This window comes from Dipodomys merriami, unplaced genomic scaffold, assembly GCF_024711535.1.
Source record: "Dipodomys merriami isolate MVZ:Mamm:240054 unplaced genomic scaffold, mDipMer1.0.p SCAF_127, whole genome shotgun sequence".
NCBI lineage: Eukaryota > Metazoa > Chordata > Mammalia > Rodentia > Heteromyidae > Dipodomys > Dipodomys merriami.
The window spans coordinates 2,108,259-2,388,640 of record NW_027202571.1 but is presented as its reverse complement, the minus strand read 5'-3'; the positions used below and the strand labels follow the sequence as shown (position 1 = coordinate 2,388,640).

At 43.8% G+C, this 280,382-nt stretch overlaps 1 long non-coding RNA gene across 1 annotated transcript; it reads left to right on the top strand.

The window, feature by feature from the left end:
• The first annotated feature begins 66,119 nt into the window (after nucleotides 1–66,119).
• LOC138824142 (uncharacterized) lies at nucleotides 66,120–205,030 on the top strand. Its single transcript, XR_011371020.1, has 3 exons — nucleotides 66,120–66,166; nucleotides 204,644–204,746; nucleotides 204,915–205,030. It is a non-coding gene; the product is annotated as an uncharacterized lncRNA (long non-coding RNA).
• The last annotated feature ends 75,352 nt before the right edge of the window (nucleotides 205,031–280,382 follow it).

Genomic DNA, 280,382 nt, shown 5'->3' with positions numbered 1-280,382 from the left:
CTGTTTCATTGCAACGTATTTTTGGATATACACCTAATACTAATTTCATGGGCTTTTATGGCATTATGCTTTTGCTTTTGTGAGGAACATCCCTATTGATTTTCAGAGCAGTTACAACAGGTTAAGGATATCCTATAATAGATGAATATTAGACCAAAATTTAAATATATTAGTGAACACATACAGGACGATCATATATAGTTTATAATTTGAAGCAATGTTAAGAAGGCAACAATTGGGAAAAAGATAATGCTAGAAGCTTAATAAGAAATTATCTTGAAAAGCTAAATGAAGAAAGTATAAAATAAGACACATCAGAAACTGTTGAATGGTAGAAGATGGATGAATGTTAGAAAAACATTCATCTGCATGGTCAAGTTGAATGAAGTATATGCATATTTGGTGTACACTGATGAAACTCATTCCAAAACATAAAATACACTTAAAATGTTTATGAAAAGACAAAACAGGATCTGTATTTTGTATATGTAATAGCAGGAATTCACAGAAGGATCAGAACTGTGAAGGAGAGAGAATATGGCCAAAAATGTTGATGTGATTGAAGATATCTGTGTTTGTGTGGGAAGGGAGGAAAGAAGATGAAGAAAACATATGGGGTGCTGATCAAGATATATTTTCACATATACAGACATGGAAAAATACGAAAAATGTGCAACTGATTTGTGTTAATTTAACAAAACATTTTGCTCAAATTTTAAAAAATGAAACTATAAAAATAATACTTAATAATATCAAATAAGTAGGTCATGGAAGAAAATTTACCATTGAAAGATTTTCCTCATAATTTGTTTAATTTCATAACAAATGGATTAAAATAAAATATAGTTATATCTGAAGATGTTAACACTGTCAGATATCATTGATAGAATCCAACAAAGAAAAGTAACAAAAAAGTAGAGAGTAAGAACAACCTGTGCTATGGATGAAGATACTCAGTAGAAGTTTGTGAGGAAAGAATGTGCTTTCTTTTCCTCATCAACTTAGATCTAGGACACCTAGCTTTTAAAAGAACACTTGTAGTCAGAACAATAGAGTGACTAATTTAGACAGTGATTTATTATGTTTATTCTCTAATCTTATGATGTGATTCCCGAATTACGTGAGTGATCCTAGGAGATTTTGTGACCTCATTTTTACCCAGAATTTCTAATTCCTCCCACTGGGCATGATTTTTCTACTACTATCATTTTTCCTTGTTTATGAACTCAACTCCTGTAAATCTTTTTGTTCATAAGAGATGGAGAAATGTGAGGGTGGCCTGGAGTCTGTGCTAACTTTCACTCCAGCTTAGAGGCTCTAGTGAAGGACTTCCACCTAGGCCTCAGAATCAGATATTAATTGATCTCTTTTGAAATGGAGAAACTCACTCCCTCAGGCAGAATCTGTTATTCCTTGACTTTCTCTGAAGAGATTTGGAACTAGGGCACAATTCAGAGGATGAGCTTTCCCACCACCCACCACAGCCTTGACAGAAGGAACAGATCCAAAACTGATAGTGGTTTCAGTTCCCACAGGACCTCATCAGGGACCTTCTGGTGGGAATAGAAACTGGACAAAGTCTAAGATGGAGATTAACTGAGACTGGGCCTAAGATGGACACTAAAGAATTTCCCTTTCTTCGACTATAAGTGAGTTGTTTAGTGAGACATGACACCTTCCTTCATATCAGAAAATGCAGTAGGTTAATTGTGTTACTGCCACTTTGTAGGAGGTCATTTTCCTCGAAGGAGAAGGGGTTAAATGTTGTGTCCACCAGTTTTCTCTCTAGTCTGTTGTCTCTCCCACGCTTTCCTATGCCAGGAACATATTGCTTCATTCCTGCATTCAACTACTTGTCCTGACTCCTAAGCAGAAATACCATAGGCTATCCTTTTGCTAGTCTTTTACATTTGTGATAGAATAGACCCAGGCTCTGCTGATGCCAAGAGGTGACAACAAGATATGATTTGTACTGAAGATCAATCATATTGAAAGAACCATTCTATGAGGTCTTTCCTGACCACACTTTTTGAGGTTTTCACTGAAAATTGATTGAACTCACTAGAAGCTCAAAAGTTTCAGTTTGTGGGGTGGTGGATACAAGTGATTCACGTCTATAATCCTAGTTAGTCATGAGGCTGAGATCTGAGAATTATGGTTCTAAACATGCCTGGGAAGAAAGCCTATGAGATTTGTCTGTAGCTAATCAACGAAAAACCCGAAGTGATACTCTGCCCCAAAGAGGTAAAGTGCTAGCCTTGAACCAAAGAGCTGAGAGACAGTACTCAGGCCCTGACTTCATGCCCTGTGACCAACAAAAAGTAAGTTTCATTTTCCTACCATGGTTTCCTCTTCTATCACACTATGTCCTTTATCTATAAGTCTTTCTTAAGATTCCTGTGTCTCACTCAAGCAATTTTTGTCTGTCAACAATAAGAAAGTCTACCAAGAATACAATCAGTAAGTTTACAATAAATATTTGTTAAGTGTGAGTGTGCAGACATTAGACTAATTCTTACTTTAAATAAACCATGTTGGTCTTTATTCCGTTGGAACAATTGTATGGAAAATAGATGTATCTCTGGATTCCTTTGGTTCTTTGTAGAATCTATATTCTCTAGATTGTTTTTCCATTGATATGAATATTGCTATGTCAACATCCCTATCTTGCCTCTTTCTCAACAGGATACAAACTATGCTACAAACATATATCTTCAAGAAAGCTCTCCTTTGTAATCACATATGCACCTTCAAATATTCTCCCTATCGCTATAAACAACCTCTAAGATTGGCTACACTTATCCACTAGAGTCATCCTACGACAACAACCACTGTTATACTTTCTGGATAAAGTTGCTCCTCCTCATTTTCATCAACTTCTAGTAATTTCAGTGAAGAGCATTTTCTCCTGCTTTGCCTTAGACGATATCATCCTTTGTTATTTCCCATCAAAGAAATTGTGGCTTGCAGGCTTGAACATTTATACATACAGAGCATCTTTGGTTGTGAATTTTTCCTTTCCTTTCTTGGTAAGAGAGCTGGAATAACAAAAAAAAACATTTAAGGCAATGTGTTTTGGTGTAAATGAAAACATACTGATTTGAAAATATTAGAAATATTCATTCTTTTTTATTGTGGAAATACTGTACAGAGGGGTTACAATTAGATGGGCAAGATAATGAGTACATTTCTTATCAAGCATTGTAGCCTCCTCCTTTGTTTCCCCTTCCCATCCCTTCCCAGCCTCTCCCCACCCCCTATCTAATCCTCCCCCCCTTAAAAGATGTAAAGTTCGTTTTCGACATGACAACTTGTACTTCTCATTGTTGCAACGGGTCCACCTTTATCCTTATTTAAACGACTTGTTTTTCCCTTTCCCCTCCACAAATTATACTGATATCAAATACAGTGAAAGCAGAGGTTATACTGTGGGGGAGGGACATAAAAAGCAACAAAGAAATAATCGTATAAATGCGTTAGAAACAAATGCATGAAAGAAAAAAAAAACATTTGAATACATATCTTAGGGTTCATTTTCCTAACATCACCTTATCTGACCTTTTCTGCTTGACTCATACATATACTAGATATTGCAAATGAGGGAAACCATGGGATGCCTCTCAGTAGATGAATGGATCAAGAAAATGTGGTATATATACACAATGGAATTCTATGCCTCTATCAGAAAGAATGACATTGCCTCATTTGTTAGGAAATGGAAAGATGGAAAAAATTATATTAAGTGAAGTTAGCCAAGCCCAAAGAAACATAGGTCCCATGAAATATTCATTCTTTAAATTTATTTTTCATTCAAATATAATAGGGGTGGTTTTAGTGGTGCATGCCTTTAAATCTAGCTATTTAGAAGGCTGAAAAAAGAGGATCAGAGTTTCAAGCTAGACTAGTTAAATGGACCACGACACACTTATCTTCAACTAAGAACCAAAAAGCTAAAAGTTGAGCTGTGGTTCAAATGGAAGCCTGCCAGCCTGAGCAAAAAAGAAAAGTAAAAGAACCTAGGCTCTGAATTTAATTCATAGTACTAGCACACATATTTTATGTATGTATGGTTCCTAAAATATTCTGTGAGTTAATTTGTTGAAACCTGGTCATAGATTAAATATGACGTGTGAAAAGTATGTAAGTCTGAAATGACTGCCAGGTATTTTGACAAGACAACTAGAAGAGTTATCACTTAATTAAATAGTAATGAGGAATAGGTATGTATATAAAGATCAAAGCTCATTTTGGGTTCTTTTTAGTTTGTTAAAATCAGTAGCTAGTTGTCAGTAGACAGGATGCTATTAAGGACTTGAATTAAAGAAAAAACAGAGCTGGAGAGAAAAAACAGAAATAATTACACGTATTCAGTGATAACAACCATGAGAATGGATATTACAGAACAAACACTGGGATACACAAATAGGTAAAACATGACAAATGAAGAAAAACAGTAATAAGTATGTAATGCAGACTTATATGGATAGGTATTTTTAATGTTTAAGGGCTACGAAGTGAGTATGTGATGACCTAAAATTTAAGAAATTGGTAAGGTCAATTATCCCTTGGCCCAAACATAGCTGGAAGCCAGTCCCAAATTGTGCCTTTTCCAAGTTATCAGATATTCAGTCTATCACATGCCCAAATAATAGAGAATGGAAACTGGTCTACATTGAGCACTCACAGTAGACAGGTCTCTGGACTTTCTCAGGAAGAGCTTTCTGCCATTGTGGGATGGATAGGGCTGGAAAATATACAAAACAGACATCATAGATTGAAAGTATTGTGCAAAGTTGACACCTGAGATATTGGATGTTTTAACTGCATAGTATTGGTTTTCATGAATCAGTTAATCAGATTCTTTATACAATATGATGTTACTAGACTGTGGAATGCATGTTTATTGCATTTACTTTGTATAATATATTTTGAAATTTGGTATAAATTGTTTATCTTTTTTCTTGATATGGATTACTCCTAGTTTTCAAGAGTGAGGAAATGCCCTGGAACTTTGTAATTTGAAGTCTTATGTTGCCATGTGTCATATCCTATTTTCCTTTTACAGAGTTGGTAAAAAATTATATGTAATTTATTTTTTATTTTATTTCTTATCTATTTCAGAATTTGAACTCAGAGCCTGGGCACTAATCCTGATGTCATTTGCTCAAGGTTAGCTCTCTACAACTTCGAGCCACAGAAGCAATTTTAGTTTTCAATGATTAATTGGTGATAAGTGTCCCGCGGGGACTTTTCTCAACCTGGCTTTGAACTGTGATCCTCATATTCCAGCCTCCAGATTAGCAAATATTACAGGCATGAGCTACCTCCACCCAGTTATACGTAATTTAAACTGTAGTTTTCTGAAGTGTTTCATCCTACACTGAATATTTTTTCTTATGAGCTTTCTAATAAATATGTAATCTATTCAATTATGAAAAGTACTGTGTACCTCACACTTATTTGTGGCATTTCTGAAATCCATGTTTCTCTGTATGTCAGGGTGGATACTTTTGCCTGTAACAAGTATGTTGAACACATAACATCTGACTACTTACAGAACAAAGGATGTGAAGCTAGAGTAGCCAGATAAAGAACTTCCAGGACAATTCAATGGCAACTCATGTACTCTCTCTGTAGGTGAATAGGCAGCACAGAAAAGAAATTCTTATATTTGAAAGTGATTGAGTGTGTGTGCACATAGGTGTTCACTTATTTATCTGTTATTATAGTTTTAGATATATTCACTAGTATAAAACAATATTTCATATATATATATATATATATATATATATATATATATATATATATATATATATATATATATGCAATAACAGTTTCCAAAATCCAGGGAACCACCTCCATGGGCATCGCTTTCCTATGTTGGTCTTTGGGTAATAAGAATGAAACGTGGAATTGTCCTTTTGTAGAGAAATTACTCAGAGATTCAAGCATTTTTCTTTTAATATGTTGCTTGTTCCTAACTAAAATTAGGAAGTCTGTTAATATATATGTTATATTATAATATATTTAATATATTATATATAATGTATAATATATTGTTTATTATAAAATATATTTCATATAATACCTGAGAATATTATATATTTATGAGGAAAAATACAACAAACATATCAGTCCATACTTTCCTAGCCATGATTAGCTTCAGTACAGTTAGGCACATTACATCTCAACAGGAAAATTCTACTGAAGTTCTGATCACCTTAAGCTAGATAAGGAGAATTCCTGTAAAAGAAGCCTCTCCTCAATTATGAGAAAAGTTATGTTTGGAAATTTAGTTTAGTTTTATTGTTTTGTTTTGTTTTGTTTTTTTTGGCCAGTCATGGGGCCTGAACTCTGGGCTTGGGCGCTGTCCCTCACCTCTTCAGCTCAAGGTTCGTGCTCTACCACTTGCGCCATAGCTCCACTTCTGGTTTTTCAACTTATGTGGCGCTGAGAAATAGAACCCAAGGCCTCATGCATGCCAGGCAAGCATTCTACCACTGAGCCACCAACCCAGCCCAAGTTTGAAGTTTTTGAGAAGAGTAATTTGACATTTGCTTTGCATCCTTGATTAGTCATAAATAGATATCATTTGCCTCCAAATTTTGTCTTCTTATAGGTTTCATAAACAGTTACACATCAGCCTTATTCCATCACATATCTTTAAGTCATTCTTTTATTGCTTTTTATCATTATTGTATTGTTGTTGTTGTATTTCTGATCCAGAAGCTTGAACTCATGGCCTAGGCAGTGTCCCTGAGCTCAATGCTAGTGCTCTACAACTTGAGCCATATACCACTTCTGGCTATTTCTGTCTGGACATGCTTTGAATCAAAATACTCAGATCTCAACCTCCAGGGTAGCTAGGATCACAGGGGTGAGCCACCAGTGCCAAGCAAGTTCCTCTGTTTTAGATATTATTCTAAAAGCCTCCTATGCAATGTCACTCCTAAGATAGTTACTGGAACTATGCCAATAGTTCCTTCACACTCTCATCTCCTGTTATGGCTATGGTGTATCTTTTGCAAATTATATTGAAACTATTCACTGTTCTCTTCCTAATCCATGATTCTAGATGTGTTAGTAATAATTACTTAATTTAGCTGCTATAAACCCTAAATCTCTCAATTATTAATTTCATTTAATTCTTTCAATATGATTATTTTTCAATATGATTATTTTTGGATATTTTTCAATATGATTATTTTTCGATGCAAATATGAGCTTATACTCACCTTCTTGAATTTACTCTTTGGCATGAGCAGTGCATGCAAGAGGTTGGCAAAAGAATAGCCTACAGTATTCCTGCTTAAGAGTCAGGACAAGTAGTTCAGTGCCTAAAAGAAGCAATGCATTCCTGGCATGGGAAGGGGTGGGAGAGACAACAGCCTAGAGAGCAAACTGGCAGTCACAACATTTAACAACTTCTCCTTTGGGGACACTGATCTCCTGCAAAGTGGCAGTGAGATAACTCACCTACTGAATTTCATATATGAAGGAAGTTGTCATGTCTCACTACACAACTCACTTGTAGTCAAAGAGAGGGTCATTCTTTTGTGTCCTTCTTAGGCCCAGTCTCATTTTATCTCCATCTTAAAGTTTGCCCAGATTCTATTCCTACCAGAAGATCCCTGATGAGGAGGAATGTATGATCTCTTGGCTTTTGATTAGCCCTATGGGAACTGAGGGCACTTTTAATTTTGATCCTGTTCATTCTAACAAGGCTGTGGTGGGTGATGGGAAAGCTCATTCTCTGAATTGTTCCCTATTACCAAATCCCTTCAGAGAAAGTCAAGGAATGACAGATTCTGCCTGAGGGAGTGAGTTTCTCCATTTCCAAAGAGGTCAATTAATATCTGATTATGAGGCCCACGTGGTGGTCCTTCCCCAGATCCTCCGAACAGGAGTGGATGTTACCTCAGACACCAGGCCATCCTCATATTTCTTCAGCTCTTTCTCATGAAACTAAAGGTCTCAGGATTTGAGTTGAGAAACAAAAAGAAATGAGAGTAGCAGAAGAATCATTGGCATGGGGAGCAATTAGAAACTCTAGGTGAAAAAGGGCTCAGAAAATCTAGGATCACTCACATAATTTGGGAATCATATCACAAGATTAGGGAATAAAAGTAGTAAATTACTACCTAAATTAGTAACTCCACTGCTCTGACTACATTACAAGTGTTCTCTCAAAAAGTAGCTGTCCTATTTTGATGAGGAAAAAGAACATTCTTTCCTCACCAAGTTCTACTAAGTATCTTCTTCCATAACCGAGGTTGTTCTTACCCTGTACTTGTCGGTTACTTTCCTTTGCTGGATTCAATCAATGACACTTGAAAGTGTTATCAACTTCAGACATGGAATTACATTTTGCTTTAATCCATTTGTTAAAAAATAAAACAAATATTGGAGAAAATATGTGTATGCTATATTTGCTTCCATGCCATAGTTATTTGATGTTATTAAGTATTATTTTAATAGTTTCATTTTTATTTTTATTTTTTTTTTTTAAATTGTATTTTATTTTATTTGAGAACATACTGTACAAAGGGGCTACAATTACATGGGCAGGATAATGGATACATTTCTTACCAAGCATTGTAGCCTCCTCCTTTGTTTACCCTTCACTTCCCTTCCCCGCCTCCCCCCTCCCCCCACCCAATTTTACCCCCCTCCCCCCACCCAATTATACCCCCCTCCCCCCCCACACCGGCATTGTAAAGCTGGTTTTGACATGACATTTTGTACTTCTCATTGTTGCAACAGGTCCACCTGAATCCTTAAACGACTTGTTTGTCCCCATCTACTCCACATGTTATACTGACATCAAATATAGTGAAAACGGGGGTTACACTGTGGGGGAGGGACATACAAAGCAACAAAGAAATAATCTTATAAATGCATTAGAAATACATGCATGAAAGAAACGAAAACATTAAAATACATATTTAAGGGTTCATTTTCCTAGCATCACATTATCTGACCTTTTCCGCTTGACTCATACCTATACTAGATATTGCAAATAAGGGAAACCATGGGACCTATGCTTCTTTGGGCCTGGCTTACTTCACTTAATATAATTTTTTCCAAACCTTTCCATTTCCTAACAAATGGGGAAATATCATTCTTTCTGATGGAGGCATAGAATTCCATTGTGTATATATACCACATTTTCTTGATCCATTCATCTACTGAGGGGCATCTGGGTTGGTTCCATATCTTAGCTATGGTAAATAATGCTGCAATAAACATAGTTGTGCTGGTAGCTTTAGTGTGGTCTTGTTTGTAAACATTTGGGTAAATGCCCAAAAGTGGGATTGCTGGATCATAGGGGAGATCTATGTGAAGTCTTTTGAGGAACCTCCATACTGCTTTCCAAAGTGGTTGAACAAGTTTACATTCCCACCAACAATGAAGTAGGGTTCCTTTCTGTCCACATCCCCTCCAGCATCTGTTGTTATTGGAGTTCTTGATTTTTGCTGTTCTAACTGGAGTGAGGTGATATCTCAATGTTGTTTTGATTTGCATTTCTTTTATGGCTAGGGATGTTGAACATTTCTTCATGTGTCTATTGGCCATCCTTCTTTCTTCTTCAGAGAAGCTTCTCTTTAAGTCTTTCGCCCACTTATTTATTGGGCAGTTGTAGGGAAAGAAGAAATAAAACTCTCCCTCTTTGCAGATGACATGATCTTGTATTTAAAGAATCCCATAGTCTCCACTCCCAAATTACTCAAGCTGATTCAAAACTTTGGCAAAGTAGCAGGTTATAAAATTAACCCCCAAAAATCAATGGCTTTTCTATATGCCAACAATGAGAAAAGTGTGGCTGAAATTAGGAAAGCAACTCCATTTGTAATAGCCCCACAAAAAATAAAATACCTAGGAATTAACTTAACCAAAGAAGTGAAGGACCTCTATGATGAAAACTTTAAAATCTTGAAAAAGGAAATCAACACAGAACTTAAAAAATGGCAAAACCTCCCATGCTCCTGGATTGGCAAGATTAACATCGTGAAAATGGCAATACTTCCCAAGGCTATCTACAAATTCAACGCGATTCCTATCAAAATTCCACCCTCATTCTTCAAGGAAATAGAGGAGGCAATCCAAAAATTCATATGGAACAATAAAAGACCCCGAATAGCAAAAACGCTCCTCAACGGAAAGAACACTGCTGGAGGAATATCAATACCAAATTTCAAACTCTACTATAAAGCCATAGTAATCAAAACAGCTTGGTATTGGCATAAGAACAGACCTCAGGACCAATGGAATAGAATTGAAAACCCAGAAATGAACCTACAGACCTATAGCCACCTAATCTTCGATAAGGAAGCTAAAACAATAGAATGGAAGAAAGACAGCCTCTTCAGTAAATGGTGCTGGCAAAATTGGTTAACTACATGTAGAAAACTAAAGCTAGATCCTTATATATCACCCTGCACCAGAATCAACTCCAAATGGATCAAAGACCTTGAACTCAAAGCAGACACTCTGAAAACATTACAGGATGGAATAGGAGAAACCCTAGGTCTCCTTGGCTCAGGTCGAAATTTTCTGAATAGAGACCCGGAAGCACAACAAATCAAAGAAAGGTTGGACAAATGGGATTGCATAAGATTGCAGAGCTTCTGCAGGGCAAATGACATAGCTGGCAAGATCAATAGAAAACCCACCGATTGGGAGAAGATCTTTACTAGCCATACAACGGACAAGGGTCTCATATCTAAAATATACTTGGAACTCAAAAAATTAAACCACCCAACAACAAATCCTCAAATAGTTTCATTTTTAAAACTTGAGGAAAATGTTGTGTTACTGTTAACACTAATTAGTTCCACCATTTTTTTGTATTTTTCCATATCTGTATATTTGTTATTAAGCTTCTAACATTGTCTTTTCCCTCTACTGTTGCCTTCTTAAAATTGCTTAAAATTATAAACTCTATATGATGATCTGTGTGTGGTCACTGATGTATTTAAATTTTTGTCTAATATGCACATTTTATATAATATATTCATCCTATTGTAACTGCTCTGAAATCAATACGGAAGTCCTTCATTAAAGAAAAAACACAATACCACAAAACCCAGTGAAATTAGGATTGGGTATCTATCCAAAAATATTTATCAATGGTATAATAGGAACATCCACTTCTCTTATATACCAAAACATGTTTATAGCTATGAAAGGTGCATTTTTTTATTCTTTCCTTATGGAACATCCACGTTGATTACACAGTTTAGTGGCTATGAATATTGCTGCCATGAACATGTATGTTCATATTGATTTATATTCTTTCAGTATGGATCCAATTTGCAATAATGGTCTTCAAGATATGTGTCTTTTTTGTAAATTTCCATCATGATCTCCATATGGGTTGCACTAGTTTATAATGCCACACCACCAAACACAGTTCCTGATTTATTTCAATCTCTCCAGGAGTTTGTTTATTTGCCTGGTGATAGCTATTCTGGTGTGTAAGATGGGATCTCAGTGACTTTCCTATTTACTTTCCTATGTATTTCCTATGTGGATAAGAATCTCAAACATTTTATTTATTTACTAAACAAATTGGTATTTCATTATTGATCAATGTATTTTTTTTCTTTTGGTATTTGATCAATTTTTAAGTTTTATAATATTTTAATTTTCCCATTCCAAATACTCACTTTAGTAAAACGTTTTTTTTTTAATTACAGTGGTGCATTGCTTGGATATTTTGATTTTGTGAAGGCTATGAGAATTTGATATTGTTCTCTCAGTCAAATTATAAGCATGTAAAAATGAAGTGAACCTGATTAAATGAAGTTCTTTCTTCACATTTTCTCTGGTACAGATTTCTCTGATTTAAGAAATGTATATTTTATGTCATACTGAATGCCTAACTAAGTCTCTGTGTGTGGATGATTCAGTAAGAATTGCAGAATTCGCCACATAGATTTTGGAGCAAAGGCTTACAGCTGGTAACAGGGCAATGATTCAGAACACAGCTGAGGATGAAGCTGTGATACCTGCTACCTGTGTTCAGCTCCAATCTCTTGTAATACACCCCTCACTTCCCATGCGGTGGTTTCTTTTTCTATCCAAAATGTTTCTGGAGCTTCATGTTATTCTTGCCTTCTAGTATGCCAACATGAGGGGAGTGAAAGCAAACAAGGCAGATGTGGCAGAGGAATTTATTTTTTAAAATTGTGTAAATACCATACAGAAGGGTTACAAGTACATGGGCAAGGTAATGAGTACATACCTTATCAAGTATTGTGGCGGCCTCCTTTGATTCCCCTTCCTATCCCTTCCCAACTCCCCGACCCCACCCCATGGTTCCTCCTCAGACCCCCCTCCTACCAAAGTTGTAAAGTTCGTTTTTCAACATAACGTCTTGCACATCTCATTGTTGCAATGGATCCACCTGTATCCCAATTTAAATAATTTGTTTTTTTCACTTCCCCTGCACAAAGTAGGCCAACATCAAGTGCAGTGAACACAGGGGGCATACCGTGGGGGAGGGACATGCAAAGCAACAAAGAAATCATTTATAAATATGAAAAGAAAGAAAAAAATTGAATTCTTATCTTGGGGCTCATTTCACCTAACATCAACTTATCTGACAGTTTCTGCTTGTCTCAGACATGTACTAATTATTGATAATAAGAGAAACCATGGGACCTATGCTTCTTTGGGCCAGGCTTACTTCGTGTAAAAAATTTTTTGGTCGGTTTTGGGGCTTGAACTCTGGGCCTGGGCACTGTTCCTGAACTCTTCAGCTCAAGGCTAGCACTATCCCACTTGAGCCACAGTGTCACTTCCAGCTTTTACTGCTTATGTGGGGCTGAAGAATCGAACCTAGGGCCTCATGCATGCAAAGCAAACACTCTACCACTCTGCCACCTTCTCAGGCCTGGCAGAGGGTTTTTTTTGTCGGTTGTGGGCCTTGAACTCTGGGCCTGGGCGCTGTCCCTCAGCTCTTCAGCTCAAGGCGAGTGCTCTACCACTTGAGCTACAGTGCCACTTCCTGGCAGAGGGTTTTTATCTGAAGATCCATCACACTTGGGAGCTTCTGGCTGAAAACTCCAGAAATACAAAAGTGAAGAAACACTTAAGAGAAAATGTAAAACAGAAAGCCACAATGTTTAACCCTAAAACCAGGTTCTAGGATAAGGAGACTCAAGAATTGGTGTCACCTGAGGAGAAAGAGGAAATATTCAGGAAGAATGAGAAGGAAGTGGGAGGGAATAGAGAGAAAGAGACCTAGACTACCTAGAGCTGGGACCTCAATGTGAGCTTAATTTTACTGGGGAAACCAACCCCAAGGACGCAATACTTTACAATTTTGATTACTCTCTCTCATGCTACAAAGCTTATTCAATATCCACTTCCACTCAGCATGGTGTCCATTCTGTGATCCAGACTGACTGCTGGAGGTTCCCAGGGGATGCAAAGAGTGAAAAACACAGGGCTAAAGCTCAGAAAAGACACATGCCATCACTTCTCACATGTCATTTGTCAAAGTAAGTTCTACAACCAAGCCTGGTATCAATGGGGATGGGAATAGATATTGAGAGCATTATAATAAAATCTACTATTATTATCATATAATAATCTAACATCTATTTTTTCATCAAAGGGAGAGAGATAGCGTTTCTCCCATTTTAGGTGTATGGGACAGGAGATTCTATAGAATATTCTTCAATTGGGGACTGTCTGAATCTTTTCTCCCAAGATTGGGGCTATGAAGTTTTGGGAAGGAGAATTACAGTGGAAAAGTGAGTTCTCAAGGTGGGTACTGATGGCTGACACCTATATACCGAGCCTGAGATCTGAGGATTATGATTTGAAGTCAGTCTGGGCAGGAAAATCCATGAGACTCATCTCCAATTAAACAAAAGGCCTGAATTGGATCTGTGGGTCAAATGTTAGAGCATTAGCTATGAGTGGGGGGGGGGACAGAATCTTGGCCCTGAATTTAAACCCAGGATTGGGGGATGGGAGGATATGTATTCTCAGTGCATGAAATCAAGGGTGTATGAACAACATCACTATTGATGTCAACGTTGGGGTAGAGTTGATCAATTGTATTCTGGAAATTATTTGTTCCACTCTTCTCTGTCTTGTATACTTTAAAAGAAACAGCTTTGAGCAATCTATACCTAAGATGTGTGGATTGCACAAAAGCACTGGTTTTATTTTTTTCTACTTACAAAATCATACATAAGTAGTGTACAAAGGAGTTTTAATTTCATATGTCGGTTTGTGAGTACATCTTGATCGATGTCATCAATTTGATCATTATTCTCTATCTCACCCAACCCCAACCCCTCCGTTTACGTGTTTACATTTTCACGCATGTACATTGAATATTATGACTGGATTCTCCCACTGCACAAGTTTGGCAAAGAAATTTGTTCATTGTACAGGCAAGGAAGATGAAGCTGAGGACTACAAGCCCAAGACAGCGTAGCTATTACTTTGCTTCAAGATTATTTGACTTACAAAATCTTCACTAAAAGAAGCATTATAAACAAGAACATGGCCAGGAACTAGAAGCATCTATCTTTGTGTGTGTGCTGGTTTTGGGACCTGAGTGCTGTCCCTGAGCTGCTTTGCTAAAGGTTAGCACTCTTCCACTTGAGCCACAGTATCACTTCCAGCTTTATGGTAGTTAATTGGAGGTAAGAATCTCATGGACTTTCTATCTTGGGCTCATTTTAAACCACAGTCTTTAGACCTCAGTCTCCTGAGTAACTATGATTGCTGGTGTGAGCCACTGGCAGCTAGCAAAACATCTATTAGTTGTCCCAATTAAACATGTGGAGCAATAGGTAATTTGATACTGGTGATACTCAGATAATGATTCCTCTACTTGTTCTTTTCTGGTGTTATGACTAGTGTGATAATGCTTGCTCAGGTTTATATCACTGTGCAATCATTGCTCCATTTTGTTCAGTAAACAGCTTTTCATGACAGGAGAACTGTGAGAGGAGAATATGGGATGAAAATTTTATCTGTAGTACTTGTGGCCTGGCAAAAGCTTCTCAGAATGTTTGCAAGCAGAAATAAGAGTCCACTTCGGCCGAATAAAATGAAAGACACACACCTGACATAGAAGCAGTGCCAGAGAAGGACAAATGGGAAAACTCATCCAGGCTCAGAGTGAAGCAATAGTATGAGTTGTTCAGGTGCATGAAAATTTGTGAAGATTTTCTTTCTAACCATGGAGAGATCATTCAATGTTGGCATTTACAATGTGTTCCAGGCTCATATCTGTTTAGGACTGTTTCCTCTGAATCATCTTGATAAAGACAGAAATGAGAATGTAACAATGGAACCTAGTTATGTTTTCTGAATGAGATTTCATCTCTTTCACAAATCAAGTAAGGGTTGTAATGAATGACTTGGATTTCCTGAGAGAAATTCATGTTTGCTTCCTTGTTTCTATTAAGCTTCTCAAGTGAATAACTTTAAATTTGTAAGCTGTTATTATAACAAATATGAAATATTTTTTTATGTTTCTAGGATGCACCCAGGTTCCTTTTAGATAGAAAATATTATCTGGCTTCCAACCAAAATCTTTACATCTCAGCCTCCAGAGTAACTAGGATTGCAGGCATCAGTCACCTCTCCTAGCTGAGACAAATATTTTTGGTATGGAAAATCACTATGATATAGAACATGAGGAATGAAGAATTTAGACTAACAAGGAATATTTTGAAAACATTAACAAAACTGAAGTTATCACAAACTTGCCTGATTCAGTGAGGAGAAAAATGAGAAAGAACTTACAGAGGCAGAGAAGTGGAGACTAAAGAGAAGTGAATGAATAGTTCTTTGTTAGCAGAGCTACTGAAGATTACTTTTTAAGAAAATTCAGCTTGGTATACAGGTACATGTCAATAATTCTAACTACTTATGAGCTAGAATCTGGAATGTATAGGAGGTTTGCAGTTGGTATGGTAAAAGTATAATACTGGGAATTCAATACTTAAAACACAATGGTGCCACATGGTTATAAGAGAGGCAGTAGTAGGAGGGTCATGATTTGAGGCTAGCCTCGGCAGTTAATAAGAAACTATCTGAAAATCAATCTAAAACTAAACAAAGTGCTAGGTATATGATTCAATAGCAATTATCCAGCAAGTTTGAGGCCTTGAGTTCAATCCCTTCTCCTGAGAAAAAGAGACAAGAAAAAGGAAGAAAGATTTTAATACAAATTTCAAGATATTTCCTGTGGAACTTTCTGCTATAATTTCCTTCCTCAATTGCCTTAAAATGTTTATGAAGTCACTTACAGAAATGACTACCATCATTTGGGGAAATCACAGGAAAGTCTTTGCAACCAGCTTTGTAACAGGACAATTTTGTCAAGCAGATTTCAATGAGGTGAAAATGAGAGATAATGGGCTCATGAAATTGCACTTCATAGCTATGTGTCAGAATGTGAGGAGCTCATAAAGAAAATTTATTTCTCAAGAGAAGAGGAGGATTGAGTTGATTTATCAACTTGAAAAATTACGGTAAATTCTGTTGGTATTTGGGATACACTTTCAAGCAAGGTGTTAAGCCAATAAAATTATGGTTGAGATTTTTTTAATATTTTTTATTGTGAGTGGTTGAAATTTTTATAAAAGCTGTAAGATAATTTTTTCATAGATTTTTATCGAAACTATTCAACAATTGTTGGATAAATCACAATAATGCAAATATGTGTTCTGTGTCATCTGATGGTGTTACCTATCTCATCATCTAGGGTTGGAAGAATGTTATCTTCATTTTAAAAATGCAGAAATGGAGGGACTAGGAGAATTGGTGTGTTTCTGAAGGGTGATGTGTAAATGACAATTGAGACTGAGCAGAACCAGAATCCATGGCTCAGATTCAATTCATGATTTGGAAACCCCGTGACTATACTAATATCTAAAACTCTTGTGCTAGCTGGGTGACATTGGACATGTTTCTTAGAGTTGTCATGTGTTGTTGTTTTTCCTGTAAACAGATAAAAATATTAGTGTTTTCTAGAATTAAAGAATATACCTTGGGAAGGTGGCTCAGTGTTAGAGCACTTGCCTTGCATGCCTGAGGCTCTGGGTTCTATTCCTCAGCACCACATAAGCAAAAAGAAAAAAAAAGCTGGAAGTAGCATGTGGTTCAAGTGGTAGAGAGCTAGCCTTGAGCTAAAGAGCTGAGGGACAGCATCCAATCCCAGAGTTCAGGCCCCAAGAAAGGATCCCCCCCAAAAAATATACCTTTTGTGAAGTATTATGCACAGAACATGAAACAAGAATTCCATGAATTCTGAAGTTCTTTATGTATTTCCCTTTAAATTATTATTTTTAAGTCTCAAGATAGTGAAATTACTAACATTCGTTACATTGCAAAAAGCATTATCTGAACCCATTTGGAAGAATTTCTACAACAGTATTGTAATGTATGGGTTTTTGATGTGCTTATTTGCCTTTTCTATGTATCTGCTTAATTGGGTTATTTATTGTATGATTCATGTATTTAAGAGTTCTTTATATAATATGAATAAAAGCTATTTAACAAGAATTTTGTATTTTGCTTCATTATATTAGCAAAAATGCCTGCTATGTGTTTGAATAGAAATGGATTACATCTTTGCCTGATTTCGGAGCAACTGGGAATACTTTCATTCTAATGCAATACTCTTTATCAGATCAAGAAAGTTCCCATATAATAATTTTGACAAATTTTTACCATTCTGCTAGTTTGAAAAGAGCAGATTTATTTTAGGGTCACAGCAGGGAATTCCCCTGTGATCAGTGTCCTCTACAGTCATGGAACCACTCTTTGCAAACTGCTGATCATAATGGAAGCAAATTTTTGCTTGTTAGGACTATCAAATTTTTGGCCTATGTACTCAAGATGTTTTCCCAGGAAACAAATCCACACGTAGAAATTAGATCATCACAGCTGTTTGAAATGGCATTAGCAATATATATTTGCATTATTGATGTGCCATACCGCTATATAAAACAGTTTGTCACAAAACAGATTGTGAAAGAACAACCAAATGTATAACCTAGAATCTGGGTCTAGCAGTAAACTCTAGATGATTTTCTCACACTTTCAGACTTTTTGTAAACATAAATAATAAAAGCCAAATGAGGTGGTTTATACCTATAATCCTAGCTACTCTGAAAATAGAAACGTGGATAGTCGCAGTTCAAGGTCAAACTGGAAAACATACAAGACACCTCCATCTCAATCAATAAAACCTCGGTGTGCCAATGTGTGGATGTCATCCTACCTATTACTGGACATGCAACTAGGAAGTTCAGTATATAGGTAGCTTAGGAATAAACAATGCAAGATTCTATATCAAAAACAAAGCAAAAATTGCTTGATATGGCATGATTCAAGTGGTAAGGTGACTGCCTGGCAAATGCAAGGCTCTGAATTTGAACCCAAGTACTTACCCAAAAATATTAAAAGTAAATAATATGAATTAATTCTCTAAATAATGTATCTGCAAATATTGTATATTCATATAGACTTGATAAAATTATATTGGGGTTAATATGTCACAAAATAAAGTAACTGAAGTCTCCGTACGATGCTTGTGAAATATTAATGTCATATTTGTGATGTATAATAGAAATATTTAAATAAATTGGAAAAAGGTTTCAAGGGAATTATGTGTGTTCTTACAACATCATAAAGATCCATACTAACCGCAATATAATTTAATGATATCTAGAAAACAGAAGTAAATATTGAATGTTTACATTAAAATGTAGTCTGCTCCCAAACTTAAGATGAAATATACCTTGCTAATTAGGAGGCAGAGATTTAGAAGACTGATATCATGGACAGTTTTGACAAAAAAATCGTAAAAAAACTACAAAAACAAAGAAAGCTAGATATTGTGTAATTTTCCTGTTATCTCACGATGTGGAAGCCATAGGTAAGAGATCATTGCTCAAGGGAGGCTTGGCCTGAAAAATAACCTAAAGTGGTTAGAGCCGTAGCAATTTCAAGCACCAGTAGTGCCAAAGGAAAAAGAAAAGTAGAAAACAGAAAATGAAAGGAATGGATAAAAAGAAACTATTTGCTCTTCATTCTTGGTTTCATTTCATTGGATACAAGAATTGAGAGTATTTTGTTTACTGTTTTAGGATTCAGGGCTCTCTAATATAAAAGCATTTATTTCAAGTAAATATTGTATTATTACTATTTATTAACTTATTATTAGACCTTTAGGTTTGGAGATTGAAACCATGGCTTTGTATATATCAGTCTAGTTCTACAACTTAGCTGTACCCAAGCTCTTTTGTATAGTTTTGAAAATTGTTTATGAATTCTTCAATAGTTAGCTATTATACTTTTCATCTTATCTTTTCTCCCACGTTTTCTCCTATGTATTTTGATTTGTGTTGAAAACTCCTCAATTTTATCTTCTGAACTTAGAATTTTGCTTTTGAGTTTACAGAGAAGTCAGTTATTTGTGACATCTTTTAAAATTATATACAGATATATGTATTTCATATATATGATTAATTCTTAGAGTTCATTGCAATAAGCAACATTTGTCTGGTCATATGCATATAGCTATTGAGCCATTGTGATCCTCTCCTAAGAATAGCGCCCCTTGTTCTTGCCATGTGAATGCTTAGAGTGCTGTTAATCATATCCAAGTGTAATTATTTGTGTTTTACTATCTATCGGATTTACATGTAGATTTATGGGCATATCCAGTTATTAGAAAAGAGGAAAACCATGTAGCATATATTTAATTGGATCTGGCTTATTTCACTTAATAGCATTTTCCCCCCAGTCTTTCCATTTCTTCAGAATGGGATAATGCCATTCTTTCCCATGGAAGCACACAATTCCATCAATACAACAGAATTGAAGTTCCAGAAATTAATCCACTCCTATAGGCACATATTCTTTGATAAGGAAGCCAGAAACACAGGATGGAAGAAAAACAGCCTCTTCAAAAAATTGGTTTAACTGGCTGTACACAGAAAAGTGAAATTAGATCATTTTATATCCTCCTGCACCAGAATCAATTCCAAATGGATTGAAGCGCTCAATGTAAGTCCAGATGCCTTAGGAATCTTACAGGAAGAGTTAGGGGAAACATGAGGGCTCCTTAGCATAGGTCAAAATTTCCAAAAGAAGTCTGGATAAATGGGATTACATCAAACCAAATCAATCATTTGTCAGACTCAAAAGCCATGAAAAAAAGAGATAGTATAGCACAGATTTATTAGGTAACAAACCTACAGATGAGAGCCTTAGCCAATGGTAAACCCTTTCTCCCTTTTCTAACTAGGTTATTTATAGTGGGTTTACATGAATATAAGTGATTTCTGATGGGGATTAGTCAGAAAACAACTAATGCTAAGACAGAGATAGTATGTGAAATGAGTTGTAGCTGGAGAAAGGGAGGGATTAAGGCACGGGTGTCTAGCTAAAAGACTTGGCTTGGTGCCAGCTAAGTAAGGTATAGCTGCACAAGGGAAGGGGGGTAAAACCGAAGTGGTTATAAACAAAAGCATTGATCTGAAGCCTCAAAATAAGGATCTCAGTCTGTGTGGACCAAACAATCTCTAACAATAAGTTTTATTTAAATTAACAAACACGATTTTAAATTTTTGCAGAGTGGGATGGTTCATAGTCAAAGGAAATTTCTCCTGTGTCAGGTATGTCCAAGCTACTCTTTCACATGTTACCCAGTAGCCAGGTTTCAATGCAAATGACTACAATGAGATTGTACAAATGATGCTGTGACTTTTCCCTCTCATGAATCAAAATTCTGTCAAATAATTTCTGTCTTCCAGAATGATCTTCTGTCTTTCTCAGGATCTTTTTTACTACTTTGTCTTCATTATTGATAATCATAGTACATTTTGTTGTTGTCTTGTGTGTATATGTCATTTGTAGGGCTTGAACTCGATGTTTAATGGTCTCCCTTGTACTTTTTGCTCATGGCTGATGATACTCTATTCTTGAGTCACATGCTCACCTTCTGTTTCTTGCTGGCTAATTGGAGATAAGTTTTCACATTTTTGTCTGTTTGGACTGACATTGAACTAAAATATTCAGGTCTCAGCCCTCTGAGTTCTAGGATTGTACACATGAATGGCTAACAACAATCTTTGCTTTACTGTTATTTTAATTATGTGGTATAGGAAAGTGGAAATATATTTGTGTTAAGTGTGCAATTTTCAAATACAAGTTTGAATCAACTTGATATAACTGTTATTAATTTTAACAGTTAAATCAATGAGTATCAAACATTCCCACAGAAATATAATTGAAAACAAAAGGCATAATTGTTTTCTTAAACAATCAATGAAGCCAAAAATTACTTTCACTTTACAAATCATGTTTTATTTAACTTAAATTAGCAGACTTCTTTGAATAAAAGTAAATATATTAATTATATACCACAAGAAACAAAGTTATTATAGTTAAGAATAGATATTTCATCATACCCAGAAGATACGTTTTAGTGCATTCTCACTAAAAAGAAATGTTACATGCAGAAATTAATGGATATGATGGAGCTTATCATTACACAATATAAATAAATGGGATTACCACTCAATACTTTATACATATGTAAAAAATAATTATATATCTAGGAGCCAGTAGCTCATGCTTGTAACCCTACCTAGTAAGGAGGCTGAGAGCTTAGAATCATGGTTCAAAGCCAGCCTAAGCAGTCAAGTCGATGACTCTCTTATCTCCAATGAGCCACCAAAAAAACTGACAGTTGTTCAAGGGGTACAGCACTAGTCTTGAGCTAAAGAGCTGAGGGACAGTGTCCAGGCCCAGATTTCAAGCACCAGAACTGACTAAAAATAAACAGTTAAAATAAATATTTTGACATAAATGTTAAACTATGTATTGTAAAAATTTTAAATCCTCACTAGATATACTAGTTTATATAAATATAGAGAAGGTTTTTCTGGACTTAGTTGTCATTGAATTTTGTAAATCACATATTTGTCACTCAATTCATATTTGTATGTTTATATACTTATATACCATAAGAATAATTAAATGATATATTTTAGGCAGTGCTGTTTTAGGAATTTCCCTTGGCTTTTTAACATTAACCCTTCTACCATAAAATCGATATACCCTCCAACCTTATCAGAGTTTTCATCTCGTTGGAGCAGAGAAGTATAAGCTATAATCATTGTTTGGAACAACTGTAACATTTTACATGAATTTCACTTAGTTTAAGATCCAAAACATTCAAGTCATCTTAACCATGCCAGTAATAGCAAAATGTCTTCTGGGCTTTGCAGTCTCTTCAGAGATGAAAATCTTTAATTATACATCTACTTTTTTCTGCCTAACATCTTATATCTTAGGAAGATCTTTTTGGGTAACCCTCTGTTCCTGACTAGAAGACTGCAACAAAGGCAATAAGGAAAATACTTGAAAGCAATTAAAAAAGCCATCACAGACACTCCTGTAATCACCAGTTTCAATGAGAATATACATTAAAGTAACACGTTTTTGTTGCATTTAAAGAGCAATAATTAAACTTTAATTAGCAGTGAAGGAGGTAACAGAAAACTGTGAAGACATCTTGACTTTGAACAATTCAATATAAGCGTAATGGATTTATCTTGTTTTTCTATGGAGTTGCCAAAATAATAGAGAGCAACACCCTAAGGCAGGAAAACACCTAAGCCAAAGCAGTAATCTTTTGTCTATAAAATAATCGTGAGGGTTTGACTCTTCCAAAGTCTGGCTTGAAAAGAGGAAAGTGTATTTGCTTTGGAGTGAACAATAAAAAATATAAAAATCCTTTATTAATATTTTACATATCTTGACTAGGACCTCTCATGTTGGAGAAGAGGAAAGGTATGAAAAATTTCAAGATTGTTTGATTAATCCTGAAGATCATTCTTATTTATCAGCTGTAGCCTGGGTTACACTTAGTATCATGCTTGTTTAAATTTAGAAGCATTATTTGTTTCTGGGTTATAAGCTGCAAAGCCTTGACTATTAATAAAGGTCATTTCCTAAGAGGTGAAAGTTGTTGTGAAAACAAACCTAAAATATCAAAGACAGCATCGTGGAAACTATTTTCTAGCTATATGACAATATGTGGTGTAAATTTGTTTCACATTGTTCCAGGGGATTCATTTTTGTTATCTTCTTTTTCACCATCTAGTGTTGCAATAATATTCTATACCATCCTGGGATGACTATGACTTTAATGGATTCTCTAATTTCTCTGTTTCTGTTTTACCTTTTTTTAATTACTTTAGAAACTCTAACTCAACATGACATAAATTATTTTTATAATATTAGCAAACAGATTTAATTTCCATAATCTTACCCTAGCCTTCTACATAACTTTGGTACTTAGTGATCCCCAAATGTGAAAATTAAGATAGGGAGCTTCTTATTTAGATATTATTTAGTATTTCAAGACTTCATTAATGCAAGGCCCTTAGTAGTATGTACATCATACAGGTGTACTAAGCTGGTGGCAATTTTTTCTTATTCTCAGAAATTAGGAAATGTGGTGTCCCTGTAGTTACATTAGGAAAAGGCTGTAGTTGAATTAATTTACTAAACCAAATCTGCTGTAAAGTATTTCTACAAGTTATTTGGCTTAAATAATCCGTATTTACCATTTTACAGTTCTAAAGGACAGAAATCTAAAAGAAGTCTCACTAGATTAAAATAGAGACACCCACCGAGGTAAAATATTTTTCAAATGATTCTAGTGGAAAAGGCATTTATCTCCTGTTCTGCTTCCCAGAAATTCAGAATCTGGGTTGTTATTTTTTCATTTATATTCTAATGTAGCATCTTTACATCTTTCTGGTAGTTCTTACCTAATCATGTCCCTTTTGAACTATACCTGGGACTTTTTCTTTTTTTCTTTTTTTTTTGGGTCCAGTCGTGGGGCCTGAACTCTGGGCCTGGGCGCTGTCCCTCAGCTCTTCAGCTCAAGGCTAGTGCTCTACCACTTGAGTCATAGCGCCCCCTCCGGCTACTTTCTTTTTGCTTATGTGGTGCTGAGGAATCGAACCCAGGGCCTCATGCATGCAAGGCAAGCGCTCTACCACTGAGCCACCTTCCCAGCCCCTATACCTGGGACTTTTAACTACCCATTTGAGTATACTTCCCTGGTTAGCTTTGAACCATGATCCTCAGATCTCAGCCTCCTGAATAGCTAAGATTACAGGCATGAGCCACCAGTGCCAGGCTGATGAAAACTTTCAAAACCTGAAAAACAAAATCAAAACAGTTCTTAAGAAGTGGGAAAACCTCCCATGCTCCTGAATTGGAAGGATCCACATCGTGAAAATGGCAGTAGTTGCCAAGGCTATCTACAAATTCAAAGCGATACCTATCAATATTCCAATCTCATTCTTCAAGGAAGTAGAAGAAGCAATCCAAAAAATCATAGGGAGCAATAAAAGACCCCAAATAGCAAAAATGATTAAAAACAGAAAGAAAAGTGCTGGAAAAATATCAATACCAAATTTCAAACACTACTACAACATCATTGTAATCAAAACAGCATGATACTGACACAAGAACAGACTTCAGGAACAATGGAATATAATTGAAAATCCAGAAATGAACCTACAGACCTATAGCCATCTAATCTTCGATAAGTGAGCTAAAAATTAGAATGGAAGAAAGACAGCCTCTTCAGTAAATGGTGCTGGCAAAATTGGTTAACTACTTGTAGAAAACTAAAGCTAGATCCTTATATATCACCCTGCAAAAGAATAAACTCCAAATGGATCAAAGACCTGGAGTCAAAGCAGACACTGAAAACATTACAGGATGGAATTGGAGAAACTCTAAGTCTCCTTGGTACAGGCCGAAATTTTCTTAAAAATTGTATTTTATTTTATTTGAGAACATACTGTACAAAGGGGCTACAATTACATGGGCAGGATAATGGATACATTTCTTACCAAGCATTGCAGCCTCCTCCTTTGTTTACCCTTCACTTCCCTTCCCCGCCTCCCCCCTCCCCCCACCCAATTTTACCCCCCTCCCCCCACCCAATTATACCCCCCTCCCGCCCCCACACCGGCATTGTAAAGCTGGTTTTGACATGACATTTTGTACTTCTCATTGTTGCAACAGGTCCACCTGAATCCTTAAACGACTTGTTTGTCCCCATCTACTCCACATATTATACTGACATCAAATATAGTGAAAACGGGGGTTACACTGTGGGGGAGGGACATACAAAGCAACAAAGAAATAATCTTATAAATGCATTAGAAATACATGCATGAAAGAAACGAAAACATTAAAATACATATTTAAGGGTTCATTTTCCTAGCATCACATTATCTGACCTTTTCCGCTTGACTCATACCTATACTAGATATTGCAAATAAGGGAAACCATGGGACCTATGCTTCTTTGGGCCTGGCTTACTTCACTTAATATAATTTTTTCCAAACCTTTCCATTTCCTAACAAATGCGGCAATGTCATTCTTTCTGATGGAGGCATAGAATTCCATTGTGTATATATACCACATTTTCTTGATCCATTCATCTACTGAGGGGCATCTGGGTTGGTTCCATATCTTAGCTATGGTAAATAATGCTGCAATAAACATAGTTGTGCTGGTAGCTTTAGTGTGCTCTTGTTTGTAAACATTTGGGTAAATGCCCAAAAGTGGGATTGCTGGATCATAGGGGAGATCTATGTGAAGTCTTTTGAGGAACCTCCATACTGCTTTCCATAGTGGTTGAACAAGTTTACATTCCCACCAACAATGAAGTAGGGTTCCTTTCTGTCCACATCCCCTCCAGCATCTGTTGTTATTGGAGTTCTTGATTTTGCTGTTCTAATAGGAGTGAGGTGATATCTCAATGTTGTTTTGATTTGCATTTCTTTTATGGCTAGGGATGTTGAACATTTCTTCATGTGTCTATTGGCCATCCTTCTTTCTTCTTCAGAGAAGCTTCTCTTTAAGTCTTTCGCCCACTTATTTCTTGGGCAGTTGTTTCTTTGAGGATTTGTTGTTGGGGGGTTTAATTTTTTGAGTTCCAAGTATATTTTAGATATGAGACCCTTGTCCGTTGTATGGCTAGTAAAGATCTTCTCCCAATCGGTGGGTTTTCTATTGATCTTGCCAGCTATGTCATTTGCCCTGCAGAAGCTCTGCAATCTTATGCAATCCCATTTGTCCAACCTTTCTTTGATTTGTTGTGCTTCCGGGTCTCTATTCAGAAAATTTCGACCTGAGCCAAGGAGACCTAGGGTTTCTCCTATTCCATCCTGTAATGTTTTCAGAGTGTCTGCTTTGAGTTCAAGGTCTTTGATCCATTTGGAGTTGATTCTGGTGCAGGGTGATATATAAGGATCTAGCTTTAGTTTTCTACATGTAGTTAACCAATTTTGCCAGCACCATTTACTGAAGAGGCTGTCTTTCTTCCATTCTATTGTTTTAGCTTCCTTATCGAAGATTAGGTGGCTATAGGTCTGTAGGTTCATTTCTGGGTTTTCAATTCTATTCCATTGGTCCTGAGGTCTGTTCTTATGCCAATACCAAGCTGTTTTGATTACTATGGCTTTATAGTAGACTGTGAAATTTGGTATTGATATTCCTCCAGCAGTGTTCTTTCCGTTGAGGAGCGTTTTTGCTATTCGGGGTCTTTTATTGTTCCATATGAATTTTTGGATTGCCTCTCCTATTTCCTTGAAGAAGGAGGGTGGAATTTTGATAGGTATCGCGTTGAATTTGTAGATAGCCTTGGGAAGTATTGCCATTTTCACGATGTTAATCTTGCCAATCCAGGAGCATGGGAGGTTTTGCCATTTTTTAAGTTCTGTGTTGATTTCCTTTTTCAAGATTTTAAAGTTTTCATCATAGAGGTCCTTCACTTCTTTGGTTAAGTTAATTCCTAGGTATTTTATTTTTTGTGGGGCTATTACAAATGGAGTTGCTTTCCTAATTTCAGCCACACTTTTCTCATTGTTGCCATATAGAAAAGCCATTGATTTTTGGGGGTTAATTTTATAACCTGCTACTTTGCCAAAGTTTTGAATCAGCTTGAGTAATTTGGGAGTGGAGTCTATGGGATTCTTTAAATACAAGATCATGTCATCTGCAAAGAGGGAGAGTTTTATTTCTTCTTTCCCTATTTGGATCCCCTTTATGTCTGCATCTTGTCTTATTGCTGTAGCTAGGCATTCTAATACTAGATTGAAGAGAAGTGGAGAGAGTGGGCATCCTTGTCTTGTTCCTGAGTTAAGAGGAAATGGCTTTAGTTTTTCACCATTGAGTATAATGCTGGCTGTAGGTTTGTCATATACAGCCTTTATTATATTGAGGAATGTTCCATGGATTCCTAATTTTTCCAGAACCTTCATCATAAAGGGGTGTTGGATCTTGTCAAATGCTTTTTCTGCATCTATTGAGATAACCATGTCGTTCTTATTCTTGCTCCTGTTGATGTGATGAATAATATTAATTGATTTGCGTATATTGAACCAGCTTTGCATCCCTGAAATGAATCCTGTTTGATCATGGTGTATGATTTTTTGGATGAATTGTTGAAGTCGATTGGCCAAAATTTTGTTGAGAAGTTTTGCATCAATGTTCATCAAAGAAATGGGTCTATAGTTCTCTTTCTTTGATGAGTCCCTGCCTGGTTTTGGGATGAGGGTTATGATGGCTTCATAGAATGTGTTCGGTAGTGAGCTTTCTCTTTCAATTTCATTGAAGATTTGGAGGAGTATTGGTGTGAGCTCTGCTTTGAAGGCCTTGTAAAATTCCGCTGTATAACCATCTGGTCCTGGACTTTTCTTAGCTGGGGGGTCTCTTATTGCTGTTTCTATTTCGATGCTTGATATGGGCCTGTTAAGCTGGTTTAACTCATCTTGGTTTAGTTTTGGCATGTCAATATTTGCTAGGAAAAGGTCCATTTCTGTCAAGTTCTCAAACTTATTAGCATAAAGTTTTGAGAAGTATTCCCTTATAATGTTCTGAATCTTGGTTGTTTCCGTGGTGATGTTTCCATTCTCATCTCTGAGTTTATTAATTTGGGTGTGTTCTCTCCTTTTTCTGATAAGGTTTGCTAAGGGTCTGTCAATTTTGTTAAGTTTTTCGAAGAACCAACTCTTTGTTTTGTTGATTCTTTCTATAGTTTTTTTGGATTCTAATTCATTTAATTCTGATTTAATTTTGATTATTTCTTTCCGTCTACTGGATTGGGGTTTATCTTGCTGCTCTTTTTCAAGGAGGTTTAGATGTGTCATTAAATTATTAGTTTCCGATCTCTCCAATTTGTTGATGTAGGAGCTCAGAGCTATAAACTTGCCTCTGAGTACTGCCTTTGCTGTGTCCCAGAGGAGCTGGTAATTTGTGTGTTCATTTTTGTTGAATAGCATGAACATTTGAATTTCCTTTCTAATCTCTTCCATGACCCACTCATGATTCAGCAGTGTGTTGTTCAGCCTCCATGTGATACCGGACTTTCTTTGGTGGCTTTTGGTGTTGAGTTCTAATTTTATTCCCTTGTGGTCAGAGAGAATGCAAGGTATAACTTCAATGTTTCTGAATTTAGACAAGTTTGCTTTGTGGCCTAAAATGTGGTCTATTTTAGAAAACGTCCCATGTGCTGCTGAGAAGAACGTGTGTTCTGATGCTGCTGGGTGAAATGTTCGGTAAATGTCTGTTAAGTCTAGTTGATCTATGCAGCTGTTTAGATCTGCGGTTTCTCTGTTGAGTTTTTGCCGAGTTGATCTATCTAGTGGGGAGAGTGGTGTGTTAAAATCCCCAACGTTTAATGTCTTTGGATCTATCTGGGATTTGAGGGAAAGTAGTGTTTCTTTGATAAATTTGGGTGCTCCATTGTTTGGCGAATAGATATTTAGAATTGTAATATCCTCCTGAAGGAGAGATCCTTTAATTAGTATGTAGCGACCTTCTTTATCTCTTCTCACGAATTTTAATTTGAAGTCTATTTTATCTGATATTAGGATTGCAACTCCCGCCTGTTTATGAGGGCTGTTTGCTTGGTAGATTTTGTTCCAGCCTTTAACCTTGAAAATATGTTTGTTTTTACGGGCAAGATGTGACTCCTGCAGGCAGCAGATAGAAGGGTCTTGTTTTTTAATCCAACTAGACAGTCTATGTCGCTTAATTGGAGAGTTCAGTCCGTTAACATTAAGAGATAGGACTGAGAGGTATTTGGGAGTTCCTGCCATGTTATCCACCTTCTTGGGGGCTGTGAAAACTGGGTTCTTCCTAAGGTTCTTGGATTCTCAGTTTGGGTGCAGTTTCTTGGCCTTTGTTGCGTTCTTGTTGGTTTTCTATGTGTAGGACATCTTTAAGAATCTTTTGCAGGGCTGGTGTGGTGGAGATGTATTGTTTCAATTTTTCTTTGCTATGGAAGGTTTTTATTTGGCCTTCAGTTATGAAGGAGAGTTTAGCTGGGTACAGTATTCTTGGTTGATAGTTGTTTGTTTTTAGGGCATGGCATACATCATTCCAGGCTCTTCTTGCTTTGATTGTCTCTGGTGAGAAATCTGAGGTAATTCTAATTGGTTTCCCTTTATAGGTGATTAACCTTTTCTCCTTGACAGCTTTAAGGATCTTTTCCTTGGTCTGGGTTGATCCTGTGTGGATTATAATGTGACGGTGGGATGTCCTATTCTGGTCTGGTCTATTTGGGGTTCTAAAAGCTTCTTGTATCTGAATAGGCCTATCTTTTTGTATGTTTGGGAAGTTCTCTGCTAGGATCCTGTTAAACAAATTTCCTAGACCATTAACTTCTGTTTCTAGGTGCTCCTCTACACCCATTATCCTTAGATTGGGCCTTCTGATGGTGTCTTCCAGGTGTTGGATAGACCTATCATATTTCTTGGAGTTGTCTTGGATGGTTGTATGTTCTTTCTCTATAATATCTAGGCTGTCTTCAATCCCTGAGATTCGATCTTCTGCATGGTCTAACCTGCTGTCAAGACTCTCTACTTTGTTTTTTATCTCTTTTCCTTCTAATTGGTCAGCTTTGATGGCTTCAAGTTCTTTGTTGAAGCTCTGTTTTAGGTCTTGTATGAATTTCTTTACTTCTTTAATTTGGTGTTCAGTGTTTGTTCTCAAATCACTTAGTTGATTGGTTATGGTTTCTTTGGACTCCCATTCCTTCTGTTGGGTTCCATTCAGCCTTCCCTTTGTGGTCTCCCTGACTTCCTTCAGCTCTTTGTTAATGGATTCCATGAATGTCTTTAGTGATCTTTGTGTATTCTCTACCTGGTCTCTTAATTCGTGAATTACTCTTTGATTAGTTTCCTCCCTTCTGTGGGATTCCTGCAGTTCTCTTTGAGTGTTCTCTGCCTGCTCACGCCATTCCTCCCTTTCTCTTTGAGTATTCTCAAGTTGTTCACGCAAATCCTGTATCAGTTTTTGAGAAGCTTCCTCACGCTTATGATGTTCCTGTATAAACTTCTGGGATGCCTCCTCTCTCTCCCTATCACGCTCATACAGAGTCCTTTGTGCATTGTCAAACTTCTCATTTATCATGTTTGCTATTAGTGTTTGTAGAGCTATTTGGGAACTCTCCTCTGGATTATTCTTTATCTGTTCTAATCCCTGATTATCAAGGTTGGGAATTGAGATACCCGAATTTGCCATTTTTCTTGTGTTTTTCCGGCTTACTCGGCCCATTTGAGATACAGATTGCACCAGTTTTGTGCTAGAACACTATCTTAAGGCAACCATCAACCAAAGTTTGCATTTGTACAGTCAATAGTCTACAGATACAATCTAGTTCAACAGATACATCTATTCAACATCAAATGACTATATGTTAAAGGACTTCGAACCGCAGAAAAGAATTTGGAAAACCAGAAATTATTAGGATTAGGGAGAGATGTGGGTAAAAAATAGGAATAGATTGGTGTGGGGAGGCACAGGGAGAGTTAACTATGTCCTAATCACAGTGCAGGAAATGGGTTGGGTAGGATGCAAGTAGAGAGAGAGAGAAAAAGAAGAGACGGAAAGGGGAATAAAGAGAGACCAGAAAAAGAATAGAAACGTAAAAATTAATGTTATTATAGAGGTTAAAAGACCGTCTATTTAGAGAGGAATGTGAATATGTTCAGAGAAGGGGAGGGACATAGAGGAGATGTGGAAAGCTTTAAGGATGGGAAAGGGAGAAGAAAAGATCAGAAGTTCAGTAGAGCTAGATAAAAAACAAAAAGATAATTAAGAATGAAAGAAAAAGAGAAAGAAGACAAGAAAAGAAAGGAAAACTCTCATTCACGTATTCCTAAAATAAAAATTATAAGATGAGAAAAAAAAATTACTGGAAAACAATTATTTTTTCAGAAGAGGCAAAAATTAAAGATTAATAAAAGTTTTAGAAGGGAAAAAATTTATATATATATATATATATATATATATATATATATATATAAGGTAACAAAAAACAAAAAACAAGCAAAAAAAAGAAAAGAAGAAGAAAAAAAAAAAGAAAAAAAGAAAAAAAAGTCTTTTGATTTTTTTTTTTGGGGGGGGGAGGAGTGGGAGGAATCCTGTATCTCCCTTTTGTCTGCGACCAGTCTCTTGTTGTAGTCTCTGGTCAGCTTGAGGTCCTGTGGCTTGATTGGTTTCTTAAGTCGGTTGGTTGGAAGAGGCAGAAAAATGCTCTGCTTTACCCAAGATTTTGAGATCCCCCTCCCAGGTTAGTTTTCTGGGAGGGTGGTCTGCTTTGAGAGTCACAAAAGAGGGGGATGTGGTTATGAGGCTAGGTTCTGGGTAGGGTTGAGGCCTTTCAACAAACAGTAGCTTTTCCCTGGGGCTATTTTGTGATAGAGCTCACAGCGCCCAGCCTGGAGCCATTCTCAGGGTTTCTGTTTTTCAATTGATTGTGGTGGCTGCTAGAGGGAGGGGCAGCCTCTGGCTCTGGTTACCCAGTGACGCTAGGCACTCCGATGGCTGGCGCCTGAGCTGGGTGACTTTTCCCTGGATGGAGCTGAGTCTGGCAGGTCACTTCGGCGTTAAGTTCTTGTGACCTGCTAAATGACTCGTTTTATTCCAAGGCCTGAGCTGGAGCTAGCAGCAACTCCGAGCTTTGTCGGTATCCAAGATGGAGATCACCGGTGCTGGGGGGGGAGGGGTGGCCTTCCCTCCTCTGCTCCCTGAGGAGTGAGGATGTCGGGCTTGTACTCACGCCGAGTCTTGGATCCTGGGTCGTCTCTGGTCTGCAAACAGCAGGATGAAGATGTTCGCTCCTTGTCGGTTCTTGTTGGTGTTGAGTAGAATCCGCTCGTCCGCTGCGTCTGGCTCCTTCGTCCCCGACTCTCTGTGTCTCAGGTATGACTCCCGCGGCGGTGGTCGCCGCCGCGACCCCGCCGCCGGAGTGGCAGCTGGTGCGTTTCCTTGGCTTCCCCTCTCTTGTCTAACTCTCTGTCCTGTGATGGTACACTTGGTGTGATTCTCTGGCTTAGGACTGTTCACTGGAACTCTAAACCTACTTTCTATGCGAGAGCTTGTTCAGATTCCAGCTTCTCCTCCGCCATCTTCCCGGAACCCCCCCCGAAATTTTCTTAAAAGACACCCAGAAACACAGCAAATCAAAGAAAGGTCGGACAAATGGGATTGCATGAAATTTCAGTTTCTGCATGGCAAAGGATGAAGCTAGCAAGATCAATAGAAAGCCCAAAGATTGGGAGAAGATCTTCAATAGCCATACAATGGACCAGGGTCTCATATCTAAAATATACCTGGAACTCAAAAAATAAATGTCCCAACAACAAATCCTCACAATAAATAAGTGGGCTAAAGACTTAAAGAGAAACTTCTCTGAAGAGGAAAGAAGGATGGCCAGTAGACACATGAAGGAATGCTCAACCTCCCTAGCTATAAAATAAAGGCAAATCAAAACATTCAGATTCCACCTCACCCCAGTTAGTATGGCTATAATTAAGAATTCTAACAGCAGGTTGGTCTGTGGACAGAAAGGAGCCCTACTGCATTCTTGGTAGGCGTGTAAACTTGTTCAACCTCTTTGGAAATTAGTATGGATATTCCTCAAAAGTCTCCACATAGAGCTCCCCTATTTCCCTGCAATCCCACTTTTGAGCATTTACCCAAATGATACAAACATGATTATTTTAAAGCTACCAGCACGAGTGTGTTTATTGCAGCATTATTTACCATAGGTAAGATATGGAACCAACCCAGATGCCCCTTAGTAGATGAATGGATTAAGAAAATATGGTATATATACACAATGGAATTCTATTACTCTATCAGAAAGAATGACATTGCCCTATTTCATAGGAAATGGAAAGACTTGGAAAAAATTAAGTGAAGTAAGCCAGGCCCAATGAAACATAGGTCCCATGGTTTCCCGTATTTGCAATAACGTATATTTTTGAGACAAGCAGAAATGGTCAGATAAGTTGATGTTAGGTGAAATGAACCCCAATATAAGTATTCAAATGTTTTTTTTTTCTTTCTTGTGATTGTGTCTAACATTTATAAGATGATTTCTTTGTTGCTTTGTATGTCCCTCCCCAACAGTATAACCCCTGTTTTCACTGTATTTGATGTTGGTATAATTTGTGGAGGGGAAGGGAAAAAACAAACAGTTTAAATAGGGATACAGATGGACCCATTGCAACAATGAGGTATAAAAGTCGTTATGTTGAAAAATGAACTTTACCACTTTGGCCTGGGGGGAGGTAGGGGGCACGTGGTGGGGGGATGAGAATGGATGTGAATGGGAAACAGAGGAGGAGGCAACAATGCTTAATAAGAAATGTACTCATTACTTTGTTCATGTAATTGTAACCCCTCTGTACAGTATTTTCACAAATAAGAAAAAGAAATATACTATTCAGAAAATCATATATAGAATTAGGGGCTGGGAAGGTGTTTCAGTTGTAGAGCGCTTGCCTTGCATGCTTGAGGCCCTGGGTTTCATTTCTCAGCACCACATAAGCCAAAATAAAAAATCAGCAAGTGGCGCTGTGGCTCAAGAGGTAGAGCACTAGCCTTGAGCTGAAGAGCTGAGGGACAGCGCCCAGGCCCAGGGTTCAAGCCCCATGACCGGACCCCAAAGAAATATATATAGAGAGAATTATAAGATATAAAAATACTTAAGATTCAGGATCATTGTAGCATTAACATTGTAGCATTAAAAAATATGTACCCTGTATCTGTTGGATATATTTTCACTTCTGTTATAATGTCTTTGAATTATGAAAGGTGATCATTTGATGTTATCTGGTTTATTCTTGCTTTTTTTAGCCACTAATGAGCATCCTGAGCATCGAGGATTACAGGCATGACATATTGGTGCATGTTTGTCTTTCAATTTTTAAGGGTTTTCCTCTTTCCTTTGAATTCAAACATTGTCCTGTCAGTAATTCTGCACATTCTCAGACTGTTGTTCTCAAAGAAGATAAGTATCTGTTTGATGGGTGATTGTCCTATTCATTGTATTTGACATAGTTTTCATTGTTTCTATTGATTTGCCCTTCCTAATTATTTCATTTGATGATTAGAATATTTAATATATAGACTTCAGTTTTGCCTCTATGGAGATTGTAGAAGTCATGTCAAAATAATGGTTTAAAAGATTCTTACAGAGACAGAATTGTGAACTTTATACATAAAAATGAAAAAAAATGGTCTTTGTTTCTATGAAGAAATTTTAAAAATAGGATTTAAATTATATGGTAATATATTTTAAATGCCATATGAACAAAAAATATGATAATCAGCAAAATTTTGTCTAGGTGATTGTCCCATTTATTGCCCCACCCCACCTTTCCCTGTTCTGGAGCCTAGAAAGTTAAAGGAAAATTTGTGTTGATTATTAAAGATTGTGAATTTCTCAAACTAGCTTTTTAGAAGCTCTAGAGGGTTGGGATGTGGAACTGTGTTGGCCAAGAAGAAGAAGGAGGAGGAAGAGGAGGAGGAGGAGCGGGAGGAGGAGGAGGAAGAAGAGGAGGATGAGGAGGAGGAAGAAGAGGAGGACGAGGAGGAGGAGGAGGAGGAGGAGGAGGAGGAGAAGACGAAGAAGAAGAAGAAGAAGAAGAAGAAGAAGAAGAAGAAGAAGAAGAAGAAGAAGAAGAAGAAGAAGAAGAAGAAGAAGAAGAGGGAGAAGAGGAAGAAGATGAAGAAGATGAAGAGGAGAAGGAGGAGAGGAAAAAGAGGAGCAAGGAGGAGGAAGAAAAAGAAAAGGAGGAGGAGGAAGAAGTACAGAATCAAATTTATCCACATTTTATTTGATGAATATTTATGGCAAAATAAGAGGTTCAAGTTTCATTTTGATCTTTACAGTAGTTCCTGTTTAGCCTCTGGATATACATTTCAAGTGGATACCTGAAATCAATGAAGTACTTTAGAGAGTTAACCCTCATTATCCAGAATTTCCACATCTAGGTGATCAATCAACCAGAAATTTAAAATATTCAGGAAAAAATGTTCCCCAAACATTCAATATAGCAACTATTTATATACTGTTACATGTATGTTGGTAATAGATATAACCTTGACGTGATTTAAAGTGTAACTTACTTTGTATGACATACTATGCTATTTTCTATATGGGACTGGAGCCTATGCTGATTTTAGTATACTCAATCAGTTCTGGAAGCAACACTGTAAATACCTAGATGACCATTTTATGATTTTACCCAAACAAATATAGCTACAATGAAGCTTCAGGTATAAATTAGGTACAGTAAGACAATTATAACAGTAGCTAATAAAAATAGAAAAATTGTAACAATATACTGTAAAAAAAAAAAAAGTAATGTGAAATGGATATGTAAATGCATACCTGTAATTCCAGGAAACAAGACTAGGCAGGAAAATAATCAAAGAAATATACAGTGAAACTTTAGCTCCAAAAGAACCCAAAAAACAAAATGAAGGTATTAAGTGAATGTGGTCTCTTTTAAATTATGAGATGTTTTTCCATTAATCTTTTCAGAGCACAGTTGAGAACTGGTAACTTGTTGGGTCTTTGTCTGTCCCACGAAAGACAGACTGGGTCTGAGGAAAGGTAACTGCGTTGCTTGCCCATTCTCCACACTCCCTCAGCCTGGGGGACAATCAGACACAGCGGGGAGCCAAGTCAAGAAGGAAGAGAACTCGTTTATTAACAGAGAGCAGCCCTTTTTAAAGCCAAAAAATGCTGGTGGTATGGCAGGGGAGGAAGAGGAAACAATCACTGTCAAAGTCACACCCTACCATGCACGGGCGCATTACACACTGAATGTAAGGTAAATTGGGCTCTACCCACTCACCTCCCTCTCAGCACCATCTTTGTGCTCTGCAGTAACTAACTACAGAAGGGGGAATTACAGTGAAGGTGACTACTGTATAACTGTTTTGTGAAGAGAAAAACGTACCTTATTTAAAGGTTCTTTTCTGACAAGAAAAACCATGCACAATTCTTTTGCCTATTTCTGAAACTCTAAGATATTTTTCCCCTCCCAACTAACCATCTTCCCACCTGGGTGCTGGAAAGGACAAGCACTCCCAAACTAGCTTAGCTGTGCCATCTAGTCTTTCCAGGGCAACAATGCTTGATAAGAAATGTACTCATTACTTTGCTCAGGTAATTGTAACCTCTCTGTATGGTACTTTCACAATTAAAAAGAAAAAGCAGAAGTACAAACATGATTTATTCCTGAACAACCAAGCTTTTTGTAGCCTATTTCACTCTTCCTATTTTGCTCCCAGACGCCCAGAAGACCCTGGTTTGAAGACATATTCTGTATTGTGAGGTGTATGAGATAAATGACTTCTTTAGAAGAAAATGTGAATTTGGAGATTGAAATTGAGAAGGGAAATCAAACTATTCCATCTTTTTTACTAAGGACTAGAAAAAAATGATATGTGCTTACATGCTGAGAGTAAGCAACTTTTGCCACCTGTGGTAATGAATTTAATTTTGATGCTGTTGTGAAATGTGTCCTGAATCCTAATTCCTTATTTTCTGAGAGCACCACCTCTTCAGAAATTCTGATTTGTACTGTGAATATTTACTTCCTGTAAAATGTAGTTGCTTGGATATTTTGATTTTGTGAAAGCTTGGTTAGTTTGATATTGTTCTCTCAGTTGAATTATAAGCAAGTAAAAATGAATTGAAACTGATTAAATGAAGTTCTTTCTGCCCATTTACTCTGGTACAGATTTCTTTGATTTAGGAAATCTACATTTTAAGTCATTCTGGATGACTAACTAGGTCTGTGTATGTGGATGAGTCAATAAGAATTGCAGACTTTGCCACATTGATTTTGGAGCAAAAAATTACAGCTGGTAACTGGGCAATGATTCAGAAGACAGCTGAGGCTGAAGCCATGAGCCCTCCTGATTGTGTTAAGCTCGCAATCTCTTCTAAAACACCCTTCACTCCCCATTCAGTGGTTTCATTGTCTATCCAAAAAGGTTTCTGGAGCTTCATCTTATGCTGACCTCCTAGTATGCCAACATACGGGGAGTCAAAGCAAGCAAGCCAGATGTGGCAGAGGGATTTTTTTGGTCGGTTGTGGGGCCTGAACTCTGGGACTGGGCATTGTCCTTCAGCTCTTCAGCTCAAGTCTAAAACCGATGATCTAAACAACTGCATAGATCAAGTAGATTTAACTGACATCTACCGAATAATTCACCCAGCAGCAACAGAACACACGTTTTTCTCTGCAGCACATACAACATTTTCCAAAATAGACCACATTTTAGGTCACAAAGCAATCTTGTCCAAATTCAGAAACATTGAAGTTATACCTTGCATTCGCTCACACAACAAGGGAATAAAATTAGAACTCAACACCAAAAACCACCAAAGAAAGTCCTCTAACACATGGATGCTGAACAACACACTGTTGAATCACCAGTGGGTCAGGGAAGAGATTAAAAAGGAAATTCAAATGTTCATGCTATTCAACAAAAATGAGCACACAAATGAACAGCTCTTCTGGGACAGAGCAAAGGCAGTACAGAGAGGCGAGTTTATAGCTTTGAGTTCCTATATCAACTAATTGGAGAGATCTAAAACCAATAATTTAATGAGACATCTGAACCTCCATGAAAAAGAGCAGCAAGATAAACCCTAATCCAGGAGATGGAAAGAAATAATTAAAATTAAATGAATTAGGATCCAAGAAGGCCATAGAAAGAATCAACAAAAGAATGAGTTGGTTCTTCAAAAAAATTAACAAAATTGACAGGCCCTTAGCAAATCTCATCAGAAAAAGAAGAAAACTCACCCAAATATATAAACTCAGAGATGAGAATGGAAACATCACCACAGAAACAACCAAGATTCAGAACATTATAAGGGAATACTTCTCAAAACTATGCTAATAAGTTTGAGAACTTGGCAGAAATGGACCTTTTCATTGCAAATATTGACATGCCGAAACTAAACCAAGATGAGTTAAAACATTTTGACATGCCCATATGAAACATTGAGATAGAAACTTCAATAAGAGCAGTCCCATTTAAAAAGAGCCCAGGACCAAAAAGATGTGCAGCAGAATTTTATAAGGCTTTCAAAGAAGAGCTCACACCAATAGCCCCTCAATGAAATTGAAAGAGAAAGTGCACTACCGAACTCACTCTGTGAAGACATCATAACCCTCATCCCAAAACCAGTCAGGGACTCATAAAAAAAGAGAACTTATAGACCCATTTCTTTGATGAACATTGATGCAAAATTCTGAACAAAATTTTGGCCAATCGACTTCAGCAATTCATCCAAAAAATCATAAACCATGATCAAACAGGATTCATTTCAGGAATGCAAAGCTGGGCCAATATACGCAAATCAATTAATATAATTCATCACATTGACAACAGCAAGGATAAAAACCACATAGTGATCTCAATAGATGCAGAAAAGGCATTTGAAAAGATTCAACACCCATTGATAATGAAGACTAGAAAAACTAGGAATCCGGTGAACATTCCTCAATACAATGAAGGCTGTATATGACAAACCTACAGCCAGCATTATACTTAATAGTGAAAAACTAAAGCCATTTCCTCTTAAATCAGGAACGAGGCAAGGATGTCCATTCTCGCCACTCCTCTTCAATCTAGTATTAGAATGCGTAGCTACAGCAATAAGACAAGATGCAAACATAAAATGGATCTAAATAGGGAAAGATGATGTAAAACACTCCCTCTTTTCAGATGTCATGATCTTGTATTTAAAGAATTCCACTGACTCCACTCCAAAATTATTCAAGCTTATTCAAAACTTGGGCAAAGTAACAGGGTACAAATTTAACCCTCAAAAATCAATGGCTTTTCTGTATGCCAAGAATGAGAAAAGTGTGGCTCAAATCAGGAAAGCAACTCCATTCATAATAGAGCCACAAAAAAAGAAAATACCTAGGAATTAACTTAACCAAAGAAGTGAAGGAAGTCTATGATGAAATTTTTAAAAGCCTGAAAAAAGTAATCAAAACAGAACATAGAAAGTGGCAAAAACTCCCATGCTCCTGGATTGGAAGGATCAACATCATGAAAATGGCAATATTTCCCAAGGCTATCTACAAATTCAATGCAATATCTATCAATATCCCAGATTCATTCTTCAAGGAATACAAGAGACATCCAAAAATTCATATAGAACAATAAAAAACCCTGGATAGCATCAAAGATCATTAACAGAAAGAAAAGGGCTGGAGGAATATCAAGACTAAATTTCAAACTCTACTACAACACAATAGTAATCAAAAAAACTTGGTAATGGCACAAGAACAGATTTCAGGACCAATGGAATAGAATTGAACCTAAAGATATATAGCCATCTAATCTTCGATAAGGAAGCTAAATAATTAGAATGGAAGAAAGACAGCCTCTTCAGTAAATGGTGCTGGCAAAATTGGTTAATCACTTGTAGAAAACTGAAGCTAGATCCTTATATATCACCCTGCACAAGAATCAACTCCAAATGGATCAAAGACTTCAGAGTAAAAGCAGACACTCTGAAAACATTACAGGATGCAACAGGAAAAACCCTAGGTCTCCTTGGCACAAGAGAAACACAACAAATCAAACAAAAGTTGGACAAATGGGATTGCATGAAATTGCAGAGCTTCTGCAAGGTAAAGGACATAGCAAGCAAGATCAATATAAAGCCCACGGATTGGGAGATGATCTTCCATAGCCATAAAATGGACCAGGGTATCATATCTAAAATATACCTGGAACTCAAAAAAATAAATCCCCCAACAACAAATCCTCAGAGAAACAACTGCCCAATAAATAAGTGGGCTAAAGGCTTAAAGGGAAACTTCTTTGAAGAAGAAAGTAGGATGGCCGATAGACATATGAAGAAATGCTCAACCTCTCTAGCAAATCAACCCAACATTGAGATACCACCTCAGCCCAGTTAGAATTATATATCTTGATTATAGCCATAATCAAGAATTCTAATAACAACCGATGCTGGAGGGGATGTGGACAGAAGGGAACCTTACTTCATTGTTGGTGGGAATGTAAACTTGTTCAACCACTTTGGAAAGCAGTATGGAGGTTCCTCAAACGACTTCACATAGAGCTCCCCTATGATCCAGCAATCCCACTTTTGGGCATTTACCCAAATGCTTACAAACAAGACCACACTAAAGCTACCAGCATGACTATGTTTATTCCAGCATTATTTACCATAGCTAAGATCTGGAACCAACCCAGATGCCCCTCAGTAGATGAATGGATCTTGAAAATGTGGTATATATACACAATGGAATTCTATGCCTCCATCAGAAAGAATGACATTGCCCCATTTTTTAGGAAATGGAAAGGCTTGGAAAAATTATATTAAGTGAAGTAAGCCAAGATCAAAGAAGCATAGGTCCCATGGTTTCCCTTATTTGTAATATCTAGTATATGTATGAGTCAAGCAGAAAAGGTCAGATAATGTGATGCTAGGAAAATGAACCCTTAGATATGTAATTAAATGTTTTTTCTTTCATGCATTTGTTTCTAATACATTTATTAGATTATTTCTTATTTGCTTTGTATGTCCCTCCCCCACAGTATAACCCCTGCTTTCACTATATTTGATGTTGGTACAATTTGTGGAGGATAAGTGGAAAAACAAGTCGTTTAAGGATAACTGTGGACCCGTTACAAGAATGAGAAGTACAAGTTGTCATGTCGAAAACGAACTTTACAACTTTGGTGGTGGGGGGGAGGATGGGGGAGGAGGCTGGGAAGGGATATGAAGGGTAAACAAAGGAGGAGGCTGCAATGCTTGATAAGAAATGTACTCATTATCTTGCCCATGTAATTGTAACCCCTCTGTACAGTATGTTCACAGAAAATTAAAAATAAAAAAAGAAGCACAAAAATCAAAATACACAATATATCAATGAATAAGACACAAAATAAAGAGAATGACTACAACAAATGCAACATGCCATGTTTGGAAATATAGATCTTTTGTTTTTATTATGAATTTATGACTATATTGGCCCCCACCAGGACTCCATCTCTGGTCCCAGAAATGGCCTACCTCCTTAGTGGCTCATAGGCTGGTGTGCTCACCATGACCCATTCACCAATTGGGCCTGCTAGGTCTTGAGTTCAAATTCCAGCATTGCCAAAGATTCATTCTGATGTGAAAAGCCTAGGGTTGCACATGTTTTCCTGTTCGGTGAATGTCCTGGGTCTCTTTGAGGATCGAAAATACTATATAAGCAATTCAATAGCCATGGGAATAGGTTGTCATCCATGTAAGCACAGTTGTATCTGTCAACATATTCAATAAAATGCACAATACATCCATGAATAAGATAAATAAAAATTAATAAAAAGTATAACTACACTGAATGCAAGATGCATACCACACCTGTAGGTAAAGAGAGATCCTATGATTTAAAAAGGTGGGCTTGGGGAGTCTGGGAAGATGGCGGAGGAGAAGCTGGAGTCTAAGTAAGTTCTCTCATAGAAAGCAGTTTTAGAGTTCCACTGAACAGTCCTAAGCCAGAGAATTACACCAAGTGTGCCATCACAGCACAGAGAATTAGGCCAGAGAAAGAAACCCGGGCAAGAAGACACTTCTGAGCTCTTGCCAGCAGCAGCCATCGCGGCGGCAGCTGTGGCAGTGGGCGAGCCCAGGAGCCATACCTGAGCAACAGAGAGTCCGGGACGTAGGAGCGAGATGCACAGAGGAGCATATTATACTCAACATCAGCAAGAACCGACAAGGAGCAGACATCATCCTGCAGTTTGCAGACCAGAGACGACCCAGGAACTAAGACTTGGAATGAGTAGAAGCCTGACATCCTCACTCCTTCTCAGGGAGTAGAGGAGGGAAGGCCGCCCCACCCCCCCCCCCCCAGCACTGGTGTTCTCCATCTTGGATAGCGAAAAAGCTCGAAGGAGCTGCTAGCTCCAACTCAGGCCTTGGAATACAACGAGTCATTTAGCAGGTCACAAGAACTTAACGGCGGCGTGACCTGCCAGACTCAGCTCCACCCAGGGGAACGTCACCCAGCTCGGCACCAGCCCTAGGAGTGGGTTTCTTCACTGGGTAATCAGAGCCAGAGGCTGCTCCTCCCTCTAGCAGCCTCGACAATCAATTGAAAATCAGTAAACAGAAACACTGAGAATGGCTCCAGGCTGGGCTCTGTGAGGTTTTCACAAAGTAGCCCCGGAAAAGCTACTGTCTGTTGAAAGGCCTCAACTCTACCCAGAACCTAGCCTCATCACTGCATCCCCCTCTTTTGTGATACTCAAAGCAGATCTGCCTCCCAATGAACTAGCCTGGGAGGAGGATCGCCAAGTCCTGGGTAAAGCAGAGCATTTTTCTGCCTGTTGGAACAAACTGACTTAAGAAACCAACCAAGCGATAATCTTATAAATGTGTCAGAAACACATTCATGAAAGAAAAAAAACATTAAAATACACATCTAAGGGTTCATTTTCCTGACATCACATTATCTGACCTTTTCCGCTTGACTCATACATATACTAGATATTACAAATAAGGGAAAACATGGGATCTATGTTTCTTTGGGCCTGGCTTACGTCGCTTAATATAATTTTTTCCAAGTTTTTCAATTTCCTAACAAATGGGGCAATGTCATTCTTTCTAATGGAGGCATAGAATTCCATTGTGTATATATACCACATTTTCTTGATCCATTCATCTACTGAGGGGCATCTGGGTTGGTTCCATATCTTAGCTATGGTAAATAATGCTGCAATAAACATTGTTGTGCTGGTAGCTTTAGTGTGGAGGAGAGGGGGGAAAACCAGTTGTTTAAGGATACAGGTGGACCTGTTGCAACAATGAGAAGTACAAGTTCTCATGTCCAAAACTAGCGTTACAACGTCGGTGGGGGGGGGGAAGGAGAAGGATTGGGATTGGGGGGAGGGGGGAGGCTGGGAAGGGATGTGAAGGGTAAACAAAGGAGGAGGCTGCAATGCTTGGTAAGAAATGTACGCATTATCCTTCCCACGTCATTGTAACACCTCTGTACAGTATGTTCACAAATAAAATAAAATTAAAAAAAAAAAAAGTAACCAACCAAGCCACAGGACCAAAACCAGACCAGAGACTCCAACAAGAAGCTGGTTAAGGACACAAGGGAGATACAGGATTTTTCCCACTTCTCCCAAAAAAAATCAAAGAAGTTTTTTTTCTCTTCTTCTTCTTCGTCTTCTTTTTTTTTAATTTTTTATTTTTGGTATCTTATATAAAAATTTTTTTTTCTTTTCTAAAACTTTTTTTTAATCTTTAATCTTTGTCTTTTTTGAAAAGAAAATTGTTTTCCAGAAATATTTTTTTTTCCTCTTATACTTTTATTTTAGGGATACGTGAGTGTGCGTTTTTCTTTCTTTTTTGGTCTTCTTTCTCTTTTTTTTTCTTTTTTAATTATCTTTTTGTTTTTTGTTTAGCTCTACTTAACTTCTCATCTTTTTCTTCTTCCTTTCTTATCCTTTTCACCTTCTCCTCTCTTTCATTCTTCTTTATGTGACTTAATTCTTTTTTTTTTTAATTTTATTTTTTTTATTTGAGAACATACTGTACAGAGGGGCTACAATTACATGGGCAGTATAATGCATACATTTCTTACCAAGCATTGCAGGCTCCTCCTTTGTTTACCCTTCACCTCGCTTCCCAGACTCCCCCTTACCCCCACCCAATTATACTCCCCTCTCCCTCCCACACCGACATTGTAAAGGTGGTTTTGACATGACATTTTGTATTTCTCATTGTTGCAACAGGTCCACCTGAATCCTTAAACGACTTGTTTGTCCCCATCTCCTCCACATATTATACTGACATCAAAAATAGTGAAAGCGGGGGTTACACTGTGGGGGAGGGACATACAAAGCAACAAAGAAATAATCTTATAAATGCGTTAGAAACACATGCAAGAAAGAAACGAAAACATTAAAATATATATTTAAGGGTTCATTTTCCTAACACCACATTATCTGACCTTTTCCGCTTGACTCATACCTATACTAGATATGGCAAATAAGGGAAACCATGGGACCTATGCTTCTTGGGTCCTGGCTTACTTCACTTAATATAATTTTTTCCAAACCTTTCCAGTTCCTAAAAAATGGGGCAATGTCATTCTTTCTGATGGAGGCATAGAATTCCATTGTGTATATATACCACATTTTCTTGATCCATTCATTTACTGAGGGGCATCTGGGTTGGTTCCATATCTTAGCTATGGTAAATAATGCTGCAATAAACATAGTTGTGCTGGTAGCTTTAGCGTGGTCTTGTTTGTAAACATTTGGGTAAATGCCCAAAAGTGGGATTGCTGGATCATAGGGGAGCTCTATGTGAAGTCTTTTGAGGAACCTCCATACTGCTTTCCAAAGTGGTTGAACAAGTTTACATTCCCACCAACAATGAAGTAACGTTCCTTACTGTCCACATCTCCTCCAGCATCTGTTGTTGTTAGAGTTCTTGATTTTTGCTGTTCTAACTGGAGTGAGGTGATATCTCAATGTTGTTTTGATTTGCATTTCTTTTATGGCTAGGGATGTTGAACATTTCTTCATGTGTCTATTGGCCATCCTTCTTTCTTCTTCAGAGAAGCTTCTCTTTAAGTCTTTCGCCCACTTATTTATTGGGCAGTTGTTTCTTTGAGGATTTGTTTTTGGGTGGTTTAATTTTTTGAGTTCCAAGTATATTTTGGATATGAGACCCTTGTCCGTTATATGGATAGTAAAGATCTTCTCCCAATCGGTGGGCTTTCTATTGATCTTGCTAGCTATGTCATTTGCCCTGCAGAAGCTCTGCAACCGTGTGCAATCCCATTTGTCCAACCTTTGTTGTGCTTCCGGGTCTCTATTCAGAAAATTTCGGCCTGAGCCAAGGAGACCTAGGGTTTCTCCTATTCCATCCTGTAATGTTTTCAGAGTGTCTGCTTTGAGTTCAAGGTCTTTGATTCATTTGGAGTTGATTCTGGTGCATGGTGATATATAAGGATCTAGCTTTAGTTTTCTACATATAGTTAACCAATTTTGCCAGCACCATTTACTGAAGGGCTGTCTTTCTTCCATTCTATTGTTTTACCTCCCTTATCTAAGATTAGATGGCTATAGGTCTGTAGGTTCATTTCTGGGTTTTCAATTGTATTCCATTGGTCCTGAGGTCTGTTCTTATGCCAATACCAAGCTGTTTTGATTACTATGGTTTTATAGTAGAGTTTGAAATTTGGTATTGATATTCCTCCAGCAGTGTTCTTTCCGTTGAGGAGCGTTTTTGCTATTCGGGGTCTTTTTTTGTTCCATATGAATTTTTGGATTGCCTCTTCTATTTCCTTGAAGAATGAGGGTGGAATTTTGATAGGTATCGCGTTGAATTTGTAGATAGCCTTGGGAAGTATTGCCATTTTCACGATGTTAATCTTGCCAATCCAGGAGCATGGGAGGTTTTGCCATTTTTTAAGTTCTGTGTTGATTTCCTTTTTCAGGATTTTAAAGTTTTCATCATAGTGGTCCTTCACTTCTTTGGTTAAGTTAATTCCTAGGTATTTTATTTTTTGTGGGGCTATTACAAATGGAGTTGCTTTCCTAATTTCAGCCACACTTTTCTCATTGTTGCCATATAGAAAAGCCATTGATTTTGGGGGGTTAATAATATAACCTGCTACTTTGCCAAAGTTTTGAATCACCTTGTGTAATTTGGGAGTGGAGTCTATGGGATTTTTTAAATACAAGATCATGTCATCTGCAAAGAGGGAGAGTTTTATTTCTTCTTTCCCTATTTGGATCCCCTTTATGTCTGCATCTTGTCTTATTGCTGTAGCTAGGCATTCTAATACTAGATTGAAGAGAAGTGGAGAGAGTGGGCATCCTTGTCTTGTTCCTGAGTTAAGAGGAAATGGCTTTAGTTTTTCACCATTGAGTATAATGCTGGCTGTAGGTTTGTCATATACAGCCTTTATTGTATTCAGGAATGATCCATGGATTCCTAATTTTTCCAGAACCTTCATCATAAATGGGTGTTGGATCTTGTCAAATGCTTTTTCTGCATCTATTGAGATAACCATGTCGTTCTTATTCTTGCTCCTGTTGATGTAATGAATAATATTAATTGATTTGTGTATATTGAACCAGCTTTGCATCCCTGAAATGAATCCTGTTTGATCATGGTGTATGATTTTTTGGATGAATTGTTGAAGTCGATTGGCCAAAATTTTGTTGAGAAGTTTTGCATCAATGTTCATCAAAGAAATGGGCCTATAGTTCTCTTTCTTTGATGAGTCCCTGCCTGGTTTTGGGATGAGGGTTATGATGGCTTCATAGAATGTGTTCGGTAGTGAGCTTTCTCTTTCAATTTCATTGAAGAGTTAGAGGAGTATTGGTGTGAGCTCTGCTTTGAAGGCCTTGTAAAATTCCGCTGTAAAACCATCTGGTCCTTGACTTTTCTTAGCTGGGAGGTCTCTTATTGCTGTTTCTATTTCAATGCTTGATATGGGCCTGTTAAGCTGGTTTAACTCATCTTGGTTTAGTTTTGGCATGTCAATATTTGCTAGGAAAGGTCCATTTCTGTCAAGTTCTCAAACTTATTAGCATTAAGTTTTGAGAAATATTCCCTTATAAAGTTCTGAATCTTGGTTGTTTCCGTGGTGATGTTTCCATTCTCATCTCTGAGTTTATTAATTTGGGTTTGTTCTCTCCTTTTTCTGATAAGGTTTGCTAAGGGTCTCTCAATTTTGTTAAGTTTTTCGAGGAACCAACTCTTTGTTTTGTTGATTCTTTCTATAGTTTTTTTGGATTCTAATTCATTTAATTCTGATTTAATTTTGATTATTTCTTTCCGTCTACTGGATTGGGGTTTATCTTGCTGCTCTTTTTCAAGGAGGTTTAGATGTGTCATTAAATTGTTAGTTTCAGGTCTCTCCAATTTGTTGATATAGGATCTCAGAGCTATAAACTTGCCTCTGAGTACTGCCTTTGCTGTGTCCCAGAGGAGCTGGTAATTTGTGTGTTCATTTTTGTTGAATAGCATGAACATTTGAATTTCCTTTCTAATCTCTTCCATGACCCACTCATGATTCAGCAGTGTGTTGTTCAGCCTCCATGTGATACCGGACTTTCTTTGGTGGCTTTTGGTGTTGAGTTCTAATTTTATTCCCTTGTGGTCAGAGAGAATGCAAGGTATAACTTCAATGTTTCTGAATTTAGACAAGTTTGCTTTGTGGCCTAAAATGTGGTCTATTTTAGAAAACGTTCCATGTGCTGCTGAGAAGAACGTGTATTCTGATGCTGCTGGGTGAAATGTTCGGTAAATGTCTGTTAAGTCTAGTTGAACTATGCAGCTGTTTAGATCTGCGGTTTCTCTGTTGAGTTTTTGCTGAGTTGATCTATCTAGTGGGGAGAGTGGTGTGTTAAATCCCCAACAATTAATGTCTTTGGATCTATGTGGGATTTGAGGGAAAGTAGTGTTTCTTTGATAAATTTGGGTGCTCCATTGTTTGGCGAATAGATATTTAGAATTGTAATATCCTCCTGAAGGAGTGATCCTTTAATTAGTATGTAGCGACGTTCTTTATCTCTTCTCACGAATTTTAATTTGAAGTCTATTTTATCTGATATTAGGATTGCAACTCCCGCCTGTTTATGAGGGCCGTTTGCTTGGTAGATTTTGTTCCAGCCTTTAACATTGAAAATGTGTTTGATTTTACGGGCAAGATGTGACTCCTGAAGGTAGCAGATAGAAGGGTCTTGTTTTTTAATCCAAAAAGACAGTCTATGTCGCTTAATTGGAGAATTCAGTCCGTTAACGTTAAGAGATAGGACTGAGAGGTATTTGGGAGTTCCTGCCATGTTATCCACCTTCTTGGGGGCTGTGAAAACTGGGTTCTTCCTAAGGTTCTTGGATTCTCAGTTTGGGTGCAGTTTCTTGGCCTTTGTTGCAGTCTTGTTGGTTTTCTATGTGTAGAACCTATTTAACAATCTTTTGTAGGGCTGGTTTGGTGGAGATGTATTGTTTCAATTTTTCTTTGCTATGGAAGGTTTTTATTTGGCCTTCAGTTATGAAGGAGAGTTTAGCTGGGTACAGTATTCTTGGTTGATAGTTGTTTGTTTTTAGGGCATGGCATACGTCATTCCAGGCTCTTCTTGCTTTGATTGTCTCTGCTGAGAAATCTGAGGCAATTCTAATTGTTTTCCCTTTATAGGTGATTACCCTTTTCTCCTTGACAGCTTTAAGGATCTTTTCCTTGGTCTGGGTTGATCCTGTGTGGATTATAATGTGACCGTGGGATGTCCTATTCTGGTCTGGTCTATTTGGGGTTCGAAAAGCTTCTTGTATCTGAATAGGCCTATCTTTTTGTATGTTTGGGAAGTTCTCTGCCCAGATCCTGTTAAACAAATTTCCTAGACCATTAACTTCTGTTTCTAGGTGCTCCTCTACACCCATTATCCTTAGATTGGGCCTTCTGATGGTGTCTTCCAGGTGTTGGATAGACCTATCATATTTCTTGGACTTGTCTTGGATGGTTGTATGTTCTTTCTCTATAATATCTAGGCTGTATTCAATCCCTGAGATTCGATCTTCTACATGGTCTAACCTGCTGTCAAGACTCTCTACTTTGTTTTTTATCTCTTTTCCTTCTAATTGGTCAGCTTTGATGGCTTCAAGTTCTTTGTTGAAGCTCTGTTTTAGGTCTTGTATGAATTTCTTTACTTCCTTAATTTGGTGTTCAGTGTTTGTTCTCAAATCACTTAGTTGATTGGTTATGGTTTCTTTGTACTCCCATTCCTTCTGTTGGGTTCCATTCAGCATTCCCTTTGTGGTCTCCCTGACTTCCTTCAGCTCTTTGTTAATGGATTCCATGAATGCCTTTAGTGATCTTTGTGTATTCTCTACCTGGTCTCTCAATTCCTGAATTACTCTTTGATTAGCTTCCTCCCGTCTGTGGGATTCCTGCAGTTCTCTTTCTTCCCGTTCGTGGGATTCCTGCAGTTCTCTTTGAGTGTTCTCTGCCTGCTCACGCCATTCCTCCCTTTCTCTTTGAGTATTCTCAAGTTGTTCACGCAAATCTGTATCAGTTTTTGAGTAGTTTCCTCAGGCTTATGATATTCCTGTATAAACTTCTGGGATGCCTCCTCTCTCCCTATCACGCTCATACATTGTCAAACTTCTCATTTATCATGTTTGCTATTAGTGTTTGTAAAGCTATTTGGGAACTCTCCTCTGGATTATTCTTTATCTGTTCTAATCCCTGATTATCAAGATTGGGAATTGAGATACCTGAATTTGCCATTTTTCTTGTGTTTATCCGGCTTACTCGGCCCATTTGAGATGAAGATTGCACCAGTTTTGTGCTAGAACACCATCTTAAGGGAACCATCAACCAAATTTTGCGTTTGTACAGTCAATAGTCTACAGATACAATCTAGTTCAACAGATACATCTATTCAACATCAAACAACTATATGTTAAAGGGCTTCAAACCGCAGAAATGAATTTGGAAAACCAGAAATTATTAGGATTAGGGAGAGATGTGGGTAAAAAATAGGAATAGATTGGTGTGGGGAGGCACAGGGAGAGTTAACTATGTCCTAATCACAATGCAGGAAATGGGTTGGGTAGGATGCAAGTAGAGAGAGAGAGAAAAATAAGAGACGGAAAGGGGAATGAAGAGAGACCAGAAAAAATATAAAGACGTAAAAATTAATGTTATTATAGAGGTTAAAAGACCGTCTATTTAGAGAGGAATGTGAATATGTTCAGAGAAGGGGAGGGACATAGAGGAGATGTGAAAATCTTTAAGGATGGGTAAGGGAGAAGAAAAGATCAGAAGTTCAGTAGAGCTAGACAAAAAACAAAAAGATAATTAAGAAAGAAAGAAAAAGAGAAAGAAGACAAGAAAAGAAAGGAAAACGCTCATTCACATATTCCTAAAATAAAAAATATAAGATGAGAAAAAAAAATTACTGGAGAACAATTAGTTTTTTCAGAAGAGGCAAAAATTAAAGATTAATAAAAGTTTTAGAAGGGAAAAATGTATATACATACATATATATATATATATATATATATATGGTAACAAAAAACAAAAAACAAGCAAAAAAAAAGAAAAGAAGAAGAAGAAAAAAAAAAGAAAAAAAAATCTTTTGATTTTTTTTTGGGGTGGGGAGGAGTGGGAAGAATCCTGTATCTCCCTTTTGTCTGTAACCAGTCTCTTGTTGGAGTCTCTGGTCAGCTTGAGGTCCTGTGGCTTGATTGGTTTCTTAATCGGTTGGTTGGAAGAGGCAGAAAAATGCTCTGCTTTACCCAAGGTTTTGAGATCCCCCTCCCATGTTAGTTTTCTGGCAGGGTGATCTGCTTTGAGAATCACAAAAGAGGGGGATGTGGTGATGAGGCTATGTTCTGGGTAGAGTTGAGGCCTTTCAGCAAGCAGTAGCTTTTCCCTGGGGCTATTTTGTGATAAAGCTCACAGCGCCCAGCCTGGAGCCATTCTCAGGGTTTCTGTTTTTCAATTGATTGTGGTGGCTTCTAGAGGGAGGGGCAGCCTCTGGCTCTGGTTACCCAGTGAGGCAAGGCATTCCAATGGCTGGCGCCTGAGCTGGGTGACTTTTCCCTGGATGGAGCTGAGTCTGGCAGGTCACTTCGCCATTAAGTTCTTGTGACCTGCTAAATGACTCGTTTTATTCCAAGGCCTGAGCTGGAGCTAGCAGTTCCTCCGAGCATTGTTGGTATCCAAGATGGAGATCACCGGTGCTGGGGGGGAGGGTTGGCCTTCCCCCTCTGCTCCCTGAGAAGGAGTGAGGACGTCGGGCTTGTTCTCACGCTGAGTCTTGGATCCTGGGTCGTCTCTGGTCTGCAAACAGCAGGATGAAGATGTCCGCTCCTTGTCGGTTCTTGTTGGTGTTGTGTAGAATCCGCTCATCTGCTGCGTCTGGCTCCTTCGTCCCGGACTCTCTGTGTCTCAGGTATGACCCCGCGGCGGTGGTCGCCGCCGCGACCCTGCCGCCGCAGCGGCAGCTGATGTGTTTCCTTGGCTTCCCCTCTCTTGTCTAACTCTCTGTCCTGTGATGGCACACTTGGTGTGATTCTCTGGCTTAGGACTGTTCACTGGAACTCTAAAACTGCTTTCTATGCAAGAGCTTGTTCAGATTCCAGCTTCTCCTCCGCCATCTTCCCGGAACTCCCTATGTGACTTAATTCTTGTACTGCACATCCTCAGATAAACCCGTAGTTGACTATTATACCCTATCCCCCATTCTGAACACACTTAATCCACAAATTTATTACTCAAGTCACAACCTCTAAGACTTAAACTCCTTAATAGCAGTACTACCTATTTATACCTATATAATATTTTAAGCATTTTTATTTTTAAGTTTTTCACAACTTCATTAAATCCCTCCCCTTCTCTCAATAAATTCACGTTCTTATTTAAATAGATTGTTATCGAATCTACATATTTTGATTAATTTCTACCTTTCTATTTTTTCTGGTCTCTTTTCTTTTCCCGTTCCATTTCTTCTTTTTTTTTCTCTCTCTGTACTGTCATCCTACCTAACCTATTTCCTGCTTTGAGATTAGGACTTAGTAACCTTGCCCTGAGCCTCCCCACAACAATCTATTCCTATTTTTTACACACATCTCCCCCTAACTCGAATAATTACTGGTCTTCCAAATTCTTCCTTGCGGTTCATAGCCCATTAACGTATAGTTGTTTGATGTTGAATAGATGTATCTGTTGAACTAGATGGTATCTGTAGACTATTGACAGTACAAATTCAGACTTGGGTTGATGCTTGCCTTAAGATAGTGTTCTAGCACAAAACTGGTGCTATTTTCATTTGAAAAGGGCAGAGCAAGCAGGAAAAACACAAGAAAAATGGCAAATCTGGGTATCTCAATTCCCAATCTTGATAATCAGGGAACAGAACAGATAATGAATAATCCAGAGGAGAATTCCCAAATAGCTCTACAAACACTGCTGGCAAACATGATAAATCAAAAGATTGAAAGCATACAAAGGTCTCTGTATGAGCGTGATGGGGAGAGAGAAGAGGCAATCTAAAAGTTTATTCAAGAATATCATAAGCCTGAGTTAGCTACTCAAAAACTGACAAAGGATTTGCATGAACAGCTTGAGAATACTCAAAGAGAAAAGCAGGAATGGCCTGAACAGGCTGAGAACACTCAAAGAGAACTACAGGAATTCCACGAATGGGAGGAAGCTAATCAAAGAGTAATACAGGAATTGAGAGAGCAGGAAGAGAATACACAAAGATCACTAAAGGCATTCATGGAATCCATTAACAAAATGCTGAAGGAGGTCAGGGAGACCACAAATGGAATGCTGAATGAAACCCAACAGAAGGAATGGGAGTCCAAGGAAACCATAAGCATTCAACAAAGTGATCTGAGAATAAACACGGAACATCAAATTAAGGAAGTAAAGAAAGTCATACAAGATCTAAAACAAAGCTTCAACAAAGAATTTGAAGCCATCAAAGCTGACTAATTAGAAGGAAAAGAGATAAACAACAAAGTAGAATGACTTGAAAGCAGGTTAGACCATGCAGAAAATCGAATCTCAGGGACTGAAGACAGCCTAGATATTATAGAAAAGAATATACAACAATACAAGACAAGTCTAAGAAATATGATAAATGTATCCAACACTTGGAAGATACCATCAGAAGGCCTAATCTAAGGATAATGGGTGTAGAGGAGCACCTAGAAACAGAAGTTAATGGCCTAGGAAATTTGTTTAACCGGATTCTAGCAGAGGACTTCTGAAACATGCAAAAAGATAGGCCTACTCAGATACAAGAAGCTTTTAGAACTCCAAATAAAAGAAAGAATAGGACATCCCACCATCACATTATAATCCACACAGGATCAACTCAGACCAAGGAAAAGATCCTTAAAACTGCAAGGAGAAAAAATTAATCACCTATAAAGGCAAACCAATTAGAATCACCTCAGATTTCTCAGCAGAGACAATCAAAGCAAGAAGAGCCTGGAATGATGCATGCCATGTCCTAAAAACAAGCAACTATCAACCAAGAATACTGTAGGCAGCTAAACTCTCCTTCACAATTGAAGGCCAAATAAAAACCTTCCATAGCAAAGAAAAATTGAAACAATACATCTCCACCAAACCAGCAATACAAAAGATTCTTAAAGATGTCCTACACATAGAAAACCAACAAAAACACAACAATGGCCAAGAAACTGCACCCAAACTGAGAATCCAAGAACCATAGGAAGAACCCAGTTTTCGCAAACCCCAAGAAGGTGGATAACATGGCAGGAATTCCCAAATACCTCTCAGTCCTTTCTCTTAACCTTAACGGACTGAACTCTCCAATTAAGCGACATAGACTGTCTAGTTGGATTGAAAACCAAGACCCTTCTATCTGCTGCCTTCAGGAGTCACATCTTGCCCGTAAAAACAAACAGGCGGGAGTTGCAATCCTAACATCAGATAAAATGGAATTCAAATTAAAATTCGTGAGAAGAGATAAAGAAGGTCGCTACATACTGATTAAAGGATTTCTCTTTCAGGAGGAGAATACAATTCTAAATATCTACTCGCCAAACAATGGAGCACCCAAATTTATCCAAGAAACACTATTTTTCCTCAAATCCCATATAAATCCAAAGACATTAATTGTTGGGGAATTTAACATAACACTCTCCCCACTAGACAGATCAACTTGGCAAAAACTCAACAGAGAAACCGCAGATCAAAACAGCTGCATAGATCAACTAGATTTAACAGATAACTACTGAACATTTCACCCAGCAGCATCAGAATACACTTTCTTCTCAGCAGCACATGGAACATTTTCTAAAAAAGATCACATTTTAGGCCACAAAGCAAACTTGTCTAAATTCAGAAACATTGAAGTTATACCTTGCATTCTTTCTGACCACAAGGGAACAAAATTAGAACTCAACACCAAAAGCCACCAAAGAAAGTCCGGTATCACATGGAGACTGAACAACACACTGCTGAATCACGAGTGGGTCATGGAAGAGATTAGAAAGGAAATGCAAATGTTCATGCTATTCAACAAAAATGAACACACAAATTACCAGCTCCTTGGGACACAGCAAAGGCAGTACTCAGAGGCAAGTTTATAGCTCTGAGCTCCTACATCAACAAATTGGAGAGATTTGGAACCAACAATTTAATGACACATCTCAACCTCCTTGAAAATGAGCAGCAAGATAAACCCCAATCCAGTAGACGTAAAGAAATAATTAAAATTAAATCAGAATTAAATGAATTAGATTCCAAAAAACTATAGAAAGAATCAACAAAACAAAGAGTTGGTTCTTCGAAAAAATTAACAGAATTGACAGACCCTTATCAAATCTTATCAGAAAAAGAAGAGAACACACCCAAATAAATAAACACAGATTTAAGAATGGAAACATCACCACGGAAACAACCAAGATTCAAAATATTATAAGGGAATACTTCTCAAAACTTTATGCTAATAAGTTTGAGAACTTGACAGAAATGGACCTTTTCCTAGCAAATATTGACATGGCAAAACTAAACCAAGGTGAGTTAAACAGGCTTAACAGGCCCATATCAAGCATTGAAATAGAAACAGCAATAAGAGACCTTCCAACTAAGAAAAGTCAAGGACCAGATGGTTTTACAGCGGAAATCTTCAAGGACTTCAAAGCAGAGCTCACTTCAATACTCCTCCAACTCTTCAATGAAATTGAAATAGAAAGTTCACTACCGAACACATTCTATGAAGCCATCATCACCCTCATCCCAAAACCAGGCAGGGACTCATCAAAGAAAGAGAACTATAGACCCATTTCTTTGATGAACATTGATGCAAAACTTCTCAACAAAATTTTGGCCAATCGACTCCAACAATTCATCCAAAAAGTTAAACACCATGATCAAACAGGATTCATTTCGGGAAGGCAAAGCTGGTTCAATATACCCAAATCAATTAATATTATTCATCACATCACCAGGAGCCAGAATAAAAACCACATGGTTATCTCAATAGATGCAGAAAAAGCATTCGACAAGATCCAACCCCCATTATGATGAAGGTTTTGGAAAAATTAGGAATGCACATAACATTCCTCAATACAATAAAGGCTGTATATGACAAACCTACAGCCAGCATTATACTTAATGGTGAAAAATTAAAGCCATTTCCTCTCAACTCAGGAACAAGACAAGGATGTCCACTCTCTCCACTTCTTTTCAATCTAGTATTAGAATGCCTAGCTAAAGCAATGACAAGATGCAGACATAAAGGGGATCCAAATAAGGAAAGAAGAAATAAAACTATCCCTCTTTGCAGATGACATGATCTTGTATCTAAAGAATCCCATAGACTCCAGTCCCCAATGACTCAAGCTGATTCAAAACTTTGGCAAAGTAGCAGGTCATAAAATTAACCCCCAATATCAATGGCTTTTCTGTATGCCAACAATGAGAAACGTGTGGCTGAATTTAGGAAAGCAACTCCATTTGTAATAGCCCCACAAAAAATAAAATACCTAGGAATTAACTTAACCAAAGAAGTGAAGGACCTCTATGATGAAAACTTTAAAATCCTGAAAAAGAAAATCAACACAGAACTTAAAAAATGGCAAAACTTCCCATGCTTCTAGATTGGAAGATTAACATCGTGAAAATGGCAATATTTCCCAAGGCTATCTACAAATTCAACTTGATACCTATCAAAATTCCAACCTCATTCTTCAAGGAAATAGAAGAGGCAATCCAAAAATTCATAAGGTACAATAAAAGACCCCAAATAGCAAAAACGCTCCTCAACGCTAAGAACACTACTGGAGGAATTTCAATACCAAATTTCAAACTCTAATATAAAGCCCTAGTAATCAAAACAGCTTGGTATTGGCATAAGAACAGACCTCAGGACCAATGGAATCGAATTGAAAACCCAGAAATGAACCTACAGACCTATAGGCATCTAATCTTAGATAAGGGAGCTAAAACAATAGAAAGGAGCAAAGACAACCTCTTCAGTAAATGGTGCTGGCAAAATTGGTTATCTACTTGTAGAAAACTAAAGCTAGATCCTTATATATAGCCCTGCACCAGAAACAACTCCAAATGTATCAGAAACCTCGAAGTCAAAGCAGACACTCTGAAAACATTACGGGATGGAATAGCAGAAACCCTAGGTCTCCTTGTCTCAGGCCAAAATTTTCTGATTAGAGACCCGGAAACACAACAAATCAAAGAAAGGTTGGACAAATGGGATTGCATAAAGTTGCAGAGCTTCTGCATGGCAAAGGTCATAGCTAGCAAGATTAATAGAAAGCCCAGGGATTGGGAGAAAATCTTTAATAGCCATACAAAGGACAAGGGTCTCATATCTAAAATATACTTGGAACTCAAAAAATTAAATCCCCAACAACAAATCCTCAAAGAAACAACTGCCCAATAAATAACTCGGAGAAAGTCTTAATGAGAAATTTCTCTGAAGAAGAAAGAAGGATGGCCAATAGACCCATGAAGAAATGCTCAACATCCTTAGCCATAAAAGAAATGCAAATCAAAACAACATTGAGATACCACCTCATTCCAGTTAGGATGGCAAAAATCAAGAACTCTATCAAGAACAGGTGCTGGAGGGGATGTGGACAGAAGGGAACCTTACTTCATTGTTGGTGGGAATGTAAACTTGTTCAACCACTTTGGAAAGCATTATGGAGGTTCCTCAAAATACTTCACATAAAGCTCCCCTATTACCCAGCAATCCCACTTTTCAGCATTTACCCAAATGCTTACAAAGAAGACCACACTAAAGCTACCAGCACAACTATGCTTATTGCAGCATTATTTACCATAGCTAAGATATGGAACCAACCCAGATGCCCCTCAATGGATGAATGGATCTTGAAAATGTGGTATATATACACAATGGAATTCTATGCCTCCATCAGAAAGAATGACATTGCCCCATTTGTTAGGAAATGGATAAACTTGGAAAAAATTATATTAAGTGAAGTAAGCCAGGCCCAAAGAAACACAGGCTCCATGGTTTCCCTTATTTGCAATATTTAGTATTTGTATGAGTCAAGCGGAAAAGGTCAGATAATGTAATGTTAGGAAAATGAACCCTTAGATATGTATTTTAATGTTTTTTTTTTCTCTCATGGATGTGTTTCTAACGCATTTATAAGATTATTTCTTTGTTGCTTTGTATGCCCTTCCCCACAGTATAACCCCTGCTTTCACTATATTTTATGTCCGTGTAATTTGTGGAGGAGATGGGGAAAAACAAGTCGTTTAAGGATACAGGTGGACCTGTTGCAACAATGAGAAGTACAAGTTGTCATGTCCAAAACGAGCTTTACAATGTCGGTTTTGGGGGAGAAGAAGGATTGGGATTGGTGAGGGAGGGGGGAGGCTGGGAAAGGATGTCTAGGGTAAACAAAGGAGGAGGCTGCAATGTTTGGTAAGAAATGTACGCATTATCCTGCCCATGTAATTGTAACCCCTCCATACAATATGTTCACAAATAAAATAAAATAAAATTTAAATAAAAATAAAAAATAAAAAGGTGCGTTTGCTATTTTGTTCAGTCCTGGGGCTTTAAATCAGGCCCTGTACCAGGCCTGACATTATAGTCTTCAAGGATGGTGAGCTTCCCCTTCCCCCTCAGTGCAACAGAGCTATCGAAACCTGAATTCAAATCCCGTCACTCACAAAAATATTCATCCTGATGTCAGAAGCCAGTTGTTTTAAATGTTTTCATCTCCTGTGTAAGTCCTGTGTCTCAACTAGGAAGGGGAATTCCTAGGCAACCCTATAACCATGGGAACAGGTTGTCCTCCATGTCAGCACAGTTAAACCTGTCACCTTACTTAGTAAAATACACAATACCTCCATAAAGTAGAAACAAAATAAGGAGAAATTCACCGAACACAAGGTGTTGTACACACACGTATGTCAATATAGATCGTATGTTTAAATTATGAATTCATGACTGTAGTGGACCACCCTGGTGATCACTGTCAGATCCTGGGAATGGCCTAGCTCATTAGTAGCTCACAGGTTAGTGTGTTCACCTTGACCTATTGGCCAATTGGTCCTACTAGGCCCTGAGTTAAGATCCCAGCACTACCAACAAGTGAATCCTGGAGTAAGAAGCGAAGTGTAAAACTTGTTTTCCTTTTCTCTGAATATCCTTGGTGATCATGAGAATCCTGGCATGATGGAGAACATTTCTATAAATCTATATGCTCTGTGAAAGGATGTCATCAATGTAATACATGGAAGGGGTTTCATCATAGTACAATCAATGGTAAATAAATGAATATAACAAAAGATACAAGAACAACCACACCAAACATGTATGGTTGAACATCTATAGGTAAGTAAATATCCTATCATTACAATGTATATAAATAGTATGTTTCCAGGGCTGGGGCTTGAATTCAGTACTAGTGAACAGGCCTGACTTTTTTATCTTCATCCCCATTGCTGCAGGTTTACCCAGATCCTGAGTTCGAATCCAAAGCCTGGAAGAATAAACAGCATGAATTGCAAGCCAGGGAGCTAATTTTTTTATTTTACTTTTCTCAATACGGCGCTTGAACTCAGGTTATGGCAACTCTGCCTCAGCTTTGATAACCCTAGGCTGGGGTACAGCCACTAGATCTACAGCTCCTCCTGGGATCCTAGACCCCCAGGCCTTGCAGGGAAAGCAATGCACAAAAATGGCCATTTTACGTTTTCTTCCTTTGCATGGTGACCATCATGGGTCTGAATGACACTGTTGCAAAGGGTACTTCACCTTGCATTGCTGAAGGCTGCCAGACTATCAGGATTAACAATGGAATGTTGTCAATGTCAGGGTTGAATGAATTGATCATGGATGATGCTTTATAAAATTAGACAGCATCATTTCAGGAGGCTGATTGATTTGATTTAATATTTATGAAGCATTGAAAGAATATTATTACTTAAAGGAATGCAATAAATTCAGGACATTGATTTCATTAATAGTTTAAGAATGGAAACAATTTATTAATTACATTACATTAATTACATTAACTACATTGAGGCACAATTAATACCCAGGAATTGGTAAGAATGTAGTTTATATAACATATTTGACACTCTATAAAGATATATATTTATTAGCGTACTGCCATCTGCATGTCAATCTTTTCTTATTTTGGTAACCCCTGGGGCTTGATCTGAGGTCCTGGGAACACCCTGTCAGCTCAATTTGCCCCAGGATGGCATGCTAACACTCACCCATTCATGAATTGGGCCTTGTAGGCTTGTAGGCCTTGAGTTAAGATGCCAGCACTACCAAAAATGAATCGTGGAGGAAGAAGATGATGGTGACACATGTTTTCCTTTTCTCTGAAAGTTCTGGGTGTAAGGTATGAAGTGGAATACATATGCAGACCTATATCCTGTGTAATCAATGTAATCAATGTTTTATGTTCCATAATAGTCAATAAAATAAATGGTCAATACATGAATAAAACAAAAAATAAAATAACTATACTGAATGCAATATGGAGTCAACCAATGTATATAAATATAAATCATATATGTAAATTCTACATGAATAGGATATTTTCTAGTGGTGAGGATCTATTTTAGGCATAAGGAACAGACCGGAATTTCTTGACTTCAAGGAGGCCAGCTTCCCATTCCCACACAGTGCAACAGAGTTACTAAGACCATGAGTTTCAATCCCAGACCTGGCAGAAAAATGGCACTTTTGCAGTATGTGAGGCCCAATTCTTATGTATTTTATTATGTCTAAATATTATGAATGTGATTGTTTAAATGCTTAATAAAGAATTAACTAAAATCGATCAGTGTCCTATAATATATTGTATATAATTTTATCCTAGAATCATTCAAGAACTGCCCATTCAATCAGGACATACATCACATTCCATTGGTATTCATATGGATAGGAATGAGTTCCTTAGAATCTCCTGCCATTTGGAGGTGGCAGGACCAGGATTCCAACTGTGGGCTCCAGCTCCCAACACTTCAACCTGGGGATAGGGTACGCACCGGTCTGTCCAAGAATATCAGCAAGACCAATGATTAGGCAGGCACCAGTGGCTCTCAACAGTCCTCCTTGATACTTACAAGGCTGTAATGGGAGGATCATGGTCAAAGTCATGCTAGGAAGGAAAGTCCTTGAGACCTCTGTCCAACTTCAGTTCCAACAAAGCCAGAAGCCCAGGGCTCCAGTGTGGAAGGCGAGCCTTGAGCAAAAGAAGCTCACAGACTGTTCCCAGATCCTGAGTTCAAGGTCCGGGTCTGGTAACAAACAGACATACACAACAATCTGTGCAGCCATCCAGCTAAAGCAGGTCACCCTCTTGTCTCCAACTGAATTGGTCCCTGGGAAAAGGGCTGCGGGAGCTGCTGTCTTTTTGACTCCACCCATGCTGCTTGCATCACAGAAATCCAGCCACACCCCCATTATTTCATGGTTCTTTCTGACCAATGGGATACAAGAATGGTGACCACGCCCACATTCTGTGATGCCCAGTAGCACCTGGATTCCCTCTGTTAGTTTACAACATTACCAGCAGTTGAGGAAGGTAGAGGTGGCTGAGTGGTGAGGAAGAGACTCAAGCGACTTTGGATTATAGTAGGAAATTGAGAAGCCTGCCCACACCCTGGCTCCCTCCCCCCTTCCCCAGGTGCGGGATTTCAAACCTCAGGTAAAGGTGCCTGCCAGCCCTCCTAAAGCACTGACCTGTTCCCTGGCCCTGGTTCTTTGCTCTTGGCCCATCTGTTTGCAATGCCACTGCCATTGATGCTTGCCCAACCTGGAGCAGCCTCCAGCAGCTTTTCCCAGCAGCACAGGTGAGTGGCTGCCCCCAAATCACCACTACCCGTGGTCAGACACCCCTCTGGGGGCACCATGACCCCCTGCTTGTTTCCTCACGCTGGCTCTGAGGAGCCACCTTTCTGTCTTGTGCATTTCTGAAACAGAGACTCAATATATGATTCTGGTTGGACTGGATTGAGGTCCTCCTATCTGGGACAGGTATGCTCTACCGCTCCACCAGACCTGGTCCTCTGTAGTTGGGATGGTAGACATGTAGCACCATGCTCAGTCATCGATTTAGATGGATTATCCCAAACATTTAGTCCACAGCAGCCGATTCTTGACCACAGGTGAAGCCCTGGGTAGGGCCACAACCATCAGACCTCATTCTCTTCACAGGACAGTTTTGAGGAAACAAGGGATTTATACAGAGGGAATCTCTGGAGCATGACTTGGCATGGAGGGAGTGGCCTTTAGAGAAGGTTCTCGGCTATTCTGTTAGCAAATGACAGGAAGATACCCGAAAAGGGCTCAGGTGGGGTCAGTTATTAATCATGCAACAGGTGGGGATTTTTTTATTTTCTTTTTTTTTATTTTTTTTAATATTATTTTATTTTATTTGAGAACATACTGTACACAGGGGCTACAATTACATGGGCAGGATAATGCATACATTTCTTACCAAGCATTGCAGCCTCCTCCTTTGTTTACCGTTCACCTCCCTTCCCAGCCTCCCCCCTCCCCCTTCGTTTCTTTCATGAATATGTTTCTAACGCATTTATAAGATTATTCCTTTGTTGCTTTGTATGTCCCTCCCCCACAATGTAACCCCCGCTTTCACTATATTTGATGTCAGTATAACATGTGGAGGAGATGGGGGCAAACAAGTCGTTTAAGGATTCAGGTGGACCTGTTGCAACAATGAGAAGTACAAAATGTCATGTCAAAAACAAGTGGGGATTTTGAAACAAAACATGGTTCTCTTTCATCATTACCCTATCCCCATGAGGAAGGGGATGCTTCACTGTGTTGAGTTTTGCATCTGGGGAAACCGAGGCACAGAGAAGTCAGGTGATCTCCTTATCATTTTAACTTCACAGGAAACTCGTCCTGACTTCATTACCATGCTCCCAAGGACAATGGGTGCTATTCAATCCACTTCTTGTGGTAGGAAGTCCACTTCTTGTCAGTTGTGGGGCTTGAACCCTAGGCATGGGTGCTGTTCCTGAGCTCCTCAGCAAAAGGCTAGTGCTCTACCACTTGAGCCCACAGCACCACTTCTGGTTTTCTGGTGGTTCTTTGGAAATAAGAGTCTCAGAGACGTTCTGGCCGGGGCTGGTTATGAACCATGATCCTCATATATCAGCCTTCTGTGTAGTTAGGATTAGAGTTCTGAGCCACCGCCACCCGACTTAATTGTAATTCTGACTTTTCTCTCTCTCTTTCACAAAAACTGGTTGAATGGGTTCTGGAGGAGGGGCCCAGCATCCCCATATGGCTGTAATCCAAGGTGACCCTCTCATTCTGGAGGTGGGCTCTGGGTCACGAGCTGTCTCGCTTAGCCTGTTGAAACAGCTCCCTAAGGTAAGACCCACTGTGCCCTGGCTAGACTGTGAAATTCATTGTCCATCCAGCCTTACTGGACTTATTATATTGTATTGCTTTCTACATCATTTTCTAGCACCTGGACAAAATTATGATACATACTTATGGAATGAAAATGTAATGCCTTTTTAAGAAATTCTCTTAGGGCTTGGGAATGTGGCTTCATGGTATGGTGATTGCCTAGCATGAATGAAACCCTGGGTTCAATTCCTCTGTAACACATAAAAAAGAAAAACACTGAAAGGAATGCTGTGCCTCAAGTGGTAGAGTGCTAGCCTTGAGAAAAAAAAAAGCTCAGGAATAATTCCCTACCACAGAGTTTAAGCCCCTGAACTGGCAAAAAAATAGTAATTGGAAAATAAAGAAGCCATACTTGAAATATATAATTGCTCTTTTTATACTGACACCTGACAATAGCCCCTAATTCATGTATTTTACTTATGTTAGGATACTGTGTTGAAAAAAGGTTTGTTCATTAAGTCACAGCAATTAATGCCAGGAATGTGCTTAGATGTTAGGTGAAGATTAATTCTGGAAATTCAAGGATTTTGTGTCATCACTGCTAATCACAAAGTGAAAATAGTCTAAGTGTGATTTTGAAAACTTTCTGGTCAGTTTTTGCACCAAAAAGGCAGAAGCTAATTAATAGTTGTGACAGAAAATAAGGAATAACTCCAGATGGAAGGAAAAAATGATAGTAATTAAGTTTACCAGAAACTGGTCTAGAGAACCATTTTTGGTTACTGAAGAGCTAGTTGTCAAGTAGGCTTTTCCTCATTGCCTTTAGCATTCTAAATCTCTTAGGCTAGTTCTTAATCTCTGCATGATAAATGTATCTCCTTCTATGCTGTTCTTTCATACCTTATCTCCTTTGTTTTCTAAAAATCTCATTCTTTCTACATTTCTCTATGAACATTTCCTGATACTAAATACACCTATACAGATGTCACAGGATGCTAATGTAAGGGTCCCATAGCTCATGAGTCATTAATGTAACAAAATGGAAAAGGAGGACATATTTACTGCTACCTCAATTTTTCTGAAAATCTACTATGTTATCATTTGGTTAAAAATTCCATTCTTTGTCTACACAGTGTCATTCAGTGCACATATATGCAAATATGAGCTGGGTGTTGGTGGTTTACACCTGTAATCCTAGCTACTCAGGAGGTTAAGACCAGAGGATTGTGGTTCAAAGCAAGCCTTGTCAGGAAAGTCCACGAGACCCTTATCTTCAATTAACCACCAGAAACCCGGAAGTGGTGCTGTAGCTAAAGTGGTAGTGCGCTCAACTTGAACTGAAGAGCTGAGGGACAGTGCCCAGGATCAGAATTCAAGCCACACAACCAACAAAAAGTGAAATATTACTTTAAGTTTTCCCAAAAGGAACGACAAGATCAATAATCTTCCCAAGCAAAAAAATTAATTCCAAAATGATTCAGTGCACCTACTTTTGCTGAGTTATGTTATAGAATCTTTGCTGGATATATTCTCTAAAAACAAATCGTTTAGGGATACAGGTGGACCCATTGCAACAATGAGATGTACAAGTCATTATGTTGAAAAACGAACTTTACAACTTTGGTGGGGGGGGAGGATAGGGTGAGTGGAGAGGGGGTATGGGAATGGAAGGGAAGGGGAAACAAAGAAGAGGCAACAATGCTTGATAAGAAATGTGCTCGTTATCTTGCCTGTGTAATTGTAACTCCTGTGTACAGTATTCTCACAATAAAAAAAGTCAAATACTAGCTTTCCAATAAACATCTAATATTTCTTCTTTGAAGAGACGTCTATACAGTTGATGTCACTTAGCATTACTCCTACGTGGAACACGAAGTATGAGGCCACTACCTTTCTAAATCATGCTTGCTAATCACGCAACTTTGTAGACAGTAGAATGGAAGCATAGTTCTGTTTCCAATGCAAATCAGATATAAGAGCATGGACTTAATTGGAAAAAAAGTCCATCCTGAGAGAGCAGGGATTATACTAGCCATCAACTGGTGGATAAGATCACATTTATTTTCTTTCCTTTACTTATATATTTTTTGTTGGTGGTGGTCTTGGCACTTGAACACAGGACTGGGAGCTGTCCCTCTGCTATTCAGCTAAAGCCTAATGCTCTATACTTGAGCCACAGTGCCACTTTTAATTTTCTTGTAGTTAATTGGAAAAAGAGTCTCTGGGACTTTCCTGTCCAGGCTGGCTTTTAACCCTATCCGAAGATCTCACCACCACCAAGCTTAGGATCACATTTCTAACAGTGTACACTCAGCTGTAATGTGCATGTTCATCTATCTTTATATAAATTCTTTAGTTAAAAATCTATGCTACACCTTAGCCTTTACACTCACAAAATATTTGTAATTTAAAATTTGATACTACTGGTGCAATACAACCTAAGAATGTAAACTAGTCTGGGAAGTTCAGTTTGCATCCAGCCTGGGCAGAACAGTCTTTGAGAAACTATATATAATTAACCAGCCAAAAGTTGGATTGGAAGAATGGCTCAACTATTGGAATACCAGTCATGAGCAAGATTGCTGAATAAGATGTTGAGGCTTTGCATACATACATGCAATCATACACATATATACAGAGGCACTTATATGTGCACAAATACACATATGAAGCAACTCTCAGAATATGTGGAAAAGTTAGAAAACAATAGAAAATATGTCCTGAGTAAGACTAGAATCAATTGATAATTTTTAATGTTAGAAATCCTCAAGTGAACTTTCTTCAAAAAAGTTTAAGAATACTACATAGATAGGGACCAGAGATAGTAAGAGAGTCAAGTAATCATTATTAAAGGGATCAGATCCATGGAGGAATGAATCAGAGACTACTGCAGGTGCATCTGAAAATGTTCATATTCTGTGTCAAATGTTAGAACATCTTTGAAGAGTACATGAACACTCTGAGCAGTGCAGTGGATAATATTACTGGAGAAGTTCAGAATTGCTAGTCTGTATCTAGATTAAATAAACCAAGAATCTATGGAGGGGCAATGTGATACAAGGCTAGAATTCTAGCACTGAGATTAAGATAGGAGATTAGATAGTGGAATTACACAGTGATACCTTCCCTGGACCAGGTAGTATACTTTTGTCTTAATAAAATAAACCAAACAAGAAAGGAATACAAAGTTCGACGTTTGGGCTAATTTTGTCATTATGTTTTGAGAAGTCAAGTTTCCTATTGAAGTGCAACTCATATATAATCCTCAGTTGTGTTTTAAATGCACTCTTCATTACAGAACCTTAGGTGCAAAATGGATCATGATTCCCATCCAAAATTTGAAAAAGTAAGTAATCATCACTCTGTTTGATTCCAAGGAAAGGATGAAGGATTACAAAAACTTAAGCCTGGAGAAATAGCAAAGTTAATCTAATGAAGGACTATGTAGATCTTGCTAAATTGGAGTTTAGATTTAAAATAAATACTTTGGTTTTGTTTGTAATTTCATATTCTATAAGATACTTACAAAATTCTTTTTAAGTACAGTGTTTAATTGACAAATTTACAAATGTTTCTTGCATTCTATTTGCCTAGAATATTCTTTCATAAGAGTTATAATTAGAACTCAGCTAATAGATAATTACAACACTTCATGTATAAAATGATAATGTGAGTAATGTAAAGAGAGTTGCCAACAAATGGATGATATTAATTTATAAATTTAGAAAAAGGGCAATTTTTTTTTGGTCCGGTAGTGGGGCCTGATCTCTGGGCCTGGGCGCTATCCCTCAGCTCTTCAGCTCAAGGCTAGCCCTCTACCACTTGAGCCACAGCACCACTTCCGGTATTTTTCTTTTTGCTTATGTGGTGCTGAGGAATTGAACCCAGGGCCTTAGGCATGCAAGGCAAGCGCTCTGCCACTGAGCCACCTTCCCAGCCCGAAAAAGGGCAATTTTTTGAGGCTTTGGTATAACATGGTATGAAGAGAATAATTGTGTGACATCTTCTTTCTTCTAACTGTATGTAACACAGGAAGCAATTTCCCTTAATTACTTCCTCTGTATACAGTGAGAAAACTGCTCGGTTTGGGATTTGTTTTTATTTTTGTTTTTGTTTTATTGGTTTGTCCTAGGGCTTGAATTCTGGGACTGGACACTCTCTCTGAGCCTGTTTATTCTCAAGGCGTGTGCCCTACTATTTCAACCTCAGCTCACTTGTGTATGTCTTTTGCTGAGAAGTTTATTGGAGATAAGAATCTAGGGAACCTTCCTGCCCGAGTGGGCTTTTGTCAACATCTACTGTGTTGGGGTCCCTGGGTAAGGGTAACGAAATCACCAAGACATAAGGGATGCAGAGTGCAAACAGCAATTGCCACTGAATGCTGTGCTTTATTGTCAGTAGTATTTAAAGACAAGCAAGCATGATCTTTGCCAAGATTTGGTCAGAAGACATTCACACAAAAATTTCAACAGATACATTTTTACTTGACCTATGAGAAAATGTCTTGGTATTGTATTATCTAAACTATTTTAGAGCAAGCTCAAACCACTTCTTCAATATCAGGAAAATGCTTGACCAGCTGCTTATCTATGCTTAAGCAAGCAGAAGAGCTACTTCCTCAGCTCCCAGGAGTCTGTGACATGTGTTTTGAGACAGGGAGAGAGAAAATTTTCCCTCTCTAGCCCGGCATCCAAGAGCTTTCTTAATACTCAAACACAGCCCTCGGATAATCCTGAGGCCAGAGCCTGCATCATTCTGCCCCTTTAACATAGACCCTGAGTCTTCACAACTTTATTCTTTTTTCTTTTGTTTTAAAAGAAAAGCTTTCCACAGCATTATCATAGACGCTTGCATTGGTTTCATAAAAATCAAATATAACAGTACAAGTGCAAACAAAATAATAACAATCATGATTACCATACTACTAGTAGTATTTGAAATGCTATGTTGTATTTCTTTCGGATCCAACCCTTCCAACTGTTTAATAAATGCATCAGCAATATTAGAAGCATCATCATTTGTAAATTGTTTACCAAAAATATCATGTACATTAAATTATAACTGAGCAATCAATTGAGCAGCTGTAGAATTTCCAGATAAATACTACTGTATTACATTCTAATCATGTATAGATTTATTATATTTTATATTAGTAATGCAAAAGGTAGTAAAATTCCAATCACATTTTAATAATAATTGTTTTTCCACAACCAATAACATTTTTCCTAACCATCCCACTGTCTGTTTAAGAATATTAATCTGTGTTTATATTAGAGCATCAATTTCTACCTGTGAGACCCACAATTCATGTGAATCCCAGTGCGATTCTTCCACAAAGTGCTTAGTTTGTAAGGAAGTGTATAGGGCAATTCCAGACACTGCAGCAACAGTGGTAATAGCAATTAAGTTTAAGATCACAGATAATGGCTCCAATCATACGCTTTGTACGTTTTAGTAGTTTGGTAAAAAAATTCAATAACAACACTATCCAAAGGATTTGGGGACCATTCTCTTCCTAATTTAACAGGTAGCCAAATATGAATTTTTTATTGTAATATCATAGTACTATTACTGTCATTAAAATTAAGAGAGGAACTAATGCAAGAATACAGGCGACAAGCTACAGCAATAAGACAAGATGCAGAAATAAAGGGGATCCAAATAGGGAAAGAAGAAATAAAACTCTCCCTCTTTGCAGATGACATGATCTTGTATTTAAAGAATCCCATAGACTCCACTCCCAAATTACTCAAGCTGATTCAAAACTTTGGTAAAGTAGCAGGTTATAAAGTTAACCCCCAAAAATCAATGGCTTTTCTGTATGCCAACAATGAGAAAAGTGTGGCTGAAATTAGGAAAGCAACTCCATTTGTAATAGCCCCATAAAAAATAAAATACCTAGGAATTAACTTAACCAAAGAAGTGCAGGACCTCTATGACGAAAACTTTAAAATCTTGAAAAAGGAAATCAACACAGAACTTAAAAAATGGCAAAACCTCCCATGCTCCTGGATTGGAAAGATTAACATCGTGGTAATGGCAATACTTCCCAAGGCTATCTACAAATTCAATGCAATACCTATCAAAATTCCAACCTCATTCTTCAAGTAAATAGAAGAGGCAATCCAAAAATTCATATGGAACAAAAAAAGACCCCGAATAGCAAAAACGCTCCTCAACGGAAAGAACACTGCTGGAGGAATATCAATACCAAATTTCAAACTCTACTATAAAGCCATAGTAATCAAAACAGCTTGGTATTGGCATAAGAACAGACCTCAGGACCAATGGAATAGAATTGAAAACCCAGAAATGAACCTACAGACCTATAGCCATCTAAACTTAGATAAGGGAGGTAAAACAATAGAATGGAAGAAAGACAGCCCTTCAGTAAATGGTGCTGGCAAAATTGGTTAACTACATGTAGAAAACTAAAGCTAGATCCTTATATATCACCCTGCACCAGAATCAACTCCAAATGGATCAAAGACCTTGAAGTCAAAGCAGACACTCTGAAAATATTACAGGACGGAATAGGAGAAACCCTAGGTCTCCTTGGCTCAGGCTGAAATTTTCTTAATAAAGACCCGGAAACACAACAAATCAAAGAAAGTTTGGACAAATGGGATTGCATAAAGTTGCAGAGCTTCTGCAGGCCAAATGACATAGCTAGCAAGATCAATAGAAAGCCCACCGATTGGGAGAAGATCTTTACTAGCCATACAACGGACAAGGGTCTCATATCTAAAATATACTTGGAACTCAAAAAATTAACCCCCCCAACAACAAATACTCAAAGAAACAACTGCCCAATAAATAAGTGGGCGAAAGACTTAAAGAGAAACTTCTCTGAAGAAGAAAGAAGGATGGCCAATAGACACATGAAGAAATGTTCAACATCCCTAGCCATAAAAGAAATGCAAATCAAAACACATTGAGATATCACCTCACTCCAGTTGGAACGGCAAAAATCAAGAACTCTATCAACAACAGATGCTGGAGGGGATGTGGACAGAAAGGAACCTTACTTCATTGTTGGTGGGAATGTAAACTTGTTCAACCACTTTCGAAATCAGTATGGAGGTTCCTCAAAAGACATGGTTTGAGAAGTATTCCCTTATAATGTTCTGAATGTTGGTTGTTTCTGTGGTGATGTTTCCATTCTCATCTTTGAGCTTATTTGGTTGTCTTGTCTTCTTTGTCTGGTAAGAATTGCTAAGGGTCTATCAATTTTGTTAAATTTTTTGAAGAACCAATTCTTTGTTTTGTTGATTCTTTATATGGTGTTTTTGGATTCTAATTCATTTAATTCTGATTTAACTTTCATTATTTCTTTCCATTTCTTGGATTGGGGTTTATCTTTGCTGCTTTTTTTAAGGAGGTTCAGATGTCTTATTAAATTGTTGGTTTCAGAGCTCTCTAATTTATTGTTATAGGAAATCACAGCTATAAACTTGCCTGTCTGTACTGCCTTTGCTGTGTCCCAGAGGAGCTGGTAATTTGTGTGTTTATTTTTGTTGAATATCATGAACATTTGTATTTCCTTTCTAATTTCTTCCATGACCCATTTGTGATTCAACAGTGTGTTGTTCAACCTCCATGTGTTACAGGAATTCATTTGTGGCTTTTGGTGTTGAGTTCTAATTTTATTCCCTTGAATGCAGTTTCTCACCCTTTACTGTGGTCTTGTTCATTTTCTATGCGTAGAACATCTTTAAATATCTTTTGTACAGCTGGTTTGGTGGAGATTTATTGTTGCAAGTTTTCTTTGCAATGGACTCTTTTTATTTGACCTTTGGTTATGAAGGAGGGTTTAGCTGGGAACAGTATTCTTGGCTGATACTTACTTATCTTTAGGGCATGGCATACATCATGCCAGGCTCTTGCTTTATTCATCTCTGCTGAGAAATCTGAGGTTATTCTAATTCTTTTCCTTTTAGAGGAGACTGATCTGTTCTCCTTGACAGATTTAAGGATCCTTTCCTTGGTCTGAATTGATCCTGTGCAGATTACAATGTGACGGTGGGATGTTCTGTTTTGGTCTGGTCTATATGGGGTTCTAATAGCTTCTTGTATCTGAATAGGCCTATATTTTTGCATGTTTGGGAAGTTCTCTGCTAGGATTCTGTTAAATAAATTTCCTTGACCATTAACTTCTGTCTCCAGGTGCTCCTCTACTCCCAGTAGCCTCACATTCGCTTTCTGATGGTGTCTTCCAAGTGTTGAATAGATCATATTTCTAGGATTTGTCTTGGATAATTGTATGTTCTTTCTCTAAAATATTCAGGCTGTCTTCAATCCCCGAGATTCGATATTCTGCATGGTGTAACTTACTGTCAAGTCTTTCTACTTTGTTTTTTATTTCTTTTCCTTCTAATTGGTCAGCTTTGATGGCTTCAAATTCTTTGTTGGAGATTTTTTTTAGATATTGTTTCAAGTTACTTCCTTAATTTGGTGTTTAGTGTTTATTTTCAAATCACTTAGTTGATTGGTTATGGTTTCCTTGGACTCCCATTCCTTCTGTTGGGCTCCATTCATCACTCCTTTTGTGGTCTCTCTGAATTGTTTCAGCTGTCTGTTTACTAATTCCATGAATGCTTGTATTGATCTTCGTCTATTCTCATCCCACTCTCTCAATTCCTGTATTACACTTTGATAAGTTTCCTCACATTCACACAATTCCTCTAACTCTCTATGACTGTTTTCAGCATTCTCATGTTATCCCTGTATTTCTCTTTAACTGATCTCAACCGGCTTATGCAATTCCTGTTTTAATCTTTAAGTAGCTCCCTAATGCTCACAAGATTCCTGTATTAATTTTTGTTTGCCTCCTCTTGCTCTCTATCATACTCACACTGATTCCTTTGCAAGTTTTCAATTATTTCATTCACCATGTTTACCAGCAGTGTTTGTAGAACTTTTGATAACTCTCCTCTGAATTATTCATTAACTGTTCTGTCACCTGATTATCATGAGTGGGAGTTCAGACACCTGGACTTGCCATTTTTGTTGTGTTCTTCCAGCTTATTCTGCCAATTTGGTATGAAAGTAACACCAATTTTGTGCCAGAATACTATTTTAAGGTAAGCACCAACCAGAGCCCTGTAGTCGCACAATCAAAATGGCTTCAAATACAATACAGTTCAACAAATACAAGCTATTCAACATCAAACAACCATGGATTAATGGGTTACAAACAGCAAAGAAGGATTTGCAAACCAGAAATTATTAGCTTTAGGGAGAAATGTGGGGGAAAATAGGACTAGAGGGATGTGGATAGATTAAAGGAGAGTAAATTTAACCAAGTCCTAATCTCTGAGAGGGAAATGGATTGGGCAGAATGATAGGAGAGATATTTTAAAGAAAAAATGGAAAAACAAAAATTCAAATTTAAGAAGTGAAACACAATTTATGTAAGTTTAAAGAAATGATATTGAGAGAAGAAAAGAATAGGACGAGAAGAGGGGAGGAGAGAAAGGAGACATGAAAAATTAAAAAATATTTTTTATATTGGTTACTAGAAAATTATGTAGGTATAAAGAAATAAAACTCCTCGTAAAGAATTTAAGCCTAAGAGGTTGTGAATTGAGTAATAAATTTCTGTATTAATTATGTACAAAATGGGGGATAAGGTGTAATAATTGACAACAGGTATATATCTTGGGATGAGCAGAATAGCAATTAAGTCATGCAAAAAAGAAAGAGAAAATATGAAAACAATAAAAATCATAAAAGAGTTCTTTGGTTTTTTGAGTTTTTTTAGGGGGGCAGGGAATGGGAAGAACCTGTATCTCCCCTGTGTCCATAACCAGTCTATTGGTCGAGTCTCTGGTCTGTTTGTGGTGTTTGGTTTTCCTATGGCTTGATTGGTTTCTTAAGTAAGTTTGTTTGGACAGAAAATGCTCTGTGTTAGGCAGGATTTTGTGATCCTCTTCCCAGGCTAGTTCAATGGGAGGGAGATCTGTTTTGAGTATCCCAAAAGAGGGAAATGGCAATTTCCTCTACTTTGGAGAAGCTGTGATTAGGCTAGGTTCTGGATAGATTTGAGGCCTTTCAGCAAACAGTAGCTTTCCCCTGAGGGGCTAGCTCCTGAGACATAGCGTCCAGCTTTGAGCCATTCTCAGGATTTATGTTTACTGAATTTCAATTGTTTGTCTAGGCTTCTGTAAGGAGGGACAGACTCTGGCTCTGTTTACATGGTGAAGAAAGTCACTTCTCTGGGGACAGAGCTCTCTCTGCCTGGGCGGGGTGACTTTCCTGGGTGGAACTGAGCCTGGCAGGTCCCTTCTAGTTCCTGTGACTTGCAAAATGACTCTTGTTTTCTTCCAAGGCCTGAGTTGGAGCTACCTGCTCAGCCGGACCTTTGTCAGTATCAAAGATGGAGATCTCCAGTGGTGGTAGGGGAGAGGGCTGGCATTCCCACCTCTGCTCCCTGAGAAGGAGTGAGGATTTCAGGGTTCTACTCATGTCAGAATCTTAGTACCTGGGCACTCTCTGGTCTGCAATCTGAAGGATGAAGGTATCTGCTCCTTCTCAGTTCTTGCTGGTGTTGAGTTGAATCCCCTGTCCGCTGTGTCTGGCACCTTTGTCCTGGGATCTCTCTGTTGTAGGGATGATGGCTATGGCCGCCGCTGCTGCTGCTGCAGCCACAGCAGCCATGGCTACTAGCAAGTGCTCAGATCTGTCTCCTTGACTGGATTTTCCCTTTCTGGACACACTCTCTGTACTTTGATGGCACATTTGGTGTGATTCTCTACACTAGGACTGTTCACTGGAACACTAAAACTGCTATCTATGAGAAAGCTTGTTTAGCTTCCAGCTTCTCCTCCACCATCTTCCTCAGAAGTCCCTTAACACTTTATTATGACATGATATTGTGACATCATATTGACATTGTGATATTACTCTACCATTCTGTTTTCACACACCTATTATGACATCACATGCTAGAAACCTCGTGGGTTTTAGGACTTCTATCTCCTTCCTTGAATTCTTTTCCTCTTTGTAAACTAGTAGCAATTGAAATCAGACATGTGATTGTAATATTATAAACTCATAATGACATCACTATTCCATGGGTGACCTCATGACCACAGTGATATCACAAACCTATTGCATCATCACATTACCATTGTGACATCACCATCACATTGTGACGTTTTAATCAGTTATGACCTCTTAGCACCTTTATTTTATAGTTTTTTTTTTATTGTAAAGATACTATACAGAGGGTTACAGTTACATGAGTGAGGTAATGAGTACACTTCCACTTCCTCTTGAACATTGTTACCCCCTCCATTGTTTTCCCCCTACCATCCCCTCCCTCCCTCCCTTCCCCAAGGTTCTTTTTTTTTTTTAATTGTGATTAAGTGATTACTTAATTTCCGGAAATTCACAGTATTGTGGAATAATGGTGCTCATTTAAAGTCACAAGTTCATTCTAACTTTCCTGGAGCAAATTGTCTATCACAGTCTGTAATATATAACGGTGCTCATATGTTATATACCATATATGTGATCAGCAGCATGGGGATATTTAGTAGTGGTTCAACCAGATGAGTGGGAGTTCTTTGTTTCTTAAGTCCTGTTAGTTTTGTCATATCACCTAACATTTTGGATTCATCATCCACTTATCAGGGAGACCATGTACTGTTTGCCTCTTCGTTCTTGGCTTACCTCGCTCAACATGATTCCTTCTAGCTCCATCCATTTCCCTGCAAATGCCATTATTTTGTCATTTCTAATGGCTGCATAATATTCCATTGTGTATAGATACCACAATTTTTGGATCCATTCATCTGTGGTGGGGCATCTAGGTTGTTTCCATATCCTAGCTATTGCGAACAGTGCTGCAATAAACATGGAGGTGCACGTGTCCTTGTATATTGGTTCCTGTTGTTCAGGGTAGATGCCTAGAAGTGGTATAACTGGGTCGTAAGGGAGGTCAATATTTATCTTTCTAAGGACCCTCCAGACTGCTTTCCAAAGTGGTTGTATGAGTGTACATTCCCACCAGAAGTGTAATAGCGTTCCTCGTTCTCCACATCCCCTCCAGCATTTGTCGTTGGCTGATTTGTGGATGTGGGACATTCTGACTGGGGTAAGGTGGTATCTCAGGGTTGTCTTTATTTGCATTTCCTTCACCACCAGGGATGATGAACATTTCCTCATGTGTTTCTTTGCCATTTTTATTTCTTCATTTGAGAAGTCCCTCTTTAGTTCCCTTGCCCATTTAGTAATTGGTTTGTTGCGTTTGGGAGGGATTAGTTTCTTGAGTTCCCTGTATATACAGGATGTTAACCCCCTGTCTGATATATTGCTGGTAAATATTTTTTCCCAATTAGTTGGTTGTCTTTCTAGCTTGGTTGCGATAGCTTTATCTGTGCAGAAGCTTTTTATTTTAAGGTAGTCCCATTTGTCGAGTCTCTCTCCAATTTGTTGTGACCCTGGGACTCTGTTCAGGAAGTTCCTTCCTGTGCCTATTAGTTCAAGTGTCTCTCCTACTCTGTCCTGCAGTAGTTTCAGAGATTCAGGTTTAATGTTAAGGTCTTTAATACATTTTGAGTTGATGTTGGTGCATGGTGATAGGCTGGGGTCCACTTTTAGTTTTCTGCATGTGGCTGCCCAGTTTTCCCAGCACCAGCGGTTGAAGAGGCTATGTTTCTTCCATTGTATGTCTTTGGCTCCTTTGTCGAATATCAGCTGGCTGTAGGCCTGTGGATTTATTTCTGGATCTTCTATTCTGTTCCATTGGTCTTCGGGTCTGTTTTTGTGCCAGTACCATGCTGTCTTTGTTATTATAGCTCTGTAGTAGAGTTTGAAGTTCGGCATGGATAGCCCTCCCATATTGTCTTTATCCCCTAGAATTGTTTTGGCTATTCTAGGTCTTTTGTTGTTCCATATGAATTTTTGGACTGTTTTCTGTATTTGAGTGATGTACGTCATTGGGATTTTAAGAGGAATTGCGTTGAATTTGTATATTAGTTTTGGAAGTATTACCATCTTTACTATATTAAGTCAGCCTATCCAGGAGCATGGGAGGTCTTTCCATTTCCTAGTGTCTTCTGCAATTTCTTTCTTTAACTTTTTATAGTTCTCATTAAATAGTTCTTTTACATCTTTGGTTAGGTTAATTCCTAAATATTTTATTTTTTGGGAGGTTATTGTGAATGGGGTTGCTCCCTTTATTTCCCTCTCTTCCTGTACATTATCAGTGTATAGGAAGGCAACTGATTTTTGTGGGTTTATTTTGTATCCTGCTATTTTGCCGAAGTGATTTATGATTTCTAAGAGTTTGGGGATGGAGTTTTTGGGATCGTGGAGGTATAGTATCATGTCGTCTGCAAAAAGGGATAGTTTAACTTCTTCTTTCCCTATGCGGATCCCTTTAATGTCTTTTTCTTGCCTTATTGCCCTGGCTAAGGGTTCTAGGACTATATTGAAGAGGAGTGGAGACAGTGGGCATCCTTGCCTTGTTCCTGATTTTAGGAGAATTGGTTGTAGCTTTTCCCCATTAAGTATAATATTGGCTATTGGTCTGTCATAAATGGCTTTTATTGTTTTTAGAAATGTTCCTTCTATTCCTATTTTCTCCAGAGCTTTTAGCATGAATGAATGTTGAATTTTGTCAAAGGCCTTTTCTGCATCTGTAGCGATAATCATGTGATTCTTGACCTTGGCTCTGTTGATATGTTGGATTACATTTATTGACTTACGTATGTTAAACCATCCCTGTGTCTCTGGGATGAAGCCTACCTGGTCATAGTGAATTATTTGTTTTATGTGTTTCTGGATTCTGTTAGCTAGAATCTTGTTAAGGATCTTTGCATCTGTGTTCATCAAGGAGATTGGCCTGTAATTCTCCTTTTTGGTTGGGTCTTTGCCTGGTTTGGGGATGAGTGTGATATTGGCTTCGTAGAATGAGTTTGGGATAGCTCCTTCCTTCTCTGTTTATCTGAAGAGCTTGAGGAGTATGGGTATTAGTTCTTGTTTAAAGGTCTTATAGAATTCTGCTGTGAATCCATCTGGTCCTGGGCTTTTTTGTGTTGGAAGACTTTTGATAGCTTCCTGTATCTCATTATAGGATATTGGCTTATTTAATTGGTTAACTTCTTCTTTGCTCAGTTTGGGCAACTTGTATTTCTCTAAAAATGCATCCATTTCTGCCCGATTTTCTTCCTTTAGAGAGTATAGCTTTTGAAAGTAGTCTGTTAGAATTGTTTGGATATCTTGGGTACGTGTGGTGATGTTTCCCGTGGCATCCCTAATCCTATTAATATGGGTTTCCTCTCTTCTTTTTTTAATTAATCTAGCCAATGGGCCATCAATTTTGTTTATTTTTTCAAAGAACCAGCTTTTTGTTTGGTTTATTTTGGTTATGGTTTTCTGATTTTCTAATTGGTTAATCTCTGCTTTTAATTTGGTTATCTGGCTTCTTCTAGTAGCTTTAGGTCCCATTTTTTCCTGTTTTTCTAGCTGTTTTAATTGCAACATGAGATTATTTACTTGGTCTGTCTCCATTCTCTTGATGTGGGCACTGAGGGCAATAAATTTGCCCCTCAGGACTGCTTTTGCTGTGTCCCACAAGTTTCTTTGTGAGGTGTTTTCATTTTCATTGAGTTGTAGGAAATGCTTTATTTCTTCTCTGATCTCTTCTGTTATCCAGGCATTGTTAAGGAGTGTGCTGTTCAATTTCCATGTATTGGAGAAATTTCTGCGGTATGCTTTGTTATTGAGAGCTAGCTTGATTCCACTGTGGTCAGATAGGATACAGGGGATTATGTCGATCCCTTTGTATTTGCTTAAGTTCCTTGCATGAACTATGATATGGTCTATTTTGGAGAAAGTTCCGTGAGCTGCTGAGAAGAATGTGTACTGTGTTGTTTTAGGGTGAAATACTCGGTAGATGTCAGTTAATTCCGCTTGAAGTATGGCCTCTCTTAATTCGGTAGCTTCTTTGCCAATCCTCTGGTTGGTAGACCTGTCCTTTGGTGAGAGTGGTGTGTTAAAGTCTCCTAGTATTATCGTATTGGGATCTATTTTATTCTGTAAGTTTGAGAGCATTTGTTTGACATATCTGGGTGCACCAATATTTGGGGCATATAAGTTGATGATGGTTATGTCCTCCTCTTGGATTGTTCCCTTTATTAATATGTAGTGTCCGTCCTTGTCTTTCTGTACTGATTTTAATGAAAAGTTTATTTTGTCAGATATCAGGATAGCTACACCTGCTTTCTTACTGGGGGCGTTTGATTGGTAGATCCTTTTCCACCCCTTCACTCTGAGTTTGTTTGTATGTTTGGCTGAGAGGTGGGTCTCCTGAAGGCAACAGATGGATGGGTCTTGTTTTCTTATCCAGTCCTCAGTTCGTTTTCTTTTAATTGGCGAATTCAGCCCATTTATATTAAGAGAAAGTATAGAGAGATGCATTGTTGTCCCTGCCATGCCTTTTTCCTAAGTTTTTCTTTTTTCCTTTCCTCCTGTGCTTGCTCAGTTAGACTTTGAGTAACGCCTGTTTGGGGCAGGCCCCAGTTCCTGGCTGCTTTCTTCAGGTTGTGTCCCCCCTCTTAGAATTCTTTGTAATGCTGGCTTAATGTTTATGTATTCATTTAGTTTTTCTTTGCTATTAAAAGTTTTCAGTTCTCCATCAAATGTGAATGCTAGCTTTGCCGGGTAGATCAGTCTGGGTTGGCAGTTATTGGCTCTCAGGGCTCGTATGGTGCTTTCCCAGGCTTTTCTTGCATTCAGTGTTTGTGTGGAGAGATCTGCAGTAATTCTTATTTTTTTCCCATTGTAGTATAGCTCCTTCTTCATTTTTGCTGCATGCAGGATTGTTTCCTTATTATTCAGATCTATCATTTTTACTATAATGTGTCTAGAAATGTTTCTTCTGGGGTCTTGCTTGTTGGGTGTTCGATAAGCTTTTGTGATGTAGTTAAGATGGTCGTTTTTGAGGTGGGGAAAATTTATGTTAAATATATGTTAAATAGGTGTTGCATTCCCTTGCTCTGGAATTCCTCACCTTCGTCCACTCCAATTATGCGAAGGTTAAATTTTTTAGCATTATCTGCTTGCTCTCGAATATCCCTTTGGTTTAATTTGAGTGATTTTTCCATATTTGTCACTTTTTGGTCCAGTTGGTGTATTCTGTCTTCTGTATCTGACACTCTACCTTCCATTTCATTCACTCTGTTGACAGTGGCTTCTATTGTGGTTTGCATGGAGGAAATGGATCCCTTTATGGATTCAATGTTGGTTCTCAGAGTACTGATCTCACCTCTCAATGAGGTATGCATTACCTCTAATTTGTCGTTTATCTCACTTCTTACTGAGGTTTGTGCAGCTTCTATTTTTGCATGCATCTCTTGTTTGATACCCTGTATCTCTTTAGATAGTTCATCCTTGTGCTCTTTCAATTTCTGATCAATTTCTCACTTTATTTCTTGAGTCAATGCCTCCAGCAACCCTTGGAAGTCGCCTTTGTCTTCCATTCCTGCTTTGCTCCCACTGGGGCTCTCCCCTGTGTGGCTGCTGGCTTTTGAGGTGAGCTTGCTGTCCTGGGTGGTAGTAAACCTTGTGATTTTTCTCTGTGATTTTCGCATGGAGGTTCAGGAGACTGCTCTTCAATTTTGTTTTGGTGTGTCTGTCTTTGCTTGGTTGCTGGTTCTGTATTGGTAGAGAGAGTCTGTGCCTGATCTGGGTTCTGTTGGGAGCCTATTTCCAGCTGCTATTCTGACTTACTTAGGATTCTCAGCTCTCTGCTGTAGATTGCTGGCAGTTCCCGCCTTTGGAAGGGTTGAGCAGCCTAGACTGCTTGTGTTTGCTCCTACGGGTGCTCTTGTGAAGAACAGATGCTCTGGATGCACTCTCCCAAATGCTGGAGTCTGCTATGGGCTCCTGATGTGTTTTTGTTTATTTGTTTTGGGCTGGTTGTGGGCTTGAACTGTAGGTTTGGGTGCTGTCCCTCAGCTTTTCAGCTCAAGGCAGGCACCCTACTGTTTGAGCCACAGCACCACTTCTGACCATTTTTGCTTTTGTGATGCTGAGGAATCAGATCCAGGGCCTCATACATCCAAGACTATCACTCTATTGCTGAGCCGCCTTAACAGTCTGAGCTCCTGCTTACTATCAGTTGCTGGCAGCCTGTGTTGCCCAATTCCCAGTCTAGGGTATATGGGTGGAGTTTTGGTGGGGTTTGGGCTTCTCTTGTCCTGGGCCTCCAGGTCTTTTGTTGTCACAGGCGTGCTTCCCGGGGGAGTGTTGTTTCCTGGTTTTCTCCCCTCTGTTGAGGCGTATGCTCAGCTTTTTACTTCAGTTGGGAGGAGTTGGTTGTGTTGTTCAGGCGCCAGATCCTCGGGCCTGGTTCCGGCCCCAGCCTGGAGCGCGCTTGTTAGGCCTGTGCTGATGTGTATACCACCTAGGTTATGCAGCCTGGAGCGCACTCGTTAGGCCTGTGCTGATGTGTATACCACCTAGGTTATACAGCCTGGGGGACACAGTTCAAATTTCTTCTACTGTTGGTAGTCTTGACCCAGGGGCGCTGTTCCTGGCTTGGGCATTTAAGCTCCCTTCCAGGGGTGCTCTTGCTCTAGCCTGGCCAGCTGAGTGTGCTCCACGGGCTGGTGGAGCTCTCAAACAGTTCCCAGTTTTAGTGGGTCCTGTGGTCCGGGTGCTGGGGTAGGGAGTCTAGGTCAGGGTCTGGGGATTCCCTCCAGCTCTGGTCTCCCTTGAGGGATACACTTCCCCTGTGGGGTACTCACCCTGGAGCTGGTTGTTTCTGTGTGGTGTAGGTAGTCAGTTGTTGCAATCCAGGCTGGGTTGGGCGGTGGTGGCTCTGTGTGATTCTTTTCTGTCTCTGCCTCTGTCGAAGCTGTCGGGTCAAGAGTGTCCATGCTCAGGCAGCTTCTTCTCCGTACCTCTGGGTCCCGAGTGACCCCGCTGGGGCGTTGCGATCGTGATCGGGCGGGCGGGTGGTCTGCAGACAGGACCCTTTGTTGCGCTGCTGGCGCCGAGCGGCTTTGGCGGGATGGAACCTCTGTGCTCAGGTGGAGAGTGCTGGATAGTTGTGATCGCGATCAGGCGGGGCCAGGTGGTCTGCCGACAGGTCCTTTTGTCACTCTGCTGATGCCCAGCGGCTTTGGCGGGATGGAGCCTCTCTGCTCGGGTGGAGAGTGAGGGGTGGGGATGGGATCCTCCTGGAGACTCCCGGCTGGTAGGTTTCTCTGTTCCTGGCGATCTGGTACTGCAAACCAGTACCTGATGTTCTGAAAGCGGCCCCCTGTGTCTCTGCTGTGTCTCTTGGGGTTCCCACAGCCCCCCGCCGGGCCGGCTGGCCGGCGGCTTGGCGCGCTGCCGTGCGGCCAGTAAAGGTTGGGGGAGGGGTCTTCGCTTTTCTCTGTTTTGAAATTTTTCTTTTCCTCTCTTTTTTTTTTGTTATTCTCCGCCTCTGGTTTTTCTCTGAGTGTTCGTCTTTTTGTTGTTGTCGGTCTCTTGGGGAGATTAAGCGTTGGAACTCGAACTCTCTTTTTGGTTGGAGAGAGCTGTGGCGTTTCCCTACTGCCCCGTCGCCATCTTGGTCCCCCCTCCTCTTAGCACCTTTGAAACAGCATATGGCCTTTGTGACAAAAAAAATCAGTTGTTTACCCATATAATCATTGTGGTCTAACAATTGAGATCAGTTATACCATTGTAATATTACAAACCCTTCGAAGCAGAATCACCAGTGTGAAATCATTAACTGGTCCTCCCCTCATAATTTTGACATGATGCCCTTGTGATACATAAGCCCTTTTTGATCTGATAATCTGTTTTTTACTTATTTCAGGTATGACATGTGATATTAGAAATGCACTCTGATATAATGAAAATTATGTCATCACTTTGTCAGATATCATGCACATTGTAATCCATTGTGACATTACATACTTATTGGGAGTTCATAACGTTTGGGCCAATGCATAACTTTGTAGATATAACAATCCCATTCTGGATTTATATTCTCATTTGAAGTTAAGGAAGATTGAAGTCTAGCATGCCATTGTGACATCATCAATCCATTGTGACATCATAAACCTATTGTGACCTCATCACCATTATCGTATCACCAACTAATTATGACATCAAAATATTATTATGACTTGATATTGTGACATCATATTGCCATTGTGATATCATTGTCCCATTGGGTATTGCAAACCTATTATGACCTCATAACATTTTACAAAATTCGAGGCCTTTGACACTATTAACTTGTAAACTCGTATACTTATGTTGCATAAAACACAAGACAATCTAATAAGGCACATTGAGGATAACTTTATTTACACTAGTAATGGGCCTGCATTTATCTTGTCCTGGGCTGTACACTCATTGACAAGCCAGCCCCAAACACCAAATCTCAGACCTCCAATGGGCAGCCCTGCACATAGTTAATTAGTGTGCAAACCACCAACCCCCCAAATTATCATCTCGAAACTCCATACTTCAATAGGTAAGGCTTTTTCCTTTTCTCTTGCTCCCTCTTTCTTTATAGACATGTCCTTCATTTTCCTTTTTCCCTTCCATCACTTCCTTCTTCTCTTTAGTCCTCTCCACTATCCACAGGCCTACACTTCTCTGGCCTGGTGGCCAATTGGCATCCTTCTCCTCCTGCACTCCCTCAAATTCCTCTTCTCCCAAGTCTTTCCCCTCCTGCTATCTCACCACTTCCTTCCTTCATGGTCTTCACTTGATTTTCTCCAATTCCATTGCGCTCACCATGCAGCCTATATATAGGTTGAACCCCTTCCAGACCCAGTGGGTCTCTTGCCTAACAGTTTTCAACCATCACTTCATGAACTGCGCATTCCTCAATAACTTCTTCACAGCTCATTTGAAGATGACATCCTACCCCTCTAGCAGCATGCCCTGTCCCCTTTTGTGGCATGACCCATGCACTCCTGTGGGCCAGGACATGGGGCCACATTGATTAGTGGGTCATGCTGATTATTAGGGCTTTGCTGCTTTATACATCCCCCACTGGTTTTCATGTCAAATCAAATCCTTGATTCCTTCTTACCAAATCCTAAAAATTCCCATCTCTCCACCTAATGAACAGGCTTAAAATGTAAATTTAATTGTAATCAAGTAAATTATAGAAACACACTAGTTATTACTAATTAACACTTAGTAAGTCTTATCCTTAAGGGACCCTCTGAGTGTCTGCACAGTCCATCTTGTAGCCTTTTCTGTATATGGGTCGACTGCCTATTTCACTAGAGACTGATGGATCTAATGCTGTTTTTCGTCCTAATATAATAGGCAACAGTGAAGTTAGCACGACCAAGTAAGGTCCTTGCCACTTCGGTTCCAATTCAGGGGCATGATGCAGTTTTACAAACACCAGCTGTCCAGGCAAGGAAGAGTGGGTGGAGTTTCTTTTTTTTTCTTTTTTCAACTCAATTTCTTAGTTTATTTCATTTACTTTAGGTCTAGCTTTTGAATTTAATGCTGAAGTGAGACTTGCTATAGAATACACTACATTACTCTCCCCAAAGAAATTTTCCTTCCAACTGGATTTAATTTCTTATTTTATATTTGAACTTTTTTTATCGTCATCCTAATGTTTATTTATTTTTAAACAGTTTTTATTATTATTATCTTTAAGTAGTTTTACAAAGAAGTTCCCATCCTACAAAACAGTACATGAATACAAGGTGTCTGACAACATTGTCACTCATCCCTCATAACCCTTCCCTTCTCAGACGTTTTGAAAAAATTGAGATAGGTGATTGCATATATTTCACATATTTCACAGTATTGTGGAATTGTGATACTTAGTAAAGTCACAAACACTTTTTAACCTTGACAAGGCAAATTATTGTTATCATGGTCTAAAGTTTGTTAATTCTATGAGCTTTGACAATCCAAATTATTTTTCCCACCTCAGATGATGTTTACATTTTTTCCTTTTGCTTAGTGTAGGCTATTCCCTCTTTCCCTCTTTCCCACTCATTCCTCCTTTCCCATCACTGTGTTTGGGTTGTTTAGTTATTTTTCTTCTGTATCCAGTGCAGCTGATGGGCCACTTTGTTGTATGTTGTTCCATTTTCCACTTATTGTGTTCCTCCTCCTGGCTTCCCCCCATTGCGTGCATATTTCTACCATCTACATGGTCAAGAACATGGAGTCATTAATGGTGATACAACAAAATGAGTGGCTGTCCTTTGTTTCTCGAGTCCTGTTTACTTTGTCATACCTTCTTGCATTTTGGCTTTAGAATCCACATATCAGGTAGACCCTGTGCCGTTTGTCTTGTTGTTCTTGGCTTACCTCACTCAAATAATTTTGTCCAGTTCCATTCATTTCCCTGCAAATGCCATCATTTGGTCCTTTTTAAAGGCTGCATAGTATTCCATTGTATATAGGTACCACAATTTTTGGATCCACTTATCAGTAGTGGCTCATCTGGGTTGTTTCCAAATCGTGGCTATTGTGAACAGTGCTGCAATAATCATTGAGGTGTGTGTCTTTGTATACCGGTTCCTGTTGTTCATAGTAGATGCCTAGGAGTGGTAGGACCAGTTCATAGTAGATGTCGATATTTAGCTTTCTGAGGTACCTCCAAACTGCTTTCCAAAGTGGTTGTATTAATATACATTACCGCCAGCAATGCAGTAATGTTTCTCTTTCTTTGCATCCCTTCCAGCATTTGTCATTGGCTAAATTTAGGATGTGGGCCATTCTGAAAGGAGTAAGTTGGTATCTCAGATTTGTTTTTATTTGCATTTCTTTTACAACCAGGGATTATGAACATTTCCTCATGGGTTTCTTTGCTGTTTTTTATCTCTTCTTCTGAGAAGTATCTCTTTAGATCCCTTGACCATTTTAAGATTGGTTTGTTAGAATTATGAAGAGTTAGTTTCTTAAGTTCATCATATATAATGGCTATTAGACCTTGTCTAATATATTGCTGGCAAATATTTATTTTATTTTGTTTTAATTGTGAAAAAACTGTACAGAGAGTTTACAATTACATGGGCAAGATAATTGCTGGTAAATATTTTTCCACAATTATTTGGCTTTCTTTCTAGTTTGGTTGCTATATTTTTTATTGCAATATTTTTATTTTATTTTATTTTATTTAAGAACATATTGTACAGAGGGGTTACAATTACATGGGCAGGATAATGCATACATTTCTTACCAAGCATTGCAGCCTCCTCCTTTGTTTACTCTTCACCTCCCTTCCCAGCATCCCCCCTCCCCCCACCCAATCATACCCACCTCCCCACCCACACCGACATTGTAAAGCTGGTTTTGACATGACATTTTGTACTTTTCATTGTTGCAACAGGTCCACCTGAATCCTTAAACGACTTGTTTGTCCCCATCTCCTCCACATGTTATACTGACATCAAATATAGTGAAATCGGGGGTTACACTGTGGGAGAGAGACATCCAAAGCAACAAAGAAATAATCTTGTAAATGCGTTAGAAAAACATGCATGAAAGAAACGAAAACATTAAAATACATATTTAAGGGTTCATTTTCCTAACATCACATTATCTGACCTTTTCCGCTTGACACATACCTATACTAGATATGGCAAATAAGGGAAACCATGGGACCTATGTTTCTTTGGGCCTGGCTTACTTCACTTAATATAATTTTTTCCAAGCCTTTCCATTTCCTAACAAATGGGGCAATGTCATTCTTTCTGATGGAGGCATAGAATTCCATTGTGTATATATACCACATTTTCTTGATCCATTCATCTACTGAGGGGCATCTGGGTTGGTTCCATATCTTAGCTATGGTAAATAATGCTGCAATAAACATAGTTGTGCTGGTAGCTTTAGTGTGGTCTTGTTTGTAAACATTTGGGTAAATGCCCAAAAGTGGGATTGCTGCATCATAGGGGAGATCTATGTGAAGTCTTTTGAGGAACCTCCATACTGCTTTCCAAAGTGGTTGAACAAGTTTACATTCCCACCAACAAAGAAGTAACGTTCCTTTCTGTCCACATCCCCTCCAGCATCTGTTGTTGTTAGAGTTCTTGATTTTTGCTGTTCTAACTGGAGTGAGGTGATATCTCAATGTTGTTTTGATTTGCATTTCTTTTATGGCTAGGGATGTTGAACATTTCTTCATGTGTCTATTGGCCATCCTTCTTTCTTCTTCAGAGAAGCTTCTCTTTAAGTCTTTCGCCCACTTATTTCTTGGGCAGTTGTTTCTTTGAGGATTTGTTGTTGGGTGGTTTAATTTTTTGAGTTCCAAGTATATTTTAGATATGAGACCCTTGTCCGTTGTATGGCTAGTAAAGATCTTCTCCCAATCGGTGGGCTTTCTATTGATCTTGCCAGCTATATCATTTGCCCTGCAGAAGCTCTGCAATCTTATGCAATCCCATTTGTCCAACCTTTCTTTGATTTGTTGTGTTTCCGAGTCTCTATTCAGAAAATTTCGGCCTGAGCCAAGGAGACCTAGGGTTTCTCCTATTCCATCCTGTAATGTTTTCAGAGTGTCTGCTTTGAGTTCAAGGTCTTTGATCCATTTGGAGTTGATTCTGGTGCAGGGTGATATATAAGGATCTAGCTTTAGTTTTCTACATGTAGTCAACCAATTTTGACAGCACCATTTACTGAAGAGGCTGTCTTTCTTCCATTCTATTGTTTTAGCTTCCTTATCGAAGATTAGATGGCTATAGGTCTGTAGGTTCATTTCTGGGTTTTCAATTCTATTCCATTGGTACTGAGGTCTGTTCTTATGCCAGTACCAAGCTGTTTTGATTACTATGGCTTTATAGTAGAGTTTGAAATTTGGTATTGATATTCCTCCAGCAGTGTTCTTTCCGTTGAGGAGCGCTTTTGCTATTCGGGGTCTTTTATTGATCCATATGAATTTTTGGATTGCCTCTTCTATTTCCTTGAAGAATGAGGGTGGAATTTTGATAGGTATCGCGTTGAATTTGTAGATAGCCTTGGGAATATTGCCATTTTCACGATGTTAATCTTGCCAATCCAGGAGCATGGGAGGTTTTGCCATTTTTTAAGTTCTGTGTTGATTTCCTTTTTCAAGATTTTAAAGTTTTCATCATAGAGGTCCTTCACTTCTTTAGTTACGTTAATTCCTAGGTATTTTATTTTTGTGGGGCTATTACAAATGGAGTTGCTTTCCTAATTTCAGCCACACTTTTCTCATTGTTGGCATACCGAAAAGCCATTGATTTTTGGGGGTTAATTTTATAACCTGTTACTTTGCCAAACTTTTGAGTCAGCTTGAGTAATTTGGGAGTGGAGTCTATGGGATTCTTTAAATACAAGATCATGTCATCTGCAAAGAGGGAGAGTTTTATTTCTTCTTTCCCTATTTGGATCCCCTTTATGTCTGCATCTTGTCTTATTGCTGTAGCTAGGCATTCTAATACTAGATTGAAGAGAATTGGAGAGATTGGGCATCCTTGTCTTGTTCCTGAGTTAAGAGGAAATGGCTTTAGTTTTTCACCATTAAGTATAATGCTGGCTGTAGGTTTGTCATATCCAGCCTTTATTGTATTGAGGAATGTTCCATGGATTCCTAATTTTTCCAAAACCTTCATCATAAAGGGGTGTTGGATCTTGTCAAATGCTTTTTCTGCATCTATTGAGATTACCATGTGGTTCTTATTGTTGCTCCTGTTGATGTGATGAATAATATTAATTGATTTGCATACATTGAACCAGCTTTTCATCCCTGATATGAATCCTGTTTGATCATGGTGTATGATTTTTTGGATGAATTGTTGAAGTCGATTGGCCAAAATTTTGTTGAGAAATTTTGCATCAATGTTCATCAAAGAAATGGGTCTATAGTTCTCTTTCTTTGATGAGTCCCTGCCTGGTTTTGGGATGAGGGTTATGATGGCTTCATAGAATGTGTTCGGTAGTGAGCTTTCTCTTTCAATTTCATTGAAGAGTTGGAGGAATATTGGTGTGAGCTCTATTTGAAGGCCTTGTAAAATTCCGCTGTAAAACCATCTGGTCCTGGACTTTTCTTAGCTGGGAGGTCTCTTATTGCTGTTTCTATTTCAATGCTTGATATGGGCCTGTTAAGCTGGTTTAACTCATCTTGGTTTAGTTTTGGCACGTCAATATTTGCTAAGAAAATGTCCATTTCTGTAAAGTTTTGAGAAGTATTCCCTTATCATGTTCTGAATCTTGGTTGTTTCCGTGGTGATGTTTCCATCCTCATCTCTGAGTTTATTAATTTGGGTGTGTTCTCTCCTTTTTCTGATAAGGTTTGCTAAGGGTCTGTCAATTTTGTTAAGTTTTTTCGAAGAACCAGCTCTTTATTTTGTTGATTCTTTCTATAGTTTTTTTGGATTCTAATTCACTTAATTCTGATTTAATTTTGATTATTTCTTTCCATATGCTGGATTGGGGTTTATCTTGTTGCTATTTTTCAAGGAGGTTTAGATGTGTCATTAAATTGCTAGTTTCAGATCTCTCCAATTTGTTGATATAGGATCTCAGAGCTATAAACTTGCCTCTGAGTACTGCCTTTGCTGTGTCCCAGAGGAGCTGGTAATTTGTGTGTTCATTTTTGTTGAATAGCATGAACATTTGAATTTCTTTTCTAATCTCTTCCATGACCCACTCATGATTCAGCAGTGTGTTGTTCAGCCTCCATGTGATACCGGACTTTCTTTGGTGGCTTTTGGTGTTGAGTTCTAATTTTATTCCCTTGTGGTCAGAGAGAATGCAAGGTATAACTTCAATGTTTCTGAATTTTGACAAGTTTGTTTTGTGGCCTAAAAAGTGGTCTATTTTAGAAAACGTTACATGTGCTGCTGAGAAGAACGTTTATTCTGATGCTGCTGGGTGAAATGTTCGGTAAATGTCTGTTAAGTCTAGTTGATCTATGCAGCTGTTTAGATCTGCGGATTCTCTGTTGAGTTTTTACCGAGTTGATCTATCTAGTGGGGAGAGTGGTGTGTTAAAATCCCCAAAAATTAATGTCTTTGGATCTATATGGGATTTGAGGGAAAGTAGTGTTTCTTTGATAAATTTGGGTGTTCCATTGTTTGGCGAATAGATATTTAGAATTGTAATATCCTCCCAAAGGAGAGATCCTTAAATTAGTATGTAGCGACCTTCTTTATCTCTTCTCACGAATTTTAATATGAAGTCTATTTTATCTGATATTATGATTGCAACTCCCTCCTGTTTATGAGGGCCGTTTGCTTGGTAGATTTTGTTCCAGCCTTTAACATTGAAAATGTGTTTGTTTTTACGGGCAAGATGTGACTCCTTCAAGGAGCAGATTGAAGGGTCTTGTTTTTTAATACAAGTAGACAGTCTATGTCACATAATTGGAGAGTTCAATCCGTTAACGTTAAGAGATAGGACTGAGAGGTATTTGGGAGTTCCTGCCATGTTATCCACCTTCTTGGGGGCTGTGGAAACTGGGTTCTTCCTAAGGTTCTTGGATTCTCAGTTTGGGTGCAGTTTCTTGGCCTTTATTGCGGTCTTGTTGGTTTTCTATGAGTAGGACATCTTTAAGAATCTTTTGTAGGGCTGGTTTGGTGGAGATGTATTGTTTCAATTTTTCTTTGCTATGGAAGGTTTTTATTTGGCCTTCAGTTATGAAGATGAGTTTAGCTGGGTACAGTATTCTTGGTTGATAGTTGTTTGTTTTTAGGGCATGGCATACATCGTTCCAGGCTCTTCTTGCTTTGATTGTCTCTGCTGAGAAATCTGTGGTAATTCTAATTGGTTTCCCTTTATAGGTGATTAACCTTTTCTCCTTGACAGCTTTAAGGATCTTTTCCTTGGTCTGAGTTGATCCTGTGTGGAGTATAATGTGACGGTGGGATGTCCTATTCTGGTCTGGTCTATTTGGGGATCTAAAAGCTTCTTGTATCTGAATAGGCCTATCTTTTTGTATGTTTGGGAAGTTTTCTGCTAGGATCCTGTTAAACAAATTTCCTAGACCATTAACTTAAGTTTCTAGGTGCTCCTCTACACCCATTTACCTTAGATTGGGCCTTCTGATGGTGTCTTCCAGGTTTTGGATAGACCTATCATATTTCTTGGACTTGTCTTGGATGGTTGTATGTTCTTTCTCTATAATATCTAGGCTGTCTTCAATCCCTGACATTCGATCTCCTGCATGGTCAAACCTGCTGTGAAGACTCTCTACTTTGTTTTTTATCTCTTTTCCTTCTAATTGGTCAGCTTTGATGGCTTCAAGTTCTTTTTTGAAGCTCTGTTTTAGGTCTTATATGAATTTCTTTACTTCCTTAATTTGGTGTTCAGTGTTTGTTCTCAAATCTCTTAGTTGATTGGTTATGGTTTCTTTCGACTCCCATTCCTTCTGTTGGGTTCCATTCATATTCCCTTTGTGGTCTCCCTGACTTCCTTCAGCTCTTTGTTAATTGATTCCATGTATGCCTTTAGTGATCTTTGTGTATTCTCTACCTGGTCTCTCAATTCCTGAATTACTCTTTGATTAGCTTCCTCCCGTCTGTGGCATTCCTGCAGTTCTCTTTCTTCCCTTTCGTGTTATTCCTGCAGTTCTCTTTGAGTGTTCTCAGCCTGTTCACGCCATTCCTCCCTTTCTCTTTGAGTATTCTCAAGTTGTTCATGCAAATCCTGTATCAGTTTTTGAGTAGCTTCCTCACGCTTATGATATTCCTGTATAAACTTCTGGGATGCCTCCTCTCTCTCCCTATCACGCTCATACAAAGTCCTTTGTACATTGTCAAACTACTCATTTATCATGTTTGCTAGTAGTGTTTGTAGAGCTATTTGGGAACTCTCCTCTGGATTATTCTTTATCTGTTCTAATCCCTGATTATCAGGATTGGGAATTGAGATACCCGAATTTGCCATTTTTCTTGTGTTTTTCCGGCTTACTCTGCCCATTTGAGATGAAGATAGCACCAGTTTTGTGCTAGAACACTATGTTAAGGCAACCATCAACCAAAGTTTGCTTTTGTACAGTCAATAGTCTACAGATACAATCTAGTTCAACAGATACATCTATTGAACATCAAACAACTATATGTTAAAGGACTTCGAAGCGCAGAAAAGAATTTGGAAAACCAGAAATTATAAGGATTAGGGAGAGATGTGGGTAAAAAATAGGAATAGATTGGTGTGGGGAGGCACAGGGAGAGTTAACTATGTCCTAATCACAATTCAGGAAATGGGTTGGGTAGGATGCAAGTAGAGAGAGAGAGAAAAGGAAGAGACGGAAAGGGGAATGAAAAGAGACCAGAAAAAAAATAGAAACGTAAAAATTAATGTTATTATAGAAATTGAAAGACCATCTATTTAGAGAGGAATGTGAATATGTTGAGAGAAAGGGAGGGACATAGAGGAGATGTGAAAAACTTTAAGGATGGGAAAGGGAGAAGAAAAGATCAGAAGTTCAGTAGCGCTAGACAAAAAAACAGAAAGATAATTAAGAAAGAAAGAAAAAGAGAAAGAAGACAAGAAAAGTAAGGAAAACGCTCATTAACATATTCCTAAAATAAAAATTATAAGAGGAGAAAAAAAAAGTTACTGGAAAACAATTATTTTTTCAGAAGAGGCAAAAATTAAATATTAATAAAAGTTTTAGAAGAGAAAAAATTTATATATATATATATATATAAGGTAACAAAAAACAAAAAACAAACAAAAAAAGAAAAGAAGAAGAAAAAAAAGAAAAAAAAAGTCCTTTGATTTTTTTTTGGGGGGGAGGGGTGGGAAGAATCCTGTATCTCCCTTTTGTCTGTAGCCAGCCTCTTGTTGGAGTCTCTGGTCAGCTTGAGGTCCTGTGGCTTGATTGGTTTCTTAAGTCGGTTTGTTGGAAGAGGCAGAAAAATGCTCTGCTTTACCCAAGATTTTGAGATCCCCCTCCCAGGTTAGTTTTCTGGGAGGGTGATCAGCTTTGAGAATCACAAAAGAGGATGATGCAGTGATGAGGCTAGGTTCTGGGTAGAGTTGAGGCCTTTCAACAAACAGTAACTTTTCCCTGGGGCTATTTTGTGATAAAACTCACAGCGCCCAGCCTGGAGCCATTCTCAGGGTTTCTGTTTTTCAATTGATTGTGGTGGCTGCTAGAGGGAGGGGCAGCCTCTGGCTCTGGTTACCCAGTGAGGAAAGCCACTCCAGTGGCTGGCGCCTGAGCTGGGTGACTTTTCCCTGGATGGAGCTGAGTCTGGCAGGTCACTTTGCCGTTAAGTTCTTGTGACCTGCTAAATGACTCGTTTTATTTCATGGCCTGAGCTGGAGCTAGCAGCTCCTCCGAGCTTTGTCAGTATCCAAGATGGAGATCACCGGTGCTGGGGGGGTAGGGGTGGCCTTCCCTCCTCTGCTCCCTGAGAAAGAGTGAGGATGTCGGGCTTGTACTCACGCCGAGTCTTGGATCCTGGGTTGTCTCTGGTCTGCAAACTGCAGGATGAAGATGTCCGTTCTTTGTCGGTTCTTGTTGGTGTTGAGTAGAATCCGCTCGTCCGCTGCGTCTGGCTCCTTCGTCCCAGACTCTCTGTGTCTCAGGTATCACCCCGCGGCGGTGGTCGCTGCTGCGACCCTGCCGCCGCAGCGGCAGCTGCTGGCAGGCGCTCAGATGTGTCTCCTTGGCTTCCCCTCTCTTGTCTAACTCTCTGTTCTGTGATGGCACACTTGGTGTGATTCTCTGGCTTAGGACTGTTCACTTGAACTCTAAAACTGCTTTCTATGTGACAGCTTGTTCAGATTCCAGCTTCTCCTCCGCCATCTTCCCGGAACTCCCCTGGTTGCTATTTTTTTATCTGTGCAGAAACTATTTATTTCAAGGTAGTCCTATCGAGTCATTCTCAAATTTGTAGTGTCCCTGGAAATCTGTTCTTGAAGTTCCTGCCTATGCCTATAAGTTCCAGTGTCTCTCATACTCAGTCCTGCAGTAGTTTCAGATTTTCAGGCTTGATGTTAAGATCTTTAATTCATTTTGAGTTGATGTTAGTGCATTGTGATAGGCTAGGATCCACTTTTAGTTTTCTGCATGTGGCCAGTTTTCCCAACACCAGAAGTTGAAGAGGTTGTGCTTCTTCCACTGTATGTCTTTGGCTCCTTTGTCAATTATGAACTGACTGTCCATATGTGGCTATATTTCTGGGTACTCTAACCTGTCTCATTTATTTTTGGGTCTCTTTTTGTGCCAGTACCAAGCTGTCTTTGTTAATATGGCTCTATTGTATAGCTTGAAGTCCTGTATCATGATCTCTCCTGAATTCTTTCTTTTGCCTAAAATTGTTTTGTCTTTGCTAGGTCTTTTGTTGTTCCATATGAATTTTTGGACTATTTTTTCTATTTAAGAAAAGTAGGTCACTTGACTTTTACTGGAAATAGCATTGAATGTGTTTATTAATTTTGGCAGTATGATCATTTTCACCAGATTAATTCTGCCTATCCAGGAATATGGGAAATCTTTCGATTCCTGGTATCCTCTATTGTCAAGGTCTAGTGTGTTGGGGTCCCTGGGTAAGGGTCACGAAAGCACTAGGACACAGGAGATGTAGAGTGCAAACAGCAATTGCCACTGCATGCTGTGCTTTATTGTTAGTGGGTATTTAAAGACAAGCAAGTATGATCTTTGCCAAGATTTGGTCAGAAGACATTCACACAAAAATTTCAAGAGATACATTTTTACTTGACCTATGAGAAAATGTCTTGGTTTATTATTATCTAAACTATTTTGGAGCAAGCTCAAACCACTTCTCCAATCGCAGCAGAATGCTTGACCAGCTGTTCATCTATGCTTAAGCAAGCAGAAAAGCTATTTCCTCAGCTTCCATGAGTCTGTGACATGTGTTTTGAGATAGGAAGAGAGAACATTTTCCCTCTCTAGCTCGGCATGCCAAGAGCTTTCCTAACCCAAACACAGTCCTCAGATAATCCTGGGGCTGGAGCCTGTATCATTCTGCCCCCTCAACTTGGACCCTGAGTCTTCACAATTTCCTTCTTTTTTCTTTTGTTTTAAAAGTAAAGCTTTCCACAGGGTTATGATAGAAGCTTTCATTGGTTTCATAAAAATCAAATATAACAGCACAAGTGCAAACAGAATAATAACAATCATAATTCCCATACCACTAGCAGTATGTGAAATGCTTTGTAGTATTCCTTTCAGATCCAACCATTCCAACTGTTTAATAAATGTATCAGCAATATTAGAAGCATCATCATTGGCAAATTGTTTACCAAAATATCATGTACATTAAATTGTAACTGAGCAATCAATTGACGAGCAGTAGAATTTCCAGATAAATACTGCTGTAGTCAATTTCAATCATGTATAGATTTATTATATTTTACATTAGTAATGCAAAAGTTAGTAGAATTCCAATCACATTTTAACAATAACTGCTTTTCCAAAACCAATAACTTTTTCTTAACCATCCCACTGTCTGTTTAAGAATATTAATCTGTGTTTTAAATTGAGCATCAATTTTTGCCTGTAAGACCCACAATTTATGTGAATCCCGGTGCCATTCTTTCACAAAGTGTTTAGTTTGTAAGAAAGTGTGTAGGTCAATTCCAGACACCCCAGCAACACTGGTAATTGCAATTTGGCTTAAAATCACAGCTATAATGGCTCCAATCATACGTTTTGTACATTTTAGTAGTTTGGTAAAAAATTCAATAACAACACTATCCAAAGGATTTTGGGACCATTCTCTTCCTAATTTAACAGGTAGCCAAATATGAGTTCTTTGTGGAAAATCATAATACTATCACTGTCATTAAAATTAAGAGAGGAATTAACACAAGAATACAGGCGACAATTAAAACAAAAAATAGTAGGGTAAAATGTAAAATTTCCCACTAAAAATACATAAGGCAGAGGTACACAAGCAGTTACATTATAAGATTTGTACAAAGTAAAATTATAAGTGGATGCAGAGTTCGCCATCCCCCAAAACAATCCATTTGGTAGCATCACGGGTTTCAGCGCTGCTGCGACCTTCCAAAGATGAGTTTGATCAGCAGTGGGTACAGACATGAAAGCCCATCGAGCATCTGTAATGCCCCCATCTCCCCAGGCCATCAATCGAGCTCCAGTAAGCGATCCATTAATGGCATCCGGCATCCTAGTAATATTTGATAAATCACATCTGGTAATATTCCATTCTGAACATGTGTTAATAAATTGCCCAAAAGTTCCCCAATTAATACAATTATTGAACATTTTTCCAAATGTTCCTCTACATTCTTGCCACACAAAAGACTGATATTTTAAATCAATATAAGTAAAATCAGTGCACATAGGTAAGGATAACTCGCCATCAAAGGTGACGCTTTCCCAGCTACTATTAATGGACTAAATAGTTAATCGCTTCAGCTGTGTTTTAGAATTGGAAGTGTGTTTCCCAGGTAAAACCCAATGTTGCCAATTCACAACTAAACATGGAGGAGGCTCCAGAAAAACAGGCAAGGAATGAGTATAGTAAGTAAAATTTAAAAAGCTATCATCATCCTTATTGTAAAATGTCAAATTATTCCAAGGAGGAGATAAAACAGCAGGGACAGTATAGACGGTTATATCCATGGCTCCCCAAACAACAGGTTCCAATAAAGGAGGGTTAGGAACAAAGGCCCAATAACTTACATTAGATTAGCATTGACAGGATTTACAGTAAGCTGGGCACACATGGCCAGAACAAGTTCTCAGCTGTGAAAGGATTACCAGTGCGTTGTAACATCCTTTGCCCTTCTCCAGTCAACTTTTAAACCTGCCCCCAGGTGGGGCAGGATATGGGGCTGTCCTCACTGGGCCGCGTCTGTATCCATTGTGCAGGAAGCCAGTATTGTTTGCCATCCTGTGTAGACACAAAACTCTATCCTCGCCCCTTATGTAATAATGTTCCTAGTTGCCATTCTGCTTTCAATGTAATCTTAATCCATGTGGGAGCATTTAAATAAGGTTTTTTTGATATTTGTTCAAAATGGCGCTCAGCTCTAGTTAAAATATCTCCTTGTGGTAAGTTTAAAAAGTTAAAAACAAAAAGAGCTTGATGTAAAATTATTTTAGGTTTTTGCATGGAAAATCACAAATTATTCATACCTTCATCCAGCCTTTTCCTCCTTTTTAATTTTTTAATTTGTTGTTTTAGTGTGCCAGAACTCGTTTAATAATAGTTTGTCCTTGGGGTTTATATTCTATTCCTGTAATATGTACCACATCATAAAGTTCTCAAAATCTTTTAAATTTGATATTTTTAGGCTGGTCCATTATCAGTCTTTTTTTTGGCAAGCACTCCCATAATGTCAAAACCTTCCAAGAAGTATTCTATTACATGGTTAACAGTTTCTCCTATAAGGGCAGAAGCCCAAACAAATTTGGAATAAGTATCTATTGTAACATGTACAAACAAAAAACAGTCAAAGGCTTGCACATAGGTTATATCCATTTGTCAGAGCTCGTTAGGTGATAATCCTCGAGTATTTAATCTAGCAGGTACAACTCTCAAATACATTGGTCTGCAGATAGGACACCTTTTAATAATTTGTTTAGCTTGAGAATAAGGTATTTTATAATGCATATGTGAATGACCAGCATTTGTATGTAAATGAGCATGATCCTGTTCAGCAGAAGCAAAACTAACTAATTTATCAACCTGATTATTGCCATATACAAGGTACCCAGGTAACAAAGAATGACCCTTAATATGAGTTACAAACACTTTGGCTTTACGTTGTTTCAGTAATGCTTGTAATTGTTTAAATAACTGATTTAGCTGGGGTTTAGATGAATATGTAATAGCAGTGACTATATTAGTCACATCTACTACAGCATAAGCAGAATCAGTAACAATATTAATATCTCCCACAAAATCTTGCAACACCTTAATAATAGCAAAAGTTCATTTTGTTGAACTGATGCTAAAGTAGTTGTTTGTACCCAATATTTATTTGTTGCACAATAAGCACTTTTTGTTTTGGAGCCATCTGTAAAACTGGTAAGAGCAGTGAGAATAGGGGCCTTGGTAATTATATCATTAATGACAAATTGTTGTTTATGCAAGCAATCCCACAATCTACCTTTGGGAAAATGATAGGAAAATTGCCCGCCCACTAAAATTTACTAATGCTATTTGTAGCATTTCAGACATGTTTAACAAATATTTTACTTGGTCTTTTGACAAAGGAAAAATAATTTTAAGTAACTCATAAACCGATAGGGTAAATACCAGTTTCCTGGCCTGTTGAATAATAATTGTCAACTGTTGTTCATAATGGATAATATTCTTTGTAAATCTATGCCATGTATAAATACATTCTAATCGTAGCTCATTTTGTCCTATAATTCCTGTTGGGTATTTCCATGTATCCAAAATATATAAATTTATGTGTTGATTCAGAGTTACTCGATGTAAAAACATTTCTTTTTTATTTTTTGCTCTACAAATTGTAATTTATTTTTAGCCTCCTTAGTTAAAGTTGTTTGCGAGGTAAATCAGGCTCCCCTTGTAACAATTAAAACAAATTATGTAATTGATAAGTAGGAATTTCTAAGGCTGGTCGCATCCAATTAATATCGCCTAATATCTTTTGAAAATCATTTAACGTATGTAATTGATCACGTCATAAAGATATTTTTGAGGTGTCACTGTTTGTCTAGAAATAACATATCCTAAATATTTAACCACTGTATCTTTTTGTATTTTTTAGGTGCTATTTTAATTGTGATAAAAATTTAACACAGGGTTTATTAGTTTTTTGAATTACTTTAGTCCAAGAGCCATAATGCTCTTCTACCAGCCGAATCCTTTCCCATGCTATGTCTTGTAACTGCTCATGGATCTCTTTCGGAGAGTTCACTTGCATACGAGCATCCACATACTGTTCTGTTATACTCAACATGGGAAAGGTTATGACCTGTAGGCGTGGATTACTGCTCTGTGCATTTTGTCTAGACCTTTCTGTACATAACTCAGTAAACCACATTTGCCATTGTAGGTATTTAGGTTTCTTAAGCAAGGCTCTACAAAGCATCTTCCAATCCTCGGGATAAAATTATTGTAATGTCGAGCAAGCCCATTAAGCAATTCCTTAACCTAATGATACTGAGGTCCATACAAAGTCGTTGCCTTTTTAAGTTTACCAATATCATAAACAGCACCACCTTCATATCTGGCTGGTTGAGCAATACCATTCATAGGGGGTGGTCGAATTACAGGATAAGAAAAAATAGGCATTTCTTCATCAAACTCACTGTCTGAGTCCTCTGTTTTGTGAGGGAGTGACGATGTAAAAATTGTATCAGCCAGCGGAGGAGCCGAAGGCTGCTTTACTTTCACTTTCTCAGGTTCTCCTTTCACTCTGCTAATTTCCAACTCCATGTGTTGTAATTTTGATAAAATCAATTCCATTTGCTCCGACATTTTATTTTCACTTTCAGTTTGTTCCTTTTCAGCCCATTTTTACCTCTAGTTTTTTTCTCTGTTAATTGCAATGCATCCTTATCTATTGTGTCCTTAACCTCAGAGTCCAATTGTAAATCTACAATAGAAGGGGTAGCCTCTTTCTTTAAGTCTGCTATTAATGTTTCCTCATTCAAAGCTTTAAAAAGGGTATGTAAAATAGCCCAAATGGACCAAAATCTAATCTCTTCCCCTTCTCCAACAGCTCTTTCTACATTATTCTTTACTCGTTTCCAATTATCAACATCTAATATTCCTTTATCGGGGAACCAAGGATTCCATTCCCTAACTACATTAATACACATTTCTATGTCAAAAGAAGAAATATTTAAACCATAGGGAGCAAGTAAATGTTTAAGCATATGAAAGTACAGAGTAGACTTAACTTGTCCCATCACCTTGTAATTAAAAGTACTTACCTGAATATCCCTTCCTGAATTCAACAATGCAGGGTCCCTGTTTGGGTGCCAATTGTCAACGTCTAGTTCATTGGGATCCCTGGGTAAGGGTCAGGAAATCCCCAGGACACAGGGGATGCAGAGTGCAAACAGCAATTGCCACTGCATGCTGTGCTTTATTGTTAGTAGGTATTTAAAGACAAGCAAGCATGATCTTTGCCAAGATTTGGTCAGAAGACATTCACACAAAAATTTCAACAGATACATTTTTACTAGACCTATGAGACAACGCCTTGGTATATTATTATCTAAACTATTTTAGAGCAAGCTCAAACCACTTCTCCAATCTCAGCAAAATGCTTGACCAGCTGTTCATCTATGCTTAAGCAAGCAGAAGAGCTACTTCCTGAGCTCCCAGGAGTCTGTGACATGTGTTTTGAGATAGGGAGAGAGAACATTTTCCCTCTCTAGCCCGGCATGCCAAGAGCTTTCCGAATCCCAAACACAGTCCTCAGATAATCCTGAGACTGGAGCCTGTATCATTCTGCCCCCTCAACATAAACACTAAGTCTTCACACTCTATGATTCATTTTTTAAAGCTTTTACACTTTCCATGAAATAGAGCCTTTACATCTTTGGTTAGTTTAATTCCTAGATACTTTTTTTTTATTGTGAATAAGGTTGTTTCCTTGATTTCCATTTCTGCTTGTATATTGTTGGTGTGCAGAAAGGCGACTGATTTTTGTGGGTTAATTTTGTATCCTGCTACTTTGCCAAATTGGTTTATAAGCTCTGAGAGTTTAGGGCTGAGCTTTAGGGATCATTAATTTATAAAATAATGCCATCTGAAAAAAAAATAGTTTGTCTTCTTCCTCTCCTGTGTGGATCCCTTTAATATATTCTTCTTGCCTTATTGCTCTGGCTAAGAATTCCACAATTATATTGAAGAAGAGTGGAGAGATTTGGCATCCTTGCCTTTTTCCTGTTTTTAGGGGAATTGGTTGTATTTTTTCCTCATTAAGTATAATATTGGCCTTTGATCTGCTGAATTTCATCAAAAACCTTTTCTGCATCAATGTTGATATTCATGTGGTTCTTTACCTTGGACGTGTTGATGCGATGGATTACATTTATTGACTTACATATGTTAAACCATCCCTGCATCTCTGGGATGGAGCATACTTGGTTACAATGTATGATTTTTTGGTGAGGTTTCTGGATTCTGTTGTCTGCAATTTTATTGAGGAGCTTTGCATCTGTCTTAATAAAAGAGATTGGTGTATAGTTCTTTTTTTGTTGAGTCTTTGCCTGGTTTGGGTATGAAGGTGATATTGGCTTCATAGAATGAGTTTGGGATTACTCCCTCTTTCTCTGAAGAGCTTGAGGAGTATGGGAATTAATTCCTCTTTAAAGGCCATAGAGAATTCTATAGTGAATCCATCAGGTCCTGGGCTTTTACAGTTGGAAGACTTCTGATTACTTCTATTATCTCTTTGTAGGTTATTGACATGTTTAATTGATTTATTTCTTCTTGGTTCTGTCTGGGCAATTCTTTTTTCAGGCAGGAAAAGAATTTATTTACCGAACTGCTGCCCCCACCATGCATGGTGGAGAAGCATGGCTGAAAAGGAAGTTGTGACCCACCTCTGGGCCAGGACTTATCAAGGCTATGGACAGGAGAAGGTGTGGCCAGGTGGGGGAAAGGTGTGGCCACACTGGATCCAGATGTGACCTCAGGGTCTGGTACCCTCTTATGATCAGATGGGAGGCATGTGACCACAGGTGGCCCAGGATGTGACCTAGCAGGAGGGGAAAGTGACTGCTTCCAGCTCTGCCAGTTACCTATGTAACAGATACTGGGCTGAAACTTAGCCAAGAGGGAGGAAGGTGTCCCTGTTCAGACCTTATATTCCAGCCTTTTGATAACTATGAAAAAGGGCGAAGATTCTCTCTGGCTACTTCCTGTTTTCACGGGCATCAACAGTAGGGGTAAAAGGCTGAGATATGTTCCCCTCTAGGAGAAGGTAGCAGGAAACAGCTGTCACTTGGGCATTGAGTGCTTAGATGATGTCTAGAGGAGGCAAGTCTCTTGGATGAAGTCTGGAGAAAACTCAGGCATTGAGGGACTGAAAAAATACTATAGAGCAAATAAATAACAAGAGGAAGGCCTTGGGGCTGAAAATGTTGGTACAAATGTTGCTAGCTATTTCTGACATCTGGTGACTAGGTAGAGAATAAGTCAAGTAACAAAGGCAAGAATATAAATTCCTTTCCAGTTGAAAGTTAGACAGGTATTGACATTAGATGGGCAGTCTTATTACTTCTATTGATCTCCAGGCTCTGGTTAATTTTCAAAGGGCAGGCATAAAATGGATGATGTGATAATATCTCCTCTTACTCCTTTCCATTTTTCCTTGTTCCCCAGACTGGCTGAATCTAGGTACTTGTTACTAGGATGGTTTGTCCCAGTTGGTATTCAAGGAGGTTTGAACTCAAGACCTGGGCACTGTCCCTGAGCACTTCTGCTCAAGGCTACCGCTTTGAGTTATAGTACCACTTGCAGTGTTTGCTGGTTAGAGATAAGAGGCTTGAGTAAATGCTTCCTGCCTTGCTGATTGCAGGTTAGTTGGGAAATGGAGTCTGAGAGATTTTTCAGCCCGGCCTGGCTTTGAATTGCAATCTTTGCCACAAAAGCCCTTTGTTATTTCCAACTAAAGTAACAAGGAGATCAAATAGAATAAGTAGAGCTTACCTGGTCCTTATCAAGAATTGACCAAATATTCTGCAATGAAAAAACTCATTAGATGAGAGAATCTTAGGACACATAGGCCCAATATTTTAGAATCATCTTGTCAGTACTAGAACACAACACAAACAAAAAAGGCAAAATGCAAAACCTAAATTTTTTGACAATATTTTTTAGACATCTTGGCTAACAAAGCACATCAGATGGTTGGGCCTCAGTTACCAGAGTCTGTGAAAAGAGCAACTTGTTAGCAAGGCACATTAGAATAGGTAGTTGGAGGAGTAGTATGCTTGGTGGAGCGGTAAGGGTTGGATGGGGCCAAACCCTTAATCCATCATGTGGCCAAAATGGCGAACTCAAGATGGCGAATTTCTGAAAAAAAGCAAAGAAAGCCTAAACAAAAAATCAAGCTTAGTTTGGCAAGCCTTTGAGAGGGAACCCAGAGGGGGTCCCTGGAACCCAGCCCATATTGCATTCTTCAGGACACAATCCAAAAAGTTGTAGAAAAAAAGGGAGAGATATAGAAAGTTAGACATGAATAGCAGAGAGCATAGAGAACCTGAAAGTAAACAGACTTCTAACCATGTACCATTGCAGAGGCAATAATTGACTAAATCTGAGAATTGCATTAAAACATTAGGTGCTCTGGCTATCCAGAGAGCACAGGGGGCATATTAAAGGGGTTTCACGGCTCGGGCATGACTCACAGCACCCCAGTAAATGTGTAGGAGAATCAGTCTGGTGAATGAAGAAGAGCTGACCAGGCAGAAGCAGCATCCCGACTTTCCACAGAGCCCTCTAGAGAGAAATGGCCAAGCCCCACAAACCTAGATTCTTTAGCTTCATAGGTGACCAGCCTTTCGGCTAAAGGCCATACGAGCTATCTGTCATGGTGCCACAACTGCAGAGAGATTGACCAACAGAGAGCCATAGAGAGTAGTTTCACTCACCAGACTGGACAAGTAATGTGGATGTGGATGTGAAGGCCAGCAATGGTATTGGTTAAAAGTCTCAAGGCAGTTTGGTTCACAGAAAAGTGGTGGTTGGGAAATTCTAACATTTCCGACTCAAAAACCCCATCTGAATCATGGCACCATATGTAAGGTATATTAAATAGGTAGGTTTCATTAGGAAGCCAATGAGGAGAACACCACATGCTATTCAGGCAGGAAAAGATGTTTGTTTACCGAACTGCTGCCCCCACAATACATGGTAGAAAAGCATGGCTGAAAAGGAAAGGGCAGAATAGAAATTTGAATTTTTGTAGAAATTTATCCCTCTGCTAGGTTTTCCTTCCTTTGTGATTAGAGTCTGGAATTACTTCTTTATGATTGTTTGGATATCTTGGATGTCTGTTGTAATTTTCCTGGGATATCTCTGATATTATTGATTTGGGTCTCCTCTCTTATTTTGTTAGTTACTCTTGCCAGTGGTCCCTCAGTTTTATTGACTTTTAAAAAAAACTTTTTATTTTATTAATTTTATTTATAATTTTTTTAGTCTCTACCTCATTAATTTCAGCTCTTATTTCAGTTATCTCTTTCTGTCTAGCAAATTTAGGTTCAAATTTTTCATTTCTCTAGCAATTTTAGTTGCATCATAAGATTGTTTACTTGTTCTTTGTTTTCTTTTTTTTTTTTTTTTTGGAGGGTTGGGTCTGGTAATGGGGCCTGGGCGCTGTCCCTCAGCTCTTCAGCTCAAGGCTTCCACTCTACCACTTGAACCACAGTGCTACTTCTGGCTTTTTTTCTTTTTGCTTATGTGGTGCTGAGGAATCGAACACAGGGCCTCATGAATGCAAGGCAAGTATTCTACCACTGAGCCACTTTCCCAATCGGGTCTTTGTTTTCTTGATGTGTGCACTGAGAGCAATAAATTTGCTCCTCAGGACAGCTTTTACTGTGTCCCATAGATTTCGTTGTGATGTTTCTTCATTTTCATTGAATTGTAGGAAGTTTTTAATTTCTTCTTTAATTTCTTCTGTGACCCATGTATTGGTCAACTGAGTTATGTTTAATTTCCACGTGTTTAAGTTTTTTTCTACTTTATGCCTTATTATTGAGAACTAGTTTGATTCCACTACAGTCAGGTAGAATACAGGGTATTATGTCGATTCTCTTGTATTTCTTTAAATTCCTTGTATGAACTAAGAAATGATCTATTTCAGAAAAAATTAGGGGGGTTGGCAAAAATAAGACCTTGCTGGTGTGAATGCCTGTAATTCTAACTGTTCAGGAGGCTCAGATCTGTGTATTCAGGTTCAAAGCCAGTCCAGGCAGGAAAGTTCATGAGGCTTTTCTGGAGTTGTTCAGCACCACACCCGGCCTCAAGTCTGGGGTTGTTTAAACGCTTTGCCACCATTGGCTTGGCTGGGCTGATTATGAAAACCAATATGGAGAAGCCCTGCACCCCACTACGGGTCCGGAGTTGTTCGCTGCTGCTGTTGATGCCTCTGCTGCTGCCACAGCTGTTGCCACTGCCCTAGCTGCTGGCACTGCCTCAGGATCAGCTGGGCCACTTATGTAAGCCAGGCACCACACCACAAGTCAGTTGTTAACCACTACTGCTACCTCAGGCTAGGCTGGGCTCCTTATGCAGACCACAATGGAGAGGCATACTGGTATGCATCTCCTTTGAGGAATTGTAGAGCTTTCAGAACTTGGGCACCATACAATACTGTTTACCTCACCGAAGGTCTGAGTGCTCTATCTTGTCGTTTACATCCTGAGATCTCAAAATATTTTCAGCCCTCCCAGTGGTAAGGAAAAAAACAGAACCTCTGATTGTAGAGAGGATGAGACATTTTCTGTCTTGCTAGAATGCAGACCAGAGCTTCTTGGGAAGATTGGTGCTGTCAATTTCTTTGTGGAAGCATGTCCCTCTTTGGGGAAAGAGTAAACCCTCATTGCTTGGGGCCATTCAAACTGTTTCAAGTTCTGAGTGCTCCATCTTATCTTGTTTTTAAATTTATTTATTTATTTATTTGTTCATTTATTTTCTTTGTGAAAACAATGTACAGAGGGGTTACAATTACATGTGCAAGATAATGAGTACATTTTTTATAAAGTATTGTAACATCCTCATTTGTTTCCCCTTCACATTTTTTCCCATTATACTCTTTCCCTCCCCCAAAACTTAGGGACTTTAAAACACTTGGGGACCTTAAAAAATTGTTTTAAGGTCCCCAAGTTGTGAGTGCTCTTTCTTGTTATTTGCATCCTGTGCTCCCAAAACTTCCTCAGTTCTCCCAATATTTCAAAGAATACTTTTGACCTATGGCTGGTGATACCGAGAGAAGCTGTGAACCATGCCAGGATGCACATAGGAGCTAGTAGACACCGAAATATGCTGTCTATTTCTCTTTGGTGGCTTGTCTCTTCATTATGGAAGGTGGAAAGTATTCACAACTGAGGCGCCAAAAAAAGTTCTGTTTTAAGGTACCCAAGTACTCAGGGCTCTATCTTGTCGTTTTCATCCTGAGCTCCATAACACTGCTCAGCAATCGCAGAATAGCAAGGAAAATTTTGGGACTGTTTATTGGGGATAGTGTGAGGAAGTTTAAGCCGTGCTAGGATGGAGACCGAAGATGACTGGGATAGACCAATGCTGTCTAACTCTCCTTAGTGCCCTGTCTTTCCTTTGGGGAATGTGTAGAGCATTTAGAACCTGGTAACCGTAAAACAATACTGTTTTAAATTGCCGAGGTTCTGAGTGCCCTATCTTGTTCTTTGCATCCTGAGTTCCTAAACACTTTTGACCTCTATCAGAATTAAAAGGAAAAAAAAATTCACCTGTTATTGTAGACAGAATGAGGCACTTTCAATATTGCTAGGATGCAGAGCAGAGCTTCTTGTGAAAGATGGGTGCTGTGAATTTCTCTTTGGAGGGGAGTCTCTTCCTTGGGGAAAGTGTCGAGCCCTCCTTCCTTGGGGGCCTTAAGACTGTTCCAGGGTCCCCCTATTCAGAGGACTCTATCTTATCATTTGTACCTAGGCTCCCTAACACTGGTCACTTCTCTCAGTCTTGGAAGAAGAAATTTTGGACTGTTTACTGTGGATAGTGCAAGGGTCATTAAGCCCTGCCAAAATTCAGAGCACAGTTGCCTGGGACAGAAGAATGCTTTCTATTTCTCCTAAGTGGCTTGTCTCGCTTTTGGGAAATGTTGAGAACACTCAGAACATGGAGACCTTAAAACAATTTTCTTTATGGTCCCCAAATTCTGAGAACTCTCTCTTGTTGTTTGCCTTCTGTGTTCCCAAACCATTCACAGCTCTCCCAAAATTGCAAGGAAAAAAGATTGAACTGCATATGGAGACACCAAGAGGCGCTTTGAACCATGCCAGTATGCACACAGGGGCTGTTAGAAACCGAACAATGTTGTCTATTTCTGTTCGGCGGCTGGTCTTTTCTTTTTCGAAGGTATAGAGTATTCAGAACATTGGCGCCATGAAAAAATTTTGTTTTAAGTTCCCCATAATCTCATTGCTGTCTCTTGTCATTTACATCCTGAGCATCCTAACACTGGTCAGCCCACCCTGAATTGCAAGGAAAAAAATTCAGACTTTTCACTGTGGACAGTGTAAGGGGCTTCAAGACCTGCTAGGATGCAGACCACTGTTGACTGTGATAGAACCTTGCTGTCTCTTACTCTTTAGTGGCTTGTATCTCCTTTGAGTAATTGTAGAGCCTTCAGAACTTGGGCACCATACAATATTGTTTACCTCACCGAAGGTCTGAGTGCTCTATCTTGTCGTTTATATCCTGAGATCTCAAAAACTTTTCATCCCTAACAATGGTAAAGAAAAAAACGGAACCTGTGATTGTAGACAGGATAAGACACTTTCTGTCTTGCTAGGATGCAGACCAGAGCTTCTTGGGAAGATTGGTTAGGTCAATTTCTCTATGGAGCCGTGTCCCTCTTTGGGGAAGGAGTAAACCCTCATTGCTTGGGGGCCCTAAAAGTGTTTCAAGGTCCCCAAGTTCTGAGTGCTCCATCTTTTCTTGTTTTTAAATTTATTTATTTATTGATTTGTTCATTTATTTTTTTCTGGAAACCATGTACAGAGGGGTTGCGATTACCTGTGCAATTAAATGAGTACAGTTTTTATAGAGTATTGTAACGTCTTCCTCTCTTTCCCCTTCCCATCTTTTCCCATCCTCCTCCTGCCCTTCCCTACAGTCCTCCCCGCTCCCATACCCCACACCACTCACAAACCAAAGTTGTAAAGTTCGTTTTGGACATAACGAAATGTACAACGCATTTTTGCAATGGGTCCACATGTATCCCTACTTAAAGGAATTTTATCCCCTTCCCCTCCACAAATTATACCGACATGAAATACAGTGAATTCAGTGGTAATACTGTGGCGGAGGGACTTACAAAATAAAAAATAAATTATCTTATGAATGTGTCATAAACAATTGCTTGAAAGCAAATAAAAAACATTTGAATATATATCTTAGGGTTCATTTCATTAACATCACCTTATCTGAGTTTCTCTGCTTTACTCAAAATTTCGTTTGCATGCTAAACTCGCTAACACTGGTCACCTATCCCAGAATTGGAAGAAAAAAATTAGACTGGTTACTGTGGATAGACAGTATAAGGGGCTTTCACCATGCTAGGATGCAGACCGGAATAACCTGGGTTAGAAAGATGCGGTCTATTTCTATTTAGAGTCTTGTCTCTCCTTTGGGGAAGGTGTAGATCATTGAGAATTTGATCCCTGAAAAACAATTCTGTTTCAAGGTGTCAAAAGTCTGTGTTGCTCTATCTTGTCGTTTGCATCCTGTGCTTCCAAATACTTTTCAGCTCTCCCAGAATTGCAAGGAATATAATTGGACCTGTTATTTTTGACAGTGTAGGGAACTATCAGTCTTGCTATGATGTAAATTAGGGCTTAGTGTGAAAGGTCGGTGCTATCCATATATCTTTGGAGGCTTGTCTCTCCATTGGGGAAGGAGTTGAGCCTCCTCACTTTGGGAGCTTAAAACAGTTTTAACGTCACCAATTTCTGAGTACTCTGTCTTGTCGTTTGCATCCTGAGCTCGCTCACACAGGTCAGCTCTCCCAGAATTGGATGAAACAAATTGGACTTGGCTCTGTGGACAGTGTGAGGGTCATTAAGACATTATGGCTCCAGACCAGAGTTGCCTGGGCGAGAAAAATGCAGTCTATTTCTATCTAGCATCTTTACTCTCCTTTGGGGAAAGTGTAGAACACTCTCAACTTGGGGACCTTAAAACAATTGTGAGTGCTCTTTTTTGCTATTTGCAACCTGTGCTCCCAAATTTTTCAAAGAAAATATTTCAAAGAAAAATTTGGACCTATGCCTGGTCATACCAAGAGGGTCTGTGAACCATGCCAGGGTGTACATAGGAGCTACTAGAGACCGTAATATGCTGTCTATTTCTCTTTGGTGGCTTGTCTCTTCATTATGGAAGGTGGAGAGTTTTCACAACTGAGGCGCCAAAAAACAGCTCTGTTTTAAGTTACCCAAGTTCTCAGAACTCAATCTTGTCGTTTTCATCCTGAGCTCCCAAAGACTGCTCAGCAATCCCAGAATTGCAAGGAAAAAATTCGGACTGGTTAATGGGGACAGTGTGAGGAGGTTTAAGCCCTGCTAGGATGCAGACTGAAGATGCCTGGGATAGAATGATGCTGTCTACCTCTCCTTAGTGCCATGTCTTTCCTTTGGGGAATGCATAGAGCATTTAGAACCTGGTCACAGTAAAACAGAAATGTTTTAAATCGCCGAGGTTCTGAGTGCTCTATCTTGTTTTTGCATCCTGAGTACCTAAACAATTTTAACCTCTCCCTGAATTAAAGGGAAAAAGAATTCACCTTTTATTGTAGACAGAATGAGGCACTTGCTAAATTGGTAGGATGCAGAGCAGAGCTTCTTGGGAAAGATAGGTGCTGTGAATTTCTCTTTGGAGGGGTGTCTCTTCCCTGGGGAAGGTGTAGAGCCCTCCTTCCTTGGGGGCCTTAAGACTGTGCTAGGGTCCACATATTCTGAGTACTCTATCTTATAGTTTGTACCTGGGCTCCCTAACACTGGTCACTTCCCCAGAATTGGAAGAACAAAGTTTGGACTGTTTACTGTGGATAGTGCAAGGGTCCTTAAGCCCTGCTAACATTCAGAGCACAGTTGCCTGGGACAGAACAATGCTTTCTATTTCTCCTAAGTCACTATTCTCGCTATTGGGAAAAGTTGAGAGCACTCAGAACGTGGAGACCTTAAAAAATTGTCTTTATTGTCCCCATATTCTGAGAACTCTCTCTTGTTGTGTGCATCCTGTGCTCCCAAAACCTCCTCAGCTCTCTCAATATTTCAAAGACAACTTTTGACCTATGGCTGGTGATACCGAGAGGGGCTGTGAACCATGCCAGTATGCACATAGGAGCTACTAGAGACTGAAATATGCTGTCTATTTCTCTTTGGTGGCTTGTCTCTACATTATGGAAGGTGGAAAGTATTCACAACTGAGGTGCCAAAAAACACTTCTGTTTTAATATACCCAAATTCTCAGGGCTCTATCTTGTCATTATCATCCTGAGCTCCTTAACACTGCTCAGCAATCCCAGAATTGCAAGGAAAAAATTCGGACTGGTTAATGGGGACAGTGTGAGGAGGTTTCAGCCTGGCTAGGATGCAGACTGAAGATGCCTGGTATAGATCGATGCTGTCTAACTCCCCTTAGTGCCCTGTCTTTCTTTGGGGAATGTGTAGAGCATTTAGAAACTGGTCACCAGAAAACAATAATGTTTTAAATTGCCGAGGTTCTGAGTGCTCTATCTTGTTCTTTGCATCCTGAGTTCCTAAACACTTTTAACCTCTCTCAAAATAAAAGGGAAAAAATTCACCTCTTATTGTAGACAGAATGAGGCACTTGCTATATTGGTAGGATGCAGAGCAGAGCTTCTTGTGAAAGATGGGTGATGTGAATTTCTCTTTGGAGGACTGTCTCTTCCCTGGGGAAGTTGTAGAGCCCTTCTTCCCTGGGGGCATTAAGACTGTTCTAGGGTCCCCATATACTGAGTACTCTATCTTTTCGTTTGTACCTGGGGTCCCTAACACTGGTCACTTCTCCCAGAATTGGAAGAACAAAGTTTGGTCTGTTTACTGTGGATAGTGCAAGGGTCATAAAGCCCTGCTAAGATTCAGAGCACAGTTGCCTGGGACAGAACAATGTTTTGTATTTCTCCTAAGAGGCTTGTCTCGCTTTTGGGAAATGTTGAGAGCACTCAAAACTTGAAGACCTTAAAACAATTTTCTTTATGGTCCCCAAATTGTGAGAACTCTTGTTGTTTGCTTGCTGTGCTCCCAAACCCTCCACAGCTCTCCCAAAATTGCAAGGAAAAAAGTTTGACCTGCAAATGGTGACACCAAGAGGGGCTTTAAACCATGCCAGAATGCACACAGCGGCTGCTAGAAACCGAACGATGTTGTCTATTTCTCTTCGGGGGCTGGTCTTTTCTTTTTCGAAGGTATAGAGCATTCAGAACCTTGGAGCCATAAAACAATTTTGTTTTAAGTTCCCCACATTCTCAGTGCTCTATCTTGTCGTTTTCATCCTGAGCATCCGAACACTGGTCAATCCACCCTGAATTGCAAGGAAAAAACTCGGACTTGTTACTGTGGACAGTGTAAGGGGATTCAAGCCCTGATAGGATGCAGACCGCTGTTGCCTGTGATAGAACCATGCGGTCTATTTCTCTTTATTGTCTTGTATCTGCTTTGAGGAATTGTAGAGCCTTCAGAACTTGGGCACCATACAATATTGCTTACCTCACCGAAGTTCTGAGTGCTCTATATTGCCATTTACATCATGAGATCTCAAAAACATTTCAGCCCTCTCAGTGGTAAGGGAAAAAACGGAACCTGTGATTGGAGACAATGTGAGACACTTTCTGTCTTTCTAGGATTCAGACTAGAGCTTCTTGGGAAGATTAGTGCTGTCATTTTCTCTATGGAGGAATGTCCCTCCTTTTGGGAAGGAGTAAACCCTCATTGCTTAGGGGACTTCAAACTGTTTCAAGGTCCCCAAGTTCTGAGTGCTGCACCTTTTCTTGTTTTTAAATTTATTTATTTATTTATTTGTTCGTTTATTTTTTGTGAAAACAATATACTGTGGGGTTACATTTACATGTGCAAGATATTGAGTACATTTTTAATAAAGTATTGTAACGTCCTCCTTTGTTTCCCCTTCCCATCTTTTCCCATTCTCCTCCTGCCCTCTCCCACAGTCCTCCCCGCTCCCATACCACCCACCACTCACAAACCAAAGTGGTAAACTTCGTTTTGGACATAACGACTTGACCATCGCATTTTTGCAATGGGACCACCTGTACCGTTATTTAAACGAATTGTTTTTCCCCTTCCTCTCCACAAATTATACCGACATGAAATACAGTGAAAGCAGTGATTATACAATGGAGAAGGGACTTAAAAAGTATAAAAGAAATGATCTTATGAATTTGTCCAAAACAATCGCTTGAAAGCACGTAAAAAACATTTGAATACATATCTTAGGGTTCATTTCATTAACATCACCTTATCTGACTTTCTCTGCTTTACTCAAACTTTCTTTTGCATGCTGAACTCGCTAACACTGGTCAGCTCTCACAGAATTGGATGAAACAAATTGGAATGGGCTCTGTGGACAGTGTGAGGGGCATTAAGCCCTGATGGATGCAGACCAGAGTTGCCTGGGCGAGAAAAATGCAGTCTATTTCTATTTAGAGGCTTTTCTGTCCTTTGGGGAAGCTGTAGAGCACTCACAACCTGGGGACCTTAAAACAATGGTTTTATGGTCCCCCATGTTGTCAGTGCTCTTTCTTGTTATTTGCATCCTGTGCTCCAAAAACCTCCTCAGCTCTCCCAATATTTCAAAGGAAACTTTTGACCTATGGCTGGTGATACCGCTAGGGGCTGTGAACCATGCCAGGATGCACATAGGAGCTACTAGAGACCGAAATATGCTGTCTATTTCTCTTTGGTGGCTTGTCTCTTCATTATGGACGGTGGGGATATTCACAACTGAGGTGCCAAAAAACAGTTCTGTTTTAAGTTTCACAATTTCTCAAGACTCTATCATGTCCTTTTCATCCTGAGCTCCGTAACACTGCTCAGCAATCCCAAAATGGCAAAAAAATATTGGGACTGGTTAATGGGGACAGTGAGAAGAGGTTTAAACCCAGTTAGGATGCAGACCGCAGATGCCTGGGAAAGAAAATGCTGTCTAACTCTCCTTAGTGCCCTGTCTTTTCTTTGGGGAATGTGTAGAGCATTTAGAACCTGGTCACCCTAAAACAATAATGTTTTAAATCTCCGAGGTTCTGAGTGCTTTATGTTGTTCGTTTTTTAAATTTAATTTTATTTTATTTTTGAACATATTGTATAGATTGGTTACAATTAGATGGGCAGGATAATGCGTACATTTCTTACCAAGCATTGCAGCCTCCTCCTTTGTTTATCCTTCACATCCCTTCCCTGCCTCCACCCCCCAGTCCCAATCCTTCCCCCCGCCCCGCACCAACATTGTAAAGCTCGTTTTCGACATGACAACTTGTACTTCTCATTGTTGCAACAGGTCCACCTGTATCCTTAAACGACTTGTTTATCCCCATCTCCTCCACAAGTTATACTGACATCAAATATAGTGAAAGCAGAGGTTATACTGTGGGGGAGGGACATACAAAGCAACAAAGAAATAATCTTATAAATGCATTAGAAACACATGCATGAAAGAAAAAAACATTAAAATACATATCTAAGGGTGTATTTTCCTAACATCACATTATCTGACCTTTTCTGCTTGACTCATACATATACTAGATATTGCAAATAAGGGAAACCATGGGGCCTATGTTTCTTTGGGCCTGGCTTACTTCGTTTAATATAATTTTTTCCAAGTCTTGCCATTTCCTAACAAATGGGGCAATGTCATTATTTCTGATGGATTCATAGAATTCCATTGTGTATATATGCCACATTTTCTTGATCCATTCATCTACTGAGGAGCATCTGGGTTGGTTCCACATCTTGGCTATGGTAAATAATGCTGCAATAAACATAGTTGTGCTGGTAGCATTAGTGTGGTCTTGTTTGTAAACATTTGGGTAAATGCCTAAGAGTGGGATTGCTGGATCATAGTGGAGTTCTATGTGGAGTCTTTTGAGGAACCTCCATACTGCTTTCCAAAGTGGTTGAACAAGTTTACATTTCCCACCAACAGTGCAGGAAGGTTCCCTTCTATCCACATGCCCTCCAGCATCTGTTGTTGTTAGAGTTCTTGATTTATGCCGTTCTAACTGGAGTGAGGGGGTATCTCAATGTTGTTTTGATTTGCATTTCTTTTATGGCTAGGGAGGTTGAGCATTTCTTCATGTGTCTATTGGCCATCCTTCTTTCTTCTTCAGAGAAGTTTCTCTTTAAGTCTTTAGCCCACTTGTTTATTGGGCAGTTGTTTCTTTAAGGATTTGTTGTTGGTGGATTTAATTTTTTGAGTTCTAAGTATATTTTAGATATGAGACCCTTGTCCGTTGTATGGCTAGTAAAGATCGTCTCCCAATCGGTGGGCTTTCTATTGATCTTGCTAGTTATGTCCTTTGCCATGCAGAAGCTCTGCAACTTTATGCAATCCCATTTGTCCAATCTTTCTTTGATTTGTTGTGTTTCCGGGTCCCTATTCAGAAAATTTCGGCCTGAGCCAAGGAGACCTAGGGTTTCTCCTATTCCATCCTGTAATGTTTTCAGAATGTCTGCTTTGACTTGGAGGTCTTTGATCCGTTTGGAGTTGATTCTGGTGCAGGGTGATATATAAGGATCTAGCTTTAGTTTTCTACAAGTAGTTAACCAATTTTGCCAGCACCATTTACTGAAGAGGCTGTCTTTGTTCCATTCTATTGTTTTAGCTCCCTCTTCGAAGATTTGATGGCTATAGGTCTGTAGGTTCATTTCTAGGTTTTCAATTCTATTCCATTGGTCCTGAGGTCTGTTCTTATGCCAATACCATGCTGTTTTGATTACTATGGCTTCATAGTTTAGTTTGAAATTTGGTATTGATATTCCTCCTTCAGTGTTCTTTCCATTGAGGAGTGTTTTTGCTATTTGGTGTCTTTTATTGTTCCATATGAATTTTTGGATTGCCTCTTCTATTTCCTTGAATAATTAGGTTGGAATTTTGATAGGTATCGCGTTGAATTTGTAGATAGCCTTGGGAAGTATTGCCATTTTCACGATGTTAATCTTTCCAATCCAGAAGCATGGGAGGTTTTCCCATTTTTTAAGTTCTGTGTTGATTTCCTTTTTCAAGATTTTAAAGTTTTCATCATAGAGGTCCTTCACTTCTTTGGTTAATTCCTAGGTATTTTATTTTTTGTGGTGCTATTACAAATGGAGTTGCTTTCTTAATTTCAGCCACACTTTTCCCATTGTTCGCATACAGAAAGGCCATTGATTTTGGCGGGTTAATTTTATACCCTGCTACTTTGCCAAAGTTTGAATCAGCTTGAGTAATTTGGGAGTGGAGTCTGTGGGATACTTTAAATACAAGATCATGTCGTCTGCAAAGAGGGAGAGTTTTATTTCTTCTTTCCCTATTTGGATGCCCTTCATGTCTGCATCTTGTCTTATTGCTGTAGCTAGGCATTCTAATACTAGATTGAAGAGAAGTGGAGAGAGTGGACATCCTTGTCTTGTTCCTGAGTTAAGAGGAAATGGCTTTAGTTTTTCACCATTGAGTATACTGCTGGCTGTAGTTTTGTCATATACAGCCTTTATTGTATTGAGGAATGTTTCATGGATTCCTAATTTTTCCAAAACCTTCATCATAAAGGGGTGTTGGATCGTGTTGAATGATTTTTCTGCATCTATTAATATAACCATGTGGTTCTTATTCTTGCTCCTCTTATGTGACGAATAATATTTTTTGATTTGCGTATATTAAACCAGATTTGCATCCCTGAAATGAATCCTGTTTGATCATGGTGTATGATTTTTTGGATGAATTGTTGAAGTCAGTTGGCCAATATTTTGTTGAGAAGTTTTGCGTCAATGTTAATCAAAGAAATGGGTCTATAGTTCTCTTTCTTTGATGAGTACCTGCCTGGTTTTGGGATGAGGGTTATGATGGCTTCATAGAATGTATTCGGTAGTGAACTTTCGCTTTCAATTTCATTGAAAAGTTGAAGGAGAATTGTTGTGAGCTCTGCTTTGAAGGCCTTGTAGAATTCCGTTGTAAAAACCATCTGGTCCTGGACTTTTCTTAGCAGGAAGGTCTCTTATTGCTGTTTCTATTTCAACACTTGATATGGGCCTGTTAAGCTGGTTTAACTCATCTTGGTTTAGTTTTGGCATGTCAATATTTGCTAGGAAAAGGTCCATTTCTGTCAAGTTCTCAAACTTATTAGCATAAGGTTTTGAGAAGTATTCCCTTATAATGTTTTGAATATTGGTTGTTTACGTGGTGATGTTTCCATTCTCGTCTCTGAGTTTATTTATTTGGGTGTGTTCTTTTCTTTTTCTGATAAGATTTGTTAAGGGTCTGTCAATTTTGTTAATTTTTTCGAAGAACCAACTCTTTGTTTTGTTGATTCTTTCTATATTTTTTTTGGATTCTGACTTAATTTTAATTATTTCTTTCGGTCTATTGGATTGGGGTTTATATTGCTGTTCTTTTTCAAGGAGGTTTAGATGTGTCATTAGATTGTTGGTTTCAGATCTCTCTAATTTGTTGATGTAGGAGCTCAGAGCTATAAACTTGCCTCTGAGTACTGCTTTTGCTGTGTCCCAGAGGAGCTGGTAATTTGTGTGTTCATTTTTGTTGAATAGCATGAACATTTGAATTTCCTTTCTAATCTATTCCATGACCCACTCGTAATTCAGCAGTGTGTTGTTCAGCCTCCATGTGATACCAGACTTTCTTAGGGGCCTTTTGGTGTTGAGTTCTAATTTTATTCCCATGTGGTCAGAGCGAATGCAAGGTATAACTTCAATGTTTCTGAATTTGGACAAGTTTGTTTTGTGGCCTAAAATGTGGATTATTTTAGAAAATGTTCCGTGTGATGCTGAGAAAAACGTGTATTCTGATGCTGCTGGGTGAACTGTTCGGGTAGATATCTGTTAAATCTAGTTGATCTATGCAGCTGTTTAGATCTGTAGGTTCTCTTTTGCGTTTTTGCCGAGTTGATCTTTCTAGTGGGGAGAGTGGTGTGTTAAAATCCCCAACAATTAATGTCTTTGGAGTTATATGGGATTTGAAGGAAAATAGTGTTTCTTGGATAAATTTGGGTGCTCCATTGTTTGGCGAGTAGATATTTAGAATTGTAGTATCCTCCTGAAAGAGAGTTCCCTTAATTAGTATGTAGTGACCTTCTTTATCTCTTCTCACGAGTTTTAATTTGAAGTCTATTTTATCTGATATTAGGATTGCAAATCCCGCCTGTTTATGGGGGCTGTTTGTTTGGTAGATTTTGTTCCAACCTTTAACATTGAAAATGTGTATGTTTTTACGGGCAAGATGTGACTCCTGACCAGCTTTACAATGTCGGTGGGGGGGGAGGGGGGTATAATTGGGTGGGTGGAGGGGGGAGGCTGGGAAGGGAGGTGAAGGGTAAACAAAGGAAGAGGCTGCAATTCTTGGCAAGAAATGTATGCATTATCCTGCCCATGTAATTGTAGCCCCTCTGTACAGTATGTTCTCAAATAAAATAAAATAATATTAAAAAAATAAAAAAATGAAAAAAAAAGAAATGCAAATCAAAAAAAAAAAAAAGATGTGACTCCTGAAGGCAGCAGATAGAAGGGTCTTGTTTTTTAATCCAACTAGACAGTCTATGTCGCTTAATTGGAGAGTTCATTCCGTTAGCGTTAAGATAAAGGACTGAGAGGTATTTGAGAGTTCCTGACATATCATCCACCTTCTTGGGGGTTGCGAAAACTGGGTTCTTCCTATGGTTCTTGGATTCTCAGTTTGGGTGCAGTTTTTTGACCTTTATTGTGGTCTTGGTGGTTTTCTATAATCTTTTGTAGGGCTGGTTTGGTGGAGATGTATTGTTTCAATTTTTCTTTGCTATGGAATATTTTTATTTGGCCTTCAGTTATGAAGGAGAGTTTAGCTGGATACAGTATTCTTGGTTGATAGTTGTTTGTTTTTAGGGCATGGCATACATAATTCCAGGCTCTTCTTTCTTTGATTGTCTCTGCTGAGAAATCTGAGGTGATTCTTATTGGTTTTCCTTTATAAGTGATTAATCTTTTCTCCTTGACAGCTTTAAGGATCTTTTCCTTGGTCTGAGTTGATCCTTTGTGGAGTATAATGTGACGGTGGGATGTCCTATTCTGGCCTGGTCTGTTTGGAGTTCTAACAGGTTCTTGTATCTGAATAGGCCTATCTTTTTGGATGTTTGGGAAGTTCTCTACGAGGATCCTGTTAAGCAAATTTCCTAGGCCATTGACTTCTGTTTCTAGCTGCTCCTCTACACCCATTATCCTTAGATTAGGCCTTCTGATGGTGTCTTCCAAGTGTTGGATAGATCTATCATATTTCTTGTACTTGTCTTGGATGTTTGTATGTTCTTTCTCTATAATATCTAGGCTGTCTTCAATCCCTGACATTCGATCTCCTGCATGGTCTAACCTGCTGTCAATACTTTCTACTTTGTTTTTTATCTCTTTTCCTTCTAATTGGTCAGCTTTTATAGCTTCAAGTTCTTTGTTGAAGCTTTGTTTTAGATCTTGTATGAACTTCTTTACTTCCTTAATTTGATGTTCAGTGTTTATTCTCAGATCACTTAGTTGATTGGTTATGGTTTCCTTGGACTCCCATTCCTTCTGTTGGGTTCCATTCAGCATTCCCTTTGTGGTCTCCCTGACTTCCTTCAGCTCTTTGTTAATGGATTCCATGAATGCCTTTAGTGATCTTTGTGTACTCTCTTCCTTCTCTCTCAATTCCTGTATTACTCTTTGATAAGCTTCCTCCCGTTTTTGGGATTCCTGTAGTTCTCTTTGAGTGTTCTCAGCCTGTTCACGCCATTCCTGTCTCTCTCTTTGAGTATTCTCAAGCTGCTCATTCAAATCCTGTATCAGCTTTTGAGTAGCTTCCCTATGCTTATGATATCCCTGTAAAAACATTTGAAATGCCTCCTCTCTCTTCCTATCACGCTCATACAGAGACTTTTGTATGCTTTCAATCTTTTGATTCATCATATTTGCCAGCAGTGTTTGTAGAGCTATTTGGGAATTCTCCTCTGGATTATTCATTATCTGTTCTGTCCCCTGATTATCAGGATTGGGAATTGAGATACCCGAATTTGCCATTTTTCTTGTGTTTTTCCGGCTTACTCTGCCCATTTGAGATGAAAATAGCACCAGTTTTGTGCTAGAACACTATCATAAGGCAAGCATCAACCCAAGTTTGAATTTGCACAGTCAATAGTCTACAGATACAATCTAGTTCAACAGATACATCTATTCAACATCAAACAACTATACGTTAATGGGCTAAGAACCGCAAAGAAGAATTTGGAAGACCAGAAATTATTAGGGTTAGGGAGAGATGTGGGTAAAAAAAATAGGAATAGATTGATGTGGGGAGGCTCTGGGGGAGTTAACTAAGTCTTAATCTCAAAGCAGGAAATAGGTTGGGTAGGATGTAGAGAGAGAGAGAAAAAAAAAGAAAGGGAACGGGAAAAGAAAAGAGACCAGAAAAAATAGAAAGGTAGAAATTAATAAAATTATGTAGAAATGATAACAATCTATTTAGATAAGAACGTGAATTTATTGAGAGAAGGGGAGGGATATAAAGTAGATGTGAAAAACTTAAAAATAAAAATGCTCAAAATATTATATAGGTATAAAGAGGTAGTACTACTATTAGGGAATTTACCTCTTAGAGGTTTTGACTTTTGTAATAAATTTGTGGATTAAGTGTTTACACAATGGGGGATAGGGTCTAATAGTCAACTACAGGTTTATCTGAGGATGTGCAGGACAAGAATTTAGTCACATAAAGAAGAATGAAAGAGAGGAGAAGGTGAAAAATATAAGAAAGGAAGAAGAAAAAGATGAGAAGTTCAGTAGAGCTAAACAAAAAACAAAAAGATAATTTAAAAAGAGAAAAGAAAAAAAAAGAGAAAGAAGACCAAAAAAGAAAGCAAAAACGCACACTCCCGTATCCCCAAAATAAAAATTATAAGAGGAAAAGAAACTTTCTGGAAAATATTTTTTTATCAAAAAAGGCAAAGATTAAAGATTGAAAAAAGTTTTAGAAAAGAAAAAAATTTCTTTTTATATAAGGTACCAAAAATAAAAACTAAAAAAAAAAGAAGAAGACGAAGAAGAGAAAAAAGAAAAAAAAAAAACAACAACAAAGAAACAAAAAACAAAAAACAAAAAAACCGAAAAATTTCTTTGATTTTTTTTTTTGGGGAGGAGTGGGAAAAATCCTGTATCTCCCTTGTATCCATAACCAGCCTCTTGTTGGAGTCTCTGGTCTGCTTGTGGTCCTGTGGCTTGGTTGGTTTCTTAAGTCAGTTTGTTCGAACAGGCAGTAAAATGCTCTGCTTTACCCAAGATTTGGCGATCCTCCTCCTAGTTCATTGGGAGACATATCTGCTTTGAGAATCACAAAAGAGGGGGATGCAGTGCTGAGGCTAGGTTCTGGTAGCTTTTCCGGGGCTGGTTTGTGAAACCCTCACAGAGCCCAGCCTGGAGCCATTCTCAGGGTTTCTGTTTACTGATTTTCAATTGCTTGTCGAGGCTGCTAGACGGAGGGGCAGCCTCTGGCTCTGGTTACCCAGTCAGGAAACCAACTCCTCGGGCTGGCGCCTGAGCTGGGTGACTTTTCCCTGGGTGGAGCTGAGTCTGGCAGGTCACGCCGCCATTAAGTTCTTGTGACCTGCTAAATGACTCATTTTATTCCAAGGCCTGAGCTGGAGCTAGCAGGTCCTCCGAGCTTTGTCGGTATCCAAGATGGAGATCATCGGTGCTGGGGCAGGGGAGGGGTGGCCTTCCCTCCTCTGCTCCCTGAAAAGGAGTGAGAACGTCAGGCTTCTACTCACGCCGAGTCTTGGTTCCTTGGTCGTCTCTGGTCTGCGAACTGCAGGATGAAGATGTCCGCTCCTTGCAGATTCTTGCTGGTGTTGAGTAGAATCCGCTCCTCTGCTGCATCTGGCTCCTTCGTTCCAGACTCTCTGTTGCTCAGGTATGGCGGCTGGGCTCGCCCACCACCGCCACAGCTGCCCCCGCAGCGGTGGCTGCTGGCAAGGGCTCAGAAGAGTCTCCTTGCCTGGGTTTCCTTCTCTGGCCAAATTCTCTGTCCTGTGATGATTCACTTGGTGTAATTCTCTGACTTAGGACTGTTCACTGGAACTCTAAAACTGCTTTCTAGGCGAGAGCTTACTTAGACTCCAGCTTCTCCTCCACCATCTTCAGGGCTAGAATAGACGGATGGTGTCTAACTCTCCTTACTGCCCTGTCTTTCCTTTGGCGAATATGTAGAGCATTTAGAACCTGGTCCCTGTAAAAAAATGATGATTCAAATCGCGGAGTTTCTGAGTGCTCTATCTTGTTCTTTGCATCCTGAGTTCCTAAACACTTTTGACCACACTCATAATTAAAAGGAAAAAAAAATTCACCTGTTATTGGAGACAGAAGGAGGAATTTTCAATATTGCTAGGATACAGAGCAGAGCTTCTGGGGAAAGATGGGTGCTGTGAATTTCTATTTGGAGGGGTATCTCTTCCCTGGGGAAGGTGTAGAGCCCTCTTTCCTGGGGGCCTTAAGACTGTTCTAGGGTCCCCATATTCTGAGTACTCTATCTTATAGTTTGTAAATGGGCTCCCTAATACTGGTCACTTCCCCCAGAATTGGAAGAACAAAGTTTGGACTGTTTACTGTGGATAGTGCAAGGGTCCTTAAGCCCTGTTAACATTCAGAGCACAGTTGCCTGGGACAGAACAATGCTTTCTATTTCTCCTATGTGGCTATTCTCGCTTTTGGGAAAAGTTGAGAGCACTCAGAACGTGGAGACATGAAAAAAATTTTCTTTATGGTCCCCACATTCTGAGAACTCTCTCTTGTTGTGTGCATCCTGTGCTCCCAAAACCACCTCAGCTCTCTCAATATTTCAAAGAAAACTTTTGACCTATGACTGGTGATACCGAGAGGGGCTGTGAACCATGCCAGTATGCACATAGGAGCTACTAGAGACCGAAATATGCTGTCGATTTCTCTTTGGTGGCTTGTCTCTATGTTATGGTAGGTCGAGAGTATTCACAATTGAGGTGCCATAAAACACTTCTGTTTTAATGAACCCAAATTCTCAGGGCTCTATCTTGTCGTTATCATCCTGAGCTCCTTAACACTGCTCAGCAATCCAAGAATTGCAAGGAAAAAATTCGGACTGGTTAATGGGGATAGTGTGAGGAGGTTTCAGCCTGCCTAGGATGCAGACTGAAGATGCCTGGTACAGATCGATGCTGTCTAACTCCCCTTAGTGCCCTGTCTTTCCTTTGGGGAATGTGTAGAGCATTTAGAAACTGGTCACCAGAAAACAATAATGTTTTAAATTGCCGAGGTTCTGAGTGCTCTATCTTGTTCTCTGCATCCTGAGTTCCTAAACATTTTTAACCTCTCCCAGAATTAAAGGGAAAAAGAAATCACCTTTTATTGTAGACACAATGAGGCACTTGCTATATTGGTAGGATTCAGAGCAGAACTTCTTGTGAAAGATGGGTGCTGTGAATTTCTCTTTGGAGGACTGTCTCTTCCCTGGGGAAGGTGTAGAGCCCTCCTTCCCTAGGGGTATTAAAACTGTTCTAGGGTTCCCATATTCTGAGTACTCTATCTTATAGTTTGTACCTGGGCTCCCTAACACTGGTCACTTCTCCCAGAATTGGGAGAACAAAGTTTGGACTGTTTACTGTGGATAGTGCAATGGTCATAAAGCCCTGCTAAAATTCAAAGCACAGTTGCCTGGGACAGAAAAATGTTTTGTACTTCTCCTAAGAGGCTTGTCTCACTTTTGGGAAAAGTTGAGAGCACTCAGAACATGGAGACCTTAAAACAATTTTCTTTATGGTCCCCAAATTCTGAGAATTCTCTCTTGTTGTTTGTATCCTGTGCTTCCAAACCGTCCACAGCTCTCCCAAGATTGCAAGGAAAAAAGATTGTCTTGCGGATGGTGACACCAAGAGGGGCTTTGAACCATGCCAGGATGCACTCAGAGGCTGCTAGAAACCGAACGATGTGGTCTATTTCTCTCCGGGGGCTGGTCTTTTCTTTTTCGAAGGTATAGAGCATTCAGAACCCAGGCGCCATAAAACAGTTTTGTTTTAAGGTCCCCACATTCTCATTGCTCTATCTTGTCGTTTTCATTCTGAGCATCCTAACACTGGTCACCCACCCTGAATTGCAAAGAAAAAATTCAGACTTTTCACTGTGGACAGTGTAAGGGGCTTCATGCTCTGCTAGGATGCAGACCCTGTTGCCTGTGAAAGAACCATGCTCTCTGTTTCTCTTAGTTGCTTGTATCTCCTTTGAGGAATTGTAGAGCTTTCAGAACTTGGGCACCATACAATATTGTTTACCTCACCGAAGTTCTGAATGCTCCATCTTGTCGTTTACATCCTGAGATCTGAAAATATTTTCAGCCCTCCCATTGGTAAGTAAAAAAAAGGAACCTGTGATTGTAGACACGATGTGACAATTTCTGACTTGCTAGAATGCAGACCAGAGCTTCTTCGTAAGATTAGTGCTGTCAATTTCTCTATGGAGGCATGTCCCTCCTTTGGGGAAGGAGTAACCCTCATTGCTTGGGGGCCTTCAAACTGTTTCAAGGTCCCCAAGTTCTGAGTGCTCTATCTTTTCTTGTTTTTAAATTTATTTATTTATTCAGTTGTTCATTTATTTTCTTTGTAAAACTGTGTACAAAGCGGATACAATTACATGGGCAAGATAATGAGTACATTTTTTTGCTCTGTAACATCCTCCTTTGTTTCCCTTTCCTATCTTTTCCCATCCTCCTCCTGCCCTCCTCCACAGTCCTCCCTGCTCCCATACCCCCCACCACTCACAAACCAAAGTTGTAAAGTTCGTTTTGGAAATAAGTACTTGTACATCGCATTTTTGTAATGGTTCCAACTGTGTCCCTATTTAAACGAATTGTTTTCTCGTCCCCTCCACAAATTTTACCGACATGGAGTACAGTGAAAGCAGTGGTTATACAGTGGGGGAGGGACCTACAAAGTAAAAAAGAAATGATCTTATGAATGTGTCATAAACTGTCGCTTGAAAGCAAATAAAAGCATTTGAATACATATCTTAGGGTTCATTTCATTAATATCACCTTATCTGACTTTCTCTGCTTTACTCAAACTTTCGTTTGCATGCTGAACTCGCAAACACTGGTCAGTTCTCCCAGAATTGGAAAAAAGAATTGTACTGGTTACTGTGGATTGAAAGTATAAGGGGCTTTCAGTCATGTGAGGATGCCGACCGGAGTATCCTGGGTTAGAAAAATGGGGTCTATTTCAATTAAGAGTTTTGTCTTGACTTTGGGGAAGGTGTATATCATTGAGAATTTGAGCCCTGAAAATCAATTTTTTTAAGGCACCGAATTTCTGTGTTGCTCTATCTTGTCGTTTGCAACCTGTGCTTCCAAACACTATTCAGCTCTCCCAGAATTGCAAGGAGTATAATTGGACCTGTTATTTTTGACAGTATATGGAACTTTCAGTCTTGCTAGGATGTAGATTAGGGCTCAGTGGGAAAGATCGGTGCTGTCCATATATCTTTGGAGGCTTGTCTCTCCATTGGGGAAGGAGTAGAGCCTCCTCACTTTGGGACCTTAAAAATGTTTTAAGGTCACCAATTTCTGAGTGCTCTATCTTGTCGTTTGCATCCTAAGCTCGCTAACACAGTTCAGCTCTCCCAAAATTGGATGAAACGAATTGGACTGTGCTCTGTGGAAAGTGTGAGGGGCATTAAGCCCTGATGGATGAAGACCAGAGTTGCCTGGGTGAGAGAAATGCAGTCTATTTCTATTTATCTGCTTTTCTCTCCTTTGGGGAAGGTGTAGAGTCCGAAGATGCCTGGGATAGATCAATGGTTTCTAACTCTCCTTAGTGCTCTCTCTTTCCTTTGGGTAAGGTGTAGAGTCCGAAGATGCCTGGGATAGACCGATGCTCTCTAACTCTCCTTAGTGCCCTGTCTTTCCTTTGGGGAATGTGTAGAGCATTTAGAACCTGGTCACCGTAAAAAATAATGATTTAAATCATGGAGTTTCTGAGTGCTCTATCTTGTTCTTTGCATCCTGAGTTCCTAAACACTTTTGACCTCTCTCAGAATTAAAAGGATAAAAATTCACCTGTTATTGTAGACAGAATGAGGCACTTTCAATATTGCTAGGATGCAGAGCAGAGCTTCTTGGGAAAAATGGGTGCTGTGAATTTCTCTAGGGAGGGGTGTCTCTTCCTTGGGGAAGTTATAGAACTCTCCTTCCCTGGGAGAATCAAGACAGTTCTAGGGTCCCCATATTCAGAGTACCCTATCTTATCGTTTGTACCTGAGCTCCCTAACACTGGTCAGTTCTCCCAGAATTGGAAGCACAAAGTTTGGAATGTTTACTGTGGATAGTGCAAGGGTCATTAAGACCTGCTAAAATTCAGAGCACAATTTCCTGGGACAGAACAATGCTTTCTATTTCTCCAAAGTGGCTTGTCTCGCTTTTGGGAAAAGTTGAGAAGACTTAGAACTTGTAGACTTTAAAAACATTTCTTTATGGTCCCCAAATTCTGAGAACTCTCTCTTGTTGTTTGCATTCTGTGCTCCCAAACGCTCCACAGCTCTCCCAAAATTGCAAGGAAAAAAGATTGACCTGCGGATGGTGACACCAAGAGGGGCTTTGAACCATGCCAGGATGCACACAGGGGCTGCTAGAAACCGAACGATGTTGTCTATTTCTTTTCGGGGGCTGGTCTTTTCTTTTCTGAAGGTATAGAGCATTCAGAACCCAGGCGCCATAAAACAATTTTCTTTTATGTTCCCACATTCTTAGTACTCTATCTTATCTTTTTCATGCTCAGCATATTAACTCTGGTCGGCCCACCCTGAATTGCAAGTGAAAAATTCGGACTTGTTACAGTGGACAGTGTAAGGGGCTTCAAGCCCTGCTAGGATGCAGACCGTTGTTGTCTGTGAAGAAATATGCTGTCTATTTCTCTTTAGTGGCTTGTATCTCCTTTGAGGAATTGCAGAGCCTTCAGAAGTTGGGCACCACACAATATTGTTTAGTCATCAAAGGTCTGAGTGCTCTATATGTCCTTTACATCCTGAGATGACAAAAAATTTTCAGCCCTCCCAGTGGTAAGGAAAAAAACAGAACCTGTGATTGTAGACAGGATGAGACACATTCTCTCTTGCTAGGATGCAGACCAGAGCTTCCTCATAAGATTGGTGCTGTCAATTGGTCTATGGAGACGTTTCCTTCCTTTGGGGAAGGAGTAAACCCTCATTGCTTGGGGGCCTTAAAACTGTTTCAAGGTCCCCAAGTTCTGAGTGCTCCATATTTCATTGTTTTTAAATTTATTAATTTATTTATTTCTTCATTTACTTTTTTGGGAAATGCTGTCTATTTCAATTTGGGGGCTGGTCTTTTCTTTTTCGAAGGTATAGAGCATTCCGAAACTTGGCGCCATAAAACAATTTTGTTTAAGTTCCCCACATTCTCAGTGGTCTATCGTGTCGTTTTCATCCTGAGCATCCTAACACTGGTCAGCCCATCCTGAATGGCAAGGAAAAAATTCGGACTAGTTACTGTGGACAGTTTAAGGGGTTTCAAGCCCTGCTAGGATGCAGAACACTGTTGCCTGTCATAGAACCATGCTGTCTAACTCTCTTTAGTGGCTTGTATCTCCTTTGAGGAATTGTAGAGCCTTCAGAACTTGGGCACCATACAATATTGTTTACCTCACCCAAGGCCTGAGTGTTCTATATTGTCGTTTACATCGTGAGATCTCAAAAACATTTCAGCCATCCCAGTGGTAAGGAAAAAAATGGAACCTGTGATTGTAGACAGGATGAGACACTTTCTGTCTTGCTAGAAAGCAGACCAGAGCTTCTTGGGAAGATTTCTCTATGGAGGCATGTCCCTCCTTTGGGGAAGGAGTAAACCCTCATTGCTTGGGGCCTTCAAACTCTTTCAATGACCCCAAGTTCTGAGTGCTCCATGTTTTCTTGGTTTCAAGTTCATTTATTTATTTATTTGTTCATTTATTTTTTTGTGAAAAAAATGAACAGAGGGTTTACAATTAAATGTGCAAGATAATGCGTTCATGTTTTACAAAGTATCCTATCGTCCTTCTTTGTTTCCCCTTCCCATCTTTTCCCATTCTCCTCCTGCCTTCCCCAACAATCCTCCCCGCTCCCATACCCCCCACCACTCACAAACCAAACTTGTAATGTTCGATTTGGACATAACGCCTTGTACTTCGCGTTTTTGCAATGGGTCCACCTGTATCCCCATTTAAAAGAATGTTTTCCCCATCCTCTCCACAAACTATACCGATATGGAATATAGTGAAAGCAGTGGTTATATAATGGGGGAGGGAATTACAAAGTAAAAAAGAAATGACCTTATGAATATGTCATAAACAATCGCTTGAAAGCAAATAAAAAACATTTGAATACATATCTTAGGGTTCATTTCATTAACATCACATTATCTGACTTTCTCTGCTTTACTCAAACTTTCGTTTGCCTGCTGAACTCGCTAACCCTGGTCAGCTCTCCCAGAAGTGGAAGAAAATAATTGGACAGGTTACTGTGGATGGACAGAATAAGGAGCTTTCAGCCATGCTAGGATGCAGACCGGAGAAACCTGGGTTAGAAAGATGCGGTCTATTTCTATTTAGAGGCTTGTATCTCCTTTGGGGAAGATGTAGATCATTGAGAATTTGAGCCCTGTAAAACAATTTTGTTTTAATGCGCCGAATTTCTGTTACTCTAAATTGTCATTTGCATCCTGTGCTTCCAAACACATTTCAGCTCTCCCAGAATTGCAAGGAATATAATTGGACCTGTTATTGTTGACAGTGTATGGAACTTCCCGTCTTGCGAGGCTGTAAAAAAGGGCTTAGTGGGAAAGATCGATGCTTTCCATATATCTTTGGAGGCTTGTCTCTCCATTGGGGAAGGAGTAGAGCCTCCTCACTTTGGGACCTTAAATCTGCTTTTAGGTCACCAATTACTCAGTGCTCTGTCTTGTCGTTTGTATCGTAAGCACAGTAACACAAGTCAGCTCTCCCAGATTTGGATGAAACAAATTGGACTGGGCTCCGTGGACAGTGTGAGGGGCATTAAGCCCTGATGGATGCAGACCAGAGTTTCCTGGGCGAGAAAAATGCAATCTATTTCGATTTAGCGGTTTCCCTCTCCTTTCGGGAAGGTGTAGAGCACTCACAACTTGGGGACCTTAAAGCAATTGTTTTAAGGTCCACAAGTTGTGAGTGCTCTTTCTTGGTATTTGCATCCTGTGCTCCCAAAACCTCCTCAGCTCTTCCAAAATTTCAAAGAAAATTTTCACCTATGGCTGCTGATACCGAAAAGGGATGTGAATCATGCCAGGATGCACATAGGAGCTACTAGAGACCGAAATATGCTATTACTCTTTGGTGGCTTTTCACTACATTAAGGAAGGTGGAGAGTATTCACTACTGAGGTGCGAAAAAATACGTTTGTTTTAAGGTACCCAGGTTCTCAGGACTTTGTCTTATCATTTTCATCCTGAGCTCCCTAAAACTGCTCTGCAATCCCAGAATTGCAAGTAAAAAATTGGGACTTGTTAATGGAGACAGTGAAAGGAGGCTTAAGCCCTGCTAGGACAAGACCGAAGATGCCAGGGATAGACCTATGCTTTCTAACTCTCCTCAGTGCCATCCCTTTCCTTTGGGGAATTTGTAGAGCATTTAGAACCTGGTAACCGTAAAACAATACTGTTTTAAATCGCCGAGGTTCTGAGTGCTCTATCTTGTTCTTTGCATCCTGAGTTCCTAAACACTTTTGACCTTTCTCAGAATTAAAAGGAAAAAAATGTCAACTGTTATTGTAGACAGAATGAGGCACTTTCCATATTGCTAGGATGCAGAGCAGAGCTTCTTGGGAAAGATGGGTGCTGTGAATTTCTCATTGGAGCGGTGTCTCTTCCTTGAGGAAGGTGTCGAGCCCTCCTTCCTTGGGGGCCTTCAGACGGTTCTAGGGTCCCCATATTCTGAGTACTCTATCTTATCGTTTGTACCTGAGCTCCCTAACACTGGTCACTTCTCCAAGAATTGGAAGAACAAAGTTTGGACTGTTTACTGTGGATAGTACGAGGGTCATTAAGCCCTGCTAAGATTCAGAGCACAGTTGCCTGGGACAGAACAATGCTTACTATTTCTCCTAAGTGGCTTGTCTCGCTAATGGGAAAAGTTGAGAGCACTCAGAACTTGGAGACCTTAAAACAATTTTCTTTATGGTCCCCAAATTCTGAGAACTCTTTCTTATTGTTTGCATCCTGTGCTCCCAAACACTCCACAGCTCTCAAAAAATTGCAAGGAGAAAAAGATTGACTTGCGGATGTTGACACCATGAGGGGCTTTGAATCATGCCAGTATGCACACAGGGGCTGCTAGAAACTGAACAATGTTGTCTATTTCTCTTCGGGGGCTCGTCTTTTCTTTTTCGAAGATATAGAGCATTCAGAACCTTGGCGCCATAAATCAATTTTGTTTTATGTTCCCCATATTCTCATGGCTCTATCTTGTCGTTTACATCTTCAGCATCCTTATTCTGGTCAGCCCACCATGAATTGCAAGGAAAAAATTCGGACTTGTTACTGTGGATAGTGTAAGTGGCTCCTAGCCCTGCTACGATGCAGACCACTGTTGCCGTTTATAAAACGATGCAGTCTATTTCTCTTTAGTGTCTTGTATCTCCTTTGAGGAATTGTACAGACTGCAGAACTTGGACACCATACAATATTGTTTACCTCACCGAAGGTCTGAGTGCTCTATCTTGGCGTTTACATCCTGAGATCTTAAAAAACGTTTCAGCGCTCCCAGTGGTAAGAAAAACAAACGGAACCTGTGATTTTAGAAAGGATGTGACACTTTCGTTCCTGCTAGGATGCAGACCAGATGTTCTTGGGAAGATTGGTGCTGTCAATTTCTCAAAGGACGCGTGTCCCTCCTTTGGGTAAGGTGTAAACTCTCATTGGTTGGCGGCCTTAAAACTATTTCAAAATCCCCAAGTTCTGAATGCTCCATATTTTTTTGTTTTTAAATTTATTTATTTATTTATTTGTTCATTTATTTTTTTGTGAAAACAATGTACAGCGGGGTTACAATTACATGTGCAAGATGATGAGTACATTTTTTATAAAGTATTGTAACCTCCTCTTTGTTTCCCCTTCCCACCTTTTCCCATCCTCCTCCTGCCTTCCCCCACAGTCCTCCCCCCACCCAAACTCCCTACCACTCACAATCCAAAGTTGTGAAGTTCGTTTTTGACATACCACTTGTACATCGCATTTTTGCAATTGGTCCACGTGTAGCCCTATTTAAACGAATTGTTTTTCCCTTTCCCCTCCACAAATTATACCAACATGAAATACAGTGAAAACAGTGGTTCTACAGTGGGGGAGGCATTACACAGTAAAAAAGAAATGATCTCATGAATGTGTCATAAACAATCGCTTGAAAGCAAGTAAAAAGCATTTGAATACATATCTTAGGGTTCATTTCATTATCATCACCTTATCTGACTTTCTCTGCTTTACTCAAACTTTCGTTTGCATGCTGAACTCGCTAACACTGGTCAGGTCTCCCACAATTGGAAGAAATTGGTTACTGTGGATGGACAGTATAAGGGGCGTTCAGCCATGCTAGGATGCAGACCGGAGTAAGCTGGGTTAGAAAGATGCGGTCTATTTCTATTTAGAGGCTTGTCTCTCCTTTGGGGAAGGTGGAGATCATTGAGAATTTGAGCCCTGAAAAACTATTTTGTTTTAAGGCGCCGAATTTCTGTGTTGCTCTATCTTGTCGTTTGCACCCTGTGCTTCCAAACACATTTCAGCTCTCCCAGAATTGCAAGGAATGTATTTGGACCTGTTATTGTTGACAGTATATGGAACTTTCAGTCTTGTTAGGATGTAGATTAAGGCTTAGTGTGAAAGGTCGGTGCTGTCCATATATCTTTGGAGGCTTCTCTCTCCATTGGGGAAGGTGTAGATCCTCCTCACTTTGGGACCATAAAACTGTTTTAAGGTCACCAATTTGTGATTGCTCTATCTGGTCTTTTGAATCCTGAGATCGCTACTACAGGTCAGCTCTCCCAGAATTGGATGAAACAAATTGGACTGGGCTCTGTGGACAGTGTGAGGGGCATTAAGCCCTGATGGATGCAGACCAGAGTTACCTGGGTAAGAAAAACGCTGTCGATTTCTATTTAGCGGCTTTTCTCTCCTACTAGAGACCGAAATATGCTCTCTATTTCTCTTTGGTGGCTTGTCTCTTCATTATGGAAGGTGGAGAGTATTCACAGCTGAGGCGCCAAAAAACAGTTCTGTTTTAATGTACCCATGTTCTAAGGGCTCTATCTTCTCGTTTTCATCCTGAGCTCCTTAACACTGCTCAGCAATCCCAGAATTGTAAGGAAAAGATTGGGACTGGTTAATGGGGACAGTGTGAGGAGGTTTAAGCCCTGCTAGGATGCAGACCAAAGATGCCTGGGATAGACAGATACTGTCTAACTCTCCTTAGTGGCCTGTCTTTCCTTTGGGGAATGCGTAGAGCTTTTAGAACGTGGTCACCATAAAAAAAATAATGTTTTAAATCGCCGAGGTTTTGAGTACTCTATCTTGTTCTTTGCATCCTGAGTTCCTAAACACTTTTGGCCTTAATCAGTATTAAAAGGAATAAAAATGTCACGTGTTATTGTAGATAGAATGAGGCACTTTCATTATTGCTGGGATACAGAGCATAGCTTCTTGGGAAAGATGGGTGCTGTGAATTCCTCCTTGGAGTGGTGTCTCTTCCTTGGGGAAAGTGTAGAGCCCTCCTTCCTTGGGGGCCTTAAGACTGTTCTAGGGTCCCCATATTCTGAGTACTCTATCTTATCGTTTGTACCTGGGCTCCCTAACACGGGTCACTTCTCCCAGAATTGGAAGAACAAAATTTGGACTGTTTACTGTGGATAGTGCAAGGGTCATTAAGCCCTGCTAAGATTCAGAGCACAGTTGTCTGGGACAGAACAATGCTTTCTATTTCTCCTAAGTGGCTTGTCTCGCTAATGGGAAAATTTGAGAGCACTCAGAACTTGGAGACATTAAAACAATTTTCTTTATGGTCCCCAAATTCTGAGAAATCTCTCTTGTTGTTTGCATCCTGTGCTCCCAATCCCTCTAAATCTCTTCAAAAATTGGAAAGAAAAAAGATTGAAATGCGGATGGTGACACCAAGAGGGTCTTTGAATCATGCCAGGGTGCACAATGGGGCTGCTAGAAACCGAACGATGTTGTCTATTTCTCTTCGGGGGTTGGTATTTTCTTTTGCGAATGTATAGAGCATTCAGAACCTTGGCGCCATAAAAAAATTTCGTTTTAATTTCCCCACAATCTCAGTGCTCCATCTTGTCGTTTTCATCCCGAGCATCCTGTAACAGTGGTCAGCCCACGGTTAATTGCAATACTGTGGACAGTGTAAAAGGCTTCAATCCCTGCTAGGATGCAGACTGCTGTTGCCTGTGATAGAACCATGCTGTCTATTTCTCTTTAGTGGCTTCTATCTCCCTGGAGTAATTGTAAAGCCTTCAGAACTTGGGCACCATACAATATTGTTTACCTCACCGATGTTATGAGTGCTCTATCTTGTCGTTTACATGCTGAGATCTCAAAAACTTTTCAGCCCTCCCAGTGGTAAGAACAAAAACAGAACCTGTGATTTTAGACAGGATGAGACACTCCCTGTCTTGCTAGGATGCAGACCAGAGCTTCTTGGGAAGATTGTGCTGTCAATTTCTTTTTGGAGGCATTTCCCTCCTTTGAGAAAGGAGTAAACCCTTATTTCTTGGGGGCCTTAAAACAGTTTCAAGGTCCCCATGTTCTGAGTGCTCCATCTTTTCTTGTTTTTAAATTTATTAATTTATTTATTTGTTAGTTTATTTTTTGTGAAAACAATGTAGAGTGGGGTTACAATTACATGTACAAGATAATGAGTATATTTTCTATAAAGTATTGTAACCTCCTTCTTTGTTTCCCCTTCACATCTTTTCCGATCCTCCTCCTTCCCTCCCCCACAGTCCTCCCCGCTCCCATACCCCTCACCACACACAAACCAAAGTTTTAAAGTTCGTTTTGGACATAACGAAATGTACAACGCATTTTTGCAATGCGTCCACATGTATCCCTACTTAAAGGAATTTTATCCCCTTCCCCTCCACAAATTATACCGACATGAAATACAGTGAAAGCAGTGGTTCTGAAATGGGGAAGGGACTTACAAAGTAAAAAAGAAATGACCTTATAAATGTGTCATAAACAATCGCTTGAAAGCAAATAAAAAACATTTGAATACATACCTTAGGGTTCATTTCATTAACATCACATTATCTGACTTTCTCTGCTTTACTCAAACTTTCGTTTGCATGCTGAACTCGCTAACACTGGTCAGCTCTCCCACAATTGGAAGAAAATAATTGGACTGGTTACTGTGGATGGACAGTATAAGGGGCGTTCAGCCATGCTAGGATGCAGACCGGAGTAACCTGGGTTAGAAAGATGCGGTGTATTTCTATTTAGAGGCTTGTCTCTCCTTTGGGGAAGGTGGAGATCACTGAGAATTTGAGCCCTGAAAAACTATTTTGTTTTAAAGTGCCTAATTTCTGTGTTGCTCTATCTTGTTGTTTGCATCCTGTGCTTCCAAACACATTTCTGTTCTCCCAGAATTGCAAGGAATATAATTGGACCTGTTATTGTTGACAGTATATGGAACTTTCAGTGTCCTTATGATGTAGATTAGGGCTTACTGGGAAAGGTCAGTGTTCTCCATATATCTTTGGAGGCTTGTCTCTCCATTGGGAAAGGAGTAGAGACTCCTCACTTTGGGACCATAAAATTGTTTTAAGGTCACCAATTTCTGAGTGCTCCATCTTGTCTATTGCATCCTGACCTCGCTACTACAGGTCAGCTCTCCCAGAATTGGAAGAAACAAATTGGACTGGGCTCTGTGAACAGTGTGAGGGCATTAAGCCCTGATGGAGGCATACCAAAGTTACCTGGGTGAGAAAAAGGCTGTCTATTTCTATTTAGTGGCTTTTCTCTCCTTTGCGGAAGGTGTAGAACACTCACAACTTGGGGACCTTAAAACAATTCTTTTAAGGTCCCCAAGTTGTGAGTGCTCTTACTTGTTATTTGCATCCTGTGCTCCCCAAACCTCCTCAGCTCTACCAATATTTCAAAGGTAACTTTGGACCTATGGCTGGTTATACCATGAGGGGTTGTGAACTATGCCAGGATGCACCTAGGAGCTACTAGAGACCGAAATATGCTCTCTATTTCTCTTTGGTGGCTTGTCTCTTCATTATGGAAGGTGGAGAGAATTCACAACTGAGGAGCCAAAAAACAGTTCTGTTTTAAGGTACCCAAGTTCTCAGGGCTCTATCTTGTCGTTTTCATCCTGAGCTCCCTAACACTGCTCAGCAATCCCAGAATTGCAAGGAAAAGATTGGGACTGGTTAATGTGGACAGTGTGAGGAGCTTAAGCCCTGCGAGGATGCAGACGGAAGATGCCTGGGATAGACCGATGCTGTCTAACTCTATTTAGTGCCCAGTCTTTCCTTTGAGGAATATGTAGAGCATTTAGAACCTGGTCACTGTAAAACAATAATGTTTTAAATCGCCGAGGTTCTGAGTGCTCTATCTTGTTCTTTGCATCCTGAGTTCCTAAACACTTTTGACAGTAATCAGTATTAGAAGGAATAAAAATGTCACCTGTTATTTTAGACAGAATGAGGCAATTTCAATATTGCTAGGATTCAGAGCAGAGCTTCTTGGGAAAGATGGGTGTTGTGAATTTCTCATTGGAGTGGTGTCTCTTCCTTGGGGAAGGTGTAGACCCCTCCTTCCTTGGGGGCCTTAAGACTGTTCTAGGGTCCTCATATTCTGAATGCTCTATCTTATCATTTGTACCTGGGCTCCCTAACACTGGTCACTTCTCCCAGAATTGGAAAAACAAAATTTGGACTGTTTACTGTGGATAGTGCCAGGGTCATTAAGCCCTGCTAAGATTCAGAGCACAGTTGCCTGGGACAGAACAATGCTTTCTATTTCTCCTAAGTGGCTTGTCTCGCTAATGGGAAAAGTTGAGAGCACTCAGAACTTGGAGACACTAAAACAATTTTCTTTATGGTCCCCAAATTCTGGGAAATCTCTCTTGTTTGCATCCTGTGCTCCCAAACCCTCCACAGCTCTCCAAAAATTGCAAGGAAAACAGATTGACCTGCGGATGGTGACACCAAGAGGGGATTTGTACCATGCTTGGATGCACCCAGGGGCTACTAGGAACCTAACGATATTGTCTATTTCTCTTCGGGGGCTGGTCTTTTCTTTTTCAAAGGTATAGAGCATTCAGAACCTTGGAGCCATAAAACAATTTTGTTTTAAGTTCCCCAAATTCTCAGTGCTCTATCTTGTCGTTTACATCCTGAGCAATCTAACTCTCGTCAGCCCACCGTGAATTGCAAGGAAAAAATTTGGAATTGTTACTGTGGACAATGTAACTGGCTTCAAGGCCTGCTAGGATGCAGACGGCTGTTGCCTGTGATAGAACCATGGTGTGAGGGTTACGGTTATGGTTAGGGTTAGGATTAGGGTTAGTGTTTGAGTTAGGGTGGCGTTGAGGGTGACGGTTAGGGTTAGGATTAGCGTTCGAGTTAGGGTGAGCTTGAGGTTGAGGGTTAGGGATAGGATTAGGTTTAGGGGTTGGGATTGGGTGAGGGTGAGGGTGAGGGTGAGGGTTAGGTTTAGGGTTAGTGTGAGGATAAGGGTTAGGGTGAAGGTTATGGTGAGAGTGAGTGTGAGGGTTAGGGTGAGGTTTACAGTTAGGGTGAGGTTTAGGGTGAGGGTTAGGGTTAGAGTGAGGGTTAGCGTGAGGGTGAGGGTTAGGGTTAGGGTGGGGGTAACCTTAATGGTGAGGTTTAAGGTTAGTGTTAGGTTTAGGCTTAGAGTGAGGGTAAGTGTGAAGTTTAGGGTTAGGGTTAGGGTTTGCTTGAGGGGGAGAGGTTGAGGGTTAGTGTTAGGGTTAGGGTGAGGGTTAAGTTTAGGTTAGTGCTAGGGTGAGGGTGAGGGTGAGGGTTTCGGATAGGTAAGGGTTAGGGTTAGGTTGTGGGTGAGGATTAGGGTGAGGGTGAGAGTTAGGTTGACGGTTAAGGGTTAGGGTGAGATTTAGGGTTAGGGTGAGTGTGAGGGTTCTGGTGAGGGTGAGGGTTCCGGTGAGAGCAAGGGTTAGGGTGTGGGTGAGGGTTAGGGTAAGGATTAGGGTTAGAGTTAGGGTTAGGGTTAGTGTGAGGATAAGGGTTAAGGTGAGGGTTAGGATGAGGTTTAGGGTTAGGGTTAGGGTTAGGGTGAGGTTTAGGGTTAGGGTGAAGTTTAGGGTTAGGGTTAGGGTGAGGGATCGGGTTACGGTGATGTTTAGGGTGAGGGTTAGAGTGACCATGAGGGTTAGGGTGAGGGTGAGGGTTAGGGTTAGGATTAGGGTTAGAGTGAGGGTTAGGGTTATGTTTAGGGTGAGAGTGAGGGTGAGGGGTAGTGTTAGGGTTAGGGTGAGGGTTAGGTTTAGTGTGAGGGTTAGGGTTAGGGTTATGATTATTGTTAGTGTAAGGATAAGAGTTAGGGTGAGGGTTAGGATGAGGGTGAGGGTTAGGTTTAGCGATAGGGTTAGGTTGAGTTTTAGGCTGAGGTTTACGGTTAGGGTGAGGGTTAGGGTAAGGGTTAGGGTGAGTGTTAGGGTTTGGGTGATGTTTAGGGTGAGGCTGAGGGTGAGGGTGAGGATGATGGTTAGGACTAAGGTTAGGGTTAAGGTTGGGCTGAGGGTGAGTGTGAGGGTGAGGGTTAAGTTTAGGGTTGGGGTGAGGGTTAGTGTTAGTGTGAGGGTTAGGGTGATGGTGAGCTTGAGGGGTTAGGGTCAGGGTGAAGGTGAGGGTGAGGGCTGCGGTTGGGATTAGGGTTAGGGTGAGTTTTAGGATTAGGATTAGGGTTAGGGTGAGGGTTAGTTTTAGGATTAGGATTAGGTTAGGATTAGGGGTATTGTTAGTGCTAGGGTTAGGGTTAGGTTGAGGGTGAGGTTGAGGGTTAGCTTTAGGTTTAGGGTTAGTGTTAGGGTGAGTGTGGGGGTAAGGGTTAGGGTTAGGATTAGGATTAGGGTTAGGAATAGGCTGAGGGGGAGGTGAACGGGGTTGACGGATAGGTTTAAGGTTAGGGTTAGGGTGAGGAGTAGGGTGAGGGTGAGTGATAGGGTGAGGAAGTGGGGGAGGGGAAGGGTTTCAGTTAGGTAAGGGTTAACTTTATTGTTAGGGTGTGGATTAGGTGGAGGATGAGTTTTAGTGTGAGGGTTAGGGTTAGGGCGAGGGTTGGGTTAGGGATTGGGTGAGGGTTAGGTTTTGGGTAATGTTTTGGGTGAGGGTGTGGGTTAGGGTGAGGGTTAGTGTTCGGGTGAGGTTGAGGGTTAGGTGTGGGTGAGGATTAGGTTTAGGGTGAGGGTTAGGGTGACGGTGAGTTTTAGGCTGACGGTGAGGATTAGGGTTAACTTTAGCGTGAGTGTTAGGGTCAGGGTTAGGGTTAGGATGAGGGTTATTGTGAGTGGTAGGGTTAGGGTTAGGATGAGGGTTAGGGTTAGTGTGAGGGTTAGTTTTAGTGTTAGGATTAGGGTGAGGGTTGGGTTAGGGTTAGGGTTAGGGTGAGGGTGAGGGTTAGGGTGAGGGTGAGGGTTAGTGTGAGGATTGGGGTTAGGTTTAGGGTTAGAGTGAGGGTGAGGGTGAGGGTTAGGTTTAGGGTTAGGGTCAGGGTTAGGGTTAGGGTGAGCTCTAGGGGGAGGGTGACGGTTAGGATGAGTGTGAGGGTTTGGGTGAGGTTGAAGGTTCGTGTGAGGGTGAGGGTGAAGGTTAGGGTGTGGGTTAGGGTTAGCGTGAAGGTTAGGGTTAGGGTTAGGGTTAGGGTTAGGGTGAGGTTAAGGGTTAGGGTGAGCTTTAGGGTTAGGGTTAGGGTGAGGCTGAGGGTGAGGGTGAGGTTTAGGGTTAAGGTTAGGGCTAGGTTTATGGTGAGGTTTAGGGTGAGTGTTAAGGTTAGGATTAGGGTTAGGCTTAGGGTTCAGTGAGGGTGAAGGCTAGGTTTAGGGTGAGGATTAGGGTGAGGGTAAGGGTTAGGGTGAGGGTTAGGGTTAGGGTGAAGGTCAGGGTTAGGGTTAGTGTGATGGATAGGGTTAGGGTGATTTTTAGGTTGAGGATGAGTGTTAGGGTGAGGGTGAGGTTTCCTGTGAGGTTTAGGGTTAGTATAAGGGTTAGGATTAGTGTTAGGGTGAGGGGATTGGTGAGGGGTAGGGTTAGGGTGAGGGTTAGGTTTAGTGTGAGGTTAGGGTTAAGTTTAGGGTTATGGTGAGCATAAGGTATAGGGTGAGGGATAGGGTGATGGTGAGGATTAGGTTTAGGGTTAGGGTTAGGTTTAGGGTTAGGGTTATGGTGAGCATAAGGTATAGGGTGAGGGATAGGGTGATGGTGAGGATTAGGTTTAGGGTTAGGGTTAGGTTTATGGTTAGGATTAGGGTGAGGGTTAGGTTTAGGTTGAGGGTTAGGGTTAGGGTGAGGATTAGGGTTAGGGTTAGGTTAGGGTTAGCATGAATGTAAGGGTTAGGGTGAGGGTTAGGGTTAGTGTTAGGGTTAGATTGAGGGTTAGGGTTTAGGGTTAAGGTTAGGGTTAGAGTTAGGATGACAATTATGGTGAGGGCTAGGGTTAGGGTCAGGGTTAGGGTGAGAGTTAGGATGAGGGTTAGGTTTAGGGTGAGGATGAGGGTTAGGGTGATGTTGAAGGTTGGGGTTAGCGTGAGGGTTAGGGTTAGGGTGAGCGTGAGGGTGAGGTTGAGAGTTAGGGTTAGGATTAGGTTTAGGATTAGGTTTAGACTGAGGGTGAGGTTGAGGATGTGGGTTAGTGTTAGAGTTAGGATTATTGTTAGTGTTAAGGTGAGGCCTAGGGTGAGGGTGAGCCTTAGGGTGAGTGTGAGTGTGAAGGTGAGGGTTAGAGTGAGGGTGACGGTGAGGGTTAGGTGAGGGTTAGGGTTAGGGTGAGGGTGAGGGTTAAGGTTAGGGTGAGGGTTATGGTTAGGGTAAGGGTTAGGGTGAGACTGAGGGTGAGGGTGAGGGTTAGAGTTAGGGTTTGATTTAGGTTTAGGTTGAGGGTTAGGGTGTGGGTTTAGGGTTAGGATTAGGTTTAGGGTTAGGGTGAGGGTTAGTGTGAGCAGGAGGGTGAGGGTTAGGTTTAGGGTTAGGGTTAGGGTAAGAGTGAGGGTTAGGGCTTGGGTGAGGGTTTCGGTTAGGGTGAGGGTTGGGGTTAGGGTTTGTTTAGGGTGAGGGTGAGGGTTAGGGTTAGGGTTAGGGTTATTGTGAGGGTTAAGGTTAGGGTGAGGGTGAGGGTTAGGGTGAGGGTTAGGGTTAGGGTGAGGGTTAGGGTTAGGGTGATGGTTAGGGTTAGTGTCAGGGTTAGGGTTAGCATGAGTATAAAGGTTAGGGTGAGGGTTAGGGTGAGGATTAGGTTTAGGGTTAGCTTTAGGGTGAGGTTTAGGGGAGGGTGAGTGTTAGGGTGAGGGTTAGGGTTAGGTTTACTTTGAGGGTGAGGGTGATGGTTAGGGTTAGTTTTACGGTTAGGGGAAGGGGGAGTGGAGGATTAGGGTTAGGGTGAGGTCTAGGGGCAGCGGGATTGTTAGGATGAAGGTGAGGGTGAGGGATTGGGTTAGGTAAGGGTTAGGGTAAAGGTTAGAGTGAGGTTGAGGGTTAGGGTGTGGGTTAGGGTTAGTGTGAGGATTAGGGTTAGCTTAAGGTTAATGTGAGGGTGATGGTTAGGGTTAGGGTGAGTGTGAGTGTTAGGGTTAGGGTTACTGTTAGGTTTAGCGTGAGGGTTAGGGTTAGGGTGAGGGTAAGGGTGAGAATTCGGGTTAGGGTGAGGGTTAAGGTTAGGTTTAGGGTTAGGTTAGTGTGATGTTTAGGGATAGGCTGAAGGTTAGGGTGAGGGTGAGGGTTCGGGTTCCGGTGTGGGTTAGGGTGTGGGTGAGCTTTAGAGATAAGTTGAGGGTTAGGGTGATGGTGAGGGTTAGGGTGAGGTGAGGGTAAGAGTTAGGTTGGGGGTGAGGGTGAGGGTTAGGGTTAGGGTTAGGTTAGGGTTAGGTTTAGGGTTAGGGTGAGGATGAGGGTGAGGGCGAGGGTTAGGGTTATGTTTAGGGTTAAAGTTAGGGTGATGGTAAGGGTGAGGTTGAGGGTTAGGTCTAGGGTGAGGTTTCGTGTTTGTGTAAACGTTAGGGAGTGGGTGAGGTTTAGGGTTAGGTTTAGGGTTAGGGTGACAGTGAGGGTTAGGGTGAGGGTAAGAGTTAGGGTTAGGGTCAGAGTGAGGTTGAGGGTTAGGTGTAGGGATAGGGTTAGGTTGGGTTGAGGGAGAGCATGAGGGTTAGTGTTAAGATTAGGATTAGAGTTAGTGTGAGGGTGAGGGTGAGGGTTAGGGTTCGGGTTAGGGTTAGGGTGAGGGTGAGGGTTAGGTTTAGGGTTGGGGTTAGGGTGAGGGTGAGGGTTAGGGTTAGGGTTAGTCCTGGGGTTAGGGTGAGGGTGACGGTTAGTGTTAAGATTAGGGTTAGGGTTAGGATTAGGCTGAGGGTCAGGGGGAAGTTGAGGGTTAGGATTAGGGTTAGGGTTAGGGTGAGGGTGGGGGTTAGGGTTAGGGTGAGGGTGAGGGTTAGAATGAGGTTGAGGGTTAGGGTTAGGTTGAGGGTTAGGGTTAGGCTTAGGGTTAGGGTGAGGGGTAGGGTTAGGCTTAGGGTTACTGTGAGGGTGAGCCTTAGGTTTAGGCCTAGGGTTAGGGTTAGGATTAGGCTGAGGTTCAGGGAGATGGTGAGGGTGAGGGTTAGGGTTAGGTTTAGGGTACGGGTTAGGTTTAGGGTGATGTTTTCGGTGAGGGTGAAATTTGGGTGGAGGGTGAGAGTTCGGGTGAGCATTAGGGTCAGTGTGTGTGATGGTTAGGGTTAGGGTTAGGGTAAGGTATAGGGTTAGGGTTAGGGTGAGGGTTAGGGATAGGGTGAGGGTTAGGCTTATGGTAAGGGTTAGGGTTAGGGTTAGGGTTAGGATTAGGGTTAGGGTTAGGTTTAGCATGAGTGTAAGGGTTAGCTTGAGTGTTAGGGTCAGTGTTAGGGTTTGGGTGAGGGTTAGGGTTAGGGTGAGGGTTAGGGTTAGGGTGAGGCTGAGGGTGAGAGTGAGGGTTAGGGTTTGGGTTAGTGTTAGGTTTAGGGTGAGGTTTAGTGTGAGGGTTAGGGTTAGGATTAGTTTTAGGGTTATGGATAGGGTTAGGGTGAGGGTGAGTGTTAGGTTTAGGGTTATGCTTAGGGTTCGGGTTATGTTTAGGGTGAGGTTTAGTGTTAGGTTTATGGTTAGGTAAAGTTTGTTGTTTAGGGTGAGTGTGAGGGGTAGGGTTAGAGTGAGTGTTCGGGTGTGGGTGAGGGTTAGAATGTGGGTGAGGTTTAGGGGTAAGGTGAGGGTTAGGATGGGGGTTTGGTTTAGGGTTATGGTGAGTGTTAGGGTTACGGTGATGTTGAGGGTGAGGGTGAGGGTTAGGGTGACGGTGAGTTTTTGGGTGAAGATTACGGTTAGTGTGAGGGTGAGGGTTAGGGTTAGGGTGAGTATTATGGCGAATGTTAGTGTTAGGGTTAGGGTTAGGTTTAGGCTTAGTGTAAGGTTTAGTGTTATGGTGAGGGTAAGGTTCAGGGTGAGGGTTATTGTGATTGTGTGGGTTAGAGTTAGGGTTAGTGTTAAGTTTAGGCTGAGGGTGAGGGTGAGGGTTCCTGTTAGAGTTGGGGTTATAGTTAGGGTTATGGTGAGGCCTAGGGTGAAGGTGAGGTTTAGGGTGAGGGTGAGGGTTACGATGAGGGTTTGGGATAGGTAATTCTTAGGGTTAGGGTTAGGGTGAGCATTAGGTTGAGGGTGAGGTTGATGGTTAGGGTAAGGTTTAGGTTGAGGGTTAGGGTTAGGGTTAGGGGTAGGTATAGGTTAATGGTTAGGGTGATGGTGAGGGTTAGAGTTAGTGTTAGGGTTAGAATTAGGGTTAGGGTTAGGTTTAGCGTGAGTGTAAGGGTTAACTAGAGTGTTAGGGTCAGTGTTAGGGTTAGGGTGAGGGTTAGGGTTAGAGTGAGGGTTAGGGTTAGGGTGAGGCTGAGGGTGAGAGTTAGGGTTAGGGTTTTGTTCAGTGTTAGGTTTAGGGTGAGGTTTAGTGTGAGGGTTAGGGTTATTATTAGGTTTAGGGTTATGGTTAGGGTTATGATGAGGGTGAGGGTTAGGTTTAGGGTGAAGGTGAGGGTTAGGGTTAGGTTTAGGGTGAGGTATAGTTTTAGGGTTAGGGTGAGAGTTAGGGTTAGGGTGAGGGTTAGGGTTAGTGTTAGGGTTAGAATTAGGGTTAAGGTTAGGTTTAGCGTGAGTGTAAGGGTTAACTAGAGTGTTAGGGTCAGTGTTAGGGTAAGGGTGAGGGTTAGGGTTAGGGTGAAGCTTAGGGTTAGGGTGAGGCTGAGGGTGAGAGTTAGGGTTAGGATTTGGTTTCGTGTTTGATTTAGGGTGAGGTTTAATGTGAGTGTTAGGATTAGGATTAGGTTTAGGGTTATGGTGATGGTGAGGGTTAGGGTTAGGGTTAGGGTTAGACTTAGTGTGAGGGCAAGGGCTAGGGTTAGGATTAGGGTTAGGGTTAGTGGGAGGGTGAGGGTTAGGTTTAGGGTTAGGGTTAGAATGAAGTTTAGGGTGAGGGTTAGGGTAAGGGTCAGTCTTAGGGTACGGGTTACGTTGAGGTTTAGGTTTAGGGTTAGGGTTAATGTAACGGTTTGGGTGAGTGTTAGGGTGAGGTGAGGGTTAGGGTTAGGTTGAGGGTTAGGGTTAGGGTGAGGTTTAGGGTTAGGGTTAGGGTGAGGGTGAGGGTTAGGTTTAGGATTAGGGTTAGGTTTAGGTTAGGCTGATGGTGAGGGTGAGGATTAGTGTTAGAGTTAGGGTTATCGTTAGGTTTAGAGTGAGGCCAAGGGTGAGGGTGAGGTTTAGGGTGAGGGTGAGGGTGAGTGTGAGGTTTTGGGTTAGGTAATTGTTAGGGTGAGGATTAGGGTGAGAGTGAGTTTTAAGGTGAGGGTTAGCTTTAGGATGAGGGTTAGGGTTAGGGTTATTTTAATGGTTAGGTTTAGGGTGATGTTTAAGTTGAGGGTGAGGGTTAGGGTGGGTGGGGGTTAGGGTTAGTGTGATGGTTCGGGTTAGGGTTAGGGTGAAGGTTATGGTGAGGGGTAGGGTTAGGGTTAGGGTGAGTGTTAGGATTACTGTGATGGTTAGGGATAGGTTTAGGGTTATGTTGAGGGTAAGGTTTAGGGTGAGCATTAGGGTAAGTGTGAGGGTTAGGGTTAGGGTGAGGGTTAGCTTTAGGGTTAGGATTATGGTGAGGGTAAGGTTTAGGGTTAGCGTTAGAGTGAGGGTTAGGATTAGGGTGAGGGTTAGGGTTAGGGTGAGAGTTAGGGTTAGTGTGAGGGTTAGGGTTAGGGTTAGGGTTAGGTTTAGGTTTAGGTTTATGCTGAAGTTGAGTGTGAGGGTGAGGGTTAGGGTTATGGTAGGGGATAGGGTTAGGGTTAGGGTGAGGGCTAGGGTGAGAGTGAAGGTAAGGGTGAGGGTGAGGGTGAGGGTGAGATTTTGGGTTAGTTAAGGGTTAGGTTTAGGGTTAGGGTGAGGGTGAGGTTTAGGGTGAGTGGTAGGGTTAGAGTTAGAGTCACAGTTAGGGTTACGGTTAGGGTTAGGGTGAGGGTGAGAGTGTGGTTGTGGTTTAGGGTTAGATTTAGGGTTAGGGTAAGGGTGAGGGTGAGGGGTAGGTTTAGGACTAGGGATAGGATTAGGCTTGGGGTGAAGGTGAGTGTGAGGGTTAGATTTAGGCAAAGGGTGAGTGTTAGGTTTAGGTTGAGGTTTAGGGTTAGGGTTAGGGTGAGGGTTAGGGTTAAGGTTAGGTTTAGGGTGAGGCTGAGGGTGAAGGTGAGGGTGAGGGTTTGGGTTAGGTTTAGGTTTAGAGTGTGGCTTAGTGTGAGGGTTAGGGTTAGGATTAGGGTTAGGGTGAGCGTGAGGGTTAGGGTTAGGTTTAGGGTGAGGTTTAGGGTTAGTGTGAGTGTTAGGGTTAGATTTAGGTTTAGGTTCAGGGTGAGGGTTACATTAATGTTGAGGGTTAGGTTGAGGGTGAGGGTGAGGCTGATGGTGAGCGTGAGGTTTAGGGTTTGGGTTAGTGTTAGGTGTAGGGTGAGGGTTAATGTGAGGGTTAGGGTTAGGATTAGGTTTACGTTTATGGTTAGGGTTAGGGTGAGGGTGAGGATTAGGGTTAGGGTGAGGGTTAGAGTTAGTGTGAGGGGAAGGGCTAGGATTAGGGTTAGGGTTAGGTTTAGGGTGAGGGTGAGGGTTAGGGTTAGAGTTAGGGTTAGGGTTCGGGTGAAGGTAAGGGTTAGGTTTAGGATTAGGGTGAGCATGAGGGTTAGGGTTACCGTGAGTGTAAGATTTAGCTTGAGTGTTAGGGTTAGGGTTAGGGTGAGGGTTAGGGTTACGGTTAGGGTGAAGATGAGGGTGAGAGTGAGGGTTAGGGTTTGGGTTAGTGTTAGGTTTAGGGTGAGGGTTAGTGTGAGGGTTATGGTTAGGATTAGGTTCATGGTTATGATTAGGGTTAGGGTTAGGGTGAGAGTTAGGGTGAGGTTTAGGTTTAGGGTTAGGGTTAGGGTAAGGGTTAGGGTGAGGGTTAGGGTGACTTTTAGGGTTAGGGTTAGTTTTAGGGTGAAGATTAGGGTTAGGGTGAGGGTTAGGTTTAGGGTTAGTGTTATGGTGAGGGTGAGGGTTAGGGTTAGTTTTAGGCTGAGGGTGAGGGTTAGGGTGAGGGTGAGGTTGACGGTGAGGTTTTGGGTTAGGGTCAGGGTTAGGGTTAGGTTGACAGGATTAGGGTGAGGGGGAGGGTTAGGTTTAGGATTATGGTTAGGGTTCGGTTTAGGGTTAGGGTGAGGATGAGGGTGAGCTTTAGGTTTATATTTAGGTTTAGGATGAGGGTTAGATTTAGGGTTAGGTTGAGGGTTAGGGTTAGGATGACGGTTAAGATTAGGGTTAGGGTTAGGGTGAGGGTTAGGGTGAGCTTTAGGGTTAGAGTTAGTGTTAATGTGACGGTTTGTGTTAGGGTTAGGGTTAGGGTGAGTGTAAGGCTTAGGGTGAGGGTAACGGGGAGGGTGAGGGTTATGGTTATGATTATGGTTAGGGTTAGGGTTATGGTTCAGTTGCGGATTAGGGTGAGGGTGAGGGTGTTAGTTAGTGTGAGAGTTAAGGTTAGGGTGAGGTTTAGGTTTGGGTTTATGGTTAGATTTAGGGTGATGTTTAGGGTGAGGGTGAGCGATAGAGTGAGAGTGAGGGTTTGGGTGAGGGTGAGGGTTAGAGTGTGGGAGAGGTTTAGGGTTAAGTTGAGAGTTAGGGTGAGGGTTAGGGTTAGGGTGATGTTCAGGATGAGGGTGAGGGTCAGGGTTAGAGGTAGGGTTAGAATGAGGTTTAGGGTGAGGGTTAGGTTTAGGTTTAAGGTGAATATGAGGGTGAGGGTTAGGGTTAAGGTTAGGGTGAGGGTGAGGGTTAGGGTTAGGTTTAGTGTGAGGGTTAGGGTTAGGGTGATATTTAGGGTTGGGTTTACGGTTAGGTTTAGTGTGATGTTTAGGGTGAGAGTGAGTGTTCGGATAAGGGTGAGGGTTAGAGTGATGGTTAGGTTTAGGGTTATGGTGAGAGTTAGGGATACGGTGATGTTGAGGGTGAGGGTGAGGGTTAGGGTGACGGTGAGGTTTTGGGTGAGGGTTAGGGTTAGTGTGAGTGTTACGGTTAGGGATAGGGTGAGGGTTATGGTGAGGGGTAGGGTTAGGGTTAGGGTGAGGTTTAGGCTTAGTGTGAGGTTTAGTGTTAGGTTTAGGGTTATGGTGAGGGTAAGGTTTAGGGTGAGGGTTAGTATGATGGTGAGTTTTAGGGTTAGGGTTAGTGTTAGGTTTAGGCTGAGGTTGAGGGTGTGGTTTACTGTTAGAGTTAGGGTTATGGTTAGGGTTATGTTGAGACCTAGGGTGAGGGTTAGGTTTAGGGTGAGGGTGAGGGTTACGATGAGGGTTTGGGATAGGTAATTATTAGGGTTAGGTTTAGGGTGAGGATTAGGGTGATGGTGAGGGTGATGGTTAGAGTTATGGTGAGGGTAAGGTTTAGGGTAAGGGTTAGGGTGAGGGTTAGGTTGAGGGTTAGGTTGAGGGTTAGGGTTAGGTTTAGGTAAAGGGTTAGGTTTAGGGTGACGGTTAGGGTTAGTGTGAGGGTTAGGGTTATGGTGAGGTTTAGGGTTAGTGTTTGGGTTAGTGTTAGGGTTAGGATTAGGGTTAAGGTTAGGTTTAGCGTGAGTGTAAGGGTTAGCTTGAGTGTTAGTGTTAGTGTTAGGGTTAGGGTGAGGGTTAGGGTTAGGGTGAGGCTGAGGGTGAGAGTGAGGTTTAGGGTTAGGATTAAGTTTAGGGTTATGGTGAGGGTGAGGGTGAGCTTTAGGTTTATGGTTAGGGTTAGGGTGAGGGTTAGGTTTAGGTTTAGGGTGAGGGTTAGGGTTAGGATGAGGGTTGGGTTAGGGTTACGGTTAGGGTGAGAGGGAGGGTGAGCTTTAGGGTTAGGGTTAGTGTTAGTGTGAGGGTTAGGGTTAGGGGTAGGGTTAGGGTGAGGGTAAGTGTTAGGGTGAGGGTAACGGGGAGATTGAGGGTTAGGGTTATGGTTAAGGTTAGGTTTAGTGTTATGGTTCGGTTGAGGATTAGGGTGAGGTTGAGAAGGGTGATTGTGAGAGTTAGGTTTAAGGTGAGATTTAGGGTTAGGGTTATGCTTAGGTTTAGTGTGATGTTTAGGGTGAGGGTGAGGGATAGGGTGAGAGTGAGTGTTCGGTTGAGGGTGAGGGTTACAGTGTGAGTGAGGTTTAGCATTAGGTTGAGGGTTAGGGTGAGCATTAGGTTTAGGGTTATGGTGAGGGTTAGGGGTTAGGGTTAGGGTGATGTTGAGGGTGAGGGTGAGGGTTAGGTTGACGGTGAGTTTTCAGGTGAGGGTTAGGTTTAGTGTGAGGGTTAGGGTTAGGGTTAGGTTGTGGGTTATGGTGAGGGGTAGGGTTAGGGTTAGGGTGAGGTTTAGGCTGAGTGTGAGATTTAGGATTAGGTTTAGGGTTATGGTGATGGTAAGGTTTAGGGTGAGGCTTCGTGTGATGGTGTCGGTTAGGGTTAGCGTTAGTGTTACGTTTATGCAGAGGGTGAAGGTGAGGGTTACTGGTAGAGTTAGGGTTATGTTTAGGGTTATGGTGAGGACTAGGGTGAGCGTGTGGTTTAGGGTGAGGGTGAGGGTTACGATGAGGGTTTGGGATAGGTAATTGTTAGGGTTAGGTTTAGGGTGAGGATTAAGGTGAGGGTGAGGGTGATGGTTAGGGTTAGGGTTAGGTTTAGGGTTAGAGTTATTGTGAGGGTAAGGTTTAGGGTAAGGGTTAGGGTGAGGGTTAGGTTGAGTGTTAGTGTTAGGGTTAGGGTGAGGTATAGGGTTAGGGTTAGTGTGAGGGTTAGGGTTAGGGTGAGGGTTAGGATTAGGGTTTGGGTTGGTTTAGCGTGAGTGTAAAGGTTTGCTTGAGTGTTAGGGTAAGTGTTAGGGTTAGTGTGAGAGTTAGAGTTAGGGTGAGGGTTAGGGTTAGGGTGAGGCTGAGGGTGAGAGTGAGGATTAGGATTTGGGTTAGTGTGATGTTTAGGGTGAGGTTTAGTGTGAGGGTTAGGGTTAGGATTAGGTTTAGGGTTATGGTTAGGGTTAAGGTGAGGGTGAGGGTGAGGGTTAGGTTTAGGGTTAGGGTTAGGGTGAGGGTGCAGGTTAGGGTTATGGTGCGGGTTAGAGTTAGTGTGAGGGTAAGGGCTAGGTTTAGGGTTAGGGTTAGGGTGAGGGTGAGAGTTAGGATTAGGTTTAGGGTTAAGATGAGGGTTAGGGTGAGGGTTAGGGTAAGAGTCAGGCTCAGGGTAAGGGTGAGGGTGAGGTTTAGGGTTAGGGTTAGTGTTAGGGTTAGGGTTTGGGTGAGTGTTAGGGTGAGGGTGAGGGTTAGGGTTAGGTTGAGGTTTAGGGTTAGGGTGAGGTTTAGGGTTAGGGTGAGTTTTAGGGTGAGGTTTAGAGCGATAGTGTTTGTTAGTCTTATGGTTAGTGTTAGGTTTAGGCTGACGGTGAGGGTGAGGGTGTGGGTTACTGTTAGAGTTAGTGTTATGGTTAGGGTTAGGGTTTGGCCTAGGGTGAGGGTGAGGTTTAGGGTGAGGGTGAGGGTTACGATGAGGGTTTGGGATAGGGAATTGTTAGAGTTAGGCTTAGGGTGAGGTTTAGTGTGAGGGTGAGGGTGATTGTTAGGGTTAGGGTTAGGGTTAGGTTTAGGGTTAGAGTTATGGTGAGGGTAAGGTTTAGGGTAAGGGTTAAGGTGAGGGTTAAGTTGAGGGTTAGGGTTAGGTTTATGGTGAGGTATAGAGTTAGGATTAGGGTGAGGGTTAGGGTTAGGGTGAGGGTTAGGGTTATGATGAGGGTTAGAGTTATTGTGTGGTAATGGCTAGGGTTAGGGTTTTGGTTAGGGTGAGGGTGAGGGTGAGGGTTAGGGTTAGGGTTAGGGTTAAGATGAGGGTTAAGGTGAGGGTTAGGGTAAGGGTCAGGATTAGGGTAAGGGTGAGGGTGAGGTTTAGGGTTAGGGTTAGTGTTAGGGTTAGGGTTTGGGTGAGTGTTAGGGTGAGGGTGAGGGTTAGGGTTAGGTTGAGGTTTAGGGTTAGGGTGAGGTTTAGAGTGATGGTGTGGGTTAGTCTTATGGTTAGTGTTAGGTTTAGGCTGAGGGTGAGCGTGAGGCTGTGGGTTACTGTTAGAGTTAGGGTTATGGTTAGGGTTAGGGTTTGGCCTAGGGTGATGGTGAGGTTTAGGGTGGGGGTGAGGGTTACGATGAGGGTTTGGGATAGGGAATTGTTAGGGTTAGGGTTCAGGTGTGGTTTAGTGTGAGGGTAAGGTTTATTGTTAGGGTTAGGGTTAGGGTTAGGTTTAGGGTTAGAGTTATGGTGAGGGTAAGGTTTAGGGTAAGGTTTAAGGTGAGGGTTAAGTTGAGGGTTAGGGTTAGGTTTAGGGTGAGGTATAGGGTTAGGGTTAGGGTGAGGGTCAGGGTTAGGGTGAGCGTTAGGGTTATGGTGAGGGTTAGGGTTAGTGTTAGGGTTAGGAATAGGGTTAGGGTTAGGTTTAGCGTGAGTGTAAGGGTTAGCTTGAGTGTTAGGGTTAGTGTTAGGGTTAGGGTGTGGGTTAGGTTAGGGTAAGTGTTAGGGTTAGGGTTAGGGTGAGGCTGAGGGTGAGAGTGAGTGTTTGGTTTTGGATTAGTGTTAGGTTTAGGGTGAGGGTTAGTGTGAGTGTTAGGGTTAGGGTGAGGTTTAGGGTTTTTGCTAGTGTTAGGGTGAGGGTGAGGTTTAGATATAAGGTTAGGGTTAGGGTGAGGGTGAGTGTTAGGGTTAGGGTCAGGGTTAGAGTTAGTGTGAGGGTAAGGGCTAGGGTTAGGGTTAGTGTTAGGGTTAGGGTGAGGGTGAGGGTTAGAGTTAAGGTTAGGGTTAGGATGAGGGTTAGGGTAAGGGTCAGGCTTAGGGTAATGGTGAGGGTTAGTGTTAGTGTTAGGGTTAGGGTTAGGTTTAGGGTTTGGGTGAGTGTTAGGGCGAGGGTGAGTTTTAGGGTTAGGTTGAGGGTTAGGGTTAGGGTGAGGGTTAGGTTTAGCGTTAGGGTGAGGGTGAGTGTTATGGTTAGGATTAGGGTTAGGTTTAGGTTAACCTAATGGTGAGGGTGAGGGTTCGTGTTAGAGTTAGGGTTATCGTTAGGGTTACGGTGAGTTCTAGAATGAGGGTGAGGTTTAAGGTGAGGGTGAGGGTGATGGTGAGGTTTTGGGAAAGGTAATTTTTAGGGTGAGGTTTAGGGTGAGGATTAGGTTGAGGGTGAGGGTTAAGGTGAGAGTTAGCTTTAGGGTGAGGGTCAGGGTTAGGGTTATTTTAATGGTTAGCATTAGGGTGATGTTTAGGTTGAGGGTGAGGTTGAGGGTGAGGGTTAGGTTTCAGGTGAGGGTTAGGGTTAGTGTGAGGGTTCGGGTTCGGGTTAGGGTGAGGGATATGGTGAGGGGTAGGGTTAGGGTTAGGGTGAGTGTTAGGGTTACTGTGTGAGTTAGGGTTAGGTTTAGGGTTATGTTGAGAGTAATGTTTATGGTGAGGGTAAGGGACAGTGTGAGGTTTAGGGTTAGGGTGAGGTTTAGCTTTAGGTTTAGGGTTATGGTTATTGTAAGGTTTAGGGTTAGAGTTCGGGTGAGGGTTAGGTTTTGGGTGAGGTTTAGGGTTAGGGTGAGAGTTAGCGTTAGTGTGAGTGTTAGGTTAGGGTTAGGGTTAGTGTAAGTTTAGGTTTTGGGATAGGGTTAGGGTTAGGTTGAGGGTGACGGTTAGGTTTAGGGTTAGGGTTAGGGTGATAGTGAGGGTTAGGTTTTGGTTTAGGGTGAGGGTTAGGATGATTGTGAGGGTTAGGGTTATGATTTAGGTTAGGGTTAGAGTAAGGATAAGCGTTAGGGTGAGGGTGAGGGTGAGGTTTAGGGTTATCGTTTGGTTAAAGGTGAGGGTGAGGTTTAGAGTTAGCTTTGGGTTTATGTTGAGGGTGAGGGTGAGGGATAGTGTGAGGGTAAGGGTGAGGTTTGATGTTAGTGTGAGGGTTAGGGTGAGGGTGAGTGGCAGAGTTAGGGTAAGGGTGAGGGTGAGGTTTAGGTTAGGGTTAGTGTTAGGTTTAGCATCAGGGTTAGAGTTAGGATGAGGTTTAGCGTTAGGGTTAGGGTTATGGTGAGGCTGAGGGTAAGGGTGAGAGTTAGGGTTAGGTTTAGGTTTAGGATAATGGTGAGGGATAATTTTAGGGTTAGGGTGAGGGTGAGGGTTAAGTTTAGGCTTAGAGTGAGGGTGAGGGTGAGAGTTAGGTTGAGGGTTAGTATTAGAGTTAGGGTTATTGTGACGGTGATGGTTAGGATTACTGTTAGGGTTAGGGTTAAGTTTAGGGTAAGGGTTTAGGTGAGGGATAGGGTGAGTTTTAGTGTTAGTGTTAGGGTTAGGTTGAGGATAAGGGTTAGGGTGAGGGTTAGGTATAGTGTTAGTGTTAGGGTGAGGGTGAGTGTGAGGGATAGGGTTAGTTTTAGGCTGAGGTTGAGGGTGAGGGTGAGGGTTAGGGTGAGGGTGAGGGTGACGGTGAGGTTTTGGGGTAGGTAAAGGTTAGGTTTACGGTTAGCATGAGGGTTAGGGTCTGGGTGATGGTTCGGGTGAGGGTTAGCGTTAGTGTGATTGTTAGGGTGAGGATTATGGTGCGGGGTATGGTTAGGGTTAGGGTTAGGGTTAGGGTTAGTGTGAGGGTTCGGGTTAGGGTTAGGGTTATGGTGAGGGAAAGGTTTTGGGTGAGGGTTAAGGTTAGGGTGAGGTTTAGGATTAGTGTTAGCATTAGGGTTAGGTTTAGGGTGATTGGTAGGGTGAACGTTCGGGTTAAGATTGGGGTTAGGGTTAGGGTTAGGCTTAGGTTTAGGGTTAGGGTGAGGGTGAGGGTTAGGTTTAGGGTTAGGGTGAGGGTGAGGGTTAGGTTTTGGTTTAGGGTGAGGGTTAGGTTTAGTGTGAGGGTTAGGGCTAGGGTTTGGGTTAGGGTTAGAGTTAGGGTTAGGATGAGGGTTAGGGTGAGGATTAGGGTTAGGTTTAGGGTGAGGGTGAAGGTGATTGTTAAGGTTATGGTTAGGGTGAGGGTGAGGGTTAGGGTTAGGGAAAGGTTGAGGGTTAGGTTTAGGGTTAGGGTGAGGTTTAGGGTTAGGATGAGGGTTAGGGTTAGGGTTAGGGTTATGGTTAGAGTGAGGGTGAGCTTTAGGGTTAGGTTAGTGTTAGTGAGATGGGTAGGTTTACGGTTAGGGTTAGGGTGAGGATAAGGATTAGGGTGAGGGTGAGGGTTAGGGTAATGGTTAGGTTTAGGTTTAGGATTATGGTTAGGATGAGGATTAGGGTGAGGGTGAGGGTGAGTGTTAGGGTGAGAGTTAGGGTTAGGGTGAGGTTTAGAGTTAGGTTGAGGGTTAGGGTGTGGGTAAGGTTTAGGGTGAAGGTTAGTGTGATGGTGAGGGTTAGGGTAAGGGCTAGGGTTAGGTTTAGGCTGAGAGTGAGGGTGAGGGAGAGGGTTATTGTTAGATTTACGGGTATGGTTAGGGTCACGGTGTGGCCTAGGGTGAGGGTGAGGTTTAGGGTGTGGGTGAGGTTTATGATGAGGGTTTGGGATAGATAGGTAATTGTTAGGGTTAGGTTTATGGTGAAGATTAGGGTGAGGGTGAGGGTGATGGTTAGGGTTAGGGTTCGGGTTAGGTTTAGGTTTAGAGTTATGTTGAGGGTAAGGTTTAGTGTAAGGGTTAACGTGAGGTTAGGTTGAGGGTTAGGGTTAGGGTGAGGTAAAGGGTTAGGGTTAGGGAGAGGGTTATCATTAGGGTGAGCGTGAGGGTTAGGGTTGAGGGTTAGGTTTAGTGTTAGGGTTAGGGTTAGGGTTAGGTTTAGCCTGAGTGTAAGGTTTAGCTTGAGGGTTAGGGTCAGGTTGAGGTTTAGGGTTAGGGTGAGTGTTAGGGTTAGTTTTAGGTTTAGGGTGAGGGTTAGTGTTAGGATTAGGGTTAGGGTGGGGTGAGGGTGAGGGTTAGTGTCAGAGTTAGGGTTATCATTAGGGTTTGGGTTAGGCCTAGGTTGAGGGTGATTTTAGGGTGAGGGTGAGTGTGAGGTTTTGGGATAGGTAATTGTTAGGGTGAGGGTTAGGGTGAGGACTAGGATGAGGGTGAGGGTTAAGGTGATGGTTAGCTTTAGGGTGAGGTTTAGGGTTAGGGTTATTGTAATGGTTAGGGTTAGGGTGATGTTTAGTTTTAGGGTGAGGGTTAGGGTGAGGGTTAGGTTTAGTGTGAGTGTTCAGGTTCGTGTTATAGTGAGAGTTATGGTGAGGGGTAGGGTTAGGTTTAGGGTTACTGTGAGGGTTAGTGTAGGGTTAGGGTTATGTTGAGGGTAAGGTTTAGGGTTAGGGTTAGGGTGAGGGTTAGGTTTAGGGTGAGAGTTAGGGTTAGGGTGATTGTTAGGGTTAGTGTGAGCATTAGGGTTAGGTTTAGGTTGAGGTTTAGGCTGGGGTTGAGGGTGAGAGTGAGGGTTAGGTTTATGGTATGGGATAGGGTTAGGGTTAGGGTGAGTGTTAGGGTGAGAGTGAGAGTAAGGGTGAGGGTGAGGTTGCAAGTGAGGGTCAGTTTTGATTTAGACAAGGTTTAGGGTTACAGTTAGGGTGAGGGTTAGGTTTAGAGTAAGGGTAAGGGTAAGGTTGAGGGTGAGGTTGAGGGTTAGGGTTATCTTTAGGTTTAGGGTGAGGGTGAGGGTTACAGTTAGGTTTATGTTTATGGTGAGGGAAAAGGTGAGGGTTAGGGTGAGTTTGAGGTTGAGGGTTAAGGTTAGGGTGAGGGTTAGGGCGAGGGTGAGGGGTACAGTTAAGGTGAGGGTGATGGTGAGGTTTAGGTTAGGGGTAGTGATAGGGTTAGGGTGAGGGTTAGGGTTAGGGTGAGGGTTAGGTTTAGGGTTAGGGTTATGGTGAGGCTAAGTGTGAGGGTTAGGTTTAGGGTTAGGGCTAGGTTTAGGATAATGGTGAGGGTTAGGGTGAGGGCTAGTGTTAGAATTAGGGTTAGGGTTAGGGTGAGGTTGAGGGTTAGGGTTAGGGTTATGGTTAGGGTTAGGGTTAGGGTGAGGGTGAGGGTTAGAGTTAGGGTTAGGGTGAGAGTAAGGGTGAGGGTTAGGGTTATGGTGAGGGTGAGGTTTAGGTTTAGGGTGAGGGTTAGTGTGAGTTGTAGGGTTAGGGATAGGGTTTGGGTGAGGGTTAGGTTTAGGGTGAGGGTTAGGTTTAGGGTTAGGTTTAGTATGACGCTGAATGTGAGGGTTAGGTTTGGCTTTAGGCTGAGGTTGAGGGTGAGGGTGAGGGTTAGGGTGTGGGTGAGGGTGACGGTGAGGTTTTGGGTTAGGTATGGGTTAGGGTAAGTGTTAGGGTGAGGATTATGGTGAGGGTGAGTGTTAGGGTTAGGCTTTGGGTTAAGTTTAGGGTTGGTGTGAGGGCTAGGGTGTTTGTTAGCGTTAGGGTGATGTTTAGGGTGAGTTTTAGGGTTAGGGTGACGGTCAGGGTTAGGGTTACGGTTAGTGTGAGGTTGAGGGTGAGGGTAAGGGTTTTGATTAGGTTGAGGGTTAGGTTCAGGCTGAGGATGAGTGTTAGGGTGAGGGTGAGGGTTAGTGTAAGGGTTAGGGTTAGGATTACGTTTATTTTGGGACCTCGGGTGAGGGTGAGGGTTAGGGTGAGGTTGAGGATCAGGGTGAGGGTGATGGTATGGGTTAGGTAAGGTTTATAGTTAGGGTTAGGGTGAGGGTGAGGGATAGGGTGAGCGTTAGTGTTAGGATGAGGCTTAGGGTTAGATTGATGGTTAGGGTTAGGGTGATGTTTAGGGTGAGGGTGAGGGTTAGGGTGAGGTTGAGGTTTCGGGTGAGTGTTGGGTTAGTGTAAGGTTTAGGGTTAAGGTTCGGGTGATGGTTATGGTGAGGCTGAGGGTGAGGGTGAGGGATAGGCTTAGTGTGAGTGTTAGGGTTAGGGTTAGGGTTAGGATGAGGGTAAATGTTAGGGTGAGGGTTAGGGTGAGGGTGAGGGTTAGGGTTACCGTTAGGGTTAGGGTGATGGTGAGGGTTAGGGTTAGATTTTGGGTTAGGGTTAGAGTAAGGGTAAGGGTTAGGGTGAGGTTGAGGGTGAGGGTTAGGTTTATCGTTAGGTTTAGAGTGAGGGTGAGGGTTAAGTTTAGGTTTAGGTTTATGGTGAGGGTGAGGGTGAGGGTTTGGGTTAGGGTTAGAGTAAGGGTTAGGTTGAGTATTAGGGTTAGGGTTAGGGTTAAGGTGAGGGTAAGGGTTAGTGTGAGGGTTAGGTTTAGGATTAGGGTTAGGATGAGGGTGAGTGTGAGGGTTAGGGTTAGTTTTAAACTGAGGGTCTGGGTGAGGGTGAGGGTTAGGTTGTGGGTGAGGTTGACAGTGAGGTTTTGGGTTAGGTAAGGGTTAGGTTTAGGGTTAGGGTTAGCGTTAGGATTACAGTGAGGGTGAGGGTTAGGTTGAGGGTTAGGGTGAGGGTTAGGGTTAGGGTTAGGGTTAGGTTGATTCTTAGGGTTAGGGTGATGTTTAGGGTGAGGGTGAGGGTGAGGGTGAGGGTGAGGGTTAGGTATAATGTGAATGTTAGGGTGAGGGTTATGGTGAGGGGTATGTTTAGAGTTAGGGTGAGGGTTAGGGTTAGTGTGAGGATCCGTGTTAGGGTTAGTATTATGGTGAGGGAAAGGTTTTGGGTGAAGATTGTGGTGAGGATGAGGTTTAGGATTAGGGTTTGGGTTAGGTCTACGGTTATGGTTACAGTGAGGGTGAGGGTTAGGTTTAGGGTTAGGTTGAGGATTAGAGTTAGGGTTAGGTTTAGGGTGAGGGTTAGGTTTAGGGTTAGGGTTAGTGTTAGGGTGAGGGTGAGGGTTAGAGTTAGGGTTAGGGTGATAATTAAGATGAGGGTTAGGGTTAGGGTTAGGGTTAGGGTAAGGTTTGGGGTGAGGGTTAGATTGAGTTTTAGGGTTAGGGTTAGGGTTAGGTTGAGGGTTAGGGTTAGGGTGAGGTTTAGGTTTAGGGTTAGGGTTAGGGTGAGGGTGAGTGTGACGTTTAGGTTTAGTTTTAGGCTGAAGGTGAGGGTGAGGGCTAGGGTGAGGGTGAGGGTGATGGTGAGGTTTTGGGTTAGGTATGGGTTAGGGTTAGATTTAGCATGAGGATTATGTTGAGGGTGAGGTTCAGGGTGAGGGTTAGGTTTAGGGTGAGGGTGAGCGTGATGGTTAGGGTTAGGCTTAGGGTTAGGGTGATGCTGAGGGTCAGGGGGATGGTGAGGATTAGGGTTATGGTTAGGATTAGGGTTAGGTTTAGGTTTAGGCTGAGGGTGACGGAGAGCGTGAGGTTTAGGGTTAGGGTAAGTGTTAGGGTTATGATTAGGTTGAGGGCTAGGATGAGGTTGAGGGTAAGGGTGAGGTTGTGGGTGGGGGTGAGGGTGAGGGTTTGGGTTAGGTAAGGCTTAGGGTTACGGTTAGAGTGAGGGTGTGGGTTAGGGTGAGGGGTAGTGTTAGATTCGGGTGAGGGTTAGAGTAAGTGTGAGGGTTAGGGTTGGGGTTAGGTTTAGGGTGAGGGTGTGGGTAAGGTTTAGGGTGAGGGTGAGGGTTAGGGTTACCATTAGGGTTAAGATGAGGGTGAAGTTAGGGTTACCTTTTGGGTTAAGGTTAGAGTTAGGGTAAGGGTTAGGGTGAGGGTGAGGGTTAGCATTATCTTTAGGTTTCGGGTGAGAGTGAGTTTTAGGGTTAGGTTTAGGTTTATGGTGAGGGTGAGGGTGAGGGTTAGGGTGAGGGTGAGGGTGAGGATTAAGGTTAGGGTGAGGGTTAGGGTGAGGGTGAGGGGTAGAGTTAGGGTGAGGGTGAGGGTGAGGTTAAGGTTAGGGTTAATGATAGGGTTAGGGTGAGGGTTAGCTTTAGGGTGAGGGTTAGGGTTAGGGTTATGGTGAAGCTGAGGGTGAGTTTGAGAGTTAGGGTTAGGGTTAGGGTTAGGGTGAGGATGAGGATGAGGGTTAGGGTTAGTATGAGGGTTAGGGTTAGGGTTAGTGTTAGGGTTAGGGTTAGGTTGACGGTGAGTTTTAGAGTTAGGGTTAGGGTGAGAGTTAGGGTGAGGTTTAATGTTAGGGATAGGGTTAATTTAAGGTTTAGGGTGAGGGTTAGGGTGAGTTTTAGGGTTAGGTTGAGGGTGAGTGTGAGAGTTAGGTTTAGTTTTAGGCTGAGGGTGAGGGTGAGGGTTAGGGTGAGGGTGACGTTGACGGTGAGGTTTTGGGTTAGGTATGTTTTAGGGTAAGGGTTAGCGTGAGGATTATGGTGAGGGTGAATTTTAGGGTGAGGTTTAGGTTTAAGGTGAGGTTTAGGGTTAGGGTTAGGTTGATGATTAGGTTTAGGGTGATTTTTAGGGTTAGGTTTAGGGTTAGGGTGACTGTTAGGGTTAGGGTTAGCGTTAGGGTTACTGTAAGGGTGAGGGAAGGGTTAGGATTATGGTGAGACCTCGGGTGAGTGTGAGGGTTAGGGTGAGCATCAGGGTGAGGGTGAGGGTTTGGGTTAGGTAAGGTTTAGGCTTAGGGTTAGGGTGAGGATTAGGGTGAGGATGACGGATAGGGTGAGGGTTAATGGTAGGGTGAGGGTTAGGGTTAGATTGATGGTTAGGGTTCGGGTGTGTTTAGGGTGAGGGTGAGGTTTAGGGTGAGGTTGAGGGTTTGGGTGAGTGTTAGGGTTAGTGTAAGTTTTAGGGTTCGGGTTCGGGTTATGGTTATGGTGAGGGGTAGGCTTAGGGTTAGGGTGAGGTTTAGGCTTAATGTGAGTTTTAGGGTTAAGGTTATGGTGAGGGTAAATGTTAGGGTGAGGGTTAGGTTGAGGGTGAGGGTTAGGGTTAGGTTTAGTGTTAGGGTGAGGTTTAAGGTGAGGGATAGTGTTAGGGTTAGTGTTAGGGTGAGGTTTAGGGTTAGGGTTAGGGTGAGGTTTAGGGTTAGGGTGTGGGTTAGGGTTAGGTTTAGGGTGAGGGTAGGGCTGAGGTTAAGGGATAGGGTTAGGTTTAGGGTGAGAGTTAGTGTTAGGGAGAGGGCTATGGGTGAGGTTTAGGGTTAGGTTTAGGCTGAGAGTTAGGGTGATGATTAGGGTTAGGGTTAGGGTTAGGGTGAGAGTGAGGGTTAGGGTGAGGGTGAGGATTAGGGTTAGAGTTAGGATTAGGGTTAGGTTTAGATTTAGGCGGAGGGTAAGTGACAGGGTGTGGTTTAGGTTTAGGGTAAGGGTTAGGGTTACGATTAGTGTGATGGCTAGGATGAGGTTGAGGTTAAGGGTGAAGCTGAGGGTGGGGGTTAAGGTGAGATTTTGGGTTAGGTAAGGCTTAGGGTTAGTTTTAGGGTGAGGGTGAGGGTTAGGGTGAGGGATAGTGTTAGATTAGTGTGAGGGTTAGGGTGAGTGTAAGGCTTAGGGTGAGGGTTAGGGTGCGGTTAGGGTTAACGTTAGCGTTAGGGTGAGGGTGAAGGTTAGGGTTAGGTTTTGGGTTAGGGTTAGAGTAAGGGTAAGGGTTAGGGTGAAGGTGAGGGTGAGGGTTAGGTTTATCGTTAGGTTTAGAGTGAGGGTGAGGATTAGGCTTAGGTTTAGGTTTATGGTGAGGGTGAGGGTGAAGTTTAGGGTGAGGGTGAGGGTGAGGGTTAAAGTTAGGGTTAGGGTTAGCGTGAGTTTGAGGGGTAGAGTTAGGGTGAGGGTGAGGGTGAGGTTTAGGTTAGGGTTAGTGTTAGGGTTAGGCTGAGGTTAGGATTAGGGTGAAGGTTACGGTTAGATTTATGGTGAGGCTGTGGGTGAGGGTGAGGTTTAGGGTTAGGGTTAGGTGTAGGATAATGGTGAGGGTTAGGGTTAGGATTAGGATTAGGGTTAGTGTGAGACTTAGGGTTAGGATTAGGGTTATGGTGAGTGTGAGTGTTAGGTTTAGTGTGAGGGTTAGGGTTAGAGTTAGGGTTAGATTGATGGTGAGGGTGAGGGTTAGGGTTAGGGCAAGGGCAAGTGTGAGGCTTAGGGTGAGTTTTAGGGTTAGGGTTAGGGTGAGGGTTAGGTTTAGGGTGAGGGTTTGGTTTAGGGTTAGGGTGAGGGTGAGGTTTAGGATTAGAGAAAGGGTAAAGGTTAGGGTGAGGGTGAGGGTGAATGTTAGGGTTATCGTTAGGTTTTGAGTGAGGGTGAGGGTTAGGGTTAGGTTTAGGTTTATGTTGAGGGTGAGGATGAGGGTTAGGCTGAGCGTGAGGTTAAGGTTTAAGTTTAGGGTTAGGGTTAGTGTGAGGTTGATGGGTGGAGTTAGGGTGAGGGTGAGTGTGAGGTTTTGGTTAGGGTTAGCGTTAGCTTTAGGCTGAGGGTTAGGGTTAGGGTGAGGTTTAGGGTTAGGGTTAGGGTTATGGTGAGGCTGAGGGTGAAGGTGAGGGTTAGGGTTAGGGTTAGGTGTAGGATAATTGTGAGGGTTAGGGTGAGAGTAAGGGTTAGTATTAGGGTTAGGGTTAGTGTGAGATTTAGGGTTAGGATTAAGGTTAGGGTGAGGGTGAGTGTTAGGGTTAGTGTGAGGGTTGGGGTTAGGGTGAGGGTGAGGGTTAGGGTTAGGGTTAGGTTGAGAGTTAGGGTGAGGTTTAGGGTTAGGGTTAGGGTAAGAGTTAGGGTGAGGGTTAGGGTTAGGGTTAGGTTTAGGATAATGGTGAGGGTTAGGGTGAGGGTTGGGTTTAGGATTAGGGTTAGGGTTAATGTGAGATTTAGGGTTAGGATTAGGGTTAAGGTGAGGGTGAGTGTTAAGCTTATTTTGAGGGTTAGGGTTAGGGTTAGGGTTAGGGTGAGTGTGAGGGTTACGGTTAGGGTTAGGGTGAGAGTTAGGGTGAGGGTTAGGGTTAGGGTTAGGGTTAGGGTTAGGTTGAGTGTTAGGGTCAGTTTTAGGGCTGGGTTAGGGTTAGGATGAGGGTTAGGGTTAGGGTGAGGGTTACGTTTATGGTTAGGGTGAGGGTGAGGGTGAGGGTGAGTGTTCGGGTGAGGTTTAGGGTTAGTGTGAGTGTTAGGGTGAGGGTTACGGTGAGTGGTATGGTTAGGGTTAGGGTGAGGTTTACGGTTAGTGTGAGGGTTAGGGCTAGTGTTAGGGTTAGGGTGAGATTTAATGTGAGTGCTAGTGTTAGGGTTAGTGTTAGGGTGAGGTTTAGGGTTAGGGTTCGGGTGATGGTTATGATGAGGGGTAGGATTAGGCTTAGGGTGAGGGTTAGGCTTAGTGTGAGTGTTAGGGTGAGGGTTAGCATTATGGTGAGGGTAAAGGTTAGGGTGAGGGTTAGGTTGAGGGTGAACATTAGGGTTAGGTTTAGGGTTAGGGTGAGGTTTAAGGTGAGGGATAGTGATAGGGTTAGGGTTAGGGTGAGGTTTAGGGTTAGGGTTAGGGTGAGGTTTAGCGTTAGGGTGAGGGTTAGGGTTAGGTTTAGGGTGCGGGTGAGGTTGAGGGTAAGGGTTAGGGTTAGATTTATGGTGAGGGTTAGCGTTAGGGAGAGGGCTATGGTGAGGTTTAGGGTTAGGTTTAGGCTGAGAGTTAGGGTGATGCTTAGGGTTAGGGTTAGGTTTAGGGTGAGTGAGGGTGAGGGTGAGGGTGAGGATTAGGGTTAGAGTTAGGATTAGGATTAGGTTTAGGATTAGGCTGAGGGTAAGGGAGAGGGTGTGGTTTAGGTTTAGGGTAGGGGTTAGGGTTATGATTAGTGTGATGGCTAGGATGAGGTTGAGGTTAAGGGTGAGGGTGAGGGTGGGTGTGAAGTTGAGAGTTTGGGTTAGGTAAGGCTTAGGGTTAGTTTTAGGGTGAGGGTTAGGGTGAGGGATAGTGTTAGATTAGGGTGACGGTTAGAGTTAGTGTGAGGGTTAGGGTGAGTGTAAGGGTTAGGATGAGGTTTAGGGTGAGGGTTAGGGTGAGGGTGAGGGTTAGGGTTACCATTAGGGTTAGGGTGAGGTTGAGAGTTAGGGTTAGGGTTTGGGTTAGGGTTAGAGTAAGGGTAAGGGTTAGGGTGAGAGTGAGGGTGAGGGTTAGGGTTATCGTTAGGTTTAGAGTGAGGGTGAGGATTAGGGTTAGGTTTAGGTTTATGGTGAGGGTGAGTGTGAACGTTAGGGTGAGGGTGAGGGTGAGGGTTAGGGTTAAGGTCTGGGTTAGGGTTAGAGTAAGGGTAAGGGTTAGGGTGAGGTTGAGGGTGAGGTTGAGGGTTATCTTTAGGTTTAGAGTGAGGTTGAGGATTAGGGTTAGGTTTAGGTTTATGGTGAGGGTGAGGGTGAAAGTTAGGGTGAGGGTGAAGGTTAAGTTTAGGTTTAGGGTTAGCGTGAGGTTGAGGGGTAGAGTTAGGGTGAGGGTGAGGGTGAGGTTTAGGTTAGGGTTAGTGTTAGGGTTAGGGTGAGGGTTAGTATTAGGGTGAATGTTACGGTTAGGTTTATGGTGAGGCTGAGGGTGAGGGTGAGTGTTAGGGTTAGGGTTAGTTCTAGGTTAATGGTGAGGGTTAGAGTGAGGTTAGGGTTAGGATTAGGGTTAGGGTTAGTGTGAGATTTATGGTTAGGATTAGTGTTAGGGTGAGGGTGAGTGTTAGAGTTAGTGTGAGGGTTAAGGTTAGGGTTAGGGTTAGAGTGAGGGTGAGGGTGAGGGTTAGGGTCAGTGTTAGGGTAAGGGTAAGGGTGAGGGTTAGGGTGTGTTTTAGGGTTACGGTTAGGGTAAGGGTTAGGTTTAGGGTTAGGGTTAGGGTGAGGGTGAGGGTCAGGGTTAGGGTGAGGGTTAGTGTTTGAGTAAGGGTAAAGGTTAGGGTGAGGGTGAGGGTGAGGTTTAGGGTTATCGTTAGGTTTCGAGTGAGGGCGAGGGTTAGGTTTGGTTTTAGGTTTGTGGTGAGGGTGAGGGTGAGGGTTAGGCTGAGCGTGATGGTGAGGGTTAAGGTTAGGTTTAGGGTTAGTGTGAGTTTGAGGGTTAGAGTTAGGGTGAGGGTGAGGGTGAAGTTTAGGTTAGGGTTAGCGTTAGCTTTAGGCTGAGGGTTAGGTATAGGGTGAGGGTTAGGGTTAGGGTTAGGGTTATGGTGAGGCTGAGCGTGAGGGTGAGGGTTAGGGTTAGGGTTAGGTGTAGGATAATGGTGAGGGTTAGGGTGAGAGTAAGGGTTAGGATTAGGGTTAGGGTTAGTGTGAGATTTAGGCTTAGGATTAAGGTAAAGGTGAGGGGGAGTGTTAGGTTTAGTGTGAGGGTTAGGGTTAGGGTTAGGGTTAGGGTGAGGGTGACGGTTAGGGTTAGGCTTAGGTTGAGAGTTAGGGTGAGGATTAGTGTTAGGCTTAGGGTGAGAGTTAGGGTGAGGGTTAGGGTTAGGGTTAGGTTTAGGATAATGTTGAGGGTTAGGGTGAGGGTTGGGGTTAGGATTAGGGTTAGGGTTAATTTAAGATTTAGGGTCAGGATTAGGATTAGGGTGAGGGTGAGTGTTAAGCTTATTGTGAGGGTTAGGGTTAGGGTTAGGGTTAGGGTGAGGGTGAGGGTTACGGTTAGGGTTAGGGTGAGAGTTAGGATGAGGGTTAGGGTTAGGGTTAGGGTTAGGTTGAGTGCTAGGGTCAGTTTTAAGGGTTGGGTTAGGATGAGGGTTAGGGTTAGGGTGAGGGATACGTTTAGGGTTAGGGTTAGGGTCAGGGTGAGTGTGAGGGTTAGGGTCAGTTTTAGGCTGAGGGTGAGAATGAGGGTGAGGGTTAGGGTGTGGGTGAGGGTGACGTTGAGGTTTTGGGTTAAGTAAGGGTTAGGGTTAGGGTTAGCTTGAGGATTACGATCAGGGTGAGGGTTAGGGTGAGGGTTAGGGTTGGGGTGCGGTTTAGGGTTAGGGTTAAATTGATAGTTAGGGTTAGGGTGATGTTTAGGGTGAGGGTGAGTGTTAGGGTGAGGGTGAGGGTTCGGGTGAGGTTTAGAGTTAGTGTGAGTGTTAGGGTGAGGCTTATGTTGAGTGGTATGGTTAGGGTTAGGGTGAGGGTTAGGGTTAGTGTGAGGGTTAGGTCTAGTATTAGGGTTAGGGTGAGATTTAAGGTGAGGGTTAGTGTTAGGGTTAGCGTTAGGGTGAGGTTTAGGGTTAGGGTGAGGGTGAGGTATAGAGTTCGGGTGAGGGTTAAGGTTAGGGTTAGGGTGAGGGTGAGAGTTAGGTTTAGGGTTAGGTTTAGGGAGGGTTAGCGTTAGGGAGAGGACTAGGGTGAGGTTTAGGGTGAGGTTTAGGGTGAGGTTGAGGGTGATGGTTAGGTTTAGGGTTAGGGTTAGGTTGAGGCTTAGGGTGAGGGGGAGGGAGAGCGTGAGTTATAGGGTTAGGGTAAGTGTTAGGGTTATGATTAGGGTGGCTAGGATGAAATTGAGGGTAAGGGTGAGGGTGAGTGTGGGGGTGAGGTTGAGGGTTTGGGTTAGGTAAGGCTTAGGGTTAGGTTAGGGTGAGGGTGAGGGTTATATTGAGGAGTAGTTTTAGATTAGGGTGAGGGTTAGATTTAGTGTTAGGGTTAGGATTAGGGTTACGGTTAGGCTGAGGGTGAGGGTAAGGGTGAGGGTGAGGGTGAGGGTTAGGGTAAGGGTGAGGGTTAGGGTTATCCTTAGGGTTATGGTGAGGGTGAGGGTTAGGGTTAGGTTTTGGGTTAGGGTTAGAGTAAGGGTAAGGGTTAGTGACGGTGAGGGTTAGGGTTATCGTTAGGTTTAGTCTGAGGGTGAGGTTTAGGGTTAGGTTTAGTTTTATGGTAAGGGTGAGGGTGAGGGTTAGGGTGAGGGTGAGGGTGATGGTTAAGGTTAGGGTGAGGGTTAGGGTGAGTGTGAGGGGTAGAGTTAGGGTGAGGGTGAGGGTGAGGTTTAGTTTAGGGTTAGTGATAGGGTTAGTGTGAGGGTTAGGTTTAGGAAGGGTTAGGGTTATGTTTAGGGGTATGGTGAGGCTGAAGGTGAGGGTGAGGTTTAGGGTTAGGTTTAGGATAATGGTGCGGGTTAGGGTTAGGATTAGGGTCAGGGTTAGGTTGACTGTGAGGGTTAGGGTTATGGATAGGTTTAGGTTTAGGGTTAGGGTGAAGATGAGGGTTAGAATTAGGTTTAGGGTGAGAGTTAGGGTGAGGGTGAGTTTTAGGGTTAGGGTTAGGGAAAGGTTTAGGGTGAGGGCTAGGGAGAGTTTTAGGGTTAGGGTGAGGGTTAGGGTTAGAGTGAGGTTTAGGTTTAGGGTTAGGGTTAGGGTGAGGGTGAATGTGAGGGTTAGGTTTTATTTTAGGCTGAGGGTGAGGGTGAGGGTTAGGGTGAGGGTGAGGGTAATGGTGAGGTTTTGGTTTAGGTATGGGTTAGGGTTAGGGTTAGCGTGAGGATTATGTTGAGGTTGAGGTTTAGGGTGAGGGTTAGGTTTACTGTGAGAGTTAGGGTTAGGGTTAGGTTGATGATTAGGTTTAGGGTGATGTTTAGGGTGAGGGTTAGAGTTAGGGTTGCGGTTAGAGTTAGGGTTAGGGTTAGGGTGAGGGTAAGGGTGAGGGTGAGGGTTAGGATTAGGGTTAGGGTTAGGTTTAGGCTGAGGGTGAGTGTTAGGATGAGGGTGAGGGTTAGTGTAAGTGTTAGGGTTAGGGTTAGGATTATGGTGAGACCTCGGGTGAGTGTGAGGGTTAGGGTGAGGTTCAGGGTGAGGGTGAGGGTTTGGGTTAGGTAAGGTTTAGGGTTAGTGTTAGGGTGAGGATTAGGGTGAGGATGAGGGATAGGGTGAGGTTTAGTGATAAGGTGAGGGTTAGGGTCAGATTGATGTTTAGGGTTAGGGTCATGTTTAGGGTGAGGGTGAGTGTTAGGGTGAGGTTGAGGGTTCGGGTGAGTGTTAGGGTTAGTGTAAGTTTTAGGGTTCGGGTTTGGCTTATGGTTATGGTGAGGGCTAGGGTTAGGTTTATGTTGAGGGTTAGGCTTAGTGTGAGTGTTAGGGTTAGGGTTATGGTGAGGGTAAATGTTAGGGTGAGGGTTAGGTTTAGGGTTAGGTTTAGGGTTAGTGTGAGGTTTGAGGTGAGGGATAGTGTTAGAGTTAGGGTTAGGGTGAGATTTAGGGTTAGGATTAGGGTGAGGTTTAGGGTTAGGGTGAGGTTTAGCGTTAGGTTTAGGGTGAGGGTGAGGGTGAGGGTTAGGGTTAGGGTTAGGTTTAGGGTTAGTGTGAGTGTTAGGGTTAGTGTGAGGATAAGGGTTAGGGTTAGGTTTAGTTTTACGCTGAGGTTGAGGGTGAGGGTGAGGATTAGTGTTAGGGTTAGGATTAGGTTTAGGTTTAGGGTGAGACCTAGGGTGTGGGTGAGGGTTAGGGTGAAGGTGAGGGTGAGGTTGAGGGTTTGGTTTAAGTAAGGGTTAGGGTCAGGGTTAGGGTGAGGATTAGGGTGAGGGTGAGTATTAGGGTGAGGTTTAGCGTTAGGGTGAGGGTGAGGGTTAGGCTTAGGGTTAGGTTGATGTTTAGGTTTTGGGTGATGTTTAGGGTGAGGGTGAGGTTTAGGGTGAGGGTGAGTGTTCGGGTGAGGGTTAGGGTTAGTGTGAGGATTAGGGTTAGGATTAGGGTGAGGGTTATGGTGAGTGGTAGGGTTAGGGTTAGGGTGAGGGTTAGGGTTAGTGTGAGGTTTCGGTTTAGGGTTAGGGTTATTGTGAGGGAAAGGTTTAGGGTGAGTGTTAGGGTGAGGGTGGGGTTTAGGGTTAGGCTTAGGGTTAGGGTGTGGTTTGAGGTGAGGTTTAGTGTTAGGGTTAGGCTTAGGTTTAGGGTGAGTTTTAGGGTTAGCATTAATTTGAGGGTTAGGCTTAGGGTGAGGGTTAGGGTTAATGTTAATGTTAGACTGAGGGTGAGGCTGAGGATTAATATTTGGGTTAGATTTAGGGTGAGGGTTAGGGATAGGGAGAGGGTTAGTGTGAGGGTTAGGGTTAGGTTTAACTTGAAGGTGAGGGTGATGGTTAGGGTTAGGGTTAGTGTTAGGGTGAGGGTGAGGGTGAGGATTATGGTTAGGGTTAGGGTTAGGGTTAGGTTTAGGTTTAGGCTTAGGATGAGGGTGACGGTTAGGATTAGGGTAAGGTTTAGGGTTAGGTTTAGGGTGAGGGCTAGGTTGAGGGTGAGGGTAAGGGTGAGGGTGAGGATGAGGGTTTTGGTTAAGTAAGGGTTAGGGTTAGGATGAGGATGAGGTTGAGTGTGAGGGGTAGGGTTATGGTAAGGGGGAGGGTTAGGGTTATTGTGAGCATTAGGTTTAATATGAGCGTAAGGTTTAGGGTGACGGTTAGGTTGAGGGTGAGGGTTAGGGTTAGGGTTAGGGTTAGGGTGAGGGTCAGGTTTAGAGTTAGTGTGAGGGTGAGCGTGAGGGTTAGGGTTAGGGTTAGGGTGAGTGTTAGGTTTAGGGTGAGGGTTAGTGTTAGTGTTAGGTTAAGGGTATGGGTGAGGTTGAGGGTTAGGGTTAGGGTTAGGGTTAGGGAGAGATTTAGGGTTAGGGTTAGAGTGAGGTTTAGTGTTAGGCTGAGGGTTAGTGTTAGGGTTAGGGTTAGGATGAGGGTGAGGGTTAGGGTTAGGTTTTGGTTTATGGTGAGGTTTAGGGTTAGAGAGAGGGTTAGGTTGAGGTTTAGGGTTAAGTTTAGGGTGCGGGTGAGTGTGATGGTTAGGGTTAGGGTTAGGGTGAGGGTGAGGCTTAGGTTTAGGGTTAGGTTTGGGTGAGGGTTATGGTTAGGATTCTGGTTAGAATTAGGGTTAGGGTTAGGGTGAGGGTAACGGTGAGGGTGAGTGTTAGGTTTAGTGTGAGTGATAGTGTGAGGGTTATGATGAGGGGTATGGTTTGGGTCAGGGTGAGGGTTAGGGTTAGGTTTAGGGTGAGGCTGAAGGTGATGGTTAGGGTTAGAGTTAGGGTGAGGCTGAGCATGAGGGTGAGGGTGAGGATTAGGGTTACGGTTAAGATTAGGGTTAGGTTTAGGTTTTGGCTGAGGGAGAGAGTGAGGTTTACCGTTAGGGTTAGTGTTAGGGTTAGGATTAGGGTGAGGGCTAGGATGAGGTTGAGGGTAAGGGTGAGGGTGAGGGTGGGTGTGAGGGTGAGGTTTTGGGTTAGGTAAGGCTTAGGGTTAGGGTTAGGTTGAGGGTGAGGGTTAGGGTTACCGTTAGGTTTAGGGTGAGGTTGAGGGTTAGGGTTAGGTTTAGGTTTATGGTGAGGTTGTGGGTGAGCGTTAGGATCTGTGTGAGGACTAGAGCTAGGTTTAGGGTTAGGGTTAGGGTGAGGGTGAGGTTGAGGGTTAGAGTTAGGTTTAGGGTGAGGGTGAAGGTGATGGTTAGGGTTAGGGTTAGGGTGAGGCTGAGGGTGAGGGTGAGGGTGAGGATTAGGGTTACTGTTTAGAATAGGGTTAGGTTTAGGTTTTGGCTGAGGGAGAGAGTCAGGTTTAGGGTTAGGGTAAGTGGTAGGGTTATAATTAGGGTGAGGGCTAGGATGAGGTTGAGGGTAAGGGTAAGGGTGAGGGTGGGGGTGAGGGTGAGTGTTTGGGTTAGGGTTAGGGTGAGGGTGAGTGTTAGGGTTACCGTTAGGCTTAGGGTGAGGGTGAGGCTTAGGGTAGGTTTTCGTTTATGGTGAGGTTGTGGGTGAGCGTTAGGATGAGGGTGAGGACTAGAGTTAGTTTTAGGATTAGGTTTAGGGTGAGCGTGAGGGTGAGGGTTAGGGTTAGGTTTAGGGTTAGTGTGACGTAAGGTTTAGGGTTAGGGTGAGGGTTAGTGTTAGTGTGAGGGTTAGGTTTAGGGTTAGGGTTAGGGTGACGTTAAGGGTTAGGGTGAGGCTAACGCTGAGGGTGAGGGTTAGGGTTATGTTAATGGTTACGTTCGGGTTATGTTTAGGGTGATGATTAGGGTTGAGGTTGAGTGTTAGGGTGAGAGTTAGGCTTAGGGTGAGGGTTAGAGTTAGGATTAGGGTTAGTGTGATATTTAGGGCTAGGGTTAGTTTTAGGGTGAGGTGTAGGGTTCGGGTTCGGTTGAGGGTTACTGTGTGGGTTTGGTTTAGAGTTAGGTTGAGGGTTAGAGTGATGGTGAGGGTTAGGGTGATGGTGAGGGTAAGGGTTATGGTGAGGGTTTGGGTTAGAGTTAGGGTTAGGGTGAGAGTTAGGCTTAGGGTGAGGGTTAGTCTTAGGGTTAGGGTTAGGTTTAGGTTTAGGTGTTTAGGGTGAGGCTGAGGTTGAGGGTTCATGTGAGGGTTAGGGTATGGGTGAGGTTTAGGGATAGGGTGAGTGTTAGGGTGAGGGTGAGGTGATTGTTAGGTGTAGGGTTAGTGTTAGGGTTAGGATGAGGGTCAGGGTGAGAGGGTTTGGTTTAGGGTGTAGTTTGGGGTTAGGGAGCGGCTAAGGGTGAGTGTTAGAGTTAGGTTTAGTGTGAGGGTGAGGGTTAGGGTTAGGATTAGGGTCAGGGTTAGGGTTAAGATGAGGGTTAGGGTTAGGGTTAGGGTGAGGATAAGGGTTAGGGTGAAGGTAACGGTGAGGGTGAGGGTTACGGTTATGTTTATGGTTAATGTTAGGGTTATAGTTAGGTTGAGGATTAGGGTGAGGGTGAGGGTGAGGGTTAGAGTATGGGTGATGTTTAGGGTTAGGGTGAGGGTTAGGGTAAGGGTTAGTTTTAGAGTTAGGGTGCGGGTTAGGTTTAGGGTGATGTTGAGGGTGAGGGTGATGTTTAGGGTGACTGTGAAGTTTCGGGTGAGGGTTAGGGTTAGTGTGAGGTTTAGGTTTAGGGTGAGGGTGAGGGTTAGGCTTAGTGTGAGTGTTAGGGTTTGGTTTAGGATTATGGTGAGGGTAAGGTTTAGGGTGAGGGTTAGTGTGATGTTGAGGGTTAGGGTTAGGTTTAGGCTGAGGGTGTGGGTGAGGTTGAGGGTTACTGTCAGAGTTAAGGTTATAGTTAGGGTTCGGGTGAGGCCTAGGTTGAGGGTGAGGTATAGGTTGAGGGTGAGGGTTAGGATGAGGGTTTGGGATAGGTAAATTTTAGGGTTAGAGTTACGGTGAGGATTAGGGTGAGGGTTAGGTTGATGGTTCGGGTTAGGGTTAGGGTTAGGTTTAGGGTTAGAGTTATGGTGAGCATAAGGCATAGGGTAAGGGTTAGGGTGAGAGTTAGGGTTAGGGTGAGGGTTAGGGTTAGGGTGAGGGTGAGGCTGAGGGTGAGAGTGAAGGTTAGACTTGGGTTAGGGTTAGGTTTAGGGTGAGGGTTAGGGTGAGGGTTAGGGTTAGGGTTAGAGTTAGGGTGAGCGTGAGTGTTAGATTTAGAGTTAGGGTAAGGATGAGGGTTAGGCTGATGGTTAGGGTTAGGGTGTGGCTTAGGGTAAGTGTGATGGTGAGGGTTAGCGTTAGGGTTAGAGTTAGGGTTTGGGTGAGGTTTAGGGTGAGGGTGAGGGTTATTTTTAGTTTGAGGGTTAGGGTTACGAGAGAGTGAGGGTTACGGTTAGGGTCAGGGTGAGGTTTAGGAGGAGGATTAGGGTTAGGCTTAGGTTAGGCTGAGGGTGAGAGTTATGGTTAGTGTTAGACTCAGGATTATCATTAGGTTTAGGGTGAGGCCTAGGGTTAGGGTGAGATTTAGGGTGAGGGTGAGGTTGAGGGTGAGGTTTTGGGATAAGTAATTGTTAGAGTGAGGGTTAGGGTGAGGATTAGGGTGAGGGTGAGTGTTAAGGTGAGGGTTAGGTTTCGGGTGAGGGTTAGGGTTAGGGTTATTGTAATGGTTAGGGTTAGGGTGATGTTTAGGTTGAGGTTAAGTGTTAGGATGAGGGTTTGGGATAGGTAATTGTTAGAGTGAGGGTTAGGTTTCGGGTGAGGGTTAGGGTTAGTGTGAGAGTTTGGGTTAGGTTTAGGGTGAGGGTTATGGTGAGGGGTAGCGTTAGCGTTAGGGTGAGGGTTAGGGTTACTGTGAGGGTTAGTGTTAGGTTTAGGGTTATGTTGAGGGTAAGGTTTAGGGTGAGGGTTAGGGTTATGTTGAAGGTTAGGTTTAGGGTTAGGATTAGGTTTGGGGTTAGGTTTATGGTGAGGGAAAGGTTTAGGGTTTGGGTTAGTGTGAGGGTTAGGTTTAGGGTGAGGGTTAGGGTTAGGGTTAGAGTTAGGGTTAGTGAGAGGGTTAGGGTTAGGGTTAGGTTTAGGATTAGGTTGAGGTTTAGGCTGTTGTTGAGTGTGAGGGTGAGTGTTAGGGTTATGGTAGGGGATAGGGTTAGGGTTAGGGTGAGGGCCAGGGTGAGAGTGAGGGTAAAGGTGAGGGTGAGTGTTAGGGTGAGGGTGAAGTGTAGGGTGAGCGGTAGGGTTAGTGTTAGGGCGAGTGTTACGGTTAGGTTTAGGGTTAGGGTAAGGGTGAGAGTGTGGGTGAGTTTAGGGTTAGGTTTGGGTTAGGGTTAGGATGAGGGTGAGGGTTAGATTTAGGACTAGGGTTAGGATTAGGGTTAGGGTGAAGGTGAGTGTGAGGGTTAGATTTAGGGTTAGGGTTAGGGTGAGGATTTCATTTAGGTTGAGGTTTAGGGTTAGGGTTAGGGTGAGGGTTAGGTTTAGGGTTAGGTTGAGGGTGAGGCTGAGGGTGAGGGTGAGAGTAAGGTTTAGTGTTAGGTTTTGGTTTAGAGTGAGGGTTAGTGTGAGGGTTAGGGTGAGGATTAGGGTTAGGGTTAGGGTAAGGGTGAGGTTGACTGTGAGGGCGAGGAGTAGGTTTAGGGTTAGGGTGAGTGTTATGGTTAGGGTGAGGGTGAGGTTTTGGGTTAGGCTTAGGATTATGTTTAGTGTAAGGGTTAGGGTGAGGGTTAGAGTGAGGGTTAGGTTTAGGGCCAGGGTTAAGGTTAGGGTTAGGGTGAGGGCTAAGGGTGAGGGTTACGGTTAGGGTTAGGGTGAGGGTTAGGGTGAGGTTTAGGGTTAGGATTAGGGTTAGGGTTATTTTTAGGCTGAGGGTGAGGGTGAGGGTGAGGATTAGTTTTAGGGTTAGGATTAGGTTTAGGTTTAGAGTGAGCGTGAGGGTTAGGCTTAGGGTTAGGTTGATGGTTAGGGTTAGGGTGATGTTTAGGGTGAGGGTGAGGGTTAGGGTGAGGGTGAGTGTTTGGGTGAAGGTTAGGGTTAGTGTGAAGGTTAGGGTTAGGATTAGGGTGAGGGTTCTAGTGAGGGGTAGGATTAGGGTTAGGTTGAGGGTTAGGGTTAGTGTGAGTTTTCGGGTTAGGGTTAGGGTTATGGTGAGGGAAAGGTTAGGGTGAGTGTTAGGGTGAGGGTGAGGTGTAGGGTTAGGCTTAGTGTTAGGGTGAGGGTTCAGGTGAGGGTTAGGGTTAGGGTTAGGCTTAGGATTAGGGTGTGGTTTAGGGTTAGCATTAATTTGAGGGTTAGGCTTAGGGTGAGGGTTAGGGTTAGGGTTACTGTTATGCTGAGGGTGCGGGTGAGGGTTAATGTTAGGGTTAGATTTAGGGCAAGGGTTAGGGATAGGGAGAGGGTTAGGGTGAGGGTTAGGGTTAGGTTTAACTTGAAGGTGAGGGTGATGGTTAAGGTTAGCCTTAGTGTTAGGGTGAGGGTGAGGGTGAGGATTATGGTTAGGGTTAGGGTTAGGGTTAGCTTTAGGTTTACGCTGAAGGTGACGGTGACGGTTAGGATTAGGGTAAGGGTTAGGTTTAGGATTAGGGTGAGGGTTAGGGTGAGGGTTAGGGTAAGGGAGAGGGTGAAGGTGAGCGTGAGAATGAGGGTTTTGGTTAAGTAAGGGTTAGGGTTAGGGTGAGGGTGAGGGTGAGGGGTAGGGTTGTGGTAAGGGGGAGGGTTAGGGTTATTGTGAGTTAGGATTAGCGTTAGAATTAATGTGAGGTTAAGGGTTAGGGTGAGGGTTAGTTTGAGAGTGAGGGTTAGGGTTAGCCTGACGTTTAGGGTGAGGATCAGGTTTAGAGTTAGTGTGAGAGTGAGTGTGAGGGTTGGGGTTAGGGTTAGGGTGAGGGTTAGGTTTAGGGTGAGGGTTAGTGTTAGGATTAGGATAAGCGTGTGGGTGAGGGTTAGGGTTAGGATTAGGGTTAGGGTGAGATTTTGGGTTAGGGTTAGGGTGAGGTTTAATATTAGGCTGAGGGTTAGGTTTAGGGTTAGGGTGAGGGTGAGGTTGAGGGTGAGGGTTAGGGTTAGGGTTTGGTTTAAGGTGAGGCTTAGAATTAGGGAGAGGTTTAGGGTGAGGGTTAGGTTTAGGGTGAGGGTGAGGGTGAGGGTGATGGTTAGGGTTAGGTTTAGGTTGAGGGTGATGGTTAGGGTTAGGGTTTGGGTGAGGGTTAGGTTTAGGGTGCTGGTTAGGGTTAGGGTTAGGATTAGGATGAGGGTAAGGTTTAGGGTGAGGGTAACAGTGAGGGTGAGGTTTATGGTTATGGTTATGGTTAGGGTTAGGGTTATGGTTAGTTTGAGGACTAGGGTGAGTGTGAGGCTGAGTGTTAGGGTGAGACTTAGGGTTAGGGTGAGGTTTAGGCTTAGGTTTATGGTTAGGTTTGTGTTATGTTTAGAATGGGGGAGAGGATTAGAGTAAGGGTGAGAGTGAGGGTGAGGGTTAGAGTTAGTGTGAGTGTTAGGGTGAGGGTTATGATGAGGTGTATGGTTAGGGTTAGGGTGAGGGTTAGGGTCAGTGTGAGTGTTAGTGTTAGGGTTATGTTGAGGGAAAGGTTTTGGGTGAGGGTTAGGTTGATGGTGAGGTTTAGGATTAGTGTTAGGGTTAGCATTAGGTTTAGGGTGATTGTTAGGGTGAGCCTTAGGTTTAGGATTAGGGTTAGGGTTAGGGTTGGGGTGAGGTTTATGGTTAGAGTGAGGGTGAGGGTTAGGTTTAGGGTTAGGGTGAGGGTGAGGGTTAGGGTTAGGGTTAGATTTAGGAAGGGTTAGCGATAGGGAGAGGGCTAGGGTGAGGTTTAGGCTTAGGTTTTGGGTGAGGGTGAGGGTGATGGTTAGGGTTAGGGTGAGGCTGAGTGTGAGGGTGAGGATTAGGGTTACAGTTAAAATTAGGGTTAGGTTTATGTTTAGGCTGAGGGAAAGAGTGAGGTTTAGTGTTAGAGTAAGTTTTAGGGTTACGATTAGGGTGAGGGCTAGGATGAGGTTGAGGGTAAGGGTGAGGTTGAGGGTGGGGGTTTGGGTGAGGGTTTGGGTTAGGTAAGGCTTAGGGTTATGGTTAGGGTGAGGGTGAGGGTTAGGGTGAGGGGTAGTGTTAGATTAGTGTGAGGCTTAGGGTTAAGTTTAGGGTTAGGGTGAGTGTGAGGGTAAGGGTTAGGGTTAGGGTAAAGGTGAGGGTGAGGGTTAGGGTTAGGGTGAGGGTTAGAGTTAGTGTGAGTGTAAGGGCTATGGTTAGGGTTAGTGTTAGGGTTAGGGTGAGCATGAGGGTTAGGTTTAGGCTTAGGGTTAGGCTGAGGGTTAGGATGAGGGTTAGGGGTAGTGTCAGGCTTAGGGTAAGGGTTTGGGTGAGGGCTAGGGTGAGGGTGAGGTTTAGTGTTCGGTTGAGGGTTAGGGTGAGGGTTAGGGTTACGGTTACGGTCAGGGTGAGGTTTAGGGGGGAGGATTATGGTTAGGGTTAGGTTAGGCTGAGGGAGAGATTTAGGGTTAGTGTTAGAGTCAGGGTTATCCTTAGGGTTAGGGTGAGGCCTAGGGTGAAGGTGAGGTTTAGGGTGAGGGTGAGGGTGAAGGTGAGGTTTTGGGATAGGTAAATGTTACGGTGAGGGTTAGGCTGAGGATTATGGTGAGGGTGAGTGTTAAGCTTAGGGTTAGCTGTAGGGTGAGCGTTAGGGTTAGGGTTATTGTAATGGTTAGGGTTAGGGTGATGTTTAGGTTGAGGGTGAGGGTTAGGATTTGGGTTTGTGATAGGTAATTGTTAGGGTGAGGGTTAGGTTTCGGGTGAGGGTTAGGGTTAGTGTGAGGGCTTTGATTATGGTTAGGGTGAGGTTATGTTGAGGGTAGGGTTAGTGTTAGGGTTACTGTGAGGTTTAGGGTTAGGTTTAGGGTTATTTTGAGGATAAGGTTTAGGGTGAGGGTTAGGGTAATGGTGATGGTTAGTTTTAGGGTTAGGGTTAGGTTTAGGGTTATGTTTATAGTGAGGGAAAGGTTTAGGTTTGGGATTAGGGTGAGGGTTAGGTTTAGGGTGAGGGTTAGGGTTAGGGTGAGAGTTAGGGTTAGTGAGAGGGTTAGGGTTACAGTTAGGTTTAGGATTAAGTTTAGGTGTAGGCTGAGGTTCAGGGTGAGGGTGAGGCTTATGGTAGGGGATAGGGTTAGGGTTAGGGTGAGGGCCAGGGTGAGAGTGAGGGTAAGGGTGAGGTTGAGGATTAGGGTGAGGGTGAGGTTTAGGGTAGGTGGTAGGCTTAGTGTTAGGGCAAGTGTTAGGGTTAGGTTTAGGGTTAGGGTAAGGGTGAGAGTGTGGGTGAGGTTTAGGTTTAGGTTTGGGTTAGGGTAAGGGTGAGGGTGAGAGTTAGGTTTAGGACTAGGGTGAGGATTAGGGTTAGGGTGAAGGTGAGTGTGAGGGTTAAATTTAGGGTTAGAGTTAGGGTGAGGGTGTTGTTTAGGTTGAGGTTTAGTGTTAGGGTTAGAGTGAGGGTTAGGTTTAGTTTTAGGTTGAGGGTGAGGCTGAGGGTGAGAGTGAGGGTAAGGTTTAGGGTTAGGTTTAGGTTTAGAGTGAGGGATAGTGTGATGATTAGGGTGAGGATTAGGGTTAGGGTTAGGGTTAGGGTGAGGGTGAGGGTAGGGCGAGGGTTAGGTTTAGGGTTAGGGTGAGTGTTAGGGTTATGGTTAGGGTTATTTTGAGGGTGAGGGTTACGGTAAGGGTGAGGGTTAGGGTGAGGGTGAGGGTTTGGGTTAGGGTTAGGATTATGGTTAGTGTAAAGGTTAGGGTGAGGGTTAGAGTGAAGGTTAGGGTTAGGTTTAGGGTTAAGATTAGGGTTAGGGTGAGGGCTAGGGTGAGGGTTAGGATTAGGTTTGGGGTTAGGGTGATGGTTAGTGTTAGGGTTAGGGTTAGGGTTAGGGTGAAGGTGAGAGTGAGGTTTAGCGTTAGGATAAGGGTTAGGGTTAGTTTTAGGCTGAGGGTGAGGGTGAGGGTGAGGATTAGTGGTAGGGTGAGGAGTAGGTTTAGGTTTAGGTTGAGGCCTAGGGTGAGGGTGAGGGTTAGGGTTTGGGTTAGGGTGAGGATTAGGGTGAGGGTGAGGGTTAGTGTGAGGTTTAGGGTTAGGGTGAGGGTGAGGGTTAGGTTCATGGTTAGGGATAGGGTGATGTTTAGGGTGAGGGTGAGGGTTAGGGTGAGGGTGTGTGTTCAGGTGAGGGTTAGGGTAAGTGTGAGGGTTAGGGTTAGGATTAAGGTGAGGGTTATGGTGAGGGGTAGGGATAGGGTTAGGTTGAGGGTTACGGTTAGTGTGAGGTTTCGGGTTAGGGTAAGGGTTATGGTGAGGGAAAGGTTTAGGGTGAGTGTTAGGGTGAGGGTGAGGTTTAGGGTTAGGCTTAGTTTTAGGGTGAAGGTTCAGGTGAGTGTTAGGGTTAGGCTTAGGCTTAGGATTAGGGTGTGGTTTAGGGTTAGCATTAATGTGATTGTTAGGCTTAGGGTGAGGGTTAGGTTTAGTGTTACTGTTTGGCTGAGGGTGAGGGTGAGGGTTAAGGTTAGTGTTAGATTTAGGGTGAGGGTTAGCGATAGGGAGAGGGTTAGGGTGAGGGTTAGGGTTAGGTTTAACTTGAAGGTGAGGGTGATGGTTAGGGTTAGGTTTAGTGTTAGGGTGAGGGTGAAGGTGAGGATTATGGTTAGGGTTAGGGTTAGGGTTAGGGTTAGGTTTAGGTTTAGTCTGAGGGTGAGGTTGATGGTTAGCATTAGGGTAAGAGTTAGGGTTAGGTTTAGGGTGAGGGCTATTGTGAGGGTGAGGGTAAGGGTGAGGGTGAGGGTGAGGGTGAGGGTTTTGTTTAAGTAATGTGAGGGTTAGGCTGGGGGCGAGGGTGAGGGGTAGGGTTATGGTAAGTGGGAGTGTTAGGGTTATTGTGAGGGTTAAGGTTAGGATTATCGTTAGGTTTAATGTGAGGGTAAGGGTTAGGGTGATGGTTAGGTTGAGGGTGAGGGTTAGGGTTAGCGTTAGTGTTAGGGTGAGTGTCAGGTTTAGAGTAAGCGTGAGGGTGAGCGTGAGGGTTAAGGTTAGGGTGAGGGTGAGGGTTAGGTTTAGCGTGAGGGTTAGTGTTAGGGTTATGGTAAAGGTATGGGTGAGGGTGAGTGTTAGGTTTAGGGTGATGGTGAGGGTGAGGGTGAGGGTGAGGATTAGGGTTATGGTTAAGATTAGGGTTAGGTTTAGGTTTAGGCTGAGGGAGAGATTGAGGTTTAGGGTTAGGGTAATGTTAGGGTTATGATTAGGGTGAGGGCTAGGATGAGGTTGAGGATAAGGTCGAGGGTGAGTGTGGGGGTGTGGGTGAGGGTTCGGGTTAGGTAAAGCTTAGGGTTAGGGTAAGAGTTAGGTTGAGGGGTAATGTTAGATTAGGGTGAGGGTTAGAATTAGTGTGAGTCTTTGGGTTAGGGTTAGGCTTTGGGTGAGGTTGAGGGTAAGGGTTAGGGTGAGGGTTAAGGGGGAGGGAGAGGGTTAGGCTTACTGTTAGTGTTAGGGTGAGGGTGACGGTTCTGGTTAGGATTTTGGTTATGGTTAGAGTAAGGATAAGGATTAGAGTGAGGGTGAGGGTGAGTGTTAGGGTTACGTTTAGGTTTAGGGTGAGGGTGAGGTTTAGTGTTAGGTTTAGATTTATGGTGAGGGTGAGGGTGAGCGTTAGGATGAGGTTGAAGACTAGAGTTAGGTTTAGGGTTAGGGTTAGGGTGAGTGTGAGGGTGAGGGTTATTGTTAGATTTAGGGTTAGTGTGAGGTTAGGTTTAGGTTTAGGGTGAGGTTTAGGGTTAGCGTGAGTGTTAGGTTTAGGGTTAGGATTAGGGTGAGGGTGAAGGTGAGCTTTAGGTTTACGGTTAGTGTTAGTGTGAGGATTAGGTTTAGGGTTAGGTTGTGGGTGAGGGTTAGGGTTAGCGTGAGTGTTAGGTTTAGGGTTAGGATTAGGGTGAGGGTGAAGGTGAGCTTTAGGTTTACGGTTAGTGTAAGGGTTAGGTTTAGGGTTAAGTTTTGTGTGAGGGTAAGTGTTAGGGTGAGGGTAACGCTGAGCGTGAGGTTTAGGGTTATGTTTATGGTTATGGTTAGGGTTATGGTTAGGGTGATGATTAGGGTGAGGGTGAGGGTTAGGGTGAGAGTTAGGCTTAGGGTGAGGGTTAGAGTTAGGGTTAGGGTTAGTGTGATATTTAGGGCTAGGTTGAGGGTTAGGGTAAGGGGTAGGTTTCGGGTTTGGTTGAGGGTTATGGTGTGGGTTTGGTTTAGAGTTAGGTTGAGGGTTTGGGTGACGGTGAGGGTTAGGGTGAGGGTGAGGGTAAGGGATAGGGTGAGGGTCAGGGTGAGGGTTAGGGTTAGAGTTAGGGTTAGCTTGAGAGTTAGGCTTAGGGTGAGGGTTAGTCTTAGGGTTAGGTTTAGGGTTAGGTTTAGGTGTTTAGGGTGAGGGTGAGGGTTCAGGTTCGTGTGAGGGTTAGGCTGTGGGTGAGGTTTAGGGTTAGGGTGGGGGTTAGGGTGAGGGTGAGGGTTAGGGTGAGGGTGAAGGTGATGGTGATTGTTACGTTTAGGGTTAGGTTTAGGGTGAGTTTGAGGGTGAGGTTTAGGGTTAGGGTTAGGTTTAGTGTGAGGGTGAGGGTGAGGATTAGGGTTAGGGTTTGGTTTAGGGTGAGGTTTAGGGTTAGGGAGAATGTTAGGGTGAGGCTGAGGGTTAGGTTTAGTGTGAGGGTGAGGGTTAGGGTTAGGATTAGGGTGAGGGTTAGCGTTAGGATGAGGGTTAGGGTTAGGGTGAGGGTTAGGGTGAGGGTAAGGGTTAGGGTAAGGGTAACGGTGAGGGTGAGGGTTATGGTTATGGTATGGTTAATGATAGAGTTATGGTTAGGTTGAGGATTAGGGTGAGGTTGAGGGTGAGGGTTAGAGTATGGGTGAGGTTCAGGGTTAGGGTGAGTGTTAGTTTTAGAGTTAGGGGAGGTTTCGGTTTAGGGTTAGGGTGACTGTGAGGTTTCGGTTGAGGGTTAGGCTTAGTATGAGGTTTAGGGTTAGGGTGAGGGTGAGGGTTATGGTGAGGCTTAGGGTTAGGGTTAGGGTGAGGGTTAGGCTTAGTGTGAGGGTTAGGGTTAGGTTTAGGATTATGTTGAGGGTAAGGTTTAAGGTGAGAGTGTGATGGTGAGGGTTAGGGTTGGTGTTAGGGTTACGTTTAGGCTGAGGGTGTGGGTGAGGGTGTGGGTTATTCTCAGATTTAGGGTTATACTTATGGTTAGGGTGAGGCCTAGGGTGAATGTGAGGTTTAGGTTGAGGGTGAGGGTTAGGTTTAGGGTGAGATTTAGGGTTAGTGAGAGGGTTAGGGTTACGGTTAGTTTCAGGATTAGGTTTAGGTTTAGACTGAGGTTGAGGGTGAGGGTGAGGGTTATGGTAGGGGATAGTGTTCGGGTTAGGGTGAGGGCCAGAATGAGAGTGAGGGTAAGGGTGAGGGTGAGGGTTAGGTTGCGAGTGAGGTTTAGGGTGAGCAGTAGGGTTAGGGTTAGGGCGAGTGTTAGGGTTAGGTTTAGGGTTAGGGTAAGGGTGAGAGTGTGGGTGAGGTTTAGGTTCAGGTTTGGTTTAGGTTAAGGGTGAGGGTGAGGGTTAGGTTTAGGACTAGGATTAGGATTAGTGTTAGGGTGAAAGTGAGTATGAGGGTAAGATTTAGGGTTAGGGTTAGGTTGAGGGTTTCATTTAGGTTGAGGTTAAGGGTTAGGGTTAGGGTGAGGGTTAGGTTTAGGGTGAGGCTGAGGGTGAGAGTGAGGGTAAGTTTTAGGGTTAGGTTTAGCTTTAGAGTGAGGGGTAGTGTGAGGGTTAAGGTGAGGATTAGGTTTAGGGTTAGGGTTAGGGTTCGGGTGAGGGTTCGGGTGAGGGTTAGGTTTAGGGTTAGGTTGAGTGTTAGGGTTAGGGTTAGGGTTACTTTGAGTGTGAGGGTTACAGAAAAGGTGAGGGTTAGTGTCAGGGTGAGGGGTTGGGTTAGGTTTAGAATTATGTTTACTGCAAGGTTTAGGGTGAGGGTTAGAGTGAGGGTTAGGGTTAGGTTTAGGGTTAAGGTTAGGGTTAGGGTGAGGTCTAGGGTGAGGTTTAGGGTTAGGTTGAGAGTTAGGGTTACGGTGATGGTTAGAGTTAGGGTTAGGTTTAGCGTGAGGGTTAGGGTTAGGGTGATGGTTAGGGTTAGGGTTAGGTTTTGGGTGAGGGTGAGGGTGAGGGTTAGTTTTAGGATTAGGGTTAGGTTTAGGTTGAGGGTGAGTGTGCGGTTGAAGGTGAGGGTTAGTGTAAGTGTTAGGGTTCGGGTTAGGTTTACAGTGAGGCCTTGGGTTTGTGTGAGCTTTAGCGTGAGGGTCAGGATTAGATTGATGGTTTGGTTTAGGGTGATGTTTAGGTTGAGGGTGAGGGTGAAGTGAGATTGAGGGTTCGGGTGAGTGTTAGGTTTAGTGTAAGGTTTAGGGTTAGGGTTCGGGTGATGGTTATTTTAGGGGTAGGGGTAGGGGTAGGGTGAGTGTTAGGCTTAGTGTGAGTGTTAGGGTTAGGGTTAGGGTTATGGTGAGGGTAACTGTTAGGGTGAGGGTTAGGTTGAGGTTGAGGCTTAGGGTTAGGTTTAGGGTTAGTGTGAGGTTTAAGGTGAGGGTTAGCGTTAGGAAGAGGGCTAGAGTGAGGTTTAGGGTTAGGTTTAGGGTGAGGGTGAGGGTGATGGTTATGGTTAGGGTTAGGGTGAGGCTGAGGGTGAGGGTGAGGGTGAGGATTAGGGCTAGGGTTATTATTAGGGTTAGGATTAGGTTTAGGCTGAGGGCGAGGGAGAGGGTGAGGTTTAGGTTTAGGGTAAGGGTTAGGGTTATGATTAGGGTGAGGGCTTGGATGAGGTTGAGGGTTAGGGTGAGTTTGAGGGTGGGGTGAGGTTGAGGGTTTGGGTTATGTAAGGCTTAGGGTTACGGTTAGGGTGAGGGTGAGGTTTAGGTTGAATGGTAGTGTTAGATTTGGGTGAGGGCTAGAGTTAGTGTGAGGGTTAGGGTTGGGGTTATGGTTAGGGTGAGGGTGAGGTTAAGGGTTAGGGTGAGGGTTAGGGTGAGGGTGAGGGTTTGGGTTACCGTTAGGGTTAGGGTGAGAGTGATGGTTAGGGTTAGGGTTATGGTGAGGCTGAGGCTGAGTGTGAGGTTCAGTGTTAGGGTTAGGTTTAGGATAATGGTGAGGGTTAGGGTGAGGGTTAGAGTTAGGACTAGGGTTAGGGTTAAGGTGAGGGTGAGGATTAGGGTTAGGGTTAGGGTGTGGGTGAGGGTTAGGTTTAGTGTGAGATTTGGGCTTAGGGTTAAGGTGAGAGTTAGGGTGAGGGTTAGGTTTATGGTTAGGTATAGGGTAAGGGTTAGGGTGAGGGTTAGGGTGAATTTTAGGGTTAGGTTTAGGGTTAGGGTGAGGGTAAGAGTTAGGGTGAGGTTTAGGTTTAGGTTTACGGTTAGGGTTAGGGTGATGGTGAGGGTTAGGGTTAGTTTTAGGATGAAGGTAAGGGTGTGCGTGAAGGTGTGGGTGAGGGTTAGTGTTAAGTTTAGGGTTAGCGTTATGTTTAGGGTGAGGCCTAGGGTGAGGGTGAGGGTTAGGTTGAGGGTGAGGGTGACGGTGAGGTTTTGGTTAGGCAAGGGTTAGAGTTAGGGTTAGTGTGATTATTACGGTGAGGGTGAGTGTTAAGGTGAGGGTTAGGGTTAGGGTGAGGGTTATGGTTAGGGTTACGTTGATTGTTAGGTTTAGGGTGATGTTTAGCGTGAGGGTGAGTGTTAGGTTGAGAGTGAAGTTTCGGATGAGGGTTAGGGTTAGTGTGAGGGTTGGAGTCAGGGTTTTGGTGAGGGGAATGATCAGGGTTAGGGTGAGGGTTATGTTTAGTGTGAGGGTTCGCTTTATGATTAGCGTTATGGTTAGGATTAGGTTTAGATTAGTTTGAGGGTTAGGGTTAGTGTAAGGGTTAGGGTAAGGGTGAGGGTGAGGGTTAGAATTTGGGTTAGTGTTAGGGTAAGGGTTAGGGTTTGTGTGAGTGTTAGGGTGATGGTGAGGGTTAGGGTTAGGGTTAGGGTTAGGGTGAGGGTGAGGGTTAGGGTTAGAATTAGTGTTAGGGTTAGGTTTAGGCTGAGGATGAGGATGAGGATTAGTGTTAGAGTTAGGGTTATCCTTAGGTTTAGGGTGAGGGTGAGGGTGAGGGTGAGGTTTTGGGATAGGTAATTGTTAGGTTGAGGGTTAGGGTGAGAATTAGGTTGAGGGAGTGGGTTAAGGTTAGGGTTAGGGTTAGGGTGAGGGTTATGGTGAGGGGTAGGTTTAGGGTTAGGGTGACGTTTAGGTTTAGTGTGAGGGTTAGGGTTAGGTTTAGGGTTATGGTGAGGGTAAGGTTTAGTGTAAGGGTTAGGGTGAGGATGAAGTTTAGAGTTAGGGTTAGTTTTAGGCTTAGGTTTTAGGTTAGGGTTAGGTTGAGGGTTAGGGTTAGGGTGAGTCTTAGTATTAGGTTGAGAGTGAGGGTTAGTGTGAGGGTTATAGTTAAGGTTAGTTTTAGCGTTTGTGTAAAGGTTAGGGTGAGAGTTAGGGTAAGGGTTAGGGTTAGGGTTAGGGAGAGGGTTAGAGTGAGGGTTAGGGCTAGGTTTAGGGTGAGGGGGAGGGTGATGGTTAGGGTTAGGTTTAGGGTTAGGGTGAGAGTGAGGTGGAGGTGGAGGATTAGGGTTAGAGTTAGGATTAGGGTTAGGTTTAGGTTTAGGCTGAGGGAAAGGGTGAGGGTGAGGGTTAGGGTAGGGTTTAGGGTTAGGGCTAGGGTGAGGGCTAGGGTGAGGGTGAGGGTGAGGGTGAGTTTTTGGGTTAGGTAAGGGTGACGGTTAGGTTTAGGGTGAGGTTGAGGTTTAGGGTGACGGCTAGGGTGAGGGTTAGGTTTAGGGTTAGGGTTAGGGTTATGGTGAGGGTGAGATTGTGGGTGAGGTTTAGGTTTAGGGTTAGATTTAGGGTTATGGTGAGGGTTATTGTGAGGGTTAGGGTTAGGTTTAGGGTTAGGATTAGGTTGAGGGTGAGGGTTTGGGTTAGGTTGACGGTGAGGGTTAGGGTTAGGATAAGGATTAGTTTGAGAGTTACAATGAGGGTTAAGGCTAGGGTTAGGGTAAGGGTTAGGGTGAGGGTGAGGGTGAGGGTTTTGGTTAGGGTTAGGGTTATGGTGAGAGTTAGGGTGAGGGTGAGGTTGAGGGTTAGGGTGAACATTAGGGTTAGGGCGAGGGTTAGGTTTAGGGTTAGGGTTACAGTGAGGGTGAGGGTTTGGGTTAGGATTAGGTTTAGGGTTAGTTTTAGGCTGATGGTGAGGGTGAAGGTGAGCATGTGGGTGAGGGTTAATGTTAGAGTTAGGGTTAGCATTAGGGTTAGTGTGAGGACTAGTGTGAGGTTGAGGGATTGGATGGTGGTGAGGGTGACGGTGAGGTTTTTGAGTTAGGTAATGGTTAGGGTTAGGGTTAGCCTGAGGATTACCGTGAGTGTGAGGGTTATGGTTAGGGTTAGGGTTAGGGTTAGGTTTAGGTTGATGGTTAGGTTTAGGGTGATGTTTAAGATTAGGGTGAGGTTTAGGGTGAGGGTTCGGGTTCGGGTGAGGGTTATGGTGAGGGTTATGTTGAGGGTTATGGTTAGGTTTAGGGTGAGGGTTAGGGTTAGTGTGAGGGTTAGGGCTAGGGTTAGGGTTAGGGTTAGGGTGAGGTTCAGGGTTAGGGTTAGGGTTACAGTTAGGTTTAGGATGAGGGTTTGAGTGAGGGTTAGGTTTAGGGTCAGTGTTAGGATAAGGGTGAGGCTGAGGGTTAGGATTAGGTTTAGGGTTAGAATAAGGGTTAGGGTTTGGGTGAGTGTTAGGGTGAGGTTGAGGGTTAGGGTTAGGTTTAGGGTTAGGGTTAGGGTAAGGGTTAATGTCAGGGTTAGGGTGAGGGTGAGCGTGAGGTTTACGGTTAGGATTAGGTTTAGGGTTAGGTTTAGGCTGAGGGTGAGGGTGAGTGTTAGTGTTAGAGTTAGGGTTATCTTTAGGGTTAGGGTGAAGCCTAGGGTGAGGATGAGGTTGAGGGTGAGGTTTTGGGATAGGTAATTATTAGGGTGAGAGTTAGGGTGAGGATTAGGGTGATGGTGAGATTTAAGGTGAGGGTTAGGATAAGGGTGAGGGTTATGGTGATGGTTAGGGTTAGGGGCAGGTTTAGGGTTAGGGTTTGTATGAGGGTTAGGGTTAGGTTTAGGGTTATGGTGATGGTAAGGTTTAGGGTGAGGTTTAGGGTTAGATTTAGGGTTAGGGTTATGGTGATGGTAAGGTTTACGGTTAGGGTTAGGTTGAAAGTTAGGGTTAGTGTGAGGTTTAGGGTTAGGTTTAGAGTTAGTTTTAGCGTGACTGTAAGGGTTAGGGTGAGAGTTAGTGTGAGGGTTAGGGTTAGGTTTATGTTTAGGGTGAGGGTTAGGGTTAGGGTGAGGGTTAAATTTAGGTTCAGGTTGAGGGGTAGGGTGATGTTTAGGGTTAGGGTTAGGGTTAGGTTGAGAGTGAAGTCGAGGCTGAGGATTAGGTTTAGAGTTAGGAATAGGTTTAGGTTTAGGTTTAGGCTGAGAGTAAGAGTTAGGGTATGGTTAGGGTTAGAGTTAGGGTTAGGGTTAGGGTGAGGTATAGGGTTGGGGTTAGGGTGAGGGATAGGGTTAGTGTGAGGGTTAGGGTTAGGGTGAGGTTTAGGGTTAGTGTTAGTCTTAGGGATAGGGTTAGTGTTAGGTTTAACGTGAGTGTAAGGGTTAGCTTGAGGGTTAGGTTGAGTATTAAGTTTAGCGTGAGGATTTGGTTTACTGTGAGCGTTAGGGTTAGGATTAGGGTGAGGCTGAGGTTGAGAGTGAGAGTTAGAGTTTGGGTTAGATTTAGGTTTAGGATGAGGGTTAGGGTGAGGAATAGGGTTAGGAATAGGTTTAGGGTTATGGTTAAGGTTAGGGTGAGGGTGAGGGTTAGGGTTAGGGTGAGGGTTAGAGTTAGTGTGAGGGTTAGGGCTAGGGTTAGGGTTAGGGTTATGGTGAGGTTGAGGGTGAGGTTTAGGGTAAAGGTTAGTGTTAGATTGATGGTTAGGGTTAGGTTGATGTTTAGGGTGAGGGTGAGGGTTAGGGTAAGGTTGAGGGTTCAGGTGAGTGTAATGTTTAGTTTAACGTTTAGGGTTAGGGTTCTGGTGATGGCTATGGTAAAGTGTAGGGTTACGTTTAGGGTGAGATTTAGGCTTAGGGTGAGTGTTAGGGCTAGGGTTAGGATTATGGTGAGGTTAAATGTTAGGGTGGGGGTTAGGTGTAAGGTTAGATTTAGGGTTAGGTTGAGGTTTAAGGTGAGGGTTAGTGTTAGTGTTAGGGTTAGGGTTAGGGTGAGGTTTAGGGTTAGTGTTAAGTTGATGTATAGGGTTAGGCTGAGGGTGAGGGTTAGGGTTAGGGTGAGGGTGAGGGTTAGGGTAATGTTTAGGTTTAGGGTGAGGGCTAGCATTAGGGAGAGGGCTAGGTTGAGGGTTAGGGTTAGGTTTAGGGTGAGGGTGAGGGTGAGGGTGAGGGTTAGGTTTAGAGTTAGTTTAATGATTATGGTCAGGGTTAGGTTGAGGGTGAGGCTGAGGTTGAGTGTAAGGTTTAGGGTTAGGGTTAAGGTTAGGTTTAGGTTTAGTTTTAGGCTGAGGGTGAAGGAGAGGGTGAGGTTTAGGGATAGGGTAAGGGTTAGAGTTATGATTAGGATAAGGGCTAGGATTAGGTTGAGGGTAATGGTGAGGGTGATGGTGGGGGTGAGGGTGAGGTTTAGGGTGAGGGTGAGGGTGAGGGTTAATTTTATGGTGAGGGTTAGGGTGTGGATGAGGGGTAGAGTTAGGGTGAGGGTGAGGGTGAGGTTTAGGTTATAGTTAGTGTTAGGGTTAGGGTGAGGGTTAGGGTTAGGGTTAGGGTTATGGTGAGGCTAGGGTGAGGGTGAGGGTTAGGGTTACGGTTAGGTTTAGGATAATTGAAAGGGTTAGGATGAGGGTTAGGGTTGCGATTAGGGTTAGGGTTAGGGTGAGGGTGAGGGTGACGGTTAGGTTTAGGGTGAGGGTGAGGGTGAGGGTTAGTGTTAGTTTGATGCTGAAGGTGAGGGTGAGGGTGAGGGTGTGGGTCAGGTTTAGGATTAGGGTTAGGGTTTGGGTGAGGATGAGGTTGAGGGTGAGGGTGGGGGTGAGGGTGAGGGTTTGGGTTACTTAAGGGTTAGTGTTATGGTTAGGATGAGGGTGAGGGTTAGATTGAGGGGTAGTGTTAGATTAGGGTGAGGGTTAGGGTTAGTGTGAGTGTTAGCGTTAGGGTTAGGGTTAGGTTGAGGGAGAGGGTAAGGTTTAGGGTGAGGGTTAGGGTGAGGGGGAGAGTTAGGGTTACCTTTTGGGATATGGTGAGGGTGAGGGTTAAGGTTTGGTTTAGGGTTAGGATAAGGTAAGGTGTAGGGTCAGGGTGAGGGTGAGTGTTATTGTTATCATTAGGTTTAGGGTGAGGGTGAGGGTTAGGGTTAGGGGTAGCGTTTTGGTGAGGCTGAGGGTGAGGGTGAGGTTTAGGTTTAGGTTTAGGATTATGGTGAGGGTTAGGGTGAGGGGGAGGGTTAGGGGGAGGGGGAGGTTTAGGTTTACCGTGTGTGTTAGGGTGAGGGTGAGATTTAGGGTTAGGGTGAGGGTGAGGGTTAGGGATAGGGTAGGGTGAGGTTTCGGGTAAAGTTTAGGGTGAGAGGGTGAGGGTTAAGGTTAGGGTTAGGGTTAGGGTAAGGGTTAAGGTGAGGGTTAGAGTGAGTGTTAGGGTTAGGGTTAGGATGAAGGTTAAGGTGAGGGTGAGGGTGAGGGTTAGGGTGAGCGTTAGGGTTAGGGTGAGGGTTTGTTTTAGGATTAGGGTTACGGTGAGTGTGTGGGTGAGGGTGAGGGTGAATTTGTGAGTGTGGGTGAGGGTTATTGTTAGGGTTAGGGTTAGCATTAGTATTAGGGTTAGGCCTAGGGTGAGTGTGAGGGTTAGTTTGAGGGTGAGGGTGACTATGAGGTTTTGGGTTAGGTAAGGGTTAGGGTTAGGGTTAGCATGAGGATTACCATGAGGGTGAGGTTTAGGGTGAGGTTCAGGGTTAGGGTGAGGGTTAGGGTTAGGGTTAGGTTGATGGTTAGGGTTAGGTTGAGGGTTAGTGTTTTGTTTAGGGTTAGGTTGAAGGTTAGGGTTAGGGTGAGGTTTAGTGTTAGGGTTAGGGTTAGGGTGAGGGTGAGGGTGAAGGTTTGGGTGAGGGTTAGGGTGAATGTGAGGGTTAGGTTTAGGGTTAGGGTGAAGGTTAGGGTTAGTGTGAGGTTTAGGATTAGGGTTAGGGTGAGAGTGAAGGGTAGGGTAAGGGTTAGGGTTAGAGTGAGGGTTACAGTGAGGTTAAGGTTAGGGTTGGGTTAGGGTAAAGCTTAGGGTGAGGGTTAGGGTGAGTGTTAGGCTTAGGGTTAGGGTTAGGGTGAGGGTTATATTGAGGGTGTGGATTAGGGCTAGATTGAGGGTTTGGGTTAGGGTGAGGGTTAGGTTTAGGGTTAGGGTTAGAGTGAGGGTGAGGACGAGTGTTATGGTTAAGATTCAGGTTAGGGTAAGTTTTAGACTGAGGAGGAGCTTGAGGGTGAGGATTACTATTAGGGTTAGGGTTAGGATGAGGCCTATGGTGAGGGTGAGGGTTAGGGTGTGTGTGAGAGTGAGATTGAGGGTTTGGGTTAGGTAAGGGTTAGGTTTAAAGTTAGGGTTAGGGTGAGGGTGAGGGTTAGGCTGAGGGTCAGTTTTATGGTGAGGGTTAGGCTTACGATTAAGTTGATGGTTAGGGTTTGGGTTATGTTTAGGGTGAGGGTGAGGGTTAAGGTGAGGGTGTGGTTTCGGGTGAGGGTTAGGGTTAGTGTGAGGGTTATGGTTAGGATTAGGGTGAGGTTTATGTTGAGGGGTAGGGTTAGGGTTAGGGTGAGGGTTAGGGTTAGTGTGAGGGTTCGGGTTAGGGTTAGGGTTATGGTGAGGGAAAGGTTTAGGCTGAGGGATATGGTGAGGGTGAGGGTTAGGGTTAGGGTTAGCGTTAGGGTGAGGTTTAAGGTGAGGTTAGGGTTAGGGTTAAGGTTAGGATTAGGGTGAGTTTTAGGGTTAGGGTCCATGTGAGGTTTATTCTTAGGGTGAGGGTTAGGGTTAGGGTTACTGTTAGGCTGAGGGTGAGGGTGACGATTAGGGATAGTGTAAGGTTTAGGGTGAGGGTTAGGGTTAGGGAGAGGGTTAGGGTGAGTGTTAGGTTTAGTTTTAAGGTGAGGGTGAGGGTGAGGGTGAGGATTAGGGTTAGGGTTAGAAATAGGGTTAAGTTTAGTTTTAGGCTGAGGGTGAGGCTGAGGGTTAGGGTTTTGATAAGATTTAGGGTTAGGATTAGGGTGAGGGCTAGGGTGAGGGTGAGTGTAAGTGTGAGGGTTAGGGGGAGCGTGAGTGTGAGGGTTTGGGTTAGGTAAGGGCTAGGGTTAGGGTTAGGGTAAGGCTGAGGTTTAGGGTGAGGCGTATGGTTAGGGTTAGGGGGAGGTTTAGGGTTAGTTTGAGGGTTAGGTTTATGGTTACAGTTAGGTTTAATTTGAGGGTAAGGGTTAGGGTGAGGGTTAGTTTGAGGGTGAGTGTTAGGGTTAGGGTGAGTGTGAGGGTGAGGGTTAGGTTTAGGGTTAGGTTGAGGTTTAGGGTGAGTGTGAGTGTGATGGATAGTGTTAGGGTTAAGTTTAGGGTGAGGGTGAAGTTTAGGGTTAGGTTTAGTGTTAGGGTGAGATTAGGTTTAGGGTTAGGGTGAGGGTTAGGGTTAGGATGAGGGTTAGGTTTAGGGTTAGGTTTAGGGTGAGGATGAGGGTGAGCTTTAGGGTTAGGGTTAGGGTTAGTGTGAGGGTTAGGTTTAGGGTTAGTTTTAGGGTGAGGGTAAGGGTTAGTCTGAGGGTAACGCTGAGGGTGAGGGTTATGGTTATTGTTATGGTTAGGGTTAGGGTAATGGTTAGGGTAATGATTAGGGTGAGGGTGAAGGTTAGGGTGAGAGTTAAGCTTAGGGGAAGGGTTAGGGATAGTGTTAGGGTTTGGGTGAGGGTTAGGGTGAGGGTGAGTGTTGGGGTTAGGTTGAGGGTTAGGGTTAGGGTTAGGTTTAGGTTTAGTGTTAGAGTGAGGGTGAGGGTTAGGGTTAGTATTAGAGTTAGGATTAGGTTAGGCTGAGTGTGAGGGTGAGGGTTAGTCTTAGAGTTAGGGTTATCTTTAAGGTTACAGTGAGGCCTAGGGTGAGGATGAGGTTTAGGGTGAGGGTGAGGCTGAGGGTGAGGTTTTGGGATAGGTAATTGTTAGGGTGAGGGTTAGGGTGAGGATTAGGTTGAGGGTGAGGGTTATGTTGAGGGTTAGCTTTAGGTTGATGTTTAGGGTTAGGGTTAGGGTGAGGGTAATGTTTAGGGTTAAGGTGATGTTTAGGTTGAGGGTGAGCGTTAGGGTTAGTGTGAGGGTTTAGGTGATGGGTAGGGTGAGGGTTATGGTGAGGGCTAGGGTTAGGTTTAGGGTTAGGGTTACTGTGAGGTTTAGGGTTAGGTTTAGGTTTATATTGAGGGTAAGGTTTAGGGTGAGGGTCAGGGTAAAGGTGAGGTTTAGGGTTATGGTTAGGGTTAGGTTTAGGGTGAGGGTTAGGTTTAGGGTGAGATTTAGGGTTATAGTGAGGGTTAGAGTTAGCGTTTGGGTTAGTGTTAGGTTTGGTTTAGGCTGGGTTTGAGGGTGAGGGTGAGGGTTAGGGTTATGGTAGGGGATAGGGTTATGGTTAGGGTGAGGGCTAGGGTGAGGGTGGGAGTTAGTTTTTGGATTAGGTAAGGGATAGGGTTAGGGTGAGGGTGAGGTTTAGGGTGAAGGGTAGGGTTACGGTTAGGGTTAGGGTAAGGGTTAGGGTGAGGGTGAGGGGTAGAGTGTGGGTGAGGTTTAGGGTTAGATTTAGGGTTAAGGTAAAGGTGAGGGTGAGTGCTAGGTTTAGGAATAGGGTTAGGCTTAGGGTTAGGGTGAAGGTGAGTGTGAGGATTAGATTTAGGATTAGGGTTAGGGTTAGGGTTAGGTGTAGGTTGAGGGTTAGGTTTAGGGTTAGTGTGAGGGTTAGGGTTAGTGTTAGTTTTAGGGTGGGGTTGAGGGTGAGGGTGAGGGTTAGGGATTGGGTTAGGTTTAGGTTTAGAGTGAGGGTTAGTGTGAGGGTTCAGGTTAGTATTAGGGTTAGGGTTAGGGTTCAGGTGAGGGTGAGGTTGAGGGTTAGGTTTAGGGTTATGGTTAGGGTGAGCATGAGGGTTAGGGTTAGGTTTAGGGTGAGTGTTAGGGTTAGTGTGAGTGTTAGGGTTAGGATTAAGGTTAGGTTGAGGGTGAGGGTTATGGTAAGGGTGAGGGTGAGGGTGAAGGTGAGGGTTTGGGTTAGGGTTAGGATTTGCTTTAGGTTACGGTTTAGGGTGAGGGTTAGGGTGAAGGTTAGGGTTAGGGTTAAGGTTAGGGTTAGGGTGAGGGCTAGGGTGAGGGTTAGGTTAAGGGTTAGTGTGAGGGTTAGGTTTAGGGTGAAGGTTAGGGTTAGGTTTAGGGTTAGTGTGAGGGTGAGCTTGAGGGGTAGGGTTAGGATTAGGTTTAGGGTTAGGTTTATGCTGAGGATGAGTGTGAGGGTGACTGTGAGTTTTAGCGTAAGGTTTAGGGTTTGGGTTAGGATTAGAGTGTGGCCTCGGGTGAGGGCGAGGGTTAGGGTGAGGGTCAGGGTGAGGGTGAGTGTTTGGGTTAGGTAAGGTTTAAGGTTAAGTTTAGGGTGAGGATTAGGGTGAGGATGAGGGATAATGTGAGGGTGAGGGTTAGGGTGAGGTTGAGGGTTCGGGTGAGTGTTAGGGTTAGTGTAAGTTTTAGGGTTAGGTTTCGGGTGATGGTTATGGTGAGGGGTAGGGTTTGGGTTAGGGTGATGTTGAGTGTGAGTGTTAGGGTTAGGGTTAGGGTTATGGTGAGGGTAAATATTAGGGTGAGGGTTAGGTTGAGTGTGAGGTTTAGGGTTAGGTTTATGGTTAGGGTTACGGTGAGGTTTATGGTTAGGGTGAGGCTGAAGTTGAGGGTGAAGATGAGGATTAGGGTTAGGGTTAAGATTAGGGTTAGGATAATGGTAAAGTTTAGTGTGAGGGTTAGGGTGAGGGTTAGGGTCAGTGAGATGTTTAAGGTGAAGGTGAAGGTTAGGGTGAGGGTGAGCGTTCGGGTTACGGTGAGGGTGAGGGTGAGGGTTAGGGTAGGCGTTAGGGTGAAGGTGAGGGTTAGTGTTAGGGTTACGGTGAGGGTGAGGGTGAGGGTTAGGTTTAGGACTAGAGTTAGGTTTAGGGTTAGAGTGAGGGTGAGTGTGAGGGTTAGATTTAGGGTTAGCGTTAGGGTGAAGGTTAGGTTTAGGGTTAGGGTGAGGGTTAGGGTTAGGGTTAGGTTTAGAGTGGGGCTGAGGGTGACGGAGAGGGTTAGGGTTCTGGTTTTGTTTAGGTTTAGGTTGAGGGTTAGTGTGAGGGTTAGGGTTAAGGTTAGGGTGGGGGTGAGGTTGAGGGTTAGTTTTAGGGTTAGGGTTAGGTTGAGCTTGAGTGTTAGAGTTAGGTTTAGGTTGAGTGTTAGGGTTAGTGTGAGTGTGAGTGTTAGAGTTAGGGTTAAGTTTAGGTTGAGGGTCAGGGTTACGGTAAGGTTGAGGGTTACGGTGAGGGTTAGGGTGATGGTTAGTGTTAGGGTGAGGGTTAGGGTTAGATTTCGATTGATGGTTACGGTTAGGGTGATGTTTAGGGTGAAGGTGAGTTTTAGGGTGAAGGTTCGGGTTAGAGTGAGTGTTAGGGTTAGGGTTAGGATTAGGGTGATGGTTATGTTGAGGGGTATTGTTAGTGTCAGGTTCAGGATTAGGGTTAATGTGAGTGTTAGGGTTGGGGTTAGGGTTATGGTGAGGGTAATTCTTATGGTGAGGTTTAGGGTGAGCATGAGGGTTAGGGTTAGGGTGAAGTTTAAGGTGAAGACTAGGGTTAGGGTGAGGATTAGCGTGAGGTTAGGTTTAGGGTGAGGATTAGGGTTAGGGTGACAGTTAGGGTTAGGGTGAGGGTTAGGTTTAGGGTTCGGTTTAGGGTTAGGGTGAAGTTTATGGTGAGGTTGAGGATTAGTGTGAGTGTGTGGTTTCGGTTTTGGGTGAGGGTTAGGTTGAGGGTGAGGTTTAGGGTTATGTTGAGGGTTAGGGTGACGGTGAGGGTTAGGGTGAGGTTGAGGGTTCGGCTTAGAGTGAGGGTGAGCTTTATGGTTAGGGATAATGTGAGGGTGAGGTTGAGGGTTAGCGTTAGGATTAGAGTTAGGTTTAGTATTAGGCTGAGGGTCAGGGTGAGTTTGAGGCTCAGGCTTAGGGTGATTGTTAAGCTTAGGGTTAGGGCGATGTTTACAGTGATGATGAAGGTTAGGGTGAGGGTGAGCGTTCGGGTGAGGATGAGTGTAATGGCGTGGGTGAGTGGTAGTGTTAGGGTTAGGGTAAGGGTTAGGGTTATGGTGAGGGTGAGGGTTAGGGTGTGGTTGACTGTCAGGGTTATGATGAGGGTTAGGGTTAGGGTTAGGGTTAGGATAAGTGTAAAGTTTAGGGTGAGGGTTAGTTTGAGGGTTATGGTTAGGGAGATGTTTACAGTGAAAGAGAAGGTTAGGGTGAGTGTGAGCATTCGGGTTGGGGTCAGGGTGAGGGTGAGGGTTATGGTTAGCTTTAGGGTTAGGGATAGGGTGGGGTGAGGTTTAGGGTTAGTGTGAGGGTGAGGGTTAGGGTAATGGTTAGGGTAAGGGTGAGCGTTAGGTTTAGGGTTAGGGTTAGGATTAAGGTTAGGGTTAGGGTTAGGGTGACGTTGAGCGTGTGTGTGAGGTTTAGGGTTATGGTTAGTTTTATGGTAAGGGTGAGGGTGAGGGTGAGGGTTAGGGTTAGGACTAGGGTTAGGATTATGGTTAGGGTGAGGCTGAGTGTGAGGGTTAGATTTAGGGTTAGCGTTAGGGTGAGGGTTAGGTTTAGGGTGAGGTTTTTGGGTAGGGTGAAAGTTAGGGTTAGGGCTAGGTTTAGGGTGAGGCTGAGGGTGAGGGTGAAGGTTAGGGTTTGGGTTAGGTTTAGTTTAGGTTCAGGGTTAGTGTGAGGGTTAGGGTTAGGGTGAGGGTGAGGGTGAGGGTTAGATTCAGGGTTAGGTTTAGGTTGAGCTTGAGTGTTAGGGTTAGGTTTAGGGCGAGGTTTAGGGTTAGTGTGAGTGTGAGTGTTAGGGTTAGGTTGAGGGTGAGGGTTTCGGTAAGGGTGAGGGTTAGGGTGAGGGTGAGGGTTAGGATTAGGTTTAGGGTAAGGGTTAGGTTGAGGGTTAGGGTAAGGGGTAAGGTGAGGGTTAGGGTTAGGGTGAGGGCTAAGGTGAGGGTTAGGTTTAGGTTGAGTGTTAGGGTTCGGGTAAGGGTTAGGGTTAGGGTAAGTGCTAGGGTGAGGGTTAGGGTTAGGTGAGGGTTAGGGTTATATTTAGGCTGAGTGTGAGTTGGAGGGTGAGTGAGGGTTAGTGTAAGTTTTAGGGTTAGGTTTAGGGTTAGGGTGAGGCCTAGGGTGAGGGTGAGGGTTAGGTAGAGGGTGAGGGTGAGGGTTTGGGTTAGGTAAGGGTTAGGGTTAGGGTTAGGGTGAGGATTAGGGTGAGGGTGAGGGTTTGAGGGTTAGGTTTAGGGTGAGGGTTAGGGTTAGGTTTAGATTGATGGTTAGGGTTAGGGTGATGTTTAGGGTGAGGGTGAGGGTTTTGGTTCGAGCGAGTGTTAGGGTTAGTGTAAGGGTTAGGGTTATGGTTAGGGTGATGGTTATGGTGAGGGGTAGTGTTAGGGTCAGGTTGAGGGTTAGGGTTAGTGTGAGTGTTAGCGTTGGTGTTAGGGTTATGATGAGGTTAAATGTTAGGGTGAGGGTTAGGGTGAGTGTGTGGGTTACGGTTGGGTTTAAGGTTAGGGTGAAGTTTAAGGTGAGGGTTAGGGTTAGGGTTAGGATTAGGGTGAGGTTAGGGTTAGGGTGAGGGTTAGGGTTAGGGTGAGGTTTAGGGTTAGGGTGAGGGTTATGTTTAGGTTTAGGATTATGGTGAGGCTAAGGGTGAGGGTGAGGGTTAGGGTTAGGTTTAGGCTTAGGTTTAGGTTGAGGGTTTGTGTGAGGCTTAGGGTTAGGGTTAGGGTGAGGGTGAGGCTGAGGGTTAGGTTTAGGGTGAGGGTGAGGGTGAGTGTTAGGTTTAGGGATAGGGTTAGGGTGAGCATGAGTGTTAGGGTTAGGTTTAGGTTGAGGGTTAGGTTTAGTGTGAGTGTGAGTGTTAGGGTTATGGTTAGGGTTAGGTTGAGGGTGAGGGTTAATGTTAGGTTTAGGTTTAGGGTATGGTTTAGGGTGAGGGGTAGGGTGAGGGGTAGGTTTAGGGTGAGGGTTAGGGTTAGGGTTAGGTTTAGGGTGAGGGTGAACGTGAGGGTTAGGGTTAGGATGAGGGTTAGGGTTAGGTTTAGGCTGAGGGTGAGTTTGAGGGTGAGGGTGAGGATTAGTGTAAGTGTTAGGGTTAGGGTTAGGGTTAGGTTGAGGCCTAGGGTGAGGGTGAGGGTTAGGGTGAGGATGAGGGTGAGGGTTTGGGTAAGGTAAGGGTTAGTGTTAGGGTTAGGGTGAGGATTAGGATGAGGGTCAGTGTGAGTGTGAAGGTTAGATTTAGGGTTATGGTTAGGGTGAGGGTTAGGTTTAGGGTGAGGTTTAGGGTTAGGGTGAAGGTAGGGGTTAGGGTAAAGATTATAGTGAGAGTGTGGATTAGGGCTAGGGTGAGGGTTAGGGTTACGGTGAGGGTTAGGTTTAGAGTTAGGGTTAGAGTGAGGGTGAGGTTGATTGTTAGGGTTAGGATTAGGGTTAGGGTTAGTTGTAGGCTGAGGGGTAGCTTGAGGGTGAGGATTACTGTTAGGGTTAGGGTTAGGGTGAGGCCTAGCGTGAGGGTTAGGGTGAGGGTGAGGGTGAGATTGAGCTTTTGGGTTAGGTAAGGTTTAGGTTTAAGTTTAGGGTTAGGGTGAGGATTAGGGTGAGTTTGAGGGTTAGGCTGAGGGTTAGGTTTAGGGTGAGGGTTAGGGTTACAATGAAGTTGATGGTTAGGGTTTGGGGGATGTTTAGGGTGAGGCTGAGGCTGAGGGTGAGGGTGTGGTTTCGGGTGAGGTATAGGGTTAGTTTGAGGGTTACGGTTAGGATTAGGGTGAGTGTTATGTTGAGAGGTAGGGTTAGGTTTAGGGTGAGGGTTAGGGTTAGTGTGAGGGTTCGGGTTAGGGTTAAAGTTATGGTGAGGGAAAGGTTTAGGGTGAGGGATATGGTTAGGGCGAGGGTTAGGGTTAGGGTTAGCGTTAGGGTGAGAGTTAAGGTGAGGGTTAGGGTTAGGGTTAAGGTTAGGATTAGGGTGAGTTTTAGGGTTAGGGTCCATGTGAGTGTTATTCTTAGGGTGAGGGTTAGGGTTAGGGTTACTGTTTGGCTGAGGCTGAGTGTGAGGGTTAGGGTTAGTGTAAGGTTTAGGGTGAGGGTTAGGGTTAGAGAGAGGGCTAGGGTGAGGGTTAGGGTTAGTTTTAAGGTGAGGGTGAGGGTGAGGGTGAGGATTAGTATTAGGGTTAGGAATAGTGTTAAGTTTAGGTTTTGGCTGAGGGTTAGTTTTAGGATAAGAGTTAGGGTTAGGATTAGGGTGAGGGTTATGTTGAGTGGTAGGGCTAGGTTTAGGGTGAGGGTTAGGGTTAGTGTGAGGGTTCGGGTTAGGTTTACGGTTATGGTGAGGGAAAGGTTTAGGGTGAGGGTTAGGGTTAGGTTTAGTGTTAGGGTGAGGGTTAAGGTTAGGATTAGGGTGAGTTTCAGGGTTAGGGTCAATGTGAGGGTTATTCTTAGGGTGAGGGTTAGGGTTATGGTTACTGTTAGGCTGAGGGTGAGGGTGAGGGTTAGGGTTAGTGTAAGGTTTAGGGTGAGGGTTAGGGTTAGGGAGAGGGTTAGGTTGAGGGTTAGGGTTAGTTTTAAGGTGAGGGTGAGGGTGAGGGTGAGGATTAGGATTAGGGTTAGGAATAGGGTTAAGTTTAGGTTTTGGCTGAGTGTTAGGGTTAGGATAAGAGTTAGGGTTAGGATTAGGGTGAGGGCTAGGGTGAGGGTGAGTGTAAGGGTGAGGGTTAGGTGGAGGGGGTGTGTGAGGGTTTGGGTAAGGTAAGGGCTAGGGTTAGGGTTAGGGTAAGGCTGCCGTTTAGTGTGAGGGGTAGGGTTAGGGTTAGGCGGAGGTTTAGGGTTAGTGTGAGGGTTAGGGTTATGGTTACAGTTAGGTTTAATTTGAGGGTAAGGGTTAGGATGAGGGTTAGTGTGAGGGTGAGGGTTAGGGTTAGGGTTAGGGTGAGTGTGAAGGTGAGGGTTAGGTTTAGGGTTAGGTTGAGGTTTAGGGTGAGGGTGAGTGTGATGGATAGGGTTAGGGTTAGTGTGAGGGTTAGGTTAAGGTTAGGGTTAGGGTGAGGGTAAGGGTTAGGGTGAGGGTAACACTGAGGGTGAGGGTTAGGGTTATTGTTATGGTTAGGGTTAGGGTAATGGTTAGGGTAATGATTAGGGTTAGGGTGAAGGTTAGAGTGAGAGTTAGGCTTAGGGGGAGGGTTAGGGTTAGGGTTAGGGTTTGGGTGAGGGTTAGGGTGAGGGTGTGGGTTAGGGTTAGGTTGACGGTTAGGTTTAGGGTTAGGGTTAGTGTTAGGTTTAGGTTTAGGGTGAGGGTGAGTGTTAGGGTTAGGATTAGGGTTAGAATAAGGTTAGGCTGAGGGTGAGGGTGAGGGTTAGTGTTAGAGGTAGGGTTATCTTTTGGTTTACAGTGAGGCCTAAGGTGAGGGTGAGGTTTAGGGTGAAGTTGAGGTTGAGGGTGAGGTTTTGGGGTAGGAAATTGTTAGCGTGAGGGTTAGGGTGAGGATTAGGTTGAGGGTGAGGGTTATGTTGAGGGTTAGCTTTAGGTTGAGGTTTAGGGTTAGGGTTAGGGTGAGGGTAAGGGTTAGGGTTAGGGTGATATTTAGGTTGAGGGTGAGGTTTAGGGTGAGGGTTAGTTTTCGGGTGAGGGTTAGGTTTAGTGTGAGGGTTCGGGTGAGGGTTAGGGTGATGGTTATGGTGAGGGCTAGGGTTAGGGTTAGGGTTAAGTTTAGGTTTACTGTGAGGGTTAGGGTTACGTTTAGGGTTATGTTGAGGTTACGGTGTAGGGTGAGGGTTAGGGTAAAGGTGAGGTTTAGGGTTAGGGTTAGGGTTAGGTTTAGGTTTAGGGTTATGGTGAGGGTAAGGTTTAGGGTTGGGGTTAGGGTGAGGGTTAGATTTAGGGTGAGGGTTAGGGTTATTGTGAGAGTTAGGGTTAGAGTGAGTGTTAGGGTTAGGGTGAGTCTTAGGTTCAGGTTTAGGCTGAGGTTGAGGGTGCGGGTGAGGGTTAGGGTTATGATAGGGGATAGGGTTAGCGTTAGGGTGAGGGTTAGCATGAGGGTGAGGGTTACTTTTTGGATTAGGTAAGGGTTAGCATTAGGGTAAGGGTAAGGGTGAGGTTTAGGGTGCGGGGTAGGGTTAGGGTAAGGGTGAGGGTTAGGGTTAGGGTTAGGGTTAGGGTTAGGGTTAGAGTGTGGGTGAGGTTTAGGGTTAGGTTTAGGGTTAAGGTAGGGATGAGGGTGAGGGTTAGGTTTAGGTATAAGTTTAGGATTAGGGTTAGGGTGAAGGTGAGTTTGAGGATTCGATTTAGGATTAGTGTTATGGTGAGGGTTAGGTTTAGATTGAGGTTTAGGGTTAGGGTTAGGATGAGGTTAGGTTTCAGATTAGGGTGAGGTTAGGGTTAGGATGAGGATTAAATTTAGTGTTAGGGTTAGGGTGAGGATGAGGGTGAGCTTTAGGGTTAGGGTTAGGGTTAGTGTGAGGGTTTGGTTTAGGGTTAGTTTGTGATGGTAAGGTTTAGGGTGAGGGTAAGGCTGAGGGTGAGGGTTAGGGTTATTGTTATGGTTAGGGTTAGGGTTATGATTAGGGTAATGATTAGGTGAGGGTGAAGGTTAGGGTGAGAGTTAGGCTTAGGGGGAGGTTTAGGGTTAGGGTTAGGGTTAGGGTAAGTGTGATGTTTAGGGCTAGGGTGAGGTTTAGGTTCCGGTTCGGATTTGGCTTAGGGTGTGGGTTTGGTTTAGAGTTATGTTGAGGGTTAGGGTAAGGGTTAGCGTGAGGGTGAGGGTGAAGTTTAGGTTTAGAGTTAGGTTTAGGGTGAGGGTTAGGCTTAGGGTGAGGGTTAGGATTATGGTTACGGTTACGGTTATGGTGATGTTTAGGGTGATGGTGAGGTTTAGGGTGAGGGTGAGGGGTTCAGGTTCAGGTGAACTTTAGGCTGTGGGTAAGATTTAGGGTTAAGTTGAGGGTCAGGGTGACGGTGAGGGTTATGGTGAGGGTGAGGGTTAGGGTAAGGTTGAGAGTGAGGCTGAGGGTTAGGGTTAGTGTTAGGGTTAGGGTGAGGGTGAGGGTTAGGTTTAGGGTTAGCCTTAGGGTTAGTCTGAGGTTGAGGGTGAGTGTTAGAATTAGGATAAGGGTTAGAGTGAGGGTGAGGGTTAGGGTTAGGTTTAGGGTGAGGAATAGGGTTAGGGTTAATCTTAGGGTTACGGTGAGGGTGAGGGTTAGGGTTAGGATTACAGTTAGGGTTAGGATTAGGCTGAGGATCAGCGTGAGGGTGAGGGTGATGGTTACGGTTAGTGTTAGGGTGAGGTTTAGGATTAGGCTGATGTTTACAGTGAGGGTGAATGTTAGGGTGAGGATGAGGTTTCAGGTGAGGATGAGGGTTAGGATGTGGTTTAGGTTTAGGGTTTGGTTTAGAGTAAGGGTTACGTTTCGGGTGAATGTGAGGGTCAGGGTGTGGTTGAGGGTTAGGGTTAGGGTGAAATTGAGTGTTAGGGTGAGGTTGAGGGTTAGAGTTAGGGTGAGGGTGAGTGTTAGAGTAAGGGTTAAGGTTAGGGTGAGGTTTAGTGTGAGGGTGAGGTTTAGGGTGAGGGTTGGTTTTCGAGCGAGTTAGGGTTACTGTAAGGGTTAGGGTTAGGTTTAGGGTGATGGTTATGATGAGGGGTAGAGTTAGGGTCAGGGTAAAGGTTAGGGTTAGTGTGAGTGTTAGGGTTGGGTTTAGGGTTATGGTGAGGGTAAATGTTAGGGAGAGTATTAGGGTGAGGGTGAGGGTTAGGGTTAGGTTTAGGGTTAGGGAGAATTTTAAGGTGAGGTTTAGGGTTAGGGTTAGAATTAGGGTGAGGTTAAGGTTAGGGTTAGGGTTAGTGTGAGGGTTAGGGTTAGGGTTAGGGTGAGGGTGAGGGTTAGATTTAGGGATAGGGTGAGAGTTAGGGTAAAATTTAGGGTTAATTTTAGTGTTAGGGTGAGGGTGAGTGTGAGGTTTAGTGTTAGGATTAGGTTTAGGGTTAGTTTTAGGCTGATGTTGAGGTTGAGGGTGAGGGTGGGGGTGAGTGTTAGGGTTAGGGTTAGGATTAGCGTTAGGGTTAGGGTGAGATCTAGGTTGAGGGTGAGGGTTAGGTTTAGGGTTATGGTTAGGGTGAGGGTTAGGTTTAGGTTAGGTTTAGGGTGAGAGTGAGGGTTAGGGTTAGTGTGAGGGTTAGGGTTAGGGTTAGGCTTAGGGTGAGGGTGAGGGTTAGAGTTAGGGATAGGGTGAGAATTAGGGTGAAGTTTAGGATTAAGGTTAGTGTTAGGCTGAGGCTGAGTGTGAGGTTTAGTGTTAGGATTAGGGTTAGGGGTAGTTTTAGGCTGAGGGTTAGGGTTGGGTTTAGGGTTAAGTTTAGGTTTAGGGTGAGAATTAGGGTGAGGGTGAAGGTTAGGGTGAGAGTTAAGATTAGGATGAGGGTTACGGTTAGGTTAAGTTTTAGGGTTAGGGTATTATTTAGGGTGAGGCTGAAGGTTAGTTGAGGGTGAGGGTTAGGGTAAGGGTTAGGGTGTGGGTCAGGATTAGGGTTAAGGTGAGGGTTAGGGTAAGGGTGACGGTGAGGGTTAGGATTAGGTTTAGGGTGAGGCTAAGGGTGACAGTGAGGGTTAGGTTTACTGTTAGGTTTAGGTTTAGGGTGAGGGTTAGGGTTAGGGTTAGGATTAGGTTTAGGGTTCGATTTAGGGTTAGGGTGAGGGTGAGGGTTAGTTTTAGGGTTAGGGTTAGGGTTTGGGTTAGGTTGAGGGTGACGGTTACAGTAAAGGTGAGGGTTAGGGTAAGGGTGAGGGTGACGGTTAGTGTTAGTGTTTGGGTTAAGGTAAGGGTTAGGGTGAGGGTTAGGATTAGGGTTAGGATTAGGGTGAGGGCTATGGTTAGGGTTAGGGTTAGGGTTAGGGTGAAGGTTTACGGTTAGGTTGAGGGTTAAGGTTAGGGTTAGGGTGAGGGTGAGGGTAAATGTTAGAGTGAGGGTTAGGGTGAGGGTGAGGGTGAAGGTAAAGGTGAGGGTTAGGGTTAGGGTTAGGATTAGGTTTAGGGTTTGGTTTAGGGTTAGGGTGAGGGTGAGGGTTAGTTTAAGGGTTAGGGTTAGGGTTTGGGTTAGGTTGAGGGTGACGGTTACAGTAAGGGTGAGGGTTAGGGTAAGGGTGAGGGTGAGGGTTAGGGTTAGGTTTTGGGTTAGGGTAAGGGTTAGGGTGAGGGTTAGGATTAGGGTTAGGGTTAGGGTGAGGGCTATGGTTAGGGCTAGGGTTAGGGTTAGTGTGAGGGTTACGGTTAGGTTGAGGGTTAAGGTTAGGGTTAGGGTGAGGATGAGGGCAAATGTTAGAGTGAGGGTTAGGGTGAGGGTGAAGGTGAAGGTGAGTGTAAGGTTTAAGGTTAGGTTTAAGGTGAAGGTTAGGGTTAGGGAGCGTGTTAGGGTGAGGGTTAGTGTTAGGTTTAGTGTGAGTGTGACGGTGATGGTTAGGGTTAGGCTTACTGTTAGGGTGAGGCTGAGGGTGAGTGTGAGGGTGAGGATTAGGTTTAGGGTTAGGATTAAGTTAGGTTTAGGTTTAGGCTAAAGGTGAGGGTGAGGGTTAGGTTTAGGGTGAGGTTTAGGATTAGGGTGAGGTTAGGCTTAGGGTTAGAATTAGGGTTAGACTAAGGGTTAGGGAAAGTTTTTGGGTCAGGGTTAGTGTGAGGGTGAGGGTTAGGATTAGGTTGAGGGTTAGGGTTAAGGTGGGTTAATGTGAGGGTTAGGGTTAGGGTTAGGGTGAGGTTTACTTTGAGGGTGAGGGCTAGGTTAGTGTGAGGGTGAGGGTTAGGGTTAGGGTTAGGGTGAGGGTTAAGGTTAGGGTGAGGGTTAAGATTAGAGTGAGGGTTAGGGTTAGGGTAAGGGTGAGGGTGAGGGTGAGGGTTAGGGTTAGGGTTATGGTGAGGGTGAGGTTGAGTATTAGGGCTAGATTGAGGATTAGGGTGAAGGTGAGGCTTAGGGTGAGGTGAGGGTTATGGTTAGGGTTAGAGTGAGGGTGAGGTTTAGGGTTAGGGTTAGGTTTAGGGTTAGGCTGGGGGGTAGGGTAAGGGTTTGTGTGAGGGTTAGGGTTAGTGAGAGTGCTAGGGTCATGATTAGGGTTAGGGTTAAGGTGAGGGGAAGGGTTAGGGTCAGGGTGAGGGTTAGGTTTAAATTAGGGTTAGTGTGAGGATTAGGGTTAGGGTTAGGGTGAGGGTAAGGGTTAGGTTGAGGGTAAGGGTGAGGGTGAGGGTTAGGGTTATGGTTAGTGTTAGTGTTAGGGTGACGATTAGGGTGAGGGTAAGGGTTAGGGTGAGAGTTAGGGTTAGGGTGAGGGTTAGAGTAAGGGTTAGGGTTAATGTTTAGGGTGATGTTTAGGGAGAGGTTGACGATTAGTGTGAGTGCGAGGGTTCGGGTTCGGGTTTGGGTTCGGGTATGGATGAGGTTTAGGGTTAGGGTGAGGGTTAGGGTAACGATGAGGGTTAGGGTGAGGGTGCGGGTTACGGTTATGGCTTCATAGAATGTGTTCGGTAGTGAACTTTCTCTTTCAATTTTATTGAAGAGTTGGAGGAATATTGGTGTGAGCTCTTATGTTAGGGTTAGGGTTAGGCTTAGGTTTCAGGTGAGGGTGAGGATTAGGGTGTGGGTGAGGGTTATGGTTATGGTGAGGGTTAGGGTTAGGGTTAGGGTAAGAGTAAGGTTTAGGGTGAGTGTTAGGGGGAGGTATAGAGTTAGGGATATGTTTATGGTGAAGTTGAAGGTTAGTGTGAGGGTGAGCGTTCAGTTTAGGGTTAGGGTTAGGGTGAGGGTCAGTGTGAGTGTTAGGTTTAGGGTTAGGGTAAGTGTTAGGGTGAGGCTTAGGGTGAGTAGTAGGGTTAGGGTTAGGGTAAGTGTTAGGGTGAAGATGAGGGTTAGGTTTAGGGTGAGGGTTAGGCTTAGGGTGAGGGTTAGATTTTGGGTTATGGTTAGGGCTAGGGGGAAGGGGAGGGTGAGTTTTAGGTTTCGGATTAGGGTAAGGTTAAGGTTTATGCTGAGGGTGAGGGTGAGGTTGAGGTTGAGGGTTAGTGTTAGGGTTATGTTTAGGGTTAGGCTGAGGTCTAGGGTGAGGGTAGGGGTTAGTGTGAGCTTTTGGGTTAGGTAAGGGTTAGGTTTTGGTTTCGGGGGAGAATTAGGGTGAGTTTGAGGGATAGGGTGAGGGTTAGGGTTTGGGTGAGGGTTAGGGTTAGGGTTCGGTGATGGTTAGTTTTAGGGTGATGTCTAGGGTGAGGGTGAGGGTTAGGGTGAGGTTGAGTGTTCGGGTGAGTGTTAGGGTTAGTGTGAGTTTTAGGGTTAGGTTTAGGGTGAGGGTTATGGTGAGGGTAGGGTTAGGGTTAGGGTGAGGGTTAGGGTTAGTGTGAGTGTTTGGTTTATTGTTAGGGTTATGGTGAGGGTAAGGTTTAGGGTCAGGCTTAGGGTTAGGGTAAGGGTTAAGGTGAGGGTTAGGGTTAGGGCAAGGTTTAGGGTTAGGTTTTGGGTGAGGATTAGGGTGAGGGAAAGGGTTAGTTGAGGGTTAGGGCTAGGATGAGGTTTACGGTTAGGGTGAGGTTTAGGGTTAGGGTGATGTTTAGGCTGAGTGTGAGGATTAGGGTGAGAGTGAGGGTTCACCTTTTGGTGAGGGTTTGTGTTTGGTTGAGGGATATTGTTAGGGTGATGGTGAGGGTTAAGGTGAGTGTGATTGTTAGGGTTAGGGGGAGGGCTAGGGTGAGAGTTAGGGTTAGGGTTAGGGTGATGGTGAGCGTGAGGGTTAGGGTTAGGGTTTTGTTGAGGGTGAGGGTTAGGGTTAGGGTTAGGGTTAGGGATAGGGTTAGGTTGAGGCTGAGGGTGATGGTGAGGGTTGTCCTTAGGATTAGGTTTAGGTTTAGGATTAGGCTGCGGGTGAGGGTGAGGGTGAGGTTTAGGGTTAGTGTGAGGATTAGTGTTAGGGTTAGGGTTAGTGTTAGGGTGAGGGTAAAAGTTAGGTTTAAGATGAGGTTTAGGCTATTACAAATGGAGTTGCTTTCCTAATTTCAGCCACACTTTTCTCATTGTTTGCATACAGAAAGGCCATTGATTTTGGGGGGTTAATTTTATACCCTGCTACTTTGCCAAAGTTTTTATTAGCTTGAGTAATTTGGGGGCGTAGTCTATGGGATTCTTTAAATACAAGATCATGTCTTCTGCAAAGAGGGAGAGTTTTATTTCTTCTTTCCCTATTTGGATCCGCTTTATGTCTGCATCTTGTCTTATTGCTGTAGCTAGGCATTCTAATACTATATTGAAGAGAAGTGGAGAGAGTGGATATCCTTGTCTTGTTCCTGAGTTAAGAGGAAATGGCTTTAGTTTTTCACCATTAAGTATAAAGCTGGCTGTAGGTTGTCATATACAGCCTTTATTGTATTGAGGAATGTTCCATGGATTCCTAATTTTCCCAAAACCTTTATCATAAAGGGGTTTTGGATCTTGTCGAATGCTTTTTCTGCATATATTGTGATAATCATGTGGTTCTTATTCTTGCTCCTGTTGATGTGATGAATAATATTTATTGATTTGCGTATATTAAACCAGCTGTGCATCCCTGAAATGAAACCTGTTTGATCATGGTGTATGATTTTTTGGATGAATTGTTGAATTCGGTTGGCCAATATATTGTTGAGAAGTTTTGCATCAATGTTAATCAAAGAAATGGGTCTATAGTTCTCTTTCTTTGATGAGTCCCTGCCTGGTTTTGGGATGAGGGTTATGATGGCTTCATAGAATGTGTTCGGTAGTGAACTTTCTCTTTCAATTTTATTGAAGAGTTGGAGGAATATTGGTGTGAGCTCTATTTGAAGGCCTTGTAGAATTCCGCTGTAAAACCATCTGGTCCTGGACTTTTCTAAGCTGTAAGGTCTCTTATTGCTGTTTCTATTTCAACGCTTGATATGGGCCTGTTAAGCTGGTTTAACTCATCTTTGTTTAGTTTTGGCATGTCAATATTTGCTAGGAAATGGTCCATTTCTGTCAAGTTCTCAAACTTATTAGCAGAAAGTTTTGAGAAGTATTCCCTTATAATGTTTTGAATTTTGGTTGTTTCCTTGGTTATATTTACATTCTCGTCTCTGTGTTTATTTGTTTGGGTGTGTTCTCTCCTTTTTCTGATAAGATTTGCTAAGGGTCTGTCAATTTTGTTAATTTTTTCGAAAAACCAACTCTTTGTTTTGTTGATTCTTTCTATAGTTTTTTTTGGATTCTGGTTCATTTAATTCTGATTTAATTTTAATTATTTATTACCGTCTACTGGATTGGGGTTTATCTTGCTGCTCTTTTTCAAGGAGGTTTAGGTGTGTCATTAGATTGTTGGTTTCAGATCTCTCCAATTTGTTGATGTAGGAGCTCAGTGCTCTAAACTTGCCTCTGAGTACTGCATTTGCTGTGTCCCAGAGGAGCTGGTAATTTGTGTGTTCATTTTTGTTGAGTAGCATGAACATTTGAATTTCCTTTCTAATCTCTTCCATGACCCACTCGTGATTCAGGAGTGTGTTGTTCAGCCTCCATGTGATACCAGACTTTCTTAGGTGGCTTTTGGTGTTGAGTTCTAATTTTATTCCCTTGTGATGAGAGAGAATGCAAGGTATAATTTCAATGATTCTGAATTTGGACAAGTTTGCTTTGTGGCCTAAAATGTGGTCTATTTTAGAAAATGTTCAATGTGCTGCTGAGAAAAACGTGTATTCTGATGCTGCTGGGTGAAATGTTCGGTAGATATCTGTTAAATCTAGTTGATCTATGCAGCTGTTTAGATCTGTGGCTTCTCTGTTGAGTTTTTGCCAAGTTGATCTATCTAGTGGGGAGAGTGGTGTGTTAAAATCCCCAACAATTATTGTCTTTGGAGTTATATGGGATATGAGGGAAAGTAGTGTTTCTTGGATAAATTTGTGTGCTCCACTTTTTGGCGAGTAGATATTTAGAATTGTAATAACCTCCTGAAAGGGAAATCCCTTAATTAGTATGTAGCGACATTCTTTATCTCTTCTCACGAGTTTTAATTTGAAGTCTATTTTATCTGATATTAGGATTGCAACTCCCGCCTGTTTATGGGGGCCTGTTTATGGGAGAAACTCCATTTGTAATAGCCGCACAAAAATAAAATACCTAGGAATTAAGTTAACCAAAGTTGTGAAGGATATCCGTGATGAAAACTTTAAAATCTTGAAAAAGGAAATCAACGCAGAACTTAAAAAATGGCAAAACCTCCCATGCTCCTGGATTGTAAAGATTAACATCGTGAAAATGGCAATACTTCCCAAGGCTATCTACAAATTCAACGCGATACCTATCAAAATTCCAATCTAATTATTCAAGGAAATAGAAGAGGCAATCCAAAAATACATATGGAACAATAAAAGACCCCGAATAGCAAAAGCGCTCCTCAACGGAAAGAACACTGCTGGAGGAATATCAATACCAAATTTCAAACTCTACTATAAAGCCATAGTAATCAAAACAGCTTGATATTGACATAAGAACAGACCTCAGGACCAATGGAATAGAATCGAAAACCCAGAAATGAACCTACAGACCTATAGCCATCTCATCTTTGATAAGGGAGCTAAAACAATAGAATGGAACAAAGACAGCCTCTTCAGTAAATGGTGCTGGCAAAATTCGTTAACCACTTGTAGAAAAGTAAAGCTAGATCCTTATATATCACCCTGCACCAGAATCAACTCCAAATGGATCAAAGACCTTGAACTCAAAGCAGACACTCTGAAAACTTTACAGACTGGAATAGGAGAAAGCCTAGGTCTCCTTGGCTCAGGCCGAAATTTTCTGAATAGAGAACCGGAAATACAACAAATCAAAGAAAGGTTGGACAAATGGGATTGCATAAAGTTGCAGAGCTTTTGCATGGCAAAGGTCATAGCTAGCAAGATCAATAGAAACCCACGGATTGGGAAAAGAACTTTACTAGCCATACAAAGGACAAGGGTCTCATATCTAAAATATACTTGGAAATCAAAAAATTAAACCCCCCAACAACAAATCCTCAAAGAAACAACTGCCCAATAAACAAGTGGGCGAAAGACTTAAAGAGAAACTTCTCTGAAGTAGAAAGAAGAATGGCCAATATACACATGAAGACATGCTCAACCTCCCTAGTCATAAAAGAAATGCAAATCAAAACAACATTGAGATACCACCTCACTCCAGTTAGAATGGCAAAAATCAAGAACTCTAACAACAACAGATGCTGGAGGGGATGTGGACACAAGGGAACCTTACTTCATTGTTGGTGGGAATATAAACTTGTTCAACCACTTTGAAAAGCAGTATGGAGGTTCCTCAAAAGACTCCACATAGAAGTCCCCTATGACCCAGCAATCCCACTTTTGGGCATTTACCCAATTGTTTACAAACAAGACCACACTAAAGCTAGCAGAACAACTATGTTTATTGCAGCATTATTCACCATAGCTAAGATATGGAACCAACCCAGATGCCCCTCAGTAGATGAATGGATCAAGAAAATGTGGTATATATACACAATGGAATTCTATGCCTCCATCAGAAAGAATGACATTGCCCCATTTGTTAGGAAATGGAAAGACTTGGAAAAAATTATATTAAGCGAAGTAAGACAGGCCCAAAGAAACATAGGCCCCATGGTTTCCCTTATTTGCAATATCTAGTATATATATGAGTTAAGCGGAAAAGGTCAGATAATGTGATGTTAGGAGACTGATCAATTAGATATGTATTTTAATGTTTTTTTTTCTTTCATGCATGTGTTTCTAACGCATTTATAAGATTATTTCTTTGTTGCTTTTTATGTCCCTCCCCCACAGTAACCCCTGCTTGCACTTTATTTGATGGCAGTATAACTTGTGGAGGAGATGGGGAAAAACAATTCGCTTAAGGATACAGGTGGACCTGTTGCAACAATGAGAAGTACCATTTGTCATGTCCATAATGAGCTTTACAATGTTTGTGCGGGGAGGTGGGGGGCGGCAGAGGATTGGGACTGGGGGGAAAGGGGGGAGGCTGGGAAGGGATGGGAAGGATAAACAAAGGAGGATGTTGTTGGGAGCCAAAAGTTAAGTCATTCATACTTTATAGGCTTAACTCTCTCACTGGAACAACCTGAGGCTGAGTTTACAGAATCCCATCTTTTCACCAAGCCCTAAAGTAAGCACCCTGCAGCTACTAACGACCACCTTTTCACCCGCCCTAAATCTACTAACCACCACCTTTGCACCACGCTGTAAGTCCAAGCATATAAATACCCTTGTGTGAAAAATAAAAATTGGCAGCTTGATCAGAATCCTTGTCTTGCTGTCCTTCTTCGTATCTCTTGTCCCTTCATTCCTTCTCGGTTAGGTTCACTGCCCTCCTTGTAGTCCGCAGGTCGGGACAGGATGCTGCAATGCTTGGTAAGAAATGTACGCATTATCCTGCCCATGTAATTGTAACCCCTCTGTACAGTATGTTCACAAATAAAATAAAATAAAATAAAATAAAGAAAAAAAAAGATGAGGTTTAGGGTGACCGTGTTGGTTAGAGTTTGGGTTAGGTTGAGCGTGAGGGTTAGGGTGAGGGTTAGGGTGAGGGTTAAGGTGAGGGGTAGGGTTGGGTTTAAGGTGAGGGTTAGGGTGAGTGTGAGGGTTAGGGTTAGGATGAGGATTAGGGTTTGGGTGAGGGTTAGGGTTAGGGTGAGTGTTAGGGTGAGGGTGTGGGTAACAATTAGGGTTAGGGTTAGGGTGAGCGATAGGGTGAGGGTTACGGTTAGGGTTAGGGTTAGGGTAAGGGTGAGGGTTAGGGTGAGGGTTAGTGTTAGTGTTAGGGTTAGGGTGCAGGTTAGGATGAGTGTGAGGGATAGAGTTAGGGTGAGGTTTAGAGTTAGGGTGAGGGTTAGGGATAGGTTTAGGGTAAAGGGGAGGGTGAGGGTTAGGGTTAGGGTTAGGGTGAGCATTTTGGTGAGGGTGAAGGTTAGGGTGAGATTTAGGGTTAGGGTGAGGTTTAGATTTAGGATTAGTCTGAGTGTTAGGTATACGGTGATGTGTAGTGTGAGGGTGAGGGTTAGGGTGAGGGTGAGAGTTCGGGTGAAGGAGAGGGTTAGGGTGTGGGTGCGATTTAGGATTAGGGTGAGGGTTATGGTGACGGTGTGGTTTAGCATGAGGATGAGGGTTAGGGTTACGGTTAAGGTTAGGGTTAGGGTTAGGGTGAGGGGTAGGGTTAGGGTTAGGGTGAGGGTTAGGGTTAGGGTGAGGGTTAGGGTTAGTGTGAGGGTTAGGGTTAGGGTTAGGTTGAGGGTAATTTTTAGGCTGAGATTTAGGGTGATGGTGAGGGTTAAGATTAGGGTTAAGGTTAGTGTGAGGTCTAGGGTTAGTGTTAGGGTTAGGGTTAGGTTGAGGTTGAGGGTTAGGGTGATGGTGAGGGTTAGGGTGAGGGTGAGGGTTATGGTGATGGGTAGGGTTAGGGTTAGTGTTAGTGTGAGGGTAAGGGTCAGGGTTAGGGTTAGGTTTAGGGTGAGGGTAAGGGTTAGGGTGAAGTTGAGGGTTAGGGTTAGCGTTAGGGTTAGTGTGAGGATTAGGGTTAGGTGTAGGGTTAGGGTGAGGGTAAGGGTTAGGGTGAGGGTAAGGGTGAGGGTGATGGTTAGGTTATGGTTATGGTTAGGGTTAGGTTTAGGGTGAGGGTGAGGGTTCGCGTGAAGATGAGGGTTAGAGTGTGGGTGAGAGTTAGGATTAGGCTGAGTGTTAGGGTGATGGTGATTGTTAGGGTGTGGGTAAGGGTTATAGTTAGGGTTAGGGTGAGGGTTAGGGTTTTCTTTAGGGTGAGGTTGACGATTAGATTGAGGGTGAGGGTTCAGGTGAGAGTTAGGGTGTGGATGGGGTTTAGTGTTAGGGTGAGGGTTAGGATGCCGGTGAGGGTTAGGGGGATGGGGAGTGTTACAGTTATGGTGAGGGTTAGGTTTAGGGTTAGGGTAAGGGCTAGTTTTACGGTGAGGGTTAGGGGGAGGGTTTGGGTGAGTGTTAGTGTTTGTGTTAGGGTTAGGGTGAAGGTTAGGGTGAAGATGATGTTTAGGGTTAGGGTGAGGTTTAGGCTTAGGGTGAGGTTTAGGGTTAGGGTGAGGGTTAGATTTAGGGATACGGTTAGGGGGAGGGGGAGGGTGAAGATTAGGGTTAGGATTAGGGTAAGGTTTAGGTTTATGCTGAGGGTGAGGGTGAGGGTGAGGGTTAGTGTTAGGGTTAGCATTAGGGTTAGGGTGAGGCCTAGGGCTAGGGTGAGGTATAGGGTGATGGTTTGGGTTAGTTAAGGTTTAGGGTATGTTTTCTGGGGAGGATTAGGTTGAGTGTTAGGGTTAGGGTGAGGGTTAAGGTTTGGGTGAGGGTTAGGGTTAGTATTAGGGTGAGGTTAGGGTTAGGGTGATGTTTAGGGTGTGAGTGAGCTTTAGGGTGAGGGTTTGGGTTCAGATCCAGGTGAGGGTTAGGATGTGGGTGAGAGTTAGGTTTAGGGTGAGTTTTAGGGTGACAGTGAGGGTTTGGGTGAAGGTGAAGTTTAAGGTGAGGATTAGGGTGAGGGTGAGGTTTATGGTTAGTGTTAGGGTTAGGGTGAGGGTGAGGGTTAGGGTTAAGGTAAGGGTTAGGGTTTGAGTGAGGATTAGGGTGAGGTTGAGTTTTAATGTGAGGGTTAGTGTTAGGATGAGGTTTAGGTTTAGGGTTACAAATAGGGTTAGGGTTAGGGTGATGTTTAGTGTGAGGCTTAGGGTTATGTTGAAGGTTAGGATGACAGTGAGGTTTAGGGTGAGGGTGAGGGTTAGGGTAAGGTTAGGGTTAGGGAGAGGGTTAGGGTTAGGGTTAGGGTGAGGGTTAGTGTGAGGGGTAGGGTTAGGGTTCACGTGAGGGTTAGAGTTAGTTTGAGGGTTAGTGTTAGTGTGAGGGTAAGGATTAGTGTGAGGGTTAGGGTTAGGGTGAGGGTTAAGGTTAGGGTTAGTGTTAGGCTGAGGGTGAGGGTGAGGGTTAGGGTTAGGGTGAGGTTGAGTTTTAATGTGAGGGTTAGTGTTAGGATGAGGTTTAGGGTTAGGGTTACAAATAGGGTTAGGGTTAGGGTGATGTTTAGTGTGAGGCTTAGGGTTAGGTTGAAGGTTAGGATGACAATGAGGTTTAGGGTGAGGGTGAGGGTTAGGTTAAGGTTAGGGTTAGGGAGAGGGTTAGGGTTAGGGTTAGGGTGAGGGTTAGTGTGAGGGGTAGGGTTAGGGTTCACGTGAGGGTTAGAGTTAGTTTGAGGGTTAGTGTTAGTGTGAGGGTAAGGATTAGTGTGAGGGTTAGGGTTAGGGTGAGGGTTAAGGTTAGGGTTAGTGTTAGGCTGAGGGTGAGGGTGACGGTTAGGGTTAGGGTGAGGGTTAGGGTGAGGGTTAGGGTGAGGGTGAGGGTGAAGTTTCCTGTTAGGATTAGTGTTAGAGTTAGGATTAGGCTGATGGAGAGGGTTAGGGTGTGGTGGAGGGTTAGGATTAGGCTGAGGGTCAGGGTGAAAGTGATTTATAGGGTGCGGGTGAGGATTAGGGTTAGGGCTAGGGAGAGGGTTAGGGTTAGGGTTTGGATGAGGGTTACGGTTATGGGTAGAGTTAAGGTTAGGGTGAGGGTTAGCGTGAGGGTTAGGGTTAGGGTGAGGTTTAGGGTGAGGTAAAGGTTAGGGTGAGGTAAGGTTGAGTGTGAGGGTTAGGGTTAAGGTTAGGGTTAGGGGTAGGATTAGGGTTAGGGTAAGGGTTTGGTTTAGTGTGAGGTTTTGAGATAGTGTTAGGCTTAGAGTTAGGGTGACGGTAAGTGTTAGAGTGAGGTTAAGAGTGAGAGTTAGGGTGAGGTTTCGCTTTAGGGTTAGGGTGAGGGATAGGGTTAGGGTTAGGGTTAGAGTTAGGGTTACGGTTAGGGTGAGGGTGAGGCTGAGGGTGAAGGTGAGGTTGAGGGTTATGGTTAGGGTTAGGTTGAGTGTGAGGGTGAGGGTTAGGTTTAGTGTGAGGGTTAACATTAAGGTTAGGTGTAGGCTGAGGGTCAGGGTTGGGGTGAGGATTAGAGAGAAAGTGAAGGTTAGGGTTAGTGTTACGGTGAGGGTTAGGTTTAGGTTTAGGGTTAGGGTGAGGTTTGGGGTGAGTGTTATGTTTAGGGTTGGGGTTAGGGTGAGGGTTAGAGTGAGGGTGAGGGTTAGGGTTAGGGTGATGGTTAGGCTTAGGGTGAGGTTTTGGTTTATGGTTAGGGTTAGGGTGAGGGTGAGGGTTAGTGTGAGGGTTAGTATTATGGTTAGGGTTAGGGTGAGGGTGAGTGTCAGTGTGAGGATGAGGGTTAGGTTTAGAGTTAGGGTTAGGGTGACTGTTAGGGTTAGCTTTAGGGTTAGGGTGAGGCTGAGGATTAGGGTTAGGGTAAGGGTTAGGGTGAGGGTTATGTTTAGTGTGAATTTTAGGGTTAGGGTGAGGGTAAGGGTTAGGGTGAGGATTAGCGTGATGGTGAGGGTTAGGGTTCGGGTTACAGTTAAGGTGAGGTTTAGGGTGAGTGTTATGGTTAGTGTGAGGTTTAGGGTTAGGGTGAGGTTTAAGGTTAGGGTTAAGGTTAGGGTTAGGCTTAGGGTGATAATGATGGTGAGGGTTAGGGTTAGGGTTAGGTTGAGGTTTACGGTTAGTTTGCGGGTAAGTTTGAGGGTTAGGGTCATTTTTAGCATGAGGATTAGGGTGAGGGTGAGGGTTAGGATTAGGGTTAGGGTTTCGGTAAGGGTTAGGGTAAGGGTGAGGTTTAGGTTTAGTTTGAGGATTAGGGTTAGGTTTGTGTTGAGGGTGAGGATTAGGGTTAGGTTTAGCTTGAGGGTTAGGGTTAGCATTGGGGTTAAGGTGAGTTTAATGTTTAGGGTGAGGTTTAGGGTGAGGGTGAGGGTTAGGGTTAGGGTTATGGATAGGGTGAGTCTTAAGGTTACAGTTAGGGTTAGGCTGAGTGGTAGAATTAGGGTTAGGGTGAGTGTTGGGTTTAGCGTGAGGGTTAAGGTTAGGGTTAGGGTAAGGGTAAGGTTTCGGGTGAGGGTTAGGGTGAGGGTGAGTGTTTGGGTTAGCATTAGTTTTAGGGTGAGGTTTAGGGTGATTGTTAGTGTTCGCATTAGGATAGCGTGAGGGTGAGGGTGAGGGATAGGATGAGGGTTAAGGTTAGGGTTAGGGTGAGAATTAGGCTCAGGGTTTGGGTTAGGTTTAGGTTTAGGGTTAGTGTAAGGGTGAGCGTTAGGTTGAAGGTTAGGGTTAATGTTAGGGTTAGGTTTTGGCTGAGGATTAGGGTGGGGGTGAGGGTGAGTGTTAGGGTGAAGGTTAGGGTTAGGGTGAGGGTTAAGGTTAGGATTAGGTTTAGGGTGAGGGCTAGGCTGAAGGTGAGTTTTAGGGTTAGTGTTAGGGTTTGGGTGAGGTGTAGGGTGAGGGTTAGGGTTGGGTGAGGTTAAGGATGAGGGTTAGGTTTAGTGTTAGGCTTAGGGTTTGGGTGAGTGTTAGGGTTAGGGTGACAGTTAGGGTTAGGGTTAAGGTTAGAGTAGGTTAAGGATAAGGGTTAGGGTGAGGTTTAGGGTGAGTTTGAGGGTTAGGGTTAGGGTGAGTGTTAAGGTTAGTGTGAGAGTTAGGGTTAGGGTTAGGTTTTGGGTTAGGGTGAGGGTAAGGGTTAAGGTGAGGGTTAGGATTAGGGTTAGGGTTAGTGTAAGGGTGAGGGTGAGGGTTATGTTTAGGGTAAGGATTAGGGTTAAGGTTATGGAGATGATTAGATTGAGCGTGAGTGTTTGAGTGAGGGTTCAGTTTAGTGTTAGTGTTAGGGTTTGGATGAGTGTTAGGGTTAAGGTTCAGGTTCGGGTTATTCTTAGGGTTAGAGTAGGGTGAGGGTAAGATTTAGGGTGAGGGTTAGGGTTAGGTTGAAGTTGAGGGTGAAGGTTAGGGTTAGGTTTAAGGTGAGGATGCGGGTTAGGGTGAGGGGTAGGTTTAGGATTAGGGTGATGGTTAGGGTTCGGGTTCGGGTGAGGGTTAGGGTTAGGATGAGTATTAGGATTAGGGTTCGGTTTACGTTGTGGGTTAGGATGAGGGTGAGTGTTAGTGTGAGGATGAGGGTTAGGTTTAGGGTTAGGGTTAGGGTGACGGTTAGGGTTAGCTTTCGGGTTAGGTTGAGGCTGAGGGTTAGGGTTAGGGTAAGGGTTAGGGTGACGGTTATGTTTAGTGTGAATTTTAGGGTTAGGGTGAGGTTAAGGGTTAGGGTGAGGATTAGCGTGATGGTGAGGGTTAGGGTTCAGGTTACAGTTAAGGTGAGGTTTAGGGTGAGTGTTATGGTTAGTGTGAGGTTTAGGGTTAGGGTGAGGTTTAAGGTTAGGGTTAAGGTTAGGGTTAGGCTTAGGGTGATAATGATGGTGAGGGTTAGGGTTAGGGTTAGGTTGAGGTTTACGGTTAGTTTGCGGGTAAGGTTGAGGGTGAGGGTCAGTTTTAGGGTGAGGATTAGGGTGAGGGTGAGGGTTAGGATTAGGGTTAAGGTTTCGGTAAGGTTTAGGGTAAGGGTGAGGTTTAGGTTTAGTGTGAGGGTTAGGGTTAGATTTGTGTTGAGGGTTCGGATTAGGGTTAGGGTTAGCTTGAGGGTTAGGGTTAGCATTGGGGTTAAGGTGAGTTTAATGTTTAGGGTGAGGTTTAGGGTGAGGGTGAGGGTTAGGGTTAGGGTTAGGGATAGGGTGAGTCTTAAGGTTACAGTTAGGGTTAGGCTGAGTGGTAGAATTAGGGTTAGGGTGAGGGTTGGGTTTAGTGTGAGGGTTAAGTTTAGGGTTAGGGTAAGGGTAAGGTTTTGGGTGAGGGTTAGGGTGAGGGTGAGTGTTTGGGTTAGCATTAGTTTTAGGGTGAGGGTTAGGGTGATTGTTAGTGTTCGCATTAGGATTAGTGTGAGGGTGAGGGTGAGGGATAGGGTGAGGGTGAGGGTGAGGGTTAAGGTTAGGGTTAGGGTGAGAATTAGGCTCAGGGTTAGGGTTAGGTTTAGGTTTAGGGTTAGTTTAAGTGTGAGCGTTAGGTTGAAGGTTAGGGTTAATGTTAGGGTTAGGTTTTGGCTGAGGATTAGTGTGGGGGTGAGGGTGAGTGTTAGGGTGAAGTTTAGGGTTAGGGTGAGGGTTAAGGTTAGGATTAGGTTTAGGGTGAGGGCTAGGCTGAAGGTGAGTTTTAGTGTTAGTGTTACTGTTAGGATGAGGTGTATGGTGAGGGTTAGGGTTGGGTGAGGTTAAGGATGAGGGTTAGGTTTAGTGTTAGGCTTAGGGTTTGGGTGAGTGTTAGGGTTAGGGTGACAGTTAGGGTTAGGGTTAAGGTTAGAGTAGGGTAAGGATAAGGGTTAGGGTGAGGTTTAGGGTGAGTTTGAGGGTTAGGTTTAGGTTTAGGGTTAGGGTGAGTGTTAAGGTTACTGTGAGAGTTAGGGTTAGGGTTAGGTTTTGGGTTAGGGTGAGGGTAAGGGTTAGGATGAGGGTTAGGATTAGGTTTAAGGTTAGTGTGAGGGTGAGGGTGAGGGTTATGTTTAGGGTAAGGATTAGGGTTAAGGTTAGGGAGATGATTAGGGTGAGCGTGAGTTTTTGAGTGAGGGTTCAGTTTAGTGTTAGTGTTAGGGTTTGGGTGAGTGTTAGGGTTAAGGTTTGGGTTTGGGTTATTGTTATGGTTAGGGTAGGGTGAGGGTAAGATTTAGGGTGAGGGTTAGGGTTAGGTTGAAGTTGAGGGTGAGGGTTAGGGTTAGGTTTAAGGTGAGGATGAGGGTTAGGGTGAGGGTTAGCTTTAGGATTAGGGTGATGGTGAGGGTTCGGGGAAAGATTAGGGTTAGGATGAGCATTAGGAGTAGGGTACGGTTTACCTTGTGTTTTAGGGTGAGGTTTAGGGTTAGTGTGAGGTTTAGGATTATGGTTAGGGTTAGGGTGAGGGTGAGTGTTAGTGTGAGGATGAGGGTTAGGTTTAGGGTTAGGGTTAGGGTGATGGTTAGGGTTAACTTTAGGGTTAGGGTGAGGCTGAGGGTTAGGGTTAGGGTAAGGTTGAGGGTTATGTTTAGTGTGAATTTAAGGTTAGGGTAAGGATTAGCATGATGGTGAGGGTTAGGGTTAGGGTTAGTGTTAAGTGAGGGTTAGGGTGAGGGTTATGGTTAATGTTAGGGTTAGAATTATAGTTAGGGTTAGGGTGAGGGTGAGTGTTAGTGTGGGGATGAGGGTTAGGTTTAGGGTTAGGTTTAGGGTGAGGATGAGGGTGACGGTTAGGGTTAGCTTTAGGGTTAGGGTGAGGCTGAGGGTTAAGGTTCGGCTAAGGGTTAGGGTGAGGGTTATGTTTAGTTTGAGGGTTAGGGTTATGGTGAGGGTAAGGTCTAGGGTGAGGATTAGCGTGAGGGTGGGTGTTAGGGTTAGGGTTAGTGTTAAGGTGAGGTTTAGGGTGAGTGTTATGGGTAATGTTAGTGTTAGGGTTAGGGTGAGGGTTAGGGTTAGGGTTAAGGTTAGGGTTAGGCTTAGGGTGAGTGTGATGGTGAGGATTAGGGTTAGGGTTAGGTTGAGGTTTAGGGTTAGTTTGCAGGTAAGGTTGAGGGTGAGGGTCAATTTTAGGGTGAGGATTAGGTGAGGGTGAGTGTTAGAATTAGTGTTAGGGTTACGGTAAGGGTTAGGTTAAGATGAGGGTTAGGTTTAGTGTGAGGGTTAGGGTTAGGGTTAGGTTTAGGTTGAGGGTGAGGATTAGGGTTAGGGTTAGCTTTAGGGTTAGGATTAGCATTGGGGTTAGGGTGAGGGTAATGTTTTTTTGTTTGTTTGTTTTTGTTTTGTCGGTCGTGGGGCTTGAACTCTGGGCCTGGGCGCTTTCCCTCAGCTCTTCAGCTCAAGGCGAGTGCTCTACCACTTGAGCTACAGCGCCACTTCCGTTTTTCTCGTCATTTATTGGAGATAGGAGTCTCACGGTCTTTCCTGCCCAGGCTGGCTTTGAACCGCGATCCTCAGATCTCAGCCTCCTGAGTAGCTAGGATTACAGGCGTGAGCCACCAGCGCCGGGCGAGGCTAATGTTTAGGGTACGGTTTAGGGTGAGGGTGAGGGTTAGGGTTAGGGTTAGGGATAGGGTGAGGCTTAAGGTTATGGTTAGGGTTAGGGTGAGGGTTAGGCTGAGGGGTAAGATTAGGGTTATTGTGAGCGTTACATTTAAGTGAGCGTTAGGGTTAGGTTTAGGGTTAGGGTCAGGGTTAGGTTTAGTGTTAGGTTTTTGATTAGTCTTAGGGATAGGGTTAGGTTTAGGCTGACGGTTAAGGTGAGCATGAGGGTGAGGGTTAGGATTAGGGTTAGGTTAAGTGTGAGGGTTAAGGTAAGGTTTAAGGTTAGGGTTAGGGTGAGTGTTAGTGTGAGGTTAAGGGTTATGGTGAGAGTTAGGGTTAGGGTGAGGGTTAGGGTTAGGGTCAGGGTTAGGATTAGGCTTAGGGTGAGGGTGATGGTGAGGGTTTGGTTTAGGGTTAGGGTTAGGTTGAGGTTTAGGCTTAGTTTGAGGGTAAAGGTGAGGGGAAGGGTAAGGTTTAGGGTGAAGATTAGAGTGAGAGTGAGGGTTAGGTTTAGGGTTAGTGTTATGCTAAGGTTTAGGATAAGGGTGAGGGTTAGTTTTAGTATGAGGTTTAGGGTTAGGGTTAGGTTTATGTTGAGGGTGAGGTTAGGGTTTGGGTTAGGGTTAGTGTTAGGGATAGGTTGAGGCTGAGGGTTAGGTTTAGGATTAGGGTTAGGCTGAGGGTGAGGGTGAGGGTTAGGGTGAGGGTTATGGATAGGGTTAGGTTTAGGGTGTGGTTTGGTTTTAGGGTTAGGGTTAGGATGAGGGTTAGTGTGAGGGTTATGGTTAGGGTTAGGGAGAGGGTTATGTTTAGTGTGAGGGTTAGGGTTATGTTACGGGAAAGGGTTAGGGTGAGGGTTAGCGTGAGGTTGAGGGTTAGGGTTAGGATTAGTGTTAAGGTGAGGGTTAGGGTGAATGTTATGGTTAATGTTAGTGTTAGGATTAGGGTTATGTTTAGGGTTAGGGTTAGGGTAGGATTAGGGTTCGGGTTATGTTTAGGCTGAGGGTGAGAGTGAGTTTGAGGGTGAGGGTTAGGGTTAGAATTAGGATTAGGGTGAGGGTGAGGGGGGGTTATGTTTAGGGCAAGTGTTAGGGTTAGGGTTAGGGAGAGGATTAGAGTGAGCTTGAAGGTTAGGCTGAGGGTTACGGTTAGGGTTAGGGTTAGGGTAACGGTTAGGGTTAGATTTAGGGTTAGGGTGAGGCTGAGGGTTAGGGTTAGGGTAAGGGTTAGGGTGAGGGTTATGTTTAGTGTGAATTTTATGGTTAGGATTAGGGTAAGGGTTAGGGTGAGGATTAGCGTGATGGTGAGGGTTAGGGTTCAGGTTAGTGTTAAGGTGAGGGTTAGGGTGAGTGTTATGGTTAATGTTAGGGTTAGGGTTAGGGTGAGGGTTAAGGTTAGGGTTAAGGTTAGGGTTAGGCTTAGGGTGATGGTGAGGGTGAAGGTTAGGGTTAGGTTGAGGTTTAGGGTTAGTTGGCGGGTAAGTTTGAGGGTGAGGGTTAGTTTTAGGGTGAGGATTATGGTGAGGGTGAGGGTTAGGATTAGGGTTAGGGTTTCGGTATGGGTTAGGGTAAGGGTGAGGGTTAGGTTTAGTGTGAGGGTCAGGGTTAGGGTTAGGTTGGTGTTGAGGGTGAGGATTAGGGTTAGGGTTAGCTTGAAGGTTAGAGTTAGCATTGTGGTTAGGGTGAGTTTAATGTTTAGGGTGAGGTTTAGGTTGAGGGTGAGGGTTAGGGTTAGGGTTAGGGATAGGGTGAGGCTAAAGGTTACAGTTAGGGTTAGGCTGAGTGGTAGAATTAGGGTTAGGGTGAGGGTTAGGTTTAGTGTGAGGGTTAAGGTTAGGGTTAGGGTAAGGGTAAGGTTTCTGTTGAGGGTTAGGGTGAGGGTGAGTGTTTGGGTTAGCATTAGTTTTAGGGTGAGGGTTAGGGTGATTGTTAGGGTTCGCATTAGGATTAGCGTGAGGGTGAGGGTGAGGGATAGGGTGAGAGTGAGGGTGAGGGTTAAGTTTAGGGTTAGGGTTAGGGTGAGAATTAGGCTCAGGGTTAGGTTTAGGTTTAGGTTTAGGGTTAGTGTAAGGGTGAGGGTTAGGTTGAAGGTTAGGGTTAATGTTAGGGTTAGGTTTAGGCTGAGGATTAGTGTGGGGGTGAGGGTGAGTGTTAGGGTGAAGGTTAGGGTTAGGGTGAGGGTTAAGGTTAGGATTAGGTTTAGGGTGAGGGCTAGGCTGAAAGTGAGTTTTAGTGTTAGTGTTAGGGTTAGGGTGAGGTGTAGGGTGAGGGCTAGGTTTAGGTAAGTTTTAGGGTGAGGGTTAGGTATAGTGTTAGGCTTAGGGTTTGGGTGAGTGTTAGGGTATGGGAAACAGTTAGGGTTAGGTTTAGGGTTACAGTAGGGTGAGGATAAGTGTTAGGGTGAGGTTTAGGGTTAGGTTTAGGGTTAGGTTTAGGGTTAAGTTTAGGGTGAGTGTTAGGGTTAGTGTGAGAGGTAGGGTTAGGGTTAGGTTTTGGGTTAGGTTGAGGGTAAGGATTAGTGTGAGGGTTAGGATTAGGGTTAGGGTTAGGGTAAGGGTGAGGTTGAGGGTTATGGTTAGGGTAAATTTTAGGGTTAGGTTTAGTGAGATGATTAGGGTGAGCGTGAGGGTTTGAGTGAGGGTTTGGGTAAGTGCTAGGATTAGGGTTTGGGTGAGTGTTAGGGTTAGGGTTTGGGTTCGGGTTATTGTTAGGGTTAGGGTAGGGTGAGGGTAACATTTAGGGTGAGGGTTAGGGTTAGGTTGAAGTTGAGGGTGAGGGTGAGGGTTAGGTTTAGGATTAGGGTGATGGTGAGTGTTCGGGTTCGGTTGTGGGTTAGGGTTAGAATGACCATTAGGATTAGGGTTATGTTTACATTGTGGGTTAGGGTTAGTGTTAGGGTTAGTGTGATGGTTAGGATTATGGTTAGGGTTAGGGTGAGTGTTAGGGTGAGGATGAGGGTTAGGTTTAGGGTTAGGGTTAGGGTTAGAGTGAGGATTAGGGTGACGGTTAGGGTTAGATTTAGGGTTAGGGTGAGGTTGAGGGTTAGGGTTAAGGTAAGGGTTAGGGTGAGGGTTATGTTTAGTGTGATGGTTAGGATTAGGGTTAGGGTTAGGGTGAGGGTGAGTGTTTGGGTGAGGATGAGGGTTAGGTTTAGGGTTAGGGTGAGGTTTCGGGTTATAGTGAGGGTGAGTTTTAGGGATAGGATGCAGGTTAGGGTTAGGGTTAGCGTTAGGGTGAGGATTAGGGTGACGGTTAGGGTTAGGTTTAGGGTTAGGCTGAGGGTGAGGGTTAGGGTTAGGGTTATGGTTAGGTTTAGGGTGAGGGTTAGGGTCAGGTTTAGGGTTAGTGTTAGGTTTAGGGTTAGGGTGAGTGTTAGGGTTAGGATGAGGGTTAGCATTAGGGTTAGATTTAAGGTTAGTGTGACGGTAAGGTTTAGTGTGAGTGTTAGGGTGAGGGTGAAGGTTATGGTTAGGGTTAGGGTGAGGGTGAGGATGAGGGTGAAGTTTTCGGTAATGTATGGTTTAGTTTTAGGGTTAGCGAGAGGATTAGCGTTTGGGTGAGGGTTAGGTTGAGGGTAAGTGTTAGGGTTAGTGTGAGGGTTAGGGTTAGTGTTAGGTTTATGTTGAGGGTGAGTATTAGCGTTAGGGTTAGCGTGAGGTTTAGGGTAAGCATTGGCGTTAGGGTGAGAGTAAAGTTTAGGGTAAGGTTTAGGGTGAGTGTGAGGTTTGGGGTTAGCGTTAGTTTTAGGTTGAGGGTTAGGATCAGGGTTAGGGTTAGGGTTATGGTTAGCATGAGTGTGAGGGTTAGGGTTTGGGTTAGGATTAGGGTGAGGGTTAGGGTGAGGGTGATGGTTAGGGAGAGGGTAAGGGTTAGCGTGAGTGTTAGTGTGAGGGTGAGATTTAGGGTTAGGTTTAGGGTGAGGGGTAGGGTGATGGTTATGGATAGGTTTCGGGTTAGTTTTAGGGTGAGGGTTAGTGTGAGGGTTTCGGTTAGTGTTAGGTTTATAATTAGGTTTAGGGTTAGGGTTATGGTAGGGTGAGTGTAAGGGATAGCGTGAGGGTTAGTCTGAGGTGAGGGTGAGGGTATGGGTTAGGTTTAGGGTTAGTGTTACTATGAGTGTTAGGGTTAGGGTTAGGGTTAGATGAGGTTTAGGGTGAGGGGTAGGGTTAGGGTTAGGGTGAGGCTGAGGGTGAGGGTTAGGATTAGGGTGAGGGTGAGGGTTAGGGTAGGTTTAGGTTTAGAGAAAGGGTTAGGGTAAGGGTGAGGCTTAGGGTGATGGTAAGTGTTAGGGTGAGTGTTAGGCTGAAGTTGAGGGTTAGGGTTTGGATTAGGGTTAGGTTGAGTGGTAGGGTGAGGGTTACGTTTAGGCTTAGGGTGAGGTTTAGGGTCAGGGTTAGGTTTAGTTTTGGGGTTAGGGTAGGGTGAGCGTAAGGTTTAGGGTGAGGGTTAGGGTTAGGTTGAGCTTGAGGGTGAAGGTTAGGTTTAGGTTTAGGGTGAGGATGAGGTTTAGGGTGAGGGGTAGGTTTAGGGTTAGGGTGAGGGTGAGGGTGAGGGTGAGGGTGAAGGTTTGGGTTAGGATGAGGGTTAGGATTAAGGTTAGGTTTATGTTGAGGCTTAGTGTTAGCGGTAGGGTTAGGGTTGGTGTGAGGGTTAGGGTTAGGGTTAGGGTGAGGTTTAGGTTTTGGTTTTGGTTATAGTGAGGGTGAGTGTTAGGGTAAGGATGAGGGTTAGGGTTAGGGTTAGGGTGAGGGTTAGGGTGAAGTTTAGGTTTAGGGTGAGGGTGAGGGTTTGGATTAGGTTTATGCTTAGGGTTAGGGTGAGGGTTAGGGTGAGGTTTAGGGTTAGTGTTAGGGTGAGGGTTAGGGTGAGGTTTAGGGTTAGTGTTAGGTTTTGGGTTAGGGTGAGTGTTGGGGTTAGTTTGAGGGTTAGCATTAGGGTTAGGTTTAGGGTGAGTGTGAGGGTAAGTTTTAGTGTGAGTGTTAAGGTGAGGGTGAGGGTTAGGGTTAGGTTTAGGGGGAAGGTGAGGGTGAGGGTGAGGGTTTCGTTAAGGTAAGGTTTAGGTTTAGGTTTAGCTAGAGGGTGAGGGTTAGGGTGAGGGTAAGTGTTAGGGTTAGTGTGTGGGTTAGGGTTAGGGTGAGGGTGAGCATGAGGGTTCGATTTAGGTAAGGGATAGGGTTAGGTTTAGAGTTATGGTTAGAGATAGGTTGAGGGTTAGCATGAGGGGTAGGGTTATGGTTAGGGTGAGGGTTAGGGTTAGTGTGAGGGTTAGGTTTAGGGATAGGAATAGGTTTAGTGTGAGGGTAAGGGTTAGGGTGAGTGTTAAGATGAGATTGAGGTTTAGGGTTAGCGTTAGGGTTAGGGTGAGCGTTAGATTGAGGGTTAGGTTTAGGTTTAGGGTGAGCATGAGGGTTAGGGTTAGTGTTAGGGTTAGGGTGAGTGTTTGGGTTAGGGTTAGGGTTATGGTGAATGTGAGGATGATGTTTAGGGTGAGGTTGAGAGTTAGGCTGAGGGTGAGGGTTAAGGTGTGGGTGAGGGTTAGGATTAGTTTGAGTGTTAGTGTGACGGTGAGAGTGAGGTTTAGGTTTAGGTTAAGGGTTAGGGTGAATGTTAGGATGAGGGTGAGGGTTAGTGTTAGGGTTAGGGTGAGGGGTAGGGTGAGTGTTAGGGTTTGGGTTATGGTTATGGTTAGGGTTAGGATTAAGGTTAGGGTGAAGGTTAGGCTGAGGGTGAAATTTAGGGTTAGGATTAGTTTTAGGGTTAGGGGTAGGCTGAGGGTGAGGGTGAGTATGAGGGTGAGGGATAGGGTTAGGGTTAGGGTGAGGGTGAGGGCTATGGTGAGGGTTTGGGTTAGGTTGAGGGTGAGGGTTTGGTTTAGGTAAGGGTTAAGGTTATGGTTAGGTTGAGGATTAGGTTGAGTTTAAGGGTTAGAGGGAGGGTTAGGTTTAGGGTGAGGGTTAGGGATAAGGGTTAGGATGAGGGTTAGGGTTAGTGTGATGTTTTGGTTGAGGGTGAGGTTTAGCGTCAATGTGAGGGTTTGGGTGAGGGTAAGGGTTAGGGTGAGGATGAGGGTTAGGCTTAGGTTTACGTTGAGGGTTACGGTTAGCGTTAGGGTATGGGGGAGGGGAAGGGGAGAGGGAGGGTTAGTGTTAGGGTAAGGGTTAGGGTTAGTGTGAGGGTTAGGTAGAGGGTAAGGGTTAGGATGAGGGTTAGGGAGAGTGTGTGGGTGAGGGTTAGGGTTAGGGTTAGGTTTAAGGTGAGGATTAGTGTTAGTATTAGTGTTAGTGTGAGGGTTAGGTTTAGGGTGAGTGTTAGGTTTAGGGTGAGGGTGAGGGTGAATGTTAGGGTGAGGGTAAGGGTAAGGGTGAGGGTTAGGGTGAGGGTTAGTGTTAGGTTTAGGTTTAGTGTGGGTGATTGGGTGAGGGTGAGGGTGAGGATTAGGTTTAGTTTAAGGGTTAATGTTAGGGTTAGGGTTAGGGTTAGGGTGAGGGCTAGGGTTATTGTGAAGTTTAGGGTGAGGGTGAGGGTTTGGGTTAGGTTAGGTTTATGGTGAGGATTAGGGTGATGGTGAGGGTTAGGGGGAGTATTTGGGTCAGGGTGAGGTTAGTTAGTGTTAGGGTTAGGCTGAGGGTTAGGTTTAGGGTGAGTTTTAGGGTGAGACTGAGTGTTAGGGTGAGGGTGAGATTTCGGGTGAAGGTGAGAGTTAAGATGTTTGTGAGGCTGAGGTTTAGAGTTAGGGTTAGGGTGAGGTCTAGGGTTTCGGTTAGGGTTAGAGTTAGGTTGAGGTTTAGGGTTAGTTTGAGTGTAAGGGTGAGGGTGAGGGTAAGGTTTAGGGTGAGGATTAGGGTGAGGGTGCGGGTTAGGTTTAGGGTTACAGTGAGGGTTAGGGTGAGGGTAAAGGTAATAGTTAAGGTGAGGGTTAGGGTGACGCTAAGTGTTAGGGTTGGGTTTAGGGGGAAGGGGAGGGGGAGCATGAGGTTTAGGGTTGGGGTTATGGGAAGGGTTAGGTTTGGGTTTAGGGTTAGTGTGAGCACTAGGTTGAGGGTTTTGGTTTCTGTTAGGGTTAGTGTTAGGTTGAGGGTTAGGGTGAGGGTGAGGGTTAGGCTTAGGGTGAGGTTTAGGGTTAGGGTTAGGTTTAGTGTGAGGGCAAGTGTGAGGGTGAGGGTTAGGTTTAAGGGTAGGGTGAGGATTAGGGTTAGGGTTAGGGTTAGAGTGAGGGTTAGGCTGACGGGTAGGGGTAGGGTTAGGATGGTGGATAGTTTTAGTTTGAAGGTTAGGCTTAGTGTTAGGGTTTATATTAGGGTGAAGTTAACGGTTAGGGTGAGGGTGAGGGTTAGGGTTAGCATTAGGTTTAGGATGAGGATTAGGGTAAGGGATAGCGTGAGGGTTAGGGTTAGGATGAGGGTGAGGATGAGGGTTAAGGTTATGGTGAGGGTTAGGTTTAGGGTGACGCTAAGTGTTAGGGTTGGATTTAGGGGGAGGGGGAGGGTGAGCATGAGGTTTAGGGTGAGTCTGAGGTTTGGGTTAGGTTTAGGATTAGGGTTAGGGTTAGGGTTAGGCTGAGGGTGAGAGTGAGTGTGAGGATCAGGGTTAGGTTTAGGGTTACCTTTAGGCTTAGGCTTAGGATTAGGTTTAGGGTTAGGGTTAGGGGGTGATGTTAGGTGAGGGTTAGGGTTAGGGTTAGGTTTAGGGTGAGGGTTAGGGTGAGGGCAGGGTTAGGGTTAGAATTAGGGTGAGAGGTTGGGTGATGGTTAGGGTTAGGGTTATGGTGAGGGTTAGGTTTAGTGTTATGATTAGGTAAGCGTGAGGGTTACTGTTAGTGTGTGGGTTAGGGTTAGGGTTAATGTTAGGGTAAGGGTGAGGGTAAGGGTTAGGTTTAGGTTGAGTGTTAGGGTTAGTGTGAGGGTTAGGGTTAGGGTTAGATTTAGGATTAGGGTCAGGTAAGGGATAGGGTGTGCGTTCGGTTTAGGGTTAGGGTTAGGATGAGAGTGAGGACTAGAGTTAGGGTTTGGGTTAGGGTGAGTGTTAGGGTAAGTGTTAGGGTTAGGGTTAGGTTCAAGTCAGAGTGAGGTTAAGGTTTAGTGTGAGGTTTAAGATGAGGGTGAGGGTTAGGGTTAGGGTTCAGTTGAGGGTTAGGGTGAGGGTTAAGGTTAGGGTTAGGATTAGGGTGAGGGTTAGATTTAGTGTTAGGGTGAGGTTTACGGTTTGTGTGAGGGTTAGGATTAGGGTTAATGTTAGGGTTAGGGATAGTGTAAGTTTTAGGGTTCAGGTTCGGGTGAGGTTGAGGTTTAGTGTAAGGGTTAGGGTTCGGCTTAGTTATAGGGTGAGGGTGAGGGTTAGGGTTAGGTTGAGGGTTAGGCTGAGGGGTAGGGTTAGGGTTAGTGTGAGGGTGAGGGTAAGGGTTTCATTTAGGTAAGGGTTAGGGTTAGGGTAAGGGTGAGGATTAGGGTGAGGGTGAGAGTTAGGGTTAGGGTTAGGGTGAGTGTTAGGGTTAGGTTGATGTATAGGGTGAGGATGAGGGTTTGGGTGAGGGTTAGGGTGAGGGTGACTGTTAGGGTTACGGTTAGGATTAGGTTGAGGGTTAGGGGTATGGTTAGGGATAGGGTGAGGTTTAAGGTGACGGGTTGGCTTAGCGTTAAGGTGAGGGTTAGGGTTAGTTTAGAGTTAGTTTAAGGGTTATGGTGAGGGTGATGTTTAGGTTTAGATTTAGGTTGAGGGTTAGGGTGAGGGTTAGGGTTAGGCTTAGGTTTAGGGTGAGGGTTAGGTTGAGGGTTAGTGTTCATGTCAGGGTTAGGGTTATGGTGATGGTTAGGGTGACTGTGAGGGTTAGGTTTAGGGTTAGGCTTAGGTTTAGGGTGAGGGTTAGTTGAAGGTAAGGGTTAGATTGAGGGTTAGGGTGAGTGTTAGGGTGAGTGTTAGGGTTAGGGTGAAGGGTAGGGTGAGGGTAAGGTTTAGGGTGAGGGTTAGGTTGAGGGCAATGGTTAGGGTTTGAATTAGGGTGAGGGGTTGGATGAGGATTAGGGTTAGGGTTACGGTGAGGGTTAAGATTCGTGTTAGGGTTAGGTTTAGGATAAGAGATAGGGTTAGTTTGTGGGGTACGGTTAGGGTTAATGTTAGGGTTAGGGTGAGGGTAAGGGTTAGAGTTAGGTTGACGGTTAGGGTTAGTGTGAGTGTTAAGGTTCGGGTTAGGTTTAGGGTTAGGTTCAGGGTCAGGGTGAGTTTAAGATTTAGGGTGAGGGTTAGGGTGAGGGTGATGGTTAGGGTTAGTGTTCAGTTGAGTGGGTGGGTGAGGGTTAGGTTTAGGTTAAGGGTTAGCATGAGGTATAGGATTAGTGTTAGGGTTATTTTTAGTGTGAGGGTTAGGGTTTGTGTAAGGGTTAGGGTTAGGGTTAATGTTAGGCTTAGTGTGCGCGTAAGGATTAGGTTTTGGGTTCGTGTGAGGTTGAGGTTTAGGGCAACAGGCTTAGGGTTAGTTATAGGGTGAGGGTGAAGGTTAGGGTTATGTTGAGGGTTAGGCTGAGGGTTAGGGTTAGGTTGAGGGTTAGGTTTAGTGTGAGGGTGGGGGTGAGGGTTTCATTTAGGTAAGGGTTAGGGTTAGTGTTAGCGTGAGGGTGAGAGTTAGTGTTAGGGTTAGGGTGAGAGTTAGAGTTAGGTTGATGTATAGGGTGAGGGTGAGGGTTTAGGTGAGGGTTAGGGTGAGGGTGAGTGTTAGGGTAACGGTGAGGGTTAGGGTGAGGTTGCGTGTTAGGGTTACAGTTAGGGTTAGTGTGAGGGTTAGGGTTAGGGTTAGGAACAGTGTGAAGGTAAAGGTGAGGGGTTGGGTTAGGGTTAAGGTGAGGGTTAGGGTTAGTGTGAGGGTTAGGGTTAGGTTTAGGGTTAGGGTGAGGTTAAGGTTTAGGATGAGGGTTAGTGTGAGGGTGAGGGTTAGGGTTAGCGTAAGGGTTAGGGTGAGGTTTAGGGTGAGGGTTAGGTTTAGGGTTAGTTTAAGGATTAGGTTGAGGATGAGGGTTATGGTTAGGGTGAGGTTTACGGTGAGGGTGAGTGTTAGCGTTATAGTTAGGGTTAAGGTGAGGGTTAGGGTTGGGTTAGGGATAGGGTGTGGGTTAGGTGTAGGGTGAGGGTTCGGGTTAGGTTTAGGGTGAGTGTTAGGTTGAGGGCAAGGGTTAGAGTGAGGGTTAGGGTGAGTGTGAGGGTGAGACTTAGGGTTAGGTTTAGGGTAAGAGTTAGGGTTAGGGTTAGGGTTAGGGTGAGGATGAGGGTAAAGGTTATGGTGAGGATTAGGGAGAGGGTGTGGGTGAGGGTTAGGGTTAGGTTTAGGGTTAGGGTGAGGGTTAGGGTGAGTTTTAGGTTTAGGCTTAGGTTTAGGGTGAGCGTTAAGTGAGGGTCATTGTTAGACTGAGGGTTAGGTTGAGTGTGAGGCTGAGGGTTAGGGTTAGGATTAGGGTTAAGTTTAGGTTTAGGCTGAGGGGGATGGTGCAGTTTAGGATTAGGGTTAGGTTTAGGGGGAGATTTAGGGTGAGGGTTAGAGATAGGGTAAGTATTAGGGTAAGGGATAGGGTCAGAGTGAGGGATAGGCTTAGGGCTATTGTTAGGGTTAGGGTGAAGGATAGGTTTATTGTGAGTGGTAGGGTTAGAGTTAGGGTTAATGTTAGGGTGAGGGTAAGAGTTAGGGTGAGGGTTAGGGGTAGGGTGAGGTTTAGGGTTAGCCTTAGTTTTAGGATGAGAATTAGGGTTATGGTTATGGTTAGGGTTAGGGTGAGGGTGAGGGTAAGGGTGAAGTTTAGGGTTAGGATTAGGTTTAGGCTGAGGGTTAGGTGAGGGTAATGGTTAGAGTGAGGGTTAGGGTTAGTGTGAGGGTTAGGGTTAGGATTAGGTTTCGGGTTAGGGTGAGGTTAATGATTAGGGTGAGGGTTAGGGTGAGGGTGAGGGTTAGGTTTAGCGTTAGGGTTAGGGTGAGGGTGAGATTAGCGTTACAGTTAGGGTTAGCGTGAGCGTTAGGGTTGGGGTTAGGGATAGGGTGAGTTTTAGGGTGAAGGTTAGGATTAAGGTTAGGTTTAAGGTGAGGGTTAGGTGAGAGTCAGGTTTCGACTGAGGTTTAGGGTGAGTGTGAGGGTGAGGGTTAGGTTTAGGATTAGGATTAGGTTTAGGGTTAGGCTGAGGAGGAAGGGAAGTTTAGGGTTAGGGTTAGGTTTAGGGGGAGATTTAGTGTGAGGGTTAGGGATTGGGTGAGGATTACGGTTAGGGTTAGGGCCAGGGTGAGTGTTAGGCTGAGGGCTAGGGTTAGGGTTAGGATGAGGGATAGGTTTATTGTGAGTGGCAGGGTTAGAGTTAGGGTTAATGGAAGGGTGAGGGTAAGAGTTAGGGTGAGGGTTAGGTTTAGAGTGAGGGTTACGGTTAGCATTAGGGTTAGGATGAAGGTTAGGGTGAGGTTTTGTGTTAGTGTTAGGCTGAGGGTGAGGCTGCGAGTGAGGGTTAAGTTTAAGATTAGGGTTAGAGGTAGGGTGAGGGTGAGGGTAATGGTTAGGGTGATGGTTAGGGTGACGGTTAGGGTTAGGGTTAGGTTTAGGGTGAGGGTTAGGTTGAGGGTTAGGGTTAATGTTAGGGTTAGAGTTAGGGTGAGGGTTAGGGTGACGGTCATGGTTACCCTTAGTGTTAGGGTTAGGGTTAGGGTTAAGGGTTGGGTGAGGGTTAGGGTTAGGGGTAGGGTGAGGCTTAGGGTCATGGTGAGGGTTAGGGTGAGGGTTAGGGTAACGTTTAGGGTGAGGGTTAGGGTGAGGTTGAGGGTTAGTGTTAAGGTTATTCTGAGGGTTAGGGTGCGTGTTAGGGTTAGGGTTAGGGTGATTGTTAGGTTTAGGGTTAGGGTAAATGTTAGGGTTAGGGTGAGGGTTAGGGTTAGTGTGAGGGTTAGGGTTAGGGTTAGGGTGAGGTTTAGGATGCAGGTAAGTTTTAGGGTGAGGGTTGAGATGAGGGTGAAGGATAGCATTAGGGTTAGGTTGATGGGCTGGGTAAGGGTTAGGCTTAAGGTTAGGGTTAGTGAGAGGGTCAGGGTTAGCGTTAATGTTAACTTAGGGTGAGTGTAAGGGTTAGGGTGAGTATTCAGGTGAGGGTGAAGTTTAGAGTAAGGCTTATGTTTAGGGTTAGGAATAGGGTGAGGGTGAAGTTTAGGGTTAGGTTGAGGTTTGGCTGAGGTGTAGGTTTCGGTTTAGGGTTAGGGTGAGGGTGAGAGTGAGGGTTACAGTTAGGTAATGGTTAGGGTTAGGGTTAGCGTGAGGATTAAGGTGAGGCTGATGGTTAGGGTGAGTGTTAGGTTTAGGGTTAAGCTTAGGGTTAGGGTTAGGTTGAGGGTGAGATTTTGCGTGATGGTGAAGGTTCAGGTGAGGTTGAGGGTAAACATGTGGGTGAGGGTTATTGTTAGCGTGAGTGTTAGGGTGACGGTGAGGGTTAGGCTGATGGTGAGTGTTAGGGTGAAGGTAAGGGTTAGGTTTAGGGTTAGGGTTAGGTTTAGGGATAGGTTGAGGGTTAGGGTTTGGAGTCGGGTTAGGGATAGGGTGAGGGTTAGGGTGACGGTTAAGGTTAGGTTTAGGCTCAGGTTAAGGGTTAGGGTGAGGGTTAGGGTGAGGGTGAGGTTTAGGGATAGCCTTAGGGTTAAGGTGAGGGTTAGGATGTGGGGTTGGGTTAGGGTTAGTGTGAGGGTTAGGGTTAGGATTAGAGGTAGGGTTAGGGTGAGGTTAAAGTTTAGGGTGAGGGTTAGGGTGAGGGTGAGGGTTAGGGTTAGCGTTAGGGTTAGGGTGAGGGTTAGGGTGAGGGTGAGTGTTGGGTTTATCGTTAGGTTTAGGGTTGGGGTTAGGGATAGGGTGAGGGTTAGGGTGAGGGATTGGGTTAGGGTTACGTTGAGGGTTAGGGTTAATGTGAGGATAGGGATAGGGTTAGGGTTAGGGTGAGGTTAAGAGTTAGGATGAGGGTTAGTGTGAAGGTTAGGGTGAGGGTTAGGGTTATGGTTTGGTTTAGGGTGAGGTTTATGTTGAGGTAAGTGTTAGGGTGAGTGATAGGGTGAGGGTGAATGTTACAGTTTGGTTTGGGGATATGGGGAGGGTAAGGTTTATGTTTAGGGTTAGTGTGAAGGTTACGGTGAGTGGTTTGGTTAGTATTAGGGTTAGTGTTAGGGATAGGGTTAGGGTGAGGTTTAGGGTGAGGGTTAGTGTTAGGGTTGGGGTTAGTGTCATGGCTAGGGTGAGGGTGAGGGTGAGAGTTAGGAGTAGGGATAGGGTGAGGATTAGGGTTAGAGTTAGGGTTAGAGTGAGGGTTAGGTTGACGGGTATGGTTAGGGTTAGGATGAAGGTAGGTTTAGTGTGAGGGTTTGGGTTAGCGTTAGGGTTAATATTAGGGCGAAGTTAAAGGTTAGGGTGAGGGTTAGGGTTAAGGTTAGGGTGAGGGTTAGGGTTAGGGTGAAGCTAAGTGTTAGGGTTAGGTTTAAGTTGAGGTTGAGCGTGAGGTTTTGGGTGAGTCTGAGGTTTTGGGTTTGTGTTAGAATTAGATTTAGTGTTAGGGTTAGGGTTAGGTTTAGAGTGCGGGTGAGGGTTAGGGTTATGTTTAAGTTTAGGGTGAGCTTGAGGGTGAGGGTTAGGGATAGGATTAGGGTTAGGTTTAGGTTTAGGCTGAGGGTGCGGGTGAGGCTGAGAATGAGGGTTTGGTTTAGTTTTAGGCTTAGGGTTAGGCTTAGGATTAGTGTTAGGGTTAGGGTTAGGGTGAGGGTTAGGGTTTGTGTGAGGGTTAGGGTTACGTTTAATATTATGGTTAGGGCAAGGGTAAAGATTAGTGTTCGGGTTCGGGTGAGGTTGAGGTTTAGGGTAAGGTTTAGGGTTATGGTTAGATATAGGGCGAGGATGAGGTATAGGATTAGGTTGTGGGTTACGCTGAGGTGTAGGGTTAGTGTTAGTGTGAGGATGGGGGTGAGGGTTTCGGTTAGGTAAGGGCTAGAGATTGGGTTTGATGAGTATTAGGCTGAGGGTGAGGGTAAGGGTTAGGGTTAGTGTGAGGGTTAGGGTTAGGTTGAGCGTTAGGTTTAGGGTGACTGTTAGGGTGACGGTGAGCGTAAGGGTGAGGGAGAGTTTTAGGGTTACGGTTAGGGTTAGAGTGAGGTTTAGGTTTAGGTTAAGGGATAGGGGGAGTGTTAGGGTGAGGGGTTGGGTTAGGGTTAAGGTGAGGGTTAGGGTTAGTGTGAGGGTTAGGGTTAGGGTTAGGGTTAGGGTGAGGTTAAGGTTTAGAATGAGGGTTACGGTGAGGGTTAGGGTTAGGGTTAGAGTAAGGTTTAGGGTGAGGGTTAGGGTGATTGTTAGGTTTAGGGTTATGTTAAGGGTTAGGGTGAGGGTGAGGGTTAGGGTTACTGTTAGGGTGAGAGGGTGAGGTTTATGGTTAGGGTTAGGTTTAGAGTGAGCATTAGGTTGAGGGTTAGTGTTAATGTCAGGGTTAGGGTTAGGGTGAAGGTTAGGGTTACGGTGAGGGTTAGGGTTAGGGTTAGGTTTAGGTTTAGGGTGAGGCTTAGTTGAGGGTAAGGGTTAGCGTGAGGCTTAGGATGAGTGTGAGTGTGAGGGTTAGGGTTAGCGTTATGTTCAGGGTTAGGGTGAGGGTAAGGTTTAGGGTGAGGGTTAAGGTGAGAGCGAGGGTTAGGGTGAGGGTTAGGTTGAGCGTTAGGGTTAATGTCAGTGTTAGGGTTAGGGTGAGGTTTAGAGTTCAGGTTCAGGTGGGGTTGAGGTTAAAGGTAACGGTTAGGGTTAGACTTAGTTATAGGGTGAAGGTGAGGGTTAGCATTAGGTTGAGGGTTAGGCTGAGGGGTAGGGTTAGGGTTAGTGTGAGGGTGAGGGTGAGGGTTTCAGTTAGGTAAGGGTTAGGGTTAGGGTGAGGATTAGGGTGAGGGTGAGAGTTAGGTTTAGGGTTAGGGTGAGGGTTAGAGTTAAGGTGAGGGTTAAGTTTAGTGTGAGGGTTAGGATTAGGGTTAATGTTAGGGTGAGGTTAAGGTTTAGGGTGATGGTTAGGGTGAGGGTGAGGGATAGGGTTAGCTTAAGGGTTAGGGTGAGGTTTAAAGTGAGGGTTAGGCTTAGGGTTAGGTTAAGGGTTAGGGTGAGGGTTAGGGTTATGGTTAGGTTTAGGGTGAGGGTTAGGTTGAGGGTAAAAGTTAATGTTAGCGTTAGGGTTTTGGTGAGGGTTAGGGTGACTGTGAGGTTTAAGTTGAGGGTTAGGCTTAGGTTTAGGGTGAGGGTTAGGTGAGGGAAAGGGTTATAGTGAGGGTTAGGGTGAGTGTGAGGGTGAGGGTTAGAGTTAGGGTGAGGGTTACTTTGAGGTCGAGGGTTAGGGTTTGAATTAGGGTGAGGGGTTGGATGAGAGTTATTGGAATGGGTTATGGTGAGGGTAAGGATTCGTGTTACTGTTAGGGTTAGGGTGAGAGTTAGGGTTAGTGTGTGGGGTACGGTCAGTGTTAATGTTAGGCTTAGGGTGAGGATAAGGGTTAGAGTTAGGTTGACGGTTAGGCTTAGTGTGAGTGTTAGGGTTTGGGTTAGGTTTAGGATTAATGTAAGGGTAAGGGATAGAGTGAGGGTTAAGATTAGGGTGAGTGTTAGTATGAGGGTGAAGACTAGATTTAGGGTTTGGTTTAGTGTGAGGGTTAGGGTGAGGTTTAGGTTTAAGGTTAGGTTCAGGGTCAGGGTGAGGTTAAGTTTAAGGGTGAGGGTTAGGGTGATGGTGAGGGTTAGGGTTAGTGTTCGGTTGAGGGGTTGTGTGAGGGTTAGGGTTAGTGTTAGGGTTATCATGAGGGTTTGGATTTGTGTTAGGGTTTGGGTTAGGGTGAGTCTTAAGGTTTTTGTGAGGGTAAGGGTTAGGGTTAATGTTAGGGTTAGGGTGCGGATAAAGGTTAGGTTTCGGGTTTGTGTGAGGTTGAGGTTTAGGGTAAGGGTTAGGGTAAAGTTAGTTATAGGGTGAGGGTGAGGGTTAGGGTTAGGTTGAGGGTTAGCTGAGGTTTAGGGTTAGGGTTAGGGTTAGGGTTAGGGTTTGTGTGAGGGTGAGGATGAGAGTTTCGGTTAGGTATGGGTTAAGTTTAGGGTTAGGGGAAGGATTAGGGTAAGGGTGAGAGTTAGGGTTAGTGTTAGGGTGAGGGTTAGAGTTAGGTTGATGTATAGGGTGAGGGTGTGGGTTTGGTTGAGGGTTAGTTTTAGGGTGAGGGGTTGGGTTAGGGTTAAGGTGAGGGTTAGGGTTAGTGTGATGGTTAGGTTTAGGGTTAGGGTGAGAGTGAGGGTGAGGTTAAGGTTTAGGATGAGGGTTAGTGTGAGGGTGAGTGTTAGGGTTGGAGTAAGGGTTAGTGTGAGGTTTAGGGTGAGGGTTAGGTTTAGGGTTAGATTAAGGTTTAGGGTAAGGTTGAGGGTTAGGGTTAGGGTTAGGTTTAGGGTGAGGGTTAGGATGAGGGTTAGGGTTAATGTCAGAGTTAATGTTAGGGTGAGGGTTAGGGTGAGGGTGAGGGTTAGGTTTAGTGTTAGGCTTAGGTTTAGTGTGAGTGTTATGTAAGGATAAGGGTTAGAGTGAGAGTTAGGGTGAGTGTGAGTGTTAGGGTTAGGGTTCTGGTTAGGGTGAGAGTTAGGGTTAGGGTTAGGGTTAGGGTGGGGGTAAGGGTAATGGTTATGGTGAGGGTTAGGGTGAGGATGTTTGTGAGGGTTAGGGTTAGGGTTAGCGTGAGGTTTAGGGTGAGGGTTAGGTTTAGGTTTAGGGACAGGGTGAGAATTAGGGTGAGGGTGAGACTTAGGTTTGGGGTTAGGGTGAGGGTTAGGGTGACGGCGAGTGTTAGGGTGAGGGTGAGTGTTAGGGTTACGTTTAGGGTTAGGGTGAGGGTTAGGGTTAGGTTTAGGGATAGGGTGAGAGTTAGGGTGAGGGGATGGTTTAGGGTTAAGGTGAGGGTTAGGGTTAGTGTGATTGTTAGGGTTAGGGTTAGGGTTAGGGTGTGGTTAAGGTTTAGGATGAGGGTTAGGGTGAGGGTGAGGGTTAGGCTTAACGTAAGAGTTACGGTGAGGCTTAACGTAAGGGTTACGGTGAGGGTTAGGGTGAGGTTTAGGTTTAGGGTTAGGTTAAGGGTTAGGGTGAGGGTGAGAGGTAGGTTAGGGTTAGGGTGAGGGTTAGGTTGAGGGTTAGGGTTAATGTCAGGATTAATGTTAGGGTGAGGGTTAGGGTGATGGTGAGGGTTAGGGGTTAGGGTTAGGCTTAGGTTTAGGGTGAGGTTTAGGTGAGGGTAAGGGTTAGAGTGATTCTTAGGGTGAGTGTGAGGGTGAGGGTTAGGATTAGGGTTATGGTGAGGCTTAAGCTTAGGGTAAGGTTTAGGGTGAGGTTTAGGTTGAGGGCGAGGGTTAGGGCTAGAATTAGGGTTAGGATTTGGTTGAGGGTTAAGTTTAGGGTTATGGTGAGACTTAGGGTTAGTGTTAGGGTTAGGGTTAGGGTGAGTGTTAGGGATAGTGTGTGTGTTAGGGTTAGGGTTAATGTTAGGGTTAGGTGAGGGTAAGTGTTGGAGTTAGGTTGAGGGTTAGTGTGAGGGTTAGGGTTAGGTTTAGGAATAGCGTAATGGTAAGGGATATGGTGAGGGTTAGGGTTAGGATGAGGGTTAGGAAGAGGGTGAGGTCTAGAGTTAGGGTTTGGGTTAGGGTAGGTTTAGGGTGAGGTTTAGAGTTAGGGTTAGGTTCAGGTATAGGGTGAGGTTTAAGGTTTAGGGTGAGGTTTAAGGTGATTGTGAGCGTTAGCTTTAGGGATCGGTTGAGGGGTTGGGTGAGGGTTAGGGTTAGGGTTAGGGTTAGGGTGAGGGTTAGGATTAGTGTTAGTGTTAGGGTTAAGGTGAGGGTTAGGGTTTGTGTGAGGGTTAGGTTTAGGGTTAATGTTAGTGTTAGGGTGAGGGTGAGGGTTAGGGTTCAGGTTCGGGTGAGGTTGAGGTTTAGGTTAAGGGTTAGGTTTAGGCCTAGTTATAGGTTGAGGGTGAGGGTTAGGGTTATGTTGAGGGTTAGGCTGAGGCGTAGGGTTAGGGTTAGTGTGAGGGTGAGGGTGAGTGTTTCAGTTAGGTAAGGTATAGGGTTAGGGTTAGGGTGAGGATTAGGGTGAGGGTGAGAGTGAGGGTTTGTGTTAGGGTGAGGGTTAGGGTTAGGTTGATGTATAGAGTGAGGGTGTGGGTTTGGGTGAGGGTTAGTGTTAGGGTGAGTGTTAGGGTGACGGTTAGGGTTAGGGTGAAGTGAGTGTAAGGGTTACAGTTAGCATTAAGGTGAGGGATAAGGTCAGGTTTATGGATAGGGTAAGGGTTACGGTGAGGGGTTGTGCTAGGGTTAATGTGAGGGTTAGGGTTAGTGTGAGGGTTTGTGCTAGGTTTAAGGTTAGGGTGAGGTTAAGGTTTAGGATGAGGATTAGGTTGAGGTTGAGGGTGAGGGTTAGGCTTAGCATAAGGGTTAGGGTGAGGTTTAAGGTGAGGGTTAGGTTTAGGGTTAGGTTAAATTTTATGGTGAGGGTGAGGGTTAAGTTTAGGATTAGGGTAAGGGTTATAGTTAGGGTTAGGGTTAGGGTAAGGTTTAGGGTGAGGGTTAGGTTGAGTGTTAGGTTTAATGTCAGGGTTAGGGTTAGGGTGAGGGTTAGGGTTACGATGAGGGTTAGGGTGATGGTAAGGTTTAGGGTGAGGGTGAGTGTGAGAGCGAGGGTTAGGTTTTGAATTAGGGTGAAGGGTTGGATGAGGGTTAGGTTTAGGGTTATGGTGAGGGTTAGGATTCAAGTTAGGGTTAGGGTTAGTGTGTGGGGTAGGGTTAGGGTTATTGTTAGGGTTAGGGTGAGGGTAAGGGTTACAGTTAGGTTGACGGTTAGGGTTTTGGTGAGGGTTAGGGTTAGGGTTTGGTTTAGGGTTAGGGTGAGGGTAAGGGTTAGGGTGACGGTTAGGATGAGGGTGAGGGTTAGGTTTAGGGTTAGGTTTAGGGTGAGGGTTGGGTTAGGTTGAGGTTTTCGCTGAGGTGTAGGGTTAGGGTGAGGGTGAGGTTTTGGGTGAGGGTGAGGGTACGTGTCAGGGAAAGGGTTAAGGTTTGGTTGAGGTTTAGGCTTAGGGTGAGTGTTAGGGTAATGGTGAGGGTTAGGGTGAGGGTTAGGTTTAGGGTTAGGGATAGGGTGAAGGTTAGGGTGAGTGGTTGGGTTAGGTTTAGGGTGAGGTTTAGGTTTAGTGTGAGGGTTAGGGTTAGGGTTAGGGTTAGGGTTAGGTTGAGGTTAAGGTTTAGGGTGAGGTTTAGGGTGAGGATGAGGGTTAGGGTTAGCATTAGGGTTAGGGTGAGGGTTAGGGTGAGGTTTGGTTTAGGGTTAGGTTAAGGGTTAGGGTGAGGGTGCGTGTTAGGGTTTGGCTGAGGGTGTTTGTTAGGGTTAGGTTTAGGGAATGGGTGAGGATTATGTTTAGGGTGAGGTTTCAGTTGACCGTGAGGGTTAGGTTTCGGCGTAAGGTTACGGTGAGTGTTAGGGTTACGGTTAGGGTTATGTTTAGATTTAGGGTGATGGTTAGGGTGAGGGTTAGGGTTAATGTTAGTTTTAGGTTTAGGGTGAGGGTTAGGGTGACGGTGGGGGTTAGGGTTAGGGTTAGGGTGAGGGTAAGATTTAGGGTGATGGTTAGGGTTAGGGTGAGGTTTAGGGTTAGCATTAGTTTTAGGATGAGGTTTAGGGTGAGTTTAGGTTTAGGTTTAGGTTAAGGGTTAGGGTGAGGGTGAGTGTTAGGCTTAGGCTGAGGGTGAGGGTTAGGGTTAGGGTTAGGATCTGGGTGAGGATTATGATTAGGGTTAGTGTTAAGTTGATGGTGAGGGTTAGGGTTAGGGTTAGGATGAGGGTAAGAGTTAGGTATCAACATATCCATCAGGATATGTTTAGGGTGATGGTTAGGGTTAGCATTAGGGTTAGAATGAGGGTTAGGGTGAAGGTTAGGTTTAGATTTACGGTTAGGGTTATGTTTAGATTTAGGGTGATGGTTAGGTTGAGGGTTAGGGTTAATGTTAGTTTTAGGTTTAGGGTGAGGTTTAGGGTTAAGTTTAGGGTTTGGGTTAGGATGAGGGTTAGGGTGAGTGTGAGGTTGAGGGCCAGATTTAGGATTAGTGCTAGAGTGAGAGTTAGGCTGAGGGTGAGTGTGAGGCTGAGGGTGAGGTTTAGGGTTAGAGTGAGGTTTAGGGTTAGGGTGAGGGGTAGGGTTAGGGTTAGGTTTAGGGTGAGGGTTAGGTTTAGGGTTAGGGTGAGGGTGAGGGATAGTTTTAGGATTAGTGCTGGGTTAGGTTTAGTCTCAGGGTGAGGGTGAGGGTGAGGGTGAGGGTTAGGGTTAGGGTCAGTTTTCGGGTTAGGGTTAGGGGGAGGGTTAGGGTTAGAGTGATTTTGAGGTTGAGGGTGAGAATTAGGGTTTGGGTGAGGCTGAGGTTTAGGGTTTCTGTGAGGGTTAGGGGTAGGATGAGGTTTATTTTGACAGTGAGGGTTAGGGTGACGGTGAGGGTTAGGGTTAGGGTTAGGGTGAGGGTTAGGGTGAGGTTTAGGGTTAGGGTTAGGGTGAGGTTTAGGTTTAGGTTTAGATTTAGGATGAGAGTTAGGTTGAGTGTTAGGGTTATGTTTAGGGTGAGGGTTAGGCTGAGGGGCAGGGTTAGGTTTAGGTTGAGGGTTAGTATTAATGTGAGGGTTAGGGTTAAGTTTAGTGTTAGGGTGAGGGCTAGGGTGAGGGTGAGGGTTCAGGTTCGGGTTAGGGATCGGTTGAGGATTAAGGTTAGGTTTAGGGTTAGAGTGAGGGTTAGGCTGATGGGTAGGGTTAGGGATAGGCTGTGGGATAGGTTTAGTGTGAGGGTTAGGGTTAGGTTTAGTGTTAATATTAGGATTAGGGTGAAGGTTAGGGTTATGGTGAAGTTTAGGTTTAGCATTTGGTTTAGGATGAGGGTTAGGGTGAGGCTAAGGTTTCGGGTTAGGGTTAGGGTGAGGGTTAGGGTGAGGGTAAGTGTTAGGGTGAGGGTGAGAGTTAGGGTAAGGATTAGGATTATGGGGAGGGTTAGGGTTAAGTTTAGAGTTAATGTGAGTGTTAGGTTAAGGGTTTTTGTTAGTGTTAGTGTTAGGGTTAGGGTAAGGGTTAGGGTCATGGTGAGGGTTAGGGTTAGGGTGAGGGTTAGGGTTAATGTTAGGGTTAGGGTGAGGGTTAGGGTGAGGGTGAGGATGAGGGTTAGTGATAGGGATAGCGTGAGGATTAGGATTAGTTTTAGGGTTAGGCTGACGGTTAGGCTGACGGTTAGGTTTAGGGTTATGCTGAGGGATTGGTTTAGTGTGAGTGTTAGGGTTAGGGTTAGGGTTAGGGTTACGGTTAATATTAGGGTGAGGGTAAGTGTTAGGGTGTGGGTTAGGTTTAGGGTGAAATTTAGGGTTAGCATTCGGTTTAGGATGATTGTTAGGGTGAGGGTTAGGTTTATGTTTAGTGTTAGGGTGAGGGTGAGTGTTAGGGTTAATGTTAGTGTGAGGGTTAGGGTTAGGATGAGGCTGAGGGTTGGGGTTAGTGTTAGAGTGAGGATGAGGGTGAGGGCGAGGTTTAGGGTGAATCTGAGGGTGAGGATTAGGGTTAGGCTGAGGGTGAGGGTGAGTGTTAGGGTTAGCGTTAGGTTTAGGGTGAGCATGAAGGTGAGGGTTAGTGTTATGTTTAGGGTTAGGGTTAGTGTGAGGTTTAGGATTAGAGTAAGGGTTAGGGTTGAGGTAAGTGTGAGTGTGAGGTTTAGGTTGAGAGTTAGGGTTTAGGGTGAGGGTTAGTGTGAGGGTTAGGAGTAGGGATAGGTTGAGGTTGAGGGTTAGGGTTAGGGTTAGTTTGAGGGTTAGGGTTAGGGTTAGGGTTAGTGTTAGGATTAGGGTGAGGGTGAGGGTGAGGGTTAGGGTTGGGTTAGGGTTAGAGTTAGGATGATGGTTAGGGTTAGGGTTAGGATTAGGGTTAGGGTGAGGATTAGGCTGGGGGTGAGGGTGAGTATGAGGATTATGTTCAGGGTGCGGGTTAGGGGTAGGAGTAGGGTTAGGGTTAGGGTGAGTGTTAGGGTTAGGGTTAGAGTTAGTATGAGGGTTAGGTTGTGGGGTAGAGTTAGGGTTAGTGTGAGGGTTAGGGTTAGTGTGAGGGTTAGGTTTAGGGTTAGGGTTAGGGTGAGGGTAAGGGTTAGGGTGAGCATTAGGACGAGGGTCAGTTATAGGGTTAGGCTTAACGTTAGTATGAGGGTTAGGGTGAGGGTGCAGGCTAGGTTTAGGGTTAGGCTGAGTGTGAAAGTGAGGGTGAGTATGAGGGGTAGGTTTAGGTTTAGGTTGAGGTTTAGGGTTAGGTTGAGAATTAGGGTTAGGTTTAGAGTGAGGGTTAGGGTTACATTGATGTTTGGGGTGAGGTTGAGTGTTTCTGTGAGAGTGAGGTTTTCGTGAGGGTGAGGTTTAGAGTGTGGGTGAGGTTTAGATTTAGTTTGAGTGTTAGGGTGACTGTGAGGTTTAGGGTGAGGGTGAGTGTTAAGGTAACGGTTTGGGTTAGTGTGAGGTTTAGGGTTAGGTTTAGTGATAGAGTGAGGGCTAGGTTGCGGGGTTGGGTTAGGGTTAGGGTGAGGGTTAGGGTTAGTGTGATGTTTAGGGTTAGGGTTAGGGTTAGGGTAAGGGCTAGGTTGAGGTTAAGGGTTAGGGTAAGGGTGAGGGTGAGTGTGAGGTTAAGGTTTTGCGTTAGGTTTAGGGTGAGGTTTATTTTTAGGGTTAGATTAAGTGTTAGGGTGAATGTGAGGGTTAGGGTTAGGGTTAGGGTGAGGGTTAGTGTTAGGGTTAGGGTTATGGTGAGGGTAAGGGTGAGGGTTAGGTTTTGGGTTAGGGTGAGAGTAAGGGTTAGGTTGAGGGATAGGGTGAGGGTGAGGGTTAGATTTAGGGTGAGGGTTAGGTTGAGGGTAAGGATTAGGGTGAGGGTTAGGTTGAGTGCTAGGGTGAGGGTTAAGGTTAGGGTGAGAGTGACGGTTATGGTTACGGTTAGGGTTAGGGTGAGGGTTAGGTTAAGGGTTAGGTATAGCGTGAGGGTTAGGGTGAGAGTTTGAGTTAGCATTAGGATGAGGATTAGGGTTAGTGTGAGAGTCAAGGTGAGGGATAGGTTTAGGGTTAGGTTCACAGTGATGGTAAGCATGAGGGTGACTTTAGGGTTAGAGTAAGTGTTAGGGTGAGGGTTAGGGTTAGGGTTAGGTTTAGGGTAATGTTTAGGGTTAGTGTTAGGGTGAGGGTGAGGGTGAGGTTTAGGGTTAGGGTGAGATTTAGAGTTAGGTTTAATGTAAGGGTGAGGGTTAGGCTGAGGGTGAGGGTTAGGGTTACTGTGAGGGTGAGGTTTAGGGTTAGAGTGAGGGGAAGTGTGAGGGTTAGGGTTAGGGTTAGTGTGAAGTTGAGGTTGAGGTTTTCAGTTAAGTAATGGTTAGGGTTAGGTTTAGGGTGAGTTTTAGGGTTCAGGTTCGGGTGAGGGTGAGGTTTAGGGTGTGGGTGAGGGTTAGGTTTAGGGTGAAGGTTAGAGTGACGGTAAGGATTAGGGTGAGGGTGACAGGGCTACGGTTAGGGTTAGGGTGAGGGTCAAGTTTAGGTTTAGGGATAGGGTGAGGGTTAGGGTGAGGGGTTGGTTTAGGGTTAGGGTGAGGGTTAGGGTTAGTCTGAGAGTTAAGGTTAGGTATACTGTTAGGTTTAGGGTGAGCTTCAGTGTTAGGGTGAGGGTGAGGGTTAGTGTTAGTGTTAGGATTAGGGTGAGTCTTAGGATGAGGGTTTGGTTTAGCGTTAGGGCAAGAGTTAGGGTGAGGGTGAGGTTTAGGGTTAGGTTTAGGGTGAGGTTTAGGTTTAGGGTTAGGGTTTGGGTGAGGGTGAGGTTATTGGTTATGCTGAGAGTTAGGGTGAGGGTGAGGGTTAGGGTTGGGGATGGTGTGAGGATTAGGGGTAGGTTTAGTGTTAGGGTGACGGTTGGGCCGACGGGTGGGTTAGGGTTAGTGTAAGGGATAGGTTTAGTGTGATTGTTGGGTTTAGGGTTAGGTTTAATGTTAGGGTGAGCGTAAGGGTTAGGGTGAGGGTTAGGGTTAGGGTGAAGTTTAGGGTTGGCACTTGGTTTAGGATGAGGGTTACGGTGACGGTTAATGTTAGGGTTAGAGTGAGGGTTAGAGTGACGGTGAGGGTTACTGAAAGGGTTAGGCTTAGGTTTAGGGTGACTTTTAGGTGAGGGTAAGTGTTAGAGGGAGTGTTACGGTGAGTGTGAGGGTGAGGCTTAGGATTAGGGTAAGGGTAAGGGTAGGGTGAGGGTTAGGGTGAGGTTGAGGGTTAGTATGAGGGTGAGGACTAGAGTTAGGGTTTCGGTTAGGGTGAGGGTTAGGGTGAGGTTTAGGGTTAGGTTTAGGTTCAGGGTCAGGGTGAGGTTAAGGTTTAGGGTGAGGGTTAGGGTGAGGGTGAGGGTTAGGGTTAGGCTTCGGTTGAGGGGTTGGGTGATGTTTAGGCTTAGGGTTAGGGTGAGGTTTAGGATTAGTGTTTGCGTTAGGGTTACAGTGAGGGTTAGGGTTTGTGTGAGGGTTAGGTTTAGGGTTAATGTTAGGGTTACGGTGAGGGTAAGGGATAGGGTTCAGGTTCGGGTGAGGTTGAGGTTTAGGGTAAGGGTAAGGGTTAGGCTTAGTTATAGAGTGAGGGTGAGGGTTAGGGTTAGGTTGAGGATTAGGCTGAGGGATAGGGATAGGCTTAGTGTGAGGGTGAGGGTGAGTGTTTCGGGTAGGTAAGGGTTAGGGTTAGGGTTAGGGTGAGGATTAGGGTGAGGGTGAGACTTAGGGTTAGGGTTAGGTTGAGGGTTAGGGTTATGTTGATGTATAGGGTGAGGGTGAGGGTTTAGGTAAGGGTTAGGTTTAGGGTTAGGGTGAGTGTAAGCGTGAGGGTTAGGGTTAGGGTTAGGGTGAGAGTTAGGTTTAGGGTTAGGGTTTGGGTGAGCGTGAGGGTAATCATTAGGGTGAGGGTTAGGGTGAGGGTGAGGGTGAGGGTTAGGGTTAGAGTTAGGGTTCGAGTGAGGGTTAGGGTGAGGGTTACGGTTAGGTTTAGGTTTATGGTGAAGGTTAGGTTGAGGGTTAGTGTTACTGTCAGGGTTAGGGTTAGGGTGAGGGTTAGGGTGATGGTGAGGGTTAGATTTAGGCTTAGCCTTAGGTTTAGGGTGAGGGTTAGGTGAGAGTAATTGTTAGAGTGAGGGTTAGTGTGACTGTGATGGTGAGGGTTGGGGTTAGGATTAGGGTTAGGGTTAGGGTTAGGCTGAGGGTGAGGGTGAAGGTTAGGGTTAGGGTTAGGTTTAAGGGGAGTTTGAGGGTGAGGGTTAGGGATAGTGTGACGATTAAGGTTATGGTGAGGGTTAGGCTGAGGAGTAAGATTATGGTTAGTGTGAGTGATAGGTTTATTGTGAGTGTTATGGTTAGGGTTAGGGTTAATGTTTGGGTGAGGGTAAGAGTTAGGGTCAGGGTTAGGTTTAGGCTGAGGGTTAGGGTTAGCATTAGGGTTAGGATGAGTTTAGGGAGAGTGTTAGGATTAGGGTTAGGGTGAGGGAGAGGGTGAGGGTGAGGGGTAGGGTTAGGATTAGGGTTAGGGTTAGGGTGAGGGTGAGGGTAATGGTTAGGGTGAGGGTTAGGTTCAGGGTGAGGGATATTGTTAGGTTTAGGGTGAGGGTTAGGTTGAGGGTTAGTGTTAATGATAGGGTTAAGTTTAGGGTGAGGGTTAGGGTGACGGTCAGGGTTAGCCCTAGTGTTAGGATTAGGCTTAGGGTGAATGGTTGGGTGAGGGTTAGGGTTAGGGTTAGGGTTAGGGTGAGGCTTAGGTTTAGGTTGAGTGTTAGGGTGAGGGTTAGGGTGAGGATAAACTTTAGGGTGAGGATTAAGATGAGGGTGAGAGTTAGGGTTAGGGCGAGTGGTTGGGTGAGGGTTAGGGTTAGGTTTATCATGAGGGTTAGGGTTAGTGTTAGGGTTAAGGTTAGGGTAATGTTTAAGTTTAATGTGAGAGTTAGGGTTAGGGTAAATGTTAGGGTTAGGGTGAGGTTAAGGTTTAGGGTTAGGTTGAGAGTTAGGGATAGTGTGAGGGTGAGGGTTAGGTTTAGTGTGAGGGTAAGGGTTAAGTTTAGGGTGAGGGTTAGGGTAAGGGTAAGGTTTAGGGTGAGGGTTAGGGTAAGGGTGAATGTTAGTGCTAGGTTTAGGGTGCGGGGTTCGGTGAGGGTTAGGGTTAGGGTTAGGGTGAGGGTGAAGTTTAGGATTAGTGTTAGTGTTAGGTTTAGGGTGAGGGTTACAGTTATTGTGAGGGTTAGTGTTAGGGTTAATGTTAGGTTTTGGGAGAGGGTAAGGGTTAGGGCGAGGGTTCCGTTGAGGGAGAGGTTTAGTGTAAGTGTTAGGGTTAGGGTTAGGAATAGGGTGAGGGTGAGGTTTAGGTTTAGGTTGGCATTCGGCTGAGGGTTAAGGTTAGGTTTAGAGTGAGGGTGAGGTTGAGGGTTTCGGTTAGGTAATGTTTAGGGTTTGGGTTAGCGTGAGGATTAAGGTGAGGGTGATGGTTAGGGTGAGGTTTAGGTTTAGGGTTAGGGTTAGGGTGAGTGTTAGGGTGATGGTGAGGGTTAGGGTGAGGGTGAGTGTTAGGGTTACGGTAAGGGTTAAATTGAGGGTTAGGGTTAGGATTAGGAATGGGGTGAAGGTTAGGGTTTGGGGTTGGGTTAGGGTTAGAGTGAGGGTTAGGGTTAGAGTTAGGGTGAGGTTAAGGTTTATGTTGGGTGTTAGGGTGAGGTTGAGGGTTAGGGTTAGCGTTAGGATTAGGGTGAGGGTTAGGTTTAGGGTTAGGTTAAGTGTTAGAGTGAGGGTGAGTGTTAGGGTTAGGGTTAGATTTAGGGTGATGGATTGGGTTAGGGTGAGGTTCAGGGTAGTGGTTAGGGTGAGGGTTAGGGTGAGTGTGAGGGTTAGGGTTAGGTTTAGTGTGCGGGTGAGGTTTAGGGTGAGGGTTAGGGTGAGCGTGAGGGTTATTGTTAGGGTTAGGGTGAGGGTGAGGGTGAGGATAATTTTTTGGGTGAGGGTTAGGGTGAGATTGAAAGTTAGGTTTAGGGTGAGGGTTAGGTTAAGGGTTAGGGTGAGGGTTAGGTTTAGGGTTAGGTTTAGGTTGAGGGTTAGGGTTAATGTTAGGTTAAGTGTTAGGGTGATGGTGAGGGTTAGGCTTAGAGTTAGGGTTAGGGTTATGATGAGGTGTTGGGTGAGGATTAGGGTTCATGTGAGGGTGAGGCTTAAGGTTAGGGTTAGGATTAAAGTTAGGGTCAGAGTTAGGTTTAGGGTAAGGTTTATCGTGAGGGTTAGGGTGAGGGTGTGGTTGAGGATTAGGGTTAGGGTTAGGGTGAGGGTTAGGGTTAGGGTTAAAATTAGGGCGTGGGTTAGGGTGAGTGTAAAGTTTAGGGTGAGGATTTGGGTGAGGGTGAAGGTTAGGGTGAGGTTTAGGGTTCAGGTGAGTGTTAGGGTTAGGGTTAGCCTGAGGGTTAGGGTGAGGTTGATGTATAGGTTGAGGATGAGGGTTTTCGTGAGGGTGAGGGTTCTTGTGAGGGTGAGGGTTAGCGTGTGGGTGAGGGTTAGGGTTAGGGTGAGTGTTAGGGTGACGGTGAGGGTTACGGTGAGGGTGAGTGTTAGGGTTATGATTAGGGTTAGTTTGCGGTTTAGGGTTAGGTTAGGTATAGGGTGAGGTTTAGGTTGTGGGGTTGTTTTAAGATTACGGTGAGGGTTAGGCTTAGAGTTAGGGTTAGGGTGAGGTTATGGGTTAGGGTGAGCGTTAGGTTGAGTGTGAGGTTTAGGGTTAGCGTTAGAATTAGGGTGAGGGTTAGGGTGTGGGTTTCGGTTAGCGTTAATGTGAGTGTTAGGGTTCGGGTGAGTTTAAGGGTTAGCGTGAGGGTTAGGGTTAGCGTTAGTGTTAGGGTGAGGGTTAGGTTTAGGGTTAGATTAAGGGTTAGAGTGAGGGTGGGGGTTAGTGTTAGCGTTAGGGTTAGGGTGAGGGTTAGGGTTAGGGTTAGGGTTAGGGTGAGTTTGAGGGTAATGTTTAGGGTGAGGGTTAGGGTTAGGGTGAGTTAGAAGGTAATGGTTAGTGTGAGGGTTAGGGTGAGGGTGAGGGTTAGGGTTAGGATTAAGGTTAGGGTGAGGGTTAAGATGAGGGTTAGAGTGAGCATGAGGGTTAGGGCTAGGGTTAGGGTGAGGGTGAGGGTGAGGCTACTGGTTAGGGTGAGGGTTAGGGTGTGGTTGAATTTTAGTTTTAGGTTGAGGGTTAAGTTGAGGGTTAAGGTGAGGTTTAGGGTTAGGGTTAGCTTTAGAGTGAGTGTTAGGTTGAGGGTTAAGATTCATGTTAGGGTGAGGGTTAGGGTGACAGTGAGAGTTAGGCTTAGGGTTAGGTTTAGGGTTAGGGTGAGGGCTTGGGTGAGGGTTAGGGTTAGGGGGAGGGTGAAGCTTAGGTTTAGGGTTAGGGTTAAGGTTAGTGTGAGGGTTAGGGTGAGGGTAAGATTTAGGGTGAGGGATAAGGTGAGGATGAGGGTTAGGGTTAGGGTTAAGGTGAGGGTTTGGGTGAGGGTAATGGTTAGGATTATGGTGAGGGTTAGGGTTAGCGTTAGGGTTAGGGTTAGGTTGAGTGTTAGGGTTAGTGTGAGGTTTAGGGTTAACGTTAATATTAGGGTTAGGTTGAGGTTAAGGGTTAGGGTGAGGGTTAGGATGTTGGTGAGGGTTAGGGTTAGGGTTAGGGTTAGGGTGAGGGTTAGGCTTAGGTTGAGGGTTATGCTGAGGGGTGGGGTTAGTGTGAAGGTGAGGGTTAGTGTTAGTGTGAGGTTTAGGGTTAGGGTTAATGTTAGGGTTAGGGTTAGGATGAGGGTCAGGGCTAGGGTGAGGGTTAGGGTGAGAGTTAGGGTTAGGATTAGGTTTAGGGTTAGGGTGAGGGTGAGGGTTAGGATTAGGGTTAAATTGAGGGTTAGGGTTAGGTTGAGGGTGACGGTTATGGTTTGGATTAGGATTAATGTTAGGGTTAGCATTAGGGTTAGGGTAAGTGTGAGGGTGAGGGTGAGGTTTAGGGTTAGGCTGAGGTTTAGGTTTAATGTTAGGGTGAGGGTTAGGGTTAAGGTTATGTTTAGGGCGAGGTTTAGGTTTAGTGTGAGGGTGATTGTGAGGGTGAGGGTGAGGGTTTGGTTGAGAGCGAGGGTTCGGTTGAGGGTGACATTTAGCCTGTAGGTGATGGTTAGGGTTAGGGTGAGTGTTAGGATGATGGTGAGGGTTAGGGTGAGGGTGAGTTTTAGGGTTACGGTTAGGGTTAGTTTTAGGGTTAGTGAAAGGGCGAGGGTTATGGTGTGGTGTTGCGTTAGGGTTAGTGTGAGGATTAGGGTTATTGTGAGGGTTAGGGTTAGGGTTAGGATTAGAGTGAAGTTTAGGGTTAGGGTGAGTGTTCGGGTGAGGGTGAGGTTTAGGGTTAGCGTTACAGTTAGGGAGAGGGTTAGGTTGAGGATTAGGTTTAGGGTTTGGTTAAGGTTGAGGGTGAGTTTTAGGGCTAGGTTTTGGGTGAGGATGAGGGTTAGAGTGAGGATTAGGGTTAGGTTTAGGTTGAGAGTGAGGGTTAGGTTGAGGCTTAGGGTTAATACTAGGGTTAGGGTGAGGGTGAGGTTTAGGATGACAGTGATTCAGGATAGGTTTATGTTGAGCTTTAGGTGAGGGTAAGGTTTAGGGTGAGGGTTAGGTTGAGTGTGAGGGTGAGGGTTAGGGTTAGGATTAGGGTTAGTGTTCGGTTTAGGCTAAGGGTTAGTGTGAGGTTTAGGGTTAGTTTTAGGTTTAGAGTGAGATTGTGCAAGAGGGTTAGGGATTGGGTGAGGATTAGGGTTAGGGTTAATGTCAGGGTGAGGGTTAGGCTGAGGGGTAGGGCTAGCTTTAGGGTGAGGGATAATTTTATTGTGAGGGTAAGGGTTAGGTTTAAGGCTAGGGTGAGGTTTTGGGTTAGGGTGACCCTATGGGTTAGGGTTAGGGTTAGGGTGAGGGTTAGGGTGAGTGTGAGGGTGAGGGTTAGCTTTAGGTTTATGGTTAGGTTTAGGTTTTGGCTGAGTGTGAAGATGAGTGTTAGGGTTAGGGTTAGGTTTAGGGTGAGAGTGAGGATGAGGGTTAGGGTTTGGATTAGGGTTATGGTGAGAGTTAGGCTGAGGGTGAGGGTGAGGCTGAGGGTGAGGGTTAGGGTTAATATTAGGGTTAGGGTGAGGTTGAGGGTTATGTTTAGGGGTAGGCTTAGGGTGATGGTAAGGGTGAGGGTGAGGGTTAGGGTTATGGTGAGTGTTAGTGTTTGGGTGAGGGATAGGGTTAGGATTAGTGTGAGGGTTAGGGTTAAGGTGAGGGTGAGGTTGAGTGTTAGGTTTAGGAATAGTGTGAGGGTTAGGGTTAGGCTTAGGGTGAGGGTGAGGGTTAGGGTTAGGGTGAGGTTTCAGGTTAGGTTTAGGGAGTGTTTGGTTTTAGGGTGATGTTTAAGGTGAAGGTGAGGTTGAGGGTGAGGGTGAGTTTTCAGGGTAGGTTGAGGGTTAGAGTTTGGTTTTCGGTTTGGGTTAGGGAGAGGGTTAGGTTGACAGTGAGAGTTAGGGTGAGAGTGAGGATCTGGGTTAGGTTTAGGGTGAGGGTTAGGGTTAGGTTTTGGGTTAGGGTTAGTTTGTGGGTGAGGGTTAGGTTTAGGGTTGGGTGGAGGTTAGGGTTAGGGTGAGGGTTAGGATTAGGGTTAAGGATAGCTTGAGGTTGAGCGTTAGGGTTAGGGTTATGGTTAGGGTGAGGGTGATAGTGAGAGTTAGGTTTAGGATTAGTGTTAGGTTTAGGGTGAGGCTTAGGGTGAGTGTGAGGGTGAGTGTGAGGGTTAAGTTTAGGGTGAGGTTTAGGTTTCAGGTTAGGGTGAGGGTTAGGGTTAAGGTTATGGTGAGGGATAAGATGAGGATTAGGGTTAATGTTAGGGTTATTGTTAGAGTGAGGGTTAGTTTGAGGGTGAGGATTAGGGTTAGGGTGAGGGTTAGCGTGAGGATTAGGGTTAAGGTTAGGGTTGGGGTTAGGTTTAGGGTTAGGGTTGAGGGTAAGTGCTACGGTTAGGCTTCAGGTGAGGGTGAGGTTTAGGGTTAGGGTTAGGGTTATGGGGAGGGTCAGGGTTAGGTTTAGGGTTAGGGTGAGTGCTAGGGTGAGGGTGAGGGTGAGGTTTAGGGTTATGGTTAGGGTGAGGATTATGGTTAGCGTTAGGTTTAGGTTGAGGATTACGTTGAAGGGTAGGCTTAGGGTTAGGGTGAGGGATAGCTTTAGTGTGAGGGTTAGGGTTAGCATTAGGTTTCGGATTTGGGTGAGGTTGAGGGTTAGGGTTAATGTTACATTTTGTGTAAGCTTGAGAGTTAGGGTTAGGTTTAGGATTAGGGTTAGGTTTAGGGTTAGGCTTAGGGTGAGGGTGAGGGTTAGGGTTAGAGTGAGGGTTAGGCTTACGTTGATGTTTAGGGTGAGGGTGATGGTTTGCGTAAGGGTGAGTTTTCCATTAGTTTGAGGGTTAGGGTGTGGGTGAGGTTTAGGATTAGGGTGAGTGTTAGGGTGACGGTGAGGATTAGCGTAAATGTGAGTGTTAGGGTTACGGTTAGGTTTAGTGTGAGGTTGAGGGTTAGGGTTAGGGATAGAGTGAGGGTTAGGGTGCTGGGTTGGTTTAGGTTTAGCGTGAGGGTTAGGGTTAGTGTGAGGTTTAGGGTTATGGTTAGGGTTAGTGCTAGGGTGAGGTTAAGTGTTAGGATGAGGGTTAGGGTGAGGGTTAGGGTGAGGGTTGGGTTTAGGGTTAGGGTTAGGGTGAGGGTGAGGGTAATGATTAGGGTGAGGTTTAGCTTGAGCGTTAGGGTTAGTGTTATGGTTAGAGTGAGGGTGAGCGTAATGATTACAGTGAGGGTTAGGGTGAGGTTGAAGTTTAGGGTTAGGGTGAGGGTTAGGTTGAGGGTTAGGGTGAGGGTTACGGTTAGGGTTACATTTTGGGTGAGGATTAAGTTGAGGGTTAGGGTTAGTGTTAGGGTGAGGGTTAGAGTGACGGTGAGGGTTAGGTATAGGGTTAAGGTTAGGGTACGTTTGAGGGGTTGTGTGAGGGTTAGGATTAAGTTCAGGGTGAGGGGTTGGGTGAGGGTTAGGGTTAGGGTTATGGTGTGGGTTAGGGTTAGGGTTAGTGTTAGGGTTAGGGTGAGGGTTAGGATTAGTGTGAGGGTTTGGGTTAGGGTTAGTGTTAGGGTGATGTTTAGGGTGAGGGTGAGGGTTAGTTTGAGGGTGAGGGTTTGGTTGAGGGTGAGGTTTAGGGTGTGGGTGAGGGTTATGGTGACAATGAGGGTTAGGGTTACACTGAGGGTTAGGGTTAGGGTGAGGGTTAGTGTTAGGGTTCGGATTAGGTTTGAGATGGTTAGGGTTAGGGTTAGATGAGGGTTTTGTTTAGGAGAGGGTTAGGGTTAAGGTTAGGGTTAGGGTGAGATTGAGGTTTAAGTTTATGGTTAGTTTAGGGTGAGGGTGAGGGTCAGGGTTAGGTTTAGGGTGAGGGTTAGGGTTAGGGTTAGCATGAGGGTTATGGTGAGGGTTAGGGTTAATATTAGGGTGAGTGTTAGAGTTAGTGTTAGTGTTAGGGTTAGGTTTGTGATGGTTAGGGTTTGGATTAGGTTTAGGGTTAATGTTAGGTACAATGTGAAGGTTAGGTTAGGGTGAGCCTTAGTATTAGCTTTAGGGTGAGTGTTAGGATTAGGGTTAGGGTTATTGTTAATGTTATGGTTAGACTGAGGGTGAGTGTGAGGGTGAGGATTAGGGTACGGTTTAAGTTTAGGGTTAGTGTGAGGGTTAGGATTATTGTTAGACTTAGTGTGAGAATTAGGGTTAGACTTAGTGTGAGGTTAATTATTAGGGTGAGAGTTAGGGTGAGGATGAGTGTTAGGGTTAGGGTGAGGATTATGGTGAGGGTGAAGATGAGTGTTAGGGTTAGGATGAGGATTATGGTGAAGGTGAAGGTAAGGGTGAGGTTTAGTTTTAGGGTTAGGATTAGAGTGAGGGCTAGGGTGAGGGTGAGTTTTAGGGTGAGGTTTATGTTGAGGGTGAGGGTTTGGGTTAGGGTTAGGTTGAGAGTTAGGATGAGATTGAGGATTAGGGTGAGGGTTTTTGTTTTAATGAGGTTTAGATTTAGGGTGAGGGTTAGGGTTAGAGTTATTGTAAGGGTTTGGGTTATTGTTAGGGTTAGGATCAGGCTGAGGGTGAGTGTGAGGGTGAGGGTTAGGGTTAGGTTTAGGTTTAGAGTTAGTGTGAGGATTAGGGTTAGGGTTAGGGTTTGACATACGGTGAGTGTACGGATTAGGGTGAGAGTTAGGGTGAGGATGAGGGTTAGGGTTAGGGTTAGGATTATGGTGAGGATGAGGGTGAAGGTTAGAGTTAGGGTGAGGGTGAATGTGAGGGTTAGGGTTTAGGGTGTTAGGTTTAGGGTGAGTGTAAGGGTTAGGCTTTCGATGAGGGTTAAGGTTAGGGTTAGGTTGTAGGTAAGGGTTAGGGTTAGAATTATGGTTAACGTTGGGGTGAGGGCTAGGGTGAGGATGAGTTTTAGGGTTAGGTTTAGGTTGAGGGTGAGGGTTTGGGATAGGTAAAGGTTAGGGTTATGGTGAGAATTTGGATGAGGGTGAGGATTAGGTTGAGGGTTTGGGTTAGTGTGAGGGTTAGGTTTAGGGTGATGTTTAGGGTGAGGGTGAGGGATAGGGTTCGGGTGAGGGTTCGGGTTTAGGGTGAGGCTGAGGGTTAGGTTTAGGTTTAGGATTAGGATTAGTGTTAGGGTGAGGGTGACGGTGAGTGTTAGGCTGTGGGTGAGGGTTAGGGTTAGTGTGAGGGTTAGGATGACTGTGAGGTTTATAGTTAGGCTGAGGGTTAGGATTAGGGTTAGGGTGAGGGTTAGGGTTAGGGTTAGGGTTTTGGTGAGGTTTAGGGTGAGAGGTATTGTTAAGGTTAGGAGAGTGTTAGTGTTATTGTGAGGGTTAGGTTTAGATTTAGGCGTAGGGTTAGGTTGAGGGTAAGGGTTGGGGTTAGGGTTAGTGTGAGGTTTAGGGTTAATGTTAGGTTTAGGGTTAGAGTTAGTTTGAGGGTTAGGGTAAGGGTTAGGTTTAGGGGTACGGTTAAGATGAGGTTGAGGGTTAGGGTTAAGATTAGGGTTAGGGTTATTGTAGGCTGAGGGTGAGGGTTAGGGTTAAGGTTAGGGTGAGGGCTAGGGTGAGGGTGAGAGTTAGTGTGAGGTTGTAGGTAATGTTGAGGTTGAGCTTAGGGTTAGGGTAATGGTTAGGGTTAGGGTTAAGGCAAGGATGAAGATGAGGGTGAAGGTTAGGGTGAGGGTTAGGGTTAGGGTGAGGGTTATGTTGAGGCTTAAGATGAGGGTTCGGGTGAGTTTTCAGTTAGAGTGAGGGTTAGGGTTAAGATTTGTTTAGGGTTAGGGTTATGGTTCGGGTTAGGGTTAGCAGGAGGGTGAGGGTTCAGGATAGGATTAGGGTTAGGGTTAGGGTTAGACTGAGGGTTAGGTTTAGAATTAGTGTTAGGGTTAGGCTTAGGCTTAGGGTGAGGGTGAGCTTGAGGGTGAGAGTTAGGGTTAGTGTGAGGGTTAGGATAGGGTGAGGGATAGTGTTAGGGTTAGGGTTAGGGTTAGGGTGAGAGTTAGGGTTCGGGTTATGCTTAGTATGAGGATGAGTGTGAGGATTAGGGTTAGTTTTAGGGTGAGAGTTAGGTTTAGGGTTAGGTTGAGGGTTACGATGAGTGTTAGGCTTAGTGTTAGGGTTACGGTGAGTGTTAGGGTGAGGTTAGGGTTAATGTTAGGGTTAGAGTTAAGGTGAAGGTGAGGGTTAGGGTTAGGGGGAGGGTTAGAGTGAGGGTTAGGGTTAGGATTAGGCTTAGGGTGAGGGTGAGCTTGAGGGTGAGGGTTAGGGTTAGTGTGAGGGTTAGGATAGGGTGAGGGATAGTGTTAGGGTTAGGGTTAGGGTTAGGGTTAGGGTGAGAGTTAGGGTTAGGGTTATGCTTAGTGTGAGGATGAGGGTGAGGGTTAGGGTTAGTTTTAGGGTGAGGGTTAGGTTTAGGGTTAGGTTGAGGGTTAGGATGAGTGTTAGGGTTAGTGTTAGGGATACGGTGAGTGTTAGGGTGAGGTTAGGGTTAATGTTAGAGTTAGGGTTAGGGTGAAGGTGAGGGTTAGGATTAGGGGGAGGGTTAGAGTGAGGGTTAGGGTTAGGGTTAGGCTTAGGGTAAGGGTTAGGATGAGGGTTAGGGTTAGAATGAGCATGAGGGTTAGGGTTAGGATTAAGGTTAGGGTTATTGTAGGCTGAGGGTGAGGCTGAGGGTGAGGGTTAGGGTTAGTGTTAGGGTTAGGTTTAGGGTGAGGGCTAGGGTGAGGGTGAGAGTTAGTGTGAGGGTGAAGGTGAGGTTGAGGTTGAGCTTAGGGTTAGGGTAAGGGTTAGGATTAGGTTTAGGGTGAGGATTAGGATGAGGGTAAAGATTAGGGTGAGGGTTAAGGTTAGGGTGAGGGTTAGGTTGAGGGTTAGGGTGAGGGTTAGGGTGAGTTTTCAGTTAGGGAGAGGGTTAGGGTTAGGGTTTGGTTAGGGTTAGTGTTAGGTTGAGGGTGAGGGTTAGGGTTAGGGTGAGGGTTAGGTTTTTGCGTTAAGGTTAGGGTTAGGGTGAGGGTGAGTTTGAGGGTTATGGAGAGGTTTAGGGTGAGGGTGAGGGTTAGAGTTAGCCTTAGGGTTAGGGTGAGGTTTGGCCTGAGGGTTAGGGTTAAGTTTAGGGTTAGGATGAGGGTGAGGTTTAGCATTAGGTTTAGGGTTAATATGAGTTTTAGGGTGAGGGTTGGGGTTCATTGAGGGTTAGATTTATGGTGAGGTTTAGGGTTAAGTTTTGATAAGGGTTAGAGTTAAGGTGAAGGTGAGGGTGAGGGTTAGGGATAGGATTAGGGTTAGGGTTAGGGTTGCGATTACGATTAGGGTTAGGCTTAGACTGAGGGTGAGGGTGAGGGTGAGGGGGTGTTGTAGGGTGAGGGTTAGGGGTAGGTTTAGGGTGAGGGTGAGGGTGAGGGTTAGGTTTAGGGTTAGGGTTAGGATGAGTGTTAGGGTGAGGGGTAGGGTTATGGTATGGGTGAGGTTTAGATTTTGTGTGAGGGTGAGGGTTAGGTTTAGGTTTAGTGTTAGGTTGAGGGTAAGTGTTAGTGTGAGGGTTAGGGTGAGGGTTAAGGTTAGGTTTAGGGTTAGGTTGAGGGTTAGGGTGAGGGTTAGGGTTAGGATTAGGGTTAGGTTGAGGGTGAGGGTTAGTTTGAGGGTGAGTGTTAAGTTTAGTGTTAGGGTTAGGGTGAGAGGGTCAGGGTGAGGTTTAGGGTTAGGGTTAGGATGAGGGTGAAGGTTCAGGTGAGGGTTAGGCTTAAGGTTAGAGTTAGGGTGAGGGTGAGGGTTAGGATTAGGGTTAGGGATTGGGTGAGGCTGAGGGTTAGTGTTATGGTTAGGAGTAGGGTTAGGTTTAGGGTTAGGCTGAGGGTAAGGGTGAGGGAGAGGGTTACAGTTAGGGTTAGGGTTAGGGTGAGGGATAGGGTTAGAGTGAGTGTAAGGGTTAGGGAGAGGTTTAGGGTGAGGGTGAGAGTTAGAGTTAGCCTTAGGGTTAGGTTGATGTTTAGGGTGAGGGTTAAGGTTAGATTTAGTGTTAGGGTGATGGTGAGGGTGAGGGTTAGGTTTCGGTGAGGTTTAGAGTTAGGGTGAGGGTTAGAGTTGGGTAAGGGTTAGAGTTAGAGTGAGGGTGAGGGTGATGTTTAGGGTGAGGATTAGTGTTAGTGTTAGGGTTCGGATTAGGGTTAGGTTTAGGGATATATGGAGGGTGATTCTGATGGTGAGGGTGAGGTTTTGGATTAGGGTGAAGGTTAGGTTTAGGGGGAGGGTTAGAGTTAGGGTTAGTCTTAGAATGAGTGTTAGGTTGAGGGGTAGGGTTACAGTTAGGGTGAAGTTTAGGGATAGTGTGAGGGTTAGGGTTACGTTTTGTGTTAGGGTTAGGGTGAGGGTAAGGTTTACGGTGAGGTTAGTGTGAGGGTTCGGGTTAGGATTAGGGTTATTGTGAGATTGAGGTTTAGGGTTAGGTTGAGGGTTCAGGTGAGGGTTAGGTTTAGGGTTAAGGTTAGGGTGAGGGTTAGGGTGAATGTAAGGGTAGGGGTGAGGGTTAGAGTGAGGGTGAGTGTTTGGTTTAGGGTTAGGTTCAGGGTGAGTGTCAGGGTCAGTCTGAGAGTTAGTGTTAGGGTGAGGGTTAGGATAAGGGTTAGGGTTAGGGTTAGGAATAGGGTTAGGGTTAGTGTTATTGTTAGGGTTAGGGTAAGGGTGAGACTGAGGGGAGGGTTAGGTTTAGGGTTAGGGTTAGGGTTATGTTGAGGGTGAGGGTTAGGGTTAGTGTGAGGGTTAAGATTAGGGTTCGGGTTCGGTTTGGGTTAGGGTTAGAGTTAGGGTGAGGGTTAGGTTTAAGGTAAGTGTTAGGGATAGTGTTAGGGTGAGGGTTAGGGTTAGAATGATGTTTAGGGTGAGGGTGATGGTTAGGGTTCGGGTGAGAGTTAGGGTTGGGGTTAGATTTAGAGTGAGGGCTAGGTTGAGGCTGAGGGTTAGGGTTAGGGATAGTGTGAGACTTAGGGTTAGGGTTAGGGTTAGGGTGAGGGTTAGGCTTGAGTTGTAGGGTTAGTGTGAGGGTTAGGGTTATTGTTAAGGTTAGGTTTACGGTGACAGTAAGGGTTAGGGTTAGCATTACGTTTTGGGTGAGGGTTACGATGAGGATTAGGGTTAGGGTGAGTGTGAGGGTTAGGGTTAGCCTGTGTGTTAGGGTGAGGTTTAGGTTTAGGTTTAAGGTTATTGTTATGTTAGCGGTAGGGTGAGGGTGATGGTTAGGGTTAGCGTTAGGGTGAGAGTTAGGGTAAGGTTTAGGGTCAGGCTTAGGGTTATTGTTAGGGTTAGGGTTAGGCTGAGGGTGAGGCTGACAGTGAGGGTGAGGGAGAGTTTTAGGGTTCGGCTTAGGTTAAGGGTGAGGGTGAGTGTGGCAGTTAGGGTTAGGTTTAAGACTAGGGTTTAGTTTAGCCTAAGGGTGAGGTTGAGGGTGAGGGTGAGGGTTAGGGTTAGGTTTAGGGTTAGGGAGAGGTTTAGGGTTAGTGTGAGGATTAGGGTGAGTGTTAGGGTTAGGATGAGGGTTAGGGTGAGGTTTAGGTTTAGGGTTAGGGTGAGGTTTAAGATTAGTGTGAGGGTTAGAGTTAAGGTGAGTGTGAGGCTGAGGGTATGGGTTAGGGTGAGAGTTAGAGTTAGGGTGAGGGTTAGAGTTAGGGTGAGGGTTAGGGTTAGGGTGAGGGTTAGGGTTAGGGTGAGGGTTAGTGTTAGGGTTAGGGTTAGGGTGAGGGCTAGGGTGAGGGTGAGGGTTATGGTTAGGGTTAGCGTTAGGAAGAGGGTGAGGGTAAGATTTACGTTTAGGATTAGTGTTAGTTTAAGATTAGTCTTAGGGTGAGTGTGAGGGTGAGGTTGAGGGTGAGGTTAGGGTGAGGGGTAGGGTTAGGGTTAGGGTGTTGGTTAGGGTTAGTGTGAGGGTCAGGGTTAGGTTTTGGGTTAGGGTTAGGGTGAGGATAAGGGTTAGTGTGAGGGTTAGGCTGAAAGTAAGGGTAGGGGTGAGGTTTAGAGTGAGGGTGAGTGTTAGGTTTAGTGTTAGGGTTAGGGTAAGAGTCAGGGTCAGGCTGAGGGTTAGGGTTAGGGTGAGGATTAGGGTTAGGCTGAGTTTTAGGATTAGGTTTAGGGTTGAGGTTAGGGTTACTGTTAGTGTTAGGGTGAGGGTTAGGGTAAGGTTTAGGGTTAGTGTAACGGTTATTGTAAGGATTAGGGTGAGGGTGAGGGTGAGGTTTAGGATTAGGATTACGATTAGGGTTAGGGTTAGCCTGAGGGAGACAGGGAGGGGGAGGGGGCGGTTTAGGGATAGGGTTAGTTTTAGGGTTAGGGTTAGCGTGAAGGTTAGGGTTAGGGTTAGGGTTAGTGTTATTGTTAGGGTTAGGGTGAGGGTGAGAATGAGGAGAGGGGAGGGGAAGGGCTAGGTTTAGGGTTAGCGTTAGGTTTAAGGTGAGGGTGAGAGTGTGGGTTAGGGTTAGAGATAGGGTTAGGTTGAGGATTAGGGTTAGGGTTAGGGTTAGAGTTAGGGTGAGGTTTAGGTTTAGGGTAAATTTTAGGGTTAGGGTTAGGGTTAGGGTGAGGTTTAGGGTTATTGTTAAGGTTAGGGTTAGAGTGAGAATGGGGGTTAGGGCTAGCATTACATTTTGAGTGAGGGTTACGGTGAGGGTTAGTGTTAGGGTTAGTTTTAGGGTAAGGTTAGGATTATGTTAGGGTTAGGATGACGGTGAGGTTTATGGTTAGGTTAGGGAGAGAGTTAGGGTTAGGGTTAGGGTCAGGGTTGGGGTTATTTTTAGGTTAGGGTTAGGCTGAGGGTGAGGCTGTCAGTGAGTGTGAGGGTGAGGGTGAGTTTTAGGGTTAGGGTTAGGTTTAGGGTGAGGGTGAGTGTGGGGGTTAGGGTTAGGATTAAGATTAGGGTTAGGTTTAGGTTGAGAGTGAGGGTGAGTGTGAGGGTGAGGGTTAGGGTTAGGGTTAGGGCTAGGGTGAAGTTTAGGTTTAGTTTGAGGATTAGGGTTAGGGTGGGTTTAGGGTTAGGGTTAGGGTGAGTTTTAGGGTTAGGGTTAGGGTGAGGTTTAGGGTTAGTGTGAGGGTGAGGGTTAGGGTTAGGGTTAGGGTTAGGGTTAGGGTGAGGGTTAGGGTTAGGGTGAGGGTAAGGGTTAGGTTGAGGTTTAGGGTTAGGGTTAGGATTAGTGTGAGGGCTCAGGTGAGGGTCAGGGTTAGTGTTAGTGTTAGGGTTAGCGTTAGGGAGACGGTGAGTGTGAGATTTAGGTTTAGGATTAGTGTTATGTTTAGGTTTAGGCTTAGCATTAGGATGAGGGTGAGGGTGAGGGTTACTGTCAGATTTAGGGTTAGTGTTAGGGTGAGGGTAAGGGTTAGGTTGAGTGTTAGGGTTAGTGTGAGGGTTAGGGTTAGGGTGAGGATAAGGATTAGGTTGAGGTTTAGGGTTAGGGTTAGGGTTAGAGTGAGGGCTAGGCTGAGGGTCAGGGTTAGTGTTAGGGTTAGGGATAGCGTTAGGGACAGGGTTCGGGTGAGATTTAGGTTGAGGATTAGTGTTAGTTTTAGGGTTAAGCTTAGGGTTAGGGTGAGGGTGAGGGTGAGGGTGAGCGATAGTGTCAGATTTAGGGTTAGGGTTAGGGTGAGGGTTAGGTTTATGGTGATGTTTAAGGTGAGGGTGAGCTTTAGGGTGAGGGTGAGTGTTCGTGTGAGGGTGAGAGTTAGGATTTGGTGAGGGTTAGAGATTGGGTGAGGGTTAGGGTTGGGTAAGGGTTAGAGTTAGGGTGACAGTGAAGGTGAGGGTTGGGTTAGGATTAGTGTTATGTTTAGGGTTAGACTGAGGGTGAGGGTGAGGGTGGGGGTGAAGGTTTGTGTTAGGGATAGAGTTAGGGTGAGGGTGATGGTTAGGGTTAGGGTTAGGGTTAGGATGAGTGTAAGGGTGAGGGTTAGGGTTAGGGTTATGGTTACGGTTAGGGTTAGGGTGAGGATTAGTGTTAGAGTTAGGGTGAGGATTCGTGTTAGGATTGGTGTTAGGGTGAATTTTAGGGTTAGGATTAGGGTTAGGGTGAGGATTAGGGTGAGGTTTAGTGTTAGGAAGAGGGTGAGGGTGCAGGTGAGTTTTAGTGTTAGGGTAAGTGTTAGGCTGAAGGTGAGGGTTAGAGAGAGTTAGGTTTAGGATTAGGGTGAGGGTGAGGATTAGGTTTAGGTTTAGGGTTAGGCATAGGTTCAGGGTTAGGTTTAAGTTTAGGGTTAGGGTGAGGGTGAGGAATAGTGTTACGGTGAGGTTGATGGATAGGGTGAGGGTTAAAATTAGGGTTAGGGTGAGGAATAGGGTGAGGGTTAGGTGTAGAATTAGGGTTAACCTTCGGGTGAGGGTGAGGGTGAGAGTTAGGTATAGGGTTAGTAGTATGGTTAGGTTTAGGCTTAGGGTAAAGGTGACGGTGAGGGTTAGAATTAGGGTTATGTTTAGGGTGAGGTTGTGGGTTATTGTGAGGGTGAGTGTTCGGGTGAGGGTAAGGGTTAGGGTGTGGGTGAGGGTTAGCATTAGGGTGAGGGTGAGGGTTAGGTTTAGGTTAGGGTGAGGGTGAGGGTGAGGGATAGGGTTAGGGTTAGGCTTAGTGTAAGGGTGAGGGTGAGTGTGAGATTTAGGTTTAGGGTTAGTGTTAGGTTTAGGGTTAGGCTTAGGGTGAAGGTGAGGGTGAGGGTGAGGGTTAGGGTTAGGGTCAGGTTTAGGGTTAGGGTTAGGGTGAGGGTTATTGTGACAGTGAGGGTTATGTTGAGGTTGAGTGTTAGGGTTAGGGTGAGGGTGAGGGTTAGGGTTAGGTTGAGTGTGAGGGTTAGGATTAGGGTTAGGGTGAGGGTGAGGGTTACGGTTACTGTTAGGGTGAGGGTTAGGCTTAGGATGACGGTGAGGTTGAGGGTGAGGGTTAGATTTAGAGTGAGGTTTAGTGTTAGGTTTAGGTTGAGCGTTCTGTTTAGGGTGATGTTTAGGTTTCGGATGAGGGTTCGGGTGAGGGTGAGGTTTAGGGTGTGGTTGAGTGTTAGGGTTAGGGTGAGGGTTAGGGTGATGGTGAGGTTTAGGGTGAGGGTAAGGGTTAGCATTAGGGTTAAGGTTAGGGTGAGGGTTTGGGTTAGAGTTAGGGTTAGGGTGAGTGTGAGGGTGAAATTTAGGGTTAGGGTTATGGTTAAGGTTAGGATTAGTGTGAGCGTTAAGGTTAGGGTTAGGGTCAGGATTAGAGTGAGTATAAGGGTTAGGGTGAGGTTTAGGGTGAGCATGAGGGTTAGGGTTAGTGTTAGGGTTAGGGTGAGGCTTAGGGTGAGGGTGATGGTGAGGGTTAGGGTTATGGTTAGGTTTCTGGTGAGGGTGAGGTTTAGGGTAAGTTTTAGGGTTAGGATTATGCTTAGTGGAGGGTTAGGTTCGGGTTAGGGTTAGAGTTAGTGTGAGGGTTGGGGTTAGGATTAGAGTTAGGATGAGGGTGAGGTTGAGGGTGAAGGTAAGAGTTACGGTTAGTGTTAGGCTGAGGGTGAGGATTAGGGTTAGGAATATGGTGAGGTTGAAAATTAGGGTTAGGGTTAGGCTTAGGCTTAGGTTGAGGGTTAGGGTTAGTGTTAGGATTAGGGTTAGGGTTAGGGTGAGGGTGAGGGCTAGGGTTAGGGTTAGGTTTAGGATTAAGGTGAAAGTTAGGGTTAGAGTTAGGGTGAGGGTTAGGGTGAGGGTGAGGGTTAGGGTTAGGGTTAGGGTGAGGCTTAGGGTGAGGGTTAATGTTAGAATTAAGGTTAGGGTTTAAGGTGAGGGTGAGGTTGAGGGATAAGTTTAAGGTGAAGGTGAGGGTTAGGGTGAGGATTAGGGATATGGTTAGGCTGAGGGTTAGGTTTAGGGTGAGGGTGTGGGTTAGTGTTAGGGTGAGTGTTCGGGTGAGATTGAGGGTTAGTGTGTGGTGAGGGTTAGGGTTAGGATGAGGGTTAGGGTGACGGTGAGGGTAAGGGAGAGGTTGAGGGTTAGGGTTAGGTTTAGGGTGAGTGTTAGGGTTAGGTTGAGTGTGAAGGTTAGGGTTAGGGTTAGGTTGAGTGTTAGTGTTAGGGTTAGGTTGAGGGTTAGGCGTAGGGTGAGGACAAGGGCGAGGGTGACTGTTAGTTTTAGGGTGAGGTTTACGGTTAGGGTTAGGATGAGTGTTCGGTTTAGGTTGATGTTTAGGGTTAGGGTGAGGGTGGGGGTTACGGTGATGGTGAGGTTTAGGTTGTAGATGAGGGTAAGGGTTAGGGTGAGGTTTAGGGTGACAGTGAGGGCTAGGGTGAGGGTGAGGGTAAGGATTGGGGTTAGGCTTAGGTTTAGGGTTTGGGTTAGGGTGAGGGTGAGGTTTAGGGTGTAATTTAGGGTTAGGGTTAGGATTAGTGTGAGAGTTAGGGTTAGAGTTAGGGTCAGGGTTAGTTTGAGGATAAGGGTTAGGTGAGGGATAGGGTGAGGTTAAGGGTTAAGTTGAGGGTTAGGGTGAGGGTGAGGGTTAGGGTTAGGTTTAGGGTTAGGGTAAGGGTGAGGTGTAGGGTGCGGGTTAGGGTTAGGTTTACTGTTAGGGTGAGGTTTAGGTTGAAGGTTGGTTTATGATTGGGTTAGGGTTTGGGTTAGGGTCAGGGTGAGGGTGAGGGATAGGGTGAGGGTTAGGGTTAGGGTGAGTGTTAGGTTTAGGGTTAGGGTTAAGCTTAGGGTGAGGGTTAGGGTTAGTTTAAGGGTTAGGGTTAGGGTGAGAGTGAGGGTGAGGGTTAGGGTTAGGGTTAACGTTAGGGTCAGCTTGAGAGTGAGATTTAGGTTTAGGGTTAGTGATTGGTTTAGGGTTAGGCTTAGGGAGAAGGTGAGGGTGAGGGTGAGGATTAATGTTAGGGTGAGGGTTAGGGTTAGGGTGAGGGTGAGGGTTAGATTTAGGGTGATATTTAGGGTGTGGCTGTTGGTTAGTGTAAGGGTGGGTGTTCGGGTGAGGGTGAGGTTTAGGTTTAGGGTGAGGGTTAGGGTGATGGTGAGTGTTAGGGTGAGGTTGAGGGTCAGGGTTAAGTTTAGGGTGAGCGTTAGGGTTAGGGTGAGTGTGAGGGTGAGGGTGAGGGTTAGGTGTAGTTTTAGTGTTAGGCTGAGCGTGAGGGTAAGGGAGAGGGTTAGGGTTAGGCTTAGGGTGAGGAGGAGGGTTAGCATTATTGTTACGGTTAGTGTTAGGGTGAGGGTGAGGGTGAGGGATAGGTTTAGGGTGAGGGTGAGGGTTAGGGTCAGAATTAGTGTTAGGATTAGGTTTAGGGTAATCATGAGGGTGAGGGTTAGGTTTAGGGTTAAGGATAGCGTAAGGGTGAGGGTCATGGTGAGAGTTAGGTTTAGGGTTAGTGTTAGGTTTAAGGTTAGGCTTAGGATGAGGGTGAGGGTGAGAGTTAGGTTTAGGGTTAGTGTTAGGTTTAAGGTTAGGCTTAGGGTGAGGGTGAGGGTTAGGGTTAGCCTGAGGGTTAGGGTGAGGTTGAGTGTTAGAGTTACAGTTAGGGTTAGGGTGAGGGATAGGTTTTAGGTTAGGGTTAAGGTGAATGTTAGGCTTAGGGTGAGGGTGTGTGTGAGGTGAGGGTTAGATTTACGGTGAGGGTTAGGGTGAGGGTGAGGGTTAGGGTTAGCCTGAGGGTTAGGGTGAGGTTGAGTGGTAGGGTTACAGTTAGGGTTAGGGTGAGGGTTAGGTTTTGGGTTAGGGTTAAGGTGAATGTTAGGCTTAGGGTGAGGGTGTGTGTGAGGTGAGGGTTAGATTTACGGTGAGGGTTAGGGTTATGGTTAGGGAGAGGGTTCGTTTTAGGGTGATGTTTTGGGTGAGGGTTCAGATTCGGGTGAAAGTGAGTTTTAGGGTGTGGTTGAAGGTTAGTGTTAGGGTGAGGTTTAGGGTGACGGTGAGGGTTAGTGTGAGCATGTGGGTTAGGGTTAGGGTTAGAATTAGGGTGAGTGTCTGGGTTAGGTTTAGGGTTAGGGTGAGGGTTTGGGTGAAATTTCGGGTTAGGGTTAGGATTAGGGTTAGGATTAGTGTGAAGATTAGGGTTAGCGTTAGGGTCAGGATTAGGGTGAGGTTTAGGGTGAGGGTGTGGGTTAGGGTGAGGGTTAGGGTTAGGGTTAGGTTTCCAGTGAGAATGAGGTTTAGGGTAAAATTTAGGTTAGGGATAGGATTAGGGTCAGGGTTAGGTTTGGGTTAGGGTTAGAGTTATGGTGAAGGTTAAGGTGAGGGTTAGGTTTAGGATTAGGGTTAGGGTTAGGGTTAGGGTTAGAATGCGTGTGAGGGTAAGGGTTAGGCTAAGGGTTAGTGTTAAGGTTAGGGTGAGAGTTAAGGTGAGGGTGAAGTTTAGGGTGAGTGTTAGGGTTAGGTTGAGATTTAGGTTTAGGGTTAGGGTTAGAATTAGGGTGAGGGTTAGGTTTAGGGTTAGGATTAGGGTTAGGCTGAGGGTTAGGCTGAGGGTGAGGTTGAGGGTGAGTTTTAGGGTTAGGGTTAGTGTTAGGGTGAGTGTTAGGGTTAGGGTTAGGGTTAGGATGAGGGTTAGGTTGAGGGGTAGGGTTAGGTTGAGGGTGAGGATGAGGGTGAGATTGACAGTTAGTGGTAGGGTTACGGTGAGGGTTAGGGTTTGGATTAGGTTTAGGTTGAGGGTTAGGATTAGTGTGAGGTTTAGGGTTAGGGTTAAGGTTAGGGTTACGGTGAGGGTAAGGTTAGGGTGAGGGTTAGGATGATGGTGAGGTTCAGGGTTATGGTTAGAGTGAGAATGAGGGTTAGGGTAAAGTTAGGGTTAGGGATAGGATTAAGGTGAGGGTTTGGGTTGGGTAGGATTACTGTTAGGGTGAAGGTGAGGGTAAGGGTTAGGGTTAGTGGTAGGGTTAGGGTGAGGATTAAGGTGAGGGTGAAGTTCAGGGTGAGTGTTAGGGTTAGGGTGAGTTTTAGGTTTTAGGGTTAGGGTTAGAATTAGGGTGAGGGTGAGGTTTAGGGTTAGGATTATGGTTAGGGTTAGGGTTTGGCTGAGGTTGAGGTTGAGGGTGAGGTTTAGGGTTAGGGTTAGTGTTAGGGTGAGTGTTAGGGTTAGGATGAGGGTTAGGGTGAGCGGTATGTTGATGGTTAGAGTGAGGATGAGGGTGAGATTGAGGTTTAGGGTTAGGGTTATGGTGAAGTTTAGGGTGAGGATTAGGTTTAGGTTGAGGGTTAGGGTTAGGATTAGGGTGAGGGTCAGGGTTAGTGTGAGGGTTAGGGTTAGGGTTAAGGTTAGGGTTACGGTGAGTGTGAAGGTTAGGATGAGTGTGAGTTTTAGGGTGAGGTTTATGGTGAGGGTTAGGGTTAGGGTTAGGGTGAGGTTGAGGTTTAGGTTTAGGCTTAGGGTTAGGGTGAGTGTTAGGGTGAGGGGGAGGTTTGGAGTTATTGTTAGGGTTAGGGTGAGGGTAGGGTGATGATTAGGGTTAGGGTTAGGGTTAGGGTTAGGGTGAGGGCAAGGTTAGGGTTAGGGTTTGTGTATGTGTTAGGGTTAGGTTGAGTGTTAGGGTTAGTGTGAGGGTTAGGTTTAGGGTTAGCGTAGTGTGAGGGTAAGGTTTAGGGTGAGAGTTAGGGGTAGGCTGAGGGGTGAGGGTGAGGGTGAGAGTAAGGGTTAGAGTTAGTGTTACGGTTAGTGTTAGGATTAGGGTTAGGTTTAGGATGAGGGTTAGGGTGAGTGGTAGGGTTAGGATTAAGGTGAGGTTGAAGGTGAGGGTGAGGGTTAGAGTTAGGCTGAGGGTGAGCGTTAGGGTTAGGGGGAGTGTTAAGGTGAGGGTGAGGATTAGGGTTATGGTAAGGAGTAGGGTGAGGTTTAGGGTTAGGGAGAGGGTGAGGGTGAGGGTTAGCGTGAGCTTAAGGGTTAGGGTGAGTCTTAGGGTGAGGGTGAAGGTTAGGTTCAGTGTTAGGGTTAGGGTGAGAGGTAGGGTGAGGGTTAGGTTTAGGGTTAGGTTTAGGGTGAAGGTTAGGGTTGGTGTTAGGCTTGGGGTTTGTGTGAGGTTTAGGGAAAGGTTTATGGTTAGCACTAGGCTTAGGGTTTGGATGAGTGTTAGGGTTAGGTTGAGTGTGAGGGTTAGTGTTAGGGTTAGATTGAGTGTTAGGGTTAGGGTTAGGTTGAAGGTTAGGCGTAGGGTGAGGGCAAGGGCGAGTGTGACTGTTAGTTTTAGGGTGAGGTTTACGGTTAGGGTTAGGATGAGTGTTCGGTTTAGGTTGATGTTTAGGGTTAGGGTGAGGGTGGGGGTTGCGGTGAGGGTGAGGGTTAAATTTACCGTGAGGGTTAGGGTAAGGGTTCGGGAGAGGGTTCGGTTTAGTTTGATGTTTCGGTTTCGGGTGAGGGTTCAGGTGAGGGTGAGTTTCAGGTTGTGGTTGAGGGTTAAGGTTAGGGTGAGGGTTAGGGTGACGGTGAGTGTTAGTGTGAGCATGAGGGTTAGGGTTAGGGTTAGAGTTAGTGTGAGGGTCTAGGTTAGGTTTAGGGTTAGGGTGAGGGTTAGGGAGAAATTTAGGGTTAGGGTTAGGGTTAGGATCAGTGTGAAGTTTAGAGTTAGGTTTAGGGTGAGGATAAGGGTTAGGGTGGGTTTAGGGGGAGGGTGAGGTTTAGGGTTAGCGTTAGTGTTCGGGTGAGGGTTAGGGTGAGGATTACGGTGAGGGTTAGGATTAGGGTTAGGATTCGGGTGAGAATGAGGTTTAATGTAAAGTTTAGGGTTAGGGATAGGATTAGGGTGAGGGTTAGCCTTGGGTCAGGGTTAGAGTTAGGGTGAAGGTGAGGGTGAGGGTTAGGGTTCGGATTAGGGTTAGGGTAAGGGTTAGAGTGAGGGTGAGGGTTAGGGTTAGGGTAAGGTTTAGTAGTAGGGTTAGGGTGAGAATTAGGGTGAGGGTGAAGTTTAGGGTGAGTGTTATGGTGAGGGTAAGGATTTGGGTTAGGTTTAGGTTGAGGATTAGGGTGAGGGTTAGGGTTAGGGTTAGGGTGAAGGTTAGAATTAGTGTGCGGGTTTGGGTTAGGGTTAAGGTTAGGGTTATACTGAGGGTAAGGGTAAGGGTGAGGGTTAGGATGATGGTGAGGTTTAGGGTTAGGGTTAGGGTGAGAATGAGGGTTAGGGTAAAGTTTAGGGTTAGGGATAGGAATAGGGTGAGGGTTAGGGTCGGGTAGAGTTAGAGTTAGGGTGAAGGTGAGGGTCAGGGTTAGGGTTAGGATTAGGGTTAGTGTTATGGTTAGAATGAAGGTCAGCGTGAGGGTTAGGGTAAGGGTTAGTGGTAGGGTTAGGGTGAGGATTAGAGTGAGGGTGAAGTTTAGGGTGAGTGTTAGGGTTAGGGTGAGGTTTAGGTTTTAGTGTTAGGGTTAGAATTAGGGTGAGGGAGAGGTTTAGGGTTAGGATTTGTGTTAGGGTTAGGGTTCAACTGAGGGTGAGGTTAAGGGTTAGGGTTAGTGTTAGGGTGAGTGTTAGGGTTAGGTTTAGGGTTAGGATGAGGGTTAGGGTGAGGGAAAGGTTTAGGGTTAGGGTGAGGATAAGGGTGAGATTGATGGTTAGGGTTAGGGTTAGAGTTAGGGTTAGGTTCAGGTTTAGGGTTTGGGTGAGGGTTAGTGTTAGGGTTAGGGTGAGGGTTAGGGTCAGGGTTAAGGTTAGGGTTAGGGTGAGGGTAATGTTTAGAATGAGGGTTAGAATGAGGGTGAGGTTTAGGGTTAGGGTTAGGGTGAGAATGAGGATTAGTGTAAAGTTTAGGGTTAGGGATGGGATTAGGGTGAGGTTTATGGTTGGGTTAGGGTTGGAGTTGGGGTGAAGGTGAGGGTGAGGGTGAGGGTTAGGATTAGGGATAGGCTTAGGGTTAGAATGAGGGTGAGGGTGAGGGTTAGGGTAAGGGTTAGTGGTAGGGTTAGGTTGAGGATTAGGGTGAGGGTGAAGTTTAGGCTGAGTGTTAGGGTTAGGGTGAGGTTTAGGTTTTAGTGTTAGGGTTAGAATTAGGGTGAGGGTGAGGTTTAGGGTTAGGATTAGTGTTAGGGTTAGGGTTTAGCTGAGGGTGAGGTTAAGGGTTAGGGTTAGTGTTAGGGTGAGTGTTAGGGTTAGGTTTAGGGTTAGGATGAGGGTTAGGGTGAGGGAAAGGTTTAGGGTTAGGGTGAGGATAAGGGTGAGATTGATGGTTCGGGTTAGGGTTAGAGTTAGGGTTAGGTTCAGGTTTAGGGTTTGGGTGAGGGTTAGTGTTAGGGTTAGGGTGAGGGTTAGGGTCAGGGTTAAGGTTAGGGTTAGGGTGAGGGTAATGTTTAGAATGACGGTTAGAATGAGGGTGAGGTTAGGGTTAGGGTTAGGGTGAGAATGAGGATTAGTGTAAAGTTTAGGGTTAGGGATAGGATTAGGCTGAGGTTTATGGTTGGGTTAGGGTTGGAGTTGGGGTGAAGGTGAGGGTGAGGGTTAGGGTTAGGATTAGCGATAGGGTTAGGGTTAGAATGAGGGTGAGGGTGAGGGTTAGGGTAAGGGTTAGTGGTAGGGTTAGGGTGAGGATTAGGGTGAGGGGGAAGTTTAGGCTGAGTGTTAGGGTTAGGGTGAGGTTTAGGTTTTAGTGTTAGGGTTAGAATTAGGGTGAGGGTGAGGTTTAGGGTTAGGATTAGTGTTAGGTTTAGGGTTAGGCTGAGGGTGAGGTTGAGGGTGAGGTTTAGGATTAGGGTTAGTGTTAGCGTGAGTGTTAGGGTTAGGGTTAGGGTTAGGATGAGGGTTAGGGTGAGGAGAAGGGTTGGGGTTAGTGTGAGGATGAAGGTCAGATTGAGGGTTAGGGTTAGGATTATAGTGAGGGTTAGAGTTAGGATTAGGTTTAGGTTGAGGTTTATGGTGAGGGTTAGGCTTAGGGTTAGGGTGAGGGTTAGGGTGAGTGTGAGGTTTAGTGTAAGTGTTAGGGTTAGGGTTAGGGTGAGGTTGAGGGTTAGTGTTGGGCTAAGGGTAAGGGTGAGGGTTAGGGTGAGGCTGAGGTTTAGGGTTAGGGTGAGGTTACGTTTAGGGTTAGTATAAGGGTTACGGTTAGGGTGAGTGTTAAGGATAGGGTGAGGGCTAGCGTTAGGGTAGGGTGAGTGTAAGGGTTAGAGTTTGGTTAGCGTTGGGCTGAGTGTTGAGTGTGAGGGTGAGGGTAAGGGTTAGGGTTAGTGTTAAGGTTAGTATTAGGCTTAGGGTTAGGATTAGGATGAGGATTACCGTTAGGGTGAGGCTTAGGGTGAGGGTGATGTTGAGGGTTAAGGTTAGGTTTAAGATTAGTGTTAGGGTTATGTTTAGGCTGAGGATGAGGGTGAGGGTGAGAGTTACGTTTAGGGTGAGGTGAGGTTTAGGGTTAGGGTCAGTGTTAGGGTGCGAGCTAGGGTGAGGGTGAGGGTTAGGGTTAGGGTGAGGGTGAGGGTGAGGCTTAAGTTTACGGTTAGATTTAGGGAGAGGGTTAGGCTGAGGGGGAAGATTAGGGTTATTGTGAGGGTTACTTTTAGTGTGAGGGTTAGGGTTAGGTTTAGGTTTAGGGTGAGGGTTAGGTTTAGTGTGAGGGTTTCAGTTAGTGTTAGGGTTAGGGTTAGGTTTAGGCTGACGGTTAAGGGGAGCATGAAGGTGAGGTTTAGGGTTATGGTTAGGTTAAGGGTGAGGGTTAAGGTGAGGGTTAAGTTTAGGGTTAGGGTGACGGTTAGTGTGATGGTAAGGGTTACGGTTAGGGTTAGCGTTAGGATGAGGGTTAGGGTTAGGTTGAGGGTTAGGGTTAGGGTTCGGGTTAGGATTAGGGTGAGGGTGATGGTGAAGGTTAGGGTTAGGGTTGGGTTGTGATTTAGGGTTAGTTTGAGGGTAAAGGTGAGGGTGAGGGTAAGGTTTATGGTGAGGATTAGGGTGAGGGTGAGGGTGAGGGTTAGGGTTAGGGTTACGGTGAGGGTTATGGTAAGGGTGAGGGTTAGGTTTAGAGTGAGGGTTAGGGTTAGGGTTATGTTTATATTGAGGGTGAAGATTAGGGTTTGGGTAAGCATGAGGGTTAGGGTTAGCATTGGGGTTAGGTTGACGGTTAGGGTTAGGTTTAGGGTTAGGTTGAGGTTTAGGATTAAGTGTAGAGATAGGGTTATTGTTTGCTTTAGTTTTAGGATGAGGGTTAGGGTTAGGGTGAGCCTCAGGGTGAGGGTTAGGGTTAGGATTAGTGTTAGGGTTAGGGTTAGGCTGAAGGTATGTTTGAGTGTGGGGGTGAGGGTTACGGATAGAGTTAGAGTTAGGGTTAGGTTTACGGTGAGGATGAGGGTGAGGGTTAGTGTTAAGTTTAGGGTGAGGGTTAGGGTGAGGGTGAGGTTTAGGGTTAGGGTTAATGTTAGGGTGAGGGTGAGGGTGAGGTTGAGGGTTAGGGTGAGGGTGAGGGTGAGGGTTAGGTTGAGGGTTAGGGTTAGGGTTAGGGTTAGGGTTAGGGTTAGGGTTAGGGTTAGGGTTAGGGTTAGGGTTAGGGTTAGGGTTAGGGTTAGGTTTAGGCTGAGGGTGAGGTTGATGGTGAGGTTTAGGTTACGGGTTAGGTTGAGGGTTAGTCTTAGTGTGAGGGTAAGTGTGAGGGTGAGGGTGGGGGTTAGTGTTAGGGTTAGGGTGAGGGTGAGGGTTAGGGTAAGGTTGAGAGATAGGTTTATTGTAAAGGTTAGGGTTAAGGTTAGAGTTAGTTAGCGTGAGGGTGAGGATTAGGGTTAGGGTTAGGGTGAGGGTTAGGTTTAGGTTTACGGTCAGAGTGAGATTTAGGTTTAGGGTTAAGGTAAGGGTTAGGATGTGGGTGAGGGTTAGGGTTAGGGTGAGGTTTAGGGCGACTGTGAGGGTTAGGGTGAGTGGTTGTGTTAGGGTTATGGTTAGGGTAGGGTTTAGGGTTAGTGTTCGTGTTAGGGTGGGTGTTAGGGTGAGGGGTATGGTTAGGGTTAGGGTGAGGGTTAGGATTAGTGTGAGGGTTAGGGTTAGGGTGAGGTTTAGGGTCAGGGTGAGGTTTTGGGTTAGCTTTAGGGTTAAGTTGAGGGTAAGGATGAGGGTTAGGGTTAGGGTTATGGTTAGGGTGAGGGTGAGGGTTAGGGTTAAGTTTAGGCTGAGGGGTAGGGGGATGGTTACAGTTAGGGTTAGGGTTAGTTTCAGGGTGAGGGTTAGGTTGAGGGTTAGGGTTAGTGTTAGGTTTACAGTTAGGGTGAGTGTTAGGTTTAGGGTGAGGATTAGGGTTAGGGTTAGGGTTAGGGTTAGGGTAGGGTGAAGGTTAGGATGAGGGTTAGGGTTAGGGTTATGGTTAGAGTGAGGGTGAGATTTAGGGTTTGGGTTAGTTTTATGATAAGGGTTAAGGTGAGGGTGAGGGATAGGGCGAGGGTAACGGTCAGGGTGAGTGTTAGGGTGAGGGTGAAATTTAGGGTTAGGGTTAGGGTTAGTGTGAGGGGTAGGGTGATGTTTACAGTTAGGGTTAGGGTTAGTTTTAGGGTGAGGATTAGGGTGAGGGATAGGGTTAGTGTTAGGTTTACAGTTAGAGTGAGTGTTAGGTTTAGGGTGAAGGTTAGTGTAGGGTGAAGGTAAAGGGTAGGGTGAGGGTTAGGCTTAGGCTGAGGGTGAGGGTGAGGGTTAGGGTTAGCTTTAGGGTTACAATGAGTGTTAGGGTTAGGGTTAGGTTTAGGATGAGGGGTAGGGTGAGGAGTAGGGTTAGGTTTAGGGTGAGGGTGAGGGTGAGGGTTAGGGTGAGGGTGAGGGTTAGGGTTAGGGTTAGGGAGAGGGTTAGGGGGAGGGGGAGGGTAAGGGATAGCGTTAGGGTGAGGGTAAGGGTGAAGGTTAGGTTTAGGTTCAGGGTTAGAATGAGGGTGAGGGTTAGGGTGAGGGTAAGTTTTAGGGTGAATATTAGGGTGAGGGTGAAGGTTAGCGTTAGGATTAGGGTTAGGGTGATGGGTAGGGTGAGGGGTAGGTTTAGGGTAAGGTTTACGGTTAGGGTTGGGGTGAGGTTTAGTGTGAGGTTTAGGGTTAGTGTTATGGTTAAGTTTTGGTTGAGTTTTAGGGTTAGGGTGAGGTTTCGTTTCAGTGATAGGGTTAGTGTAGGGTGAGGGTAAGATTTAGGGTGAGGGTTAGGGTGAGGGAAAGGGTTGGGGTGGGGGTTAGCGTGAGTGTGTGGGTTTGGGTTAGGTTTAGTGTTAAGGTGAGTGTTAGGGTGAGTGTTATTGTTAATGTTAGGTTTAGGGTTAGGGTGAGGGTTAGGGTGAGGGTAATGTTTTGCGTGAGGTTTAGGGTGAGGGTGAAGGTTAGTGTTAGCATTAGGATTAAGGTGAGGTTTAGGTTTAGGGTTAAGGTTGGAGTTAGCTTGAGGGTGAGAGTGAGGGTGAGGATTACGATTAGGGTGAGGGTGAGGGTTACGTTTAGGGTGAGGTTAGGTTTAGGTGTAGGTTTAGGGTGAGGGTTAGGTTTAGTGTGAGGTTATCGGTTACTGTTAGGGTTAGGGTTAGGTTTAGGCTGACGGTTAAGGTGAGAGTGAGGGTGTGAGCTTTAGGGTTAGGGTTAGGTAAAGAGTGAGGGTTAAGGTGAAGGTTAAGGTTAGGTTAGGGTGAGGGTTAGCATGAGGGTAAGGGTTATGGTGAGGGGAAGGGTTATGGTGAGGGTTAGGGTGAGGGTGAGGGTTAGTGTTAGGGTTAGGAATAGGGTTAGGGTTAGGCTTAGGGTGAGGGTGATGGTGAGGATTAGGGTTAGGGTTAGGTTGAGGTTTAAGGTTAGTTTGAGGGTAAAGGTGAGGGTGAGGGTAAGGTTTACGGTGAGGAATAGGGTGAGGGTGAGGGTTAGGTTTAGGGTTATGGTTACAGTAAGGTTTAGGGTAAGGGTGATGGTAATGTTTAGGATGAGGTTTAGGGTGAGGGTGAGGGTTAGGGTTAGGGTTAGGGTTAGAGTTAGGGTTAAGTTGAGGCTGAGGGTTAGGGTTAGGATTAGGGTTAGGCTGAGTATGAGGGTGACGGTGAGGGTTAGGTTGAGGTTTAGGGTTAGGGTTAGGTTTAGGGTGAGGGTTGGGGTTAGGGTTAGGTTTATGATGAGGGTTAGGTTGAGGGGTATAGTTAGGGTTAGTGTGAGGTTATGTTTACTGTGAGGGGTAGGGTTAGGTGAGTGTAAGGATTAGGGTGAGGGTTAACCTGAGGGTGAGGTTTAGGGTTAGGGTGAGTGTTATGGTTAATGTTAGGGTTAGGGTTTGGGTGAGGGTTAGGGTTAGGGTTAGGTTTAGGGTTAGGATGAGGGTTAGGGTGAGTGGTAGGTTTAGGATTAGGGTGAGGCTGAAGGAGAGGGTGAGGGTTAGGGTTAGTGTTAGGCTTAGGGTTTGGGCGAGTGTTAGTGTTAGGGTTAGGGTTAGGCTTAGGGTAGGGTGAGGATAAGGTTTAGGGTACGGTTTAGGGTTTGGGTGATGGTGAGATTTAGGGTTAGGGTTAGGGTGCGTGTTAGGGTTAAAGTTAGGGTTAGGATGAGGGTTAGTGTTAGGGTGAGGGTAAGGGTTTCGCTTAGGTAAGGGTTAGGGTTATGGCTATGGTGAGGATTAATGTGAGTTTGAGGGTTAGAGGGATGGTTAGGGTTAGGGTGAGGTTTAGGGATAGGGTTAGGGTGATTGTTAGGGTTAGGGTGATGTTTTGGGTCAGAGTGAGTGTTACCGTGAGGTAAGGGTTCCGGTGAGGGTTCGGGTTAGGGTGAAGGTAAGGGTTAGGTTGAGGGTGAGTGTTAGGGTGAGAGTGAGGGTGACCGTGAGAGTGAGGGTGAGGATGAGGCTTAGGGTTAGCGTGAGGGTTAGGGTGAGGGTAAGTATTATGGTGAGGGTGAGGGTTAGGGTGAGGGTGAGGGTGATGCTTTCAGTTAGGTAAGGTTTAGGGTTAGTGTTACGGTTATGGTGAGGGCTAGGTTGAGGGTGAGGTTTAGGGTGAGGATGAGGGTGAGGTTGAGGGTTAGGGTTTGGGTGAGCATTAGGTTTAGGGTGAGGGTTAGGGTAACCGTGAGGGTTAGGGTGAGAGTGAGGCTAAGGTTTAGGCTTAGGGTTAGGGTGAGTGTTAGAGTCAGGATGAGGGGTAGTGTGAGGGTTAGGGTTAGAGTTCAGGTGAGGTTAAGGTTTAATGTGAGGGTTAGGATGAGGGTGAGGGTTAGGGTTAGGTTGAGTGTGTGGGTTAGTTTGATGTTTAGTGTTAGGGTTAGGGTTAGAATGAGGGTTAGGTTGAGGTTTAGGGTTAGGGTTACTGTGAGGGTTAGGGTGAGGGTAAGGGTTAAAGTGAAGGTTAGGGTGAGTGTGAGGGTGAGGGTGAAGGTTAGGGTTAGGGTTCAGGTTAGGGTGAGTGTGAGGGCTATGTTGAGTGTGAGGGTTAGCCTGAGGGTGAGGTTTTGAGTTAGGTATGGGTTAGTGTTATGTTTAGGGTGAGGATTAGGTTGAGTTTGAGAGTTAGGGTTAGGATGAGGTTTAGGGTTAGGGTTAGGGTGAGGGCTACGGTTAGCGTGATGTTTTGGGTGAGGGTGAGGGTTAGCATGAGGGTGACGGTTTGGGTGAGGGTTAGGGTTAGGGTAAGGGTGAGGATGAAGGTGAAAGTTAGGGTTAGGTTTAGGGTGAGGGTTAGGGTGAGGGATACGGTTAGGCTTAGGGTGAGGGCTAGGCTTAGGGTTAGGGTGAGGGTGAGGGTGAGGGATAGAGTTAGCGTTAAGGTGATGGTTAGGGTTAGGGTTAGGGTGAGGGTTAGAGTTAGGGTGATGTTTTGGGTGAAGGTGTGGGTTAGTGTGAGAGTGAGTGTTTGGGTGAGTGTGACGGTTAGGGTGTGGGTGAGGGTTAGGTTTAGGGTGAGGGTTATTGTTAAGGTTAGGGTAAGGGTTAGGGATAGGTTTAGCGTTAGGATGACGGTTAGGCTTAGGGGGAGGGGGAGGGGGAGGGTGAGAGTTAGGTTTAGGTTGCGTATTAAGGTTAGAGTTAGGGTGAGTGTTCGGTTTAGAGTGTTGTTTATGATTAGGGTGAGGGTGAGGGTTCTGGTGAGGGTGAGGGTTAGGGTGTGGTTGAGGGTTAGGTTTATGTTGAGGGGTAGGTGATGGTGAAGTTGAGGGTAGGGTTAGCGTTAGTGTTAGCTGAGGGCTATGGTGAGGTTGATGTTTAGGGTTAGGGTTAGGGATAGGGTGAGATGTAGGATTAGGGTTAGGGTTAGTGTGAGTATTAGGCTCAGGGGTAGGGTTAGAGTTAGCTTGAGGTTTAGGTTTAGTGTGAGGGTTAGGGTTAGGGTTAGGGTTTGTGTCAGGGTGAGGGTTAGGTTTACTGTTAGGGTTAGGGTTAGGGTGAGGTTAAGGGTTCGGGTTCGGGTTCGGGTGAGGTTGAGGGTTAGGGTGAGGGTGAGGGTTAGGATTAGAGTGAGTGTTAGGGTTAGCCTGAGGGTGAGGTTGATGGTGAGGGTTAGGTTTAGGGTTAGGTTGAGGATTAGGGTTAGTGTGACGGTAAGGGTGAGGGTGAGGGTAAGATTTAGGGTGAGGATTAGGGTGAGGATGAGGGATAGGTTTACTGTGAGGGTTAGGCTTAGGGTTAGGCTTAAAGTGAGGTGGAGGATTAGGGTTAGGGTTAGGGAGAGGTTTAGGGTTAAGGTTAAGTTTAGGGTGAGGCTTAGGGTTAGGGTTAGGGTTAGGGTGAGGTTCAGCATTAGGGTTAGGGTTAGGGTTATTGTCAGCTTTAGAGTTATGTGAGGGTCAAGGTTAGGTTTAGGGTGAGCATGAGGGTGAGGGTTAGGGTTAGAATTAGGTTTAGGGTTAGGGTTAGGCTGAGGATAAGGTTGAAGTTGGGGGTGAGGGTTAAGTTTAGGCTTAGTGTTAGGGTTAGGGTGATGGTTAGGTTTAGTGTGAGCATTAGGGTAGGGTTAGAGTCATGTTTAGGGTGTGGGTAATGGTAAGTTTGAAGGTTAGAGTGAGGGTGAGGGTTAGAGTTAGGGTTTTGTTTAGAGTGAGGGTGTGGGTTAGTGTGAGGGTGATTGTTCCGGTGAGGGTAAGGGCAGGGTGTGGGTGAGGGTTAGCCTTAGGATGAGGGTGACGGTTAGGTTTAGGTTAGCTTGAGGGTGAGGGTGAGGGTTAGGGTTAGGATTAGGTTTAGGGTGATTGTGAGGGTAAGGGTTAGGGTTAGGGTGAGGGTTAATGTAAGGGTGAGGGTGAGTGTGGGATTTAGGTTTAGGGTTAGTGTTTGGTTTAGGGTTAGTCTTAGGTTGAGGTTGAGGGTGAGGGTGAGGGTTAGGGTTAGGGTGAGGTTTAGGGTTATGTTTAGGGTGAGGGTTAGTGTGACGGTGAGGGTTAGAGTGAAGTTGAGCGTTAGGGTTAGGGTGAGGGTGAGGGTTAGGGTTAGGTTGAGTGTTAGGGTTAGGGTTAGGGTAATGGTGAGGGTTACGATTAGGGTTATGGTGAAGGTTAGGCTAAGGATAACGGTGAGGTTGAGGGTGAGGGTTATTGTTAGGGTTAGGTTGAGGGTTCGTTTTAGGGTGATGTTAAGGTTTAAGGTTCGGGTGAGGGTTCGGGTGAGGGTGAGGTTTAGGGTGTGGTTGAGTGTTAGGATTAGGGTGAGGGTTAGGGTGACGGTGAGGGTTAGGGTGAGGGTGAGGGTTAGCATTAGGGTTAAGTTTAGGGTGAGGGTTTGGGTTAGGGTTAGGGTAAGGGTGAGGGTCAGGGTGAAATTTAGGGTTAGGGTTAGGGTTAGGATTAGTGTGAGGGGTAAGTTTAGAATTAGGTTCAGGGTTAGTGTGAGTATAACGGTTAGGGTGAGGTTTAGGGTGACTGTGAGGTTTAGGGTTAGTGTTAGGGTTAGGGTGAGGGTTAGGGTTAGGGTGAGGGAGGGGGTTAGGTTTAGGGTTTGATTTCTGGTGAGGGTGAGGATTAGGGTAAATTTTAGGGTTAGGGTTAGGCTTAGTGGAGGGTTAGGTTTGGGTTAGGGTTGGAGTTAGTGTGAGGGTTGGGGTTAGGATTAGGGTTAGGGTGAGGGTGAAGTTGAGGGTGAGGGTTAGAGTTACGGTTAGTGTTAGGTTGAGGGTAAGGGTGAGGGTGAGGGTTAGGTTTAGGAATAGGGTGACGGTGAAAATTAGGGTTAGGGTTAGGGTTAGACTTAGGCTGAGGGTTTTGGTTAGTGTTAATCTAAGGTTTAGGGTTAGGGTGAGGGTGATGGATAGGGTGAGGGGTAGGGATTGGGTTCGTGTGAAGTTTAGGTTTAGTGTAATGGTTAGAGTTCGGGTTAAGGTTAGGGTTATTGTGACGGTAAGGGTTAGGGTGAGGGTTAGGGTGAGAGTGAGGTTTAGGGTTAGGGTGAGTTTTAGGGTGAGAGTTAGTGTGAGGGTTAGGTTTATTGTTAGGGTGTGGGTTAGCTTGAGGCTGAGGGTTAGGGTTAGGGTTAGTGTTGGGTGAGGGTTAGGGTGAGGTTTGTGGTTAATGTTAGGGTTAAGGTTACAGTGAGGGTAAAGGTTAGGGTTAGGGTTAGGGTGAGGGTGAGGGTTAGGGTTAGGATTTGCGTTAGGGTTATGATTAGGCTGAGTGTGAGGGTGAGGCTTAGGGTTAGGGTTAGAGTTACGGTTAGGTGAGGGCTAGGGTGAGCGTGAGGCTTAGGGTGAGGATGAGGGTGAAGGTGAGGGTGAGGGTGAGGGTTAGGTTTATGGAGAGGATTACGGTGGGGGTGAGGGTTAGGGTGAGGGTTAGGGTTAGAGTGAGGGTTAGGTTTAGGGTTCGGGTGAGGCTTATGGTTAGGATGATGTTTAGGGTGAGGGTGAGGTTTAGGGTGAGGGTGAGGTTTGCGGTGAGGGTGAGAGTTAGGGTGTGGGTGAGGTTTATGATTATGGTGAGTTTTATGGTGACTATGAGGGTTTGGCTGAGGGTGAGTATTAGAGTTAGGGTTAGGGTGAGGGTTAGGGTTAGGGTTAGTGTTAGGGTGAGAGTTAGGGTGATGGTTAGGATTAGGGTTAGGGTGAGGGTTAGGATTAGTGTGAGGGTTGGGGTTAGGGTTAGGTTTCGGGCTAGGGTGAGGGTAAAGGTTTAATGAGCTTTAGGTTGAGGTTGAGTGTTAGGGTTACCATTCACGTTATTGTGAGTTTTAGGTTTAAGGTTAGGTTTAGAGTTAGATTGAGGGTCAGGGTGATGTTTATGGTTAGGATTAGTGTTAGGGTTATGTTTAGGCTGAGGGTGAGGGTTGCTGTTAGGGTGAGGGTGTCGGTTAGGGTGAGGGTTAGTGTTAGTGTTAGTGTTAGGGTGAGGGCTAGTGTGAGGGTAAGAGTTAGGGTTATGGATAGGGTGAGGTTTAGGGTTAGGGTTAGGGTAAGGGTTAAGGTTAGGGTTAGGGTGAGGGTTAGGGTTAGGGTTAAGTTTTTGGATACGGGGAGGGTAAGGGTTAGGGTGAGGTTTAGGGTTAGGATGCTAGGTAGGTTGAGGGTGAGGGTTAGGGGGAGAGGGAGGGTAAGGTGAGGGGTAGGGCTAGGGTTAGGTTTAGGATTAGGGTAAGGGTTACAGTTAGGGTTAGGGTTAGTGTTAGGGTTAGGGTTAGTGTGAGTGTTAGGGTTAGGGTGATTGTTAGGGTCAGGCTGAGGGTGAGGGTGAGTGTTAGGGTGAGGGTGAGGGTTGGGTTGAGGGTGAGAGTTAGGGTGTGGGTGAGAGTAAATATTAGGGTGAGGGTTAGGTTGACAGTGTGGGTTAGACTGAGGGTGAGGTTTAGGGTTTGGTTTAGGGTGAGGGTTAGGGTTAGGGTGAGGGTTACAGTTAGCGTGAGGTTGAGGGTTACGTTTAGGGTGAGGTGAGGGTTAGGATGAGCGTTAGGGTTAGGTTCAGTGTTAGGGTGAGTGCTTGGGTGAGGGTGAGGGTTAGGGTTAGGGTTACGGATAGGGTGAGGCTTAAGGTTACAGTTAGGGTTAGGGTGAAGATTAGCCTGAGGGGTAGGATTAGGGTCATTGTGAGGGTTACATTTAGTGTGAGGGTTAGGGTTAGGTTTAGGGTTTGGGTGAGGGTTAGGTTTAGTGTGAGGGTTTCTGTTAGTGTTAGCGTTAGGGTTAGGTTTAGGCTGACTGTTAAGGGGAGCGTGAGGCTGAGGGTTAGGGTTAGGGTTAGGTTAAGAGTGAGGGTTAAGGTGAGGGTTAAGGTTAGGGTTAGTGTGAGAGTTAGTGTGAGGGTAAGGGTTACGGTGAAGGTGAGGGTTAGGTTTAGGGTTAGGGTTAGGGTGAGTGGTAGGGTGAGGTTTAGGGTTAGGGTTAGGGTTATGTTTAGGGTGAGGTTTAGTTTTAATGTTAGGGTTAGTGTTAGGGTGAGTGTTAGGGTTAGTGTGTGAGTTAGGGTTAGGTTTAAGTTTTGGTTTAGGGTGAGGGTAAGGGTTAGGGTGAGGGTTAGGGTGAGGTTGAGGGTTAGGCTAAGGGTTAGGGTAAGGATTTGGGTCAGGTTGAGGGTGAGGGTTAGGGTTAGGTTGAGGGTTAGGCTGACTGGTAGGGTTAGGTTTAGAGTTAGGTTGAGGCTGAGAGTGAAGGTTTCAGTTAAGTAAGGGTTAGGTTTAGGGTTAGGCAGAGGATTAGGCTGAGGGTATGGATTAGGTTGAGAGTTAGGTTTAGGTTGAGGGTTATGGTTAAGGTTAGGGTGAGGGTTAGGGTTAGGTTTATGGGTAGGTTTAGGTTTAGCGTGAGGGATAGCGTTAGTGTTAGGGTGAGGGTTAGGGTTAGGTTAGGTTTACGGTTAGGGTGAGGGATAGGGTCATGGTAAGGGTTAGGGTGAGAGTGAGGGTGAGGGAGAGGTTTAAGGTTAGGGTTAGGGTTGGAGTGAGGGTTAGGGTGAGGGTTAGGGTTAGTGTTAAGCTTACGGTTTGGGTGAATGTTAGGGTTAGGGTGAGGGTTAGTGTTAGGTTTAGGGTTAGAGTAGGGAGAGTATAAGTGTTAGGGTGAGGTTTAGGGTGAGGGTAAGTGTTAGGTTTAGGGTTAGGGTTATGGTGAGTGGGAGGGTGAGGGTTAGGGTTAGGGTTATGGTTAGCGTGAGGTTTAGGGTGAGGTTTAGGTTTAGTGTTAGGGTTAGTTTTAGGGTGAGTGTTAGGGTTAGTGTGAGAGTTAGGGTTAGTGTTAGGTTTTGGTTTAGGTTGAGGTTAAGGGTTAGGGTGAGTGTTAGGGTGAGGGTGAGGGTTAGGCTCAGGGTTAGGGTAAGGATTTGGGTCAGGTTGTGGATGAGGGTTAGTTTTATGTTGAAGGTTAGTCTGAGAGGTAGGGTTAGGGTTAGAGTTAGGGTGAGGCTGAGGGTGAGGGTTTCGGTTAACTAAGGGTTAGGTTTAGGGTGAGCCAGAAGATTAGGTTGAGGGTGAGGATTAGGTTGAGAGTTAGGTTTAGGTTGAGGGTTAGGGTTAGGGTTACGGTGAGGGTTAGGGTTACGTTTAGGGATAGGTTGAAGTTTAGCCTGAGGGGTAGCATTAGGGTTAGGGTAAGGGTTAGGTTTATGGTTAAGTATAGGGTTAGGGTGAGGGATATGGTAAGGGTATGGGTGAGGGGGAGGGGGAGGGGGATGGGTAAGTTTAGGGTTAGGGTTAGAGTGAGGGTTAGAGTGAGGGTGAGGGTTAGCGTGAGGGCTAGGGTTAGGGTAAGCATTAGGGTTAGGGTGAGGGTCAGGGTAAGGTTTAGGGTGAGGGTGAGGGTGAGGGAGAGGGTTAAGGTTAGGGTTAGGGTTAGAGTGAGGTTTAGGGTGAATATTAGGTTTAGGGTGAGGGTTAGGTTTAGGTTGAGGCTTAGGGTAAGGGTTAGGGTGAGGTTTAGGGTGAGGGTGAGGTTTAGGGTTAGGGTGAGGGTTAGGGATAGGGTGAGGGTTAGGGTTAGTTTTAGGGTGAGGTCTAGGGTGAGGGAGAGGGTAAGGGTTAGGGTTAGGGTTAGGTGGCGGACTAGTTTTAGGTTTAGGTTTAGGTTCAGGGTTAGGCTGAATGGTAGAGTTAGGGTTAGGGTGAGCTTTAGGTTTAGTGTGAGGGTTAGGTTTAGGGTTATGGTAAGGTTAAGGTTTCGGGTGAGGGTTAGGGTGATGGTGAGTGTTTGGTTTAGCATTAGGGTTAGGGTGAGGCTTAGGGTGATGGTTAGGGTTAGGTTTAGTGTTAGCCTGAGGGTGAGGGTGAGGTTTAGGGTGAGGTTAAGGGTGAGGGTGAGGGTGAGGGTTAAGTTTAGGGTTAGGGTGAGAATTAGTGTCAGGGTTAGGGTTAGGGTTAGGTTTAGGGTTATGGTAAGGGTTAATGTTAGGGTTAGGTTTAGGGTGAGGATTAGGGTGGGGTGAGGGTGAGGTTGAGGTTGAGGGTAAGGGTGAAGGTTAGGGTTATGGTGAGGGTTAGAGTTAGGATTAGGTTTAGGGTGACGGTTAGTTTCAGTGTTAGGGTTAGGGTGAGGGTTAGGGTTAGGGCTAGGTTGAGGGTTAGGGTGAGTGGTAGGGTTTGGGTTCGTGTGAAGGTTAGGTTTAATGAAATGGTTAGACTTAGGGTTAGCGTTAGGGTTATTGTGACGGTAAGGGTTAGGTTGAGGTTGAGGTTGAGAGTGAGGGTTAGGGTTAGGGTGAGGGTTAGGGTGAGGGTTAGTGTGAGGGTTAGGTTTATTGTTAGGTTGTGGGTTATATTGAGGCTGAGGGTTAGGGTTAGGGTTAGTGTTTGGTGAGGGTTAGGGTGAGGTTTGGGGTTAATGTTAGGGTTAAGGTTAAGGAGAGTGTTAAGCTTAGGGTCAGATTTAGGGTGAGGGTGAGTGTTTGAGTTAGGATTTGCGTTAGGGTTATGATTAGGCTGATTGTGAGTGTGAGGCTTAGGGTTAGGGTTAGAGTTACGGTTAGGTGAGGGCTAGGGTGAGCGTGAGGCTTAGGGTGAGGATGAGGATGAGGGTGAGGGTTAGGGTAAGGGTTAGGGTTAGGGTTATGGAGAGCAGTAGGTTGGGGGTGAGGGTTAGGGTGAGGGTGAGGGTTAGTTTTAGGGTTAGGGTGAGGATTAGGGTCAGGGTGAGGTTTAGGGTTAGGATTAGGTTTAGGGTGAGTGCTAGGTTGAGGGTGAGGGTTAGTGTTAGTGTTAGGGTTTGGGTGAGGGTTAAGATTAGTGCTAGGTTGAGGGTTAGGTTGAGGGGTAGGTTTTGGGTCGTGTGAAGGTTAGGTTTAGTGTAATGGTTAGAGTTAGGGTTAGGGTTAATGTTATTGTGACGGTAAGGGTTCGGGTCAGGGTGAGGGTGAGAGTGAGGGTTAGGGTTAGGGTGAGGGTTAGGGTGAGGGTTAGTTTTATTGTTAGGGTGAGGGTAAGTTTGAGGCTGAGGGTTAGGGTTAGGGTTAGTGTTGGGTGAGGGTTAGGGTGAGGTTTAGGGTTAATGTTAGGGTTAAGGTTACAGTGAGTGTTAAGGTTAGGGTTAAGGTTAGGGTGATGGTGAGGGTTAGGGTTATGATTTGCGTTAGGGTTATGATTAGGCTGATTGTGAGGATGAGGCTTAGGGTTAGGGTTAGAGTTACGGTTAGGTGACGGCTAGGGTGAGCGTGAGGCTTAGGGTGAGGATGAGGGTGAGCGTGAGCTTTAGGTTTACGGTAAGTGTTAGGGTTGGGGTTATGGAGAGGATTACGGTGGGGGTGAGGGTTAGGGTGAGGGTCAGGGTTAGAGTGAGGGTTAGGTTTAGGGTTATCGTGAAGCTTATGGTTATGATGATGTTTAGGGTGAGGGTGAGGTTTAGGGAGAGGGTGAGGTTTGGGGTGAGTGTGAGAGTTAGGGTGTGGGTGAGGATTAAGATTAGGGTGAGGGTAATGGTGACTATGAGGGTTAGGCTGAGGGTAACTATTAGGTTTAGGGTTAGGGTTAGGGTTAGTCTTAGGGTGAGGGTTAGGTTGAGGGTTATGATTAGGTTTAGGGTGAGGGTTAGGATTAGTGTGAGGGTTGGGGTTAGGTTTAGGTTTCTGGTTAGGGTGAGGGTAAGGGTTTTGGTGAGTTTTAGGGTGAGGTTGAGGGTTAGGGTTAGCGTTCGCGTTAGGGTAAGGGTTATGGTTAGGGTTAGGTTTAGAGTTAGGATGAGGGTGAGGGGGAGGTTTAGGGTTAGGATTAGGGTTAGGGTTAGGTTTAGGCTGAGGGTGAGGGTTACTGTTAGGGTGAGGGTGTCGGTTAGGGTGAGGGTTAGGGTTAGTGTTTGGGTTAGGTTGAGGGCTAGTGTGAGGGTGAGGTTAAGAGTTAGGGATATGGATAGGGTGAGGTTAAGGGTTATGGTTAGGGTAAGGGTTAAGGTTAGGGTTATGGTGAGGGTTAGGGTTAGGGTTAAGGTTTTGGATACGGGGAGGGTAAGGTTTAGGGTGAGGGTTAGGATGAGGGTGTGGTTTAGGGTTAGGTTTAGGATGCTGGTTAGTTTGAGGGTGAGGGTGAGGTTTAGGGTGAGGGTGAGTTTTAGAGTTAGGGTTAGGGTTAGGGGTAGGGTAAGGTGAGGGGTAGGGTTAGGGTTAGGTTTAGGGTGAGGGTTAGGATGAGGATTAGGTTTAGGGTTAGGGTTAGTGTGAGGATAAGGGTTAGGGTTAGGGTGATGTTTAGGGTGAGGTTGAGAGTTAGGGTGAGGGTGAGTGTTAGGGTTAAGGTGAGGGTTAGAGTTAGGGTTAGGGTGAGTGTGAGGGTGAGGTTTAAGGTTAGGTTTAGGGTGAGGGTTAGGCTTAGGATTTGAGTAAGGTTAGGGTTAGGCTTAGGGTTAGGGTGAGGGTGAGGATTATGGTTAGGGTAAAGGTTAGGGTTAGGGTTAGGTTGAGTTTTAGTGTTAGGGTGATGTTTAGGGTGACGTTGAGATTTAGCGTGAGGGTGAGGGTTTGGGTGAGGGTTCGGGTTAAAGTGTGGTGAGGGTTAGGGTTAGGGTGAGGTGTGAGTGTGACGGTGAGGGTGAGGATTATGGTAAAGATAAGGGTTAGGGAGAGTGTTACCGTGAGGGGGAGGTTTAGGGTTATGGTTATAGTTATGGTTAAGGTTATGGTTAGGGTTAGGGTGAGGGTGAGGGTGAGCGTGAACTTTAGGGTTAGGATTAGGTTTAGGGTTAGGGGTAGGCTTAGGGTGAGGGTGAGTATGAGGGTGAGGGAGAGGGTTAGGTTTAGGGTTAGGGTGAGGGATATGTTGAGGGTTTGGGTTAGGGTGAGGATGGGGGTTGGGGTTAGGTCAGGGTTAGGGTTATGGTTAGGGTGAGGATTAGGTTGAGTTTGAGGGTTAGAGGGAGGGTTAGGTTTAGGGTGAGGGTTAGGGTTACGGTTAGGGTTAGGGTTAGCGTGATGTTTTGGTTGAGGGTGAGGGTTAGCGTGAGTGTGAGGGTTTGGGTGAAGGGTAAGGGTTAGGGTGAGGATGAGGGTTAGGCTTAGGTTTAGGATGAGGGTTAGGGTTAGCGTTAGAGTTGGGTGAGGGTGAGGGGCAGGTGTAGGGTTAGTGTTAGGGTAAGGGTTAGGGTTAGTGTGAGGGTTAGGGTGAGAGTAAGGTTTAGGGTGAGGTTTAGGGAGAGGGTGAGGGTTAGGGTTAGTGTTAGGGTTAGTGTGAGGGTTAGGGTGAGGGTTAGGGTTCGGTTTTGAGTGTGGGTGACGGCTAGGTTTAATGTGCGTGTTAGCGTTAGGGTGAGGGTTAGGGTAAGGGTGAGGGTGAGGGTTAGGGTTAAGGTTAGGGTTAGGGTTAGGGTTAAGGTTAGGGTTAGAGTTAGGGTGAGGTCTAGGGTTAGGGTGAGGGTTAGGCTGAGGGGTAGGATTAGGGTTATTGTGTTATTGTGAGGGTTACATGTAGGGTGAGGGTTAGGGTTAGGTTTAGGGTTAGGGTGAGGGTTAGGTTTAGTGTGAGGGTTTCGGTTAGTGTTAGGGTTAGGATTACGGTTAGGCTGACTGTTAAGATTAAGCGTGAGGGTGAAGGTTAGGGTTAGGGTTAGGTTAAGGGTGAGGTTTAAGGTGAGGGTTAAGGTTAGGTTAGGGTGAGGGTTAGTGTGAGGGTAAGGGTTACGGTGAGGGTTAGGTTTAGGGTGAGGGTTAGGGTTAGGGTGAGGGTAAGGGTTAGAGTTAGGGTTAGGCTTACGGTATGTGTGATGGTGAGGGTTAGGGTTAGGCTTAGGCTTAGGCTTAGGGTAATTGTGATGGTGAGGGTTAGGGTTAGGGTTAGGTTAAGGTTTATGTTTAGTTTGAGGGTAAGGGTTAGGGTGAGGGTTAGGTTTGGATTTACGGTTAGGGTGAGGTTTAGGTTTATGGTTAAGGTGAGGGTTAGGATGTGGGTGAGGGTTAGGGTTAGGTTGAGGATTAGGTTAGTGTTTGTGAATGTGAGGGATAGAGTGAGTGGTTGGGTTAGGGTTATGGTTAGGGTGAGGATTAGGTTAGTGTTTGTGTTAGGGTGAGGGTTAGGGTGAGGGGTATGATTAGGGTTAGGGTGAGGGTTAGGATTAGTGTGAGGGTTAGTGTTAGGGTTAGGGTGAGGGTAAAGGTTAGGGTGAGGTTTAGGGTGAGTGTGAAGTTTTGGGTTAGAGTTAGGGAAAGTTGAGTGTTAGGGTAAGGGTTAGGGTTAGGGTTATGTTTAGGGTGAGGGTGAGGGTTAGGGTGTGTGTTAGGTATAGGGTGAGTGTTAGGGTGAGGGTGATAGGGCGAGGGTAACTGTTAGGGTGAGTGTTAGGGTGAGGGTGAGATTTAGGGTTAGGGTTAAGGTTAGGGTGAGGGTAGGGTGATGGTTACTGTTAGGGTTAGGTTTAGTTTTAGTGTGAGGGTTAGGGTGAGGGTTAGGATTCATGTTAGGTTACAGTTAGGTTGAGTGTTAGGGTTAGGGTAAGCGACAGGGTTAGGGTTAGGCTTAGGGTAGTGTGAGGATTAGGATGTGGGTTAGGGTTAGGGTTATGGATAGGGTGAGGGTGAGGATTAGGGTTTGGGTTAGGTTTATGGTGAGGGTTAGGTTGACGGTGATGGTTAGGGCGAGGGTAATGGTTAGGGTGAGTGTT